This window comes from Emydura macquarii, unplaced genomic scaffold, assembly GCF_026122565.2.
Source record: "Emydura macquarii macquarii isolate MOO-44397 ecotype Brisbane River unplaced genomic scaffold, CSIRO-AGI_Emac_v2 contig_3231, whole genome shotgun sequence".
NCBI lineage: Eukaryota > Metazoa > Chordata > Testudines > Chelidae > Emydura > Emydura macquarii.
Genome location: NW_027133368.1, coordinates 187493 through 434325, shown reverse-complemented (window position 1 = coordinate 434325; position 246833 = coordinate 187493). Strand labels below are relative to the sequence as shown.

The window sequence follows — 246833 nt, the reverse complement described above, 5'->3', positions numbered from 1 at the left end:
TGTGTCTGTGCGCTTGTCTGTGTCTGTGAGTCTGTCTGTGCCTCCGTCTGTGTCTGTATGTTCATCTGGGTCTGTGTGTACATCTGTGTCTGTCCTTTGTGTCTGTGTGTCTGTCTGTGTGTCCGTCTGTGTCTGCCCGTCTGTGTCTGTGCATCTGTCTGTGCCTCCGTCTGTGTCTGTATGTTCATCTGGGTCTGTGTGTACATCTGTGTCTGTTCTTTGTGTCTGTGTGTCCATCTGTGTGTCTTGTCTGTGTCTTTCTGTCTGTGTCTGTCCGTCTGGGTCTATGCATTCATCTGTGTGTGTGTGTGTCCGTCTGTGTCTCCCAGTCTGTGTCTGTGCATCTGTCTGTCTGTGTCTGTGCTTCCATCTGTGTCTGTGGGTCTGTCATCGTGTGTCTATCTGTGTCTGTGTGTCCGTCTGTGTCTGCCCGTCTGTGTCTGTGCATTTGTCTGTGTCTCCCCGTCTGTGTCTGCCCGTCTGTGTCTGTGCATTTGTCTGTGTCTGTGTGTCCGTCTGTGTCTGCCCGTCTGTGAGTCCATCTATGTCTTCCTGTCTGTCCTTTCTCCCCCCTCCCCCGCACTCCCCCTTGGATGGGGATTAGTGCGATCGGTGGATTATCCCCTCCTGGCATGGCTCACCCAGAGGAGAGAGAAGAGACACATGGCCCCTGTTCCTCCCCCACCCCCCACAGCCAGCCCCTCCCCCAGCCCACTCCCAGCCAGCTCCCACCGCCCAACCCCCTCCCTCCCAGCCAGACCCACCCCAGCCCTTCTCCCTCCCCACCAGTCCTACGCACCCCTTCCCCACACATGGCCCCACACCAGCTTCCTGTCCAGCCCCATCTTCTCCCCCTCCCACCACTGGCTCTGAAGAGGATCTAGAGGCACCTCCCAGCCATCCCCTCCCCCAGCTCTTGCTCCCCCTTCCTTCACGTCAGGGGTACTCCCTGGTCCTTTCCCCCCAGTCCTCCTGCCCTTCCCCCACCTCCTAGACCCCTCCCCCAACTCCCTTCCCACTCCTGGACTCAATGTTCCTCCCTCAAGCCCTGCTCACCCAGCACCTATGCTGACCCCTCACACCCCTCCCCATACCACACTACCCCCAGCCTGCCCCATGGGCCAGCGTCTCGGGGGCCCTGTGCCCATAGAGGCCGGCTCCAGGACCTGGGGCTGTGTAACACCTGGGTTATGTCCCCAGCGCTGCCCCAGACACCCCGTGTGACCTTGGGCCAGTCACTGACCCGCTCCCCATGCCTCAGTTTCCCCTCTGTACCATGCTGGGATCCTGCCCCGGAGGAATCCTGCCCATGTGAGGGGCCCAGATGCTGCTGTGATGGGCTTAGAGGGGCAGATGGAAGCCCAGAAACCCTGACCTCCCCCCGCAACCACCTGGTACACCCTCCCGCCCAACCCCCTGCCCCAGAGAGACCTCGAGAGACTCCCCACCCCAGGCCTGCCCTCTGCAGTGCCCAGCGCTGGGCCCCTTCCCCCACTCAGCCATGCGAGGGTTATCTTCCCCCCATGTCCCTATGCCAGGGTGGAGTGGCACAGGCCTGGCTGGGCCCCGGGCAGCACAGGGTTAATCCGAGCCGCAGCTGCCAGCCCGGATCCCTGCTGGGTCTTGTTCAGCAGCCGGAGCCCAGGGGCGCTTTGATCTGGGAACAGGCAGCAACTGTGATCTGGCTCCTGGCGCCTGCCGAGCCCAAGGGGGGGCCCTGCCTTCAGACCCCCCACAGCCCTGTGTGCACAAAGGCCTGCTCTGCCCTTGCTCCTCACTCCCGCAGCCCCCTGCCACCCCAGCCCTGAACTCCCCCAGCTTTGCTGGTGCCCCTCAACCCTGATCCTGGCCCTGCCGATGGGTGGGTGTCAGGGGAAGCCTGGGGAGGGGGCATGCTGGGTCTGCAGGGTTAGATGGGGTCTCTCCCTGACCCACCGCGTCCAGCCAGACCCCCAGTTCGCATTGTGCTCCCCAGCGGGTGAGTGACCCGGACGTGCTGGGCACAGGGGGTGACGGGCGCAGCCTCACAGACCCCTGCACTGCACGCATGCACGCACACTCATCGTTCTCACCGTCTGTGCATGCGCACACTTATCGCACACTGCATGCACACTCATCGCCCTCATCATCTGTGCATGTGCACACTTATCGCACACTGCGTGCACACTCATCGCCCTCACCGTCTGCACACGCACACACTCATCACGCTCACCATCTGCACACGCACACACTCATTGCACACTGAGTGCACACTCATCCTCATCCTCTGCACCCTGTGCATGCACACTCATCGCCCTCACCATCTGCAGACGCACTCACTCATTGCACACTGAGTGCACACTCATCCTCATCCTCTGCACCCTGCACGAACACACTCATCGCCCTCACCGTCTGCGCACATGCACACTGCACACGCACACTCATCGCCTTCACCGTCTGCACACGCACACATTGCATTGTCCTCACCCTCTGCACACTGTGCACACACTCATTGCCCTCACTGTCTTCACATGCACACAAACACTGCACCACACCCTCCTCTTCACACACTCACTGCACAAAAAGCCATGCAAACACTGTACACACACACACACACACACACACACACACACACACTGCATGTGCTCTCACACATAACGTACCCACACAATCATTCACAGACGCATTGACCCCTATTGTGTGCACGCACACACACAGGTGCACACCCACAAATTCAGCACCAGCCACACAGACACTTTCACACTTGCAGAGGCTGTCTCTATGAGCAGCAGGTGCAGGGATGTGCCTGCATGCACACACACAGACAGGCACACACACAGAGACACACACACATGCTGTGTTCCCCGGGACGCTGAGGGCCCGAGGCCAGAGCTGAGCCCATCTGCCACATCGCACAGTTCAGGCTGAGCTGATGGGATGCCAGGCCCCATGGCAGCTCCCCCACTCACCAGCCAGGGACACGGGTGCTTCAGAGAGAAGCCAGGCAGGGGGGGATTCACAGAGCTGTGCCAGGGAAGGTCCCAGGATCCCTGCCCAGGGAAGGCCTGCTCTCCCCCCTGCCATCAGCTGCCCACAGTGCCAGGGACATCGGGGATGCCCAATCCCCATGGACTGGCCCCCCTAAACTGATCTCCCAGGGAGACACAGCCACAGATTCCCCCCACTGGGGTGGGGTCCCCAGACTCAGCGCGGGCCTGAGACCCTGGAATCCTGGCGTCTCGTCCCAGTTTGGCTGCTAGGTAACCTTTGGATGGTCAAGTCCCTGCCCTGTGCCTCAGTTTCCCCATTCTGCTACCGCCGTCCATTGCAAAGAGTGTTGAGATTTACAAATGAGACCCAGAGAAAGGAGAAGGGCCTGGACAAGGGACAGGCCAGGCGTGAAGGGCAGGGCCAGGGATGGAATCATGAGTGGGGTTGTCTGCTTTAATTGTGGGGGACTGAGCGGGGTGGAGGTCTATCCACCAACCCCCCTGCCCCACGCACATCCCTCCCATCTCTCACCGTCACTCCCCGTCTCCATTTCTGACTGTCACACAACACACAGCCATTTCCCCCCTCCCCCCCCGAAATGTCCTGCTGGCACTGCGGTGTCTCTGTGTTGGTGCCGCCGTGTGTGTGTGTACGTGTTTGTGCCAGGCTCCATGGCAGGGTTACCCACCCCTCTGCCCCCTTTGCTGAGTGAAGCTTCAGGGCTGGGACCAGAGTCTGGGAGAAATGTAATCCTGTGTGTAGGGGCCGCTTAACGAGCATCTAGTGGGTCAGAGCATGACGGGTTGGGAGTCAGGACTCCTGGGTTCTCTCCGCAGCTCTGGGAGGGGAGTAGAATCTAGTGGTTAGAGCAGGGGAAGTGGGGAGTCAGGTGCCTGGGTTCCTTCCGACCCCACTCAGGTTGTTGCCCTGAGTTGAGAGCCCTTTGCTGCTAGTGACTTAATGGGGGTCGGGGCCTGAGAGTGGAGCCTGAATGGCCCCTGCTCAGCAGATTGGGGGGGGGCCCTCCTCGGTCACAATGGCCACCCCCTGCCCACATCTCCCTCTGCCCTCACCAGGTAGCCAGTCCCTAGCTCAGCTGCTGCTCCTGATCCCCCCCCCTCCCCCCCTCAAAGCAATCTGGCTTTGGCACGCTGTGATGAAGTGGAGATATTCTTGGGGGTTTTCGCTGACTGCGGGGTGTGTGCCTCAGTTTCCCCATACGTTACTCATGTATTTTGGTGATGGGACCCGAGTGTGTGATCATTGCAGAGGCCATTAGAGGGTGGACGGGCCTGCCCCAGCCACAGACCCCTTTGCCTTCCTGAGTCAGCCAGCTGCAACAGGTTGTGACGGGTGGAGACCAGGAGGAGTGGCCATCTTGCCTGGGAAGGAGACAAAGGATTGGGGGGGGGGGCAAGGGTATGGGTCTGTGGGTGGAAGAGGCCAGTCCCCTGTGGGGGGTCGGCGGGAGGGAGCCCCAAGAACGGGGCTCTCCGGGTGGTCGTTGATGTAACTTCTAATTAAGCTGCTAACGAAGCCTTTCTGCGCTGTGATCCCGAGAACTAATGAACCCTTTTGACTCCCACGCTGGCTGCGAATCGCTTCTGACTGAGAGGCGGGGTGCGTGGCCCCTTTGGGGGAGTGTAGGAGCTCCCCAGAGGCCCGGCCTTCTGTATCGGGGGAGGCGGCAGCTCTAGCCAGCCCAACGGAGTCACGCATGGGGGGCAAATTCCGTACTTGCCCAAGGGTTGTGGAGCTGGGACCGCCGGGGGCGGGGGAGGGACATCGTGGGGCGCCTGCCCCGGTGTTTGTCCAGGTCTCGCACAGGGACCCAGGAGGGATTTAACCAGGGCCACGGGGTGGCTAATGTACCCCCAGCCAGGCGGGTCTTGGAAGCCACTCTGGAAACCACCCAGCCTCCAGGGGCATAGGGCGGGGCTGCCCCACTCCTGCACGTGGGTCTCCTGTAGACTCTGGGCCCCAGGCACAGTCACACGCAGGGAGAGGCAGGAACAACAGCTGGGCGCTGCAGAGAGGGGCTGCTGCTTTCGGGGGGGGGGGGCCTGCCTGGAGGGGGGCATGACTCGAGCTGTTGGGGGTGGCCACACCTTTAAATTGTGTCCCCCCCACTATAAGCCTATATATCCCCCCCCCCAACTCCACCCATGAGTGCACAGGGTTTACACAGATACTTTCACGGTAACGGCCGTGCACCGTCGTGCGCGGGAATTGCACACCGGGAGCGCACGTGCACAATCGTCTGTCCAGGGGGGCCTGGCTTTTGCACAGACCATGCTGTGTGCGCCACCATGGTAAAGACACATGCACGAGCAGGCCTGGCCGGTGTCACAGGGCCACCCCCAGTGGTGTGTCTGGCTCCCACGAGGCAGAACTCAGAGACACGTCCCCTTTCTCCAGGCTGAAATAAAACTTTGATCTGTAGCTTCCAACCTCTGAACTGCCTCCTTCCCAAAGCCAGCAGAACTGTTCTGATCGGCTTTCTTCCACGGCCGACGGGGCTTGGTGAGGATCAAAGCAAGACAATTAGCCCCTGTCTTTTCTGGCCGGTTGGGGGTTAAGGCCACCCCACTGATTCCCAGGGGTCTGGGATCTCTGGTGCTCATTTCGTTCCCAAAAGTGAATCAGAAAGAAAGTGAAATTAACAAAGCAAAAATGCTACAGCAAAGACGGACAAATGGGGTAAACAAAGGGCTGGGGGGACAAAAAACACCAAGACAAGGATTTATCATGCTCCATTTGGATCACAGTCCCTGCTCGCTGCATCCTGCCACTCAATGAATGGAAGGAGGCCAGAAACACCCCGTGAAGTCCAGCCCCCATGAAGCCCCAGGCCACGCTGTCCCAGCCGCTCTGTGGGTTTTCTCACGTATGTGGCAGGTGCTCTGTGCACGTTGGGCCTGCAGAAGCAGCCCCGGGTGCTGTTGAGCCTGATTCGAAGAGCAGGGCCCCACCTGGGGTCAGTTTTTTTATGGGGGGAAGTAGTGGGAAGAGGTCATGAGCTGGCCCTGAACCCGTCACCTAGCGCACCCAAAGACCACGGATACTCTATGCACCCCTTTGAGGGCGTGTGGCAGATGTAGCCCCGTAGGCCCCCTGGTGTGGACATAAACAGCAGCCTAGGTGGTGAGGCATGGGTTAAAGGAGTAGAGTACAGACACACTTACAGGGTGCGGGTATGGACCGGGCGTACACACTCTACATGCTGTGACTGAGACCCCCGGGACCAGGGCTCTGGGACCACTCAGCCAGTCAGGGCTCTAGGGGTTTCAGTCTGTCCCTCTCAGGTCTCCACACACCGGCACAGCCGCCTCCTGACTGCGGCCTTGGAGGGTCCAGCCCCCCTGCTCTGCCTGAGCTCCCCATGTGGGTCCCCCTGGATGGGAGCCTGGGGAGCTCTTCCACGCCCCCAAAGGGGCCATGCACCCCATCAGACACCATTCCCAGCCAGCGTGGAAGTCAGGAGGGTTTATTAGATCTCAGGATCACAGCACAGAAAGACAGTTGTTAGCAGCTTCATGAGGAGTTACAGCAGCGACCACCTGGAGAGTCTCAGACCCCATTCTCAGGCCCTATGGCCCCAACCCCTCACAGGGGACTGGCTCTTCCACCCTGTCACCCCCCCAGAGATGTCCCCTTGTCCCTCCCCAGTCCTTTGTCTCCTTCCAGGGCAAGGTGGCCAGTCCACTTGGTCTCCACGTCACAACCTGTTGCAACTGGTTGGACCAGGGCAGGGGGTCCTGGCTAGGTCTCTGGGAAGGCAGGGGGGAAAAGCTCTCCCAGCTGCCAGAGCCTTCACCTGCTTCAGGGAAAGATTCCAGCAATATCATGGCCAGATCCTTTCACTGACCCACATGGTTATGCACTGCAGTGTGGACTCAGGCTACCTTTCACAGTGGCAGGTAGCTCCATGCACCCTCCATGCCACCGCAAGTGGTGTGCTGTGCAGATGTGGTCAAAGCTATGGGTTGAGCTAAGGGATAGCCCTTGTGACTGGTAGTAGTGGTAGACTTTTATCCTCTTGTGTGGCCGGCCCCTGATCTCAATCATTGTGTGTCTGTGCAGTGTGGACAGGGCCCTGATCTCGGTCACTGTGTGTCCGGGCGGCGCCTCAGTCACTTAGGTTTGGTTCCAAGAGAAAATAAAACAAGTTGAAAAATGAAGTTTGCTCTGTAAACGTTAAAGCTTTGAGTTTTTATCAAGTGATCATTCTGGGTAGTTGTTGCATCTGTAACCAGTTCCCCACAGGAAAGTCTGATTGTACCCAGTTCCCTGTCTGTAGCCAAAATTGGTTCAAATATTGCAATAAAATTTGCTTTTTTTTTTTTAAAAAGTCAAATTCTAAGCCCTCAGTAAAATAGGTTCATTTCAGTCATAACTATTTTAGATATTTTAAGGCACAATACAAAAGTCAGAGGATCAGCTTCCAGCTGCCAACAGCAGACAAGATCTAACTCTGCTCAGCATCACCCTGTAAATTAAGAATTCCATACTAACCCGACAACTATTTGAAAGCAAGGAAATTCCTGGTCCAACACCCTTAACTCTGCCCCTTTGAATACAAGGACATTTCCAGCCAAACACCCTTAACTCTGCCCCGGCATGATCAGAAGTTCTATAAGACTGCCCTGTCGTTTCCCCAGTTTCTGCATGTTGCCCTGTCAGTCTCTGTGTCCTGGCTCTGCCTCGGGGGCAGGATGGTGAGCTGCGTCCCAGAGGCCCAGAGTAGGAAGAAGGGGAAGAGGAACTCCCGGGAACAGCCAGTGAAGGTGAAGATGTGCACCATGCCCTCAGCGTTGTAGAAAGCCAGGCTCCCCTGCTCACAGTCCATGTGCACCCGGACTACCCTGGGTGCTGACTCCAGGTGCAGAGGGGTCCTGGGGCAGGTGAGAGCGCTCCACTCCCCCTCCAGGCACTGCAGGGCCCAGACCCCCACGTCCGGGGACAGCTGGAGCTCCCCCATCCTCTCCATGGACTCCCGGGCTGCTCCGATGGCCCAGTCTCCCCACTGGCTCACCTCCACATCCCAATAGTGCTGCCCGGATTTGAAGCCTGGGGAAGCCAGGACGCAGGGGAGGGGGTCGAATCTACGATCACTCTTGGGTATGTTTTGCCAGAGGATGCCACATGTCACGCTCCGGCCATCCGCTGACAGCACCAAGAAGGGGTTTGCGGTGTCTTTGTCCAGCGTCACCTCCGCTGCTGACAGGGACACTAGGGACAGATGGACACAGAAGCTAGGGCCAGCACTAGGACACCTGGGTTCCTATACCCAGTGCAGGCTCGTTGGCCGACTTTGGTACAATCACTTCCCTTCCCTCCCCCTAGCTTTTCCCACCTGTAAAATGGGCTAAGCATTCTGACCTCCTTTGGACGGCATTCTGCACTCTACTGATCAAATGTCCTAACTAGGATTATTACCAGAAGGCAGATTTTCCTTCCCTTGGATCTTCTCTGAACCAATTAGTCAACATCCTTTGGATGGACCCCTGAACGGGACATGGTATCCATGAGGGCTGGTGGGAAATTTTCCATGGGAACAGTTTTTGGATGGAAAAAATTGGCTTTTCAACAAAGCCAAACTCTGCGCCTGCCTGCTTTGCCGAGAAAGATTGGATGTTTTGTTGGCAAAGGGGATGCTCCAAAACCAAAATATTTCGGCCCCAAAACCAGACAAAGTTCACCCAAAATCCAAACTGGTTTGGCCCCAAACCAGACAGCGTTCATGCAAAATATTTTGGCCCCGAACCAGCTCATTTTCACTCCAAAACGTAAAATACTTTGGGCTGGAAATCAAATAATTTTCATCCGAAAACCAAACTATGTTGATTTTCAGTGGGCATGTTTCAGGTTTCGATGGAGAGCCAGAATTTTCCACCAAAAATATGAACAAAAATGGAGGGGAGGAAGAGAAAAGTCTTTCCCATCGGACTGTTTCCTGGGAACAAACCCCTCTTTTCCACCCAGCCCTGTGCCCAGGAAGGATCTCACCGGTACCATGTACAGAGCACCTCATGCTCCTGCTGGGGAAAGCTGAAGGACACTGCAGTGGTGTCCTGGGCTTTGCGTTACCCAGCGTCTATGTGCGGCTAGTAGCCTGAGAGCACAGCTGAAACCCACAGCAGAGCCACCTGATCGTGCCTAAGGATGCCGGCCCCACAGCAACAACTGATCTCAGGCTGCTCAACATAGGCCCCCCCAGCTGCGATCTGTCCTGGGCCAGCCCGGCTCCCAGCCTTGCCCCTGTCCCGCCCAGTCTGCTCCAGACCTGCTCTGCTCCTGACCGTTGGCCCGGACTCCGGCTCTGGCCTTCAGCGCTGTTCCTGGCCGCTGACTCCAGCTCTGCACATTAGGCCTGACTGCCCGTACTCTGGTTCGCGATACTCATCCTTACGGTCTGGCCTGGGAAAAATCTATTGTCTAAGCTCCACTTCTCAGCTGGGAATCTGAGATACAGGCTTCCAGTGTGACCTTGGTCAAGTCATTTCGGCCCAGATCCTGGAAGGCACCAAAGGGAGTTAGGCACCTTTGAGGATTTGGGCCTCTGCTCCTTCCAGCCCAGCCCTACCTCACGGGTGGCCTGCAATGGTTAATACATGGAAGACAGGGAGAGGGATCAGAGACCAGAGCTAGAGCCACACGACTATCTGAGATATGTAGAAAACATTTTTTTTTTTTTTTTTTTTACCTTTATCAAGAAATTGTCTCCATTCTGCAATGATAAAAAAAGGAGGTTCCAATTAGCTGGGGGAGCCGTGAGAGCAGATGAAACAAATCCCATCTAAAATGTTGGGGTTTTAAAACAAAAAGCAGCCATTTTTCCCCAAATGAAAAAGTTCATGTTGTTCAAAATCCTCTGTATCTTTTTTTAAAAACAAAAATACATTTTTTTAAAGTAAAGAAACATTTTTGGCTTGAAAATATCTTCAGTTGTTTGCACCGGGGGGAGGGGGAGGAAGAAGCACCAGGAAAATTTCTATGCAAGGTTTTTTAAACAAATATTTTGTAATTTTACAGAGGGAAATGACTTCCCATTCGCTCAGCAGCCCTATACGGAACCACAGCTCGCACACTCATTGGGCTGGAATCTGATTCCAGCAGTTGGGGAAAACTGGGAGCAACCGGGCCAGATCCCAGCTGAGGTGGATTGGTCGTAGCTCTATTGGAGTCAATGGGACCAGATTCCCAGCTGGTGTCAATCAGTCACAGCTCCATTCGGGATCAGCGTGATCAAGCTGATTGGCAGCAGCTGAGGGTCTGGCCCCGCCTCCACGCTGGGTGCCATCCCCTGCAGATCTCTTGCCCGTCTCTCCCCACCTTCGCTGACTCTGATACAAGGCAGCATCTTTGGCTTTCTCCACTCCAGCCTCTGAAGCATCTTTGGTCGCTCAACCTCCTCCAGACACCCAGCAACCTCCTGGCTACGCGGGGCCTAGAAATTAATGCAGGCTCCGGGGAGGTGGTGGTGGGGATATCTCCCCAGACAGCCAGGACTGCGAGGCCTCTATCAGAGCCACTCAAGGCCCTGATTCTGAATGGATTTGCACATGAGCTCAACTTTAAGCACGTGTGTCTGGGCAGTTCCTGGCATGACAGGGCCCTGATCCCAGTCACTGTGTGTATGTGCAGCGCCTGGCGCGACGGGGCCCTGATCCCGGTCACTGTGTGTCTCTGCAGCACTCACACACTATTAGGAGATGAGCGCTGAGGCGACGTTCCACACAGACCTGAGTAACATGTGCCAGGAATACTCACCGAGCTCTTTGGATGCCTCCCCTGGAAGAGAAAGGAAGAGGTGAGGTTGTGAGCAGGCGTGGGGCACGGCAGCCGTTTCCTGCGCTCTGCAGGGCTGATCTCTGAGGCTCCGCTGGGACTTTCTCCTGTACCTCCCCACTGAGCTCGCACCCCCTTCCCATCCTGCTCCCACGTGGGACAGACCTATGGACGCCCGGGACTCTGGGGAAATTGGGGTGCATCCTAGAGGAGACGACAAGGGAGATGCTATGGGACCAACTCCCCAGCTGGTGTCCAGGGAGCTACACCGACAGGCACTAGAGAACGTCGCCCTTTCTCTAGGATGCCTGACTCACCCTCTGGGAACGAATTCTCAAGCCGGGAAACCATAGATAAGTCCCTCACTGCCAGGCACTTGTACAGTGCAATCAGGCTTGAGATGGCCTCTGGCCAGTTTCACTGGGTTTCTTGGTGCTAGGCAAGGCTTACGCAGAACTCTTTGGGTTTATTTCTCTCCTTCCTCTCAGCTTTTCCACTGTTTGACTCAAAGAGGCAGCGTGGGCCAATGGGTAGAGCACGGAACGGGCCAGTAGAAGCCCTAAGCTCTGTTCCTAGTTTTGCTGCGGAACTCCTCGATGACCTTGGGAAAGACACTGCAACACTCTGTGCCTCAGTTTCCCCTCCTGCCCTTTATCCATTTTGACGGTTTGCTCTTTAGGGCAGGGAGACTGTCTCTCACTGTGTGTCTTGGCAGCCACCCAGCATGACGGGGCCCTGATGTTGTTTGCACAGGGGTGACGTCTGTCTTCCAGGAATGAAGTATTTGTATGGAAGTTCCCTCCGTAACCCACATTTCCCTCCAGGAAGAAGTGTTGGCTTCTCAAGGAAACACGTTCACCACTGCACTGCCTGGGATGAGATTGTTACCTTTGAGCACCTGGAGATTTCGGAAGAGATAACCAGCCAAGGGCCCGAGGCAGAGAGATATGGCTAGCAAGATTAGAAAGGCCCTCATTTCCAGGGCGCGCTGGGGGAAGAGTCCTGAGGGAGAAGACACATTGCAGCATCTCAGAGTCCTGCGAGAGAGATCCTAAGCACTTCGCTGGCAAAGACGGAGTAAATGGAGGTACTTAGGACAGAGCCAGAATCTGATCTCAGCTTCCCTCAAGTCAGTCTGGATTCACTCCTGACTGCAGTGGGGACATGGCTGGATTCTGATCTCAGCTCCAAAGGGGTCAATCCAGAGTCACTCCTGACTGTAACAGGGACAGGGCTAGATTCTGATCTTAGCTCCTCCAGGGTCAATCCAGAGTCACCCCTGACTGCAATGGGGACAGGGCTGGATTCTGATCTTTGCTCCCGTGGGGTCAATCTGGAGTCACTCCCCAACTGCAATGGGGTCAGGGCTGGATTCTGATCTTTGCTCCCATGGGGTCAATCTGGAGTCACTCCCCAACTGCAATGGGGTCAGGGCTGGATTCTGATCTCAGCTCCTGGGAGTCAATCCAGAGTCACCCCCTGTCTGCAATGGGGGCAGACCATCTATGTAACGCCTGATAACCATCAGGGAAGAACCCAAGGTGCGTGGGCAGCTCACCTGTGATATGAATAGTCGTCTCTCTCTCCGGGCCGGATAAACTGGCTCTGATGGTGCAGGTCAATGCTGGGTCCGAGTTCCTAGCCACCACCACGGAGCTGGAGACATTGAATAGGCCATCGCCACTGCGCGGTTTCCATTCAGATTTGGGGCTTAGGATTTCCCCACGGCCATTTCTCCAGAATACCTGGGGCTCCGGGTACCATCCCGCAGAGAGACACATGACCCACAACCCCCGGTCCTTGTACCCAGCCATGTGGAGGACTGGATCTGATCCGGCACCTGGTGGAAGAAGAATCAATAGCAAACAGTTAATGCAGTCATCGCTATTAACACATCTGTGATCCTAGTGATCACCATCCAGGGCTCTCAAAGCACTTTAAAAAAGCTGGGATCTGCCCCATTGACGCCAGTGGAGCTCTGGACAATACACACCAGCTGGGATCTGCCCCATTGACGCCAGTGGAGCTCTGGACAATACACACCAGCTGGGATCTGCCCCATTGACGCCAGTGGAGCTCTGGACAATACACACCAGCTGGGATCTGCCCCATTGACGCCAGTGGAGCTCTGGACAATACACACCAGCTGGGATCTGCCCCACTGACGCCAGTGGAGCTCTGGACAATACACACCAGCTGGGATCTGCCCCATTGACTCCAGTTTTGCTCCGGCCACCTGGGAATGACACTTCTAAGGGCTGACCCAGGGAATTTTAACGGGAGCTGGGTTTCCAAATGCCTCAGACCACAGGGGCAACCTCCACTCCTAAATCTGTGGGGCAAATGCAGTGGGGCAGGGCGGGATCCCAAAGGCACGTTGTGAGACCCCCAGCGCACTCCAGCGCCCAGAGCGCCTGTGGGAGCAAGGCAGGCTGAGTGAAACGCCCGCTGGCCACGTTCTGCCGGAGCCACTCACCCGTTACGCTGAGCTCCAGCAGGGCCCTGCCGTAGTGAGTGGGTGACTTGACCTCACACAGGTGCTGCCCTTCGTCTGACGGCCGCACGTCCTGGATCCTCAGGGAGACGTTCCCGTGGGCCAGGCCCTGGGTGATGAGCTCCGTCCTGCCCCGGTACCCCGCGCCCTGCACCTGGCTCCCATCCGGCTGGTAGATGTGGACGTCCTGGCCCAGCTGGGGCCGGCTCCAGTTCACCTGCATGGCCTGGGCGCTGAGGGGGGGGGAGAGGTGGCAGGGCAGCAGCACGGTGCCCCCCAGTGTGGCGGAGATGGGGCCGGACAGACCCAGCACCTGGAATGACTCTGGGGGGAGAAAACAGAGTGCGGGGGGTGGAGGGCGGCTGATAGGATCAGAATGCTCCCCCTCGTCCCCCGAGCGGTGCTGGCCTGTCGGTTTCAGCTCCATCCTTGGGCCAGTCACTCCGTCCCTTTCTGCCTCAGTGTCCCTGCTGAGAAATGGGGAGAAATCTCCCAGCTTGTTTAGAGGCAGTGTGGCTCAGTGGCTAGAGCGCTGGCGCGGGATGCAGGACTCCGGGGTTCATTCCTGGCTCTGCACTGGCTTGCTGAGTGAGTGTGGGCCAGGCACTTCCTGCCCCGTGCCTCAGTTTCCCCATCTGTACCATAACAATACTGACCTCTTCTGCAAAACACTCGGAGCTCTACTGATGTAAAGAATTAGGGTTAGTATTTGCTTTTTGGGGGCAGGGACTGACTCTCACAGTGTGTCTGGACAGCGCCCGGCATGATGGGGTCCTGATCTCAGTCACCGTGGGTCTGGGCAGTTCCTGGCACTATGGTATCCCTAGGTGCTACCGTAACAGTAATGACCTCCAAGGACACTGCGTTAAAAGAACATTACTAGGTCGCTAAATCAAGCCTTCAAAAGTCAGGAGTTGTCAGATTTCTGGAGGCTTGCGTAACCTTAGCTCTTCCCCTCTTGTGGGATCGTGCTATGCACTGAACAACCGCAAACCCAGCGCGCGATCGTGTTGTTGCAAATTAACACAGAACACGGAGGCCTAGCTACAGACGCGATGTGAAGTGGATTTAGTTGGACCTGTGTGTGTTTGCACATGTGCACGCTATTAAACTGATTTAAACCTGGCTCACAGCCACGTAGCCCACACTCAGCAATTTCCAGGCCCGAAGCAAACTGGTAGAACTAATATGAAGCCATCGGAGAGGTGCCCACATAGGCGGGGAAGGGGGGGGGAGGAGCAGTTTAATTAAACAGTTTTTAACCCATTTGTGTTGGTGAATCGTGGTGTGTAGACAAGCCCCGGTAGAGGGTGACGAGTGTCTCTTAGGGCACTGCCCCCTGCTAACCATGAGGAACTTTTTTTGTCACCCAGCACCAGCTGTGGGTCAAAGCCACCAAAGGCTCGCTGGGCACTGGACACCCGGGCTGACTGCTCCATGCCCTGTGCTGTGTGATTTAGTCCCCTCGTGATGTGGAACTAAGACGCAGCAGTCGTGAAATCGCTCCGGGTGCTGGTTTGGAACAGACTGGCTTGCACCCTGACAGCATCCCCTTTGCACACGAGTCAGCCTCACCTGGCACTGCCGTCCCGACACTCAGGAGGAGGTAGATGGCAACCGGTATGGCCTGAAAGTGACGTGGGGTGTTCCTCATCCCGTGAGTCTCAGGCGGACGTCGCCCAGCACTGCCCCAGAGCACCGGTCACCGCGGGTCGGACGCGGGTCTCCTCAGACGTGTGGGATCTGGGAAGGCAGAACAAGCAGCAGCGCGAGCCCCTCGGCAGGTCAAAAACTTTTCTGTTGAAGCAATGAGGCCTCCTGCGAAACCAGCATTTTCTCTCGAGAAAAATCTTTCCACAGCAAAAAAAACCATCAGCAGCAGAACCTGTCTGGGAAGAAACCCACTCCTGCCCCCATGTTTGCCTGGATTTTGCGCAGTGTGTTTTGGTTTGAAAAAACGGCAGGGAAAAGCTCGAGTCTTTGCTGTGATTGAGACTTTTGCCCTCACTAGAAAAAAAAAAGAAATCGCAAGTGAAAGTACCTCCCTGCCCTGCCCATCTCAGCCGTTAGTTTCCTCTCTCTGAGTCGGAGGAAATGACAGAGCAACACAGCGGCTTTTTTTTTTTCCCCAGTAGCAAAACTAATTAAAGAGCAGAGAAACGACTTAATTAACTAATTAAAAAGTGGAGAAATGGAGAAACCGCACACTTCCTCCCCGGGGCTGGCGGATAATTCATCAACAAACCGTTTCCTGTCTTTATTGTCTCCCCAGCCCTCCAGTCTCACCAGCCAAGACACTAGGAACAGGGTTGAACCTGTCCAGGCTTTCTCAGGCTGGTCCCTTTTTTGGGGTAGCAGGCCCAAATCTGTCCGGGTGCGCAGGACCAGCGTGCCAGTTTCATGGGTTCAGGAACACGCTGGGTGTCCAGGATTTGTGCACGCACGAGGCCTGGAGGGAGCCCGGAGAGCAGCCGGAGCATTTTGGAGAGACCCCCATGCGGGCCAGCGTGAGCTGGCACCGGGCCAGGGAGCTCTGCAAAGCCTGGGTCCCAGATACCCCGGATCCCGTTGCAGGGCAAGGAAATCCCCTTTCTCCTCCCCCACCCACGGAGGGGTGTTCCCGTCCCAGGCCCTGCCTGGCCAGTGGCCATCCCCCACCCCAGATCCCAGAAAAAAGCAGGGCTGATGGAGTTTAGCTGAACCTGATCATCTCCCCGCCCCCGCCCCTTCCTCCCTGCCCCAGAGGTTACCAACACTGGGATTTCAAAAATAAGGGACTGTTTTCTTATCACCCCAGCCCCACCCCGCCTCCCAATAGCATCATCATCATTAATAATAAACTCCCTTCCATTCGCCAGGGGGATTCCTTCCCGCTTTTTGCAGCAACTCCTGATCTTGTTGTAGGAGAAGAAGAAATAAGGGGCGTCCCTTGTAATAAGAGACTGTTGGCAACTCCCACGGGCGCATCCCGCAGGGTACCGCTGGCCCCAGCTTAGATCAGTGGGCCCTGCCAGCTGGGTATCTCACTCCTCCACCTCTCCAGAGCAGACCCAAGGGCCCAGCCGAACCCGGCTCTCACCCCACCACTAGAGATCAGCGGGCCAAGCCAACCTGGTATCCAGTTTCCAATAGCACAAGCTGTGTAGTTGCACGCGTAAATCCCCATTTGATGAATAACCCACTCCTGTGGGATAATTCCTTCCTCCTCACCCCCCAGCGTGAGAGAGCGTCTCTGTCTGTCCATTCTGGATTTCCTAAAGTGTCACTCCCTGTCCGCCCGGGTGTTCTCCTTATCCACCATCCACGCCTGTCTTGGATCCCAGCCCTGCTAATCTCCCGCTGACACCCGGTGGCAGGGAGTCCCACAATCTAACGGCACCTGATACAGGGAAAAGCAACAGCAACACCCCCCACCCTATTTCCTCATGTTACATTTTGAATATCTCCCCCTTTCGTTTCCACCGACCTGTCCCATCTGCGAGCAGCCAGTCCCAGGAGTTGTTACCTCCTGGTCCTTTGGTGGGCCCGGTCTTATGGGGAAATAGGCCTGGTTTCAGATCACTCCCAAGTCAGATGGTGTGACCCGTCCGTGCCAAATGCCAAGGCCAGGGCAGGCTGCAAAAGGAGAGCAGATTCTCCCAGCACTGGTGGGTGACACTGAAGTCAGGCTTCCCAACCAGCCACAAAATGCGCTTCTGATCCCCCACACTGGTTATCAAGAAGCTAAAATAAAAACATACACAGCCCCCGTTACTGCATTTCGGTTTCTGGCTCCCAATCAGCCAGTAGGTCCAGTAAAGAGAACAGTTATTTATAACTCTATGCTCTTTACCAAAAAGGTTCTCCTGACCCCAAGGGGTCAGTCACAGTACCAGATCAATAAAAGTTTGGATCTTACTCAAAATACCACGCTGCCAGCCAATCCTTTAGTAACTAAAACTCAAGGCTTATTATAAAAGGAAAGAAACAAATTAGGAGAGAAATGTTAAATGATTAAAGCAATCAGACTCATACAAATGATTTGAAAGTCGCTATGTATCAGGTTTCTAGAAGAATTGTGGAGTTTGCAGGCTTGTACAGTCCTTCTGGTGTACATCCAGTACCTGGATGGGTCTCAGTCCTTTGACTCACAGCTTCAGTTGTAGATGAGTAATTGATCCAGAGGTAGGTGAAGACTGAGGATGACTGAAGACAATATGGCTGTGGTGCAGCTGCCTTTTATGTCCCTTGGCCTTTGCCATGCTGCTTGTGGAAATTTACAGGAATAAGATGGAGTCCGGGGTCACAGCCAACCCCCTTCCACACTGGCAGAGGGGATTTTGGAACAATGCCCTTTTCATTTTGAACTGCAGATTTCACGTGGGTTTGTAAAATCTTTTCGACTTTGGGGTATTTTCTCCCCAGGTTTCCCCCCCTTCTCTTGCCACTGAATGTAAGAGACTAAATGACTGATTTAGAGCTTTCTTTGGTTAGCCTTCGCTTGCCAAACTCTTGGGGCAAGGGCTGTCCGTGTGTGGACAGTACCTAGCATCGTAGGGTCTGGTCTGTGACAGGCTCTCAATACAAACACATACTTAAATAACAATCACAGAATAGCTGCGGCGGGAGGGGGCGTGTCTATATCTTTTGCCCTTCTGTAACCTTTCAAAACGTCTCCAGTTTTGAAACAATGACAGAGCAGCAAAACAAAAAGGATGTGGGAGCTGACCTGCTGCGGGCTGGGTCCTTGATCTCCTGTTCCCCGGGCATCTGACTGTCTTGGAGCCAGGCCTCTGACTGCCTGGGAACTGGGTGTTTGACCACCGCTGATGACCCATCCACAGGATCCGTGAAGCACCCCCAGCATTGGAACAGTTTCTGGGACAGGGTCAGCTGGCCAGTCACTCTTCCTCCACGGCCAGGCGCACCCCACTGTTTAAACTCTGTCTAACCTCTTTGGGCAGACTCCAGGGTGCAGCCCAGACGCTTTCCATCAGCCAAATCTTATCCCCACCCCCTCCCAGCTCTCTAGTTGGCAGCTCTTGCTCAGTTTCCCTGGGGGGGCCGGGGGGGAATCCATCTCCCTCTGGACCCTTGGACGCTAGGTGGCAATGTCCTGGTGACTGGATTTGCCATTGTCTTCTCAGACGCTCCACTGATGTGGGGAATAAGCCCCAGGCAGCTAGGCGACACCCATACCTATGTCTCTTAGCCAGCCCTGAGAACAAACAGCCCTTTTCCACCCAGTGGGTAATGTTCCCACAGGTTAATGATCCCCGAGAGTCAATAATGAGTCGATTAATGACTAAAAGAATTGTATTATAAAACAACAGGAATAATACAGATTTTTAACGATTTCTAGACTAATACAATAGAATATGAATATACAATATAAACTGAATTTGAACTGATAGCTCACTGCAAGATACGGGATGATTTTAAACAGACAGTTAACTGCCAGGTACAAACTAGTTTTAAAAAGACAACAAACAGTTAACTGCAAGTTACAGACCGACAGGGAGAAATGTAACACAGGCAGCTAGCTGCAGAGGAATGTAAAACCGCAACCCAGACTGACAGTTAACTCCTTATCATCCAGACAAAAAAGGGGACACAGCATAATAAATGTAAAAACTCGAACTTGGGTGGCTAACAAATGATTCGTGCTTGGGGGGAAGGTGGGGGGGACACGGGAGTGGGAGACTCCGGACCAGGTAATCAGGCTGGTAGTTCGGGAAAGATCTCAGCACGGGCTTGGGTAAGACCCCTTTTATTAGCTTCATGCCAGCACCAGATTGGCTGGGGGATACATGCAATAGGTTTTGTTTCCTAGTTGATGTTAAGTTTTGTTTCCCATATATGACCTGGGAGCCGAAGGCACAGCCGATCGCATAGGTATACCCTAATTAGGTCAGGTCGTGGGTTGACTGTTAGCACCGAGTGGGTAGAGGGGGCGAGGGCTGGTCATGGCAGAATTTGTGCAGCGACAGGTAACAAATGCCACACATGGGGAAACTGAGGCACACATCGGCTTCATAAAAGATTGTACAGAAAATTCCCACTGTCACAGGGGGATGTTACCTTTGCACGTGAGAGAATTCTGGGGTGTGTTTCGGTTGGTTTTTTAGCTGTTTTTTTTTTTTAAAGAACAGGTTTATTTTCATTCCCACAGGGTGACAACTCTCTTCCAGCAATGGGCTGTCGCTAATAAAGCATGGCCATCGGCCCATACTGACACAACAGTCGAAACATGGGTGTTGCTGCCCCGTTGCGGTGGCTGGTGTGATGCATCGGCAGGTTTCCCCGTGCCGAGGTCTGGCTGGGGGAGCGTCAGGCACACAGTCTAAGGGAAGTGCCTACAGACCAGACCCAGAAGAAGGGGTAGATTTTCCCCGTGAAGGAGGTGGTGAAGGCATGGATGGGGGCTATGGTGTTGGCATCATAGAAGCACACGACCCCTCCTTCATAATCCAGATACACTCGGATCGTGCCAGGGCTCTGGGGCGGGTGCAGTGGGTTCCATTCTGCAGTGACTGTCCGGTACTGGCCCATGGAGAATTGGATGGCCCAGGTGCCTTGCTCGGGGCAGAAATTGAACCGTCCCTTCCTGCTGGCAGACTCCCTGGTGACGCCCAGAGCCCAGCCCTCTGCGCCAGCCACCTCCACGTCCCAGTAATGCGTCCCTGACACGTAGCCGTCGGAGCCCAGCACACAGGAGTAAACATCGAATCTTTCCGGGCCGTCAGGCAGTGATTGTCTGGTACTTGTGTTCCTTAGACCCTTCCTATGTGCAAATAGCTCCAGACCGGGGTGAGCTGTTCTTGGGTCCAGGGTCACGTCCGCTAGAGACAGACAGACAGGCAAGGGGGGAGGCAAACAGAGATCTCAGTTTCAAGGAAGGCAGTTTGCTCATTTCAAAGACTTAAATTGCTCCAGCTGGAAAATCAGACGTTTTAAAGCAAAACATCCGCAAAAGCTGGGAATCCGGGAGAAACATCTGTCTAGGAGCAAGGTGCACCCTGCTAAAACCATGCCGCTCCACGAGCCAGGGATAGAACCCAGGAGTCCAGATTCCCAGTACCCATTTTCCCTAACTTACTAGACCCCTCTCCCCTCAGTAGAACCCAGGAATCCGGACTCCCAGCCGCCCACCCATACCCCACTAGACCCACTCCCCTCCCAGAGCTGGAGACAGAACCCAGGAGTCCTGGCCCTAGGTTCCCACCCATAACCCGTGGACCTAACTCTGTGTTTTGGATTTACCGGCTTTGAGAAATGCTTCTTTCCAACCTGCAATGAGAAAAGAACAACAGGCCAGGGGTTAGTCCAAGGCAGTTATCTGCCTAGCTAGGTAACATACAGATTAGAGATCAAATTCATACTCACTCGGTCTGCCGTGGCTTTTCTCTGTGGACATAAAGAGAGCATGTTAGCCGGGACTTGGGTTCCCAACCTGCCCATTTCTCCCCCTGGCCCCAGCATTAAACCCACCCTATCGGGAGAACTGATGCAGTCTGAGACACCCAGGGCAGCCCAGGACCACCCAGCCCCCTTGGCCCAACAGAAGAACATCTTCAACCCAAACAAAACCGTCAGTTCCAGATTTGAGCATTTTTTAACTTATGTTTGGATACGTGAAATTCAAGGCAACTCTGAAAGGAAAAATCCACATGGATCATTTTGGGAATGTTGAATCCAAACATTTTGGTTTTCTTCAGCATTTTAATTGGTTTGTGTTTTTTTTCCCCGACTCAAACAACTGGGGGAAACGGACATGAATTCATGACACATTTCGCTGTCACCGAATCTGCATTTTTCACTGAAAACAAAGTTCCGGTCCAGAAATTGTGCCCGCCTCTAATCCAGACACCACACTGGGGTGGGGAGGGCTGACCGATTCCCTAGGGGACCCACTCACGACTGCTCCGCGTGTAACGCACCAGCCCCAAATTTGCTAGAGCATTCGCCTTCCCCCATGTGAAACCCAAGCCATTTTCACCAGAGCTACCGAAAACTTCGCCGCATTGAGCCTGATTTAAAGGAGTTATTCCCCAGGCTGAGTTAGCATGGCCCAACCCTGAGGAATGGCTAGAGCTCAAGAAGAAACTTACTTAGCACGGTGTACATGGTGCCTGCAAAAAAAAAAAGGAGAAACACATTCACCAATGGACACCAGCCATGAGGGAGTTGCTAACTCTGCGCTGTGCTAGACACAAGGCACATGGATCTCAGATGGGGAATCTAGATGCTATTGCGGTACGCACAAAGAAAATACCGATAACTGAAGGGGTATAAAACATTAGAACGTTTGACATCCAAGTAAGGGTTAATCCTTTCTTCTCCTAATATGTATTACCACCAATGGGAAAAATATGCCTTGGTGGAAAGAGGGAGGGTCAAATTGTGTGAGCAGCCAAGGATCTTTACAGTCTACAGTGCCAAGGATCCCCAGATCTGTCGAAGGACATCTCATTACTTTCTTTCTTGTGCCAAAAGGGTTAGACGGGAGGCTTTACCTTTCTCTTTGCCAATCCTCCATAGGGAGAAGGCAGCCAAGGTGAGGAAGCAAACACAAATAATTGTCAGGATCACAGAGAGGGCAACCCACCAATAGGAAACTCTGGGGAAGAAAGCATCTGCAACAGGAAGAGAAGAACACAGGATAACTCACGTGACCCTTCTGCCCCCACAAAATAATTAACAAACCTAATAACAGGGTGTGGGGCCTTCTTAGCTTTTCTGTCATATATATAAAGGGCCTGAAGGGGTTATTTTGTAATATTTTTTCCCTACATTGTTTCTAACCTTAGAAATATCGATCAAATGGGTTGGAAAATGGACTTTACATTCCACGGGAAATTTTTCTATATTGAAATTTGTTTGTGTTCCTGATTGGAATGAATGGGTGAAAGGTTGGAATGAAAATTTTCAAAAAATCCAATTCTGAGCCATCAGAACATTTCACTTCAATAATGCCAAACCATGTTGGTTCTGGAAATGTCAAAATGTTACAAACTATTCCATAAAAATACAGTCTATACATTTAATATATAAATATACCATAATCTAGTGGAGTATCAACATTCCAATAAAAAATCAAAGTCTAAACAAAATGATAATGTTGGAACTAAATATTTTGACATTTTCAGACAAAATGAGAAAATCAAATTGATTTGCTTTGACTATTTCCCATCAAATGTTTTGTTGAAATAGACACGTTCCCACTAAAGGTTTGCTTTCAACGAAACTGCATCAGCCATGGAACGTTTTTAAAGCCGTTCCAATCAGCATGTTCCACTATTATTATTTATTATGTGTTTGACCTAAGATCCCTAATCCTGGACTAGGACCCGACTGCGCTACGTGCCGGACAAACACAGAACAAAAAGACGGTCCCAGCCCTAAGGAGCCGACAATCTAAGAATAAGACACAAGACAATAGATGGATGAGACAGACGTGGAATACAATGGAACCATGAGACAACAGTGGTCAATATGATAGACAAGGGTCTCAGGGCTCCAGCAGTCTAACTGAGATCAGGACCCTGTCGTTCCAGGAGCTGCACAGACACACAGTGACCGAGATCAGAGCCCTGCACAGATATGCAATAAGAGATTGCCAGGCCCCAGGCCTGTGTTTCTTTGTTCCATTAGCAGCTCACCGGAGATGAGAATGGCTGATACTTTTTCTGGGCCAGGGGAGCCAGGTCTGATGATGCAGGTCAGTGCTGGGTCCGAGTTCTCAGCCACCACCACAGAGCTGGAGACGTTGAATAGGCCATCGGCACTGCGCAGTTTCTCTTTGGACTCTGTATTCAGGATCTCCTCACGGCTGTTTCTCCAAAGCACATTGGGTTCCGGGTACCACCCAGCAGACAGACACATGACCCGGATCCCCGTGCCCTTGTACATACCAACGTGGAGGTGGGGGTCCGAGCCGGAGCCTGGGGGAGAGAAATCTACCTGAATTCTCCCTTTATTTCATGCTATCCTCATTTCCGGAGCCCTCATGGTCACACACAGGCTTGGTTCCCCTCTCGCTCACCCCAGTTAAGTTCGTTTACCCAACAGAAGGTAAGGAGAGGAGTTCGAAGCACAGAAATGCAGGGCTGGGAGGGATCAGTAGGAGCATTGCCAGCAGATCGCGGGAAGTGATTATTCCCCTCTATTCGGCATTGGTGAGGCCGCATTTGGAGTATTGTGTCCAGTTTTGGGCCCCCCACTACAAAAAGGATGTGGACAAGTTGGAGAGAGTCCAGCGGAGGGCAACAAAAATGATTAGGGGGCTGGAGCACAAGACGTATGAGGAGAGGCTGAGGGATCTAGGCTTGTTTAGTCTGCAGAAGAAAAGAATGAGGGGGGATTTGATAGCAGCCTTTAACTACCGAAAGGGGGTTCCAGGGAGGATGGAACTAGGCTGTTCTCGGTGGTGGCGGATGACAGAACTAGGAGCAACGGTCTCAAGTTGCAGGGGGGGAGGTCTAGGTTGGACATTAGGAAAAAGTTTTTCCCTAGGAGGGTGGTGAAGCACTGGAATGGGTTACCTAGGGACGTGGTGGAATCTCCATCTTTAGAGGTTTTTAAAGCTGTGGCTTGACAAAGCCCTCGCTGGGATTATTTAGTTGAGGTTGGTCCTGCTCTGAGCAGGGGGTGGGACTAGATGACCTCCTGAGGTCCCTTCCAACTCTGTGATTCTATGATTCTATCTTGAGAAGTCATCAAGTCCAGCCCCCTGGACTGAGGAAGGACCAAGTAAACCTCGACCGTCCCTGACGGGTTTGTCCAGCCTGTTCTTACAAACCTCCAGTGATGGTGATTCCACAACCTCCCTCAGCATCTATTGCAGAGCTTACCTACCCTGAGACTTCCAACGTTCTTCCTGCTATCGCACCTAAATCTCCTTGGCTGCAGATTAAACCCTTTACATCTTCAGTGGCCACAGGGAATAATTGATCCCTGTCTTCTTGGCAACATACTAACGTATTTGGAGACTTATCAGGTTCCCCTTCTCCTCTGAAGACCAAACATGCCCAGTTCTTCCAAACTTTCCTCGCAGGGGAGGTTGTCATTTTGTTGCTCTCTTCTGGACTCTCCCCAGATGATCCACGTTTTTGCTAAAGCATGGCAGGCTGAACTGAACCCAGGTCTCCAGCTGATGCCTGCCCAGTTCCACAGAGAGTGGAACAGTTACCTCCCCTGTTGTACAACACTTCTCTTACAGGGGGCTAAGTGGGGAGAAGCGGCTGGGAGCAGGAGCTGATACATTCAGACTGGAAATAGGGGACAAATGCCTGTCATGGCAGGGGAGCCTCTATGGGGAGAGGCTCTGTCGGGCCATGGTGGATCCCACATCCCTTGGGGTTGTTACACACAGCCTCTGCTCTGGCTCAGTTAGGAAAATTGGGCTGGACAGAGGAGTCACTGGGGGAGGTTTTCTAGCCTCGGATTGCAGCAGGCTGCACTGGCTGGTCCCCCCGGGCTGATGCCCGCCTCTCCCCGTCCTGGGGTCACTCACTCGTCACGTGGAGCTCCAAGGCGGCGTCGCTGAAGTAGGCGTCGGACTGGAAGTCACAGAGGTAGCGCCCTTCGTCCCACAGGGTGAGGTTCCAGAGGCGCAGGGCCACACTGCCGCTCTGCATCCCGTCCCGCAGGAGCTCGGTCCTGCCCCGGTACCTCGCGCCCTGCACCTCGCTCCCATCCGGCCGGTAGACATGGACGTCCTGGCCCAGTTGGGGCCGGCTCCATTTCACCTGCATGGCCTGGGCACTGAGCGCGGGGGAAAGGTGGCAGGGCAGCACCACGGTGCCCCCCAGCGGTGCGGAGAGGGGGCCGGCCGGAGCCAGCACCTGGAAACTCACTGGGGAAAGAGCCAGAGAGACAATCCTGGGGTCAGAGGGGAGCGGCAGGAAGCGGCTTCGCCTCTCACACACCCCAGACCCCTTCCCAGCCGAACCACCCAACCCAGAGACCCCCAGCAGATCCAGGAGGGGGTGGGCTCAGGGAGAGCTGTGAGTGAGGGGGAAGGGTGGGGCAGAAGGCAGGGAGGAAGGATGGGTGTGTGTGTGTGGAGACTGGGTTGGAGGGTGTGTATGGGAAAGGAAGGATGGATGTGTGGTTGGATGGATGGAAGGTTGTGTTGGGGGGGTGGCTGGCTGGATGATGAAGGGGTGTATATGGGGAAGGATGGATGTGTGGGTGGATGGATGGAGGAAGGGTGGATGGGGTAATGGATGTGGGGGACAGATGGGTGGGTGGGGGGAGAGATGTATATATGGAAGGATGGAGAGATGAGTATGAGAAAGAAAGGAAGGGATGGTGTGTATGGGGCTAGATGGATGGATGGACGGTGACTCTGTCTCTCATGCGTTGCTGTGCATATGAGTGAGGCCTAGACCCTGCACACTCACCCCGACCCTCCAGTGCAGACACCCCAGACTGTCCCCAGACACCCCCGTGACAATCGGCTGGGGCCCCGCAACCGCCAAGCACCGGTAAGGACAGAACCCTCCTTACCGGCCGCTGCAGCCTGAACGTGCAGGAGGAGGATGGCTGAGAGCGTGGCAGCATTGGAGCAGAGACAACGGACTCCCAGCATCTGGCAAAGCCGCTCTCCCTGGCCTCAGGGCTGGACAGGACAAACTATGGGGAAGCCAAGGAGACAAAGGATGAGAAGGGGAACAGCTGCTCACCCAAAAACTCCCTCCCTGTGCCAGTGGAGACAACCCTTGTGGGGGAAAATACCAGGAGGGACGGTTTATCCCAGGTCAAGTGACTGCACGGGGATCCCACACAAGGATGGAGTGTGTGTCCATTTGGGATCCGCTCCATGGAATAGGATAATAGCCTGCTATGGCTGCCCCCTGGAGGAGCTACTCCTTCAGCTCCAGCAAATGAGGCTCCTGCTATAAGCGCTGAAGGCCTCAGGGGTCAAGCCGCCCCTCCTCCCCCGACCTCCGGACATGATGGTGGATGTTGGGCCGTACTGGTAGGCAGGCAGCATGTCTGGAACTAAGGGCTGAGCATTTCAAAGGAGTGGAAAGGAATCAGGGGTCCAAGCGGAGGAGTGGGTGGGAAGTTTGAGGGGAAGCTTTTCCAGCCAAAAAAGCAGTTTCATCATAATTGAAATATTTTGCGGGAACATGTCAACTTTTGACAGCATTTTACAGGGGAAAAGTCAAAATGACTCATTTCTTCATTTCAATGAGGGCAAAATGTTTCCTTTGAAATTCAGCATTTCAATAAATTTCACTGGGACTTCTATAGCATATTAAAGTCTTAAATAAAATATATATTATTGAATAATATATAATGCACAGTATTTAATAATATATATAATATACTTATCTATTAATGGATATAATATATATAATCAAATAACAAATATGTAGGCATGGGAGAATTCGATTTTTTTTTTTTTAAATAATTTCAGAGGATAAAATCAAAGTCTCGTTTAAGCTTTTCTCTCAGGTCTAATCGATTTAAGTTTTTACAGCTGTGCAAAATCATGGGCTTAAACATTTTTTTCTAGTTTTATTTATTTTAATTTTCACAGTGGTGGGAATTTATGAATGACAGTAGGCACTGAGATTTAAAAAGTTACAACTTTATAACTGTTAAAACACAAACTGTTAACATCTCATGAAAATATACAAAGTAAACATATTTAAATAAGTTCTCAAGACATATTTTTCTTATTTTGCCTATCTATAAATTTGCAGTATCAAGGGAAATATCTTTTCATCAGTGTGTGTGTGTTCGATGAAATCAACATTTCCTGATATTTACAGATAAAAATCTAATCCTTCTGAGCCTATATAGTACTTTAATATAATAAATAGAAAATGCATTTATATAATAGTCAATATAATATTGAACATAATATGTTATATCATAATAAATATAACATTATATAATATTACATTTAATATACAATATGACACTCTAAATGAAACTACCTGAAATAAGGCTGAAATCAAATATTTTACCTTAACAAACTGAGGCGTTTGTATAGAAAATAACCGAAAATAACAGAAGGGGGTAGATATAGGAATGCACAGACAGACAGACGGGTTGGTACGGGGATGTGCAGAAAGACAACAGGGTATATAGGATGCACAGACAGTTGTATGGTACACAAAGACAGACAGAGGGGTCAAGGACGCACAGACAGACAGGCGTACGGGACACACAGGGGTCAAGGTGTATGGGATGCACAGACAGGGGGCTCAGGGTGTAAGGGACGCACAGACAGACAGAGGGGTGTATGGGACACACAGAGGGGTCAGGGTGTATGGGACGCACAGACAGACAGACAGACGGGTGTATGGGACACACAGAGGGGTCAGGGTGTATGGGACGCACAGACAGACAGACAGACAGACGGGTGTATGGGACACACAGAGGGGTCAGGGTGTATGGGACGCACAGACAGACAGACAGACGGGTGTATGGGACGCACAGACAGGCAGAGGGGAGTAGGGAATTTACACAGACAGGATCAGGACTGACCCCGGAGTTCCCCTCGGTACCTGCAGCCCCTGGCCGTGCAATGGAGCTGATCCCCCCAGTGCGGGGTGGGGACAGGCTCAAACTCCCCGCCGCACCCAGCCAGGCCGGGCTCGGGGGACGAGTCCGTTCTGCAGCGGCCCCGTCCTGCTCCGGGCCCCCGGCTCAGCCCGGTTAGTTGCCCTCCGCTCCGCGCCCCTGCAGTCTGGCGCGGCAGGATTTCACGTCACACACGTGCTCCTGCAGAGCCTGTAGGGCAAGGAGCAGCAGACCGGGGGCGGGGCCGAACCCCCCCCCCCCCCCCCGACCAGGGCCTCGCAAGGCCCCGCCCAGTTGGCTCTCCTCTTAGGTGTAAATCAGGAGTAACCCACTGGAGTCACGGGGGCCGATTCCCCTTTCACGCACCCTGGTGTAAATCTGGAGTAACCCCATGGGGATCAGTGGGGCGGATTCCCCTCTCACTCACCCTGGTGTAAATCTGGAGTAACCCCATGGGGATCAGTGGGGCGGATTCCCCTGTCACTCGGTGTAAATCTGGAGTAACGCCATGGGGGGCAGAGTCCCCTCTGGTTAAACTACGTGGCTTCTGCTTTCTTTCTTTATCCTCTGCTGCCCCGGTGTGGCTCTATCCCGACATTATGAGTCTCTGTTCCCCACGGCCTGGGTCCCCTGGGGCCGGGTCCCTGAGCTCTCCGTGCGGCCCCACAGGGTGTGTTGTGGGTGAACCCATCAATGTGGGAGAGATGCTTGGGTACCACAGTGAAGGGAGCCAGATAAGCACCGACAGCTCCGGCTGTCACCAAAACCCAGAGCCGTGAGGCCTCTCCTGCTCTCACTCGCGGGACCCCACTCCCGTCCCACAGCCAGGGAGAGAACCCAGGAGTCCTGGTGCCCAGCCTTGTGCCCCCGCAGGGACTGGGACCATCTCCCCTGGAGTGAAGGGCTGCATTTTACTCAGCTAGGTTTGCTAAAGCCAGGCTGGCTGTCAGTGTGCGTGTTACAGAAATCCCTAACGTCCCAACCCAGATCAGGGCCCCTCCCGCCAGGCGCTGCACAGACACACGGGGACTGAGATCAGCGCCCCCTCGTGCACGGCGCTGCACAGACACGCAGTGAGAGGCAACGCCTGCCTCAAATCTCAGCCGACAAGCGAATGATCTCCATGTCCCGATGAAGACTGGAGATAAAGAGCCATGAACTGCTGGATTTTAAAGGTATTTGGGCGCCTCCTGATGCAGACAAGCGCCCTGTGCGATTGTCCTAAGCAGACACGTGCCTCACCCCTGGGGATTTCAGTGCAAGTTAAACACTTGGGCACTGCTGCTTTTCAACAGTGGGTGATCTGGCCCCATTGACGCCAGCTGGGATCTGGCCCCATTGACACCCGCTGGGATCTGGCCCCATTGATGCCAGCTGGGATCTGGCCCCATTGACGCCCGCTGGGATCTGGCCCCATTGACGCCCGCTGGGATCTGGCCCCATTGACTCCAGCGGAGCGACCCTGGGGATTGCGCCGCTGCTGCGCCCTCGTGGCTGGAGCCTTCTCCTTGCCCTGGGCTGTGCTCTGCCGTCTGGCAGGTTTGGCTGGGCGAGGCCCCTCTGGGGCGTGCAGGGGGGTCTCTGCCGTCCCCTCCCAGCTGCGTCTGGGCGTCCAGGTGTGGAGACCTCTGCCAGCCTGGCCCCAGCTCTGGGCGGGGCGGGGGGCGAGATCTCTCCCGGCCGTTTGGGTAGCTCCGGGCTGGTGTGCGCACAGCCGCGGGGTGAGGGAAAGCGGGGAGCGGCCCCCTGCTCTGGGATACCCGGGTCCCCCGGGGCTTGCAGGGAAACAGTCGCACTCCCACCCTACCGCTCGCCCCACTCATTGTCAAGCGTTGGCAAGCCCCGAGCTCGGCCTACCCCACGAGGCTGACAGGAAATGATACTCGGCTCCCTTGGCCGTGGGGCGGAGGGGAACTTTCTTGGCGAGCCGGGTGCGCCGGGACGGCAGGGGTGCGAGAACCAGCTCCAGAGAAGACTCGCCCCCCAGCGCTTCCCTCCTGGCCGGGATGCGGTGGTGAGGGGCTGGGGGCCTGCCCCTCTCCCTGCCACTCAGGGATCGTCTTCCCAGCGGGCTCGGCGCTGCAGGTACGCAGGGGATCCCCGGATCAGTCGGAACACTGCCTGTCTGTCTGTCTGCGCAGCCCATCCATATATGGCCGTCCCTCTGTCTTGAGGCTGAAGTTGGCTCTTTTCCCCGTCTCTTTGGGACCAGTCCAGAGAAGTGATGGCGTGGTTTTCATGCTCCACTGGCAGATCCAGTTTTCTGGGCGTTCACCATCGTGGTGGGGCTTCACTTGAGAACCGCTTGTGTTACTCATTCGGCATTTATTCAGCCCTCCCAGGAAGCAGCTGGGTTTTGCCCGGCGGGACACGACAAACTGTGTTTCGAGGCGCCCCGGTGACGCGTCCTCACGCCAGTCAGGCTCTTCCGAAGCAGCTGGCATGGCGGGGGCGCACCGGGGGTCTCCAGAGCACCGGGGATCTCCAGCGCACCGGGGCCAAGCCTACATTTGCGCCCTCCCTGCCTCATGCGCCCCCTCCCCACGCAGGGCAGGAGGGGTCCCGGCGCCGACCCCCAGTTGCCCCGGGGAGGGGGGATCTGTACTTTCGGAGGGGGGGGGGGCGTGAGGTTTGGGGGTGCGCAAATGCAGGCTTGGCTTCTCCCCCTCCTGCACTTACCCGCTGCGCGGCCCCGGCCTCTCCCGCTCCAGCCCCGCAGTCTGGCACCGGCTCGGATAGAGACTCAGCCAAACAGGGGGCGGAGAGCCATGTGCCCTAACCACTAGGCTGCCCGGCCACCCAAGCTGCCTGTTGCACCCTGGATACCTCAAATGCAATACCTGGCAGCAGCTAACCGCGCAAAGAAGATAACAGCAGGGGAGCTGACGCATGCAATGTGAAAATGCCACCACAAAACATTGTGCAGAGCTCCCAACACTTGCAATGGTTAGGTGTGTGTTGCTCCATACCTCGGCTTCTTCTGCCAAACAAATGCACAAAGCAGGCGAGAATGGGACTGTAATCCTTCCAGGGTGTGTGTGTGTATTTCTAGAGTGTAATCCTTCCAGGGTGTGTGTGTGTATTTCCAGGGTGTAATCCTTCCAGGGTGTGTCTGTGTGTATTTCCAGGGTATAATCCTTCCAGGGTGTGTGTGTGTGTATTTCTAGAGTGTAATCCTTCCAGTGTGTGTGTGTGTGCGTATTTCCAGGGTGTAATCCTTCCAGGGTGTGTGTGTGTGTATTTCCAGGGTGTAATCCTTCCAGGGTGTGCATGTGTATTTCCAGGGTGTAATCCTTCCAGGGTGTGTGTGTGTGTATTTCCAGGGTGTAATTCGTCCAGGGTGTGCGTGTGTATTTCCAGGGTGTAATCCTTCCAGGGAGTGTGTGTGTGTGTGTATTTCCAGGGTGTAATCCTTCCAGGGTGTGTGTGTGTGTATTTCCAGGGTGTAATCCTTCCAGGGTGTGTGTGTGTGTGTGTGTAATCCTTCCAGGGTGTGTGTGTGTGTGTATTTCCAGGGTGTAATCCTTCCAGAGTGTGTGTGTGTGTTTCCAGCCTTCAGAGGCGAGCACACTGAATGATGGGTTTGCGCTTTGTTTGCGGTGTATTAACACAACTGTTGTGTGAAGGTTAAAGTTGTCTTCCTTGTGCAGGGGGAGCTTGAGCTTGTCACGAGAGGGGGGGATGGAAAGGGGGAATTGTGTTTTTGAAACTGTTTGTTGTACAGCCATTGGTGCAGGGATCTGCTGGTTTTCAAACAAATAACACTGCTTATGGTGTGTTTGTACGAGCTGGTAAAAAGGGAAAGGACACGGTGTTCGTTGGAGCCCAAGTGCTTTAATTTTCACTTGTTAAAAGAGAAAATGGTTTCCACCGCACCCTCTTTGCTTAGGGGAATGAGCGACCTTGGAGTCCAAGATCCTGTTTCAGGGCTGCCTGGAGAACTGGATTGCTTAGAAACACCTGTAAGGAGTTCCCTTAGCACTGCCAGCTAACAGGCTGGGCCATGCATGGAGTGAAATGGCATGTCACTCTTTCAATTCAAACAGGGAGGAAAAACGTCTATTTATTTGGAGTAAATGTTCCCAGGCTGTCAGTAGATAGCAGAGAGACAAGAAGGGGGAGGTGATATCTTTTATTGGACCCACTTCTGTTGGTGAAAGAGACAAGCTTTCTAGCTAGTAGCTGGCAAACATGTCTCTTTCACCAACAGAAGAGGGTCCAATAAAAGATATTACCTCCCTCACCTTGTCCCTTTAATATCCTGGGCCCAACACAACTACAACAGCACTGCAAACAGTAGACAGCAGGGTAGTGAATAGAAATAATGTAAAAAAACTAAACAAACAACACAACTGGAAAATGATTTGAGTATCTAACATGGAGAAACATCCCAAGCAAATTGTGTTTCTTGGATCTCTTCCAGAACTCCAGCATTTCTGCACTGCTATAGGGTGCTTGGGAGCTGGCATTCCCAACTGAAATCAGGGGCACTATATCCACACAAGGGCATCGAGCGTTTCACATTTGCTTAAATAAAAATTGCTGATCCCTGAACTGCTAAGAGTTTTTCCAAGTGTGTCTTTAAAAAAAAAAAAAACCAACAAAAAACGGATGTGTTCCTTTGTTCTTAACATGGTGGTGTCTAGTGAAGGACAGGACCAGATTTGATTTAAGAAATGCATGTTTTTGCAGGAGGAAAAAAATAATACTTTGAATAAAATGTATGGGTTAAAAAAAAAAATCTCCGCTTGATTTTCTTTGTTGGTAGAAAATTATAAATAGTTGCTCACATTGACATGAGCTGTCGATTTCAGATGTCAGGTTTACTGACAATATTACATGGTGGAGTTTGAAAATAATCTCTTTAAAGGCTTCGTGATTTAATTTTTTCTGCCACCTCAGGGAGCTTCACCCACCCAAACTCCCAAGTGTAGGGGCTCTGCCCTCTGCACCCCACTGAGGGCTCTGCCCCCTAACCTATGGGTCCCACCAGAAGTTTTACAAACCCAGCACCTGTGCCTCCTGGTTCTTTCCCCATGACGGCTCAGTCCCCAGGCACCCCCACTCCACCTGCAGGTGTAGGGAGGGAATCTTTGGGTGAGCAGCTGTTCCCCTTCTCATCCGTTGTCTCCTTGGCTTCCTCATAGTTCATCCTGTCCAGCCCTGAGGCCAGGGAGAGCGGCCCTGCCAGATGCTGGGAGTCCGTCGTCCCCGCTCCAATGTTGCTACGATCTCAGCCGTCCTCCTCCTCCTGCACGTTCAGGCTGCAGCGGCCGGTAAGGAGGGTTCTGTCCTTACCGGTGCTGGGCTGTCGCGGGGCCCCAGCCGACTGTCACGTACGGTGGGGACAGTCTGGGGTGTCTGCACTGGCACTGCACTGGGGCGGGGGTGAGTGCGCAGGGTCTAGGCCTCACTCATATGCACAGCAACGCATGACAGATGGAGTCACCGTCCAGCCATCCAGCCAGTTCCATACACATTCCTTCCTCCCTCCTCCCAGCCATCCATCCATCTATCCTGATACACACCCATCCATCCATATACACTTCTCCCTCCATCCATCCATCCTTCCATTCCCACACATCCATCCCTCCCCATAAATACCCCTCCATCCCCCATCCTCCTCATCTCTCCCTCCATCCATCCATCCCCATACACCCCTCCATCCATACTTCTGTCCTCCTCACACACAACAATCCATCCATCTATCTCCATACACCCCCTTCCGTCCATCTCCATACACACTGCTCCTTCCATTCATCCATTCTTCCCACCCCACCCCCCCCCATTCACAGCTCTCCCTGATCCGCCCTCTTCTGGATCCGCTGGGGGTCTCTGGGTTGGGTGGTTCGGCTGGGAAGGGGTCTGGGGTGTGTGAGAGGCGAAGCCGCTTCCTGCCGCTCCCTGCTGACCCCAAGATTGTCTCTCTGGCCCTTTCCCCAGTGAGTTTCCAGGTGCTGGCTCCGGCCGGCCCCATCTCCGCACCATTGGGGGGCACCGTGGTGCTGCCCTGCCACCTCTCTCCCGCGCTCAGTGCCCAAGCCATGCAGGTGAAATGGAGCCGGCCCCAGCTGGGCCAGGACGTCCTTGTCTACCGACCAGATGGGAGTGAGGTGCAGGGCATGAGGTACCAGGGCAGGACCAAGCTCCTGCGGGACGGGATGCAGAGCGGCGGCGTGGCCCTGCGCCTCTGGAACCTCACCCTGTGGGACGAAGGGCGCTACCTCTGTGACTTCCAGTCCAATGCCACCGTCAGCAACGCAACCCTGGAGCTCCAAGTGATGAGTGAGTGATCCCAGGGCAGCGAGGGGTGAGCGTCAGCCTGCACTGCTCTGGGGCAGGAGTGGGAAGGCCGGGGGGCACTAGCTGTGCAGTCTGCTGCAATCACAGGCCAGAAACTCCCCCAGTGGTTGCTCCATCCAGCCCAGATCTCCTGGGCTCTGAGTCAGAGCAGAGCCTGTGGACAGAGATGCCCAGGCTGTGTGTAACGATCCCATGGTTTGTGGGGGCTGACAGAGCCTCTCCTCATAGAGGATCCCCTGCTATGACAGACATTTGCCCCTGATTTCCAGGCTGAATGTATCAGCTCCATCTCCCACTCATTGGCTCTCCCTCCGCCTGTGTTTGCTGGAGTAAAGAACCGCGGCTCTCAGGTCCCCCCTCCCTGGGTCAGTCCTGAATGACATCACCTCTGTCTGCACCTTCCCTTTGGTAAACTAACCTACGCTGGCACGAACGAAAGGGAATCAGCCCCAGTGACTCCGTTGGGTGACTCCTGAATTACACTGGGCGAGCGAGAGGGGAACCAGGCCCTTGTGTGATGTCAGGGATGAGGAGAGCATGAACTGAAGGGAGAATGCATGTTGATTTCTCTCCCCCAGACTCTGGCTCGGACCCCCTCCTCCACCTTGGTGGCTATGACGGCAAGAAGATAAACGTCACCTGTCTCTCTGCAGGGTGGTACCCAAAACCTGAGGTGCTCTGGCAAAATAGCAGCGGCGAGAGAGTGACCCCATCAGAAGAAAAAATATTTCCCTCAAATCAAGGCCTCTTCAATGTCTCCAGCCAGGTAGTGGTGGATGCAAGCTCAGACCCGATGCTGATCTGCACTATCAAACCCGGCTCGCTCGGCCCAGAGAAAATCTCAACCATTCTCATCTCTGGTGAGCTGCTAATGGAAGCAGGACACAGGCCTGGATCCTGATCCCCAGTGCTGGAGACTGGAATTTATAGACTGTGAAAACTTTGGGGCAGTGATTATCTCTTTCTGTGTGTCTGGGCAGCACATGGTGTGATGGGGCCCTGATCTCAGTCACTGTGTGTCTAGGCAGTACCTGGTGCCACGGGGCACTGATCTTAGTCGGTTGCCTTTAGGCACCACTGAAATAAAAAAATCAAATTAGAAAGTATATATCCACTAGGCCATATTGGAAATTTCATCTTTTTTTTTTTTTTTTAGTTCTGGGACTCAAATGCCTAAGCAACCATTGGGAGAAAATCCCTCGTTGTTAAACAACCCTTATTCAAGAATTGCCTAAACTCTCAGCCCACATCCCTGGATTCTCCAAAGAGAGCTCCAGGGGGGAAAACCCAGCACAAATCAGAAGTGAATATTTCTGGGGTTTGAAAGTTTTAAAAACAAAATGGGAAAAAATAAACTACCTTAAGAAAATAGCCCATTGAGGGCCTTTTCTTCCATCCTGAAGGAGCCAAAACTGGATCCATGCCTAATTATTTTGTTCCTTGTTTACTTACCTTTGCATGTTGAAGAAGACTAACTTGAGGCCTTTTCTTTTTTCCCTTTGCAGATGTGTTTTTTCCCAGAGTCTCCTCTTGGAAGGTCGGCCTTTTCTTGTTCCTGTTAGTTTGTGTTTGCCACCTCTTCTTTCTTGCCTTCTACTTATGGAGTGTTCAGAGAGCAAAAAGGAAAACCTCCAGTTTAACCACAAAGAAATAAGGGATCTTGCGACACAGGGGAAAGGAAACTAAAGCCCTACTTGCACATCAATTGTTATAAAGCAACACACCTACTGTGCTTCCCCAGCTAGCATTATTTTCATTATATGTATTACAGTTACATTTACGTGACCCAACTGAGATCAGGGCCCCGTCATGCCAGATGCTGCACAAACACACAGCAACCCCAGATTGGGGCCCGGTCGTGTCAGGAGCTGTACAGACACACAGTGACCGAGATCAGGGCCCCATTATTCTTGGCTCTGCACAGACCCAGCATCTTAAGTTTTCCAAGGTAATAGAAGTCCAACTCAGCCTGCAACATACAATTATTTATGAAAGGCAGCCTGAATTAAGTGGTCAACCGATACCACGCAAGGACTGTGTTGAGAGCATCATCGGTAAATAAGAGGAGAATGGAACCGGAAATGAATGGAGCAAAACTAGTTTGTTGGAAATTTGGCTTAACTGGGGGACAAAATAATGAGGGGAGGGGCTTTTCCCATCATCACGCTCTTTTGGGGTCCTGAAAAAGAGACTTTGGCAGGGAGTCACAATGGTGGAAGATGGGTGGCCAGGAAGGAGTGAGGCCGGCCATCATGGCTGCCACCCCCATCGTACCCTAGGAGTTCAGGATCCACCATTACACTGCGGGGCCTACCCCGTCCTGATCCTGTGAGGAAGGATCCAGACAATACTGCCACCTCCACTGACTTTGGCTAAATCCTGAAGAACAGCTGGGTCGTGAGACTTGGGTTCTTGCTGTCACCTGGTCCGCCGTGTGTCCTTGTCCTCCCCTCCTTACTTTCTCTCTTTCCTATTCCTCTCTTTTTGCCTTCTGTTTAATGGGAGTCTGGCTTAGCTGGCCAAGCCTGTCTCTTCTGTAACACTGCTGTGAGCCGTGACCAGAGAGGCAGCTAAAAGCAGTGCCCTACTCCGGTGCCCAATGCTTCTACAAGTCTGCCAGGTGTCGGAGTGGCTGATCGGACCAGGGGCTGGGCCCGGGTTTCTCCAGCAGCGAGATTGTGAGTGAGAGTTAACACGAGAGACAGAAGCTGCGATTTTTCTCTTGGCTGTTCATTCCTCTCCCGTCTTCAGTGTGTTTGTCTTGTTTGGCCTCAAAGGAAGCGTGATCAGATGTTAGCAACAACATGACTTCAAACCATCTGCACTCACCTTTTCTCTTTGCCCCCGAAAGGACAGTTTAATACCAGCTGTAATACCAGCCAAAGGACTTTCCAGTTGCTCCTTCCAGTTAAAGGGAAAGGGGACAAGGGATGTTACAACGAAAGCCTCAATTCATATTGTACATTTCAAAGGCTGAACCATTTTTCCTTCTTTTTTCTGTATTTTTAATAGAAGGTTGCAATGATTTTTAAGGGTGGTTATTGCCATGGGACTATGCAGACTGAGATCTTTGGCCTTGGATCCCTGACCCACGTTTAATATAGGGTGACCCGACATCCCAATATTATCAGGACTGTCCCAATATTAGGGACTTTGTCTTATACAGGCAACTGTTACCCTCCTAGTCTTGATTTTTCACACTCTAGTTTAACACCTTGTCTTTCTGGGCTCATTTCTTTCCTCGAAATTAGCACAACCACCCCTTTGTGCCCAGACACACGGGAACTGAGAATGAAGGGCCCTTTCAGCAATGGCAGGGTTATAGAGTAGCGCCCCTTTGTGGACCTTCCCAGCATCCTGACACAGCTGCAGTTATCCCCATGGGGCGTGGGGAGGAGGAAGTCTCTATCCGCTGCACTCACTGGGGGCTCCTACCCCGTTAGGGGGCTGGAGGGGATTATCTCCTAACTGTTCACAAGCAAAGAGTAAAGTCAGCTCACTACTGGGTCATCCTCAGTGTCCTGAACAATTTCTTAGCTGAGTGTCGCCCTCTCCTGGTATCTGAGTGCTTCTCCCACAGCAGCTGCCCTGACTAGCCAGTCCATTTCTCCACCAGTTTCTCCTCCCTTCACACAGAGAGGCAGAGCTCTGTCTTGCTTCTTCGCCAGCCAGCCCTGAACTTTGCCTCTGTTTGTTTTTTGGTGCAGCGGCCTCATCACATGAGACTATGTCTGCCACTTCTTTTCTTCACTGTTAGCCAAGTTTTTTGATAGCTCCTTTCACTCCATCCTAGTATTCTTAAGGAAACTCCGCCAGGGTTTTTTCCACTATTCCATTTCTGGCATTTTCACCAGACCCTTTAAGGAAAAAATCTTTGATTCCAAGCTGACTCCATTTTTCATAAAGAAACTTTGTTTCTGTAGAATAGTGGCCACTGTACCATAGAACGTGATCAACGGTGGCTTTGGTTTTGCACACACTACCCAGCCCATCTTTACGTCTTTGTTAATAAATTTAACTTATCATTTAACACTGAAAATGACTATTTCACTTTTTCTGGACGGACTGTGCAGTGCAATATTATCTTGGAGTTCTGAGCACACATCACAGAACCTTCATCCTTTTGTTCCTTAGTCCACGGTTCTTTTCACTCCTTCACAAGCTCCTTCACGACCACACTTTTCAATTCCAGTCTACTCAATCTTAACCTCCACCTCCGCATTTTTTAGAGCTATGTTTTGCTGCTTTGTCACCCATCTCATTTCCAGGTAGTCCAACACGTGCCAGAATCAGGGCCCACACATGGGGGGGAAAACGGGTACACTGTACTGGGATCTGAGGGGCCTGGCCCAGGCTGCAACCCTCATTACCATGAGGAAAAAAATGTTCATGTCTCATGAGATTGTATGTATGGGACAAGGGATTGTGGTATGTGTGTGGGAGGGGGCCTGTGTTACAAGTTTCTACTGGGCCCGAAAAAATTATGCTCTGGCCAGAATCCATGCTGTTTGTTACACGGATATCTGCCTGCATTATTTCCGTAGCGAGGAACATTATTTCATGTATTGTGTCATTTCCGTTATAGAGATATGCTTGTAGAAGATTGCGATTTAGAGACGCTCCCTAGCATGGGACAGTGTTGTGAACTGGGAGATGTGCCTTACATCAGATCCAACATGACCTGGGAGTCACTCCCGTCTGTGTTATTAAAGTTCTGTTCCTTACTCATTCAAGAGAGTGGTCTTTCAGGAACCCTCGAGATCGTGCCCAGGGGGGCCCAGCCATTCTGCCCCTCTTCCCCCCCCGCCCCTGGACACACACACAGCAAGCCTCTCCTGCCCCAAGCAGCATGGCGGCCGCCCCGACCTCCTGGCCTCACCCCTCTCCCATGGGGGCCCGACTGGTGCCCCCCGCACCCAGGGGCTTACAAGGCAGGTGTGGGGGGTGAGACTTGGACCCGTTCTGGGCACCACCAAAAATTATACAAAGCTGGTACCCATGGCTGGTTCAGGTAGATTCAGTAGGCGCCCTAAGGAAGAATTTTCCTTTCTATTCCAAGGAGTTTTTGTACCTCTTCCGTGTCTGCTGATGAAGGCCTCAGCATCCTGTGAGCTACCTGCACACCTTACTGCGTTAATGCCTTTCCCACCTATGTTATTTCCATTACATGGGATTTATATTTTTCTTTGCTTTAGCCCAGCGGCTCTGGCTTTTTTTCAAAGTTGCTTGGCGCCTCCAGTCATTCTCTACTGAGGCTTTGCCCCAGATTAAAATGTCACCTACATAAACCTCAGTACCTTCTGTACCTCTGTACCAGCCAAAATTTGTTGAATGTTCCCGTGAAGTATCTTGGGTACTGAACAGAGCTCAATCTGCACTGTCCATCTCCCCAAAAGAGTGCTGAATGTGCACAAACATCGGGTCTGTTTTCCACCTGCCAGAACCCTGCTGACGCATCCAGCGTCTGAAAAGATTCGGTATCGTTCATCTCCACAAAGACGTCCCCTATCGTAGGTAGTAGGGAAAAGATTCCCTTTTACATATTGATTTAACGATTTAATTCTGCACAAGCCAAAGGTTCTGTCTTGTCTACAGTCACCAGCGTGTGCACTTACTCTTGGTTCTTCTATTCGATTGATGTTTCCCAAAGCAACGAGTGGTCCATCTCCTCTCTTAGTCTCTGCCTTAGGGGGAGTTTTTCTAGGGCTATGAATTGCAGGGCAGTTGGACTCCTTCACTAGAGAGCGTCGCTATCCCCTGGAAGACATCCTCAAACTCTTCCTCAATTGTTTTGGTCCCCTGCCCCTCCAGTGAGGGCCCCCAAGGCTTGTAATGTTGCTAACCCAATAACAGATGCTTTTTTTCTCAGGCACTATTACAAATTGGATCCTTTCCCATTTGTTTTTTACCCATACATCCAGTTTGCATGCTCCCTTCGTGGGGATAAGCACACAGCTGTAAGCCCTGAGTTTTACCCGTTTATCTTCTACTGCCTGGGGCTTTTCTGTCAATGCTAATATCACCGTTTCTCTGACCACACGGGCTTGTGCACTTGCACAATGAATAAATGTCCCATTTTGCTTTCCGGGTGGCAGGCGAGTCATCTTCTGCTGCAACATCGTTCATTGCTCCTGTGAAGAAGTCCTCTGAACTAGTTCCTCTGAACTAGCGTGCATGTCCTGCTGCTGCTTGCAAACTTTTGTAAAATGCTGTAATCTATTGCAGTTCTTGCAGCATTTCCCGTATGCCAGGCATTGCCTTGTGCTGGCTTGGGGGCCACCGGGCTCGTGATGCAGTTTTTGTTATTTGCTTTTATATGGCATGAATAAATAGAGATTTACAGATCCTAGTGTACAAATATATCGTCCTATATGACGGATAAATCATGCATGCAAATTGTGCATCAAAATAGTGAAATGGGCTATCAATGCAATAAAAAATAAGGTATTCTAAAGTTTAATAAATGGAGGGGATGGGGCCAAAGACGCTCTTCCCCTGGGCGCCATTGGGTCTAGGGCTGGCCCCAGTGTGTGTTTATGGGGGGAGAGGTTCCCCTGATCTTTCAGGCATGACCCCTCAGCGGGAAATCAGCTCTGCGGGACCTTGCTCATCTCAGGCCAGCAGCGTCGTGCGTCGCTTTCGATCAGGAGGGTGGAAAGAAAGCGTCATTAGCGCACGTCATGGGAGTGGGGAGGGAAGCTCAGAGCGATGCAGTGAGTCACTTACGGCATCTCGGGCAGAGCCAGCAGTTGACCTGACATCTCCAGGATCCCAGCCCGGTGCCCTCTCCACGAGGCCGGCAATCTCAGTCAGGCTGGCCCCTGAATTAGGCACTAGGGCTCTGTTAGACTCTGAAAGCAGCTGTGCTGGGCGTCACCACCCCAGACTGGGGCCATCTGATTCCCAGCTGGTGTAAGTTTACCAAAGCTCAATTTCTCTCAATTAGGCCGGATCCTCAGCAGGTTGCTCCATTGGCATTAATGCCAGTTTACACCAATTGATGCTCTGGCCCAGTAATTTCTGCTCTGTAAAAATGTAGTATGTGTTGCCAAGGAAAAAGTGACTGAATGATTCCAGGTAAAACATATGCTGGCCTGATTCTCTGCTCATTCACCCTGGTGTAAATCCGGTGTAATCCCACTGCAGTCAAACTGGGACTGATTCCCCTCTGGTGATTCAATGTAGCTTCCGCTGCCCCTCGCGTGGCTATTTTCCAGCATAGTGATTGCCCTTGTCCCCTGTAGCAAAGTCCTTGAAGTCTCTGTGCGTTGGGGATAATGATCGCTCCCTGCCTCATGGGGGCGGGGGGAGCGGTGACAGTGAACTCCTCAGTGTGTGTGTGAGATGTTCAGATCCCAGAACAACGAGAGCCAGATAAGCACCAAGAGCTCCAGCCAGGACCAGAACCCAGGAGTCCTGACCCACAGCCCCTTGTTCTAACTTGCTAGACCTCAGCTCCCTCCCAGAGTCAGGAATAGAACCCAGGAGTCCTGACCCTCCCCATCCCGCCACTTTAACCCAGTAGGTCCCACTCCCTCCCAGAGCCAGGGAGAGAACCCAGGAGTCCTGCCCCCAGCCCCCTGCTCTAATGCATTCGCCCCCACTTCTCTCCCCAAGCCAGGGATAGAACCCAGGAGCCCTGACTCTAATCTTGTGCCACCAGACACAGAGGTACGAGCCGCGCACCTGCCCAGGCCTGTGTTCTGCTCCGCTCGCTATCTCTGTACCGGGGATTAGCTCTCTGCCAGCTGCCAGGTTGCCATGTCCCGAGCATGATTAGAGACGACCTGTGGCTGGGACAAAAGTCCACCCTCTTTGTTTCGCTGCACTTTGAGTTGTTTTCCAGGCAGCCGGGAGCCCACTAGGAGGGAAGAGGACTGAACCCAGCCAGGTGGGAAATTGCCCGGTCCCCTGCCCTGCCCCACATTCCAGCTGCCCAGTGCTGCTGAGGGCACCAGCCCCACCTCAGCAGGAGTTTCAAGGGCTGAGAACACTATGGGGATCGGATAAATGGTCCCCAGAGAATCTGCATGGACTGGGAGGGGTCAGACGGCAGCTGGGCCTGAGCAAGTAGGAAGGAAGGAGGCGAAAGGACAGTGTGGGTCAGTGGATAGGGCACTGGGGTGGGAACCAGGATTCCTGTTGTCCATCCCTGGTTTGGGGAGGGGAATGGGGACTAGTGGGTTAGAGCCGAGGGAGCTGGGAACCAGAACCCCTGGGGTCCCTCTCTGGGAGGGGTGGGGGATCAAGCTGGTTAGAGCAGGGGGGGCTGGGAGCCAGGACTCCTGTGTGATTATAGCTAGTCCATCTGTGCCTCGGTTTCTCCTCCAGACAATGGGGATAGTGGTCCCATCTCCTTTTAGGGGGGTTGTGCGGATTATTTCATGCTGGCGGAATGGGCTCAGATACTTTGGGGTGGGGCGGGACAGAGACATGCCTACAAATACTGAAAACAGTACCTTCCTATTTTGGGTGCAGGGACAGAGATTGGAAGTGGACTGTCCGAGCCTCCCCCGGTTATCTGTGGCAGGCTCCTTTCAGAGCAGCCTACGCCCACGGGGAACGACTCCTGCCTTTCCCAGGAGCAGAGATTCTCCTTGAAGGATCCGCTCCACACAGCGGCTTGCCCCGTATGCGGGTGGCTGGTCAGTCACTGCAGAGCCCATCTCACCCACATCCTAGCCGTCTGCATGGGCTCCAGTTCCGTGCTGGGCTACCCGAAGATGAAGGTCTACAGAGAAAAAGGTAACTGCTCCTGCATCGTTCCCAGGGTATCGAAGAACCGGCCCCCTGGGGCCCCCTGTGTGCCTTCACCGGGTGCTACACACCAGCTAGCCATACCATCGAGGTACCCCCCACCCCCACCCACTGCTGGGAAACAGAAGGTGCCCACTGCCCTCTGCTGCCCTGTGCCAATTAAAGAGTATAACAGCCCCTTCCCCATCCCCCACCCTCTGCAGCGCTATGTCCATTATACAACATAACCACCTCTACTCACCCCTCCGCTCTCTGCCGCCCCTAGTGTCCATTATACCATATAGCCATCCTTGGTGTCCATTATAGAATATAATTAGCTCTTCCCTGCCCCCACTCTCTGCTGCCTTGTTCCCATTATATAATATATCCTTTCCCACCCCCTCAGCGTTGGCTGCCCCCTAGTGCCCATGTTTATAGTATAGCCATGCTGTCCCACCACACAGCCCATTATACACTGCAGCTGCCCCTTCCCACCTCCCACTCTCTGGGACCTCCTGACACATCTCCTCTCCCAAGTCTCTGATTGTAATTTTTAAAAATTTCTATGGAGAATCTCTGTCCAGGGCCCTCCATTCTCTAGCCTTTCCCCCCTTCCCCCTCAGAGACTGAGACAGGGGAATGGAGCCGCTATTGCTGGAGGTAAATGCCCTTGAGCAACTGCTGCTCATATCTATAAGCTTAGGTTCTCACCTGCTTGGTTGTCTCTCTCCGTAGAGGACGTCATTCTGGACCCAGACACAGCTCACCCCAGTCTGTCCCTTTCCAAGGACCGGAGACATGTGACGGTCACAAACACGAGCCAGGCCTTGGCCAACAACCCAGGGAGATTCGACATTTACTCCTGCGTGCTGGGCTCCGATGGCTACTTGTCGGGGACGCATTACTGGGACGTGGAGGTGGCTGGCGCAGAGGGCTGGGCTCTGGGCGTCACCAGAGAGTCTGCCAGCAGGAAGGGATGGTTCAATTTCTGCCCCGAGCAAGGCACCTGGGCCATCCAGCTCTCCATGGGCCAGTACCGGGAAGTCACTGCAGAATGGAGCCCACTGCACCCACCCCAGAGCCCTGGCACGATCCGAGTGTATCTGGATTACGAAGGAGGGGTCGTGTGCTTCTATGATGCCAACACCATGGCCCCCATCCATGCCTTCACCACCTCCTTCACGGGGAAGATCTACCCCTTCTTCTGGGTCTGGTCTGTAGGCACTTCCCTTAGACTGTGTCCCACACAGCCCTCCAATAACTGAGGGCACCATCTAGAGTCTCCTGCTATTAGTCGGAGGTCTCTGGGGACATCAGTGGATGTTGGGTCATGTTTCGTCTCAGTCAGAGACTGGCTGAAGCGTGAACACCGTTATGTGTCTGGATTTTAGCCCAGGAGGCAGCATCTCCCTTAAACCCCTCTGTGCTGCCTCCCACACTGCCTCTTGTGCATGGGACACATGGTCCCTAATAAAACCCAAACAGTTGCTATCTTCTCCTCCCCCAGATTTCTCCTTAATAGTCACCTCTGCCATGATGCCTCCAGAACTCAGCCTGGTGATCATGGCTAGAGAAGTGATCTGCTGGGACTACGGCTTTTCCTCATCTTTCCTATCAAAGGCATGCGCACGGGGTGTGCTGGGTGTCAAACATACAGCCCGCAAGCCGGATTCGGCCCACGAACCTTTTTTATCCGGCCCCCGTACCTTTTTGATGTGTCCCGTGGTCCCATCTCGCTGTGTTTCTTGCTGGAGGGTAGAGCCGTTGCCGAAAGAGTGGAGGGCGCATGATTTCTCGGCAGCCGGACACAGCAAGCTGCCGCCGAAAAACAAGGAGCCGCGAGATTTTGCGGTGGACACTAGGACGCGGTGAGAATTCTGCCGGGGATAATTCAAATGTGGCCCGCCGGTGGAATTGAGTTTGCCACCCCTGATGAAGATAAAAATGAAAATTCCCTGGGTGCACACCCTAATGAAATGTGCTGCGCACACCTATGTTTCCTATCCCACTCTACCTTTCACCCCAAATGATAAGAAATACACCCCTGTAGCTAGCTGAGATGGTCCAGTTCTTCACTGGGCTGTGAGAGAAATGAGAATTCTGCCTTAGCATAAATGTTAATTGTTTTGTGGTCGAGGGAATTGATATAGGTAAAATGGCAATGCAGCTCTTTGCTTCTAGGCATATAGGGTATAAACTGGTGATAAATTCACTGAGGCTGGAAATTAGGAGAAGATACCTAACTATCAGAGGAGTGAGGTTCTGGAACAGCCTCCCACTAGGACTCATGGGGGCAAGCCACCTATCTGAGGATGGACTATGAAAAATTTGTGCACAAGATAATATATGGGATTGCCTGTGATCACACAGACTGGACTCCATCGCCCTTATTTTTATCCGGAAGAACATGGCCAATGGCGGATCTTTCCAGGGAACAGTCATCACTATTTCCAGTTCCCAGGCCTAGGTGAAAAGAAACTGCATGCAGGCAAGCCATTATGACCTTTAACACATTGACCCTTCTTGGTCCACCAGCAACATGAGAAGGATGCCCACTAATTTTCTTTCTGACCAGTCTGCTTTATCCAAGTTCCCGCTAGGCCTCCACTGGCTTCTTCCAAGGATGAGATCATTACATTTCCAGAGCGTTGAGACAACAGGTGTGGACACTCTTATTCCAGAAGAGGAGTGCCTTATACCAAATTAGCTTGAGCTGGAGGAGCTCATCAGGAATAGCTATTTCAGAGTAACTCCCTGTGTAACAATAAGAGTACCTAGCTTTTATCAGCAGCAAATCGCAAAGTGCTTTCCAGGTCAGAATCATTATCCCCATTTTACATATGACAAAACTAAGGCACAGACAGGAGAATTGACTAGCCAAATGTCACCGGGCAGGCCTGGAACCCAGATTTCTGAGGACTGGTTCACTGTTTTAGCCCCTAGGCCAGATTCTGAGACACCCTAAAGTAAAACAGTTCTCTCCTATTTCTTTGTAGTGGCAACCTCATGATTCAATTACCTGCTGTATTAATTTGTGATTGAATCCAGTATCATTATTAATTCATTGGTTTATTGATTTGATTTGACTTGTGACTTCAGTTTGATAATTGTCTTGGTCTATCTCTAGTTAATTTAGGGAGATTTTAGAGTAGATTTAATCTTAGTGATATGTTTTGTTTGTGTAACACCTGCAGCGGGGATGAAACCTGGGACCTCTGGTAACCAAAAGACACCTGGCTCTTAGCCACAGCTGTACCAGGCTCATCAAGCGCTAGGGGGCCTTGCCACCTCTAGAGGGGGACAGAGTGCCACTCTAAGCAAGCAGGCGGTACATTTGATTTTGATATCTGCTTTTTTATCCTTTTTTTGAATAAAACTCATAAAAAATATACAGAGTTGCTTGTTCTTTCAAACAGCAGCATGTGTCTGAAACCCGAGAACTAAGGTAAATTAGCTGAGTTACTTGAGGGCTATTTGGTTCTCTCTGTGAATTAAGCCTTGGTCTTTCCCAATACTCATTGGCTTGGATGCTGTGTCCCCATCCCTTCTCCTTGGCCTGGTTGTGTTGTCAAACTCTCACCCCCGTAGGGCTGGGATTCTCTCTTTATGTGCAGTGCACTATAGGGACCTGATCCCAGATGGGATCTTTGGTGGTTCCTGTAATGTCAATACTTCATAATAATGATGATAATACCGCCAGTGACTGTGCTCTAAAGATCAAGGTGTATTTAAAGTGGGGTGTGAGGAGGCAAAGTTAAACAAAAGAAAAGGGATGGAGTACAATGTTCACAAAACCCACAAAACGTAACAGCCACAGTGAGCAGAGATCCAGAGGGGTAGCCGTGTTAGTCTGTATACAGCAAAAACAACAAGAGTTCTGTGGCACTTTAAAGACTAACAAATTTAATTTTAGCAGGCAGAAGCTTTCGTGAGGCTCAGCCCACTTCGTCAGATGCAGAGGTAGAAATGAGAAACATAGAATCATCATATACATATATACAAGTGCATAGAGAACAATGGAAGAAGTGGATGAAAGCCGGGTATTTGAGGTCTAATGAAAGTCATTGAGTAGGAGGTGAGAATGGGTGATCAAAGCAATTTACCTCTCGTAATGAGCGAGCCATTCCAAATCTCTGTTTAAACCCAGGTTGAATGTGTCAAGTTTGCAGATCATTTCTAACTCAGCAGTTTCTCTTTGAAGTCTGTTTTTGGAGTTTTTTTGGAGAAGTACAGCAACTTTCAGGTCAGTAACAGTGTGCCCTGGGAGATTAAAGTGTTCTCCCATTGGTTTATATTTGTTATTATTTTTTATGTCTGATTTGTGTCCATTTATCCTTTTGCGCAGTGACAGTCCAGTTTGGCCAATGTACATGGCAGAGGGGCATTGCTGGCACATGATGGCATATATAACATTAGTAGATGTGCAGGTGAATGAGCCCCTTATGGTGTGATTGATGTGGTTAGGACCAGCGATGGTGTCACTAGAGTTGATGTGTGGGCAGAGCTGACAACGAGGTTTGTTGCAGGGATAGGTTCCTGGGTAGGATTTTTTGTAGGGTGCATGGTTGCTGCTGAGTGTTTGCTTCAGGTTGGGGGGCTGTCTGTAAGCCAGGATGGGTCTGTCGCCCACTGCCTGAGCGAGAGACGGATCACTACGCAAAAGGATAAATGGACACAAATCAGACATAAAAAATATGTCCCCAGCCCAGGGACACTCACAGCACCCCAGTGTCACTCCAGTGCCCTCACGGACACCTCAGCAGGGGAGGCGCTGGGCACAGGAAATGCCCCTAACTCGGGCTCAGCAGAGGCCCGAGAACCTGCTCCCAGCAACCCGCCACCCTGTGCTTGGCCTGGGGTCACTGCACTCTCCCTGACAGAGAGTTACCTGCAGGGGGGCTCTGTCCTTCTCCTGCTGTGCTTCCCCCACAGCACGTTTCTGGGTCGCTTGGCCCCTGTCCCCGGCAGCTGGGCCCAGGTGGGCAGTGGAAGAAGTGGGCTGCTGCCGCCTCCCTAACTTGGTTCTCGCAGGCAGCGGCCGCATTGCCCAGAGGCAGTGACCTGAGCAGAGATGGGGTGCTGGGACAGCCTAATTTGGCAATTGACTGATCTTTGACTACTGGTGGTAAATATGCCCAATGGCCTGTGATGGGACGTTTGACGGGGTGGGTTCTGAGTTACTACAGAGAATTCTTTCTGGGTGTCTGGCTGGTGAGTCTTGCCCACATGCTCAGGGTTGAACTGATCGCCATATTTAGGGTCGGGGAGGAATTTTCCCCTAGGGCAGATTGGCAGAGGCTCTGCGGGTTTTTCACCTTCCTCTGCAGCACGGGGCACGGCTCACTTGCTGGTGGATTCTCTGTACCTTGAAATCTTTAAACCATTACTGGAGGATTTCAATAACTCAATCATAGATGAAGGGTCTATTACAGGAGTGGGTAGGTGAGGTTCTGTGGCCTGCATTGTGCAGGAGGTCAGACCAGATGATCATAATGGTCCCTTCTGATCTTAAAGTCTACGAGTCAGCCGGCATGAGAAGTGGCTCCGTACGGATCCCCACCTGGGCCTGGCTGCCAGGGAGAGGAATCGAGCAAGCCGGAAATGTGCCGGGGGGAGGCGCAGCGGGAGAAGGACAGAGCTCCTCTCTCCTGCCGGCAGGCCACAAGGACAGTTTGGCACCTGCAGAAATCTGGAGGGAGGGCATATGATCCGACCCCGTTTGTCACCTCTGAGTGAGCATGTGCAAAGTCCTGGCAAGTGTCCAAGGAGGTTTAGCAATAACACATGCCCAGACAAAAAGACCTGACAGCCAATAGCACAGTACAGAAGTCCTTAGCAGAAAGAGCAATCCGGTGAGGACAGATGAGGAAGTCAGAAGCTAGCAAGAATTGCTGCTGCAGAGAGAGAAGAAGACGGGAGTGGAATGAAACTGGCACTGAGCAAACAACAGCGACTAAAGAAGTTTGCCAAAGGAGTTATACAGTAAGCCTGCTAGTTTTAAATTATCGCATTGCATAAGCATAATCTAGGGTAGCACATGGTATTAGTGTGTGTGTGTGTTAATAACAATGCATAAACACGTATTAATTAAACTTGCCTGTGTAAAATTTAGAGCATGTTTAAGAACTGCTGTCAGCCATCTATAGCGGACCGGCCATCCGTTACACAGCGCAACGCTTAAAATCATTTCCATTCTCTGTCAGTCTGGTTTAAATGTTCTCCGAGCTTGCAATCAGGGATTTGTGTAGGATTTTACATTATATTTACCCCCGGGGGGAATTCTGCGCAGGTGCAGAATTCATGTCCCTCTGCAGAATTTCTTTGCTCCCCTGCAGAAAATGATGGGGAAGCAAAGTGAAGGCATGCAGGGATGGGGGCACCCACTGGGCATAGTTTGGGGGGGGCAGTGAGGCATGGGGGGCATGCAGGGTCTTGTGCCACTGCCCCCCAACATTTCTGAGAGAGCAGAGCAGCCCGTCTTAAGGAGGGTGCTGCTCTGCTCCCCTGCTGACTATGCAGCTGGACACCACCTCCTGGGTCCTGGTGCCGGTCGTGTTCCCTTTCTGTGTGTTGGGAGCCAGTCCTGTTTTCTGTACAACAGTGTCGGTGCCGGCGGTGGGGCTGGGTAAGTGGGGCAGGGCGCTGTGGGGGAAAATGGGGGGACAGAGATGGGGGAAGAGGTAGTGGGAAAGGAAGTGGGTGGGATGGGGGAGGGGGATATGAGACTGAGGGGAGGGCCCAGGGGACGGGCAGGGGACAATGGGGAGAGGAAGGGGGGATGGGGCAGGGGACAGTGGGGAAGGGAGATGGGATTGGGAAGAGGGAGCCCGGCATACGGCATCTCCTCAGCAGCAGCAGCAGGGGCTCCCCCGTTACGCAGGCCCATTGAATCCCCACCCCGATGAGCCCCACATTTTCCGGCACCTGAACCACCCCAACGAGCCCCCCACACCTGAGCCCCAATCAACTGCATCTGGATCCCCACCCTACCAAGCTCCACTCCCCCAGCACCCGGACCCCCTGCTGAGCCCCTCAGACCCCCCTGCTGAGTCCCATCCCCCACACCCAAAGCCCCAGAGCCTCTGTGCATCCAGATCCCCCACTGAGCTGCTGGCACCCAGATTGCCCCACACAGAACCCTCTCACCCTGAGCCTGGTGCAGAGAGGCAGGGCTCCGAGGTGTTTCTGGGGTGGCCCCAGTCCTTGCGCTGTGGCTGTGTCAGGGTCAGGTGTAGCCTCATCCCCGAATCTCCGGCCTGGGGATGAGATGGGGACCGCAGGAGGATCTCCCACCTCCATGCAGCCAGTGGCCTGTGCTCCCCACCGCCGTGCGGGAGCCCCCACATGTATCTATTGACAAATAACATTGGCAGGACTTTGATTTTCTTGGTGCAGAATTCCCCAGGGCAGTATTCCATTGTGGTAGGATTATAAATTATCTCAATGAAAGACACCATGTTTTTGAAAGCATCCTGCCTGTGTCAATCACTTTAGCGGATGGTTAGATCCGTGTCCTTCAAGTGTTTCCTTAACGACCCTGGAGACTCACACCCCAGGAAAACCAGATTAGGGGGTGATGGGCAGAGTATTCTAGAGGCGCCCCACAGCTTAAATTTTGAGGTAATGAGTTTCCCAAGCCATCCAGCTTGCCCTGAACCAGTGATCTGCCCTTCTCATGATTTACCACCCCCCCAATCTTGTGTCATCTGCTAACATTATCGGTGCTGATTTTATGTTTTCTCCCAGGGCATTGATAGAAAAGTTAAATAGTGCAGGGCCAAGAACGGATCCCGTGGCCCCCCCCCCTCCACCTTAGAAACACAACCACTTAATGATGCTTCCCCCTATTTACAAAGACACTTTGAGACCTATCAGTCAGCCAGGTGTTAATCCATCGACTGTGTGTGCCGTGTTCATGTCATAGCCTTGTACTTGTGTCATCAGCCTGTCCATTTTCATCAAGATGGTTAATTCCTGTCTGGAAGGCCGGAGGAGGGAGGGGAGGGGGAACGGCAGGCCTGTGTTTGTTGCTAAGGGAGGAGGCTGCTAACGCTGTCCCGGTCTCTGCTCAGGATCTCAGGGGTTGAGCTTCCTGGGTCAGACACTTGCAGAGTGACGGGGCCAGCGCTGCCTCCATTGTGATCTGGGGACTCAGAGCCGGGCTCGTCTAACCCCTGCTCCCCAGCGGGGTCTGGGCCGGGCAGAGACCTGCATTAACCCCTCTGTGCCCAGCCCGGGGGGGACTTTCTCCGCTGGCTGGAACCAGCCATTGGGGCAGCCCCGGGCTCTGCCGACACCAGCTCCCGAGCCGGAGGCTGCAGGTGAGGGGAGCCCCGGGGAACGGGCCGGGCCCAGTGTAAAGCGCTGGGGGATCTGTGGGGGAAAAGCCCCAGCGAAGGGTGCGGCGGGACGAGTCTCTCCTGTCTGTCCCCGGGCCGGGCTCTGGGCTCTGGGACTGAGCGTGACCCGCTGCCCAGGGGCGCTGAGGCTCCGGGTGAAGGTGGGGGAAGCCCTTTGATGGTCCCAAGGGAAGAGCAAAGGGAAGGCGGGGGAGGGGCGTGAGGCTGGGTCAGTGGGTAACCCTAGAAAACAGACACTGCCGGAAACCCAGAGACAAAATCTGCCCCCAGGAGCGCCCCGAATGTGGCTCCCCCGCGGGGCTTTCCTGTGCTCGGCGCTGCAGTGCGCACATGCGGCTGGCGGGGAGCAGAGGGTGCGTGGGAAAGAATTGCGGAGCCAATGGAAAGGCTGATCCCGGCCACCAGAGCGCTGGGAATGGCGGAGAGATTTCCCGGCCCGGCAGAGTCTGGAGCGGCTGTGCGCGGGGGAAGGGCCTGGGGGGGTCAGGGAGCGAACTGGACTGAAACCCCCTCAGCAACCTCCCCAATGCCCTTCGCACCCGGCAGGCTGCGGAGTGACACCGAAGCTGCACCCCAGATTGTCACCTCGCCCCGGGGCCGGGGAAGGGAAATGGCTGCAGTGGACCCGGCTCAGGTAGGGACTGTCCGGGGGTTTTGTCTGTGTGGGGGATGGAAAAGGGGAGGGAGCAGGAAATGCAGAAGAGGAGGAGACCAGGAAATGAAATTCCTGTTGGGCGGCCTTTAATGTCAGGAGATGGGCCTGAATAAGGCAGGCTTTTAGGAAATAAACCCCCCTGTCCAGTGTGCCTGTCAACCCTCCCCCCCATATCTTCAGCATCTCCTGTTCCCTCCCCACTTTGCCCTCATGTCCCCCTGAGGATTCCTCCAGCTACTTCCTGCCAGTCCCCTGCAATACACAGATCCCTGCATGCCCTCCTCTGTCTGCCTCCTCACCCTGACATCCCCCGTCTGCTTCCCCCACCCCCTACGAACACATTCCTGTGTGCTCTGCTTCATCTATCTCCTGCTGCCCACCCCCATCTTCCTCTCCAATCTTTGTTCTACCTTCTGCCTCCACCCTCAAATCCCCCTGCACCGTCTTTGGTCTGCCTCCTAGCTGCAGATCCAGGCTGCCAACCCCAGAGCCCAGCCACGTTCCCCACCGACAGCCTGGCTTCAGCCCCACTGGAAACACTGGGAGTCGGTGGCCACCTTCACTCGGGCCAGCCTCCCTCCCACATGCCACACAGAGATGGTGGCCATCTTGAGTAAGGGCATTTTGGCATCAGGCCCTCACCCCCAAAAGCAGTGGGAGAGGGCGGCCATGTAGAACAAGGGAAAATGGTGAGATCTTGGGAAACGGCCCAGCTAAATATAGTGAGACACGTTATAAAACCACCGGAGTCAGCAGCTCAGGGCATTGTGATTTCACCACCGTGACAGCCTGTTTTTAATCTAATCTTTCAGAAATTCCTGGCCCCTCATTTCCCTCCCACCAGGAATGTTTCTGTGTCTGTGGCCGGGGGGGGGGGATGTTCCCAGCTCTCTCTGTGACTGAGCGGGCGGGGTTGTGGCCGGGGCAGCCGGTTCTGAGCAGGGGACTCTTGTTGTTCATACAGGTGCACATGACCTTTGAGGAGGTGGCCATGTATTTCACCGAGGGGGAATGGGCTCTGCTGGACCCGGGTCAGAGAGCCCTCTACAAGGACGTGATGCAGGAGAATTACAGGAACGTGACCTCATTGGGTAAGGATTCCTGTGCCTGCAGGTGTTAGAAGCTGGGGATCTTTAAAGTACCCAGGTCGGCTTCTGCTCAGGGTTTTTCCTCAATTCCTTAGATTTCAGGTGGATCAGGCCCAGGCTCAGCAGGGTTAGGAAGGTGTAAAGAGTTTGCCAGAGTCATAAAATCCCCCGGTGTGTGGAGATCCCTGAATCCCCCTCTGCTCTCCCCAAAGGGTCTCCAGGAAGATTTCCTCATCTGTTGGGTTTATACAAGGACACCCACCTACCCAGTATATCTGGAAACAGCTCTCTCAGAACAACTGAAAAATTCTGATCTTCCTTCCTTTCTTCTCCTGCACCAGGTTTTCCAATTTCCAAACCCGGCATGATCTCCCAACTGGAACGAGGAGAAGAGCCATGGGTCCCCGATCTCCAGAGGTTGGAGGCTAGAGAGATTCTGCAAAACATCCAAACAGGTGAGAAATGGATTAAACAGATGTGGAAACCATATGTCATTGATTTATAGTGCTGGGAATCCCACACAGGCTCTTTGAACTCCTGCAGTTCTAACTCCTTTCCCCCAGGTCAGGCTTGTGCCCAGCAGGTGTTGTGTCCTCCTGACAGATGTGATTTCTGACTTTCCACGCACCCTGACTGACACCTGGCAGTAGCCCCTTGCCCCGAGTGTTCAGATGGGAGGTGCAGTATAATTGACTGTTCTTCTACCAGGTGTGCGCGTGTCCAGTGAACTGTAGCCAGAGAGCTTTCCCTAGTGGTACCTGTCGGTTTGCCGTGCATGTCATCCTCCATCCAGGCAAAGGAATAAAAGGTGGAGCTGCCACAGCATCTCCTCAGCTCCTTCTCACCACCTGTGTCTGGTGGTCTTAACTCTCCATCGGCTGTTGCTCACGGTTTCCCTTTTTTCTTCTGAGGAAACTTTTTTCCCTTGTCAATAGTTCTGATAGCTCATTATGTACCCATGGTTTTCCCACCGGAGATTTGTTTCTTATTTTATAAAGCTTTTGTTCTCGGTTTTTCTCTGGGACTCTTTTCCCTGGTACTGGGGAGGCTTGGTTATGCCAAATTCTCCTGCATGTCAGCACTGTCTCACTAGCAGGGTGTCTAATCCTATAAGTGACCCTTACGTGCATTCTTTATTTTGCCTTGGTGAGGGGCATGTTGGAGACAAGGGCTCTGTTTGTAGATCTTTCAAGAGAAGAGCACAAAAACCTGGGGACGTAAGGATAAAGGATTACCTTATGGAACGTGCTCTGCATCCCACCTCGGACCTCGCTCTTCTGGAGTCCAGTACTTTGTCCTTGGCCTGGAGTTCTCCTATGGATCTTTGTGACTTGCCTCATGGCTTGAAGTCAGAGTGTCTGACACAAGAGAGGAGGAATTGTTCCCCTTTCTCCCACCATGTCTTGTAAGAGCTGCAAGTCAGTCTCAGGGCAAGACTTGACTTGTGAATCAAAGAAGTCGTCTTCTTCTTCCAAATCAGACTCTGGGAACTGAAAAGCCTCAGCAGAGGCCTCATGGGAACTGTCAAGTACCAATGTTAGAGCGCAGGTAGAGACTAGCTGCTCCCTGGTACCACCAGTGAATCAGAGCAGGAAATCCAGCCGTTGACTCCGGGACCAGGGCATGTATCCCTGAGAATGGCTCTGACAATTTATTAGAGGCATCAACTTTGGTACTGCCATAAACATTATTGGTACTCATGACACCTGATGCTCATGCAACATCATGAGATTTGCTCTGTTTGTCAATGCCGGATTCCACTTTGCTGCAAGAAGACCTGACACATGGGGTACAGCCTTTATTGCAGCTGGTGCTACCCTCAGCACTGGCTAGAATAACTGTAGGACCGAAATCATCAGCCATGGCGTCCTCAGTGCCTTTGAAGCCTCCAATATCAGTTTCTTGGGCACAGATGTTTCCTGTAGGACTCAAGCCATCAGTACCCGACACTTCACACCACCGATGGCAACCGACTGCCCATATTCATCAGGAGATACAGAAGAAGAACCCTTACTCTAGAGGGAATTCTAGATTCTCTCCAGTACATTCTTCGGTGACACTATAGAGCATTGGATGGTGATGATACGCACTGGTAGATCTACACGTCGATCTCCATGATCTTGCAAATGAACCCTGTATCATACCCATGCATGCAACAGCTGTACTGGAACCAGCACATCATCCCTCCAGCCCCTGCGCTGGCTTCTCCAGACTGTTTTCCAAGAAATGTTGTGTGGGTGGGAGTTGAGTTTGGGGTAAGACTCATGTTATAACTCAAGCTGGCTGTGCTGTGAAGACACACTGTGTCAATAAGGTTTGTGAAAGGAACAAATAGTCTTTTTCTCCCAAGTTACAGAGCCAGCACCCCCGAGATTTGAATTTAGCGTTGTCTGCTCTATGGGGTCTTTTGAGCCGATGGCTTTTTGCCCTCTTCGGTACTTATTTTAGGGTGGCCACTCACATGTTCCCGGAATACCGGACATTCTGGTATTTCTGGGAACGGCCCGTGCCTGTCCCTGCTGACATGACCCCACCGACGTGACCTCTCATGCCTGGTGTGGGGGAGCTCACACTGCGTGGGGGGTGGAATTTTTAAGAGCGCACCACCGCCCCCCCCCCACCAGCGTGACCTCGTATGAGAGGTCACAGTAGCAGGGGCAGATGCATTCTTCACTATGGATGAAACCAGTTTTGTCTGAGTACTGAATGGGGGGGACACCCTAGAAAAGCAGGACTGCCTGGTTTAATACCAGATGAGTGGCCTGCCTAATTAATCAGCTCAGGGAGCCTTTGTAGTGGCAGTTCCTTCCACTAGAGGGGTTCAGAAACCACAAGCATTAATTTCATACCACGCCCCCCAACCCTGGTTCTGCTATTTCATAAGGATAAAGTTTTTTGAGGCCTCATCCAAAGTCCGTTATCTAAGGTGATTACTGATTTCCATCTCAATCAAACCATCTTTTTGCCCTTCCTTTCCCCCCAAACCACATTCACATCAGCTTGAAGAGAAACATCATTTGCTAGAGGTCTGCTGGGCCCTTGTCTTTTATCTGGACAGAACAAAGCAGGTTCCGTATTTGCATCAATTATTTGTTTCCTGTGTAGAGAGAATGAAAGGGCAGGAGGTTACCTTATGGTGAATTACTGGATGATCACCTCTCGTATCACTACACGTCCTGATGTTGCAAAGTGAAAACCACCTTCCAGGCTCACTGCACGTTCTGTGAGAGCTTCTGCAGCTTTTCTAAAGGACATTTCATACCAGCTACCTGCAGAGCAGCGACCTGGTCTTCAGTTCACACTGTTCCCAAGCACTGCACCACATCAGCCACTGCCAGAGACTGTGCTGGTTTTGGGAAGGCTGGTCTGTAGTTGTTTTTCAGACAGACTCTGAACCCTCCTCCTCCACTGCTTGGGAGTCACCTGAAGTGGACTACACATTTGTAATCACTGAAAGAAAAAGAAATTGGATACATTTATTATAACTATTGTTTTCCAGGAAGCGTTGCACAAGTCTATTCCACAACCCACCCTCCGCCCTTCTGCTTCACAGTCCATTATGTTAGGATGCTGGTGCAAACGAACCGTCATGGTGCCAGGGCAGATCTGCTCTTCATCCTCTCGCCTGGATGCATGAGGTCATCTACAGCATATGTGCCTCCCCGATGGATACCACTACAGGAAACTCTGTGACTACAGTGTACTCAGCGTGCACACCCCTAAAGAAGAATAGACGTGAAGTGGAATAGACGTGCAACATCTCGAATAACAACAAATACAGGACAGACAGGTAGGTATTTTTTCCCTTCTCTCTTTCGGGGAAGGGTTTGCTGTGGATTAAACTTCTGATTTGTCAGTCTTCCCAGCAGTTATTTTGGTTTGTTTCTCCACTTTCCTGTTCTCTTTTCTGACCTCCCCTTTCTCCCAGCACAGGGAATGACTCCTGTCCGGGTTCTCTCTCTGTTCCAGCAGGTGATGAGATGGTGAGTGAGAGCAACAAAGAGAATCCTAGTCTGGAAGGTCCTGAGCCAATGGAACCAAAAGGGATATTGCTGGAAACTCCTGAGCGGGATGATTCCCAGAGTCCTGAGCAGCAAGAACCCCATGAAACACAGTGCAGGCCAGAGACGCAGCAGGGACACCCCCCAGGGAAGACACTGGATGAATCCACTCCCCGAGGTGGAGGTCTGGAAGATCCTGATGAGGCCACGATCCAGCCGAGAACCTGCACTAAGGAGAAGCGGTATGAATGTGCGGAGTGCAGGAAAAGCTTCAGTTCTGGATACCATCTTATTAGACATCAGAGAATCCACACAGGCGAGACCCCCTATAACTGCCCTGAATGTGGGAAACAATTCAGTGACGAATCAACCCTTATAAGACATCAGAGAATCCATACAGGAGAGAAACCATATAAGTGCCATTACTGTGGGAAAAGCTTCACTCAGAGCTCAGGCCTTATTACACATCAGAGGATCCACACAGGAGAGAAATGCCATAAATGCCCTGACTGTGGAAAAACCTTCACTCAAAACGGAAATCTTACTAAACATCGGAGGATTCACACGGGTGAGAGACCTTATGGATGCCCCGAGTGTGGAGAAAGCTTCTCTTGCACCTCATCCCTTAGTATACATCTAAGAGTCCACACAGGAGAAAAACCCTATATCTGCCCCGACTGTGGAAAAAGCTTCAGTCACAGCCATCACCTTACTGACCATCGGAGAATCCACACAGGAGAGAGACCCTATAACTGCCCTGACTGTGGGCAAAGCTTCAGAAAAAAATCTGGCTTCAATGTCCATTGGAGAAGCCACACAGGAGAGAGACCCTATAACTGCCCGGACTGTGGGAAAAACTTCAGTCGTAAATCGAACCTTATTAGACATCAGAGAATACACACGGGAGAGTGCCCCTATGAATGTTCCATCTGAGGGGAAACGTACGTGACCGCGACCTCTCTAATATTCCACATGAAACTCCATTTAGAATAGTGATAACCACTTCCCCTCCTGGAGGATCGATGGGGACAATAACAGCTGCCCAACTCCCTAAGGAGTCAATTGGCACGACTAATTACTGTGTGTTCAGTGGCTCAGAAGGACGGAGACACCAGGAGAGTGAGATTATTATTATTATTACTGTATTGCATTATTCTCTGACACTCTCCCATCCCTTCCTGGCTCTCTCTGTCCGGGGGAGGCTTTCACTGAGCTGAACGGTTTAGCTGGATTTTCTTGTCCCTGTTTTCAGATAGGGGCTCGCTTCACATTGTCACACACTAGGATTATGCTAGAAACCGCTGCACCTGGAGGCATTTTCTTCCTGTTTCTGCATGATGGAAGGAGAGGGAAGGGTCTTACATTTCTGGAAAGTAAAGATGTCAGTGGAGTCTTTACTGCTCATTGCATTATTTTCTCAATACTGTTCAATTATTTGTTTTTTTCTGCAAATAAGATGCAAATAAAACTTTTCTTGCCAATCTCTCATTTTCCTGAGCAGCCTGGGAATTTCGCTGGTCCTTGAGCTCTGGGAGGGAGAGAGGCAAAGTGGCCCAGAGTGGGTGCGTTCTCTCCCTCTGCAGGAATCAATATACTCATTTAATACAAGGCATTCCAATTCACCCATCTTAGTACTTAGACTTCTAGCATTTGTATATAAGCACTTGAAAAAATAGTCTCTTTTTAGCTGTCTGCCTTTCTGTGATGTAATTGAATGGGACTCTTTTTCATTTGACTGTTTCTCATCAGATCTTAACCATGTTTTATTCTCTTCCATTCTCTCCTCCTTACTAGGACATAGGGAATCTCCAATAATAGATCTTCCCCTAAGGGATGTCTCTGTCCACACCACGTGCTCCTCTGCACTTGTCGGCTTTTCCCCAGCCTTTTTCTGGCCTCCTCTTTCCCCCAGCACAGGAAATGACTCCTGTCCGGATTCTCTCTCTGTTCCAGCAGGTGATGAGATGGTGAGTGAGAGCAACCGAGTGAATCCTTGTCTGGAAGGTCCCAAGCGAATGGAACTGAAGGGAACGTGGCTGGAAAGTTCTGAAGGGGATGATTCCCAGAGTCCTGAGCAGCGAGAAACCCACAAAAGTCAGCGCAGGCCAGAGAAGCAGCAGGGAAACCCCTCAGAGAAGACACTGCATGAATCCACTCGCCGAGGGGGAGTTATGGGAAATCCTAATGGGGCCACGATCCAGCCGAAAACCTGCACTAAAGAGAAATGGTATGAATGTGCTGAATGCAGGAAAAGCTTCAGTTCTAGACGAAGTCTCATTAGACATCAGAGAATCCACACAGGAGAGACCCCATATAACTGCCCTGAGTGTGGGAAACAATTCAATGACCAGTCAAACCTTTATAAACATAAGCGAATCCATACAGGAGAGAGACCCTATAAGTGCCTCAACTGTGGGAAAAGCTTCAATCAGAGGTCAGCCCTTATAGTACATCAGAGGGTCCACACAGGTGAGACACCCTATAACTGTCCTGAGTGTGGGAAACAATTCAATGCCCACTCAAGCCTTTATAAACATAAGCGGACCCATACAGGAGAGAGACCCTATAAGTGCCCTGACTGCGGGAAAAGCTTCAGTCACAAGTCAGCCCTTACTGTACATCAGAGGGTCCACACAGGTGAGAAATGCCATAAATGCCCCGACTGTGGAAAAACCTTCACGCAGAGCGCCCACGTTACTAGACATCGGAGGATTCACACTGGGGAGAGACCCTATGGATGCCCCACGTGCGGAGAAAGCTTCGCTTACACCTCATACCTTATTATACATCTGAGAGTCCACACAGGAGAAAAACCCTACAGCTGTCCTGACTGTGGACAAAGCTTCAGTCAGAGCTCTCACCTTATTGACCATCGGAGAATCCACACAGGAGAGAGACCCTATAACTGCCCTGACTGCGGGAAAAGCTTCAGACATAAATCTAGCCTCAATGACCATCGGAGAAGGCACACGGGAGATTCCCCTATGAATGTTCCATCTGTGGGGAAAGGTTCAAGACCAAGATCTCTCTAATATTCCACATGAAACTGCACATGGAATAGTGCCAGCCACTGCCCCTCCTCTGTCTGCGTCTGGAAAGATGGGAGGATCGATGGGGATAATAACATTTGCCCAGCTCCCTAGGGAGTCAAGTGGCGCCCCTAATTACTGTGTTCAGTGGCTCAGGAGGACAGAGGCACCAGGGGAATGATATTATTTACTGTATTGCATTATTCTCTGACACATTGTCATCCCTTCCTGGCTCTCTGTGTCAGGGGGGAGGCTTTTATTGAGCCAAAGGGTTTAGCTGGATGGCCTTGTCCCTGTTTTCAGGCAGGGGTTTGGTTCATATTGTCGCACACTGGGATTATTCTTGAAATTGCAGGCCTGCGAGGCATTTTCTCCGTTTCTGCATGGTGGGGGTGAGGAGAGGTCTTACATTTCTGTAAAGTCGGGTGTCAGTGGACTCTTCATTGCTCATTGAATTATTTTCTCAATATTGCTCAATTACTTCCTTTTAAAAAAAAATAGAATTCAAATAAATCTTTGCTTGCCAATCTCTCATTTTCCTGGGCAGTCTGGGAATTTCATTGGTCCTTCAGCTCTGGGAGGGAGAAAGGCAAAGTGTCCCAGAGTGGGTGTGTTGTCCCCCTCTGCAGGAATCACTCATTCTTCCATATTCAGCCCTTTCACTGATGTCTCTGCCCATCCAGCTGTAGAAGGCACATGCATGGTTTTGGTCTTGCAGCTCTGACTGCCTCTGGGCCCAATCTTTGGGTCTTCCCTTCCCTTCTACAAGGGATTTAATTGGTGCAAGAGAGAAGCATCCACAGAGGCAGAATCCAGGAGCCATAGCTGGGTATGAGCTACAGAGGACACTCAGAGCTGGAGAGGATGGATAGATGGACATTTCCAGATGGGGAGCAGCCTCGTCTCCTTCCCAGCAGCATCTCCAGGATCTGTCCCATCTCTCTCTTCCATACACAGCTCAGTGAGGAATCCAGTGACTCCGGTGCAGAATTATGACATTTCCCATGGACATAGAGCAGCTGCAGGGCTCTCAGATACCTTGGCCAGGCTCCATCCCAGATGTGCACTTTCTTTCAGGTGCCTGGATCCTACTTCCAGATTCCTGGTGGTCTCTGTGGTCCATCAAAGCCCAGCACTAGGGCTCTGATCTCAGCCCCTGCCCTGGACCTGTTCTAGAGGAGAGTGGACAAATGCAGCCACCAACCTGAACATCCCATGTGTTTGTTACTGTCTGAAATTACCAGCCCACATGTCTCCGTGCAGGTGTTCATAACAGCTCTGGGGCATTGTGTGAGCTGGAGGGAAACAGACCAGGCTCTGGGAGCTCTAGGGGAGTAAGGGCCCAGAGTTGGAAAAGCCAACGGGGGTTGGGGAAAGCCATCAGGGCAGATAATCCATATGATCCAGGAGAGGCTGGGACTGACAGTGGGAGAGTGGGAGGGTGCTGGGGTCAGGGCTAAGACCTCTCTCCCATCAGCGTAGGAGTATGGTCACTTAAGTGCTACCACAGTGCAGGTGGCCCCATGCTTCGTTTTAAGTGCAGATCTGCCCTGACTAATGCAAACTCGGGAAGAAATTGGGAGCTTCCCAAGGCTTTTTGGATCAATACATGTTAAGCGGATTTCCTACAAAGTACTATAGGTGAGGGGAATGCTAATCACCCACTTCACCTTTGAAGCCTTTTAAAAAAATGTCCCTTGTTTGCTTCTGCGACTGTCATGTGGGACTGTGTTGAAAGCTTTACTAACATCAGACTATATTATGTCAACTCTGTCCCCCTTATCCACAAGGCAGATAACCCTGTCAAAGAAGGACATTCGGTTGACTTGTCATGATATGTTCCTGACAAATCCATGTTACCTATTTCTTATAAGCTCTGCTATCCTCTAGGCATTTACACATTGATTGTAGTTCCAGTAGCTTTCCAGGGATCCCAGGCAGCAGCTTACTGAAGGGCAGCATGTTATCTTGGTTATGTAATTTGGGCAACACAGAGCTTGGTCCCTCCTTCCCAGTACCACCCCAGCTGGGAGTCCCCCCTCTGATTCAGCCAGGCTTCCTCAGCCATAGCCCAGGTTAAGATAGGAGACATTCGGGGAAGAGATGATATTTTCCAATGGCACATTGTCCTCTCAAAACTTCTCGCCAGAATGTTTGCCTGAAATAGAAATCTAACTCCATTTCGTCCCTGGTCATTTCCTTCAGCTTAGTTAGCCTCTTCTGCACGGAATTCGACTTGCAGAGGTGGTTTTATTAGGTTGACTTTTACCGTGATTTAGGCCAACGGAACTTACGTGCCGGTAGAGATACATACTTTAGGGGGTCGACGTAACGCCGTCGATCTCCATTGCCAGTGTAGACCAGGCCTTAGGAAGCCCGAAAAGGTATTTGAAGAACAGCTCGCCAAAGACTCAAAAAGGAACAGGAAAAAAAAAAAGGTAAAGTACATCAGAAGCAGGAAGCCAGTTAAAGAACCAATGTGTCAAGGTAGCAAATTGTGACAGAGGTACCCCGTCCTTCAGAATTTGCTACCCCTGGATCACTGAGAAAGATAGCAACTTCCGACAGGGTGGCAAAAAAGAACATCTCCATATGCCAGTAAGTGCTACGGGTCGCAAAATCTGACCTGCAAAGTCAGAACCTTGGCTCCTGGAGGAGGGGAGCTGGTTGCAATGTGATGCAGGTAAGGCTGAGGCTGGGCTGTGTGCCATGAACAGGCAAAACTTGTGGTGCAAAACTTGTTGGGGGGCAGGTGCACCCTGTCCTCCCTAAATGGTGCTCCTGCGTGGATGGGGGGGGAGATGACCAGTGTTGCACACCTGTCTGAGGCTTGCATTTGGGGGTGCAAAGGCCTCCACTGCCCTCACCACAAACTAAGCCCTTGGACACCAGAACCGGACCCAGTCTTCCAGCAGCAGTTGCACCAGGGCCAAATGCGCAGATAAAAGAACCTCTCCACTTCCGCTCCAGATTCCCCTGTTGATGCAGCCCAAGATCGCATTTGCTTATGTGCAGCTCATTATCTGCCACAACCCCCAAATCTTTTACAGAATCCCTGCTCCCAGGATAGCCAGCATGGCCGACATTGTGTGTTCCTAGATGACACATTTATATTTAGCCGCATTAAAACCCCTATTGTTTGCTATGTCCAGTTTCCCAAGCCATCCAGCTTGCTCCGAATCAGTGACCCGCCCTTCTCACTGTGTACCACTCCCCCAATCTTGTGTCATCTGCCAGCTTTGTCAGTGATGATTTTATGGTTTCTCCCAGGGCATTGATAGAAAAGTTAAATAGTGCAGGGCCAAGAACAGATCCCGTGGGCCCCCCCTTGGAAACACAACCACTTACTGATGCTTCCCCCTATTTACAAAGACACTTGGAGACCTATCAGTCAGCCAGGTGTTAATAGCCTTGTAGGTGTGTAATCAGCCTGTCGATTTTAATTAAGATCGTTAATTCCTGTCTGGAGGCGGGGGCAGGCCTGCGTTTGAGACTGAGGGAGGAGGCTGTTAACGCTGTCCCGGTCTCTGCTCAGGATCTCAGGGGTTGAGCTTCCTGGATCAGAGGGACTTTCTAGTCTGACTGTACCAGCGCTGCCTCCATTGTGATCTGGGGACTCAGAGCCGGGCTCGTCAGCGGCTGCTCCCCAGCGGGGTCTGTGCCGGGCAGAGACCTGCATTAACCCCTCTGTGGCCAGCCCGTGGGGGACTTTCTCCGCTGGCTGGAACCAGCCCCTGGGGCAGCCCCGGGCTCTGCCGACCCCAGCTCCCGAGCCGGAGGCTGCAGGTGAGGGGAGCCCCGGGGAACGGGCCGGGCCCAGGGTAAAGCGCTGGGGGATCTGTGGGGGGAAAAGCCCCAGCGAAGGGTGCGGCGGGACGAGTCTCTCCTGTCTGTCCCCGGGCCGGGCTCTGTGGCTCTGGGCTGGGACCGAGCCTGACCCGCTGCCCAGGGCGCAGAGGCTCCGGGTGAAGGTGGGGGAAGCCCTTTGATGGTCAGGGAGCGAACTGGACTAAAACCCCCTCAGCAACCTCCCCACTGCCCTTCGCACCCGGCAGGCTGCGGAGTGACAGCCACGTCTGGCCCCCGATTGTCACATCGTCCCGGGGCTGGGGAAGGGATATGGCTGCAGAGGACCCGGCTCAGGTAGGGACTGTCCGGGGGTTGCTGGTTTGGGGGCATTGCCCGAATGTGGGGAGGAAAGGGAGGGGGCGGGACATGCAGACGAGGCGGAGACCAGCTACTTCCTGCCCGGCCCCCCCCAACACCCAGATCCCTCTGCACCCTGCTCAGTCTGCCTCCCCACCCCCCACACATCCCCCTGTCCAACCCTCTGCCTGCCCCCACCACCCACAAACACCCCCCCCCCGGTGCCCTTCATCCCTCCGTCTTCTGCCTCCTCACAGTTCTCCATCCAGTCTTTGGCCTGCCTCCTGCCTCCACCCCCAACTCTCCTGCACCCTCCTCTGTCTGCCTCCTGGTGCTGTTGTGGATCCACAGGATCAGTGCTACCATCCCAGCTTCTAAACTGTCACCTGGAGCATCCCCTTCACTGGGCCAGACCCCAGCGGGTCCCACCCTTCACAAGGGGAGGCCAGGCGGCCTCAGCATGGTCTGGAGGGAGTTCCTGGGCTCCAGCCCTCCTGATTCACCCCCTGCACTCTGCCCAGTGACTCCAACTGAGCCAGATTGCTGGGCACAGACCTTCCCGCCCTGCAGGGACCAGTGCCGCTGAGCCAGGGGTTGCAGCGACACCCGGCACCTTTCCAAGCAGAGCAGGGTTGATTCATCAGCTGGGACCCAGCGCGGGGAAGCCCTGAGATTAGCAGGAGAGGCAAAGGTTGAGGTGAAGCCAGAGCCCAGCTTGGCCAAGCCAGGGGAATCAGCCGGCCACGCTGGGATGGGCTCCATTGCGGGCTCTGTCTCTTTGGGTGTCTACACAGCAGCTGGACTCCCGCAGCTGGCCTGGGTCAGGTGACTCCAGCTCGCGGGGCTTGGGCTGTGGGTCTCTTTCATTGCTGTGTAGACATCTGGGCTGCACCGGGCTCTAGGACCCTCCAGAACCGGGGGTCCAGCCCGAGGTGCCAAAGTCTAGGCAGCATGAAACATCCCCTCAGTCCCAGCCTGCGAGGCCGAGTCAGCTGGTACAGACCAGCCCTGCGGTTTGCTTTGCATGTAGACAGACCCTCTGTCAGTCCAAGGCCAGAGCTCTGGATCTGTCCAGAGGCAGCACCTCACCCTGGCATCTGCCACCTTTCCCCTTTGCTCTGTAGCTGGGGCCTCCGCTGGCTCAGCTTCCCAGCCCAGAAGTAGGGGGAAAATCCCCTTCCCCTGTGTCGCTGGTTGCCGGGTGTGAATGTCCCAGCCACTGGCGCTGCCCCTGTGTTGTCCCGTTCTCCTCTGATCTGGGGGTTGTACTCCGCCGAGACAGAGGTTTTGTGCTTTGAGATCTCCCTGGTGAGAAGGAGGCAGACAGACGAGTCACTGACTACAGAAGCTGTTCATTCAAGCCAGCAGCAGTTCAATTTGGGAAGTCAGGTGCTTACCACAATCTGACGGGGGAGGCCCATTTCCTCTCAGCAGGCAGCTGCTCCAGAAGCGAACACTAACACGTAGCACCCGGTGCGTACGGGTCTAGCGAGAACCTCAGCTGCAATGTGTCATCCCTGTTCTGATATAGTTCATTGGTTACCTTCTGATCCCCTAAGGGATTGGCTATTGATCCCTGTTTTTCCTTGCACTTTTGGCACCCAATCAACTATAAGCTCTGGCTAGTTGTTTACGACCCTAACTACTTTCAAGCTGCTCTGAACCAGTTTTACGGTTAGCTTACACTAGATGACTTCTGCTTTCTATCTTAAGGTCACAGCCAGGCCTGACGGCTGCTACTTATGCTAACTTGGGCCTAGCTACTGTTACACTGCCCCAGGCCCAACCGTTGCCACTTACGCAACCCTTGCATCACATTATTCTTCCGCTTCCTACAGGGGTCGGTTTCCAGCCAGTCCTTCAATGACCCAGCCAGAGAGGTGACGCATACCCAACACGTCTTCCCCACACACCTTCTGTGCTGCTGTGGAAGCGGCATTAACCCTCCTGCACCCACCAGGCAGCACTGCGGAACATAGAGGGAAACTGAGGCACACATAGGCATCATACAAATATTACAGAAAATTCTCACTTTGTCACACCAGCCCCTACACGCGTCCCTCTGTGTCCTCCTCTGTCTGCCACCCTCTCCCCCACATGTATCTGACTGCACCCCCTCAGCCTGCCTTCTGCCCCCCACAACCTCCCTGCAAGTTCCTTGGTTAACTTCCCCTCCCCACACACACATCCACCTGCACCCTTTTCATTCAACCTCACACATCCCCCCCCTTTTTCCCCTGAGTCTCACTCCTACCGACCCCCACCATCCCTCCTCAGCCTGCCACCATTACCTTGCATTACCATACACCCCCCTCTGCATCCCGCCCCTCCCCACACATGTCCCCTGCAACCTCCCCAGTCTGCCCAGATCCCCCTACACACCCGCACTCCCCGTTCGCCTGCCCCTTCCTCTCCCTGCCTCTAGCTCCCCACATCCCGTCGTTCCTCATAGCTACGGATCCAGGCTGCCAACCCCAGACCCCAGCCACATTCCCCACAGACAGCCTGGCTCCAGCCCCACTGGAAACACTGGGAGCCAGTTGCCACCTTCACTCAGGCCAGCCTCCCTCCCACATGATGCAGGGAGGGAGATGGTGGCCATCTTGAGTAAGGGCATTTTGGCATCAGGCCCTCACCCCCAAAAGCAGTGGGAGAGGGTCGCCATGTTGAACAAGGGAAAATGTGCGATTCCATTGCCAGGAATGGTGAGATCGTGAGGAACGTTTCAAATCCCAGCTAAATATTGTGAGACCCACGATAACATCACCGGAGTCGGCAGCTCTGGGCATTGTGATTTCATCACTGTGACAGCCTTTTTTTAACCTAATCTTTCAGAAATTTCCTCTGTCCTCCCCCGCCAGGAATGTTTCTGTGTCTGTGGCCGGGCAGGATGTTCCCAGCTCTCTCTGTCACTGAGCTGGTGGGGTTGTGGCTGTGGCAGCCAGTTCTAAGCAGGGGAATTTCTTCTTTCAGGGGCTGATGACCTTCGAGGAGGTAGCCGTGTATTTCACCGAGGGGGAATGGGCTCTGCTGGACCCCGGTCAGAGAGCCCTGTACAGGGACGTCATGCAGGAGAATTACAGGAGTGTGACCTCACTGGGTAAGGATTCCTGTGTCTGCAGATATTAGAAGCTGGGGATCTTTGCAGTGCCCAGGTCAGCTTCTGCTCAGGGATTTTCCTCGATTCCTTAGATTTCAGGGGGATCAGCCACTAGTCCCAGATACAGCAGGGTTAGGAAGGTGTAAGAGGTGATGCAACGGTGCTGTGCCAGAGTCATAAAATCCCCCAGTGTGTGGAGATCCCTGAATCCCCTTCTGACCTCCCCAGTTTGTCTCCAGGAACACTTTCCCATCCGCTTGGTTTATAAAGGGCACCCACCCTCCCAGCACATCTGGAAACAGCTGTTTCAGAACAACTGTAAAACTCATCTCACTTCATTTCTCTCCCCGGAGCAGGTTTTCCAGTTCCTAAACCCAGCCTGATCTCCCAGCTGGAACGAGGGGAAGAGCCATGGGTCCCTGGTCTTGAGAGGTCTGAGGTTCAAGAGATCCTGAGAAACATCCACCTAGGTGAGAAGTTGGTTAAATGGATGTGCACACTGCATCATTGATTTAATGTGCTGGGATTCCCACACTGTCCCCTTGAGCTCCTCCAGTTCTAACTCATTTCCCCATGTCCAGATTGTGCCCAGCAGCTGTTGTGTCCTCCTGACAGACGTGATTTCTGACTTTTCACGCACCCTGACTGACACCTGGCAGTAGCTCCCTGCCCCTTGAGTGTTCAGACGGGAGGTGGAGGCAGAACTGACTGTTCCTCTTCCAGGTGTGTGTGCGCCCAGTGAACTGTAGGCAGAGAGCTTTCCCTAGTGGTACCTGTCAGTTTGCCGTGCATGCCATCCTTCACCCAGGCAAAGGAATAAAAGGTGGAGCCACCCCAGCATCTCCTCAGCTCCTTCTCACCACCACTGGCTTATGATGTTGCAAAGTTAAAACCACCTTCCCAGCTGACTGCACGTTCTGTGACAGTCTCTGCAGCTTTTCTAAAGGACATTTCCATACTAGCTATCTACAGAGCAGCGACCTGGTCTTCGGTTCACACTGTTCCCGAGCACTGCACCACTTCAGTCACTGCCAGAGACTGTGCTGGTTTTGGAAAGGCTGGTCTGAAGTTCCAGAGGGGTAGCCGTGTTAGTCTGTATACAGCAAAAACAACGAGAGTCCTGTAGCATTTTAAAGACTAACACATTTAATATCTGCAGGCGTAAGCTTTCGTGGGCATCTGACGAAGTGGGTTGCAGCCCACAAAAGCTTATGCCTGCAGATATTAAATGTGTTAGTCTTTAAAATGCTACAGGACTCTCGTTGTTTTGGTCTGTAGTTGCTTTTCAGATAAACTGAGCCCTCCTCCATAGGACACTGCTTGGAAGTCACCTGAAGTGGAATAGAAACTTGCAATCACTGAAAGGGGGAAAAAAATATGCATTTATTGTAACTGTTGTTTTCCAGGGTGTGTTGCACAAGTCTATTCCACAACCCGCCCTCCTCTGCTTCGGAGTTCATGATGTTAGGAGGCTGGTGCAAAAGAACTGAGGTAGTGCTGGGGCCTATCTGCCCTTTATGCCCCTGCCTGGAGGCATGAGGACATGCATGGCACATGTACCACCCCAGTGGGTACCACTACAGAAAACTCTCCGACTACACATGCACTCCGCTAACGCAGAATAGACGTGAAGGGGAATAGACATGTGCAACATCTCAAAACAACAAGAAATACGGTATGTATGTAGCTATTTATTTTTTCCCTTCTCTCCTTCTTCCACGGGAGAATTTGGGAAGGATTCAGCTCCTCATTTTTTAAAACTTCCCAGCAGTTACTTTCATTTGTTTCCCACTATCCTGTTCCCTTTTCCTACCTTCTCTTTCCCCCAGCACAGGGAATGACTCCTGTCCGGATTCTCTCTCTGTTCCAGCAGGTGATGAGAGCAATGAAGAGAATCCTTGTCCGGAAAGTCCTGAGCAAAGGGAACCGAAGGGGAAGTGGCTAGCAAAGTGTGAAGCGGCGGATACCCAGAGTCCTGAGCAGCGAGACACCTACAAAACTCAATGCAGACCAGAGAAGCAGCAGGGAAACCCCTCAGGGAAGACACTGCATGAATCCACTCACCAAAGGGGAGGATTGGCAGATCCTAATGAGGCCACAATCCAGCCGAGAACCTACACTAAGGAGAAGCGGTACAAATGCGCGGAGTGCAGGAAAAGTTTCAGTTCTGGACGATGCCTTATTAGACATCAGAGAATCCATACGGGCGAGACCCCCTATAACTGCCCTGAGTGTGGGAAACAATTCAATGACCACTCAAACTTTAGTAGACATAGGCGAACCCATACAGGAGAAAGACCCCATCAGTGTCCCGACTGCGGGAAAAGCTTCAGTTTGAAGAAAGGCCTTATTGTACATCAGAGGGTCCACACAGGCGAGAAATGCCATAAATGCCCTGACTGTGGAAAAGCCTTCACTCAGAGAGGCCATGTTACTAGACATCGGAGGATTCACACGGCTGAGAGACCCTATGGATGCCCCGAGTGCGGAGAAAGCTTCGCTTGCACCTCACACCTCATTAGACATCAGGGAGTCCACACAAGAGAGAGACCCTATGGATGCCCCGACTGCGGAGAAAGCTTCGCTTACACCTCATGCCTCATTAGACATCAGAAAGTCCACACAGGGGAGAAACCCTATAACTGCCCCGACTGCGGGAAGAGCTACAAACATAAATCTAGCCTCAACAATCATCAGAGAAGGCACACGGGAGAGTCCGCTGTGAATGTTCCATCCGTGGGGAAAGGTTTTGTAGCCTGAGCAGCACACTGAGCTGGGCCCCTCGTTCCCACTAGCCACCCCAGCTGGGATCCCCCTTCCCCCTGCTTCAGACAGGTTTCCTCAGCCAGATTAGGATATTTTCTCAGGGAAGAGATGATAATTTCTCTTGCCCCACTGTCCTCTCAAAAGTTCTTCTGGGTAGAATGTTTGCAGGAAGTCGAAATCTAACTCCATTTCATCCGTGTTCGGTTACGTAAGAAGATAAGAAAGGCCATACTGTGTACGGGATTGCTCTTTGCCAGAAGCTGGGGATGAGTGATGGGATGAGTCACTGGATGATGACCTGTTCCGTTCGTTCCCTACGAAGCACCTGGCATTGGCCACTGTTGAAAGACGGGATACTGGGATAGACAGGCCATTGGTCTGACCCAGTATGGCTGTTCTTATGTTCTTACTGGAGAAAATAAAAACCAAACCATCTATTTTACTACATTAATGCACCCATGAGCTGCAGGTTTCATTAAAGCTCAAAGCTTTGCACAAATTGGGCTTTGCACATTAAGGGGTCAAACACCTGCCAGCTGGGCAGTGCAGTACGGGGTGAGAGAGAAGTTGGCTAGCTGGCTGGTCACTGCTCACTCCTAACAGCTACAACTTGGATTCGGAAAGAGCTAAAGTGCAGCATAAAAGATCAGCTGCCAGCGAGAAGATGAGAGAGCGAGCATACAACTGGGGGGACGACGGACGAAGAAATCAGAAGCCAGCAAGAAAGAGCTGCCGGAGGGAGAGATCAGAATATATATGTTCCAAACCTGAATGTGTCTGGAATGCACTAATGACAGTGCATTATTCATCAGTTCTTATTACTCAAATATTCTCAAGTTGGGCTAACTCTATTTGCTGTATTTTGTTACTTTTATTTATTAAAACGCTGTTCTGGCTCATTCCGGTATATTTTTGTTCCTTGTGCCACCTTGGAACCAAGTCTTCGGGGCGGTTTTATTAATAAAGCTGTTTGCTGCCTGGCGTGAGCATTTGGAGGTGGGCTCAGAAGAGTTTTTCTGCAGTCTAGCGTTCTTCTCGGTTAGTTGTATTTTATGTGCATCATTTTGGTCACTGAACTGCCTCGGAACCAAGTTTTCTGGGTCTTTTCTTGTGTTTAAAAAAGAGTTCTGGGCTGGAATGCAAGGGCACCATTTGGGGAAATGGGGGAGCTCCTGCCCCCCTACCCCTGAGTTTCATGACACCAGCTGGGAACAACCTCACTTGCTCCTCTCACCACCTGTTCTTTGTTTAGCAAATAAGAGTGCAGAGGTGTATTTGGCAGAGCCAATAGCAGGGCTGGGAGCCTCTGTAGCACTTTTTCATTCCTGAAACAAAGACGGTCACGTAATGGTGGGAGGAAGGAAGCTCTTGTGACACTCCGCATCTGAAAACAACACCCCAGAACCACATATTCACCACTATCATGTCATTAAGATATATGTTCTGTACAAAATATGCCTTGTGGGGTATTCTTTTAAAAGTCTTGAACTGCTAAACATTAATATCCTGGTGAAGTGTGTGTGCTATCATCATATGTGACGTTATGAAATACTATTGGATATGCTACTAGAACGTGTTCTGCAGTGGGAAACACCCACAAACCAGCTTTTCTGGTAGAACAATGGAGTGGCCAGACAGAGTTGATGGCTCTCCCTCACCAGTTCAAGGAACGAATTCACTAACAGGGATTGTTTACAGTGAAGAGGTGCTTCACAGAGGGAAGTGCATAGACAATGGATGCTCTTTGACCAATGAGGGTGGCAACCCCAGGTCATGAGCATTGATTGTTCCAGCAAGACTATAAAAGAAGGGGAGTGACATCATCACTTGTCTTAATTCCCTCACAGCTCAACACCTGAAGAAGCACCTGGAAGACAAAGCACTTTTGAACGGGGCAGGCTGCCAGGCAGATGTAGCCTGTGAAAGAAGGAGCTGTAAACCTGCTTGTACCATCAGACAGGGTGAGATATTGCTAACGCAAATCCTGTGTGGTACTCTAGAATTTAGACTGTGGATTTATTTTTATTTCTTTGGTAACTACTTCTGGTCTCTTTATGCTTACCATTCATAACCACTTAGGCTATGTCTACACTGACAGCGGCAAAGTCACCGCCGCCAGATCGACTTATCTGGATTGAATGAGCAGTCAGTGTAGACCCGCTCAATTGATCAGGAAGTTGATGTTAGTAAACCACCTCCTCCATTGTCGTAGTGCTGCGTAGTGTGTTGGCACAGTGTAGTGAAGACACCGTGCAGAACAGAAGTACAGCAGTTGACAGGCGTTACGCAAGCTACTCTGTGTAGTTTGTGTAACTCCCATTGACTGCCACCGAAGCACCAGGTAAATGTAGACCAGGTCTTAGAATCTTTTTTTCTGTAGTTAATAAATCTGTTTTATAATTGCACCTAAAACAGCGTGTCTTGGTTGAAGCATCTAGAACATCTTATCTCCGTTAACAAAAGCTGGTGTAGGCCTTCCCTACATCGAGAGGGAAGCAGACTAATTAAGAAGTTTGCATTGCATCCTCGAAGATGACATATGCCTGGAGGGTATGACTTGGAGAGCTGGGGTGAATCGGCAGGTGTTTGTGCCCATGTTTGCTCAGGGAGAGCATTCCAGGTAACTCAGTTAGGTGTGTGGCATCACCTGCTGTGGTGCTGGGTGATAACAGGGTCCAGAGGGGCTGGCTGTTAGTCATCAGCTGAGCATGGTGGAGAGTTCACCTCAAGCTGAATAGTTCAGGGTGCCCAGCGGGACCCCAGTTTCCAGGTTGCACCCCAGAGGACCTCATGACAGCTCTCAAGCTCTGTGCTTAGGTCGGAAGATGCTAGCTGCAGATTTCATCAGGATCTGCCCCTCACCTTCACATGTTGACATGTTAAACAGGCAGGAGCCAGCCCCTTGTGACTCCTGTAGACGCAGCACTGCTCCGGTGTGGGAGGAGGAGGCTGCCACCCCCAGCACATAGGGGATCATTATCTTCATGGACAGCCCCTCTTTGGAAGTTTCAGGCTGCAAGAGCAGCGCTGCAGAATGACCCCCTGGGATCTTTCCCTGCTGGGAGGAAACAAGCATGTGCTATCACACCACAAATATTGTTTAAATTACACTTAACTTTCCCATTTCTCCCCCCCCCCCCCACCCCAACGCTCTAATTTTTAGTGAATGGCATTTGGTGATGGCACTGTGCCCATTTATTCTGCCATTTAGTCCTACTTGTCTGTGAGAATCTTTTCTTCCCCTACAATGGGTTTTGGGTCAGGTTACCAGGTAGGTCCACATTGGCTGTTACACACAAATGCTGTGAGTGCCTGTGGATCTTACCAAATCTCCCTAGGGTTGAACTTTGCTAGGACCTTGTTCCCAGAAAACCTTCTGAGGAGCTGCTGGTCCTTTATATGGGCAGATACAAGCAACTGCTGCCCTCAAGAAGCCATTTTGTAGTTCCCCTCTGCCATATACATTGGCCAAACCCGACTGTAACTACACAAAAGAATAAATGGACACAAACCAGACATAAAAATGGTAACCTCCGTAAGCAAGTAGGAGAGCACTTCAATCTCCCAGGACACTCTGTAGCTGACTTGAAAGTTGCCATACTTCTACAACAAACCTTCAAAAACAGACTTCAGCGAGAAACTGCAGAGCAGGAACTCATCTGCAAACTGGACACAATCAGACTGGGTCTGAATAGGGACTTGGAATGGTTCTCTCATTACAAGAAGTAATTGTCTCTGTTCACACATTCTCACCTTCTAATCAACGGTTGTGAATAGGCCTCATCTACTCTGACTTTGTTAGCGCTTGCCCTCCCCATTGTTATATTTCTTACCCTTGGATGTATATATACCTCCTATCTGTGATTTCCACTTCATACATCTGACCAAGTGGGTTGCAGCCCATGGAAGCTTATGCCTGCAGAAATTTGTTAGTCTTTAAGGTGCTACAGAACTCTCCTTCATTTTGTAGCTGTGTGTCTGCTGTGCTGTCTGTCCTCCTCTTCTAACTGGTAAGTAATCTTAGCTCCTCTTGTATCTACTCTTTAATATTTCTGAGGGGGGTCGAGTCTCACAAACTTGAGTACCTTCGTGAATTTCATTGAAGTGATGTTTTTTCTCTCAAATCCTTACAGCTACACCTTAGAACCCTCCTTCTAATTTAGTCCTTTGTATTTATCATAACTATTTGTATAAACCTTCAGTGCCCATAAACCCAAGCCAATCTGAACAATGTGTAAGATTTGGCTGCCAAAATGTGTTCATTATAGATCCATCATTTTATTACACTCTAGATAGTGATTTTTTAAAGAAAAGTTTGGTTTCTCAGCTACTTTTGATCCATCATTAATTTCATCCCCCCCTTCATTAGCTAATTAATGCACATAGTTTCTCTCTAATGCTACTTTCCCCCTTGACAAAGGTTTAAATGTTCATCTTAACCCTGTAGTTTGTCATCAGCTCATTCGTGTTTGAGGGAGAGATCAAGTTACAACACCTTATCGGAAAAGGTCTTTCATGATGGATTAGAAAGATCTCCAAAAATGTCTTGCCCAAGAGGAATCCAGAGATCATGCAGCTACTGTGCTGGCCATATATGATGGAAACCACTTCAAACCAGAGGGTGCATCACCCACAGGACCCTTAGTTCCAGCACCTATGACAAAAAAAAAAAGTTATAAAACCAAAAAGCTATAAAAAGGCTCCGTATCTGACTATGAATCTTAGGCCATGATTCCTGTGCAGGGTTTAAAACCCAAACATTGGAGCACTCACTAGGACACGGACAATGAAATGAATTACAAGTAGTAGAACTGGTGTTTTTCATGGTCTACGTTTAGAGAAATGCAGAGAGTAAAGCGCACAAGTGGTTCCCATCGACATTAAACTTTTAAAATTCATTCATTTGTAGTGGCCTACATCTGGGTTGTCGCTATCAGACTAGTTGGCTTTGGGATTGGCAATATTTTGTTGTATTATCTCCTGATTGTTCTACAATTACAAATAAACTAAAACTAGGGCTTTAATTGGTGTTCCTTATATTTTCTTTCTTTATATAGCAATGAGGTGCAGTGCTCCGGTCAGCTAGTTTCTAAGTTACTACCTGCAAAAAAACCCAAACAAAAACCAAACAGAGATTTTGTTCAGGTGCCTAAGTAGTTGCTGGAATCATGGTTAAAGTTGCCCTTCCACCCCACCAATCTGATATGGAGCCCTTAGGGGCAGGGCTGTGTTTGTTGCTAAGGGAGGAGGCTGCTAACGCTATTCCGGTCTTTGCTCAGGATCTCAGGGGTTGAACTTCCTGGGTCAGACACTTGCAGAGCGACGGTGCCAGCGCTGCCTCCATTGTGATCTGGGGACTCAGAGCCGGGCTCGTCTAACACCTGCTCCTCAGCGGGGTCTGTGCCGGGCAGAGACCTGCATTAACCCCTCTGTGCCCAGCCCGGGGGGGACTTTCTCCGGCGCCTGGAACCAGCCCCTGGGGCAGCCCCGGGCTCTGCCGACACCAGCTCCCGAGTCGGAGGCTGCAGGTGAGGGGAGCCCCGGGCCCAGGGTAAAGCACTGGGGGATCTGTGGGGGGAAAAGCCCCAGCGAAGGGTGCGGCGGGACGAGTCTCTCCTGTCTGTCCCCGGGCCGGGCTCTGGGCTGGGACTGAGCCTGACCCGCTGCCCAGGGGCGCTGAGGCTCCGGGTGAAGGTGGGGGAAGCCCTTTGATGGTCCCAAGTGGGAAGAGCAAAGGGAAGGCGGGGGAGGGGCGTGAGGCTGGGTCAGTGGGTAACCCTAGAAAACAGACACTGCCGGAAACCCAGAGACAAAATCTGCCCCCAGGAGCGCCCAGAATGTGGCTCCCCCGCGGGGCTTTCCTGTGCTCGGCGCTGCCGTGCGCACATGCGGCTGGCGGGGAGCAGAGGGTGCGTGGGAAAGAATTGTGCAGCCAATGGAAAGGCTGATTCCGGCCCCCAGAGCGCTGGGAATGGCGGAGAGATTTCCCGGCCCGGCAGAGTCTGGAGCGGCTGTGCGCGGGGGAAGGGCCTGGGGGGGTCAGGGAGCGAACTGGACTGAAACCCCCTCAGCAACCTCCCCAATGCCCTTCGCACCCGGCAGGCTGCGGAGTGACACCGAAGCTGCACCCCAGCTTCTCTCGAGATTGTCACCTCGTCCCGGGGCCAGGGAAGGGAAATGGCTGCAGAGGACCCGGCTCAGGTAGGGATTGTCCGGGGGTTGCTGGTTTGGGGGCTTTGCCTGAGTGTGGGGTGGAAGGGACGGGACGGGACATGAGGCCGGGGAGGAGAGATCAGGACATGAAGTTCCTGCTGGGCGGCCTCTAACGTCAGGGGACCAGCCTGAATATCACAAACTTTTAAGCTATAAATTCTCCTCTTCAGTCTGACACCTGTTCCTTCCCCAGTGGGTCTGTCAGCTCCCCCCCCCCCCCCAACATCCCTAGCCCCCTCCTGTGTCTGCTTCCCGCCTCCCCCTGTAAATAAATCCCCCTGTGCCCTCTTTATTCCGCTTCCCATGTCCCGTCTCCTGCTGATCCCCCTCATGTGCCCCTGGGGCCTCCTCCAGCAACCTCCTGCCTGTCCCCCCCGTCCCCAACACCCAAATCCCTGTGTACCCTCCTCAGTCTGTCTCCCCACCCCTCATGCATCCCCCTGTCCAGCCCTCTGTCTGCTCCCAACCCCCATAAACATCCCCCTCCTGTGCCCTTTGTCTGTCTTCTGCCTCCCCACAGCCCTCCATCCAGACTTTGGCCTGCCTCCACCCCCAATCTCCGCTGCACCTTCCTCGGTCTGCCTCCTAGCTGCTGTGGTGGATCCACAGGATCGGCGCTACCCCCCCAGCTTCTAAACAAACCCTTGGAGCGTCCCCTTCACTGGGCCAGACCCCAGTGGGTCCCAGCCTTCACAAGGGGAGGCCAGGCAGCCTCAACATGATCTGGAATGAGCCCAGCAACTGCAACTGAGCCAGATTCCTAGGCACAGACCTGCCCGCCCTGCAGGGACCAGTGCCGCTGAGCCAGGGCTTGCAGCGACACCCGGCACCTTTCCAAGCAGAGCAGGGTTGATTCATCAGCTGGGACCCAGCGCGGGGAAGCCCTGAGATTAGCAGGAGAAGCAAAGGTTGAGGTGAAGCCAGAGCCCAGCTTGGCCAAGCCAGGGCAATCAGCCAAGCTGTGATGGGCTCCATTGCGGGCTCTGTCTCTTTGGGTGTCTACACAGCAGCTGGACGCCCACAGCTGGCCCAGGCCAGGCAACTCTGGGGCACGGGGCACGGGCTGCAGGTCTCTTTCATTGCTGTGTAGACATCTGGGCTGCAGGCCGGGCTCTTGGACCCTGGGAGGTGGGAGGGTCCCAGAGCCGGGGGCTAGATGGGAGGTCTACACAGCAATGAACAGCCCAACATTGGGATCCCATGTAGGCTGGCACGGACCAGCCCTGGGTTTGCTTTGCGTGTAGACAGACCCTCTGTCAGTCCAAGATGAGAGCTCTGGGTCTGTCCAGAGGCTGCACCTAACCCTGCCACCTTTCCCCTTTGCTCTCTAGCTGGGGCCTTGGCTGGCTCAGCTTCCCAGCCCAGAAGTGGGGGGAAAATCCCTTTCCTCTGGGTCGCTGGTTGCTGGGTGTGAATGTCCCAGCCATTGGGGTTGCCCCTGTGTTTTCCCATTCTCCACTGATTTGGGGGTCGGTTTCCAGCCAGTTCTTCAATGACCCAGCCAGCGAGGTGACACACACCCCACACAACTTCTGTGCTGCTCCAGGAACAGCATTATCCCTCCCGCATCCACCGGGCAGCACTGCAGAGCATAGAGGGAAACTGAGGCACACATAGGCGCCATAAAAATATTACAGAAAATTCCCACTTTGTCACGCCTCCTCCCATGCGCATCCCTCTGTGTCCTCCTCTGTCTGCCTCCCTTCCCCACGTGCATCCCTGTGCGCCCTTCTCATTCTACCTTCCCCATTGCCCGGCCTGCCCCCTCAGACAGGCTCCTGCTGCCCCCTTCCGCCTGCCTCCCACCCACATATGCACCTCGTTTCTCCTCCTTCATCTGCTTCCCCCCCGCCCCAATATCCCCTTGTCTGACCCCCACACACGCATCCTCTTTCGCACCTCAGGCCGCCACCGACCCCCTTGCGCTGTCTCCTGTGCACCCCATATGCATCCCACTGCACCCTTCTCTGTCTGACTACCCCCCACACCCGCCTTCCTCTGCTTCCCGCGGTCTGCCTCCCCTGCGCCATATTCCCCTGTGCTGTGTTCTAATCCCGCCAGCCCCTCCCGCTTCACCCTGGAAACTCCGTCTGCTGCCCGCCCCCCTGCTCCCCTCAACCTGTCTCCTACCAGCCCAAGCCCACACATCTCCCTGCGCCCTCCTTGGCCTGCTTCCTGGCCCCCCCAACAGCCTCCCGTCCCCCCTTTTCTTCCTGCGGTGACCTCGGTTAACATCCTCCCCCAACACCCACATCCGTCTGCACCCTTTTCATTCTACCTACACATCCCCCCCCTTCCCCATCGGACTGACTCCCACCCCCCAACTTGTGCCCCCAATCCCTCCTTGGCCTGCCACCCCCCACCACACATTACCATGTGCCATCCTTTGCATCCCGCCCCTCCCCGACACGTCCCCTGCGATATCCTTAGTCTCCCCAGCTCCCCCCACGTCTTCCCTGCCCCTTCCTCCCACTGCGGCTTCCTCTCCCTGCCTCTAGTTCCCCACATCCCATTGTTCCTCATAGCTACGGATCCAGGCTGCCACCGCAGAGCCCAGCCACGTTCCCCACGGACAGCCTGGCTCCAGCCCCACTGGAAACACTGGGAGCCAGTGGCCACCTTCACTCAGGCCAGCCTCCCTCCCACATGCCACAGGGAAGGAGATGGTGGCCATCTTGAGTAAGGGCATTTTGGCATCAGACCCTCACCCCCAAAAGCAGTGGGAGGGGGCGGCCATGTTGAACAAGGGAAAATGTGCGATTCCGTTGCCAGGAATGGTGAGATCGTGGGGAATGTTTCAAATCCCAGCTAAATATTGTGAGACCCACGATAACATCACCGGAGTCGGCAGCTCTGGGCATCACCGTTTGACCAGTGCAGCAGCCTGTTTTTAATCTAATCTTTCAGAAATTTCTCCCCCCCCCCATTTCCTCCCCCCGCCGGGAATGTTTCTGTGTCTGTGGCCGGGCGGGATGTTCCCAGCTCTCTCTGTCACTGAGCTGGTGGGGTTGTGGCTGGGGCAGCCGGTTTTGAGCAGGGGAATTTCTTGTTTCAGGGGCTGATGACCTTCGAGGAGGTGGCCGTGTATTTCACTGAGGGGGAATGGGCTCTGCTGGACCCAGGTCAGAGAGCCCTCTACAAGGACGTGATGCAGGAGAATTACAGGAACGTGACCTCACTGGGTAAGGATTCCTGTGCATGCAGGTGTTACAAGCTGGGGATCTTTGCAGTGCCCAGGTCGGCTTCTGCTGAGGTTTTTTCCCTTATCCCTTAGATTTCAGGGGGATCAGCCCGCTAGTCCCAGGCTCAGCAGGGTTAGGAAGATAGAAATTGGTTGCACAACGATGCTGTGCCAGAGTCATATAATCCCCGGGTGTGTGGAGATCCCTGAATCCCCCTCTGCCCTCCCCAAAGCATCTCCCGGAACACTTTCGCATCTGCTTGGATTATACAAGGGCACCCACACACCCAGGACATATGGAATCAACTGTCTCAGAACAACTGTAAAACTTGGATCTCCCTTCATTTCTTTCCCCGGAGCAGGATTTCCAATTCCCAAACCCAGCGTGATCTCCCAGCTGGAACGAGAGGAAGAGCCATGGGTCACCGATCTTCAAGTGTCTCACGCTCGAAAGATCCTGAGAAACATCCACCCAGGTGAGAAATTGATTAAACCGATGTGGAAACCATGCATCATTGACTTAAAGTGCTGGGATTCCCACGCCGGTCCCTTGAGCTCCTCCAGTTCTAACTCATTTCCCCCAGATCAGGATTGTGCCCAGCAGGTGTCGTGTCCTCCTGGCACACGTGATTCATGGCTTTGCATACATCCTCACTGACACCACATGGGAGTGGAGGTGAAATTGTCTGTTTTTCCAGGTGTGTGCATGCCCAGTGAACTGTAGCCAGAGAGCTTTCCCTAGTGGTACTTGTCAGTTTGCTGTGCATGTCATCCCGCATCCAGGCAAAGGAATAAAAGGTGGAGACACCCTAGCATCTCCTCCACTCCTTCTCACCACCAGTGGCTGGTGGTTGGAGCTCTCTGTTGGAGATTTGTGTACTTCTTATTTTATAAAGTTTTTGTTCTTGTTTTTTGCTGGGACTCTTTTTCCTTGTACAGGGGAGACCTGGTTATTCCAAAGTCTCCTGGATTTCAGCACTGTCTCACTTGCCAGGTGTCCAATCTGCTGAGCGACCCTCCCACCCATTCTTTATTTTGCGTTGGTGCGGGGCACACTAGAGACAAGGACTCTATTTGTAAATCTTTCAAGAGAAGAGCGCAAAAATCTGGGGACATAAGGATAAAGGATTACCTTATGTAGTGTGCTGTGCATCCCTCCTTGGACCTCACTCTTCTGGAGTCCATTTCTTTGTCCTTAGCCAGGAGTTCTCCTTTGGATCTTTCTGACTCGCCTCATGGTTTGAAGGCAGACACTCTGACCAAGAGAAGAGGAATTGTTCCCCTTCCTCCCTCCATGTCATGTAAGAGCTGCCAGTCTGTCTAAAGGAAGACTTGACTTGTAAATCCAAGAACTCTTCTTCAGAACTGGACTCTGGGAACTGAAAAGCCTCAGCAGAGTCCTCATGGGATCTGTAAGGCACCAAGGTTAGAGCTCAGGTAGAGACTAGCTGCTCCCCCGGACAGACAGTGAATCAGGGCAAGAAATCCAGCCACTGACTCCGGGGCCAGGACATGTATCCTTGAGAATGGCTCTGACAATTTATTAGAGGCATCATCTTCGGTACTGCCATAAACATTATTGGTACTCACGACACCTAATGCTCATGCAACGTCATGAGATTTCCTCTGTCTGTCGGGGCCCGATTCCCCTTTGCTGTAACAAGACCCAACTCTCTTACATCAAATGGTACTGAGTCGGTATTGCAGTCAGAGCTGACCTCTGCACTGGCTAGAATGTTTGTAGGAGTAATACTATCAGCTATGGCGTCTCCAGTATCTGAAGCCGTCAGTACCGGTTTCTTGAACACAGATGGGACTCCAGCCATCAGTACCAACGTTTAGACCTAGCGCCAAGAGGCACAGATCCAGATGCTGTACTCCCTTGATTCTTCCAAGTATCCCACCATCAATGGTGACTGACTGAGGATTCAGAAGAAAACTCTCTGGAGGAAGATCTAGATTTTCTACATTACATTCTTCAATGACACAATAGAGTATTCGACGGAGAAAGAGACGTCAATCTCCATTCCCTTTCAGACGAAGCCCTGTATCAAACTGATACATGCAACAGCTGTACTGGAACCTGTGGCTCACCCCTCCAGCCCCTAGGCTGGCTTCTCCAGACCATTTTCAAAGAAGAACTTCACCCCTTTCTCCAACACTAGAAAGTTCCTGCCCTTGGTACCCAATTAGCTACCAACCTGCCTCAGGATCCTTCCCCTCCACGGCCTACGCTGCAGTAACCTCTCAACACAGAGGTACAGCTTACTCTATGTATACCGAGGACACCTTTGTACCAGGAAACAATTCATCTGTGTCTCCAGATGCACCTTGCGCTCCAGAGTCCTCGTCTCCCATCCCAGATGGTTTTAAACCTTATCAAGAGGATTCGCTAACTCCCTGGGAATCCAAGCAGTGATTGTGATGGCAGCCACAGTTTCCATAGGCCGCTACTTGTGCTTGCAACATTTGGGCATATCTGTAGCGTTACAACAAACCATGGGGGACTTGCCCTTTGAAGGCTCCTGGCTACTTTCTGCGAAACCCGGTGAGGCAATATATACCCTCAAAATTTCTAGGGTGACTCGCCGCTCCCTGGGTTTGTTTACTCCAGCATCCAGGAGGAAGCAGTTTCTCCCACGGCAGTTGCAGAGGGAAACTTATTACCTGCAAAAACCAACTTGTCTCCTCTAGAAAGAAGCACAGATCTCAGAGATGCAGAACTCCCTCAGCATCAGCTACTGTTACCTCAAAAGAGCACCCAGCGACAGCCAAACACTTCATTTGACTCTCAGTTGAGAGCATCATACCAACTTCTCCTTCCCCACTGTTCAGAAGCCGGCTGTCTCACCACCTCCAGGTGCTTGGATTGCCATCGCTGTGGTTTTAAGCACTATGGAACGGAGTTACATGCTCCAATTCCTTTCTACACCTTTCCCCTTCCCCTTCCCTCTTCAGCAACTTCTCTCATGTGTTGGTTCTTCTCCAAGAAATCTGGACACTGCCCCATCTGGTAACTGTAGCGTAAGTGCTGCCACCATATTGGGGAAGAGGGTGTTTTCCTGGAGGAAGCAAACACCTACAGAACTTAAATAAACACATAAGAGAGTTCAAGTTTCATAAGGTCTCCTTGGCTTCCATCAATCCATCACTGAAGATTGGTGGGGTGCTCCTTGTCTGCTCAATTAATATTTCCATGTAACTATTCATCACAGTCACAGGGAATTTCTGAGTCCAGTGGTATCAGACCAACACTACCAGTTACATCCCAATTCCCAGATCCATCCCCTCACAGCATGGCTGCTGATTGGCTGGAGTGTGGGGGGGAAAGAACGTTCATGAGTGATGCAGAACATTGTACTAAATGGTAGACCACAGTCCATCAGCGTTATTTACGTGCACCAGTGGAAACATTTATCCCTGAGGACTGGTGAAAGGGATATTATGCCTTCCAAGGCAAGAGTTCAGGAAGTTCTGGAATATTTATTTCATCTGAAGGAGTCAGATCTCTTTCTCAGCTCCCTGAAAGTGCACCTGGTTACAATTTCAGTTTTTAACCTGCCAGTTCAAACCTCAAGGCAAAGATTGTTTTGTGTGGACAAGAGTTGAGTTAAGGGTAACACTCCGGTTGTATCTCAAGCTAGCTGTGCTGTGAAGACACACTCTGTCAATAAGATTTGTGAAAGGAACAACTAGTCTTTTTTCACCCTCAAGTTACAGAGTCAACATCCCCTAAGATTTGAATTTAGTGTTGTTTGCTCCAGGGGTCGTCCCTTTCAGCTGATGACTTTTTGCCCTCTTGAGTAATTCGGAGCCTGTCCCTGCTGACATAACCCCACCACCACCACCAGCATGACCTCTCATGCACGGTGTGTGTGAACTCACCTTGTTTGGGGGGGTGGAATTTTGAAGAGCGTGCCGCCCCACCCCCAGTGGTGTGACCTTGTGTGCAACGTCACGTCACGCTGGCAGGGGCAAAGTGACACACTCTTCAGAATGGCGTCCCCTGTCTGATACTGGACAAAACCAGTGTTGTCTGAGTCCCGGATGGGAAAAAAACACCCTAGAAAAGCAGGACTGCCTGGTTTAATACCAGATGAGTGGCCTGCCTAATTGATCAGCTAAAGTAGCCTTTCTAGTGGCAATTACTTCCACTAGAAGGGTTTGGAAACCACAAGCATTAATTTCATAGCGCACCCCCAACCCTTCTTTCTGCTATTTTTATAAAGATAAAGTTGCTTTAAGGCCTCATCCAAAGTTTGTTATCTAAGGTGGTTACTGATTTCCATCTCAACCAAACCATCCTTTTACCTCCCTTTTTCCCCCAAACCACATTCACGTGAGCTTGAGGAGAAACGTCATTTGCTGGACGGCTGCTGGGCCCTTGTCTTTTATCTGGACAGGACAAAACAGGTTCAGTCTTTGCCTCAAGTGTTTGTTGCCTGTGTGGACAGAATGAAAGGCAGGAGGTTACCTTACGGAGAATTTCTTGGTGGATCACCTCTCGTATCATTACACGTTATGATGTTGCAAAATTAAAACCACTTTCCAAGTTGACTTCTTGTTTTGTGAGAACCTCGGCAACTTTTCTGAAGGACATTTCCATACCAGCTATCTGCCGAGCAGCGATCTGGTCTTCAGTTCACACTGTTCCCAAGCACTGCACCACTTCAGCCACTGCCAGAGACTGTGCTGGTTTTGGAAAGGCTGGTCCACAGTTGCTTGTCAGACAGACTCTGAACCCTCCTCCTCCACTGCTTGGGAGTCACCTGAAGTGGATTAGATACTTGCAATCACTCAAATTAAAAAACTAATTACATGCCTGTACTGTAACTCTTGTTTTCCAGGGCGTGTTGCACAAGTCTATTCCACAGCCGGCCCTCCATCCTTCTGCTTCAGAGCCCGTTATGTTAGGGTGCTGGTGTAAATGAACTGAGGTGGTGCCTTTTGTGCCCTCACCTGGGTGCATGAGGACATGCCTGGCACCTGTGCCACTACAGAAAACTCCCTGACTATAGTGCATGCAGTGTGTACCCCCCTAAGGTGGAATAGACATGAAGGTGAATAGACGTGCAACACCTCAATAAAGAACAATCACAGTACAGGTATGTAGCTATTGTTTTCCTTCTCTCTTTCTTCTAGGGAAGGGTTTGGGCGGATTCAACTCTAGTCTTCCCAGCAGTAATTTTGGTTTGTTTCTCCACTTTCCTGCTCCCTTTTCTGATTTTCCTTTTCCCCCAGCACAGGGAATGATTCCTGTCCGAATTCTCTCTTTCTTCCAGCAGGTGATGAGATGGTGAGTGAGAAAAATGAAGAGAATCCTTGTCCGGAAGGTCTCGACCGAATGGAACCCAAGGGGATGTGGCTGGGAAGGTCAAAAGGGGATGATTCCCAAAGTCACGAGCAGCGAGAAGCCAACAAAATTCAGCACAGGCCGGAGAAGCAGCAGGAGAACCCGCTGGGGAAGACACTGGATGAATCCATTCACCAAGGGCGAGGTTTGGAGGATTCCAACGAGGCCATGATTCAGCTGAGAACTTGTATTAGGGAGCAGTTGTACAAATGTGCTGAGTGCGGGAGAAGTTTCAATTACAAGTCAAGCCTTATTAGAAATCAAAGAGTCCACACAGGCGACAGACCCTACAACTGCCCTGAATGCAGGAAAAGCTTCAGTTTTAGATCAAGCTTTGTTAGACATCAGAGAGTCCACACGGGAGAGACCCCCTCTAACTGCCCTGAGTGTGGGAAACGATTCAATGACCAATCCAACCTTATTAGACATCAGCGAGCCCATACAGGAGAGAGACCCTATAAGTGCCCCGACTGTAGGAAAAGCTTTCAGGACAGCTCAGGCCCTGTTGCACATCAGAGTTTCCACACAGGAGGGAAATGCCATAAATGCCCTGACTGTGGAGAAACCTTCACTCAGCTCTGTCAGGCTACCAGACATCAGAGGATTCACACGGGTGAGAGACCCTATGGATGCCCTGAGTGTGGAGAAAGCTTCTCTTGCACCTCAGACCTTACTGTACATCAGAGAGTCCACACAGGAGAGAAACCCTATTACTGCACCGACTGTGGAAAAAGGTTCAGTCAGAACTATAACCTTATTGTCCATCAGAGAATCCACACAGGAGAGAAACCCTATAACTGCCCCGACTGCGGACAAAGGTTCAGTCAGAACTATAACTTTATTGTCCATCAGAGAGTCCACACAGGAGAGAAACCTTATAACTGCCCTGAGTGTGGGAAAAACTTCAGTCGTAAATATAACCTTGTTAGACATCAGAGAATACACATGGGATAATGCCCCTATGAATGTTCCATTTGTGGGAAAAAGTAGAAGGCCAAGATCTCTCTAATATTCCACATGAAACGCCACATGGAGTAGTGCCAGCCACTGCCCCTCCTCTCTGCATCTGTCATTCCCATTCCCTCTCTATAATGGGAATAAGAACAGTTGCCCAACTCCCTAGGGAGTCAAGTGGCACCAATAATTACTATGACCTCAGTATCTTAGGAGGACGGAGGCATCAGGAGAGGGACATTATTCTTATTACTGTAGTGCATTATTCCCTGACACTTTCCCATCCCTTCCTGTCTGTCTTTGTTAAGAGGAATCTTTTACTGAGCCAAAAGGTTTAGCTGGATTTCCTTGTCCCTGTTTTCAGGCAGGGGCTCGGTTCACATTGTCTCACACACTGGGATTATTCCTGAAACTGCTACCCCAGGAGGCATTTTCTCCACGTTTCTGCATGGTGGGTGTGAGCAGGGGTTGTAAATTCCTGGGAAGTGGGGCGTCAGCAGAATATTTATTGCTCATTGAATTATTTTCTCAATAGTGCTCAATTATGTGTTTCCTTTTTTCTTCTACATAAGATGCAAATAAAACTTTTTGGCATATCATGTTCCTGAGCAGCCTGGGAATTTCACTGATCCTTTAGCTCGGGGACGGAGGGAGGCAAAGTGCCTGGGTGCATTGTCTCCTGCTGTAGCAATCACTCATTTCCTCCACGTTCAGCCCTTTCACCGATATCTCTGTCCATCCAGCTGTAGAAGCGGGCATGCAGGCACATCCGTGGCTTTGCTCTTGCAGCTCTGACTGCCTCTGGGCTCGGTCTTTTCTTCCTCTCTATAAGGGATTAAATAGGTGCAGAAGAGAAACATCCTCAGAGGCGGAATCCAGGAGCCGTGGCTGGCTATGAACCCCAGAGCACACTCAGAGCTGGAGAGGATGAATAGATGGACATTTCCAGATGTGGACCAACCCAACTCCTTCTCCCCAGCAATATCTCCGGGATCTGTCCTTTCTCTCTATTCCACACCCAGCCCAGTGAGGAATCCAGTGACTTTGGGGCAGAATTGTGACTTGCCCATGGACATAGATCAGCTGCAGGGCTCTCAGATACCCTCATCGACTCCATCCCAGATGTTCACTTTCCAGCGAGTGCCTGGATCCTACAGATTCCTGGTGGTTTCTGTGTTGCTGTAGTGGTAATGGTGACTGCATCTCTGTCAAAGGGGTAACCTCTCATTCCCCGATACGCTGATGTCCCGTTCTCTCTCCTCCCTCTCCGCTCCACTGCACCATCGATGGAACCATCAAACCCTCAGCAGTAGTTTTCTAATCACAGCCCCTGCCCTGGACCTCTTCTAGTGCGGAGTGAACAAGTGTAGCCAGCAGAGAAAACATCCCGCCTGTTTGTTTGTCTGAAATTACCAGCCCAGCTGTGTCCGTGCAGCTGTTCATGACAGCCCTGGGGCATTGTCTGAGCTGGAGGGAAACAGACCAGCCCTGGTGAGGATGAGGAATGGCTCTGGGGGAGTAAGACTCCAGCATGGGAAAAGCCAGTGGGGGTTGAGGCAGGCCCTAAGGGCAGATAATCCATATGGTCCAGGAGAGGCTGGGACTGACTGTGAGAGTGGGAGGGTGCTGGAGTGGGAGAGATGGCAAAGTTAACCAACCTGGGCAGGAGGAGGTAAGAATAAGGTGACGTGCGGAGGGGGACAATGAGCAGAGAGCCCTGGACAGCGCCCATTGCTCCTCAGACGTGTCTAGGGAGCCAGTGGACATGGCCCACAGGAACTCTGCCCGGGTACGTGAGTCAAGGAACAAACAGAAATAGGTCCCACAGTCGCAGAGCACCTTCCCGCTAGCCTCCTCCTCCTGGTGTTATAAATGGCCACCTTGGCCAGCGCCAGGAGGAGGCTGTAGAGAAGGTCTCGTGACTTCTTGGGGCAATGAAAGGGGTGGACATAAATGAAGAGGCATGGGGGAAAGTACAGCCAGAGCCTTAGGAGAAGCAATCTTGAGGAGCCGGAAAAGGGGCTGCGACCTGGTGCCCTCCAGGTCCGTGCCCATGTGCCAAGGACTCCTTGACCAGCAGGTGTCAGAGTCACAGCAGACGTGGCAGCAATAAATCTTGGCCCCGGAGCTTAGAGAGCTGCCCCCCTCCCTTCGCCTCGCAGCACCCAGAGCTCTCCCCTGGCTCCAGCGTTACTGGGCCGTTGTTCCCACGCAGGGCCCGGCTTGTTGCAAAGGGGAGGAGGCTGCTTTGCTCTCTCTGCTCAGGATACCGGGGGTTGAGCTTCCTGGGTCAACTCAGACGCAGCTGCTGCTGCCTCCATTGTGAATGAATCTGGGAGTGATCCCAGGCTGAGAAGCAACTGCTCCTTTGGAGTCTGTGCTGGGTAGAGACCTGCATTAACCCCCTCTGTGCCCAGCACAGGGGGGACTTTCTCTGCTAGCTGCAACCAGCCCCTGGAGCAGCCCCAGGCTCTGCCCTCACAAGCTTCTGAGCCAGAGGCTGCAGGTAGGGGAGAAACCTGGGGGAATGTGCCAGGGCTGGGCAGGAAAGTTACGCTGCACAAAAAGCCCCGAGAATCATAGAATATTAGGATTGGAAGGGACCTCAGGAGTCATCTAGTCTAGGGAACCTCAGATCTTGCAGCCCCTGGGAATCTGCTTCCATGTTAATGTGTCTGCAGGAGGGATCTGAGCTGCCTTAACAGCAACAAGCCTCTGCCCTCAGCTGCAGTCCAGATCTGCCCCAGGGACCAAAGCAGGGGGAAGAGGTGCAGGGGAGCCACAAATGGGCCCCAGAGGCGCTTCCCCTTCATCTCTCTGGGGGGTGAAATTGTCAGGAAGGTTAAGGACAAAACATGAGCTGGAGAAAAAGAGGGAGCGAAGGTAGGAGGTGCTGTGAAATGGAGTAGATTTACCCACCTCTGCTCAGATAGGGGAGCAACAGGGGGAGAAGCAGAGCAAATGGCACAAGACAGTGTGTGTGGGGGGGTGTTATTCAGAGTTTTAAAAGTCTCCCCACTTTAGTAGCTCCCTCAGAGATGAATTGCAGAGGCTAGGACTGGGGAAAGGGGGGGGGGGGGGGGGGAGCTGCCTGAACCTTTCTACACAAGCCTCCTTTGCAAAATGTGTCATTTGAATTGTATTATTAATTCATTAATATTATTTCATGTATTTATAATGTTAATCAAATAAAAGTATTCATTCACTGTAACTTGTGAAATGCTTCCAGGGAGGCCTTGAAAGTATAGAGGCCCTCAGCGATTTTCATAATCTTGGTGAAAACGTCTCTTCGTTCCTTTAATCGCTCCAATTATTGAATATTTGTAGAAAAAAAGCCCCTTCGATTTTTTTTCTCCTCCCTTCTTTAAGTGTCTGGAGCTGCTGGATTTGGAGGGGAAGCAGCTGCCCTGATTCCTTTGCTCATGTGGGGGGAGCCTGACAATAGGGGGGCAGGGGGGTTAAAACTTCCCAGTGATCCACTTTCCCCTCACATGGGAGAATCCAGATGTTTTCCTTTCACATCAGTGCAAACAGATGTTTGCTGGAGGTGGTTTATTCAGGGCGCCAGATGAGACCAAGGAGGCCTCAACTTCCCCTGCCCTTGTTCTCAGGGCTGGAATTGTGCACGTGGTGGGAGAAGCCAGGAAACTTGGCCCTTAGCGACTGTGACCAGCTTGTGTGACTGAGCCCGTCTGATTGCAGCAGGTTTCAGAAGCGTTGGTGTGAAGGCAAGGGGGCTGGACATAGGAATTGAGATGGGGGGTGCGAAATGAACTAAACCCCTTCTGAAATCTCCCCAATCGCTTTTCTCACCCTGACAGGCCACAGAATAACGTCCGTGTTTTGCTCCAGCGTGTCCCATCCTCCAGGGGCTGGGGCGGGGAAACGGCTGCAATGGAACTGGCTCAGGTAGGAGATTGTCAGAGAGCTGCCAGCTGGTAGCTTGTGTCCTTCCAGAACGTTGAGTTCAGCAAAACTTCTGCAAACTAGGAAATACAGGTAAGTTACACGCCCACATAACCTTAACTCTGCCCCGTGGAGCTGGCAATAGCCACTGGGAATGATCTGCTTGGACTCCAGCTGCAGTCACTGTGTTAGGTGTAGCTGTGCTAAATGGAGGGAAATTAAATGGAGAAGGCTGGCAGAGCTGTGATTGTGACAGGAGGTGACCTGGGAAGACTGCCTCTCTGGGGGGAGGAATATAGGTGAGCCCCTCACCCGGAATCCCGTGTGCGTGATCTAAGGCACAGGGTGCAGGTGTCCCTTGAGAGACCCAGCGGGCCTCATTTCAGCCCTGCGATGTGTATGTTGTGGTAGTAGAGAAGGACAGGGCATCTTGCCCTGGGGATCAGCACCAGCTAGGTAGGAGGTGAGTGTGGCCTGGGAGCTTAAGTGAAAGTACAGTGATAGATGGCATTGTGCGCATAAGAGTGAATGGTCTGTAAAAGGGTTTGAAGGGGCTGTAAAATTTAGCAGGTGTGATGTTCTTTCTCTGAAGTAGCCTAGGTGTTTGAGTATAGGGCAGTGCAGGTAGCGTCTGTTCAACAGAGGGCAAAGGCAGAGTGTGAGCAGGGGTGTTAGGGGCGCGAGGGGGCATAGCTCAAAGAGGGCAGAGTGAAGGATCCGTGAGCATTTACCTTCACTCCGTATTTCCTGGTTTTCGTATATTGGAGTTTTGCTGAGCGGGACAGCCAGGAAGAGCAGGATGTGCCATGAGTCAATGCTGAATTAATGCATGCATGAATGCCCGGGAATAAAGAACAGGCTGTTAGAAATAAATGTCCTGGGTCCTTTCCTGGCTGGGGAGTGTAGGAACAGCCAGCTCGCATGCTTATGGGGATGGGTATAGAGGGAGGCATAGGGGAGAGGGGTTTGCAACTTCTCTCCCTCTCTGCCCTACCCTGGCTCCTCTCTGCCCAGCCCCATGTTCACCACAGTCTCCTCTGCCCACCTGCCCCTCTCTTTTTCTGTATTTTCCTTTTACGGTCTCCGATCTCTTAAATCTGCAACCCAATGTGCCCCAGCACTCCCTAGTCCCCTGCGCCCCCTCAGCCGCTCTCCGGGCCCCACAAAGCCCCCTGAATCTTGCTCAGCCTTTCTTTGGCCTCCACATTTCTCCTTGCACATCTCCACCCGCACCAGCTCTCCACATATCCTTTTCTATCGACAGATCCAGTCCCCTCACCACAGAACCATAGCCGTTTAACCTGAAGAGAGTAAAATAATGGGAGGAGGTGGCCATCTTTAATAAGGGCAGCCTCACTTCCACATGCCAGAAGTGTGAGGAAATGGTGGCCATCTTGAATATGGGCAGTTTGATTCAGCCCCCCTGAAAGTAAAGGGAGATGGTGGCCATGTTGAACCAGGGAAAAGAGTGCAAGTTCATTCGCAGGAATTGTGAGATCATGGGGAAATTCTGGGGCAGTGGGTTCTGAGTGTGGGGGACTCATGTTGTTTCAGGGGTCGGTGACCTTTGAGGAGGTGGCCGTGTGTTTCACCGAGGAGGAATGGGCTCTGCTGGACCCAGGTCAGCGAGCCCTCTACAGGAACGTCATGCAGGAGAACTATGAGACTGTGACCTCACTGGGTAAGGATTCCTGTCCCCTCGGATGTTGGAAGCTGTGGGATCTTTGGTACTTCTGGGTCACCTCGTGCTTAGTGTATGATTGCTTTCCTTAGCTCCACAGTCCCTAGGGTCCACCTGAGAGAGACTGTGCCCTCCACACCCCGTCCCATGGGAGAAGAGATTGGGAGACACCATGGAGATGCTAGTCCAGCCCCCTCCCCAGAGCTTACACAGGACAGGATGGGTTGTATATACCTCTCTGTGTTATTAAACATGGGTGCACCATGACACACAGAGAGATTTCCTTCCCATGACTGGCTCCGTGCTTGCAAAGGGCTCTGGGTGCAGCAATCTCAGAATGGGTAAGAGGTTGCACGGAGTCATGCTATCTCTCAGTGTGGGGAGATCCCTGAGTCTCCTACAGGAGAACCTTCACCTCTTCCAGGAGCAATCCAACCTCCCCAAAGGGTCTTCAGGAATGTTTTCCTGTCTGTTTGGTTTCTGCCAGGGCACACACCCACCCAGCATTGCTGGAAACAACCCTCTCTCACTATAACTGTGAAATTGCGGTCTTGCCTCATTCCTTACCATGGAGCAGACTTTCCGATACCCAAACCTGATGTGATCTCCTGGATGGAACAGGGTAGAGAGCCACAGGTCCTGCATCACAAGGTCTTTAAGGAAAAGGAGCTCTTGAGAAGCAGCCATGAAGGTGAGGAATTGGTTAAATGGATGCAGAAGGCATCTGCCATTGACCACTGGGATTGTCACCAAGTCCCCGTGATCTTCCCCGGTTCTGCCTCATTTCACCCAGGTCAGGGTTATTCTCCTGGCTGACGTCACTCCTGGATCCCCTCCCTATTTTGACTCACACCTGGCAGTAGGTCTGTCTCCCCTGAGCGTCCTGGTGGGATGTGGAAGCAGAACTGATCATTTGCTTCTGCTCCCCTTTCCCCCCATCTCTCAACTGAAGAAAGAATTTGGTGGTCTCGGTTCCTGATCTTTCAACCTCCCCAGCAGTTATTTGGGTTTTCTCCCTCACTTTCCTATTCCCCTTTCTCAGGTTCCCTTTCCCCTGGCACAGGGAATGACTCCTTTCTGAATATTCTCTCTCTGTCCCAGCAGGTGGTACAATGATGAGTGAGAACAATGAGCAGGAAGGTCCTGAGCAAGTGGAAACATATGGGACAGTATCGGGAAGCTCTGAACAGCACATTTCCCAAAGCCCTGAGCAGGAAGATGCCTGGGAGACTCAGCACAGCCCAGAGATGCAGCAGCGAAACCAGCCAGGAAATCCACTGTGTAAATCCACTTGCCAAGGAGGATGTTTGGAAGACCTTAGTGAAGGCACGATCCAGCCAAGAATCTGCACTGAAGAGAAACCATACAACTGTCCCGAGTGTGGGAAAAGGTTCAAGAAGAGAGCAAACCTTATTGGACATCAGAGTGTCCACATGGGAGACAGGCCGTACAACTGCCCTGAGTGTGGGAAAAGCTTCAAGAAGAGCTCCGCCCTTATTGTACATCAACGAATTCATACAAGAGAAGGACGCTATAAATGCCATCACTGTGGGAAAGGCTTCCATCAGAGATCCTACCTTATTGTACATCAGAGAATCCATGCAGGAGAAAAACCCTATAACTGCCCTGACTGTGGGAAAAGCTTCAGTCAGAGCTCCAACCTTATTAAGCATCAGAGAATCCATACGGGACAGAGAGCATATAAATGCCCTGACTGCGCGAAAACCTTCACGCTGAGATCAGACCTGTTTTCACATCGCACAATCCACACTGGAGAGAGACCCTATAACTGCCTTGAATGTGGAAAAGATTTTGCTAGTTTCTCGGCCCTTATTTTACATCGGAGAATCCACACAGGAGAGAGACCCTATAAATGCCCCGAATGTGGGAAAGGCTTCAGTAGAAGCTCAGCAGTTTCTACACATCGGAGAACCCATACGGGAGAGACCCCTTATAAATGCCCAGACTGTGGGAAAAACTTCATTCAGAAGTCAAACCTTGTTTCACATCAGAGAGTCCACACAGGGGAGAGACCCTATAAATGCCTTGATTGTGGGAAAAGCTTTGCTCTGAAGTCAAACCTTGTTTCACACCAGAGAATCCACACAGGAGAGGCACCCTATAAGTGCCACGAGTGTGGGAAAAGCTACAAGCAGAGATCAAATCTGACTGTGCATCAGAGGACCCACACTGGAGAGACACCCTATAAATGCCCCATCTGTGAAGAAAGTTTCACACAGCGCTCAGAAGTTATTTCACATAGAAAAATCCACATGGGAGCAAAGCCCTATAAATGCACCGAATGTGAGAAAAGCTTCTATGATGGTGCTGCCCTTATGAAACATCAGAGAATCCACACTGGAGAGAGACCCTATAAATGCTCAGCCTGTGTGAAAAGCTTCAGTAGCAGCTCAGCCCTTACCAGACATCAGAGGATCCACACGGGGCAGAAACCCTATAACTGCCCCGAGTGTGGGAAAAGCTTCACTCGGAGTGCAAACCTTATTACCCACCAAAGAATCCACACAGGAGAAAAACCCTATGACTGCCCTGAGTGTGGGAAAAGCTTTAGCCAGAGTTCAGTCCTTATTAGGCATCAGAAAATCCATACAGGAGAGGCACCCTATAAATGTTCTGTCTGTGGGAAAAGCTACAAGGCGAAGATCTCGTTAATATCCCACCAAAAACTGCACGCAGGATAGAAGGTTTCGGAAGTTCTCCCTGTGGGACAATGGGTCTGTGCCCTTCTGAAGCAAAGTGTAAATGTGTTTCATTTCAGGGTAGGGCAAGCAGGCAGGGTGGGTTTCAGAGTCTGGATTTCAGTATGGGGTGGTAGGTGGGGTCTGGAGGAGATGAGGACACTGGGTACTTGGGAGATGGGTCTTCTTGGAGTCTGGGGGGAGCAGGCGATGGAATTAGTGGTGAGAAGTTTCTGCAGGTTCCACACACACTTTCTGATGTAGGGAAGAGGTAAAACTACACCATCGTAGTTGGTGTCTGAGCTGTCTTGGCAGCTCCTAAGTGGCAGAGGTTGTTATTCAGGGAAGCAACAATGGGTCTTGTGGGTCTGTCGTTATCTATCTAATAAGCTTCGAGGATGCTCCCTCTGAAGCCAGGAACATCTGCAGTCAGCGGGACATGCTAGTTTTCCCTCAATTGGTGTCTTTCTTTCCAAATAAATTCCTTATAAGACAGGTGTTGTACATCTCGTTTCCCTTGATATCCTGGAAATTTCCACAGTTCTTGAACTCTAAGGCTAAACACACAGGGCAATAAAAGATCACGTCTCAGAGCCATGGGAGGCAGGTATAATAGGCCAGGGGCGGCGAAGGCTTGTCTACACTAGCACTTTTGTTGCTAAAACATTTATTGGTCAGGGGTGTGAAAAAACACACCGCTGATCGACATACGTTTCACCAACAAAAGCACCGGGGTGGACAATGCTATGCCGACAGGAGACGCCCTCCTGCTGACATTGCTACCGCCACTCGTTGGGGGTAGTTTAGTTATGCTGGTGGGTGAGCTGTCTCCAGCCTCCTGGCATAAAGCAGCTACATGGGAGACCTTACAGTAGCAGATCTGTCCTGCTGTAGTGTAGACGTAGCCTGACGCCTAGGCCATAGTGGCCCTGCTGGAAGTTTTTGCTGATTTATTATGCACCATGCAGGTTCCTGGGTGGCTGAGGAGACCATATCTGCTGCTCAGCTTCCTGGATCCCTTGAACTCCCCAGGGAGATTACTGATGAACCCGGGAAGCTGAGTAGCAGATACCATCTCCGCAGCCACCCGGGAATCTGCACGATGCATAATAAATCAGCTCGGCTCGGGGGGAGGCAGCGAGCGTGAGTGGTGGGGGTCTTGGGAGCAGGAGGGTGTGGAGGAGAGAAGAGGGGACCGAGACGGGAGGAGGAGGAAGGAGGGAGAGAAGGGGCGGGGCCTAGAATGTGTGGGCGGAGCCTCAGGAGGAAGAGGCGGGACAGGGAGCTAGCTTCCGCTCAGGAGGGCTTCACCTGCTGCCCATGCTCAGAGCCCAGATCAATTGACATGGGCTCGTGAGGCTGGGGCCGCGGGGCTAAAAATGGCAGTGTAGACATTGGGGCTTGGGTGGGAGCCAAGGCCCTGAAATCCACTCCCTGCACAGGGTCCTGGAGCCTGGGCTCCAGCCCAAGCCTGAACGTCCACACTGTAATGTTTAACCCCAGCCTGAGTCAGCTGAGCCAGTTCAGCCGCGGCCATGCTGCAAGTCTTTTATTGCCGTGTAGACATACCCTGAGAGGTGGGGGTGAAGTGCCCCAGAGTTGGTCAGGTCTCGGCCTCATTTGTCTCTCTTAGGAGAACTCACCCTTGTTTTTTTGCTGATGTCTTTTTGTGGGGGGTGTGGGGGATGGACACAGGTTTAATTTAAGGAGAGGGCCGTGCAATTCCCCCCTGACTCACTTTATTCTCTGTGAGCCTGGCCCCTGGTTGCAACTGGAAAGAACAAACCAGTTCTGTGTGCAAGGCACTATTTAGGGAGGAACCCCCCTGAGTTTCGCACCGGAGGTCTGCTTCCAGCGCACGCCCCAGCTCCAGGCAGAACTCGTAGCTGCAGCACCATGCAGCCGGGTCCCCCCCTCCAGGTTCTCCCTGTTAGTCTCCTCCACTGGGCTGGCTCACCCACCCCGCCCTCTCATCTGCCTCCACCAATCAGCAGCTGAGACTATATGGAGTGACCATCCTCTGACCAATAGTAGCGGGGCCGTGAGCATGGCTTCTGGGGGTGGGGCAGGCAGGAAGGGGTCAGTCATGGTGGAAGGGGGGAGCACAGGCTACCCCAGGGTGGGGGGAGAGCACAGGGCCCCCAGAGGTGGGGAGGAGGTGTTGGAGCCTACGGGGGGGGGGGGGGGGGGAAGGACCAGTGGGGTGGGAAAGGGTGTTAATCTCCAGGGGAAGGGTGACGTGAGGGCCTAGGCCTGTGCCTTGAGGGAGGGGGCAGTGAGTGTGGAGGAACAGCTGAGGGGGAGGATCCTGAAGGAAGGGGAGCTGAGGAAGGATGAGGTAGCTAGGAGCAGCTAAGTAGGTCTTGGGGGTCCATTTGCCCTCAAAGAACAGGGAGCCCCCTCCCCTCGCCTTGGGAAGAGAGCAGGGACTGACCCTTCTGGTCCACAGCCATCACGTCCACTAGCAGGTGCAGCTTCCAGGACAAGGGTGGGTCCGCGCTGTGCTGGAAATTCTAGCAGCGCTCTTGCCAACGTTACGTGTCAAACAGTGAACGTGTACGCGTCCGCTTTAATACAGGGCCTGACTTTTGGTTCATGGCCGAACTTTGTTGGCTATGGTCCAACCGCACATCTTGCACCAGGCCCAGTGTGCAAGGCTCCCCTACACTGACTAATGGTTTGATGGATAGGGAAGGGGGAGCTGGAAATGTTGGCCGGGGCTCACTGCATGTTGCAGGGGATGCTGGGGTAGCAGATGGAGAAGGACCAACCCGCACCAGTCTCCTCTCACACACACGACGTTACTGTAGCAGTTATGTAATAAAATTGTCAATGTTTTGAGACACAGACCTTGGAGGAGATTTCTCTCACCAGCCCTGTTAGCAGCTACACACTGCAAACACGTCAAAGTACGACCATGAGCCCTGTTGCACTATCACAGAATGTACAGGGGTGTGTGTGGGCCGGGGGGAGTGCTGAGGAATCACATCATAACTGTGTGCCCTAGTGGAAATCTGGGACTATCCTAGATCTGTCACTGGATGACCACAGGCAAGTCATGGCACCGCTCTGTGACTCAGTTTCCCCTCTGTAAAATAGGAATAATGATGTACAGTTTTTTGAGCTCGATTGATGAAAAGCACTATCTAAAGGCTAGGTCTTTTGATTATTACCTAGCCACTGTAGCGTATCAACTGCAAACCTAGGTAAGAACTACAAATATCTAAATGACCACAGTGATACTGAGCCAGAAAGGATTAAGCCACTAGCAGGCTAAATGACCCAAGCTCAATCTTTAAAGATCTATTAGAAAAGTACTGAACTGGTAATAAGGGCCATTCCATGTAGCTAATTAGCCTAGCCATGTGAGTAGACCTGAATGTTTGAAATGCAAGTGTATATTGTTGGCGAATTAGAAGTAAATATTAATCATATTTGGCTGTGTTTACCTCTCTGTTAGAAGCGTCACAATATGATTTTATCAGCTAGTAGATGGTAAATGTCTTTTTCTGTCTGGTACTATGGTCTATTGATTCAGAGATCAAAAGGGAATATTAACATTGAGCAGAAATGTGCGGGTAATAATATCATTGTCTTTATTGCTCTTTGAAGTTTGTAGCAAACGACCTTTGAATGTGTCCATGGCATAATGGCCTTATGCTAACCAAGATAACTAATTACTTGTGTACATTCAGAAACTGGGAGGTTTTAATTCAAAGGACAACATACATGACCTATTCTTCATGCAAGGACTGCCTGTTGTGTCAAGAGCTTATGATAACCTGCCAGAGACCTATAAAAGGACTCTATGGCCCCAATCCTGTCATCTCAGATCTGTTTAAACTTCATCAAAGGAAGTTCAGGTCACAAGACTGAGGTCTCCAGGAGTGGCCTGGATTACTGTGCTATTTCTCCTGGAAGAATTTATACCTGTCCATTAGATTATAATATACGGAATTGATTCTAAAAGAACTTTTCCAACACAGCAGTTCACCATCTCTACTATGAAACTGACCTAAGAACTTTATTCATATCTGTATGTATAATGGCCTTTAATCACAATACTCTCTCTTTTCTTTTTAATAAATCTTAGATTAGTTACTAAGAATTGGCTGTAAGCTTGTATTTGGTTGAGATCTGAAATATTCATTGACCTGGTGGGTAATATGTCCCATCTCTTGGGATTGGTGGAATTTATATGTGATGAACACCCAGCTCCTCCCTAGTGGGTCTCACACTTCAACCCCTTGTAGTGGGCCAGGGAGTCCCCAGTAACCCTGTCTCCCCTTGGAGGTACCTTGCTCCAGCTTCCATCTGCTGCCTGGGGCTAGGGGTTTTCTCCTTTTGTACCTGCAGAGAAGCACTGTCTCCTGGCCTAGGGGAAAATTTCTCCTCCAACTGCTACCAGCCTTCTAGTAGCTTCCTCCTCCTGCACTTCTCCCCCTCCCAGTAGGGTAGGCAGGGTTTAAGTACACCTGGACTAGCCCTTCATTGGGTTCAGGTGTCTCTAATTGCCCTGCAATCATCTCTCCCCTGCTTGCAGGAAAAAGGGTTTTTGGCCTTCTAGGGCTCACACTCTGGCCCTGGTATGCCTTTTTACAGCCCTGTGGCCTGACTTTATCACAGGGTGGACCACCTGGAACTGGTTTGGGAACCCCTGCCTTTAACCTTTTTTAACTTGAGAACATACTCTTCTCCGACATGTCACCCAATATCCACTTTCCACTGGCATATCCTTAGGTGACATCAGTCATCGAAGGGTATGTCTAATATTCAGTTAGACATTCAGGGCTGGCCTATGCCAGCTGACTTGGTCTTGACGGCTTGGGCTGTGCGACTGTTTCATTGCAGTGTAGACGTCTCACCTCTGCCCGCAGCCTGAGCTCTGGGATCCACAGATATCTAAGAAAACATGGTTCCTCAATGGATCAATGTATTCATGTGTGTAGTTGTGTTTTTAATGTTTTATGGGCTGTTTCTAAGTGTAACTTGAATTTGGGAGAACAGCTGAATCTGCACATTTTAGCTTTTGTATCGATGGGAGAGATGCTTGAGATGCTGCTGGGGAGAAGGAGATGCGCTGCTCCCCATCTGGAAATGTCCATCTATCCATCTTCTCCAGCACGGAGTGTCCTCTGGGACTCACAGCCAGCCACGGCTCCTGGATTCTGCCTCTGAGGATGTTTTTCTCCTGCACCAATTAAACCCCTTGTAGAGGGGAAGGGAGGAACAAAAGAGCAAGCCCAGAGGCGGTCAGAGCTGCAAAAGCAAAGTCAAGGATGTGCCTGCATGCCCACTTGTAAAGCTGGATGGGCAGAGACATCAGAGACAGGAGCTGCAGAAAGAGATAACTCACCTGGTCTGGGATACTTTGCCTCTCTCCCTCCTAGAGCTCAAGGACCAATGAAATTCCCAGGCTGCTCAGGAACATGAGATTTGCTAGAAAAGTTTTATTTGCATCTTATTTGGGGGAAAAAAACACATTACTGAGCAATACTGAGAAAATAATTCTATGAGCAATAAAGACTCCACTGACACATGACTTCCCAGAAACATAAAACCCCCCCTGTCCCCCACCATGCAGAAACAGGGTGTAAATGCCTCCCAGGGTGGTTATTTCAGGAATAATCCTAGTGTGTGACAATGTGAGCCGAGCCCCTATCTGAAAACAGGGACAAGGAAACCCTTCGGCTCAGTAAAAGTTTCACCTGACAGAGAGAGCCAGGAAGGAATGGGAGAGCGTCAGAGAATAATGCAATACAGTAATGATAATAATGTCCCCCTCCTGGTGTCTCCATCCTTCTGAGCCCGTGAACACACCGTAATTAGTGATGACACTTGACTCCCTAGGGAGCTGGGCAAATGTTATTATCTGCATCAATCCTCCCATCTCTCCAGACGCAGACAGAGGAGGGGCTGTAGCTGGCACTATTCTATGTGCAGTTTCATGTGGAATATTAGCGAGGTCTTGGTCTTGTACCTTTCCCCACAGACGGAACATGCATAGGGGCACTCTCCCGTGTGCCTCCTCCGATGGACATTAAGGCCAGATTTATGTCTGAAGCTTTGCCCACAGTCGGGGCAGTTATAGGGTCTCTCTCCTGTGTGGATTCGCCGGTGGGCAATAAGGTTATGGCTCTGACTGAAGCTTTGTCCACAGTCAAGGCAGCTGTAGGGTTTTTCTCCCGTGTGGACTCTCAGATGTATAATAAGGTCTGAGGTGCAAGAGAAGCTTTCTCCGCACTCGGGGCATCCATAGGGTCTCTCCCCAGTGTGAATCCTCTGATGTCTAGTAACATGGGCGCTCTGAGTGAAAGTTTCTCCACAGTCGGGGCATTTATGGCATTTCTCGCCTGTGTGGACCCTCTGATGTACAATCAGAGCTGACTTCTGACTGAAGCTTTTCCCGCAGTCAAGGCACTTATAGGGTCTTTCTCCTGTATGGGTTCGTTGATGTCTAATAAGGTTTGAGTGGTCATTGAATTGTTTCCCACACTCAGGGCAGTTATAGGGGGTCTCGCCCGTATGGATTCTCTGATGTCTAGTGAGATGTGATCCAGAACCAAAGCTTTTCCTGCACTCTGCGCATTTGTACCGCTTCTCCTTAGTGCAGGTTCTCGGCTGGATCATGGCCTCATTAGGATCTGCCAATTTTCCCCGTTGGCAAGTGGATTCACCCAGCATCTTCTCTGTGGGGTTTCCCTGCTGCTTCTCTGGCCTGCATTGAGTTTCGTAGGCATCTCGCTGCTCAGGACTCTGGGAATCATCACCTTCGGACCTTCCCAGCCATATCCCCTTTGGTTCCATTCGCTTGGGAGCTTCCGGACAAGGATTCTCTTCATTGCTATCACTCACCATCTCATCACCTGCTGGAACAGAGAGAGAACCCGGACAGGAGTCATTCCCGGTGCCGGGGGAAAGGGAAGGTAGGAAAAGGGAACAGGAATGTGGGGAAACAAAACTAAATAACTGCTGGGAAGATTGATAAATTAGGAGTGGAATCCACCCCAAACCCTTCCTTGGAAGAGAGAAGGGAAAAAACAGCTTCATACCTGTACTGTATTTGTTGTTTTTTGAGATCTCGCCCATGTCTATTCTGCTTTAGAGGTGTGCATACTGACTGCACTGCAGTGAATTTTCTGCAGTGGTACCCATCTGGTGGCACACGCCACTGTGCGTGTCCTCATGCATCCAGAGGAGGGCATGAAGGGCAGATCTGCCTCGGCACTATATCAGTTCATTTTTCCTCAGCATCCTAGCAGAAGGGAGGAGGGTGAGGATTTGGAGTCTGTCTGAAAAGCAATTGCAGACCAGCTTTTCCAAAACTAGCAGAGTCTCTGGCAGTGGCTGAAGTGGCACAGTGCTTGGCAACAGTGTGACCTGAAGACCAGGACACTACTCTGCAGATAGTTAGTATGGAAATGTCCTTTAGGAAAGTTGCTGAGATTCTCACAGAACATGCAGTCAGCTTGGAAGGTGGTTTTAACTTTGCAACATCACAACGTGTAGTGATACGAGAGGTGATCCACCCTGAAATTCACCGTAAGGTAACCTCCTGCCTTCCACTCTTTCCTCACAAGAAATAAACCATTGAGGCAAATACTGAACCTTTTTTGTCCTGTCCTGATAAAAGTCCAGGGCCCAGCAGACGTCCAGCAAATGATGTTTCTCTTCAAGCTCACATGAATGTGGTTTGGGAAAAAAGGGAGGTAAAAAGATGGTTTGGTTGAGATGGAAATCGGTTACCACCTTAGATAACGAACTTTGGATGGGGCCTTAAAGCAACTTTATCCTTATAAAAATAGCAGAAAGAGGGATATGGGGAGTGAAATTAGTGCTTGTGGTTTCCGAACCTGTCTAGTGGAAGACAGATCCTTACAGATATGGACTACACTCTCCACCAGTTTAAGGAGGAAAACACTCCTGCAGCAGGACCTGGAGCAAAATGTCCAGCGGGCATGTTACTGTACAGGCGACAGAATTAAACCCGTCTTGTAGACACTTCAGGTGTTACGTGGATGCTGAGTCACATAAATGCAAGAGGACACCTGTCACAGAAGCCTTAAACAGGCTCTTACTGTTGTTTGCAGGTGCGACTGGAAGGAACTGCCTAACTCGAACCTGGCTCGAGGGATCTGTCATTGCTGCTTTTCAATCGAGTATCACTCTGATGAACTTGTTTTTCTGTACCAGATAAAGCATCAATGTACCTTGGTTTATAATCAGGCCCAGCTGGTTGAATAGATCGTGGATTTCCTTTATGCCTCTGTTACCTGGAACATCTCCAGAATAGCCAACCCTCTAGGTAGGGGAATACCTGAATGCCGATTGTGCAGAGATGGCCATGCACATGGTAAATACTGTGGGAGCTGGTCACATCCCAAAAGGGAGGACAGTAAGCTTCCCACTTGGGACCATCAAAGGGCTTCCCCCACCATCACCCGGAGCCTCAGCGCCCCTGGGCAGAGGGTCAGGCTCAGTCACAGCCCAGAGCCCGGCCCGGGGACAGACAGGAGAGACTCGTCCCGCCGCACCCTTCGCTGGGGCTTTTCCCCCCACAGATCCCCCAGCGCTTTACCCCGGGCCCGGCCCGTTCCCCGGGGCTCCCCTCACCTGCAGCCTCCGGCTCGGGAGCTGGTGTCGGCAGAACCGGGGCTGCCCCAGGGGCTGGTTCCAGCCAGCGGAGAAAGTCCCCCCCGGGCTAGGCACAGAGGGGTTAATGCAGGTCTCTGCCAGGCACAGACCCCGCTGGGGAGCAGGGGTTAGACGAGCCCGGCTCTGAGTCCCCAGATCACAATGGAGGCAGCGCTGGCACCATCACTCTGCAAGTGTCTGACCCAGGAAGCTCAACCCCTGAGATCCTGAGCAGAGACAGCGACAGCGTTAGCAGCCTCCTCCCTTAACAACAAACACAGCCCTGCCCCCATCCCCGCCTCCAGACAGGAATTAATGATCCTGATTAAAACCAACATACTGATTGCAAAACAAGGCGGCTATGAAATGAACAGGGCACACACAGTCGATGGATTAACAGCTGGCTGACTGATAGGTCTCAAAGTGTCATTGTAAATAGGGGGAAGCATCATTAAGTGGTTGTGTTTCCAGGGGGTCCCTGCGGGGTTGGGTCTTGGCACTGCACTATTTAACATTTCTATCAATGCCTTGGGAGAAAGCATAAAATCATCACTGACAAAGCTGGCAGATGACACAGGATTGGGGGAGTGGTAGATAATGAGAAGGGCGGGTCACTGATTCGGAGCAACCTGGATGGCTTGGGAAACTGGACATAGCAAACAATAGGGGTTTTAATGTGGCTAAATGTAAGTGTATCATCTAGGAACACACAATGTCGGCCACACTGGCTGTCTGGGAAGCAGGGACTCTGCGAAAGATCTGGAGGTTGTGGTGGATAATCAGCTGCACATAAGCTAATGCGATCCTGGACTGCATCGACAGGGGACTCTGGAGGGGGAGTGGAGAGGTTATTTTGTCTCCGTATTTGGTCCTGGTGCAGGACTGCTGGAATACTGTGTCTTGTTCTGGTGTCCAAGGGCTTAGTTTGTGGAGGGGGGGAAGCAGAGGGAGCACAATGTCCCCCCAGTGGTGGTGGGTGGTGTTGGAGCCAAGGAGGACCAGTGGGGTGGGAAAGGAGAGCCAATCTCCAGGGGAAGGCAGAGGTCAGGGCCTAGGGCTGTGCCCTGAGGGAAGGGGCAGTGAGTGTAGAGGAGTAGCTAAGGGGGAACAGTCATTGCGGCAAGCATCCTGAGGCAGGAGGAGCTGAGGAAGGGTGGGGGGCTAGGAGCCGCTAAGTGGGACTTGGGGTCTTTTTGCCCTCAGAGAAGCAGGGAGTCCCCTCACCTCTCCCTGGGAAGAGACTGGGGACAGACCCTGCTGGTCCAGAGCCATCACGTCCAGAAGTGGTCGCAGCTTCAACAGGTGTGTGTCTGTGCTGTGCTGCAAATTCTGCTGGCAGGTGCTGAGCTCACGGGGGATGCAGTCTGTATTGCCGGCCCACGCAGAGATTGACCTGTGCTCCACCCACATCCCACCCTCCACCCACAGGTAAGTACAAGAACAAATCATGACAAACCAACCTAATGTCCTTCTTTGACAGCGTTCTGGCCTCGTGGCTGGGGGGGATGCAGTAGATGTAATATATCTTGATTTTAGTAAGGCTTTCGACACAGTCCCACATGACATTCTCAGAAGCAAAGCAGGGAAATGCTCTCTAGAAAAAATTAGCATAAGGTGGGTGCACAGCTCAAAGACTGAAGTCAGAGAATAGTTATCAATAATTTGCTGTCAAACTGGGAGGGTGTCTCTAGTGGCATCCTGCAGGGGTCAATCCTGGGTCCCATACTATTCAGTATTGTCATTAATGGCTTGGATAATAGAGTGGAGAGTATGCTATAAAATCTGCAGATGATACCAAGATGGGAGGGGTTGCTAGCACTTTGGAGGACAGAACTAGAATTCAAAATGACCTTGACAAATTGAAAAATCTGTCAGGATGAAACAGGGATGAAATTCAATAAAGACAAGTGCAAAGTGCAATTCTTAGCAAGGAAAAATCAAGCTCACAGCTAGAAAATGGGGAGTAACTGGCTAGGTGCTAGTACTGCTGGAAAGGATCGGGGGGGGGGGGGGAGAGTGGATCACAAATTGAATATGAGTCAACAGTGGGATTGTCACAGTTCATGGCCATAGCACCTGTATTTCCCCTCCATGGTCCCGCAAGGGCACCTAGTCTCAGGCTTCTGCTCCCCAGCCATTACATTTCTGGGTGGAGTATTTTCTTTCACTGTGCTGTTAGCCTTGGAAACCAGGACACACTGTTTACTCATATCCAGCTTCTTGTCCACTGTAACCCCCAGGTCCTTTTCTGCAGAACTGCTGCCTAGCCAGTTGATCCTGCCTGTAGCAGTGCATGGGATTTTTCCATCTAAGTGCAGCACTCTGCACTTGTCCTTGTTGAACCTCATCAGATTTCTTTTGGCCCAATCCTCCAATTTGTCTAGGTCACTCTGAATCCTATCCTACCCTCCAGCATATCTACTGCTACCCACAGTTTAGTGTAATCTGTAAACTTGCTGAGAGTGCAATCCACTCCATCCTCCAAATCATTAATGAAGATGTTGAACAAAACCAGCCCCAGGATGGACCTCTGGGGCACTCCACTTGATACCAGCTGCCAACTAGACATCGAGCTGTTCATCACTACCCATTAAGCCTGACAATCCAGCTGGCTTTCTATCCACCTTATAGTCCATTTATCCAAACCATACCTCTTGGACTTGCTGGCATGAATACTGTGGGAGACCATATCAAAAGCTTTGCTAACGTCAAGATATATAATGTCCACCGCTTTCCCCACATCCACAGAGCCAGTCATCTCATTATAGAAGGCAATCAGGTTGGTCAGATTGGTTCACGCAAACCCCAGCATGGTCTCTGTCAGGAGCAGTCTTCAGCACCCCAGTCCCAGGGATTTACTTGTGGTTACAAGTTCCCGGCTTCAGCTCAGAACAAGCAAACTCATAATATTGTTTAGTCCACCCACTCCACAGTTCAGGGGTCTTTGATCTGCAGTTTCCAGGGGCAGGTGATTAGGAGACAATGGATTTTCTTCTCTGGGACTCAGCTTCAAAAGGATGGATTCTAAGTGGGTCATTTGCATTCCCCTCACCCGCAGGTACATTGTAGGAAATCCACTTTACACGTATTGATCCAGAAAGCCTTGGGAAGCTCCCAATATCTTCCAGACTTTGCATTAGTCAGGGCAGGTCTACACTTAAAACAAAGCATTGATCCTGCTGCGCTGCTGTAGCACTTAAATGACCATGCTCCTCCGCTGATGGGAGAGAGCTCTTAGCTCTGACCCCACTCTTACACTGTCAGTCCCAGCCTCTCCCGGACCATACGGATTATCTGCCCTGATGGCCTTCCCCAACCCCCGTTGGCTTTTTCAACTCTGGGCCCTTACTCCCCTAGGGCTCCCAGAGCCATTCCCCTTCCCTGGCAGGCCTGGGCTGATTCCCTCCAGCTCACATAATGCCCCACGGCTTTCATGAACACCTGCACGGACACATATGGGCTGGTAATTTCGGACAGTAACAAACATATGGGATGTTTTGTCTGGTGGCTGCATTTCTCCACTCCCCTCCAGAACAGGTGCAGGGCAGGGGCCTAGATCACAGCCCTAGTGCCAGGGTTTCTTGGTTCCACGGTGCAGTGGAGCTGAGCGGGAGGAGAGAGAACAGGATATCAGTGTATTGGGGAAAGGGCTTTCCCCCCCCCAGACAGACCTGCAGTCACCACAACAGCAAGCTACAGCATCACAGAAACCACCAGGAATCTGGGAGTAGGATCCAGGCACCCGCTGGAAAGCGAACGTCTGGGATGGAGTCTGGCTAGGGGGTCTGAGGGCCCTGCAGATGCTTTATGTCTATGGCAAATGTCACAATTCTGCATTCCTCACTGAGCTGGGCACAGAGCAGATGGGACAGATGCTGCTGGGGAGAAGGGCTGCTCCTCATCTGGAAATGTCCATCTATCCATCCTCTCCAACTGAATGTCCTCTGGGGCTCACACCCAGCCATGGCTCCTGGATTCTGCCTCTGAGGATGTTTCTCTCCTGCACCAGTTAAACCCCTTGTAGAGGGGAAGGGAAGACCCAAAGATGGGGCCCAGAGACAGTCAGAGCTGAAGAGCAAAGCCCCGGCAGTGCCTGCATGCCGGCTTCTACAGGTGGATGGGCAGAGACATCAGTGAAAGGGCTGAAAATGGAGAAAAGAGTAATTCCTGCAGAGGGCGACAACACACCCATTCTGGCACATTTTGCCTCCCTCCCTCCCACAGCTCAAGAACCAATGAAATTCCCAGGCTGCTCAGGAAAATGACAGATTGGCAAGAAAAGATTTATTTTAATCTTATTTTTTTAAAAAAAGGAGTTAACTGAGCAATATTGAGAAAATAATTCAAAGAGCAATAAAGACTCTGCCAACACCCTACTCCCCAGAAACCTAAGACTCTTTCTCACCCCCCACCGTGCAGAAACAAGGAGAAAACGCCTCCTAAGGCAGCAATTTCTGGAATAATCCCAGTGTGTGACAATGTGAACCAAGCCCCTGCCTGAAAACAGAGACAAGGCCATCAGGCTAAACCCTTCAGATCAATAAAAGCCGATAATAAAGTATTTTATCAATAAAAGGGTGTCCCTGACAGAGAGAGCCAGGAAAGGATGAGAGAGTGTCAGAGAATAATGCAGTACAGTAATAATAATAATAATAATGTCCCTCTTCTGATGCCTCCAGCCTCCTAAGCCACTGAGGTCACAGTAATTAGTGGTGCCACTTGACTTCCTAGGGAGTTGTGCAACTGTTCTTGTTCCCATTGTAGAGATGGGAAGGACAGACATAGGAAGAGGAGGGGCAGTGGCTGGCACTACTCCATGTGGTGTTTCATGTGGGATATTAGAGAGATCTTGGCCTTGTACCTTTTCCCGCAGACGGAACATTCATAGGGGCACTCTCCCGTGTGCATTCTCTGATGTTTAATAAGGTTCGATTTACGACTGAAGCTTTTCCCACACTCGGGGCAGTTATAGGGTTTCTCCCCCGCGTGGATTCTCCGATGGACAAGAAGGTTAGCGCTCTGTCTGAAGCTTTGTCCACAGTCGGGGCAGTTATAGGGTCTCTCTCCCGTGTGGATTCTCCGATGGGAAATAAGGTTAGCGCTCTGACTGAAGCTTTCTCCACACTCGGGGCATCCATAGGGTCTCTCACCCGTGTGAATCCTCCGATGTCTAGTAACATGCGAGAGCTGAGTGAAGGTTTCTCCACAGTCAGGGCATTTATGGCATTTCCCTCCTGTGTGGAAACTCTGATGTGCAACAAGGCCTGAGCTGTCCCGGAAACTTTTCCTACAGTCGGGGCACTTATAGGGTCTCTCTCCTGTATGGGCTCGCTGATGTCTAATAAGGTTGGATTGGTCATTGAATCGTTTCCCACACTCAGGGCAGTTATAGGGGGTCTCTCCCGTGTGGACTCTCTGATGTCTAACAAGACTTGATCTAAAACTGAAGCTTTTCCTGCATTCAGGGCAGTTGTAGGGTCTGTCGCCTGTGTGTACTCTTTGGTGTCTAATAAGGTTTGAACTGCAATTGAAACATCTTCCACACTCAGCACATTTGTACCATTGCTCCGTAGTGCAGGTTCTCTGCTGGATCATGGCCTCATTAGGATCCTCCAGACCTCGCCCTTGGTGAATGGATCTACCCAGTGTCTTCCCTGGTGTGTTCTCCTGCTGCTTCTCTGGCCTGTGCTGATTTTTGTCAGCTTCTCGCTGCTCAGGACTTTGGGAATCATCCCCTTTAGACCTTCCCAGCCACATCCCCTTGGGTTCCATTTGGTCAAGACCTTCCGGACAAGGATTCTCTTCATTTTGCTCACTCACCATCTCATCACCTGCTAGAAGAAAGAGAGAATCCGGACAGGAGTTATTCCCGGTGATGGGGGAAAGGAAAGGTCAGAAAAGGGAAGGGGAAAGTGGAGAAACAAACCAAAATAACTGCTGGGAAGACTAGAGTTGAATCCCCCCAAACCCTTCCCTAGAAGAAAGAGAGAAGGGAAACAATAGCTAAATATCTGTACTGTGATTGTTCTTTATTGAGGTGTTGCATATGTCTATTCACCTTCACGTCTATTCCACCTTAGGGGGGTACACACTGCATGCACTATAGTCAGGGAGTTTTCTGTAGTGGCACAGGTGCCAGGCATGTCCTCATGCACCCAGGTGAGGGTACAAAAGGCACCACCTCAGTTCGTTTACACCAGCACCCTAACATAACGGGCTCTGAAGCAGAAGGATGGAGGGCCGGCTGTGGAATAGACTTGCGCAACACGTCCTGGAAAACAACCAGTAAAGGTATGTCATTTTTTTTCTTTGAGTGATTGCATGTCTCTAGTCCACTTCAGGTGACTCCCAAGCCACGTTCTATGGAGGAGGGTTCAGAGTCTGTCTGACAAGCAATTGCAGACCAGCCTTTCCAAAACTAGCACAGTCTCTGGCAGTGGCTGAAGTGGCGCAGTGCTTGGGAACAGTGTGACCTGAAGACCAGGTCACTGCTCTGCAGGTAGCTGGTATGGAAATGTCCTTCACAAAAGCTGCTGAGGTTCTCAGAGAACATGTCGTCAGCTTGGAAGGAGGTTTTAACTTTGCAACATCACAACGTGTAGTGATACGAGAGGTGATCCACCCTGAAATTCACCGTAAGGTAACCTCCTGCCCTTTCATTCTCTCCTCACAAGAAGCAAACAATTGAGGCAAAGACTGAACCTCTTTTGTCCTGTCCCGATAAAAGGCCAGGGCCCAGCAGACATCCAGTAAATGATGTTTCTCTTCAAGCTGACGTGAATATGGTTTGGGGGAAAACGGAGGTAAAAAGATAGTTTGGTTGAGATATTCTAGCCAGTGCTTAGGGCAGGTCTAGCTGCAATACCGCCTGTACCCTGGCGTAGTCAGTCAGGTCTTATTGTAACAAAGCTGAATCCAACACCGACAGGGACAGGAAATCTCATGACATCGCATGAGCATCAGGTGTCATGGGGACCAACAGTGTTTATGGCAATACTGGAGCTGATGCCTCTAATAAATTGTCAGAGCCATTCTCAGGGATACACGCCCTGGTCCCGGAGTCAGCGGCTGGATTTCCTGCCCTGATTCGCAGTTGGTACTGAGGAAAAGCTAGTCTCCACCTGCGCTATAACGTTGGTGCCTGACAGTTCCCATGAGGACTCTGCTGAGGTTTTTCAGTTCCCAGAGTCCAGTTCTGAAGAAGAGTTCTTGGATTTACAAGTCAAGTCTTGCCCTGAGACTGACTTGCAGCTCTTACATGATATGGCGGAAGAAGGGGAACAATTCCCTTCTCTTGGTCAGAGTGTCTGCCTTCAAGCCACGAGGCAAGTCAGAAAGATCCGTAGGAGAACTCCTGGCCAAGGACAAAGTACTGGACTCCAGAAGAGAGAGGTCGGAGGGAGGTAGCACATAATTCTTTATCCTTACATCCCCAGATTGTTGTGTTCGTCTCTTGAAATTTCAATACATAGAGCACTTGTCTCTAGTGTGCCCCTCACCAAGGCTAAATAAAGAATGGGTGTGAGGGTGGCTCAGTGGATTAGACACCTGGCAAGTGAGACAGTGCTGACATGCACGAGACTTTGGCATAACCAAGCATCCCCAGTACAAGGTAAAAGAGTCCCAGACAAAAACAAAAACTTTACAGAAACAAAAAATAAATCTCCTGTGGGAAAACTATAGGTACATAATAAGCTATCAGAACTATTTACAAGGAAAAAAGGTTTCCTCAGACAAAAAAAGGGAAACTATGAACAACAGCCACCAGACAGCTATGACTACCAGCCACTGGTGGTGAGAAGGAGCTAAGGGGGTGCTGGGGTGACTCCATCTTTTATTCCACATGCTAGGATGCAGGATGGCACACGCACACCTGGAAGAAGAACAGTCAATTCTGCCTCCACCTCCCATCTGAACACTCAGCGGGCAGGGAGCTACTGCCAGGTGTCAGTCAGGGTGAGTGGAAAGCCAGGAGGACAGGACACCTGCTGGGCACCATCCTGATCTGGGGGAACTGAGTTAGAACTGGAGGAGCTCAAGGGGACAGCGTGGGAATCCCAGCACTTTACATCAATGACGCACGGTGTGCACATCTGTTTAGCCAACTTCTTACCTGGGTGGATGTTTCTCAGGATCTCTCTTGGCTCAGAGCCCTGGAGATCAGGGACCCACGGCCCTTCCCCTCGTTCCAGCTGGGAGATCAGGCTGGGTTTGGGAACTGGAAAGCCTGGTGCCGGAGAAGAAATGAAGGGAGATCAGAGTTTTACAGTTGTTCTGAGACAGCTGTTTCCAGATGTGCTGGGCGGGTGGGTGCCCTTGTATAAATCAAGCGGATGGGAAAGTGTTCCTGGAGACCCTTTGGGGAGGGCAGAGGGGGACTCAGGGATCTCCACACACTGGGGGATTTTATGACTCTAGCACAGCACCATTGTGTCACCTTTTTACACCTTCCTAACCCTGCTGAGTCTGGGACTATGGGACGGATTCCCCTGAAATCTAAGGGATCAAGGAAAATCCCTGAGCAGAAGCTGACCTGGGCACTGCAAAGATCCTCAGCTTGTAACACCTGTGGGCACAGGAATCCTTACCCAGTGAGGTCACATTCCTGTAATTCTCCTGCATGACATCCCTGTACAGGGCTCTCTGACCCGGGTCCAGCAGAGCTCCTTCCCCCTCGGTGAAATACACGGCCACTTCCTTGAAGGTCATCAGCCCCTGAAACAAGAAATTCTCCTGCTCAGAACCGGCTGCCCCAGCCACAACCCCACCAGCTCAGTGACAGAGAGAGCTGGGAACATCCCGCCCAGCCACAGACACAGAAACATTCCTTTACAGTGGTGAAACCGTGATGCCCAGAGCTGCCGCTGATTTCATCATGGGTCTCACAACATTTAGCTGGGCAGACTGGGGAGGTCGCAGGGATGTGTGTGGGGAGGGGCGGGATGCAGAGCAGGGCGCATGGTAACACTTGGGGGTGGCAGGTTGAGAAGGGATTGGGGGGATGACCATGGGGGTGGGAGGCAGGCTGAGGGGGAAAGAGGGGGATGTAGGAGGCAGAATGAAGAGTGCAGGCGGATGTGTGTGTGAGGGAGGAGAACCAAGGACAGTGCAGGGTTTGTGGGGAGGCGCAGGGGGATTTATTTGTGGGGGGAGATGAGAAGCAGACTGAGAAGGGCACTGGAGATGTGTGTGTCGGGGGGTGTTTGACAGGCACACTGGGGAAGGAACAGGCAGCAGATCGAGGAGGGTATTTTAATGCTTAAAAGCTGGTGATGTTCAGGCCCATCACTTGTCATTAAAGGCCGCCCAGCAGGAATTTCATTTATTGATCTCCTCCCCTTCTGCATGTCCCACTCCTACCCCTTTCCACCGCACATTTAGGCAGAGCCCCCCACCCATGCAACCCCCGGACAGTCCCTACCTGAGCCGGGTCCACTGCAGCCATTTCCCTTCCCTGGCCCCTGGGACGATGTGACAAGCCTCGAGAGAATCTGGGGTGCAGCTTCGGTGTCACTCCGCAGCCTGCCGGGGTGCGAAGGGCATTGGGGAGGTTGCTGAGGGGGTTTTAGTCCAGTTCGCTCCCTGACCCCCCAGGCCCTTCCCCCGCGCACAGCCGCTCCAGACTCTGCCGGGCCGGGAAATCTCTCCGCCATTCCCAGCGCTCTGGTGGCCGGGATCAGCCTTTCCATTGGCTGCACAATTCTTTCCCACGCACCCTCTGCTCCCCGCCAGCCGCATGTGCGCACGGCAGCGCCGAGCACAGGAAAGCCCCGCGGGGGAGCCACATTCGGGGCGCTCCTGGAGGCAGATTTTGTCTCTGAGTTTCCGGCAGTGTCTGTTTTCTAGAGTTACCCACTGACCCAGCCTCACGCCCCTCCCCCGCCTTCCCTTTGCTCTTCCCACCAAAGGGCTTCCCCCACCTTCACCCGGAGCCTCGGCGCCCCTGGGCAGCGGGTCAGGCTCAGTCCCAGCCCAGAGCCACAGAGCCCGGCCCGGGGACAGACAGGAGAGACTCGTCCCGCCGCACCCTTCGCTGGGGCTTTTCCCCCACAGATCCCCCAGCGCTTTACCCCGGGCCCGGCCCGTTCCCCGGGGCTCCCCTCACCTGCAGCCTCCGGCTCGGGAGCTGGGGTCGGCAGAGCTCGGGGCTGCCCCAGGGGCTGGTTCCAGGCGCCGGAGAAAGTCCCTCCTGGGCTGGGCACAGAGGGGTTAATGCAGGTCTCTGCCCGGCACAGACCCCGCTGGGGAGCAGGGGTTAGACGAGCCCGGCTCTGAGTCCCCAGATCACAATGGAGGCAGCGCTGGCCCCGTCGCTCTGCAAGTGTCTGACCCAGGAAGCTCAACCCCTGAGATCCTGAGCAGAGACAGCGACAGCGTTAGCAGCCTCCTCCCTTAGCAACAAACACAGCCCTAGCCCTGCCCCTGCCCCGACGGGAATTACCGAGGGACAGGATGTCTGAGTGATGCTCAATGCATTTGATGTCTCTTTGGGTATGTGGAGTGGGCGGTGGCTGGAGATTGGGGAATTCCTAAAGGAGGTTCCCCAGGGAGGGGGAGTTTGCAGGGGTCCTGGGAAGGCCTTGAGATGGAGCAGTGAGTGCTGGGGGAATTGGTTCTCAGGACTCCTGGGTTGTATTCTCAGCTCCCATCTGGGAGTGAGGCCTCCTGGTTAGAGTGGGGTGGGTGTGCGGAGACTGGAGTCAGATTTCCTGGTTTGAGGAACCGGCTCTGCTAGTGTGACCCTGTGCCAGTCACTTTCCCGCTCCTGTCTGTGTCCATTCCTCCCATCTCTGCAATGGGGATAACAACAGTCACCTGCCTCCCTGGGAGTCGCTCATTACTGTGTGTTCAGTGGCTCAGGAGGACAGAGGCACCAGAGAGGGAAAATTTCATTATTACTGTATTTTATTATTTCTGACTCTCTCCCATCCCTTCCCAGCTCTCTCTGTCAGGGGGAGGCTTTTAGTAATCCGAAGGGAAGGGTTTAGCTGGATTTCTTTGTCCCTGTTTCCAGGCAGGGCCTCAGTTCACATGGTCACACACTGGGATTATTCCTGAAAGAACCTCAGCAGAAGGGATTTTCTCCTTGTTTCTGGATGATTGGACCAAGGTGCAGTCTCATTTTTCTGGAAATTTGGGTTTCAAGGAAGTCTTTATTTCTCATTCTTTTCCTCCTTTCAAATAAATTCCCAATAACACCAGGCCAAATATTATATCAACAGGAAAGGGTCTCTCTCTCCATCCTGCTTTTCATCCTGGCTGATCACCATGGAAGTTTCACCACTATTAATGTGGGATGATCTGGAAAGAAGCATGTGGCTGCGATTTTTAGAAACACAGGGCTGTTTGCACGAATTAGCAAGGGAACATTTGCTCCCCAGAACATTATGGATGTTAATGGAGTTATGATTTGCCTTGGCATTCTGGGAGATCCAGCTTCCCCTCTGTTATATGCAGTCTTTCCCTGGGTGTTTGGAGAAGAGAAAGGAGCAGTTTAATTTTACCCTGAGTAGGTGCGGAATGAAGCATGGGTGATGGTGCCTTACAAAGAGGTTGGTATGTTTCTCATGTGATAAGTGCCACCTGTGATTTACACAACATCTGTGAGCACAAGGGAGAAATCCTGGAAGAAGGCTGGGAGCGGGCGGTGGAGGGACTGGCTGAATGTTATAGGTATTTCACAGAGTGCCTCTGCCCAGCATCCCAAGTGCTCAAGGAAACAGAGCAAGGGATGCATTCTGCATGAGGAATGTCTATGACCAAGGAAATGTGGTTTTGTTTGGTTATGTTAGATGATCACATGGGGGATCGAGGTACCATTTATGGATTGAGCTATACCTCAGTGGGTGTTCAGGGGGCTATGGTTTTTTTCAGGTGTGTGGGTAGGGGGGTAATGTAGGGTGGGTGTTTGAGAGAGTATGTTGGGTTCTAATATGTAAGGGGCAAGTTAGTAATTGAACGTGCACCACCGCAGCCTTTCCTTGTGTTGGAGAATGATATCCAGAGGTCAGGCACCAGGAGACGCTGACTGGTCTTGTTAAAAAAGCCAGGCTATTCAGCAGGATAATGTCCCTGTAGCTAGCGTAGGAATGGCAGGGAAACGTTAGGTATACGGGCAAGTCCTGTGCCAGCTGCATACCCAGCATGTTCCTGCCAAAAGAGAACCCTCTCTGTCTTATTTCCTATTGAATGACAGCCACAGACCTCCCATGAAATCTCAACTTCAGTAAAAGCTGAGTGCATTCATGAAGCTGCAAGCTAATGTACCTTTTCTAGTGACTGTTCTCTCTTCCTGTATCTACACATACAATAAAAGTGCTTGCTCTGCAGTGCAATGGATTTTTTTTTTTTTTCACTTACGTGATGCGATATTTTGCGTGACGGTGGGTGATGCGGTGGGTGGGTGGGTGAAGGAAGAACAAACAGGGAGCAGCTCGGGAAGTGGGTTATAGGAGTGGCAAGTGTGGATAAACCAGTAAATCCTCCTGCCACTACAGTGACTTTATATCTGGCGCTAGTAGAGACTCATCCATAAATGGACCCCACCTGATTGGGTACTGGACTCTAGTCAGCTGCTTGGGGTGGGTTTCTCTGATTCAGGACCGTTTTGCCCTGTCTCCATAATACTCCTGGTGGCCTGGTGAATGAATAACATTCATTTTTCTAGCATATCCTCCAGCACTTGGATTAGCCACTTTGTTTCAGACCCCAAGTCCTCAGCCCTGTTTCTATGACCTCTCTCCTGTACAACATTCACTCCCACCTTTCAGATGACACCTGTGATGTTGGTGTCTGACTGGCTGAGTCTTTTCCTATCCACCCTGTTCTGGAGTCAGGTCAGCCACCTGGCATTTGTCCTCGGGTCATTTAATCAGAGCTCCTTTGCTTGGCTGGCACTGGGACCAGCTCCCACAGTGCCCTCTTGCCTTCTTCATTTGCTCAAACAGTGTCTTGAAGATGTCTGCATCCCGGTGCCGCTTCTCCAAATGGGAAGGGAAACGTTAGGAGACTTGGGGCGAATGAGACGGGCTGTTCCCCAGGCTGAAGTGTCTGTTTCTGCAGTCGGGGGGGGGAGGGGGAGGGCAAATGCCAGAAGGCGGACCTGCCCCTGGAATGGACGGGGGAAGCAGAGACTCAGCCTATCAGCAGTCGGGGTGGGGGGTGGGGAAGGGAATGACTCACCACTAGCAGTTGTCTGTGGCCGGGCGTGTTGCAGCATCTCTCTGGTATCTCCTGACGACGGTTGCTATGCTGCTGCGGTGGTCTTCCTCTTCTTGCAATGTGCCCCAAAGTTTCTCCCCTCCCAGGGTAGTCAGGAACCAGGGGAATCGAGACAAATGAATTGTCCTAATGTTGAGTTGTGGCTCTCTGCCGTCGGGGCCGCTGTGACCCTAAACTGAATTCACCGATAACAGAAGGAAATGGTTCCCCCTCAAGGCAAGACAGCGTCTGAGTGGTCAGCGGGCAGCCCTACCTGTGCTGTGGACGCCTTGGTCTGCCATCAACTGGGCCTCTCCCTCTTACGCTTTTCCCTCTAATCCAGCCATTTCTCACAGGCAGAGCCTCCTGAGCCCACATTAGTTCATTAACACCGTGTTGTCCAGCGTGGGGTTTGTATATCCCCTTTCGCACCCTCCCCCTTGAAATGGCTGCCCGGTGCTGGGCGTTAGCTCCCTCACACCATCAGTCTTTCAGGCCTTCTCCTCTGGGCTAGGCCGGTCCTGTCTTTGCCTTGCAGGTTAACAACAGGTGCACGCCAGTCCTCGAGTCCCTATGAATCGTTCCCCCTGTGAGATGCAGCCTCAAACTCGGGCTACTTGCAGAAATCCCGGCTCCTCTGCCCCCAAAGGAGCCGTGTCCCCCAGTTAATTAGTTTTACCTTAAACCAAAGCTGTTCTAAACCACACAGCCCTTGTCAACACTGATGCTCAAACAAAGGTAGGTTTATTTAAGAATGGAGACTTAGCTAGAAACAGGAGAGAGCGGTGGGGTTACAATACACAACACAATCATAAAACGTGAACCTGGGGCCCACACTTATTAACCGTTCCCTTTCCCAGCTAAGAATGAAGCAGGTTTTCCACCAAAAGTTCAGTCTGGTGCAGAGCTGGCTGGCTTCACAGGAACCGGGAATGACACTTGCATGAATGTCCCCTCACTCCATCAACTGTTTCCTCACTGAGTGAATCCAGAGTGCCTTTCCTCATGCTGTATTAGGCTGTGTCTACACTACAGCCTATGTCATCATAACTCATGTCACTCAGGGGTGTGAATAATCCCCCCCCTCGAGCGACATAAGTGACACTGACATACGCACTCGTGTGCGCAGCGCTATGTCTGCAGGAGCGCGTCTCCTACCGACATAACTGATGGCACTCATGGGGGTGAGTTTTTTTATGCCGATGGGAGAGTATCTTCACCAGAAGCGCTGCAGCGGTATAACTGCACTACTGCTATGCTGTATATATAGATGTGGTCTTTGACTGAAAAAGTCTCTGTTCATAGGGAGGGTGATTCTGTCTGTTGCAATGTTCCTTTTTGTAACCTCCAAGTGGGTTAGACTGTTTACACTTGTCACTGATGGTTTTCCATTGCAAGTCTTGGGATGGAGCAAGGATTGCATCTTCGGCTAACTCGCGTGGGGTGACAAATCCCTCCTGCTTGAATGAGCCATCACCAAGACATATTACCGCATGGTGAATAACTTTTACTCCAGGTCCATAAAGCATGCTTTCAATATAAATAGATTAGGCCTTAAATATTACCCGTTCATACATCGCACAATGATTATGAATCTTGACAAATTATGAGCGTTCTATGGATACCTTGCATTCTACTCTTCTGAATAAATATTCTGCAATCTGTGTTTGATGCAGTGAATTTGCCAGGTCTGAGGTGAGCGTTATTTGCAAACAACAGTGGATCCTTTGCCAAGAAGCTTCTGTGTCACACAGTCTTTCCTTTTCTATAATGGCAAAAGGGCATAATCCTAAAGAAATACAGGCCAAACAGGATGGCAAAAGCCATTTTCTTCCATGATTTGTGGGGATAAGGAGCGATAAATAAGCTTTCCACTCCTTCCATGGCTTCAGAAGGTTAATATATGATCACCTTTGATCACGCCCCATTTCTTTCCAATAATGAAATATTGCTCTAATATCCGTCAGACCACAAATTTGTATCACTAACCATACTTCATTTTCCTGCGGCACACTAAATTTCAAAGCAAAATGAGTAAGTATGTGGATTTCAGAGCACTTAGAACAGTCACCCTTTAAACAGAAAGCTGTTCTCAACTTTTACTAGGAGAGGTGGTGCTCCTGTATATAATTATCTACCATAGTGATATAATCCCCTCTGATATTGCACTTTTTCTTTCCAATAATGACATTTTGTTCTAATATCCATCAATTTTCCCTTTTCTCACTTATACTTTTATATAGAATCCTCTCAGAGGTTGATCTCTTTCCCTCCGTTGATTATTAAAATATTGGCAGAACAATTGCTTATTTGTTCTCCCAAAATGTACATTGTTGATGTAGAATAGCCAATGAGATTTTGCCCCTCTCAATTCAAATTAACCAACATTAATATAAACTGTCAGATTTTGCTAATTTGCCTTCTGAATATTGAGTTTTTGGTGTTTTCTATAACCACACATTGATATTGAAATACTCTGAGATTTTTCCTTATTTTCGCTTATAAACATCAAAGATCACCCAGTTTTTTCTCTAACAATTGAATGATATAAAATCCCCTTAGTCGTGGAGCTAAACTGTTATCCTGGGTCATTACCCCATTAAATTCTTTAGTGAAAAAGTTTCCCCTCACATTTGAGAATCAAATTGTTCCTTGCCCCCGCTATTTTCATTAAAACGGACACATTTTCTGATTAAAGTGACTTGCTCTGCGTTTAATAAACAGCAGAGCCAGGATCCTCCCTTGGACTGCCCAGCCCCCGTTTGCCGCATCCCAGCTGCTTCCCCCTCCCCTACCCAACCAAGCTCCCCACAACCAGCCAGTCACAACCAGCCAGTGTCAATGTGCACTCTCCCAACACGGGAATTGTTCCTCCATTATAGTCTTCACAAACACTTTTGACTCTTCCACTTTTACACGCTCCTCACACCTCTCGATTTCAGGTTACATTATTACGTTTATTTGTGCCCTTGTGTCTATCTTGTGTCTTGCCCATCTTTTGAGTTTTCACCCTTCTCTGTTATTGTGCTTAAGAACAGCAATTCCTCTTCTGTGAGGAATCCATTTCTGTACTTAATACATGAACTTTCTTGCTTTCTCTGCATGTTTTAGTATAATGCTTGGGTTTCTTACAGTTTCTACATATTTGGCCAAACGCTGGATATTTCCTATACTCATCCTGTTTGCCCCATCACTGACATTGTTTCCTGCTTTTCATTTTTCTGTCCCTGACCGATTTAATTTCTGGGAACTTTTCTCTTGTTGGCTTAGCTATAGAGTCAAAGCAACATGCTTTGTGCTTTTCTCTAGACTTTTTGTTTGTATTTGGTTGTTCTGCTGCTTGGCCTATTTTGCCCTTTCTAGTGACAGATTCATCTCCCTTAATAACCACTCACAAACTTTTTTGTTGTTATGCCCTGGGATAATCTGGTCGTTAATGAGAGAATCTTTTAATACTCCAGTCACTGGACTGGCTTTTTAACTTTAAATCTTTGACAAACCCCTCTGTTGTTTTCCCTTCATTCTGTGTTCCTATCCTGAACCATCTAACTCTCATAAGTAACATTTTTTTCCAAGGACACAATAATTCTCGAACATTTTCACTATTTCTGCACAGCGTTCCTCTCTTTCCCCACCACCATCTGGGACTTCTGTGCCTGCCACGGTAAGGAACAATCAATCTTTTATGCTTATCCTTCCGTTTATTTGTCCCTGTGGCTGGTTTTCAATTGCAGCTCAAATTGCTGTTTGAACCTTTTCCAGGCATATTCAGGTTTCCCGGGATTCTCGGGGCTAGTGGAGAAGTTACTCATAGTTGCAAAGCCTCTGTAGCAGCCATCGCAATGTGACCTCTCTCACTGTGTTTTCCAGCATCCTGGGTGCCTTCCACTGCGGGTACCATGGGGTGTCTTTCTGATGAGCAGAGAGGTGTCAAGATAAATCCTTTATTATGGACACTATGTACAACATGCAATGAGGTAACCAAACTCCCGCTTGCTCCATGTAACTGCAGCCTGCAATTGTCCTGTCCTGACCTACTTTGTTTCTGCCTTCAAGCAAAAGGACTGTGCCGCAGGGAAACCAAAGACTTCAGGAAGCGGCGCATCCCTATACTTCCTGGAGGACTGACTCCATGGCACAGCCCCCACCAAAACTGAAACCATCCACCCCACCCGCTCCCCTACTAAGACCATCCTCAAAGGAAGTACACTTGAGGATACTTTGCCTCAGGAGGGCACAGACCCCTTGCCCCACAGCAAGCGCTCCCTTTTTCTTCTATCCCGTGTGGAGTTTCTGGTGGGAAGTTAAAGAGTCCTTCACCTTATAGCTTTTCCCACAGACAGAACATCTGTAGGGTGCCTCTCCTGTGTGGACTCTCTGATGTACAATAAGGGCTGAGCTCTGAGTGAAGCTTTTCCCGCACTCAGGGCAGTCATAGGGTTTCTGCCCAGTGTGTGTTCTCCGATGTCTTATCAGGCCTGAGGTCTGACTGAAGCTTTTCCCACAGTCGAGGCACTTGTAGGGTTTCTCTCCTGTGTGGGTTCTCCGATGCCTAATAAGGCCCGAGCTCTGACTGAAGCTTTTCCCACACTCAGTGCATTTGAAGGGTCTCTCTCCGACATGGATTCTCTGGTGTGAAATCAGTTCTGAGCTCTGCTTGAAGCTTTTGCCGCAGTCAGCGCATTTATAGGCTCTCTCTCCAGTGTGGTTTCTCTGATGTACAATGAGGCTGAATCTTTGCTTGAAGCTTTTCCCACAGTCGGAGCATTTATAGGGTGTCTCCCCGGTGTGGATTCTCTGGTGTGAAACAAGGTTTGTGCTCTGAGTGAAGCCTTTCCCACAGTCATTGCATTTATAAGGTGTCTCTCCAGTGTGGCTTCTATGATGTACAATGAGGCTGAATCTTTGCTTAAAGCTTTTCCCACAGTCGGGACATTTATAAGGTGTTTCTCCAGTGTGGATTCTCTGATGTTTACTAAGGTCTGATCTCTGCCTGAAGCTTTTCCCACAATCAAGGCATTTGTAGGGTCTCTGCCCTGTGTGAATTCTCTCATGTATAATAAGATTTGATGTCTGAGTGAAGCTTTTCCCACACTCGGGGCAGTTATATGATTTATTTTTAGTGTGGATTTTCGGCTGGATCATGGTTTCATTAGGATCCTTCAAACCTCCCCCTTGATGACTGGATTCACCTCGTCTCTTCCTTGGCTGGTTTCCCTTCTGCCTTTCTGACTTGTGCTGACTCCCATGGACTTCTCTTTGCTCAGGTCTCTGGGAAACACTCCCTTTGGATCTTCCCGATAACATCCCGGGTCGTTCCACTGGCTCAGACCCTTCCTGCTGAGGATTCTCCTCCTGGTTCTCACTCACCACCCCACCACCTGCTGGAAAAGAGAGAGAATCCACACATGAGTCATTTCCTGTGCCGGGGAGAAAAGGAATCACAGAAAGGGGAATGGGAAAGGGGAGAAATAAATCCAGATAACTTCTGGGGAGATCAGTCTATCAGGAGCTGAATTTCCCTCCCCTCAAACAAACAAAACCAAGAACCTTTCACCAAAGGCGAAGAGAGGCCAATTTAATGCCATGTCCCAAGTTAAAACTATTGCCAGGCATGAGTGAGGACAGAGAGGAAAATAGTCAACAGGAAGGACCGGAGCAAATGAAACCACATGGAACAGGATTGGGAAGGTACAAAGGGAAAATCTCCCATAGTCCTGAATGAGAAGAAGCCCGTGAGAATGAATGCAGATCAGAGAGGCAGCAAAGGAACCAACCAAGGAGACGGGGAAGTTTGGAGGACCTTAATGAAACCATCATCCAGCCACGAAGCTTCACTAAAGAGAAATGCTATGAACGTGCTGAGTGTGGGAAAAACTTCAGTTGGAGCTCAAGCCTCGTTAGCCGTCAGATGGCCCCTCAGACACTGCTTGCAATTGCAGCAGTGGATCTTTCAAGACAACGGTTATCCTTGAGTAGGACTTTCCATAGAGACCTCAGGCCTGATGCCTGCCCATGTGACAGGAGAGGGCCATGTTGACTGTATCCAGAGGGCACAGACCACTGAATGAGCTATGCAGGTGGACCGTAGAGTGGTGTAAGTGGGAATCACTCCCTGTGAAGGTCAAGACCCTGGTGCTCTCTCAGGTCACCAGCAACATCTATGAAAAGAACCCCTCTTAGTTCCCTTTGGGCCACCCAGGCTAAGAAGAAGTGAAGACTTCAGTTACTGGCTACATCTTCCTGGCCAGTCTGCTACTCTCTGAGAGAACTCTATGGGTGTCAAGAGCCTTGACCAAATTACTTCGTCACTTGGTTCCAGTAACTGCAGTCATGTGAGCCAACAACCCCAAGGACCATGCAGCGGAAGAACTTCTTGTTGTCGTAAAGGAGGGATACCTATTCTACTAGGGTGTGAAGGAGTTTATCGAGTGAATGTATATGTTTTTGGGAAATGGCACCATTAATAGTTCCCGAAATCCCAAATCTGCCATTTATGTCCAGGAGTGCCTCCCATGATAAATACATGCTATTGGGAGCTGCTGTTGTTCGTTGTAAGCCTGGCTCAGTGATCACTTCTGTTGTGATATCACTTGTAAAACTCACGTGCTTTGTGCGTGTCTGTATGGGATTAAGAAGATTAGAATAATAGCTAACATAGTGAGATTTAAGAAGAAAGTATAGTAGCAGTGAAGCTGTGGTTAAAAGAACCAATTTGGTCTCTGTACTTCCCTAAGACTCCTTGGTGGAATCTCGCTTGGTCAGGGTCTAAAGTGAAAAAGGAAAATCATGACCTACACTCACTAAACTGAGGGTATGTCTACACTCAAAACACTACAGTGCTGCTGCTGTAGTGCTTCAGTGTAGACATAACCAATGCCAATGGGAGGGGTTCTCCCATCAGCATAGGTACTGTTACTGGTAAACATTCCTGAAATTACAGGACTCAACCTCCCCAAGAGGTGGCAGCCAAGTGGACAGAAGAGTTCTTTCGTTGATCTAGCATTATTTACACAAGGATCTAGCTTTTTTCTTTTGTCAGTCTCAGGATTTGATTAGCTGCTGCATTAACCTGACATTATAAATTTGATCATCCACGCCGATGTCATTGTTAACCCATCGGTGTACTGAGTAAGTCCAGGTGTACATTAGAAACTGACATTGGTTTAACTACGTCACTTGGGGGTGTGAAAAATCCACACCGCTGAGTGACATAGTAACAACAGCCTAACCCCCGGTAGACAACACTATGTAGACAGGAGAATTCTACCGTCGACATAGCTACTGCCTTTTGGCGTAGCTCTGAAGTGCTATGGCAACATAGTGCACTGATCCCGTGTTTGAAGCATAGACCAGCCCCAAGTCTCAATAATGACCTTAATTTGATCATTGTGTTGTCTAATTCTAAATTAGTTTAATGAAGTTATGGTAGTTTTAGCCTCAGTGTTTAATTTGAATATTTCCTGGCTTATCTTTTCTAATGAAAACCATAATGAACCAAAATGAAAATGCACATAGCACTGATTTATTCTTTCCAGTTGCAATGTGGGTACACAATCACGAGGAATCTAAATTAGCTGAGCTACCTGAGACCCAGCAAAAGAGATGAGGAGTGAGCTATTCTTCCTAAACTGGAATGAATAAGGGAGGAAACTGACCTGGTTTGGGGCATTTTACATTCAACCTCTACAGCTTAAGAACTGAGGAAATTCCCCGAGGAGACAACAGATGTAGAACAAATGTTGTATTAGGAATTGACTGTATTTGGAAAGAAGAAACCTACTGAGGTAAAAACTTCAATGAGAAATAAAGACTCCACTGACATTTGAATTTCCAGAAACATTGCCCCATTCCTCCAGAAACAAGGAGAAAATCCCTCCAACTGCAGCTATTTCAAGAATAATCTCAGGGCATATCTACAGTACAAAATGAAGTCGACCTAATTTACATTGGCATACAGCTGCTGCAGTAATTAGATCGCTTGTGTGTGTCTTTACGCTTTCCTCCTTGCACTTCCCGATACGATTCCACTTCCTCGGGTCTTCCCTGCTAAGGATTCTGCTCATTCTCACTCACCATCTTGACAGCTGCAGGACCAGAAAGGAGATCCATACAGAAGTCATTCCCTGTGCTGGAGGAAAGGGAACCTCAGAAAGGGGACTGGGAAAGGGGGGGAAATAAACTGAATTAACTGTGAGAGAGATTAAAAATCAGGAGCTGAATCCTTCCCCCAGATTGTTCTTCAGAAGACAGAGAGGAGGGAACCAGTTCTGCCTCCATATATCATCTGAACACTCAGAGAGAAGGGAATTACTGCCAGGTATCATTCAGGATGGGTGGGAAGCCATGGGTGATATCTGCTCGGAGGATAGAATATCTGCTAGGAACAATCCTGACCTGGGTGAGATAAAACTGGAGGAGCTAATGAGGCCTTTATGGGAATCCCAGCTGATTACATCAATGATGGACAGTTTCTGTATCACTTTAACCGATTCCTCACCTGTGCAGGTTTTTCTCAGGGGCTCCCTTTCCTCAGATTGCTGAGAATCTGGGACGCACAGCTCTTTTCTCCGTTTCCTCCAGGAGATCATGTCGGGTTTGGAAATTGGAAAACCTGCTCCAAGGGAAGAAAACAGGCCAGATCAAGATTTCACAATTATGTAGCCCTTTACATTTGTCTTTGTTGAATTTCATTTTGTTGTCTATAGCCCAGTTCTCCAATTTATCAAGATCTCTCTGAATTTCAGCTCTGTCCTCCAAAGTGTTTGAAACCCCCCTAGCTTTGTGTCATCTGCAAATTTGATCAGTATGCTCTCTATTCCTACAGCCAGGTCATTAATAAAGATGCTAAATGACACCAGACCCGGAAGAGATCCCTGTGGAACCCCACTTGAGAACTCATTCCAAATGTGTATCATTCCATTAATGTTTGGGGTTGTTTAATCAATTAGATATCCACTTAATGGTAGTTCTAAGGAGCCAGCATTTCCCCAGCTTACTTACCAGAATGTCATGTGAGACTGTGTCAAAAGTCTTGCTAAAGTTTTGGTATATTATGTTCACTTCTTTCCCCCATCCACCAAACCAGTTATCTTGTCAAAAAAGGGAATCAAGATGGTTTGGCATGATTTGTTCTTAGTAAATACATTCTGAGTGCTAGTGATCACCCCTGTAGCCTCCAGATGTTTGCAAATTGAATGTTTTATACATTGCTCTAGTAACTTTCCAGGTTTTGAGATCAGGCTGACTGGTCTATAGCTCACCGGCTCCTCTTTCTTCCCCTTTTTAAAGATGGGCACTATATTAGTCCTTCTCCTCTCTTCCGGCACCTCTCCTGTCATCCATGAGTTTTCAAATATTATTGACAGTGACGCCGAGATTTCTTCAGCTAATTCCTTTAGTACCCTCAGATGAATAGCATCCGGCCCTGCTGACTTGAATTGATTCAAATTAGTCAGATGATCTCTGACATGTTCTTGACTTATCATGATCTGCAACCCTTCCCTTCCCCTTTATTGTCTATGATAACTTCGCTAGTCGTCAGGTCATCTTATTTTTTGTGAGAAGACTGAAGCAAAGCAGGCATTGAGCAGCTCCACCTTCATATCACCTTCCGTTACCAGCTCACCGTCACCCTTGAACAACAGACCCACACCAGCCCTGACCTTTCTTTTTTCTCTGACATATTTGAAGACCCCCTTCTTGCTGACTGTAACATTCCTTGCCAGCTGGAACTCATTCTTTGCCTTGGTTTTCCTGATTTTGTTCCTACATGCTCATGCTATTCCCATGTATACATGCCCATGTACATATCCCCCTCCTTCCATTCCCTGTATGTATCTCTTTTGGTTTTTAGATAGCTAAAAAGCTCCTTATGCAGCCACATCAACCCCCTGTGACTCTTCTTATATTTCCTCTGCATCGGAATAGCTTGATATGAACCCCTAGCATGACATCTTTTAGGAACTGCCAGTCCCCTTTGACTTCTTTTCTTCCCAATTGGTCTCTCCGTGGGACATTGCCTACTATTTCTCCGAGTTGGTTGAAATCTACCTTTCTGAAGTCCCGTGTCCTTGTTTTGCCATTCTCATGTCCTCTTTTCCTTCGGATTTTAAATTCTATCAGCTACAACCACTTCCTCCCAAGTCCCCGACCACCTTCACGTTTGCAATGAATTCATCCTAGTTGGTCAAAACCAGATCCAAAAGAGATGATCTCCTAATTGTTTCCTCAACTTTCTGAATCAAAACGTTGTCCCCTACACATGCTGAGAAGTTACAGGACATATCATGTTTTGCTGTATTTGTCTTCCAACAGATATCAGGGAAGCAAAAATCCCCCATTAATACTAACTCATATGTTAGCTAATCCTGTTACCTCCTTGAAGAATGACTCATCCACTTCTTCTTGATTTGCTGATCTATAATAGACCCCTCGCCACATAACATCGTTACTATTCTTTTCCCTTTTTATTCTCACCCAGGTACTCTCAGTTAGTTAATTAGTACAGTGGTTCTCAACCAGGGGTATGTGTACCCCTGGGATATGCAGAGGTCTTCCATGGGATACATCAACTCATTTAGATATTTGCCTAGTTTTACAATAAGCTACATAAAAAACACTAGCAAAGTCAGTACAAACTAAAATTTCATACAAGCAATGACTTGTTTATACTGTTCCATAGACTATACACGGAAATGTAAGTACAATATTTATATTCCAATTGATTAATTTTTTTAATTATATGGTCAAAATGAGAACGTAAGCAATTTTTCAGTAATAGCCTGCTGTGACACTTCTGTATTTTTATGAGTGATTTTGTAAGCAAGTAGTTTTTAAGTGAGGTGAAACTTGGGGTACGCAAGACAAATCAGACTGCTGAAAGGGGTACAGCAGAGTACAGTATATATCCCCTATGCATATAGCTATTTGAACACTAACACAATACCCTGCGCTCCTAGAGACTGTATATAAACCCAACATCCCTATACAGATACAGCACCTTGTAACTAGAATTATAGAAGATGAGGGTTGGAAGGGACCTCAGAATGTCATCTAGTCCAACCTCCTGCTCAAAGCAGGACCAACCCCAACTAAGTCATCCCATCCAGGGCTTTGTCAAGCCGCAGCTTAAAAACCTCTAAGGATGGAGATTCTACCATCTCCATAGGGAACCCACTTCAGTTCCTCACCACCCTCCTAGTGAAAAAGTTTTTCCTAATATCCAACCTAGACCTCCCCACTGCAACTTGAAACCATTGTTCCTTGTTCTGTCATCTACTACCACTGAGAACAGCCTAGCTCCATCCGCCCAGGAACCCCCTTTCAGGTAGTTAAAGGCCGCTATCAAATCCCCCCTCATTCTTCTCTTCTGCAGATTGAACAAGCCCAATTCCCTCAGCCTCTCCTCAGAAGTCTTGTGCTCCAGCCCCCTAATCATTTTCGTTGTCTTCCGCTGAACCCTCTCCAATTTGTTCACATCCTTCCTGTAGCGGGGGCCCCAAAACTGGACACAATACTCCACATGTGGCCTCACCAGAGCAGAATAGAGGGGAATAATCACTTCCCTCCATCTGCTGGCAATGCTCCTACAAATGCAGCCCAGTATGCTATTAGCCTTCTTGGCAACAAGGACACTTCTGCAGCACCTGCACATGTGCACATCTGGCAACCTGCTACTGGACAGGAAAGGAGACGGCTGGCAAAGGGAGCATGGGAGGAGCAATTCTCCCAATGCAGCATGTCGCGTCCCCCCCACCCCCATCCTGGGTGGCTCACACTCGGCTTTGACACAGACTCACAGGGACCGTTTCTTTTTTTTACACTTGCCTAGCTCATCCTGCCAATAGGATCTGATTGGATTGAAGCTTTGTCTCCGCTGGTGCTGCAGAAAGGAGCATGGTGTGTGTAAGGTACATTTCTATGGCACCCACATACACACACCCCTCATTGCCAGGGGCTTCACGCCTTGCAGCCTGGGATTTTGCACTCCCTTGAGTGGTGTGGTTTAGCCGACCTAATTTTCTAGTGTAGACCAGACCATAGATTGCTAGCTGTTTGGGGCAGGGACTGTCTCTTGCCCTGTCTGTGTGGAGCTTGGTTGGCAGGGTCTGGGCAGTGCCTAGCACAATGGGATGTCCTCAGCTTTAGTCGTTACTGCCACAGAAATGAACAATAACGACCACTGCACATATACACAGCACAGCCCATATACTGCTAGCATAGACACCATGGTCTATGGCACCTACTGACACACCAAGGATGTCTGGTACATTTCGGTAGCAGGTATAGCCACACAGCCCATGGGACACCTCCGCAGCATCTGCAATCATATGCACTGGCTTCTCCTGCCCTTTCATCGCCCATACAGACTAAATGCAAGAGAGGCCTCTTCCCATGTGAGTGTATGCATACAAGTGCTACAGAAATGCACGTTACACCACGTCTATATTTCTATAGCTCCTATACACGCCCCCCCACGGAGACGCAGAGGTATCGCCTATTTCTAGAGCTCCTATAGACTAGCACTGTACAACACATACTCACATGCAGGAGTTCCCATTTCCTTTAAAAAGCTGGGGGTGGGTGGTGTCTCTGAAACAGAGCTAGCATTGTTGGTATTCACTAGGGACAGCTGTGCCCGCTCTACGGTACTTCTCTGGCCCCCCAAAACTTAATACCTGAGCACCTCACAATTTTTAGTGTATTTATCCCCACAACAGCCCTGAGAGATAGGAGAGTGCTGTTAGCCCCATTTCACAGGTGGGAAACTGACGCCCAGAGAGGCTACAGGCTACTAGCGGAGTTATGCTGGTATAATATCAGTTAGGGGTGTCATTTTTTTTACCTCCATATACTTATACTGCTAACGGTGCTAACATGGATGCAGCCTGTATCCACAAAGCAGCCTCAGCCCAGTTCACTTCCCAGACGGAACCTAGCTCTGCATTTATTTCTCCTGCTGCCCCCATCCGTCTCCTTCCCCCCCTTCCCTCCACCTCTGGCTGAGAGACTTGGTCATTCGTCCTTTCCCAGGGGCGTTCGTTCACCCGCAGCTGGATCCGGACTTACCTGGCGTCTCCGGCTCGGGAGCTGGTGTCGGCAGAGCCCGGGGCTGCCCCAGGGGCTGGGCGCGCAGAGGGGGCTTTAGTGCAGGTCTCTGCCTGGCCCAGACCTCACTGGGGAGCAGCAGCTACTCAGCCCGGCCTCCCTGCTCACAATGGAGGCATAGGTGCTGGAGCTGGGAGTGCAGGGGGTAGGGACAGCAGCTCCCCCCGGCTTGGAGTGGTTTCCATCACAGTTTGGTTCAATGGCTCTCAGCCCCCCCAGCTACAAATTGTTCCAGCCCCCCCTGGATGGAGGCAGCAGTTTCTTCCCACAGCTCGGCTTAGGAACAGTGCAAATGCAGGCACCACACAGTTTCTCCCTCCTATGCCCATTAATTTCCTTGCAATGCAGCAGCGCCTCCCAGCCCAGCCCTCTGCCCCCTTCCTGTCTCCCCCTGCCCGGCCCCAGCTGCAACCGACTGCTCTCAGGCTAATCCAACCCCTTCCTGTGTCCCTGGATGCCCCTCCCTGGCCTTGAGACCGGCTGCAACTACAGCCCAGAGCATCTGACCGCAGAGATTAGAGTTCCCCTGGGGAAAACTGGGGTGTGACAAGGACTAAAGCCCCCCCTCTCCTCCCCAAGCATCCCCATCCCCCTGCAGCTGCAGAACTGTCAGATGGTCCTCCCCAGGGATGAGGAAAAGTTGCAATGATCTGGCTGAGCATGCTCAGTAACATCGGCTGAAGGCAGCTGCTGCCCTCACCTGCCCTCGGCCTCTGCGCCTGGCTGTGAATGGGAGGTGAAGGAGAGGGGGGGGAGAAGGGGCAGGATTTGTGCAAGGGCCAAGGTGCACCCAGAGGAGGGTGAAATAGGCAGAGAGAGAGGCCGAGAGACAAAATCGGAGGGCAGGAGCTGGGTTTAGACAGGCCAGCTGCCGTGGTTGCCAAAATAGTGTGTGGGTGGCAGAGGGGTTTGTGGTCTCACTGGACGGGTCATCTCAGCACCCCCCATCACCCACACACACCCACACACTCCCCAGGGCCAAGTGTAAAAGGCAAAGTGCAGTCCCAGCGTCCAGATGCAGCAGCCCGGCTCTAGCTGAGTTGCCAAAGGTAACTGGATTCAGGGAAATATGCCACACTCCCTACAACTGTTCATCATCATCCTCTGGCTCCTCAAGGAAAGGAGGGGGTGGAAGAATACGCAGAGGAGGCTCTCAGGGTAGGGACTGTTGTGGGTGTCGCGCTCCACAGATCTGAAAGCCAGCATGTGTCAGCACGCACCCCACTGCCTTCGCTGTGCTGGGGTGTAGCGGCGCTGAGCGGTTAATTGAAGTATGGGAGGAGAGGGGCGGGTGTATTTGGAAGGATCAGTTATGGCCCTTTCCCGTGCTGAGCTCCATAGGCTGTGAGCACAAGAGGGGTCTCCTTGACGTGGGGACGGTCAGCAGTCTGGTGGCAGACCTCTGTGATCTCCAGGACTTAGCGAGGGCTAAGTGATGGCAACATCCCAGAAGGAACGCTTAGGGCAAAGGGGTAATATTTCACCAGTCTGGGGTGGCTTGCATGGAGTAGGCTCCATGGCGGAGTGCCGGCAGTGCCTGTTTGCTACACCTGGCCTAAAGCCAAGTGGTGTTGGAGCAAAATGAAGCAGTTAGACTTTATCCTGCCATGCTTGTGTGCTCTTTTCCCAGTGCACTCTGTAAGGGGAGAGTGTGGGGCAGAGCCATAACCTGGGCATGGCCAGGTGGGCAACCCCCAGGCCACTCTGCTGCAGGGATGGAAAAAATGGGGCAGAGAAAGAAAAGGGGAAAAACAGTAGCGGCTGCAAATATTCTTGCTCGCCGCAGGTGCTAAAATGCCCTAGTTACAGCTCTGATGTTGGGACCCTGTGATAAAGAGGGGAGAGACAAGGTTGCATTGGAGCGGGAGGGGGTATGTTCCTTAATTGTGTATTTCCTGGTTTTCAGAGACTTCCATTTAACCAGAGCCTGGGAGGGCCCATGGCACCACTAGAAAAAGTTAATGCTTCGATAACAAAGTTTGGGGGCAGGACATGGCCCACCAAAGTCACAACCACAACTCGATAAGCCACCACGGGCTGCTTAACAAAAAGGGCCAACCGCTGATTTTAAATGGTAGCCACTTCTCTCCCCTTAGCCGAAATTGCGTATTCTCACAGATTAAAAGGGTGGCTATTTTCTGCGTATCTGGCCGTAAAGCTCCCAAAGACCGGGTGAAAGCCTGCTCCCGCCAGCAAGGTGGAAGGTTTTCTAGGCTCACCCGTCTCCCCATGCTGCTGCTGCACCAAGAGGAAAAGTGAAGTCAGAGGAGTGCAGGGGAGTGTGACGCGGGGAAGAGGCGAGACTTGTGCAGTGCAGGGTACCGGGGTTTTCAGCCTTGCCTCCCCAAATGCCGCACAACCACACTCCCCCCAATGACTCCATGTAAGTCCCTGCACTGTTCCTGCATCCTCTGCCCAGCTCCCTGTCCTATGGCCCCCTTCCTTCATAGTGCATCCCTCTGTGAGGAGGGCAGCGGCGGGAGACCCAGTCTGCGCTGGCCAGGCAGAGAGACAGGAAGCCCCTGATCTTACAATACACATTAGCTGCTACCTCCCCACTTTACAAATAAGTTAAGAGAAAGATTGCACAAGGTCAGTGGAGATACAGGGGGCAGTAGACCCCACTGGTGAAATTCCCGCCCCACTAAAATTGATGTGAATTTTATCCTCCGCTTCAATGGGGCCAGGATTTTCCTCCAGATCGCCAATATGCTAGACCTCAGTTTTAGCCACTCAGCCGGGCTGCCTTTCAGATTGATTGTTCCACAGATAAGCGCTTCGGTGAGCCTATCTCTAACCAGCACACCACCCTGCCTTCCCAGACCCAGGGACAGCATTCCTGATCTCCCGTTTTCTACTGCTGCAGCTGCTGTTGGGTGTATCCATTTTCCAGACATCCAGGAGAAGCTATGGCATGTTTTGGGAGGCGAGTGATGATGGAGACGCCTTCTCAGAGATTCCCTGCAGCTGATTGGTTATGGTATCACAGCTAAATATGACCGGTTACTCTTAGTGTTGTTACATTTGGTAAAGCACCCTGGGGCCCCTTACCTGGGACCTTAGCACTGTCAAAGCAGATAACCTCCCAACTGCATGGAACATGTGACACTCAATTGATACCAGGGTATCTGGGGGACTGGGAGTCTCCCATTACACTTGCCCAGTGGTTCTTCATTTATTTGTCATATCCGCCAGCGGCAGTGAGAGTCTGGTCAATACCTTGAGTCCCATCCTACCTGTTGGGACAAGGTGAATGTGAGGCTGGACATTTGGCTCCAGGACAAACTCCCCAGCAGGTCTCTGAAACTCTTACCTGAGTCGTCTCCACTGCAGCTATTTCCCTTCCCCATCCCTTGGGAGGAAGCGACAATCTGGAGCGAAACATGGAGGTTATTCTGCTGCCTGTCAGGATGAGAAGGATGCTTGGGAGATTTCAGAAGAGGCTTTAAAGGTTGCCGTGACCAGCCAACTTTCACAGAACACAGCACATTTATTGGAGGACAAAAGCATTACAGAGAACACATATCATAAAACAACCACCGATCTACATGCACGCTAACTTCTCAGCTATCAGATGTCTTCCACATGGAGATCTCCAGTCCTCCCAACCCTTCCAGCAAGGTTCTGCCCTCTTGGTTACTATCTCAGGCCAACTTTGGGGATCACAACAAGAGACGTCAGTCAGTCCATGCTGTCCCTTTATACCACAAGTTCCTTCTTAGGCCTTTTGAACCTGGTCTGAACCAGTCTGTGCAATTCACCCCAAACAATGCTGCCTCTCTGGGGTTGTTTACCTGTCCTGAGATCTTCAGAAATTACCCACTTCTGGATTTAGTACCTGGGGGAAGCTCAGTAACTCTCCTACGTGGAGCTATCATATTAAACCCTAATTCCCCAAGGTACATCTAACATTTACAGATACAAAATGCCTATGGCACATATCAAGACAATAATCTTTCGAATTTTCCATGCTTCCAAGGTCTTGCATCTGTCATAGAAGATGGCTCCACAGCCACCTCCTTCAGTCTCCTGATGCAGGATTAACGAAAAACAATTCTTTCGTCAACCTCGGGATTGGAGAACCTGCAGTGTTCATTTGATTTGAAATTGACGATCCAAAAAAAAGTGTCACTGTTAATCCAGTGATGATGCATTGATCCAATCTCTGTTGTAAATTTGAAACAAGACCATGATCAAATCCATTTTAGTTTAGTGAAGTTAGGGTGAAACCTTCAAAGAGAAATAAAGACACCCTGAAACAGAAGCATGAGACCTTGCCTCTCCCCGGCTATCCACAGACAAGGGGAAAATCCCTCCCAGGGAAGCTATTTCAGGGATAATTCCCCCGTCAGTGGATCCCGTTTGGAAACAGGGACAAGGAAATCCAGCTACAACCATTCCCTTCAGCTCAGTAAAACCCTTCCATGACAGAGAGAGCCAAGAAGAGACAGGAGAGTGTCAGAGAATTATTATAATGAAATTTTCCCTCCCCGGCATCTCTGTCTTCCTGATCAACTGAACCCACAGTAGTTAGTGACCCCTCACAGCTCCACAAGGAGGCAGGCGTTCATTATCATCCCCCTTGTAGAGATGGGAGGAACGGGCCCACAGAGAGGCGGGGAAGGGAGTGGTACAAAGTCACACAAGGAGACGCTAGCAGAACTGGGGTTGAACCCAGGAGTCCTTACTGCCATTCTCTCTGCCCTCAGCCCATCCTAACCACTAGCCATCACTCCACTTGGATCTGAGAATAGTTCCCAGGAATCCTGAGCACCAATAGCCCCTGCTCTCACTATTACACAGGAAGCGTGGAATCCTTTCTGGGGAATGTCTTCCCATGAGGTCTCCAATCTCCATCCCCCACCCCCTTGCATCTGCAGAGACATCAGAGAAACTGAGCATCACCCTGACATCCTCTCTCTCCAGATCAGCAGCTCTTACTGCCTTAGAGCTACAGCCCTGCAGAGCCCCTCGCTGCTCCCCTCAAAAACGTCCCTTACCCCTCACCCCAAGGGGCCTTTGGAGTTGCAGGGATGACTCAGAGACAAGCTACAAAGGGACATTTTTACCTCCTTTCTAAATTGGAAAGTGTGTGTGGAACCCACCAAAACTTTTCCCCACTGATCCCCCAATACCTGCTCCCCCCAGACCCTGAATCGACCCATCTATCAAGTACCCAATGTTCCCTCCTTCCCTCGCCCCCACCAACCACCCTCCAATGAAACCCAAATCAGCCACCTGCTTCCTGCCCCTGTCCAGATCATCCGTAAATGCAGCACATTTACACTTTGCTTCAGTGGGACACAGACCCATCGTCCCACCGGGAGAGCTCCCACCGCCTTCTATTCTGCGTGCAGTTTCTGGTGGGACATTAGAGAATCCTTCCCCTTGTAGCTTTTCCCACAGACAGAACATTTATAGGGCATCTCTGCTGAATGGATTCTCTGATGTCTAAGAACACCCCAGCTCTGACTAAAGCTTTTCCCGCATTCAGAGCAGTTATAAGGCTTCTCTCCTGTGTGGATTCGTCGATGTCTGATCAGTTGCGAGCTGTTACTGAACCTTTTCCCGCAGTCGGCGCATTTGTAGGATCTCTCTCCGATGTGGATCCTCTGATGCACGATGAGGCTGAATCTTTGCTTGAAGCTTTTCCCACAGTCGGGGCATTTATAGGGCGTCTCTCCTGTGTGGATTCTCTGGTGTGAAACAAGGTTTGAGCTCTGCGTAAAGCTTTTCCCACACTCGGGGCATTTATAGGGTGTCTCTCCTGTGTGGAGTCTCCGATGTTTACTAAGGTCTGAGCTGCGTTTGAAGCTCTTCCCACAGTCGGGGCATGGATAGGGTCTCTCCCCTGTGTGGATTCTTCTATGTGAAATAAGGGATGAGAAATTAGCAAAACATTTCCCACACTCAAGGCAGCTATAAGGTCTCTCTCCTGTGTGGACCGCGCGATGTGAAATAATGTCTGAGTTCAGCATGAAGCTTTCCCCACAGTCGGGGCATTTATAGGGTCTCTCCCTCGTGTGGATTCTCTGATGTACAAGGAGGTTTGATAGATGAGCGAAGTTTTTCCCACACTCGGGGCAGTTATATAGTTTCTCTTTAGTGCAGACTCTGGGCTGGACGAGGATTTCATTAGGATCCTCCAAATCTCTCCCTTGGCAAGTGGATTCATCCATTTTCTTCCTTGCCTGGTTGCCCTTCTGCCGCTCTGACCTGCGCTGAGGATCATGGTCTTCTGCTTGCTTAGGACTCTGGGACACGTCCCCTTTGGATTGTCCCGATACTGACCCAGGTGGTTCCATTTGCTCAGGACCTTCCTGCTGTGGATTCTCCTCCTTGTTCTCACTCTTCATCCCCTCACCTGCTGGGGCAGAGAATGCATACATGAAACATTCCCTGGGCCATGGAGGAAGGAACCCTCAGAGGGGGAATGGGAAAGGGGGGGACAAACCAAAATAATTGCTGGGGAGACTGAAAAATCAAAACCCGAATCCTCCCACCCCATAAAAAAATCCTTCCCCAGGAGAGTGGAGGAGACCAGTTCTGCCTCCATATCCCATGTGAACACATAACGACAAGACAGCCTGACATCAAGGTGGATGGAAAGCCAGGAGTGATGCCTGCCAGTGGATACCTGCTGAGGACAATCCTGACCTGGGTGAGATGAAGGCAGAACTGGGGAGCTCACACAGCCCTTCTGGGAATCTCAGTGACAGATAATTTCTGCAGCCGTTTAAGCAATTCCTCACCTGTGTTCATGTTTTAAGGATCTCCCTTTCCTCAAAGCCCTGGAGAGTCGGGATTCACGGCTCTTCCTCCTGTTCCAGCCGGAAGATCACAGTGGGTTTGGGAACTGGAAAGAGAACAGGTGAGACCAGGGTTTTACCAGTTAGTCTCAGACCGCATTGTTTCCCGTCGTCTTGAGTGTGTGGGAAAATATTCCTGGAGACCCTCTGGCGGGGCCTGATGGTTCCTGATTGATGTGCAGGCTCCCAGGTAGGAGATTCAGGGAGCGCCACACACTGGGGGATGTTATGACTCCGGCACAGCAGTTGTACCATTTCTTATCCCTTTCTGAACCTGTCAAGACCAATGCCCTGTCCCACATGGACCCAATCCTGGGAAGGGCGGGGCACGCAAAATCTGTGTGCCTTGGTTTAAAGACACAGTACAACCCATCTGCCCCATTCCCACCTACTTTAAAATATCACTCTTAAACCAAACATTTTGGTTTCAGGAAAAAATTTCCAAAAGATCACACAGAATGCAAGGAACACAGGACACGCTGTCTTGAAAACTGCCTACGGCAGGGCTCAAACATGCAGTGCATAGATCAGAGTCCATAACCACAGCGTATCACCCAGGGGCTGTAACAAGAGATGGTCTAGAAAGCCTCTCGCTTCGACAGTGCGCAGGTCTTGCTTCACATGGGAATTTCACTCTTAAGTGCATCACTTTGGCACATGATGACCTGACGTTCTAGACTCTGCTGTTAATAACTTTTTAAATTCGGCTTCCCCAATAGGACACTGGGGGGCCACCCGCTATCTGAGATAAATCCCAAGTGACTGAGATCAATTTAAGGAGGGATCAGATCCAGAATACAAGTCCTAGGAGTGTACAAAAGCTTGTTACTTGAATGAGACTTTTTTTTTTGGTAAAATATTACTTTTTCAGGGTGGCTTACTCCGGAAATCCTTGCTCAAATGATCCCAAATTTGAACACTACCATGACCCCACTACTCAGATGAGGCTCAGAAAATTTCAAGACAATCTGATCCAGCATGTTAATTGTATTGCTCTCAGAATAGTCCACTTTTAAACAGAAAATGGCGCTGAACCTTAATGACAGCAGAGTTGATGCTTTGGTATATTTAGGCTTGGCAGAATTCAATTTTCATTTCGTTATAATTCTGATGGCTAATACTGGAGTTTATTTTAAAGCATGTCTGAGATTTTTATCTATTTCAATTTTCACATTTGCATGAAATTAGGGGGTGGCCAGGCAATCATTTAAAGACAGCAGATGCTCAGATTCAAAAAGTTAAATTATAAACCACTAAAACATAAGCTGTCAGCATCACATGTCATAACATACAAAGTAAATATCCTTAAATCCACAAATCACACCTGGTTTTACCGTTCACTCGCTAGTTCATTTGTAAGAAGCCTAATTCAAAAGGCTGGATCAGTGGATTTTTTACTCTAATAAGTTTTCAAACAGCATTTTTCTTACTCTGCCTCGCTGTAAATTTTGATTATTATAGATGGACATTTTTTTGGTTGGTTTGTGTCTGTACGGTGAAATCGAAGTTTACTGACATTTACCAGTCAATGTGCATCCTTCCACCCTAGCTACATTGCTGTATGAAGAGAGAAAGAGACAGGCCCTAATGGTTGTGGGGTAGCAGGGTAGATGTCATGTAACCCATCCCTGACCCACCACCCCCTAGCCAGCCACTTTCCTGTATCTACCCTCATACACCTGTCTGTCAGTATGTCCACAAAGCAAAACGCCCCCCTGCAGCAGCGGGTCTGAGTCTCAACTGACCTGGGCTTGCACTATGGGGCTAAATAGAGCAGTGTAGACAGTCCAGTTAGGGCTGGAGCTTGTGCTTTGAAACGAGGTGAGTGAGGAGGATCTCAGAGCCGGGGCTCCAGCCCGAGCCTGAATGTCTACACTATGTTTAGCCCTGTAGGGTGAACCCAAGTCAGCTGACTCAGGCTCTGAGACTCACTGCCGCAGGGTTGGGGGGGTTTTTTGTGCTGTGTAGACACACCCTGTGAGTTCAATCTGTCTGTTACCACTGGTGTCCCCCATTCACTCCACATCCAGAGCAGCCCCCAGCGCCTTTGGAGACAGTCCAATGTCCATTCTTTGTATCAGTCTGATCTTTGTCCAGACAGAGCAATCTCAGGGTCAGGGCAACCTGGTACTCTGGGGAGAGCTCTGCCCCAGGCTGCATGCAAAGGAAGAGACTTGACTGCACTGCTGGGAAAATGCCTGGTCACTTTACCACAGCACAGACCTGGCTCTGGCCTGGAGTGTGTTTCCCAGACCTGTAGAAGAAGAGATCTGCTCTGGGCAGCTGGAAAGCTGGACTCTCACCAGCAGCAGCTGGTCCAATAAAAGATCTCACCGCACCCACTGTGTCTCTCTAACCCAGAAAGACATTTTCACCAAGTGCCAGAGAAGGGCAGAATCCCAGGGGCGGCTCTGCGGGATCCCCCGGCACCGCCCCGGGGCAGCTCGTTCCCAGCAGGGCGGGGACCAGGCAGGGGCAGGAACCGGCTTCTCCTCGCTCCGCTCCTCACCTGGGCCCGGACAGTCAATCTGCCCCGGGGCTGCAGTGATTGGGGCTGGGCAGGGCCGGGAGCCGGGAACCTCCCTCCCCGCTCATCGCCCCTCTGCCCCTGCCAGCCTCCCCCTGCCTCCTCCTGCCCCCTCCTCCCCTCCGGCCGGGAGACTCGCTCCCTGGCCCCTTCCCGGGGCTGGCTCGGCCCCTGCAGGCGCTAAGGGCAGCAGAGCCCGGCTGTGTCCGGGAGGGCAGCAGCTCCGGGACCCGCAGAGCCCCGGGAGCAGAGCTGGGGCGAGGAGGGGCCGTGGGGGCAGAGTCACTTTCCTGCCCGGCCCCGGCCCGTTCCCCGGGGCTCCCCTCACCTGCAGCCTCCGGCTCGGGAGCTGGGGTCGGGGCTGCCCCAGGGGCTGGTTCCCCGCGGAAAGTCCCCCGGGCTGGGCGCAGAGGAGTTAATGCAGGTCTCAGCCCGGCCTCCCCGATCACAATGGAGGAGGCCGCGGCAGCTTCTCCTCCGAGCCCTGCGCACGAAGCAGCCCGGAGCGGCGCGCCGTCTCCTCTCATTAGTATTTCGCTCCTGTGGCAGCAGCTGACTCACACCCCGCCCCTGCCAGCCCCGGATACAACCGCTCTCAGCTGATCCGGCCGCTTCCTGGCTGTGTCCCTGGACACCAACCCGGGCTGCAGCAGGCCCCAAAGCCCAGGGCGTCTATTTGCAGGGCAAGAGCCTAGGGGAATGAGGGTGTGAAATGGACTAAAACCTTCCCCTTCAGGCCGGACAGGCTGCCCGTGGGCAATGTATGTTTCACTTCAGATCTGCCCAGCCCAGCCGCCCCCCTGGGGAAATTTGCTCCTTTACCTGGGAGATCTGCTGCTCTCTTCTCTTGCCATCCGACTCTGCCTCCTACTCTAAGAAACCCTGGGAGGGGGAGGATACAAGTTGTCACGAATGGGATGAGCCATCCTCAGTGGCAGCTGAAACAAATTGCGGGTGGCAGAGGGGTTTTGTTGTGTTCCTTCCCCCCTGGGGCAGCTCCACACCCTGCCGAAGGAGACTTGAGTCGGTGAAATATTTGACACACCCGCCGCCCTAAAGCTTGTCATCCTTTTTCGTGTATGTTGTTGGTTTTGGGTCAGTTTACGTGGATGTGACAAGTCTGCAGTTGGCCTCGGAGCAGCTCAGAAGTTGGTCTTATCTGCTCTCCTGGTTCTCTGACTGATAAGTTTCCTGTAATCCACTGGAAGGGGAATTCCACACCACTGATTTATTTTAAAAATGGTGTTTTTATTATTCCCATTGTCCTTTGCACTCCATCATTTACTTTACTAAACACAGTGCAGGTGTATGCTATCTTATTTAAGGTCTAGTTTTAATGGGGAAAAATGATGGAGAAATGCATTGATGCTAGTAGCTAAGCGGTCACACAGAATCATAGAATATTAGGGTTGGAAGGGACCTCAGGAGGTCATTTAGTCCAACCCTCTGCCCAAAGCAGAGCCAACCTGACTAAATCATCCCAGCCAGGCCATTGTCAAGCCAGACTTTAAAAACATGGCGATTCCACCACATCCCTAGGTAACCCATTCCAGTGCTTCATTACCCTTCTAATGAAAGAGTTTTTCCTAATATGCAACCTAGACTTCCACCACTGCACTTCTCACACTGTTTTCTAGTGTAACATTTCCTGTGTTCTAACTGTGATTTTGTAACTTACAACTTTTATTTCAAAATTGTTCTTTTTATTTTTCCTATAGCGCAAAGGATAAACATCCTTTGCCATCACCTGACTTCAGTGCTGTCTGATTTCTTGAATCATCAAAATTTCTTCCATTGCCTTTGATCCACCAATGACATCTAGTTTTCTTAATCACTGCTTTGCTTCTCTCTCTCTTAGGGATTGTCTACACTAGAGAGTTTTACCAATTATACAGTCCTAGTTATATTGATAAGTTCCTCAAATGGATACACTTACAATGTTCAGTAGAAATTTTGTGAATCACAGTGGAGCCTGAACCTGGACTTATGGGCCTAAATCCAGATGTAGGCACTTAAAGATGGGGTTTGGGTGCCTAAGTGTTTTTGTGAATCCAGGCTGGAGTGTCTATGCCATTGTTTGTGTTGTGTCCCACAGACCTGAATACCAGCATTTACACCAGCACCAGAACTGGGGAGGTAGGGGAAGGGGCAAGGATCCATAGCCCTCCACTTTTTAGGAAAAGAAACATAAGTGCAGAATTCATGTCCCCCGCAGATTTTTCCTCCCTCTGCAGAATAAGAGGTTCTATCAAGGAGGCACTGAATTACACCTTTCACCCACCAGGAGGTGCTGTGGCACCAGAAGAAAGGACAGCTAGCTCACTGCCAGAGCAGCCAGCTGTGGAGAGGGAGGGGGCACTTTGACCTTGGCCACCCCACACTTCTACAAAGGTTCCGGTGTCCTTGAGCACTTATCTGCATGCACTCCAGCTACCTTCACTGTGTTAAGTGTAGCTGTCCTGAATGGTGGAGGCATAAGTTAGAGCAGGTTGGCAGAGCTGTCACTGTGATATGAGAAGAGATGCATGGGTAACATAAGGGATCAATCATGCTGCATTTCAGGCCTGAGTTGAATAGACTGTGTCAGTAGCGGTGCGCAAGGGTCTTCTTGCCATTGGGGTTGTCAGCAGTCTGTTGACACACGTGACAGTGGTCTGAGGGGCTCATGTGGGACTGAAAGCTAAACTGATACTGATATCAAGAAACTCATCAGTATCAGTCACTGAGAAGATGGCATAGATTCCAAGGCCCGAAGGGACCATTGTGATCATCTAGTCTGATCTCCTGTATAACATGTGCCAGAGAACTTCCCCAGAATATTCCTAGAGCAGATCTTTTAGAAAAACATCTGATCTTGATTTACAAATTGTCAATGATGGAGAATCCACCACAACCCTAGGTAAATTGTTTCAATGGTTAACTACTCTCCCCATTAAAAAATTACGCTTATTTCCAGTTATGTCAGAAGTCAATGTTCCACAGAACTGTGATAATGTAAACAGAATTGAGCATGGCAGTTCTTAGCATCCCTTCCAGGACAGAGCTTCCCCATATGTCTGTTCACTTAAGGGTGTCAGAGAGGGGGTTCAGGGCCCCCCAGAGGGACAGTGTTATGCGAACAGAAATACACAGTATCTTTTTAGGGGACAAGGCAATATGCCACGTTTATTATGGGAAAACACAATTACGTTAATAGCTAATATTTAGTACCTCCCCACACACACACCAAATGTTCTGCAGTTCGTAAGGTACAGTCACCAGTCCTGATCGTTGCTTGAGATCGTAGTTTGAGTTCATTGTTGGTGTTCGCAGCTCGTGACGGCTACCTGGCCAGGGAAACCGGGCACGAGGGAGAGTGGGGCCTTTGTCGCGCACGCACTGATGCTCTTTGATGCTATGCAGAATGTTTCCCAAAAATTTACAATCTCACCCATTCTTGTATAGGTTTTAAGTTTGATGTGAGTCTTTGAGTCCTGCTGTGTCATGCTGCCTCAGGGCTCCTGTGTGATCATTGATCACCAGTCAATTGCAGACATGACTTTCATCTTGTCTTGATTATACCTTGTTCTTTTCTCTCTGGGGTGGACCCTCCTTCTTGCTTTTTCAGGGATTTGTCTGCATCTTCAGTCATTAAGGTGGTACTTGCATTTCATCATCAGGACAGGCTGCCATTGGAGACTGATCCCAACACACACACCCTTCAGTCACACATCTCATTCACACGTCTAAATGACTTTACACAGTATACACCTAGATGGAGTTTCATCAAGAATGTAAAATGGAGTACATTATTCAAGATGGAGTTCCAATTTACAATATGGAGTCCCGTCGGACATTGGTTACAGTATAATAGGACAAGTTATTAACAAGAGTTATTTTAGTTACAACAGCAAAGAATAAATACACAATATTAAAGAACAGAGACTCTAAAGGCAACTTCTAATGGCTATAAAAAAATGAGCTACTTAATTAGAAACTGTCTATATAGAAATTTTCCTATCAGTGATAATAATAAAAGCACAAGTGACTGAAATAGTGGAAGGACAAGCAGCATAAACAGTGACATGAAAACAGCTTTCTCGCTGGCAACTGTGACGGCTTTCTCAGCAAAGGAACAAAAGTGGCTCCACCAATCATCTCCTAATATGTGCACTGAATCAGTGCCGTTTTATGAATGAATGAGTGTATGTTATGGGTTCAATAAAAACAATTCATTTGTAATATAAAAGTCAATCCATTTTATCTATCTGTACCCTACAGCAGGGCCCCTCAAATTCTGGCTTGCACTGTGGGTGGGACTGAAAGGGTAGTTAAGACCCCATCAGATACTGGCACTCACACACAGGAGGGGAGAAAGTGTGGATGACAAGACCCCGACCCTAATCCCCATGTTTCCTCTCCCAGTATCCCACCCGCCTTCTCTCGCTGGCCTTAGACGAGTCTTCCTTTCAACAGTTACATGTTCAATTTCTCCAAAGCATTCTGGAAATACTCTCCCACCCACGGAGAGTTCTTTTGGACATTTTTAGAACACGAGAGTTTTAATTTTTGCAGACAGAAGGGGGAGAAGCTGAAAGTTAGACTCTAGTTGCATGGTGAATGATGGCCTGAAACAACAAAAAGGAAACAGGAAGAAGATGCAGGAAAGCTGTTTGCTGTTTGCAAACTGATTTTTTTTTTAAATACTTCACTTTAACTTTACCCACCACAAGCTGCCCAAAACACAAGGGTTTGGGAACAGAGGGAGAAAAAAAGTGAGCTCAGAATACCGAGGAAAACAATTGTATGTAAGTTACTGTATAAAATTACCCAAACCAGAAACTATGTGGACACACCCCAGCTATCCAGAAACTTAAAACATGGGACTCAGGAGTTAGGAGAAAAGTCTCCTGTTTTGCCACCTTCACATCAACTACAACACCATGGATAACACATTCCCTCTCCCCTTGGCTGGGCCCATCGAGCAACAACCCAGCTTCCAAATATTCCATTAATCTTCCCAGTGCCAATGCCCAGAACCATGTCTCGTGGATCCACAATTTCTCAATGACCCAATACCCATCCCCAGTCACCACAGGTCCCACAATCCCCTGATGAGTGAGTGGAGCAGATCAATGAGAAAAAACACTGACCATCTATCGTGTATGAATTTTCTGGTGCCTTATAAGCTGTGAGCTCTGACGGAAGCTTTTCCCACACTTGGGGCATTTGTAGGGTTTTTCTCCTGTATGGATCCTCTGATGTACTTTAAGAACTGAGTTTGACTGGAAGCTTTTCCCACACTCGGTACATTTAAAGGGTCTTGCCACAGTGTGGATTCTCTGGTGTCTAATAAGGCCTGAATTCACACTGAAGCGTTTCCCACAGTCGGGGCATTTATAGGGTCTGTCTTCTGAGTGGATTTTCTGGTGTCTCCGAAGGGCTGAGCAGTCAGTAAACCTTTTCTCACATTCGAGGCATTTAAAGGGTTTCTCTCCTGTGTGGATTCTTTGGTGTTCCATAAGGACTGAGCTGCGACTAAAACTTTTCCCACACTCAGGACAGTTATAGGGTTTCTCTCCTGTGTGGATTCTTTGGTGTTGTATATAGGTTGAGCTGTTCCTGAAGCTTTTCCCACAGTTGGGGCATTTATAGGGTCTCTCTCCCGTGTGGGTTCTCTGATGGGTAATAAGGACTGATTTCCGATTGAAACTGTTCCCGCACTCAAGGTATTTAAAGGGCCTCTCAGCTGTGTGGATTGTCTGATGTTTAATAAGGACTGAGCTCAGATGGAAACATTTCCCACAGTCGGGGCATTTATAAGGTTTATCTACCATGTGGGTTCTCTCATGTGCAAGAAGGTAGGAGCTCACTTTGAATCTTTTCCTGCATTTGAGGCACTCATAGGTTTTCTCTGCTGCATGGATTTTCCGATGGGTACAAAGAGTTGAGCTTAGACGGAAGCTTTTCCCACACTCAGGGCATTTATAGGGCTTCTCCCCTGTGTGGATTCTCTGATGTTCAATAAGGTTTGAGTTCATACTGAAATTTTTCCCGCAGTCGTGGCATTTATAAGGTTTCTCTCCAGTGTGGGTTCTCTGGTGGATCATGAGAGCTGATCTCCAATTGAACCTTTTCCCACACTCACTACATTTAAAGCGTCCCTCATCTGTGTGCAGCCTCTGATGATTTATAAGGGATGAGCTCAAACTGAAGTTTTTCCCACACTCCGTGCAGTTATAAGGTTTTTCTCCAGTGCTGATTCTCTGATGGGCTTTAATATTTTTTGTTTTCCTGAATGCTCTGCCAGTGGAAGTGGCTTTACCCTGTGATGCCTCTACAGGGATTTTTTCCTGCCTGTCTGATGTACATCGAGACTCACAGGCCACCACCTGCTCAGGATCCTGGGAAACATTCCCCGATCTTCCCAATAACCTTCCACGTGGTCCTGCTTTCTGCTGAGAGTTCTTTTCATTTTTATCCACCATCCCATTATCTGTTGGAATAAAAAGGGAATATTGAGACTCAAATTATTCCTTACGCTGGGAAGTAAATAATCTTTGGAGAGGGGGCAGAGCAGAAATAAATTATAATAATAATATGATCTGAAATTAGAGCCCAAAGCTATTGATTTTATTTTGACCTGGCTGATTTTTATGCAGCTACAATTCTCTCAGGGTCACATCCACCTTGGAAGGGAGAGACTTCTAGACTTGGATATGCTGAGAAAACCCTTGGTCACTTTAATACAGCTCAGAGCCAATGCAGTGTCAAAAACATCAGGATTTGCTCCTGGCAGGAAACGTGATGCTGACAATGTATCATAAGTTTGCTTGCCCTTCAAAAACACATCCCCTTCTTTGCAAGCATAGGGGTAGAAAGTCTGACAGAGGGGAGTTTCCTTTCCCCAGCCCCAAGTCCTTGTGATACCTGTTTTGAATTAAACTGGACTTAACTCTGTGGTGCCATAATAAGCAGATATGAGGTGGGACTAAGAGACTTTGCTATTGCTTTTCTTTCTATTCTATCCAGGTTTGTACACCGTGCTCATCACCATAGTATGTGAGTGCTTTCCACGAGTGACTACACCTCTGTCAGGTGTTGTTTGTTCTTTCATTCTCTCTACAGAGGGAGAAGTGGGTGGAGTGTCATGGTTTGGTAATGGGTCTTTTTTTATTTTATTTTTTTTAAATAAATATACCTGTTTATATTAGAGAAGGCAAGGTAAAGGGAATGTGCCTTATGCCTTGAGTAGAAAGCAGGAAGGTTTGAGACGGCCCTTCATTCCTGGGGAATTTATTCATAATCCATGACCGACCCTGGAGAAAATTCTGTCCCCTCCAGATGAGCTTTCCTCTTATTGTTGAGCGTTGCATTGGAGCAGAGGAGAAGAGTCCCAGAGCATTAGATGATATTTTAGATATCCAGGGCCCAGGCCATGAAGCATTTTGAAGATAAGGACTGAGATCTTGAGCTTGATTCAGTCGTTTATGGGAAGCCAACACAGAGAGTAGAGGACAAGTGTAATGTGCTGAAGAGATGCGTTGTGGTGTTCTGAATGAGATGGAGCTTCCTAAGTGCTGAAGGTTTCTTGCTCATCTTGTATTTCACAGTGTGGTGTGGCACCTGCACCACACTGGCCTGGAAAGGGTTAAGGTTGGGGAGGCTGCATGAAAGGTAGCCAATAGGAAGGGGCTGCATGGCAGCCAATCAGGGTCCAGGAGGCCGGTATAAAAGGGAGCTGCAGAGCAAGGAGAGTGACTCCCAGAAGCTTGAAGAAGGACTGTCAGCACCCTGGACAGAGCAGTGGCTGGCCTCTGGGACTCAGCAGAGCTGAATGCCCTCAAGCAAGGGTGGAGAAGGTACTAGAGAAGTGGCCCAGGGAAATCCACGGAGGAGTTGTGGGTGAGATGCAGTGGAAGGCTGCCACACAGAGACTCTGGGCTGGGACCCGGAGTAGTGGGTGGGCATGGGCCCCTCCACTTCTCCCCCACTCACCATAGAAGTAGTGGGAGGACTGTGGGGTCATGAAAGGAAGTGGCTAGAACAGACTGCAGAATCCCCTGGAAGGGGGGGAGCACGGATTGGGACTCAACTGGAGGGCTGAGTCATGAAGAAGGAAGGTCCAATGGAGACAGACCGGAGAGCGAGACACTGCAGAGAAGGGGGCATCTGCCTGGCTGAGCGCTGATTCCCCAGACAACCAGCAGGAGGTGCCAGCGTTGAGTCAGACCATGATACACACAGATTTGACTTCCAGCATTTATCTGCAAGCATGCCCGCGGCCTTGCCTTCAGTGTGTTAGGCGTAGCTGTCTGGAACCGGGGAGGGATTAGTTGGAGCAGGTTGGCAGAGCTGTCACCGTGATATGAGAGGTGCAGGTCTACTTCCCAAGATCCATTATGCCTCATGAGTTTGGTAAGTGATGTCAGCAGAGGTGCATAAGGGTGTCTTCTTGCCATGGGGATTGTCAGCAAACTGGTGCCCAGAATAACTGTGCTGTCCAGTGCTTGGTGAGGGGCAAGCGAAGACAACATCCCAGGAATCTGCAGGGCCAGGGTGATGTGGTGGTAACACTGCAAGTCAGAGGTGGCTTGTTGGAGTAGGCTCAGGGCAGGTCTACACTTAAAAAGCTTCAGCTGCGCCATTATAGTGCTTCAGTGCAGACACTACTTTTGCCAATGGGAGGGCTTCTCCTAACAGGGTAGGTAATCCACCCGCAAGAGATGGTAGCTAGGTCAACATGAGAATTGTCCCGTTGACCTAATGCTGTCGACACTGGCTATTTCACACCCCTGAGCGACACAGTTATACCAACCTAATTTCCTAGTATAGGCCATGCCTCAGTGTTTGTGTGGGTTGGTCAAAATGTCCCTCCCAGCCCGACATTATCTTGGTAGTTGCAGAACAGTAGTCGAGTGTACCTTTGGCCATTTGAAAGGCAGATGACACTGTTTATGGAACGGGTAAGAAGCAGCAGAAAAAAATATGTTTCCACCATTATAGCTACATATTGTGTTTTGCATGATATTTGTGAGACCATCACAGATGGGTGGGAGGCTGAAGTGCAGTGACTTACTCAGAAATTCGAGCAGGCAGCCAGGTGTCCCACAGAAAACACAGATGCAGTCAGGGATGCTGGTTGTTCATCTTTTAAGTCTCATGGCTGAACTTGTTAGCCCATGGGAGTTGTGTTAGGATACAGACGCTGCGAGCGTTGGGGTATTGTGTGTGGGTGGTTGAAGTGCAACATTCCCTAATTGCCTTTGCAAATCCCAACCATTATTTCATCTTTATTTACAGGATTTTTTTGTGTTAACTGCAATGATGGCTTTTGACACTGAGCCAGCTAGGGTTAAATGACCAGCATTTAATCAACTTTTAAGGACATAAGCATTGAAATGGTAAACAGGGCCATTCATTGTAAATGGTTAGCAAAACCATGTTAAATTGACTAGAGGCTTTGAAATGTAGGCGTGTATTGTTAGGGAATCAGAAATAGATACTATGTATTTGTTTGGGTTTACCTATATCTTGTTAAAAGTTTAACAATGGGATCTAATTAGTGTGTAGATGCTAAACTTCTGTTCCTGTCTTCATCACGATATTCTATTGATTCAGAGAGCAAAAAGGGATATTAACATTTAGAGGGACTTTGTGGTGTAATAATATTTTGTCTTAATTTTGCTTTGAAACTTGTGACTCCACATTATAAAACTGTCTGTGAACTGCTTGAATGACTTCATACATTGGCTGAGGAAGGACTCATAGAACAGAGAGAGCAAACTGTCAGCTTGCTTTCACCAAAACTCACGTGCTGGAATTACGTGTCAACACCCCACTTGGTTCAGCTATAAAGGAAGTCGGGCCTGATCCTATTTTATCTCAGATCCGCTTCAGCTTTTCCAGGGGAAGTTCTTGGGGTTGGCCCTGCTTTGAGCAGGGGGTTGGACTAGATGACCTCCTGAGGTCCCTGGCAACCCTAATATTCTATGATAAATCGCAAGACTGAGGTCTCTAGGTGTACCCTGGATTATCCCTGCCAATTCTCATGGAAAATTTGAACATACTCTACACATGGATTGCCTATTGGACTATAACCTATTGAACTGATTTTTAGAAGGACTTTTACAAATCAACAGCCTCACCATCTCTACTATGAAACTGACCTAAGACCTGTGCTCATATCATGTATGTATAATGATCTTTAACCACAGCAACTTTTTCTTTTCTTTTTAAAATAAATCTTAGATTAGTTAGAATTGGCTGTAAGCCTGTGTTTGGGAAATGGCTGGAATATTCATAGACCTGGTGGGTAATGTGTCCCATCTCTTGGGATCGATAGAACTTCATATATGGTGAATAAGGTTTTAAATAACCCTCACTATATAGACTTGGCTGAGTGGGTGGGCGCCAAAGACTGGATTGTTTAAAGGGAACTATATTTTTAGCTTCTTGATAACCGGTAAGGTATTACTGACGCTATTTTGTTACTGGCTTGGTGAATCTAATTATAGATTAAGCCACCAATTTTGTGGATCATCTGCCCGTCTTTGCAGTTTGAGCAGTCTCAGAGTAGCCCCTCCAGTGATCATGGTCACATGGCTCATAATGGCTGTATTGTGAATGGTCTTTATGAAACAACAATTTTTTTTAAAAATCAAAGTTTTAATGCAATCAATGGAAAAATAGTATTTTGAAATACATTTAACTAACCAACCTACACAATTACCTACTATACACAAACTGTTCATGCTGCAACAGTGCAAACAGAACTCAAAGTGCAAAAGAGAGAACATTTCAGATAAAACAGTCTGGGGGAAGAGGGCACAAAGTGACAGGGGAGCGTACACCTTGCCTCTGGCTCTCCTTGTCCACATGGCTTCTGGGGTTTGAGTGCGGGGGCTCCAAAATGCTGGATTCCCAGGTGCAAGTGTCCTCGCTGTTCTGAGGTTGGTCTTGAGAGGTGAATGGGAGCCTTTGGGATCACTGCTGTGGGGATGTGGTGGTCCAGGGGCTGGAGGACATGGCTGGGCCCCAAATTTTGGGACTGCAGGGCCTGCTGGCCTAGTAGCAACATGTTTTGCAGGAAGGCATTCTGGCTCAGGATAGCATCTGGGAGTTGCCTCTGCATCTGTCTTTTTCTATACCCTCCTTCATCGTGGTGCCGTTCTCCTTTGCCACAGCCATGCTTTCCCTAGCCCCTGAGACTACGGGTACATCTACACTTCAGGAAAGTCCTGCGGCAGCGCGTCTCAGGGACCAGCTCAGCTGACTTGGGCTCCTGTGTCTCACACGACGGGGCTAAAAATAGCAGTATAGCCATGCCCGCTTCGGCTCTGAAACCCAGCAAGAGGGGTGGCTCCCAGACCCTGGGATCCCAGCTGCCGTGAGGATTTTTTGTTTGTTTGGGAGTGTAGACATTCCCAGGAAATAATGGCAGTGGGTGAGCTGCATTGCTTTCTTCCCTCTGGGTCCTCACGCACCGTCTCCCTCTCAGCCAGCCCGGTTTATCCTCTGTGACTCCACCATGAGTTCTGCAAATCTCTCCTCCCGAGTCTTCCTTTTTCTCCCCCTTCGGCCGGCCGGCCTGTCAGCAATACGCAGAGCCCTTTCCTTGGCAGTCTAGTTGTTGCAGGTGCTGTCGGAGTACAGGAAGAAACAGTCGTTTATTGTGCCTGTCCCAGGAAAGTCATGGCAGCTTTTTTTTTTTAGTGTACATCTGTGACTTTACCTCCGTGAGACTCTTCCCATTTTTTGAAGGAAACTCAGAGATGGGGAGTGGTCTGTGTGTATGGAGGAGCTAAAAAGTTCTGGTTTGTTTTTGCAGCTTTGTGTGCTGAGGCCCTCCTATGGCATCAGAGGTGTAAATGGGGGGTTGGGAGAGACCTAGAGGGGCAAACTGGACAGCAATCCCCCTATCCTGACTCTAGATGGTGTTACGCTGAAGCGGGTGACTAGGAAGCAGAGAAAAATGGTCTCATTCAAAAAGACAAAAGGCAGATATGCTGTGAAGTTATTCACTGGAATGTCCCCTCCACAAACGCTGAAAGGGATTGCAAGTTCTATAGGGGCTTAAGGGTGTGTAGCTCTTCCCTAGAACGTGTGAAACAAAAGAGCAATTCTTTCAGTCTTAAATTTTGCCAGATCTCCCTTACAGCTATGGAGAAAGTGCAGAGGGAAAAATATAGGGTCCTCCAGTGACTGCCAGCCACCATGCATCTTACAGGGCATTTGTACCTTAGCCGGGAGCAGCACCGTGTGTGTCTTGAGCGGCATGCAATATGCACTCACATCTCATGCAAATGACAAAAACCAACCACGTTTCTTTTCCTGGAAGCGCTGTCTCAATAAACCATCGAAATTTTGAGTGCCTCTGAGATTGGAATCGGCCTGGGAAGGTGGGGCAGAAGGGACCAAGGGACAGACTGTGACTGCACCAAGCTGGCAGGTGTCTTCTTCTAAACAGCAAAAGCGGGGAGGGGGCAGGAGCTCCTCGCTCACATCCATCAACAACAATAAACAATACGTTTTAAAGGGAGGGACTTACGTGCCGAAATTCCCTGCACTGGAGCTCACTCTTCAGTCCTAGCCTGGGTTTCCAGCTAGGACTCAGGGAAGGACTGTGTCCCAGGAAGACCCTGGCTATTAGGGGGCAGCTCCTCTCTGACATCTTCCTGCTCATCCCCCGATGGGTTGAGCTGGACATCCTCGGGGAAACGGAAGAGTCCAAAACCCGGCTTCAAGCAGCACCTGGGATGGTTGTCCTATAATTGTAGAATCTGTCCAGCTCATCCGCACATGGTGCCTGCCCGGATTGTTTCCCTTGATCCCTTGTGTCAATACAATCCCTTGTTTCTCCTGAGATGCTTGCTCTTTCTCCAGTACCGGTCAGCATCCCGGTCATGACCCCCTCGTGGCCATCTACTTTGCAATGTCCACCAAAAGGATCCTGATTCCCATGGCTGGCCAGCAGAGCTTCCTGAACGATGCATCTCCCCAGATCCAGGATCCCAGCACGGTTGCAAGCCGCTGTGTGAGGCGTGCTCTGGGGCTCTCGGACGGCTGGTGCAGTTGCATCGCCAGAATAACTACACAGTGGGGTTCAGGAGTGAAGGGGCAAAATCTGGCTTTAAAAGGGGGAAGGGCTGTCCTGGAAACTTGTCACCAGGGCAGGGAGGACACACATGTGACAAGCCACCCTGCCAAGCCTGGTGGGATAGCCCTCAGAGGCGTGTGACAAGCAGCACCCAGCAGTTAAAACGACCGCACTAGTACAATTTGAAGCAAACCACTCTGCACGAGGACTCCAGAGTGCCTGATAAATGTGGAGCGTGGCGTAGTGCTGGGCTGAGCCACGCGGACGCAAGCATGTTCAAACCAGATTAACTGCATTTCATCCCATTTAAAAGCCCCGTGTAGACAAGCCTGTGGACTTGAAGTGCTCATGAGAGCTGTAGGCCGAGCTCAGTGCACACATCCCTCCAGTCTCCTCACAAACTCCCTCTGTGTCGCCCTCCCATCCCTGCAACCGTCCCCAGCACCTGCTTCATACCAGCACCCCCATTCTGTGCACCCCCATTCTGTCTCCCCTCCAAAACCTCACTTTTCCCCCATGCCATGCTCTGCTGCACCTATTTCCTCCTGGCAAAGGTATTATCCATCTGATGTGCCCCATTCACCCCATGTCATGATCCATTTCCCCTCCCCCCCCACAACCCATGCCAAGTCCCCTCTACATCCTATCTCACCTCTGCTCAGCATCCATAGTTTAATATCTTGCCACCCTGAACGATTTATCTTCCAGACACAGAATCATGGTGTATGGGGGGAGGAAGGGGTCTGGGGAAAGGGGAGAAATGGGGGCATGCACACAGCCCTGGCCTGGGGGCTGCGGGGAATGGGGCAGACAGAGCCCATAGCGCTAGGGGGAAGCATGGAACCAAGGAGAAGGTTACATGGGGCGAGGAGGGGCCGTGGGGGCAGAGTCACTTTCCTGCTCGGCCCCGGCCCGTTCCCCGGGGCTCCCCTCACCTGCAGCCTCCGGCTCGGGAGCTGGGGTCGGCAGAGCCCGGGGCTGGTTCCAGGGGCTGGTTCCAGGCGTTGGAGAAAGTCCCACCCGGGCTGGGCACAGAGGGGTTAATGCAGGTCTCTGCCCGGTCCAGATCCCGCTGGGGAGCAGCGGCTGCTTAGCCCGGGCTCCCAGCTCGCAATGGAGGCAGCAGCAGCATCTGACCCAGGAAGCTAAAGGCTTGAGAGCAGAGAGCAAAGCAGCCTCCTCCCCTTTGCAACAAGCCGGGCCCTGGCTGGTGTGACACGGGCATTGGTGTGACAGGAGTCCAGCGTGGGAACAGCTGCCCAGTAACACCGCTGGAGCAGGAGGCGAAAGGGGGGGGGGGGGGCAACTCTCTGCTCAGCATAGCAGGGTTGAGATTTATTGCTGCCACTTCTGCTGTGACCCTGGAGCCCCAGACGGAGCCGGAGATGGAAACGAGCCGTGGGGTCCCCGCAAACTCCAGTGACGGGCAGATCTCCCCCCCGCATTACAGCCCTGGCCAGGGCAGGTGGGCTCCATCACACACATCCGGTCTGAAAGGACTGAGGCAGGGGCCCATGCTAATGAGTAGTGCAGGAAGGGCTGAGCCCCCAGGTCACACCCCCGGCACCTCTGGACTTGGCCGTTCACACCCCCAGCACATCTGGGCTTGCTGCATCAGTTATGAAAGTAAAAAACCTGCTTGGGCCCCGGCCTGCCTTTCTTTACAAATGACGCTCTGAGCAGGGGATCCTGTCATTAGAGATGAGTCCTAACGCACCCGCCCATAGGCCAGAAGCCACACTATACAGCAGTGGTTCCCCAAACCTTTTACCCCATGCCCCACCCAGCTGGGGCTGGGAGGGGGAGGCTGGGGTCAGGGCCAGGGACTGAGGCTAGGAGCAGGGGCCGTGGCGGGGCCTGGGTGCCAAGACCAGGAGCCAAGGCTGCAGCTGGGCCCAGAGAAGAGCTTGGGCAGAGCAGGGCAGGGTGGTGCTCCCTCCCCATCCCAGGCCTGGCCACGCTCCCCCAAACATTCCTCCACCCCCCCCCCCACCGCCCAGGGGGGCATGCCCCACAGTTCTCTGCTGTACAGGCACCCTTGATTCTGGCCTAACTCTGAACATGTGACTGAGCACCCTTAGTGGCGTTCTTTTAATGTAATGTTTTGTGGGGGAGACCGATATAAATCCTCTCTGATCAAGTTCTTCTCTGTAATTCTCTAATATGCAGATACCATCCAACAGTGCCCTGGTTTGTTCTAATAGTCAAGTTTTGCCGTAGTCTCAAAGCCAAGGTTTCAGCCCCAGATGTGCACCACACAATAAAAAACAAACTAAAATTGGTTACTCTGTTGATTTAGTGAAATATTGTTGGGGGGATTGGGACAAGGGGCTGTCCTTAAATTTCCTTTCCTTAAATTACCCCAAATTCCATGAGGAAGAGCAAATTTCAAGAGATTCTGCATAAGCATATAGACTTTAGAGCAGTTCGAGGAGTCATCCTCTACACGGAAAGGGATTCTCAACCTTAGCTATAACACAGCTGGCCTCACACACCCACCACCAGCACACCTGTTCAAGCCAGGCCTCCCTAGCTAGGCCTCTGGTCTGCCCAGTCTTATGCCTCCAATTCTCCACCCTCACCCCCTCGGCAGGGGTGACGTGTACCTTCCCTGGCAATTCCTAGTTTTCAGACGTTTAAGTTTAGCCACGCTCCACTTTCTGGAGGCTGTTGCTTCTTGCTGGTCACAGGTTCATATCAGCGTTGATCCCCCGCAAAAAATGCTGTCTTGTCCAGCTCAGGCGGGCTCTTTTTAAACAGAGGGCAGAAAGAGAAAGATAGGAAAGGGAAGGAAAAGAACCCGGGAGGTGACAGCAGGAAGTCCAGCTTCACATCCCAAGTGCAGTTCAGAATTTAGCCGAAGTTGGTGGGGATGGCAAGATCATCGATTTCCTCTCTCTAGCCTGGTCTGGACATGAGGTCTTTCAGGATCAAGACAATGAAGATCCAATAGTATCATAACGGAGCCCAAGGTCCTAGTTGTGTATGTGTGGCGAGGGGATGGTAGAGCTCACGTCTTCCAGTTCACCTGTCTCTATATTTTGATCTCCCCCAATAAAATCTTTTCCTTTAAGGACCCCAAAAAGGTGTGATGGATGGAACACCCTGCCCCCTCTTTCACAAGGTGACTAGTCCTTGAAAAAAAAGGGAACAAGATCCCGTGCAGAATCACATTTGGCCATAAGGGGACGCTACAGAACAGGCAGGTGTATTTACGTGTGGCATAGACCGTGGGACTGAGAGACTCCTCCCATCAAGAAATGAAGAGAGACCAAGCTGGAGCGTCAGGCAGGACCACGGACCATCCATCGGCGTTCCAGCTCCCATTGTTGGAAACTCCCAGGCTTCTGTGGCAACACACTGAGGAGATCCAACAACAGCCAGAGATGGGCCACCCCAGAGAGAGAAAGGGAAAGGGCCCCGGCTCTGCTAAACCTGAGATATGGACTGAGGGTAACAGAGGCACTTAAGATGGATTTGCCGCTGCACACATCGTGATGGTAAAGTCTGCCCATTGCACCAGGCCCTGTGGAAACGGGGGAAGCCCAGGCTTCTAAAGATACTGGGTTAAGGGTTAAGGACCCCCATCTATTATTATGGGACTGAAACAAAGGAGGTGGGGACCCAGTTTGGACAAAGGAAAGAGAAGACCCTGGGGGTAATATGTTTTTGTTGTGGGAAAATGTGGCCAGGCTTCATGGTGATGGGGAACTTGGATTAGCCAAGGAAACAGGGTCTCTGGACCCCAAGTTAGAGAAGGAAGGTCAGTCAGGGGTTTCAAACATCCCTTTTGCGGAGCCAAGGGGGAGAGAACTTGGGGAATGTACGTCACTTCTACAGGAACCAAAGCTGATCCAGGCGGCTGAAATGATTCCACTGGAGAAGAGCCCAAACAGATGCTCTGAGCAACACTAGGATTCCCTGACTGGGGGTGTCTGAGAAAGGGTGGAACTTGTTTCACAGATCCTGGGAGCTCAAAAACATGCTGATACCCAAAACCCTGATATGAGCCCCAAACACCTTCACAAGCCACAGAGCCAGATGAACCCACTGTGACTCCCCTCCCAGTACCCCACCCTTCCCTCTCTCCCTGGCCTCAGAGGAGTCTTCCTCTCAAAAACGACGAGTTCAATTTCTTTGAAGTGTTCTGGAAATATTTTCCCACCCACGGAGCGTTCACGTTAACATTTTTAGCATGGGAGAGATTTTCTATTTGGAGACAGAAGAGGGAGGGCTGATAGCTGGATCCTGGTTGCAATGTAAATGATGGACAGAGACGTGAAAAAAAGGAAATGATAAGACGATGGTATAGAGCTGTTTTTTCTTGGGAGTTGATTTTCTTTTAAAAAATCTCCAGTTTAACATACCCCACTATGTTCTGTCTTTATCCAAAATATGACGGTTTGGGGGGCAAGGAGAAAAAATAACGTGAGCTCAGAATATTGTGTGTGTGTGTGCGGAACATTTGTATGAAAAGCCACTGAATGAAATTAACAAAACAAAAACTAAATTTAATGAGAGTGAAGGTTCCTGCCCACTAAAACCTTAAAACGTGAGCATAAGGAAAAAGATTCCTGTAGTCCTAGGCGCTGTCAGACTGATTACAACATCATGGATAATGTGCACCCACAATCACAAGGCTTTCACTTCCCTCTCTAACAGGAACCCAAAAAGTAACACGCGTCCAACTTCATCCCACTCACACTGTCACACAAAACCTGGCTGGCAAACTCTGCAGTTTCAGCAGTTCAGCACATCCCATCTCCCACTGGCTGGGCATTTGGGAAGTTCAGCTGTTTTAACAGCACATAGGTTACTGCTGAGATTTTGTGTGTGTGTCGGATGGAAGTGTGGGGGTATGTTGCTTGTCAGTCTCTGTTGGAGAAGGAAAACTTTTTAGACTCCAGGACAGTTATCCTCCTGCCTTCTATCTCAGGATCAAGTAACCCACCCACCAGCACCCACGATCCCTCTCCCATTGGCTGGGACATCCAGCAACAACCCAACTTTCAAATATTCCACTAATCTCCCCAGCGCCAACGTCCACCTTCGTGTCTCACAGATCCACAATTTCTCAATGACCCAGTACCCATCCCCAGTCACCATAGTTCCCACAATCCCCAGATGAATGAGTGGAGTAGATCAATGAGAAAAAACACTGTGACCATCTATCATGTATGAATTTTCTGGTGCCTTATAAGGTGTGAGCTCTGACGGAAGCTTTTCCCACACTCGGGGCATTTGTAAGGTTTCTCTCCTGTATGGATCCTCTGATGTGTTTTAAGAAGTGAGTTTGACTGGAAGCTTTTCCCACACTCGGTACACTTAAAAGGTCTCTCCTCAGTGTGGATTTTCTGGTGTCGAATAAGGCCTGAGTTCACAGTGAATCGTTCCCCACAGTCGGGGCATTTATAGGGCCTGTCTTCTGTGTGGATTCGCCGGTGTCTCCTCAGGGTTGAGCTGTCATTGTACCTTTTCCCACATTCAAGGCATTTAAAAGGTTTCTCTCCTGTGTGGATTCTCTGATGTTTCATAAGGGCTGAGCAGTGACTAAAGCTTTTCCCACACTCGGGGCAGTTATAGGGTTTCTCTCCAGTGTGGATTCTCTGGTGTTTAATAAGGGCTGAATTCACACTAAAGCTTTTCCCACAGTCAGGGCATTTATAAGGTCCTGCTCCCGTATGGGTTCCCAGATGTGTAACAGGTGCTGGCCTTCGTTTCTCTCCTGTGTGGATTCTCTTATGTTTAATAAGGCCTGAGCAGTCACTGAAGCTTTCCCCACAGACATGGCATTTATAGGGTCTCTCTCCGGTGTGGCTCCTCTGATGTCTAGTAAGGTGTGAGCTCAGACGAAAGCTATTCCCACAATCAAGGCATTTGTAGGGTTTCTCTCCCGTGTGGATTCTCTGATGTGCTGTGAGGTCTGAGCTCACACTGAAGCTTTTCCCGCAGTCGGGGCATTTATATGGCTTCTCTCCAGTGTGGACTCTCTGATGTACAATAAGGATTGATCTGCGATTAAAGCTTTTCCCACATTCAGGGCACTTAAAGGGTCTCTCTCCTGTGTGGATTCTCTGATGCACAATGAGGTCTCTGCTCACACTGAAGTTTTTCCCACAGTCGGGGCATTTGTAAGGGTTATCAATTGTGTGTGTCGCCTCATGTGCAAGAAGGTAGGAGCTCACTCGGAATCTCTTCCCGCATTTGAGGCACTCATAGGGTTTCTCTCCTGTATGGATTTTCCGATGGGTACAAAGGGTTGAGCTGAGACGGAAGCTTTTCCCACAGTCAAGGCATCTATAGGGTTTCTCTCCTGTGTGAATTCTCTTGTGTTTAATAAGCGTTGATCTCACAGTGAAGCTTTTCCCACAATCGGGGCATTTATAGGGCTTTTCTCCAGTGTGAATCCTCTGATGCGTAATAAGAAAAGACCTCCGATTGAAGCTTTTCCCACACTCTGGGCAGTTATAGGGTTTCTCTCCCATGTGGTTTCTCTGATGGGCTTTTATACTTTTAGATTTCCGGAGAGATTTGCCTGTGGAACTGGCTTTACCCTGTGACTCCTCTACAGGAATTTTCCCCTGATCTTTTGAACTGCATTGACTGTCGTAGGATGCCACCTGCCCAGGACTCGGGGAAATGTACCCTTCGGATATTCCTGGTAACCTCCTATCCAATGCCGCTTCATGCAGACAATTCTCCTCCTTTGTCTTCACCATCCCTTCATCTGTTGGAATAAAGAAGGTAAATTGAGACTTGAGTCATTCCTTGTGCTGGGAAGTAAAAAATCCTCGGGAAAGGGGAATGGCAGAAATAAATACGGTAATAATAATGTGATCTGAAATTCAGGGCTAAATCCCCCAAAGCAGAGGGACCGGTTCTGCTTCCACATGACAGCTGCCTGCCGAGAAAGAAAGGGGAGACGGGGGAGAGAGGTGTATTCGTGAGTCAGTCAGGGTGGGAGGTTGGGAGGGAAACTAACACCTGCCATGAGGATGTGACCCCTGTGAAAACCCTGACGTGGGCCTTGGTGAGAATCCCAGCTCTTTCTTTCACTCACCCATGGTTTCTGAGTTGGTTTAACAGACTCCTCACCTGCGCAGGCGCCACTCAGGCTATCCCTTTCCTCAGCACCCAAAGGGGCCGGCTTCTGCCCTGGCTCCATTGGAGAGATCTGGAGTAGAAATAGCCCCCAGTTATAAGGAGTGTGGACTTCGTAAACGGGTCCAGTTTATACACCCACATATGTCCATGTGCAATTTTTACTGATCTTTTAGCAAGGAACTGTTGAGTCATCTTTAAAAGTGAAGCGTTAAAATCAGACTCGTGGCTTTTCTATGAGGATAAATGAAGCTTTAATTCTCTCTCCAGTCCCAGACCGATGCCACGCTGTGCTGTTGCTATAGCACGGCTCAGTGCCAGCTGCCAGGGACTGAGGTCTAGTAGCTAGGGTTCTAGATAACACTCATGAGGCCTCTATTCTAGTGCCAGCACTGCCATTGATGTCAAAAGCAATATTCCCTTCCCCAACTGTCCAAATATCATGAATCAGATCTCAAAAATCATGAGATTTTCTGAAGGAAAAAAAAAGTGATTTAAATAAAGATAACGAACCAATAATAATACATTCTGGGTTCTTTTCTTCCAAGTTTGGTAGTCTTTCAGGGTCACTTTTTCCGCTACCATCAGGGCTAGAATTTTATTTTGTTTAAGTGAAAGCTGAGATTCTCAGGTAACTGCAGGATTTGTTGAGGTGGGGCTTTAAAAAAAAAAGAATCACTAAATATCAAGAGACATGAGATCAAAATCACAAGTGGGTCACACTCGGAGAGAGAAATGAAACTAGAGATACTGATCAGGGTATTTAGTTATTTTGGGTCCCTCTGGTATCAGAGGCCCAATGCGAGATGCCAGAAAGGGACTTACCTGAAAATTAATGAGATTTAGGCTCCAAAATCCATTAGTTATTTTTGAAAATATCGCCAATTTTCAATTCCATCCTAGATAAAGATAAATGTAATTGAAAATGTATTCTGTTAGGTATTTAAATACAAGTGAGTGCAGCACACAGAAGAAGTTTCTTTGTTGCAAACTATTTTGCCCATGGGTGATGCTTTAGGGCCACCCAGACCAGTAACGGGTTTTGTCACTGCCTGCCTTCTAACTTTGGTGGACTTTGTGTTGTTCAGCTGTGGTTCACATCCTTGACACCAGTAGCCTGCCCACAAAACATCAGGTCTCATCCTGGCTTTCACCAGCCTACTTATTCTTTCTAGGATGACACCAAGAGCCCTTCCACTCCCAACCCTCCCCAATACATCCTCCCTGAGTTCTTAATTACCCGACGCTCAGGCTTTTCCCCCTATAGTTCGTAAGGTGTGAAGGTGTGAAACCAGCCCCCCAGATAACAGCATACTTTGACACACACACACACAGTTTGCACACCAGACACTTGCTTGGGATAAAAATAATCAAAAAATGTATTAATAGAAAAACCCATATTCCAAGATGAAATAGCAGGGGAAAGCAAACCGGGACAAGTTACACAGAACATAAACAGAAAGATGCAACCTCAGGCTTTACACTTTCACATTAGAAAAAATCCTTTTGCTAATAAAAAAAGTTACCTGTTGCCTTAAAACAGTTTCCCAGCATGCCCACTTGGCTATAGGAGAGATTCAGCCTTCACAGACAGTCTCCTGCCTGAGACTGTCTCACAAGTGTGGATAAAAAAATCCCCAAACCTCCAAACCAGTTCCAAACCTGCTTTTAAAAGCCTTTTTCCTTCCTTCACTCCAACCCCATCTCTCAGTCCACGGTGAATCATGGTTAAATGGAATGGGAAAACTCCCTCCAGACCTGATGTTCAAGAGCTGGGATGCTCGTCTCAGTCTCCAGTTGGGCTGGACTGTGGGTAGCCACTTGAAGTTTCATACAAAGAACTGGTTTGGGAGATGCCCCTCCCTGCTTGACTGCCCACTGCTCTGCTTTGAGGCGGAGTTGAAGTTGCATCACAGATCGTGAGCACAGGCTTCTATATACACAAATACATAGGTTAATAATGACAGTCTGAATCTGTCTCTCATACCAGCCAGAACATTAAAATCTTCCATAAAAGACCTTATTGAACGTATTTTTATAGTGAAGTGACACAGTATGCAACTAGTTGGTTTAACTGCTTACTTTGGGGGGGTGTAAACCTTCTGTTCTACCTTTGGGGTGTCTGAACCCCAATTGTCATACCATGATCCAGTGGTTAGATTGCTAACCTAGGATGCAGGAGACATCGCTCTGCCACATAATTCCTGTGTGACTTTGAGAAAATCACAGTGTCTCTCTGCTGCAGTTCCCCAGGTGAGGACAATAGCATTTCCCTATCATACAGGGGTGTTTGGTGGATAAATACATTAAAACTGTAAGGTGCTAAAATACTACGGCAATGCAGGCCAGGTACATACCTTAGCTAGAATTTTCCAAAAATATGGAAGGTACGTATTTAACTAAGAGTAAGGTGATTATTACAACATTATTTATACACGTATGCTCCTATGGGTAATAGTGGGGACACACACACACACACACTTATTTTCTCAGCTAAGGATAAAAAAAAAAAAAAAAAAAAAAAAGACAGACTCCACACTGCTCATATTTAGATTTCAATTCATTTTTCCAGTCCTGGTGCAAGATAAGAGATCATCTAATTTGCATATACGAGGTCCGATGAGATACATCAACAACCCCAGAAAAGCAACCACATCAGTGGACACAATTATCAACAATCAGCCACAGTCTAGGGCAGAATTTAAAAGGGACACTTATATTTGTGTAGTTACAGCACTTCAGAGGAAGAGATGCATCTGTAGATGCAATTTAGTACAAGTAAAAGGGGGGAGGGGGAATTGTACAACAACCACTATTCTAAGTTGTTACAGTCCAGGTTGCCCTTCTGTATACAGTGCTTTTCTCTGTACAAGTGATATATACATAACAACTTTGTGTTTAAATTATAAGGATTTAGTAGCCTCCAAGTTTCTTGTTGACATCTGAGGTGGACATTATAATCAGCTGAAATCGTGCAGAGATGGGACCTGCAGCAGAGAAACTGTGATCCTCTAAGGCCTACCCGCACAGCAGGGAGCAGATGCTGATGGCCAGTGAGGACACCATGGCTTCAGCAGATGTTACTGAGCATGGACACAGGGCTGACGCCTGCTCGGTAACAACAGCCAAGTGGCAAACGGTGACCGGGAGCAGTTTATCAAACTACACCGGCCCCTCCTCCCAGGACTAAACCCAACGAGACCTTTTTAATCCCCGCTCCGAGTAACAGAGTCTCTGACCCCAGGGCAGAATCGCAGGGGCGGCTCTGCGGGATCCCCCGGCACTGCCCCGGGGCAGCTCGTTCCCAGCAGCGCGGGGACCAGGCAGGGGCAGGAACCGGCTTCTCCTCGCTCCGCTCCTCACCTGGGCCCGGACAGTCCATCTGCCCCGGGGCTGCAGTGACTGGGGCTGGGCAGGGCCGGGAGCCGGGAACCTCCCTCCCCGCTCATCGCCCCTCTGCCCCTGCCAGCCTCCCCCTGCCTCCTCCTGCCCCCTCCTCCCCTCCGGCCGGGAGACTCGCTCCCTGGCCCCTTCCCGGGGCTGGCTCGGCCCCTGCAGGCGCTAAGGGCAGCAGAGCCCGGCTGTGTCCGGGGGGCAGCAGCTCCGGGACCCGCAGAGCCCCGGGAGCAGAGCTGGGGCGAGGAGGGGCCGTGGGGGCAGAGTCACTTTCCTGCCCGGCCCCGGCCCGTTCCCCGGGGCTCCCCTCACCTGCAGCCTCCGGCTCGGGAGCTGGGGTCGGGGCTGCCCCAGGGGCCGGTTCCAGCACAGGGGGTTCAATGCAGGGTCTCTCCCACTAGGGGAGCAGCCGCCGCTCAGCCCGGGCTCCCATTGCTCCGGCGGCGCCGTGACCCGGCAGGAGGAGGAGGAAGTTATACCCTGATATCCTGAGCACGGCGCGCTGCCGATTCGCAGCCTCCCCTCCCTTAGCGATGAGCAGAGCCGCCTGGCGGCGGTCGCTACGGCCGCACAAAGCCGGTGTGACACCGGTCCCGCGTGGGAACCGCAGCAGCGCTGCAGCCGGGAGAAGGAGCCTCCGCAGAGCGGGGGCTGAGATTTGCTGCTGCTGCCTCTGTGCGAGCCGAGACTGAGTCGGAGGCTCCAGGTAATTGGGAGAGAAGAACTGGTGGGAAAGTGCGGGCTGGCTCTGCCCCCAGCCCCGCCTGGATCTGCCCCAGCAGGGGTTGGGGGTCGGTCGTGGTTAAAGGGGAGAAAGGGCTTCTAGGGAACCAGGATCAGGCCCCAGCGAGGTTTCCCCTGATCCCCTCTGGGCAGGGCCCAAGCATAATTTTTTCGGGCCCAGTACGAACTTGTAACACGGGCCCCCTCCCACACACATACTCATGGGGATTGCAACCTGGGCCGGGCCCCCCAGGGCCTCCGGTCCCCGGTAAAGTGTACCCTTCCCCCCGCCTCTGGGTCTGGGCAGAGGAGTTGAGGGGAAGGGAAGGGGTAAAAAATAAGGAGATGGAGGGGGAAGGGTGGGGCATAGATCCTGCACAAGGTGGTATTGCCGAGAGGAGAAAAGCCGGTGGCTCAGGGGAGAGGGAGTTTATTCTTCACTTACAAATCTCCCCCCATTACCCACATATCTTGAGACAAGCCATGGGCTCTGCTTGAACTCCTCAGTGATGGGTAAATCTCCCCAGCCTCACAGCCCTGACAGCGATGTGTTTGCTCCATCACACACACATCTGGTCTGAAAGGACTAAGGCCCGGTCAATGCTACAGACCTATGTCGGCATAACCTCATTGATGTGAAAAACCCATACCCCTGAGCGATACATAGACCTCAGCGCTGGTGTGGACAGCTCTCCCACTGACATAGGGACCCCCTCTTGCAGAGGTGGTTTTATTATGCCAAGGGGTGAACTCTCTCCTGTCAGCATAGAGTGTCTAGATGCAAAGTTCCAGAGAGGTAGCCGTGTTAATCTGTATACAGCAAAAACAACGAGAGTCCGGTAGCACCTTAAAGACTGACAAATTTCTGCAGGCATAAGCTTTCGTGGGCTGCAACCCCCTTCATCAGATGCAGCATATCAAGTGTAGAGCTGCCCTAAGACCTTGTCCACACCGGCTCTTATGCCAGCAAAACTTTTGTCGCTCAGGGGTGTGAAAAAACACCCCTATGAGTGACGTAAGTTTTGCCAGCTAAGCGCTTGTGTGGACAGCGCTCTCCCGCTGACATAGCTACCGCCTCTCATTTAGGTGGTTTTACTGTCACTCTTTCCCGTCGACATAAGGTAGCCGTAAGTTTTAAGTGTAGACTAGCCCTGAGTAAGGCAGGGTCCTGTGTTAGACTTTGTCTGCACTGGAAAGTTTTGTCGACTCAAGTTACAGCAATGATCAAAAAGCGCTGTAATTACAACCCTTGTGCCTGTCCACACAGCATTCATTGTGTTGCCGAAGCATGTCCACACTTGGTGCTCTAGCAGCGACGGTGAAAGCAGTGGGCAGCTATCCCACTGGGCAGCTCGCCACCTTGTGCCGCTAGGGGTTGTGGGAAGGCGGAAGGGATCGCAGTGCATCATGGGTGTGGGCTCAACATCCTATGATGCAGTGATTTCTGTCCCATCATTCCATGAGTTTCGACTGCGTTTTGCAGCATTTTTCAATGGCCACAGTTTCCTGTGCGCCTGCCATCTCTATCTGAAAGGATGTACCCTGCACTGCCCTCCGCTGTTGTTGTCAGTGTTCTGAACACATCGTGGCCGGTCGCGCAGTATATCATGAGCTCCCAGTCAGAACTGGAATCTGAGGCGCCTGACTACTGCGTGCCATGCAAACAAACAATGCTGGATTACTGTTTGCATTCGCGGAGCATCTGCACATGGTGCACCGCTGCTTTTGGATGCATGAAACAAGCACTGAGTGGCGAGATCGCATCGTTATGCACGTCTGGGAGGATGAGCGGTGGCTGCAGAATGCGCAAAGCCACCTTCGTGGAACTCTGTGCGGCGCTTGCCCCTGCTCTGCAGTGCAAAGATACCGGAATGAGAGCTGCGCTTTCAGTGGAGAAGCACGTGGTGATTGCCGGGTGGAAGCTGGCAATTCCAGACTATTACAGTTTGGAGTCGGGAAGTCCACCATTGGAGCTGTGTTATCGCAAGTGTGCAGGGCCATTAATCGCATCCTGCTACGAAGGACTGCGAGTCTTGGAAATGTGTGTGAAATAGTGGATGGCTTCGCAGCGATGGAATTCCCCAAGTGTGGTGGGGCAATAGATGGCACACATATCCCAATTTTGGCTCTGGACCATCACAAGAGTACATCAATAGAAAGGGTACTTTGCTATGGCACTGCAGGTGCTTGTGGATCGCCGTGGGGTTTCACTGACATCAACGCGGGCCGGTCAGGGAAGATGCATGACGCACGCATCTTCGGGAACACTGGCCTCTACCGAAAGCTGCAAGTAGAGACTTTCCTTGCAGACCAAAAGATTCCCATGGGGGATATTGAAATGCCCATAGTGATCCTGGAAGATCCATCCAATCCCTTACTGCCATGGCTCATGAAGCCTTATCCTGACAACCTGGATAGCAGCAAGGAGCATTTCAATAACAGGTTGAGCAGGTGCCGAATGACCGTTGAATGTGCATTTGGCAGATTAAAAGCTTGCTGGCAATGCCTTTATTGCTGTTAGACCTAAATGAGGGAAATATTCCCATGGTTATAGTTGCCTGCTGTGCGCTTCATAATATTTGCGAAGCTATGGGTGAAAAGTTTCCCTTGGGTGGAACACAGAGGTGGGTCATCTTGCAGCTGAATATGAACAACCAGATGTCAGGGCTATTAGAGGGGCACAACGGGGGGCCATTAGAATCAGGGAAGCCTTGAGGAACTATTTTGCCAATGATCCCCCGTGTTTTGTAAACAGCACTGTGCCATGCCGTGACTACTATCCAGCTTGCACCGTGTATCAGTGTGAGCTGCAACCACCATGTGCAAGAGACAAATAAAGATTGCTTCTCCTTCACAGAGTATGTCTTTATTAAATAACAATTATTCACAACACACAGGAAAAGCTGAGCTGGAGGGGAGAAAGCAGTGAAGGGCAGTATGAACTATGGCAGCTGGGTGTAAGTCCAGCTATTGTTCTGGAAGCTGTCTGAAGGGTGCAGTGAATGGGGTACCAAGACAGGCTAGGAGTTTGGTGGGAATGTGTGCGTGGAGTTTGGGGAGGGCATGGAAAGCTGTTCTGTATTGGCTGCAAGGGGGGGGGGGGGTGCGAGCATGTATGAATTCAGTCTGCAGCTTTATGAGTGATTTTAACAGCTCCGTTTGCTTCTCCATGGCTTTTTATCATGCGCTCATGACCTGCTATCATTTGCTCCTGGTTTTCCTTCCTTTTCTGCCTATCAGTTTTCTGATTTTCGGACACACTGTGTCTCCATGCCCTTTTTTCTTTCTTTCTTCTTTTTTTTTCCGCCTCAGAGGATCGAAAGTTTCTCTCTCTCCCCAACAGAAATTGGTCCAGTAAAAGATACTACTTCACTCACCCTGTCTATCTTGAAAAAGGTTGGTTTGACTTCAGGACTTCTGAAGGTAATGCGAGATGGCAGCCAAGGGAAAAAGAGTGAGTTCTGTGTCAGGAATTGTGAGATACTGGGAAACATCTAAAAATCCAGATGAAATATCAGGAGATTCATGCATTCACTGGAGTTGGCAGCTCTGGCCATCAAGTTTTCACCTCACAACCAGTATGTTTTAAAGAGTCTGGAAATTTCCCACCACCCTAGGAAAGTTCCTTGTGGGGAGGGGGATTTTCCGGCCCTCTCCCAGAATGAGCTGGTGGGTGGGGCAGCAGGTACTGAATGAAGATCTCTTGCTATTTCAGGGGCCAGTGACCTTCAAGAAGGAGGCTCATCATGCAAGAGAGTTATGAAAACGTGACCTTGCTGGGTAAGGATTCCTGTCCCCTTAGAAATTAGAAGCTTGTGGCAGGGGGGAGGGCCGGGTGTTTTGGTGCCTGGGTTAGCTTTTGCTCAAAGTTCTTCCTTCCTCCCTTATATTTCAGGAGATCAGCTCCATAATCCCCAGAACCCATATGACCACTTGGCATCCCCTTCCAAGGGAGAGGAGATTCAAAGACATAGTGGAGATGCTAGTCCATCCTCAGAACTTTCAAGGGGGAGGATGAGTTGTATATTCCGCCCTGTGTTATTAAACAGGGACGCACAGTGACACACAAAGAAATGACATGTGTCCCTCCCTTCCCAGGACTCAGGCCATGCCTGGATAGGGCTTTGGTCTCAGCAATGTTGGAAATGGGGAAGAGGTTGCCCAACTCCTGTGTCAGAGTCACAAAACCCCCATTGTATGGAGTTCCCTGAACCTCATCCACTATAAACATCTGACCTCCTCAAAGGATCTCCAAGAAAACTTTCCAGTCCATTTGGTTTATAGAAAGGCACCACCCGACACATCTGGAAACAGCTGTGCCTGAGAATAACTGTAAAACCCTAGTCTCAGCTATTTTCTTTCCCCTGAACTGGGTTTCCAGTTCCCACGGCCAACATGATTTCCTGGCTGGAAAGAGGGGAAAAGCCAGGGGTCCTCGGTCACCAGGGCTCCATGGAGAGAGAGATCCTAAGAGGTGCCAGCACAGGTGAGGAATTGTTTGAACAGATGCAGAAATCATTCAGCCTTGACATAAACATCTGGGATTCTCACAAAAGTCTCATAAGCTCCCCCAGTTCTGCCTCATCTCACCCTGGTCACAATTATGCCCACAAGGTGTCATGTCCTCCCGGCAGATGTTAGTTATGGCTTTCCACCTGCCCTGACTGACACCTGGCAGGGTCTCTCTGAAGGACCAGATGGTCCTCGCCTCTCTCTCTCTTTGGGGGAAGAGTCCTTCAGGGTCCACTCCTGATTTTGTGGTTCTCCAGAAGTTATTTGGGTTTGTTTTCCCCATTCTCATTCCCTTTCTCAGGTTCCTTTTCTCCCCACCACAGGGAATGACTCATGTCTAGGTTCTCTCCCTATCTCCTCAGGTGATGGGAAGGTGAGCGAGAACCAGGAGAATCCTCAGCAGAAACATCTTGAGCAAGTGGAACTGCACAGGAGATTATTGTTTGGAAGACCTGAAGAAGATGTTTTCCAAAGTGCTGAGCCAGGAGAATCCTGTGAAACTCAATGCAGGCCAGAGAGGCAGCTGGAAAACCCCCCAGGGGACAGACAGGGAATATCTACTCACCACAGGGGATGTTTGGAGGACCTTAATGAGACCACAATGCAGCCAAGAATCAGCACTAAAGAGAAACGGTATGAATGTGCTGAGTGCGGGAAAAGCTTCAATCAGAGATCAAACCTGATGGTACATCAGAGAGTCCACACAGGAGAGAGACCTTATAGCTGCTCCAACTGCAGGAAAAGCTTCAAGCAAAGTTCAGACCTTCTTAGGCATCAAAGAATTCACACAGGAGAGAGACCCTACCGATGTCCCATTTGTGGGAAAAGCTTCAATCAGAGCTCAGAACTGATTAAACATCAAAGAATCCACACGGGAGAGAAACCCTATAACTGCCTTGAGTGTGGAAAGAACTTCAATCAGAGCTCAGAACTTATTAAACATAAGAGAATTCACACAGGAGAGAGACCCTATAGATGCCTGGACTGTGGCGAAACCTTTAGTCAGAGCTCACACCTTATTGTGCATCAGAGGATCCATACAGGAGAGAGACCTTATAAGTGTCCCAAGTGTGGAGAAAGTTTCAGTGTGAGATCAGCCCTTATTACACATCAAAGGATCCATACAGGAGAGAAACCCTATAAATGCCTCACCTGTGAAGAAAGATTCCGTCAGGTCTCAGGCCTTATTACACATCAGAGAGTCCACACTGGAGAGAGACCCTATAAATGTCTTGAGTGTGGGAAAAGCTTCACTCAGAGCTCATCCCTAATTAGACATCAGAGAACCCACTCAGGAGAGACACCCTACAAATGCTCTGAATGTGGGAAAAGCTTCAAGGCAAAGGTCTCTCTAATGTCCCACCAGAAACTGCACACAGGATAAATGGTGTTGGATGCTCTCCCTGCAGGGCAATGGGTCTGTGCCCTCCTGAAACAAAGTGTAAATATGCTTCATTTGAGGATGATCTGGGTAGGGGCAGCAGGCTGGTGGATGGTTTGGGTTTGTATGGGGGGTGGTTAGTGGGGCCCAGAGGAGGCAGAAATGCTGGGTACAGAGACAATGGGTCATTTCAGGGTTTGGGGGGATCAGGAAATGGGATTAGTGCAGAGACATTTCTGTGGGTTCAGCCCACACTTTCCAGTGTAGAGAAGAAGTAAAAATGCCCCAATTGCAGTTTGCCTCTGCAGCTCCTAAGACCCCTGAGGGCAGGGGCAAGAGGGATGTCCTTTGGGGAGCAGGGAAGGCCCCTGTGGGGCTGGAGTTATAAGGTAGTAAGAGCTGCTGATCTGACGTGACCGGAAGGAAGCAATTACTGAAATGTAGTAAATAAATAAATACATACATTCTGCACCATTCTAAGAAGATTGTTTTGTTTAAAAACAAATGGAGGTAGAAAAGTCATAAAGCCACTCATCTAGCACACATTTCCTGGCTCTGTAACAGGCTAGCTAATTGACTTTGATCAGGTCACAATCAGTGTGTGTCACCCACAGTATCCCTATATATGACCAACCTACTTTTTTTTTTATGTTTACAGCACAGGAAATTTGCGAATGGAGAACCTTTTAAGACGCTGAGTGAATCCCATAATCATGTCTGGCTGGGGGAGAGGGATCTAGTGGTTAGAGCAGGGGGGCTGGGAGTCAGGACTCCTGGTTTCTATCCCCAGCTCTGGGAGGGAAGTGGTTCTACTGGTTAGAGCAGAGTTGGCTGAGTGTCAGGACTCTTGGGTTCTGTTCCCAGTTCATGATGGGACTGGATCAAGACTGTTCATGTTTTAAGTACGCTCGGGGCTCTGTAACCTGCCCAGTCAAACCCCAGCAGCTGTGTGTATCCTGTCTCCCCTTCCTTGTGTGCCCCCGGTACCTCTGCCCCTCCCCCATAGTTAGAAAAGATCTCAGCTGGAAAGAGAGCATCTCTAGGATGAAAATTCTTTAATCCACGTGGGGTTCAGCAAACAGCTTTGGATGGTTGGTCAGGTCATCGGCCTGGACCTTGTTAATGAACTAATCAGCAGTGATGGGGGGGATCATGACCGCAGAGGTGGGTGGGGGATGGATGGATGGATGGCAGCACTCTAGGGTGCAGGGGACAATGTGCTGAGAGTCATGGTGTGAGAAAGGGTTTGACCCCTCATGGGGCTGGAGCCCAGGAGTGGAAGCACTGGGGCGTAGGAGAGCCTGGCTCAGTGGGTGTGATGAGGGGCCCTCTGGTGGCTGCCCCACAGAAAGAAGAGAGATGATATTACTTCCTTCCCCCAAGGCTGATCTCCTTTGCTGACAGAAACAGGTGGTTTGGGAGCTGAGGGGGTAGGGGGTTCTCCCAATTTACCTAGCATTGATGTTTCCAGGACATGGATTTAGGGGGCTGAGAATAGACAAACAAGGGGGGTGGTGCTGTCATCCTCTCTTCTGCTGCGAGATGGTTCCTTCACTGGGACAGTGAGATTTTCCCCCACGTGGGACTTTATTAGTTCTGGTCTCCATTCGCCCCCTGGGTCTGTTGGCCTGCACAACACAAAGCAAGCTTGTTAATAGCAGCAAAGGGCTGTGGATACAAACCAGGCAGGGCCTGGATCTGCAGGGTACATAGATGGGGGAGAAAAGGCCAAGTGGTGCAGAATGATGGGGTGGATGACTGGATAGGGAATGTTCTCCTCTCAGAGGCAGTGCTGAAGGCACTGCTGTCAGGTGGTACTAAGGGGTGCGGGGCATGAAAACAGCCAGGATGAGCAAAGATCTTCTGTCACTTTCTCATTACTCAGGGCACATCACAGCTGTAGTGATTCCATTATAGCTGGTCAGAAAAATAGGATTTTTCCCCCATTGAGGGGAAAACAAACACACACAAAGACTTTCAAAATTTTAACATTTCCATGGGGATTTGCTAAATGAAACAAAATGAAAACTTTCAATCAGTGTAATTTTGAAAAAATGTTTTAAAACTAACCACATTTTCGTTTAGACTTCAATACTATTGTGATTCTGTATTTTAAAAATAATACTTCTGAAGGGCAGTTAAAATAGAAAAATGAAAAGGAATACCTCCTGTCCCGCCACCAAACACAAACACTGCCAAAACATTTCCACTAGGAAAGAAGGCGGGATGGTAAAAATGGGAGCAAACGTAAAATTTCAAAAAGGAAGTTTTTTCCCCAAAAAAGGTTTGGTTTAAAAAATTCAAGATTTTTTTCTCCTAGAAAAACTACATTTAGAACAATCGTGGGAAATTAAAAACTTAAAGAATTCGCCAAAAAAGTTGATTCTTTTTCCTGACGTTTTGTTGGACCAGCTGTAGATTACATTCTGCCTTCCCTGTAAGCTCCTCCTCCTTGCCCATCCATGTGTTTCCTGCTGAATATGAGATTTGCCATCACCTCTTATCCTGAACAGCTGGACACTCTTGCTGTGTGGCTGGTAAAAAGCTGCCATACACTCCTGCTCCTCCTCCAAGAAGTGGCTACCGCCTACATTTCATTCTCCTGCAACTCTTCCTTGTCCTTGTGGCCTGCCCTTCCTATCCCTTCTTGCCCTCAGAGCTCTTCACCATGCAGCTCAGGGTTCCTTCTCCCCTGGTGGACTGAGTGAAGTTGACGTGTTTGCCCCTCCCAGCACCATCGCTTACCCTTGGGTCCTGAGATCCTCGTGAGACTTTCCCAGAAGCTGCAGTGCTGGGTGGGCAATGGCCCTTTGACCCGAGACTCATCCCTGCCAATGTGAAAGAACTTCTGCTCCATGGTGTTGTAGAGGGGCCACTGCTCCTTGCTCCTGTCTGTCCCCATGGGGTTCCTAGGGCAAGAATTCAACAAGTGCCAGCAAAGTCAGGAGAGAGGATGGGGAAGGAAACGTACCTTAGCTGCTAGGGACACAGGGACTCGGGGTAATTTATCCTCATACATTGAAGGCAGCAGAGTCTCTCTCTCTCTCTCTGTTTCTCTCTCTCTCTCTCTCACACACACACACACACACACACACACACACACACACACACAGTGTTGTTGTTATGTTGAAGAGTGCCAGTGGCTATCAGTTAGTATGTCTCTGATCTATGGGCAATCACAGACCTCAGTGAAGTTGCTGTGTATGCTAACCACTTTTCATTAAAGTTGAATGAGGGAGCAATTAAATGTCCTTTTGTTTAGAGATAGCTGAAACAATAGAAGCTACCACCCAAGGCATTGGACCACAAGTGAAGACTTGAATCAGGAACTCACTCTGGAAGAATAAGAGGTATTGCCTTAGGACTGATTGCAAACTCAGGGGATGAGGTATTAATTAGCAGATCTGGGTATGTCTGGATGTGTTGGAAGCCAACAGGACCAAAAAGCCAGAGAAGCAGCTGGTAGCATGACCCTGTGAGGTAGCAGAGACAGACTTCTTGAAGCACAGAACTGACTGGAGATACACGCTTGGATATTGTAAGCAAGGAAGCTCTCTGCTATTTGTTCCTGCTATGTGCAGGCACCAGGATTTTACATACATGCTTTGTAAATCAGCAGGACTGCACCAAAGAAACACCCAACTCATATAATCAATTTTCCCTCCTACCATAAACAACTCAGCAAGGCCCAAATTTTGGCTAGCATCTTGGGCCAAGGACAACCTTATTTTTTAAAGTTCCTCATGGTCAAGCACAGGGAGGCGCCAAGGAGCAAAATGTTGTCTTTTCAAAATGGCTGCCCTTTCCCATTCTCGATGGGGCTGAAGTGACAAGATTCCCCTTAGTCAAATGGCCCCCATTTTTCCATTGGACTTGGTGGGGTTGAAACCACCTGATGCCCTCAGTTAAGATGGACACTGTCCCCCATTTATCTCTGTGGGACTCAAAATCTCAGGATGCCCTCAGTTATGAAGGCCGCCTCTTGCCTTCATAACAGTGCAATGAGAGTGCCCCTAATAAAGATGGCCACTGGTTCCCATAGTTTCTAATGGGATGGAAGCCAGGTTGCCCTTTAGGAGGATGACTGTGTTGTCAGAGAGCAGGGAGGGACAGCGAGGGGAACAGATGAATATGGGGAGAGGAAAAAGAGACAGGCAAATATGGGAGGGCAAATGGGGGGCAGGTGACTATGAAGAGGGGTACGGGAGAATGCCATAGTGTCCCTTACCCAGTCCTGGCAAACTCGGCCCAATACCGCATCACCTTACGGCTCAGCGCTGCCTCAGCCTCCGTGTATGTGTGGTTGGCTCCCCCTTCGGCTGCCAGGGTCCCAAAGAGATAGAGCACCTCGGTGGTGTGCACCGACCCCATCCAGTCGGGCCAGAGGGAGCCAGAGGAGCGGTGTGCGAAGAGGTAGACATACATGGGGCTCCTGGCCTGCGCTGACTTCCTGGCCAGCTCAGTCATGGGACACAGGAAGAGATAGTCGCTGGCAGCTTGGTTCATGGCCCAGCGGTATCGCGCCGGGCCGCGCCCCTGCCCCTCCCGGCTGTACCTCAGAGCTGCAGCCTGGATGGAGAGCTTTGGCAATCCTGGCACCATGAACGTTATCCCCTCCAGCAGCTCCTCCCAGCCGATCAGGCTGTCGTTACCCAGGCTGAATCCAGGCGCGCCAAACATCAGGAACATAGAGCCTTCGTTGGCGGTGATGCCAGTCAGGGTGGGTTTGGTCTGGAGGTGCCCGGCCTCTAGGAGCCGCGGTGGAATGTTGGGGAGGAAATCCCCATCCACCGTGGGCAAGAAGGGGAAATCGACCAGCGCCTTGTTCCTGGTGATGGCGAAATCATGTCGGACAAACTCCTTGGAATCTTTCCTCTTCAGACAGTCCACCACGGCGCTGTCGCTGCCCTTGGCACAGCCCATCAGTCGGCCCAAGGCCCGGGCTCTCTCTCTGGCTTCCTTTGGGCTCAGCCATGCCCAGGGGGCGTTGGCGACCCCACTCTGCAGCGCAGCGCGGGCGAAGAGGCGCCGGCTCCCCGGCGAGAGGAGGTGGAAGGTAACCGAGGCGCCCCCAGCGCTCTGGCCGAATAATGTGATCCGTGCTGGGTCCCCACCGAAAGCAGCTGCGTTCTTCTTCAGCCAGCCCAGTGCCAGGCGCTGGTCCCACAGGCCGGCATTTCCCGGGGCGGCCGGCGGCAGCGAGAGGAAGCCCAGCGCCCCCAGCCGGTAGTTCATGGAGGCCACGATGACGTTCTCGGTGGCAGTTAAGAAGCGCCCGTCGTAGATGTCGAGGGAGGCTGTGCCGAGGAAGAATCCCCCGCCATGGATCCACACAAGGACGGGGACTGGAGTGCGGGGCTGAGGCTGGGGCACCCAGACATTGAGGAAGAGGCAGTCCTCTGAGAGGGGTGTGGCAGGCTGCCACATGGCACTACCCGGGTACCCAGAAAACACCTGCTGGGGGCAGGAGTTGCCGTAGCTGGTGGCCTCCCGGATGCGCCTCCAAGGCTTGTGGGGAACAGGCTTCTTGAAGCGCAAGGACCGCACGGGGGGCTTGGCGTAGGGAATGCCCAGGAAGGCCGTCACTGTGCTGGAGCCGGCCAGGAGGTACTTGCCCCGGAGCGGGCCACTGCTGGTGTGCACCACGGGGCCATCATTGGAGGCCGAGCCAGGGCCGAGCAGGGAGAGGGGCAGTAGACAGAGGAATGCAGGGAGGTGTCCCAGCATGGTGGCAGCTGGAAGGGAAACAACCCACAGGGCATTATTTGTTGGGCCAGTACCACGATGGGGATATAAAGCGATGTGGGGTCAGGATAACATGGGAGGGACACGCTGCCACATTGCTTGCCAAGATCATCTGGGTGTATCTCATTTAATCATGCCTCGAGCACGAGTGCCCCTCCGCTTCTCCGGTTGTCTGCCTGTGGCACATAATAGTCTAGTCTCCTGTGACTCTGGTCTTGTTTGGGTTGTTGGGTTTGGTGCAAGGGGGCAGGTGGCCCTTGATATACAGGAGGTCAGACAGGGTGATCTAGTGGCCTTAAACTCTAGGAGCTCTATGACATTGAAAATGGCACCAGAGAGGCTGGATGCAGGAAACCCAGCCCGGATCATAGAATCATGGAATATTAGGGTTGGAAGGGACCTCAGGAGATCATCTAGTCCAACCCCCTGCTCAAAACAGGACTAACCTCAGCTAAATCATCCCAGCCAGGGCTTTGTCAAGCTGGGCCTTAAATACCTTTAAGGATGAAGATTCCATCACCTCCCTAGGTAACCCATTTCAGGACTTCACTGCCCTCCTAGTGAAAAACTTTTTCCTAATATCCAACCTAGACCTCCCCCACTGCAACTTGAGACCATTGCTCCTAGTTCTGCCATCGACTACTATTGAGAACAACCTAGCTTCATCCTCCCTGGAACCCCCCTTCAGGTAGTTAAAGGCTGCCATCAAATCCCCCCTCACTCTTCTCTTCTGCAGACTAACCAAGCCCAGTTCCCTCAGCCTCTCTTCGTAAGTTTGTTGATCAATTTGTTCTCTACTGCAATACGCTTGCTGACTTCCTGCCAGGGGGCACTAGTCGTGGTGGTGGGCTGGGTCTGTGCTAGACACTGGGAACAGGCACATGCGGGGAATAGCCCAGGCACAGGACCCTCACCCGGAGACTGGAAGAGGGGATGGAGCTGTTCACACTTCGCAGAGCTGTTATCTTAGGCTCTTGCACTGTCAGGCAGTGTTCTCATTCAGCGAAGACCACCATTGCGATTGCCTCTCTGAGCCTCCCATGGTGCAGATTTGGGGTGGGGACTTTGGATCTCCGTTCTCCACCCCTTCCTGCCTCCAGCTGGAACAGACATTCCTCATCACCCCACGGCCCGGGGACAGGAGGGGGTTATATAGGTCACATTTAGCTAACATGAATTCGCGAGAAACAACCAACGCACGACCGCTTTGCCAACCACAGACAAACCAACAAGGACTTGCCAGATGTCCCATCCATTCCTTCTTGTCTTAGGGATTCCCAGGCCAATGCCTTCACTTTAGCCCAAACAGATGTACAGAGGGCAGAAATGGTGCCTGGCTCTGAGTGCAGATGGGGGTGTCTGGCAGGCACTAACAGTATGCAAGGGGGTATCCAACAGGGGCGAAGCATTTTTATATTCCTCCACCTCCCTGGCATACCTAGTGAAGTGTCAGCTTGCGGGGGTGACTCCCACAGCTCTAACAGTGGCCCTGCAGCTCTACGGGCTGGGTTTGTGTTTTTTAAACTCTCATGCACACTAAGATTTTAGAGCCAAGAGGGGACACTGTCTTCGCCTACTCCTGGCACAGAGCTGGGAAATAAAAGGGGGATCCCTGCTCCCTTTCCCCACAGCCCTGGCTCTTCTCTGATGCTAGGATGAGCTCTGGCCACTCATTACAACTAATCCCTGGATCAACAGAGCTCCACCTAGTCCAGTGAGCGTGTTGGAAGAGGAATAATGATCTAGCATTGTGCTGGACGCAGCACGGCACAGAAACAGGCAGATTTGGTTAGGGATGGGTCGGGTTGGTTTGATCCCAACACCTATTACGAGATCCAGGGAGCCACATTGTGTGAACAGGGGTAAGAAAGCAGATCGTTTGGCTCCTTTCCAATGAACAGCGTTGCGGCAAAATATTGGATGCTTGGCTCTGTTGCAGTGAGGGTGGCCAGACAGCAAGTGTGAAAAATCGGGGTGGGGGTCAGGGGTAATAGGCTCAAATAGGCCCAAATATCAGGACTGTCCCTATAAAATTGGGACATCTGGTCATCCTAGCTGCAGTACGGAGCTGGGTTCTCTTCCCAGCTCTCCTTGATATGAATTTGCAGAGCTTGCGAGATAGCCCCTTCCCGTCCTCCTCTTCCCCCTTCTACTCTGCACAAACTTGACTGGCTGGGGTGTGTGTGTGTGCAGGGCAAACACTAAATTTAGCTGCCGGCTAAAGGGCGGGGAGTGTTATAGAAACACAGCCTGGCTGGTGCTGAGACCACGGAACCAGCACACCGTTGTGAGCTCACCACCCACGCCTGTGCCAGCCAGACCACGGTGCAAGGACGGGTCGGACTGACCCAAGGGGAGGAGGAGGGGATCGTACTGGCACGAGGGCGGAGAGTCTGTGTGTGTCTAGCCAATGTGGGTGGGAGAGAAGAGCCGGTTGGCTGCATGCTATGCCAGGGGCAAGAGAATCTGTGTAACCCCTGCAAGACAGCCTGCCCGGAGTCCGCTCCTGGCTTAGGGAACAGCGTCGTGCTGTTGTTAAGTGTGCGGCTTGTTCCAGGGGATAACCCTGAGGCAGGGTTGGTGTTTGCAGAGGTTCCTGGATAGGGGCTGGGACTCCTCTCCCAACCCTGGGAATCCCCCCACCTGCCCCCAACAGATGTTACAGCCAACATAACTGGAAAAAAAGATGGACAAACATGTTCACACCCCTACTGTGGCAGAGGTGGAGGCATTGGTTAACAAAGGTTGTGAAGTTCAGAGAAATATTAAAAGCGTTCAGTAGAACTAGGATTAAAGTTCCTTGATTGATAGCACCTTTCTTCTTGGGCAGGGCAGCGTGTGGGGGAACCTGTCTCTCTCAAACCATTTTGAGGGCAGCCATAGCTGTGGCAGTCCCAGAGCACCCTCTCACCTGTGGACGAACACTTTTCACAAAGCGATATGACCTAGCGGTGCTCATCCTCAAAGCAAAGCTGGGCAACACTTTCAAAAGAGGAGCCTGGGAGCTTAAATTCATAACTTGGCTAGATACTAAAGGTCCTGGACTGAGCGGACACCCTGGATTGATGGCTTATGTACAGGTAATTTATTACAACAATCTGTATTGCTGTGGGATTTTAAAAGCTGCTTGGCCCCACCCCAGAAGTGGCTGCATTTCAGTGCTGGATTAAAAAAGGATCAGGGATGGTTAAGGGGGCTCCTGCCTATAGGGGCCTCTTCTCTGTGAGATGCACCAGGACTTCTAACATAGCACCACCGAGACAGACCCGCCGAGTGTCACGCATACCATTGGTCTGTCCCATACGGTGGGTAAAAATGTCACACTTTGTTTGAGCGACAAGGTGGGTGAGGTAATATCTCTTATTGGACCAACTTCTGGTGGGGAGAGACGAGCTTCCCAGCCCCACAGAAGAGCCCAGCATGGTTACAAAATTTGTATCTGCATCCGATCTGTGAGCCGCAAAAATGATCTGCTGCTATAAAGCAGGTATCTGCAAATTTGCTGGGCTTTAGATAGAAAATTTGTATCCGCATCCAAGCCGCAAAAATGGTCCATGGATATCTGCATCCGCAGATGTGGATAACTGTGGTTATAAAGCCGACATCCATGGATTTGCAGGGCTCTACTGCATAGAGTGCTTCTCCTGGCCTGGGAAAGGTACTCCCATGTCATGGCTAAATGCAAGGGGGAACAAATTGTTTAGCCCAAGTAGTTAGCACATATTGTAAGGGACCATTCAAGGTAGAGTGGTCCATTAACATCTCTGCAGTCATTGGACAAAAAACGGGGGGGAAGGGGTCCTGAACATCCAGCCCCTCTTCTTTAACCACTCCACCACACTGCCTCCCCAGTCCCACCTCGAGCCAGGGCAGGGAGAGAAACCATGTGGCCTGACTCCCAGCCCAGGCATCCTTACTCCTGTGACTTGAATCCTCACTTTGGGTGGAGAGGGAGGGTGTTTTTGTGCTGAGAATACAGGTAAAGGGACTGGACTCCTGGATTCTATCACAGCTTGGGGAAGGGGTGTCTAGTCTAGTCTAGCAGGTAAGAGCAGGGGGACTCTGAGTCAGGACTCCTGGGTTCTATTCCTGGCTCTGGGAGGGGAGGGGGGTCTAGGGGATTGGAGGAGGCTGGGAGCCAGGATTCCTAGGTTATATCCCCAGCTCTTGGGTGGGAGTGGGGTAAAGTGGGGGGCTGGGAGTTAGACTCTATTCTATTCCCAGCCCTTAAAGCATCCTGAAAGGTTAAATCTGTGTAAGGGGGGGTGTGTTGCTTTGGAAGGGGAAAAGATTGCAGTTTCCAGTCCTTCTGAGATGAAGTTAAACCATCTGGACCCAGGGTGCCTGTTTAAGAGCTGGTGGAAACAAAAGACTTACCTGGAGCTCCCCAGTTGCAAGTTGGGCGGCTCTTGCTGTATTTCACAGCTCAACCTGAAGGTGAATGGGAGGCATCAGGAATCTTCTGACACTGGAATAACAGCCAGGAAGTAGTCAGGGATTATTATTTATCCTGAGAGCAACAACCCCACTGGGCTCGGCCTCCACACGGGAGAGGATAAGGTCCAGCCAGCAGGCGATCCAGAGCAGGGGTTGGTGACTGGGAAAATAGAGATAAACAACCGGTGGTTTGCAGAAAGAGAAGATCTGTGACAACTGGTGGGCAAGTAGCTCTGAGGTGGGGTATGGCAGCTGGTTAACAAACAGCCACGCTACTCAGGGATCTTTGATCCAGCACTGAAATGCAGCCACTTCTGGGGTGGGGCCATCATCTTTTAAAATCCCACAGCAATACAGATGTTGCTAGCAGAGGGCTCTGTTCTGTGTAATAAGGGAGAAGGCTCTTCTCTCAGCTCAGCAGCTGAGCTTCCTGGGTCAGATAAGTAGCTGTTGCTTGCTCAATGGTGAGGGTACAAGGGGATCCTCTAAACAGGAAATCTGGGCAGACAGCTCATGGCTAGCATTTTAAATTGTTGTCCACACATTAGCTGTATCTTGTGGGTAGGTTTTTTCCCCTTTTGCATCAAGCCTTCGTCTGGAATACAAGCTTAGACCTACTTGGCAAAACCCTCTATTGCTTGTGCTGATAGCTAAATGAACTGCTGCCATGCCAGACTGCTAGAGTCCATGTGGAAACTGTTTGATATATTGATTAGATTCAGCTAATAATTAATGGTTGGTTCAAGTTATGCATTATTCTTTTATTAACAGGACTTCTTTATTATTCTATTATTATTATTTCCTTTTCAATTTAGCTTTATGTCATTCACCTAATAAATTACATAAAGTTGAAAAACTGTATTGACAAACATATTTCTCCAATGATCTGAAGTACTCAAAGGACGGGGGTAGTTCTGTCCCACCTAGAGGTGGTCCATTACATTCTAGTCTATAGTTCTCAGAAGGGAAATACCTCTGTGGGAAACAGAGCAGCTGGGAGATTCTCACAAACCTTCTGGGTCTGCTTTAATCCAGGACTGATTTAAATGGGTCCAGCTCGGTGTATATCTGTCTCTATTTTCCAGGGAATCAGTGGCTTTATTCCCAGGTGGACTGATTTAAATACAAGTAATTTAAATCACTGCTTTTCAGTCATAATTTAAATCAGCAAGTAGGAAACCATGATTTTACTAATCAGTTTTAACTTTTTAGTTGTTTTCCTAAAGAGGTAGATTCTCATTGGTTGGTAGTCATTAAAACCTGTTGATATGTAATTAAATGTAGGCTTTACATTAAATGTGGTACTTGTTTTTGCTAACTGGTAGATTACACTATATCTATACGTATTTATTTGAGCAATTATATAGTTTACATACATTTAGATTCTTATTTTTTGTTAGAAAATGAGGAATGAAGCATTTCTTATTTACTAACTGATTAATATTTTACTTGTGATTTGTGTCATGCTGTATTTGGCTGGAAATCAGGATTCATTTAAAACTGTGCAAAAACTGCACTTTTAAAATTAGTTAAATAAAACTACCGTACATGTGCTGGGTACATAAAGGAAACAAAAGGTAATCAAAACTGTTCTTGCATTTAAAACTAACTGACTTATTAAACAAAGGAAGTGTGATGTGACCTATAGGGAGTGAACTGAACTGATTGTTTCTGGTCACTATGTCCTTCAAGATTTCAGAACTAGTAGCTCTTCCCGTCACCCCTTGTTTGTATTCATATATAGGAAGAGAGGACAAAATGTTTTCTTGCTTTTTCAACTCCCAATCATTCTCTTAACATTGAATCAACTAATTATTGAACTGAACTAACTGAATACATTGAAAGGGGAAAATAGCCTCTTATTTGTATTGAATGTAAAAGATTTAATGGAATATGGTAAATTTAGGCCTTAATGTAGGTTGTGATAATTTCACATTTAATTTTAAATGGGTTTATTTTTTGTAAATAATGTATTAACGTAAATAAAAAGCCAATTTAAATACTATCTGTTTTTAAAGAACCTTGGTATTTATCCACCCTGCTTTATCCACTGACTTAAGACAGGGTCTGTTGCCAGTTTCAGGGGACCATCATTCAGGATGCCTACATTTTTGAGTGCCCAACGGGTCACATCTTGCTCCTCCTTTCCAGAACTGCAGCTCCCAGTGGTTTCCTTTGGAGCCACAGTTGAGCAGCACCTCTGAATATCACTACACAAACAAAAACTTTATTCAGTGACGTTTGGCATCAGGATGCACCCCACACAACGAAACCTTAAAAGCATGGAAATGAGAAGGGAAAAGTCTCCTTTGTGTCTTGCTGCCTTCATGTCAAGTACAGTGTGGGGGTGATGTAATCTGACGTGCTGTAGGGCCTTTGCTTCCATCTCCAACAGATGTGGGAAAGCAACACACCTCCCAGCTTCCTCCACTCCACACTCAAGCACAAACCTAATGGTGACCTGGTATTTTCTAGAAGCAACAGTTCTGCACGTCTGACTCTCCCCCAGCCTGTGTATTTTGGGAACTTAATCTGCTTGAACAGGGCTGGCATTTTTGTATCAGAGCGTGAGTTGGATGATTGTTTTTCAGTTTCTTGGGAAAGGAAAGTTCTCAATTTGTAAGAACCTCTGGGACTAGAACCTGCTACTCTGGAGTACCCATGCTGCTGCATTGCCAGTGAGAGCCCAGGCTAGACATTTGCTGGGCACCCCATGCAGCTAGCACTGCAGGCTAGCCCACTGCTAGGTCCTGCTTTATATAGTGGCATAGGCCAGTCTGAGCAATGGGGCAGATATTACCTGCTTGCTTCTACTCTGGACCTTGCCTTACTATGAACCTTGTCCTGCAGCTCCTGACCCCGATTTGTCCCCAACGTCACTACTTGCCTCCTGGATGTAACCTGGTGCCTGCCCCTGCATGCCTGATATTCTGACTCCGACTCCACCCCATATCTCCTGACCGCACTTTGGTAACTGACCAGTGCATGTCAGCCTCCCATGGAGCGGCTCTGCCAAGGGGGCAGTTATCCCTGTCATCTCCCCTCCTAGTCTCTAAATAATCAACATCCCAAGCTCCTTCTCCAATGGTTTGTGACCATTAGTAGCAATCCAACTTCCAAATATTCCACTCAGCCTCCCAACCCCAGCCCCCACCATCCCACCTCACAGATCCCCAATCTCCCATTGCTCCAGGCAACCACAGGTCCCACAGTCCCTAGATTATGTGTAGATTTCACAGCGCCGCCAAAGCAAAACCCGTGGTGAGCATCTGTTATGTGTGGCTTCTGCGACGGGTAAAAAGCCGTAAGATTTGCTGGAAGCTTTTCCAGCAGCCAGGGCAGGGATGAAGTCTGTGCCTGGCCCGCTGTGGGTGCTCTGATGTATGATGATTAGCAAATTAGACTAGGAGCTTTTCCCACACTCTCTCCATTTAAAGGGGTGCACATCTGTGGGGATTCTCTGGTGTCTAAGAGGTTTATACACTCACGTTTATCCTTGTGATTTTTTTTAAACTGATCTTTTATTAGAAAACAGAAAAATCATCTTTAAAAATGAAGCATTAAAATCATATGTGTGGCTTTTCTGTAAGGGGGAAATGAAGGTTTAATTCTCTCTCCATTCACAGACTGATGTCCCGTGGGGCTATTATAGCTGGGATCAGTTGTGCATTACTATGAGAGGTCGTGGGACTTAATGGCTTACTGGACCGTTGGTTCTATTCCTGGCTCTCCACTGGCCTGCTGGGGAACCTTGGGCAGGTCACTTTCATGCTGTACCTCAGTTTTCCCCATCTGTATAATGGGAATAATGGACCCAACCCCTCTTCGTCAAGCATTCCCAGATCACTGAACGAAATTCACTAGGGCTTGTTATGGATGGAGCGATAATGACACTGTAGTTAAGACTCATTTTAATAGGAGTTTTAATCCATTATTGTCAAAAAATATTGGTAAAAGAGGTGCCAAAAAACTCCCCCAAAACTGGGCTCTTACACACAGACTAGGAAGATGTGAAAATGACCATGTCTGAAAAAACTGTTGAATGAAGTGTGTCCGTTTTCCTGGGCTCCCTTTTCACAAAAAGTAGTACAAGTGAAGGGGGAGAGTTAGGTGTTCAGCAAAGCAGCCAGCCCCAGGGACAGAGCGGTTCACAGGGTTTCATAAAGTTCGACTAGGTCAACTTAACCCGCATTCAGCGTCGCTCTTTGCAAAGGAAACGACACACAGCCGCCATGTCCAGCAAAACCTCTCAGCCCAAACTCCTGGGTGAGTTCACAATCCTCTTTTGTCTTAGGCCTGCTCTTCACTTAAAAATTAGATCGACCTCTCTATGCCACCCAGGGCTGTGAAAAATTTTGGACCCTGACAACCTTAGCTAGGATGACCTAACTCCCGGTATAGATGTGCAAGGTTGGTAAAATTCTTCTTCCATTGATGTAGCTGCTGCTGTGCAGAGAGGTGGATTAGCCACAGGATCTAACAGTCCCTTCTTGTCTTAAAACCTATGAAAACATAATTAAAAAGTGCTAGTCCCTCCCGGCCCAGCCATTGACACAGGCAGCAGGTAGCCCTGGGTGATGCTACATTAATAGAGGTAAGGACGGGGGTGGAGCCAGAAAGTCCTGTGGCAGGTGGGAGGGGACAGTTGTGGCAGTGGGGCAGTTGATTGGCATCTGGTGCTTGGAGGGGCTGGTTTGGCTGGAGGTCAACAGCTGGGAGAGGGCAAACAAAGAGCTGGGCAGTTGTCATTTGGGGATATTGCTCCTCTTGCTGACATAGGGCCATTCACACCACTAATGACCCCCATAAAGTCCATCTGTCAGGCGTTTGAGGGACCCTTTGGTGAAAGTGGTGATGGGAATGTGTGGGATGAATACAGCAGGAGGATGATAAGTGATGGAAATGTTTAGACACCCCAGATACTGCCTAAGGGGATCAGGAACCTAGTCACACACACAGCAGCCTCCTGGAGGGATAACTCTCCTGTAAGGCCCCATCTGGTGCCACCACCAGTCACAGGGTCTGGTCAGCTGCCCTGATAGCAGCTGGGAGACACCATTCCCCCAGATGGGGGCAGGCTCCTGGCTTTGATGTTTATTAAATGCAGAACAACTCACTTCAATCAGCAATCATGCTGGGTTCACTAAAACTCATAGAGCAATCATTTGTTTTTTGAGAGGGCAACTTGATCATTGAAGAGCTTAATGGGATAATGACTCAGGGTAACGATTTCCCTCCACTAATTCAGCGGTGTATATCATTTAACAATGAGAGAAGAAAATTGGCCAATCTTGGGTTTTTATCCCAATATTATATTATTTTTGTATCAATAAGGAAAAAATCTCAGATTTCAAGAGCAATGTTTGATTAGAGAGAAAACTGACACAATTGATAAAGAATATTCAGTAATTAAGGGGCATAGCCCCAAAATCCAAAATGTAAAGTGACATTGATTAATTAGTAGGGAAAGGGGCAAAACTGGGGGGGGAGGGACTTTATAGCAACATTGATATTTAGAGAGAAAAATAAGTAAGTTTGCCACTACACTAATAATCAATACATAGACAGGGGCCAGTATCGGAGTGGATTTTCTATAAAATTCCCTTCAGTGGGAAAAGGCGGGGGCGGGGAGAAATCGGATTGATGGTGCAGCAGCAGCAGAGTTTGATCACTGGTGAGAAAAAGGCCAAGCCTGGAGGGGTTAGATCACCATGTTAAGTCATGACACCGCAGACCAGCACTTCGGGGGAGGGTTCACATCAATATCACCTCCCGGCACTAGAACACACAGTGAATGAAGGATGCTCAGGGGGCTGGGTTCGAATCCAGAGTAGCCGGAAAGGGTTAATTCTGCCTCCTGGCGTCTGTGCACACGAGGTTGTGCCTGGTTTTGTTCTAGCCCCAGAGACAAGGTGGGTGAGGCGGTAGCTTTGATTGGACCGATTCCTGGCTCTTTTCCCTCCTGCTCCTGTTTTTCAGTCCAGCCCACCCGGGCGGAGGGAGAGAAGGCTGTTGTTGCTCTGTCTTTCTTCAGGATATCAGGGGTTGAGCTTCCTGGGTCAGTTGCTGCTGCTGCCTCCATTTGTGATCTTGCCTAGGAAGCCGGGGCTGAGCCGCTGCTGGTCCCAGCCGGGTCTGTGCCGGGCAAAGACCTGCATTAACCCCTCTGTGCCCAGCCCGGGGGGACTGTCTGCGCCGCCTGGAACCAGCCCCGGGCTCTGCCGACCCCAGCTCCCGAGCCGGAGGCTGCAGGTGAGGGGAGCCCCGGGGGAACGTGCCGGGGCCGGGCAGGAAAGTGACTCTGCCCCCACGGCCCCTCTTCGCCCCATCTCTGCTCCCGGGGGTCTGCGGATCCCGGCGCTGCTGCCCCCCTGGACACAGCCCCTATTTAGTGTCAGAAGCTGCTTCCAATCCGAATTTGCGCCCTTGCTGTTACTGAGCAGGCGGAGCAATGGGAAGATGCGCCCTTCCATCTAAAGCTGCTGCTCTCCCCAACTGCTCCGTGCAATTAACGGGGGGGGGCAAAGGGAGCCAGAGGGAGGGACGTGAGGAATTGGTGGAGGGAAGTGAAGGCGAGGGGCAGAGCGGGGCCAGGGTGCCGGAGCTGGAGTTCAGGCAGGGGGAGACACGCCGCCGGCTGGGCTGGGGCAGGAGGGATCGTCCTTAGCACGTTGTAATTGACCGTGATTAACACTGTGCAGCGGGATGTCATTGTGAAGACATGCATCCCAGGAACTAATCACGGAAGCTACCAATGGACGCTGGTGGCTAAGAAGCCATGGCTCAGTCTGTCACGTTTCCGATTGTTTGTTTTACCAGTGGGGTTGAAAATGTTGGTTCTTTTTTAATGTTCCTCTAGCCCAAATTTCTTCTTTGCCATCATGTGATTTCAAGGCTGCCTGATTTCCTAGGTTGCTGTAAAACTCTTTCCTTTTCCTTTGATCCACAAGCAGGACTGCCTTTCTGAAATGTTGTTTTGTGCCTCTATCTCCAGCACCTTGGAGATTGTCTACACTGGAAAATTTTACTGATTATACCAGTACAATTATACCAATTTAACCCCCAAGTGCACATTATTCTTCCAAAATAAGAGTGCTTCCCCCCCCCCCCCTTTAGATTAAACCCCTTCCTAAATTATATAAATTTAAACCAACCAAGGGCATTTTTTTATACTGGAGTAAGTGTCCCCCTGGGGCGTTATACCACTGTAACACTATACGTTTAAACTCACACGTTAGTTGATACTGGTATATCTTTCCTGTATAGACAAGCCCTTTTAACTTTTAGTCCAGTATCTTTTGCAATACATATATGATAGTTATAGCCATAATTAAACATCGGCATATAAACATTCAATATTACTCATAATCAAATACTTATTTTTCATATCTTTGGAAAATTCTAGCTAAGGTGTTTATAGCATCAAAGTATCTGAGCACCTCTCAATTTTTAAAGCATATATGCTCACACCACCTCTCTCTGGCAGAGAAGAGCTATTATCCCCATTGTACAGAGGGGGAACTGAGGTACAGAGGGACTGAGGGTGCGTCTACACAGGAATAAAAGATCCATCAGATCCTCCCTTAGCTAACATTGCCTAGTATTACGGAGTAACATTTTAACTACTTCGTACATCTCTGACCGTATAAATACCAAAGACTGAGTGTCTCCAATAAATAATTGTTTTATTCACAGTGGCTTCATATCACACAGTTAAAAATGAGTTAAATCACGTGGCCATGGGCAGCGGGGAAAGGTCTTCAGGTTCATGCATCCTCGCAGGGTGCTGCTCCTAGGATAAGGGAAGTCACAGAAGTGCAAGGGAGTGTGTGTGCGTTGGGGGAGGAGGAAGGATGGGCATCAGAGTTACGGAGTGAGGGATGTAGGGCATTGTCTGCTTTGTCATCCATAACCCCCTCTCCTCTATCCATGCCCCTCATGTCTGCCCTCCTTAAAAAAAAAAAAAAATAGACCCAGTGACCCCATGTCAATCCCTGCACTGTTCATGCATCCTCTGCCCAGCTCCTCAACCTACAGAGCCCCTGCCAAAGTCTGTCTCTTCATGGGGAGGAGGACTGGGCTGGACTGTAAGAGAGTTAGGAAGCCTCTGAGCTGGGGAGATGATGCAAGGGCAATGAAGGGACTAACATGCAACCAAGATCTTCCGTGGCCTGGGTAATCATTGCCAAGGAAGCAGAGGCAGTGGAAGGGGAAAGCTGGGCTGTGGAAACTGGCATTGCTGAAATCCTTTTTAAAAAGCCAAGTGAACAAACGACCCACAAGCTCTGTTAACACAGAGTTAAGGTTGCCCAGCGCTGACTCCTGCCCTTCCAGCATGTGGAGAGCTGCTAAAATCAGCCTCTGAAAACCAGGGAGCACAAAATGGAGGAATATATCACCCTGCACAAGGCAACCTTGGCTCTGTCTTCGAGCAACGCCCGACACACAGTGGCAAACGTGCTCTCCCAGATACCACAGAACGCGTTAGGAACAGAGCCCATCAACACGGTAGAACAGATGAATGCTTTCTGTTTGGTAAGGCAAAACTTAGGTTTGGGTGGTCAGGTGTAGCAAATAGGAACTACCTATGCCTGGACTTCACTCAAACACTGACTACAGCAGGTTTGCAAAATGTGTCACCATTCAGAGCAACTGCACCTATATCTCCCTGCTGTGGTCCAGTAAAGACATCCACGCTGAGACCTGATCTATACTTACCAGGAGATTCGGCGGCAGTCCACGGGAGTTACGCAAGCTGCGTAGAGTAGCTTGTGTAACTTCCATCGACTTCGTAACTTCTGTTTAGCGCGCTGTCTCCACTGCGCTGCGCCAACAGGAAATTCGTCATGCTATGCCTTTTTTGGAAGTGGTTTTACTAGATCGACTTCCGGCTCGATTGAGCGGGTCTTCACGTCCACTCAAGCGATCTGGATTGATCGATCTGACAGTGGCAAATTGGCCATCGTCAGTGTAGATATGCCCTCAGCCTTCCAGCTCCCCAGGTGTTGCCTCTCTTGGGTGGAGACTCAAGTCCGTCTCCCTCCTCACTAGGGTATTTCCAAGCTGCACTGTTCCCTGCCTTCATTGTGTTATTCCCAGCACAGACAGGTTGCCTAAGGACACCTGCTTGCTTTCTCTTCTGAGATGGTTTGGTGAAATTGCTACAGTTATAAGGGACCACACACCACTTCCCATGCAAGTTTGCTTTATTCGTAAGTTAAAAAGCATTATAGGAAAAAACCTATCAAAACAATAAAGTAACCTACAGGCATGCTAATAAGCCTATCAGAGTTATCCCCAACCCTAAAATGGCTTCTGGCAGGGGGCAGTCCTTCAAACCCTGAATCCAAAGAGGTTTCTTTATTACAAGTTCATCACAGCTTCAGCTCAGAACAAGCACCCAGTCTTATGGGACCTCAGTAGGCCCAGTCCTTCCACTCTTTCTCCAAGGATTGGGGTCTTTGGTGGACCAGGGGTCCTGTCCAGTTTCTGGATCAGGAAGAAAGCCATGAGCAAGTTTGAAACCAGGCTATTTATCCAAAAACTCTTTCTTTGCCTGTTGGTCCCTGGAGACCACTACCCATCATGCCTCTTTGTAGTCCACATCGGTCTGTCTGCATTTGTTGTCTCTTGTCTCGTATTTAGAAAGGAAGCTCCTCAAGCCAGGGGAAATCTTTTATGTGCTGTGTTTGTACAATGCCTAGGGCAAAGTGAGCGTGGTCCAGTTCTAGAGTTCCTAGGTGGTATGATCATATGAATTCTAATAATGAATTTAATAAAAAAAAACCCTGACATCACAAGAACTGCAAGACGGGAAAAGGTGAGGAATTCTGAGAGGGAAACTCCTCTCTCCCAGAATTCACTAGCCCGATGCATACAAAGAAGAATGTGGGTTTGTTTTTGTAACAGGAAACAGGGAAGCAAAATATGATTCACTCTCAGCAGGTTCTGACACTACACCTGGCCTGCGCCGTAATAAACTGGCCAAGTCTTTTCTCAGTATGATAGAGTCTAGGAGAGTTCTTCTTTGAACGAAACTTTGATAAGAGTTCTCCCCAAATGGGGTCAAGCCATCAGTAGATGGGGTCACAGCAATCCCGAATATGGGGAGGACGCCATTTCTGCACAGCCTGACTTTGCATGTATGGTGTGTGCGAGGTCACATTCTGCGAAGAGCAAAATGGCATCCTCCATGCTGTCTGGGGTCCTGGCAGGAAATACTTCATTAAAATGGGGTCGTGATGACAAAAAGTTTGGGAATCCCTGGCATATGGTTTGGGGGATAGATTAAGGGCCCGGAGAGGTGGGACAGGCATACGTTATATGGTTCCTACCCATTCCCCATCTCCTAAGGCCTGTCTCTTACTCTATTTATACAGCATGTGATCCAGCAGGGCACTGACCCCGATTGGGGTTCTAGGTTCCTCTTTAATGTTAATTGTAGCTCTGGTTGCATCTTTATTTTCCCTCACTACATTGTCGGCTCAGGAGTCATTCTGGGAATACTGTGGGCCAGGAATACACGTGGGGTGGGCTCAGAGGGGTGATATTTGAAGAATTGACTCATGGTGTTTGAACAGTAAGTCTCTTATCCTTGAAGAAAAGAATGAGGAAGAGATCATAGCTCTTCAGGTCCAGGACACAGTTAGGAATAGAACATAGGTCTCCTTAGGGCCTGTCGTATTCCCATCCATTAGGTCCCACTGTCTCTCAGCTGGCTACATGCAGTGGGCCCTGTCATAGCAACAACCTAACATGGCATCAGTTCGTGATGGGAGAGAGAATGAAAGCTTCATTCCCCACCCCCACCCCATAGAAAAGCCGTGTGTCTGATTTTAACTCTTAGCTTTTAAACACAACTTTCCTCTTCTGTAATAAAAGATCAGTAAAAATTTCACCCGGATACATACGAGCGTATAAACGGATCCAGTGTCAGTGAGTCCACACTCCATTTAACCTGGGCCTGTTTCTACTCCAGATCTCTCTGATGGAGCCAGGCCGGGAGCCGGGCCCCTTGGATGCAGAAGAAAGGGAGAGGCTGAAAGGTGCCTGCACAGGTGAGGAGTCTGTTAAGTCAACTCAGAAACCACAGGTCAGTGAAGGAAACAGCTGGGTTTTGCTCCCATGAGCTCCCCATCTCTGCCCCTTTTCACCCATGTCAGCATTGTCCCAGAAGGTCACATCCTCATGGTAGGTGTCCATCATGACTACCTTCCCACCCTGACTGACTCACGAATACACTTCTCTCCCGTTCATCCTCCTTCCTTTCCTGAGTGTTGAGGTGACACTTGGAAGCAGAACTGGTCCCTCTGCTATGGGGGATTTGGCCCCTAATTTCCAATCATATCATTGTTATTTCTGCTATTCTTCCTTTCAGAGGATTCTTTACTTCCTAGCATAAGAAATGACTTGGGTCTCAATTCTCCCTCTTTATTCCAACAGATGATAGGATGGTGAAGATAAAGGAGGAGAATTGTCTGGAGGAAGCGGAATCACCTGGGAGTTTACCAGGAAGGTTGGCAGGGAATGGTTCCCTGAATCCTGAGCAGGTGGTGGCTTGCCAGTCTCAATGCAGGTCAGAAGGTCAGGAAAAAATCCCTGTAGAGACACCACAGGGAAAAGCCACTTCCACCGGTAGGGCTCTCAGGAAAACTAAAAGTAACAAAGCCCATCAGAGAATCAGCACAGGAGAGAAACCCTATAGCTGCCCTGAGTGTGGACAAAGCTTCAGTGTGAGTTCAGACCTTATTGCACATCAGATAATCCACACTGAAGGGAGACCCTATAAATGCACTGAGTGTGGGGAAACCTTCAATCGGAAATCAATCCTTGTTACTCACCAGAGAATCCACACTGGAGAGAAGCCTTATAAATGCCCTGAGTGTGGGAAAAGCTTCCGTCAGAACTCAACACTTAGGACACATGAGAAAATCCACGTGGCAGAGAAACCCTACGAGTGCCTCAAATGCGGGAAAAGCTTCCGAGTACGCTCCTACCTTCTCGCACATGAGAGGACCCACACTGTAGATAAACCGTTTAAATGCTCTGACTGTGGGAAAAGCTTCTGTGCAAGCTCTGACCTCATTAAACATCAGAGAACCCACACAGGAGAGAGACCCTATAAATGCCCCAACTGTGGGAAAAGCTTCAGTGACTGCTCAGCCTTTATAAAACATAAGAAAATTCACTTGGCAGAGAAGCCCTATAACTGTACTGACTGTGGGAAAAGCTTCCATATGAGTTCAGCCCTTACTGTACATCAGACAATCCACTCGGGAGAGAGACCCTATAACTGCCCTGACTGTGGGAAAAGCTTCAACTTGCGCTCATGCCTTATTAGACATCAGAGAATCCACACAGGGGCTAAACCTTATAAATGCCCTGAATGTGGGAAAAGCTTCCGTCTGAGCTCAACCCTTTGTACTCATCGGAAGATCCATGCAGCAGAGAAACCCTATGAGTGTATCAAATGTGGGAAAAAATTCAGAGTGAGCTCCTACCTTCTTACTCATGAAAGGATACACACAATAGATAAACCTTATAAATGCCCCGACTGTGGGAAAAGTTTCAATGCAAGGTCATACCTTATCAAACATCAAAGAATCCACACAGGAGAGAGACCCTTTAATTGCCTTGAGTGTGGGAAAAGCTTCAATCGCAGATCAACTCTTATTACCCATCAGAGAATCCACACTGGAGAGAAGCCTTTTCAATGTCCTGACTGTGGGAAAAACTTCAGTGTGAACTCAGACCTCACTGTACATCAGAGACTCCACACGGGAGAAAGACCCTATAAATGCCTTGACTGTGGGAAAACCTTCCGTCTGAGATCACACCTTACTAGACATCAGAGAAGCCATACTGGTGAGAGACCCTATAAATGCCTTGTCTGTGGGGAACATTTCAGTGACTGCTCAGGACTTATCAAACATAAGAGAAACCACACGGGAGAAGAGCCTTACAAATGCCCTGAGTGTGAGAAAAACTTTAGTGTGAATTCAGCCCTTATTGTACATCAAAGAACCCACACGGGAGAGAGACCCTTTAAATGCCTTGTCTGTGGAAAAAGCTTCAGTGACAGCTCAGGCCTTATTAAACATGGGAGAATTCACACAGAAGAGAAACCTTATAAATGCCCCGAATGTGGGAAAAGCTTCAGTGACAGTTCAAGCCTTATTAAACATAAAACAATCCATTCAGGAGAGAAAATCTATAAATGCCCTGAATGTGGGAAAAGCTTTAGCCACAGCTCAGCCCTTATGAAACACCAAAGAATCCACACAGGAGAGAGACCCTTTAAATGCCTCGAGTGTGAGAAAAGGTTCACTGACAGCTCATCCCTTCGGAGACATCGGAGAATCCATTCAGAAGACAAACCCTATAAATGTCTTGACTGTGGGCATCGATTCAGTGTGAACTCAGCCCTTATTAGACACCAGAGAATCCACACCGAAGCGAGACCTTTTAAATGTAGCGAATGCGGGAAAAGCTTTCATTCGAACTCACTTCTTAAAACACACCAGAGGATCCATACGGGAGAGAAACCCTATAAATGCCCCAAGTGCGGGAAAAGCTTCCGTCAGAGCTCGCACCTGATAAGGCATCAGAAAATACACATGGAATAGATGTTCACAATATTCTGTTGTTGCTTTTGTTATGGTGTTTTCCATGGTTCTGTTACACTCTGGGGCTTATGCAGTCTATGCAATTGTTGGCTGGGTTTTACAGGGTACCCGTTATGGATTTACATGATCTGTGCAATGCCATGGCGTTTAGACAGGGTCCTGGAAGTACTGAGAGATTGGTGATATGGGAGGCAAAATGGTGGGTGCTGGGGAATGGAATATTTGGAAGTTTGGTTGTTGCTGGATGAGCACAACCAATGGGAGAGGGAGCCTGGGTGCTGGTGGGTGGGTTACTTGGAAACTGAGATGGGAGAACTGTCCTGGAGTTTAAAAGTTTCATTCTCTGTTGGAGAAGGAAAAAGCAATATACCTCTGACTTCAGCACTGTTAAAGCAAATTAAGTTCCCAAATACACAGGCGGTGGAAGAGTCAGTTGTGTTGAATTGTTGATACTAGAGAATACTACTTCACCTGTCAGGTTTTGCATTAGAGGGTTGGATGTGATAAATTTGGATATATATTTCTTTTTGGTGTCTCTTAGCAATGGAAGTGAAAGCCTTATGGAGAGTTGGTGCATGTTATCCATGATGTTGTAGTTGATATGAAAGTGGCAAGGAATACAGGAAACTTTTCCCTTCTGATTCCCATGTTTTAAGGTTCTGGGTGGCTGGCATTTGTCCTGATGCCACCTTCACTGTCACTAAATACTATTTTTCTTTGTGTTACTTATATACAGTGACTTTCAAACAAATGTTTTTTCCCCCAATATTCTGAGCTCATTCTTTTTCTCCTCCATCCTCAAACCCTGGTATTTTGAGTAGAAGTGGCTCATTGTGGGTAGTATTAAAGTAGAGCCTGGTTTTACAAATCATCTTTCAAAATGAAATATGCTCTCCAGCATCTTTGCTCTGTTTTCTTTTTGTTGTCCATCATTCATGTTGCAACCAAGTTCTAACTTTCAGCCCCTCCCTCTTCTGCCTTTAAAAATAAAACCTCTCCTCGCCTTCTAAACAATGTTAAAATGAATTCTCTGTGGGAGGGAGAATATTTCCAGAACAGTTTAAAGAAAATGTTTTTGAGAAGACGACTCTCCCAAGGGCCTCCTGGAAATGTTGGCCATTGGGTAGGTGCAGCGTATGGCAACAGAATTTTTTTTTCCGCTGACATGGGGTATGTCTACACTGCAATGTGAGCCCAGGATTAGTGGGACTCAAGTCAGCAGACTCTGGGTTTGAGAAACCAGAGCTTGACCATCTGCACTGATTGCCAACTCTAGGTTAATAATTTTTTAACCCAGGGCTCCAGCATCCACACTGCAGTACTCCAAATCCAACCAACCATATGGCAGACTTCCTAGCATCTTCCTGAAGTGTGGCTCTTTGAGCCCTTTGCTCTTGCTGCTGTGTGGGAAATCTTGACCGTCCACACTGCACATTACAAGAAGTTTGAACAGCCACCAACACATCCTGCCAAGCCATCATTCTGAACTGTGCGCTCCCAGCAACTGCAGCCAGCAACATGGAGGAGACGCCATTTCAAGAACCTCTCTTGTTTGAACTTTTGCTCCTGTTTCAGGATGCAGGCAGAGTTTCCATGAGACACTGGTGGGCAGTTTGGCCTCATTTTCTGACCCCCTGAAGGCACCTGACAGAGCTAATGACGGAGCAGTGGGAGGAGGACACAGACATTGCAGACTCGAATGAGCTGATGTTGCTCATGATAGTGGGTCTAGCTGCTGATGCCCCCTACATAGACCGGCGCTTCTGGAACAGGACCACAAGCACAGACTGGTGGGATGACATCATCATACAGACCTTAGAGGCCCAGCAGTGGGTCCAGAACTTTTATAGGACGGGAGTTTATATTTCTGGAGTTTTGTGAGCAGCTTGACCCAACCCCTCAACGTACAGTCACATGCATGAGGGTGGCCATCCCGGTCCAGAAGCAGGTTGCTATAACCCTCTGGAAGCTGGCTACCCCAGACTGCTACAGACTACCAGCCAGTTTGGTGTTGGAAAGTCAACCATGGGTAAAGTGATGGCAGAGGTTTCTGAGGCAGTCAGGTGTGTGGTTTACCCCAAGGTGCTGGTCATAAAAGTCCTGAAGTAATTGCTGGATTTGAGAGAATAGGGTTTCCAAACTGGGCTGGGACCACTGAGGGGGCTCATAGCTTGCCCTTCTCAAGGAACATATTACATAAACCGCAAAGCACACTGCTCCATAGTTAAACGGGACCTGGTAGATCATAGAGGCCGATTTATGAATGTTGGCATTGGCTGCACTGGGATAGTTCATGATGACAAGGCTTTCTGCCAATCGGGTGTCTACAGTCACGGACAGGCTGGGACTTTATTCCCCACACGTGACGTTGACATAAACAGAGTTACTGTCCCTGCCGTTATTCTGGAGGACCCTGCCTACCCTCTTTTGCCTTTGCTTATGAAGCCATAACCTGATCTCAGAGGCCCTGGCAAAAGAAAGTTGAATGATACTCTCAGCAGGCATAGAATGGTGGTGGAATGTGTGTTTGGCCGATTGTTACCCAGTGGTAATGTTTACAGACCCATTTGGATTCCCATGTCATTAATGCTGTCCGCACGACTGGGGCTTGCTATGCTCTTTACAATCTTTGTGAAGCCAAAAGGGAGCTGTTTCCCCGTGAATGGACCTGTGACAGTGAGGGGCCACTAAACTGGTGTACTCAGCCAGAAAGTGCAGCTACCCCAGCTGGAGCTGCATCTATCCAGGCAACATTGTGTGAGTGTGAGATATTGATTGTTTGTGCGGGAGGGGGCATTGATGGCCAGGCAGTGTGCTTTCGGATGACGTGACCACTTATGAAATGGAACTGGGGGGAGGAAACAGTGCAGATGGATGTAGATAACTTGCAAAACACGTCTCAATACAGCTATCCCTGATTATGGGTTTACCGTTGTTATTTGAAATACACATTATGCCATGTTTTGCAGTGATGGCAATAAAATTCGTTATTAAATAAAAACTTTTTTTTTGTACCTAAGTATTGGAAAAGCACACTATTGAATGCCAGCAACCAGCTTCCAAAGTAATCACAAACAAAGGGCACAAAAAAGTGCAAACTGCTAAACTATGTACAAGACACACACACCCCCCCCCACACCCCCCACACACTATCGCTTGTTCCTGGTTCCCCATTCTCCTTTCCCTTCCTTCCATGTTTGCTGCATACTTGGTGCTGGGGGTGGGGGGAAAAGGCATCCACAAGAGAGGCGTTCAGCACTGAGGACTCCATGGGGCCCAGTTGCCCTGTCCAGCCACTCATAGGGCCCGATTACACTGGCTATCCAGCCATAGAGTTGTCCCAGTTGTTCCTGGAATGCAGGCCAGGGTACCACAGAGGGGACATGGCCATTAGAGACAGCAGCCACTCAAACAATTCCCTCTCTGTTGTGTTCTATTTTCCTCCCTTAACTGCTATTCCTGTTCCAAGAACTATGACGCAAGTGCCTGCTCCCATGTTATTACCCTGTCCTCATGCTGCGAAGCCAGCCTGAGCCTTTCCGCTTGGCTCTCGACATGTCTTCTTGCTGCAGGACCCTTTGCACTCAACCTGCTTGTTGGCCCTGTCCAGAACATCAGCCGTAAGTTCATCAAAGAAACGCTTCCTCTTGGAGCAGTACGTGAAGGCACAGGGAGCTGGGCTTCTGCCGTGTGGGTGAGCTGTGGCAGTTTTGCAGCCTGTAGAGGCTGAGGGGCCTGGAACAGGACAAGACATAGAGGATTATTGTCTCAAATAGCTCAGTGAAAAAGCACAGAAAAAATCCTTTTGGAATTTCAAAAACAGAAAACTATAACTTTTTTTTAACTGAACTGCCATATGTCATCAGAGGACTGCCTCAGGCCCCAGATGCTCCCTGGACACAGCCAGGTTCATCACACTGACAAAAGTGCTGAGGGAATAGTCAGTTTTAAAATCACAACGTTTTTGAAATTTTTTCTTTCAAAGAAATGGAGTTTGGAGGAAGGTCAATGGCCATGCCATACTACATGAGCCTTCTCTATCATTTCAGACATTGCACATTTTGGAGGACATAACCGTTCTCATGGAGCCCGACTGAAAAAAAGAGGTGTTATCCCAAACTACCAGTTGAAAATCAGGCATGTGTGCCACTGAAATATTCTAATGTGTGGTGACTGAAACACACATCTACTCATGAACTACGTGGTGGCCTGAAAAATATGCTCTTCCTGGAAATGTGACTACCTATCTAGAGTTCCTGCTATGGGAAAATTTGCAGCTATCAGGACCCAGGATTAGGTCAGGACTAAGTAATTGCGTACAGATGTCCGTACTCTCACTCTGCCTTTGCACTTAATCAAATTGGAGTTACCTACACTGCCCAATACTCAAATATTTAACCTACTGCACAGAAAGAAAACCAGGTCTGCTAAATCTTATAACTCCTTCAACCTCTTTTACAGCATCTTTACACTTATGAGCACAATGCCATCTAATACAGTACTTCCACTTACCCTTCTGCCTTCATCAAACCCACAGACCACACTTATCTCCCATCCAATTCCTTAAAATTTTCATGACAGAAAGGCCCTGTGTCCTGCTACTGACAACCTACACATCGCAACGCTGAAATGAGGCATACTGGCTCTCCCAAGCCACACAGGCATTTCTTTCTGTAACCATCATGTAACAAAACTGAATATTTTGGGACATAGACCATATCTGAGATTGCTCTCACCCCAGTTAGTAGCTACACATTCCAAACATTTCAGAGCAGGACCATTATCCCTATTCCACTATAAAAAATGTACGCACTGGGGAGGATCATTGAGGAGCCACATTGCAACAGTGGGACCTAGTGGATAAACATCTGCGCAGAGACTATTCCTAGCTCTGTCACTAGCCTGTGAGGTGACCTTGGGCAAGTCACTTTACCGCACTATGTCTCAGTTTCATGTCTGTAAAATGGGGACAATTATGTAAAGTTCTTTGAGATCTACTGCTGAAAAGCAGTATATAAAAGCTAGGTCTTTTATTATTATCTAGCCACAGTAGCATATCAAATGCAAACCTTGGTGAGTACTAGAACTGTCTAAATGACCACTAACCCTGCAACAAACATTTCTCTGTTTAAAAAACTAGGAAATTAAATGACAAAAAACTTCATTAACACAGACTTAAGGTTGCCCGGAGGATCTTGTACCCTTTTAGAATGTCAATTTCAGCAAAACTCAAACCTCTGAAAACCAGCAAATGAAGTGTTAGGGTACACACTAATGCAACCTTAACTCTGCTCTTCTTGGGTGACGATCCAGTCCACCCACAGTACACACACCTGCATTCTGCCTGTGTAGATAGCGCACATTGCTCAGGTAATAGGACATGTGATAACTGTAGCACAGAGTCAAACACATCTTTGCTAAGGGAACACTAGTTTTTAGGTGTGCTACCTACCCTTGTTCTACATTCAAACGCTTGAACCTGTCACCAGAAACATCCCCATACTTGTTAAATTTTCAGCTCCTTTAACCTTCTTTCACAGTCCATTCACCCTTACTCACAGGATTCCATCTAACACTGTACTTTCATATACCCATCATTAAACACACAGACTCTTCTAACATCCTACCTCATTGCTGATAGTTCCCATGGTGAGAAGACCGCCTGTGCCTGCTGCTGACAACAACCTACACAACTCAAAACTGAAATGGTGCACACTGGTGCATCCCTCAAGGTACGCACACACCTTGTTCCTTTGATCACACATATAGGGAGGCTCAAATCCAGATCTCTGAGCACCACAATCACACCTCCACCAAGTGACTCCCACTGATGTCTCCAGCATTCAATATAGCTACACCTAACACAGTAAATGCGGCTGGAATGCATGCAGATAATTCCCAGTAGACATTGCCAGCTCCAGGGAGGGCACAGTTAAGGTTGACCAGGCATGTACCTTAACTCTGTATGTCACGGTTTTCAAAGGTTGGCATTTTGCTGAACTCCTCAACATTACGAAAGGGCTTGAAATACCACTGGGCAACTTTGACACACAGAATCATAGAAATGTTGTCTTGTGAGGTCCTCTAGTCCCGCCTTCTGTGCTTGGGCATGACCAAGTAAACCTAGACCATACCTGGCAGGTGTTTGTCTAACCGGTTCTTAAGAACCTCCCATACCAGGGATTCCACAGCCTCTCTTGGAAGCCTATTCCAGAACTTAACCATCCTTTAGTTAGAAAGTTTTCCCTAATATTTTACCTAAATCTCCCTTGCTGTAGATTGTCAATTACTTCTCCTATCTTCAGTGGGCATGAAGAACAATTGATCACCCCACTCTTAGTAACAGTCCTTAACATATTTGAGAACTGTTATTGCAACCCCCTCATTCTTCATTTCTCAAGACTAAACATACCTAGTTTTTTTAACCTTTCTTCATAGGGCCAGTTTTCTAAACCTTTTATAATTTTCATTGCTCTGCTCTGGACTCGCTCCACTTTGTCTATATCTTTCTGAAAGTGTGGTGCCCAGAACTGGACACACTACTCCAGCTAAGTCCTCACCATGGCCAAGTAAAGCAGGACAATTACCTCCTGTGTCTTACATACGACACTCCTGTTCATACACCCCAGAAAGAGATTTTCTTTTTAGCAACTGCATCATGTTGTTGATTCATGTTGAATTTGTGATCCACTATAACCCTCACATCCATTTCAGCAGTGCTACTGCCTAGGCAGTTATTTCCCATTTTTTAGTTATGCATTTGCTTTTTTTTCTTCCTAAGTGTAAGTACATCACCCTTGAATTTCATCTGGTTTTCAGAACAATTCTCAACTTTGTCACAGTTGTTTTGAATTCTAATCCCATCCTCTAAAATGTTAGCAATCCCTCCCAGCTAGGTGTCATGAGCAAATTTTATAAGCATTGTCTCCATTATCCAAGTCACTGATAAAAATATTGAATGGTATCGGATCTGGATAGACCCCTTTGGGACCCCACTAGGTACATACATCCCCCCTGTTTGACAATGAACCATTGATAACTACTCTTATTTATGGTCTTTCAACCAGCTGTGCCCCCACCTTCCAGTCGTTTCATCTCCAGCACATTTCCCTAGTTTTCTTCTGATACTGTCGTGTGGGACTGTGTCTAAAGCCTTATTAAAATGAAGACATCACATCTATAGCTTGCCCCCAGCCGCTGGGCCAGATAACTCTGCAGTACCAGGAGTCAGTTTGTCAGTGAGTTTGTCTCATTAATTCCTGCCACCAGAGGGCTCCTCTAATTGCTAAGTGAGAAGCGGCTGGTCAGGCTTGGGGAGGAGGAATAACTGCTTGGCTGGTCCTTCCTGTCTCCGCCCACCTGGCTGCTCTGGTCTGTTGCTACTAACTGCTGCTGCTTCCTCCATTGTGAGCTGGGAGGCGGGAGCCTGGATCTGCAGCTGCTGCTCCCCCAGGGGCTCTGTGCTGCGGAAGGGAGAGACCGGCACTGAACCGCTCTGTGCCCAGCCCGCGGGGGACTTTCTCCAGCGCCTGGAACCAGCCCCTGGGGCAGCCCCGACCCCAGCTCCCGAGCCGGAGGCTGCAGGTGAGGGGAGCCCCGGGGAACGTGCCGGGGCCGGGCAGGAAAGTGACTCTGCCCCCACGGCCCCTCCTCGCCCCATCTCTGCTCCCGGGGCTCTGCGGGTCCCGGAGCTGCTGCCACCCCCGGACACAGCCGGGCTCTGCTGCCCTTAGCGCCTGCAGGGGCCGAGCCAGCCCCGGGAAGGGGCCAGGGGGCGAGTCTCCCGGCCGGAGGGGAGGAGGAGGCAGGGGGAGGCTGGCAGGGGCAGAGGGGCGATGAGCGGGGAGGGAGGTTCCCGGCTCCCGGCCCTGCCCAGCTGGAGCAGGCCTTGCCAGAGGGCGCCCCCCTCCCCTGAGTCCCAGCCCTCCTGTCCCCGGCCCCGCGAGACCCCCTGGCTTCCCTCTCCCCACACACCAAGCCGGCTGTGTCCTGCTTCAAACCGCGCCGAGGGACCATCTCTACACACTCGTGCCGCACACCTGTCACTTCCTCGCCCTCGTGTCCCGCCCTGACACCAAGAGGCAGGACCTGTTGCCACCTGCGGAGGGCGAGGATCTCTGGTGGCCAGTCTGTTCTCCACCCTGACCCCACGGCCCGCTGGGGACATCAGTTGGCGGCTCCTTCACGGAGCCGTGAGCCCGGGCCCGTACCTGGCGTGGTTCATCCCTTGCCCCGACACCTGCCCCTCCTGCGGCGTGAGGGAGACAGACCCTGGTGCACGTTTATCTGGGGTGCACCAGGCTGCAGCTCCCGTTCCGGCTCCTCCAGAACCTCCTGCTGTGGTTCTGGCTGCACTTCTCACCGCACCTGTTCGTCTACGCACACCCCATCTGTGGCCCCACAAAGTCATGGGACCGCCTCGTCAACCTCCTCTTAGCCCTGGTCAAACTGGCCATCTTCAAGACCAGGGAGAGGAGGTTGGCAGGGGGGGTGCTCTGTGACTGTGGGGCCTATCTGCGTTCCGTAGTCTGTTCCCACATCTGGGTGGAGTTCCTTTGGGCAGCATCCTCTGGCTCCCTTGACACCTTCCGGGGGCAGTGGGCGCTGTCCGGGGTTCTCTGTTTGGTGTCCCATTCTGGTTCCCTTCATTTAAACCTCTGACCCTCCACGCCCCTTCCTGGTTTTTTTCATTAGTTGTTCCCCGTAAGAGCTCAATGATTCCTCCCCTGAGGCTGGGGGAGAGGCCTTTAGCAGTGCACCCGCCCACTTCCCAGGTTACAAATAGTTGGGGAGGTTTTCCCAGTCATTGCAGCCCCTGGGGCAGATTGACTGTCCCAGGACAAGGTGAGGAGCGGAGAGAGGAAAAGCCAGTTCCTGTCCCTGCCTGGTTCCTGCGCTGCTGGGGAACGTGCTGCCCTGGGACAATGTCAGGGGGAGAGGGGGAAGGGGATCCCCCAGAGCCGCTCCTGGGATTCTGCTCTTCTCCAGGGTTTGATTCAGTCTCTGTGACTATCCCAGCCATGTTTTGGTGGGTTTGGCCCTGGTGAAAGAGGCCAGTGATGTGACAAAGTCATGCTGCAGGACAGAATATGCTGCTTGGCTGTTACTGTCCTGAGCCAGATTGTAGGAACTGAGGGTCCTCAGTCACATCAGCTGGAGCCTCTCCCCTCCCTTGGGGGGGACGCTCTGCTGTCTGCTGTTCATGGGTTAAAGGGAGGGGAAGGGAGGGGAGGGGAGGGGCAGTGTCTGTGCAGGGGCCAGTCTGACTGCACAGGGGGGTCAAGCAGCTGGTGGCAGGGATAAACAGAGGGGTCCAGGGGCAAAATCAGGGGTGGGGGTGGGAACCGGGGTTTGGAATAGGGTTGAGGCGCTGCCTGACAGCAGCAGAGAGGAGTAACCCCAGGATAGAGAGGGGCAGATGGAATAAAAACGGCCCCATAGGGGTTGAGGGAGCAGTGGTTGCGGAAATAGGGTGTGAGGAGCAAAGGGGCTTCTCTTCCCTCCTCCGCAAGCCCTACAGTTCAGCGTTCATTCCCCAGGGCCATTCATAAAGTCATGGTGCAGCCCAATGCCTGGACAAGGCAGCACTTCCCTGTCTGATGTGACAGGAACATAACATAAGAGCAGCCACACTGGGTCAGACCAATGGTCCATCTAGCCCAGTGTCCTGTCTTCCGACAGTGGCCGGTGCGAGGTGCTGCAGAGGGAATGAACAGACCAGGACAATGATTGAGTGACCCATCCCTCATCACCGACTCCCAGCATCTGGCAGTCAGAGGCTTAGGGACACTCAGAGCATGGGGTTGGATCCCTGACCATCTTGGCTAATAGCCATTAATGGGCCTATCCTCCATGGATTTATCTAATTCTTTGTTAAACCCAGTTTTTCTTTGGACTTCATAACATCCCCTGGCAATGAGTTCCACAAGTTGCCTGTGCATTGTGTGAATAAATACTTCCTTTTGTTTGTTTTAAACTTGCTGCCTATTAATTTCATTGGGTGACCCCGGTTCTCGTGTTAGGTGAAGGGGTAAATAACACTCCCCTATTCATTTTCTCCATGCCATTTATGAATTTATAGAGCTCTATCATATCTCCCTCCATCCCTGGGACCTGAACAGTCCCAGTCTTTTGTCATATGGAAGCTGTTTCATACCCCTGATCATTTTTGTTGCCCTTCTGTGTACCTTTTCCATTTCTGATATATCTTTTTGAGATGAGGTGGTCAGAATTGCATGCAATATTCAAGGTGTGGGCATACCAATGATTGATATAGTGATGTTATAATATTTTCTCTTTTATTATCTAACCCTTTCCTAATAGTTGTTAACATTCTGTTAAGGTTTTTTTGACTGCTCTTTGAGGCACCTTGAGAGGATGGTTTCAGAGAACTATCCACGACTCCAAGATCTCTCTCTTGAGTGGTAAGAGCTAATTTAGACCCTATCATTTTATATGTATAGTTGGGATTATGTTTTCCAATGTATATTATTTTGCATTTATCAACATGGAATTTAATCTGCCATTTTGTTGCCCGGTCACCCAGTTTTGTGAGGTCCCTTTGTAACTCTGTCTGTTTTGGACTTAACTATCTTGAGTAATTTTGTATCATCTGCAAATTTTGCTACCTCAGTGTCTACCCCTCTTTCCAGATCATCTATGAATATGTTGAACAAGTACTGGTCCCAGTACAGATCCCTGGAGGACACTGCTGTTTACCTCTCTTCATTCTGAAAACTGATAATTTATTCCTATCCTTTGTTTTCTGTCTTTTAACCAGTTACTGATCCACGAGTACACGTTCCCTCTTATCCCATGACCACTTACTTTGCTTAAGAGCCTTTGGTGAGGGACCTTGTCAAAGGCTTTCTGAAAATCTAAGTACACTATATCCACTGGATCACCTTTGTCCACATGCTTGGTGACACCCTCAAAGAATTCTAATAGATTGGTGAGGCATGATTTCCCTTTACAAAAGCCGTATTAACTCTTCCACAACAAATTGTGTTCCTCAAGGTGTCTGACCATTCCGTTCCTTACTATAGTTTTGACCAATTTGCCTGGCACTGTTCAGGCTCACTTGTCTGTAGTTGTCAGGATCACCTCTGGAGCCTTTTTAAAAAATTGTATGTATTGAGCTGCTAACGAAGACTTGATTCAGTGAAATAGTTTACAAAGCCCCCTCCACAAATTATAATAATCATACATGTTTTACTGTTTAAAATAATTTCTTATCAATTTATATGACTCCACTGAGCCTCACAGTGGTTCACAAATTTGGCCTCCGTATGTTCTGATTGTAATCCACTCTGAATGTCGTTTCATGCCTTTTTAATTATTCACTGTTTAAAATGTAATTGTATTACTCTTAGCAATTCATCATTTACCTTCATTAACATTGTGCAGATGGATGTCATTGTGCATACATTTAATAGTAAATAATCACTGAAAATATTAAGCTGCTAGTTTCAGCAATCACATCTCACATTGTTTCTAGTATAGCACTTTCTGTTTATATTGCGATATTAGTTTTTAATTCTAAATCTTTGTTCTTTTATTTCGTTGCTTTTATACATAAGCTTATTCTTTGGGATCATGTGAGTTCAAGGCTGACTGATTTCCTGGGTTGGTGTCGACACTTCTTCTCTTTCCCTTAACCCACCAATGCGATTGCCTTTGTCCACTGTTATTTTGCCTTTCTACCCACCCAAGTGTTTTTTTACATGTCACACTTGTGTGTAGAACTTGGTTCCCAAATATTCACCACAAGCCAGATTTTTAAAGGTTGGAAGCACCCGGATGCTTTTGAAAATCCCACTAGTTGCCTAAATACCCTTTAAAAACCTAGCCCTAAGGCCGCTATGCTATCTTGTATGAAATATTTCTCAAATGCAAATTTCTATAGTAATTTTTACTGAGTCTAGATAGGTTGACAACCACAAAAATTCAAAAATCAGGAGTTATGTACCCAAAAGACATTTAAATAAAAAGAAATGCATACATTTTGGGTTATTTTTATTTGCCTTTTTGTTTTTGAGCTTTTAGGGCACATTAGCTTCATACATTTGAGGTTACCTCTTCCACAGAGTCCATATACCTAATACAGTTTGAGTTGTACATTCCTATGACAGTCCATACTGTTTCGGACTTCCAGTAACATGTGAGATGGGACAGACCCGCAGGTAAAGGGAACGGGTACCACCTAGTTGTACCAGATACTTTGGAAAAGGAGGTTTTGAGATTTGTCATGATTTTAAAACTACTGGATGCTTTGGGATTGCAACCACCTTAGCCAAGCAAAGGGAGAGTTTCTGCTGGGTGAAATGCCGGCAGGATGTAGATAAAAATTCTGTTTCCACTCCAGATCTCTCCTATGGAGCCAGGGGAGGAGCCGGGCCCTTTGGATGCAGAGGAAGGAGAGAACCTGAGCTGCACGTGCGCAGGTGAGGAGTCCATTAAACCAACCCAGAAACCATGGGTGAGTGAAGGAAGCAGCTGGGATTCATACCAAGGCCCTGTGAGTCCCCCCAAGTTCTGCTCTATCTCACCTGGTCAGGTTTGCCCCAACAGCGGTCACATCCTCATAGCTTCCCCGACTCATGAAGACACCACTCTTTTCTTCCTCATCCCACTTCCTTTCCTGAATATTCAGATTTTATGTGGAAGCTGAACTGGTCCTTCTGCTTTGGGGGATTTGGTCCCTAATTTCATATCATACTGTTACTATTTATTTCTGCCATTGCCCCTTCCCAAGGATTCTTTACTTCCCAGCAAAAGAAATGACTTGGAATTTTCCCTCTTTATTCCAACAGAAGAGGGGATGGTGAATGTAAAGGAGGAGAAGTGTCTGCAGGAAGCGGAATCACAGGGGGTGGTAGCAGGAAGCTCTGAAGGGAATGTCTTCCGCAGTCCCGTGCAGATGGCCAGCTGTGAGAGCCGACACAGCTTAGGTGAGGAAAAGATCCCTATGGAGGAGGCCCAGGGCAAAGCCACTTCTCCTGGCAGAACTCTCAGGAACACTAAAGATATTCAAGTCCATCAGGTAATCACCACTGGAGAGAAACCCTATGACTGCCCTGAGTGCGGCCAAAGCTTCAGTGTGAGCTCAGACCTTAGAAGACATCGGAGGATCCATACGGGAGAGAGACCCTATAAATGCCCGGAGTGCGGGAAAAGCTTCAGCCAGCGCTCACACCTTATTACACATCAGCGGATCCACACTGGAGAAAAGCCCTACCAGTGCTCTGACTGTGGGAAAAGCTTCAGTGCAAGCTCAGCCCTGATTGTACATCAGACGATCCACACCGGGGAGAGACCCTATAGATGCCCTGACTGTGGGAAAACCTTCCGTCTGAGCTCAACACTTAGCACGCATCGGAAAATCCATACACCAGAGAATCCCTATGAGTGCCTTAAGTGTGGGAAAAGCTTCCGAGTGCACTCCTACCTTCTAATCCATCAGGCAACCCACGCTGTAGATAAACCCTATGAATGCCCCGACTGCGGGAAAAGCTTCAGTGCAACGACATATCTTATTAAACATCAAAGAATCCACACGGGAGAGAGACCCTTTAAGTGCCTTGAGTGTAGGAAAAGCTTCAGTCGCAGATCAACTCTGATTAACCATCACAGGATCCACACGGGAGAAAGACCCTACAGATGCCCTGACTGTGGGAAAAGCTTCAGTGTGAACGCAGACCTCAGCAGACATCAGAGGAGGATCCATAAGGGAGAGAGACCCTATAAATGCCTTGTCTGTGGGAAAAACTTCAGCAACAGCTCGCACCTTATTCGACATCAGCGAAACCACACGCAATAGACAGCCACAGTGTTTTGTTTGGGGGGTTTATTTTGGTTTTCCTCGTGGTTCTGCTCCTTTCACTCATCTGGGGATTGTGGGATCTGTGGTTGGTTGGCGATGAAGGCTGGGGTACTGACAGACTGGGGATTCAAGTGGCTTAATGGTGGGGGCTTGATGGTGGGGAATGGACGATTGGGAAGTTGCAGCTGTCCCTCTCCTCAGATGGCCATCCAAGCTCCTGCCACTGGTTCCCTCTCATCCCCTGGTGATCACACCTAACGTAAGGAGGGCCAGTGAGTGCATCAGAAGAGGAGTGATGGTAGAGCAGTGGTCCCCAAACTTTTTCTCTCAAGCTCCCCTCTCCCCCCCCCCCAATAATAGACTGTGTCCATGCCCCCCGGGCTGGAGCAGAGTCGTGGCTGGGCTGGGGTCCATGGCAGAGATTGGGAGTGGAGTTGCGCCCGGGAGTGGGGGGCCAGGAGCTGAGAACAGGGGCCAGGGGCCGAAAGCAGGGGCCAGCAGCCGAGCCACAATCAGGATCAAAGCTGCAGCTGGGGGCCAGGAGCTGGAGGTGGGGCTGAAGCAGAGATGAGGGCAGAGCGGGGCTGAGTGGTGGGCTGGCCCAAGCCCCCCCCGTGCCCTTCTCCCCTGGCTGTTCCTCCGTGCCCCCGGCAGGGGGTCCCACCCCACATTATGTGGACCACTGTAGTAGATCCTGGATCAGTGGACATGACACAATGCAAAGTGGCAGATTTTGTCAGGGGCCAATCAGGTCTGGTTTGATCCTAGTTCCTCTGGCCTGTTCCAGGGGACAGAGGCTACGGTCGTCAGAGGGATGGTGTGGAAGACTTTGCCTTAGCTCTCCGGAAACCAGGAAATAGAGAGTTCAGCTTAACCACCCTCTGAATTGTGGAAAGACAGGAGGCAACAGTGGGTCACCTTAACTCTGCATTAATGAGATTTCTGGCAGCAAACTCAAAAGGGTAATCCCCTCCCCTCCATCCAGCCCTGCCGCTGGACTGATGTTTACACCTTAGAGTTACCCCTTTAATACTGTGTGAAAAGGCCCCATTGAAAAGTAACCAGGGTGGATCTGCTGGAGGTACTCTGAGACCACTACTATTGAACAGAGGAGCTTTGGTGTGGACAAATTACCTCTCCAACATAGGTTCCCTAGGAAGCCAGATGTGTGGGACGCCACTGACACATGTTTTCTGTACTTGCTGTGCTTTCCTCAACCCCAAAACCATTCTCCCCTCATCTTGTCAAAGTTCTTTGGATTGAATCACATCTGATATTTGTAATGTGTTTTCTTTCCTAAACGTGTCTCCTCCGAACGTTTGCTTGTATGAACTGGGGAACATACGTGTTTGGAGACTCCAAAAAACATGTTCTATGTAAGAATGGAAAGCGTGTACATGGAGACACTTTAGTTAACCTAATACCAGATAGAATAAAAAGATAAGTCGAGGGACAAATCAGGCCAATCGGATAATGGTGTTAGTTGGTCATATGTCACTGAGAGTTATGTAGCGTGGAAATTCAAAGAGGCCACCCTGGAACCTATGTGCAAAGAACCTCCAAACATGTGAGCAGACAGCTTGAACCTGAAACAGACAGAACCATTGAAAAGATTCAGAAAAGAGCTATTCTGGAGGATAGGCATTGCTGTATTATTTTAATTTTTTTTTTTAAAGGACTAAAATGGTTTTCAGGCAAGAACACATCTAAACACCTAACCTTCTAGGAAATGACTTCCTTTAGGACTTCTAAAGGGAATTTTGTAGTGCTGAAATTGATTCTGATGGAGGGAGGTTTTGATTTTTTTTTTTATTTGATTTATTTATTTTTTGGAATTCAGTGGAAGCGTTTCAACTAGCCGTAGGCAAAACGTTTTAGATGGAAAACTTCCACAGCAGCAGCACCACTTCCCCAAGCAGGTGTTTCTTTCTGTCGCTGGGCCCGGAGGCCGCCCGCCCCCTGCTCATGCTGTCTGGAAAGCGTGTGGTGCAGGGATACCTGGCAGAGCCTGCCTGAGTGTTCCTGGAGCTTTGACTCAGAGCTCCATGTTCTGGGCCCTAAGGGATTCACCTCAGGGTGGTGCTACTGGATGGGAGGGGGGCCTCGAGGTGGCCAAAGAGTTAGTGAGGAGGTTTGTTTCAGCCTCCCCCCAGAGGAGGGCTCTGGTCCTTGCAGTGCAGCAGGGGGCAATATTGGGTGCTCCCCTACCCTGAGCCAGCTCCCTGAAGGTTCACACTCTGCCTGCCCTGTGGTGCGGGACAACTGACCTGCCAAAACACCAGCGCTCCCTTCTATGCCTGGTGGCCACGTCTTCCCTTTCTTCCCTCTCCAGGATATGTTTGGAGGTGCCTGGAGCATGCGCCATGGCACTAAACCTCTCACCAGCAGGAGTGGTGATTAGCACCTAAGACCATCGTGCTCTGCTCCCTGGACATTTGCACAATTAAGAGGATCAAACCTCAGACCTTCACCACTGGCTTCCGTTGTGTGAGCTAACAGATTAACTCCCCTAGATAGCAGCTTTAGTAGACTCTTATCCAGACCAGCCTCTTGATAGGGACAAAAGCCCAGGTTCAGATCAGTGCCTAACTCCAATAGGAGGGTTGAGAATCTGGGCCTAACAACATACCTTCCAAGCACTCTGTGTAAGCTCAAAAGCTTGGCTCGCTCACCAGCAGAAGTTGGTCCCGTAAAAGATATTCCTTTGCCCAGCTTGTCTCTCTGATATCCTGGGACCAATACCTGGGTACAACACCTCACTTTCCTTGTGTAAATTACAGGAATATGGGTTTCTTCCTGTTTTCTGTGGGGTCGGATACCCGGGTGGTGTAAATCAGCAAGAGTCTATTGTGAGATCTGGACCTTGTGCTCCAGCAATCTTTGGAGCCCTAGAGTAGGGATCTATTTGGGTACTGGGATGTGGGCGGGCACAGCTAAAAGCCCCTCCCTCAGCCTAAGGGGATGAACTACTGGGCCCAAGACTCAACTAATGTCGGGGGACAACAAATGAGAAAACAAGAACAGCTGTGAAGGTCAGAGGGCCTAGAGTGGGGATACAGGCAGGCAGGAGACTGCTCCCAGCACTCTCGCAACTTCCTATCACTGCCCCTCTTAGCCGCAAAGACTTGCTGTACTTTGCTGCCTGCTAACAATGGGAAAAGACTGAGCTGTAGGGGCGGTGCCAGTCTCTTCCCAGTGGGGCGTGGGGGGCAGCTGAGGTGGACTAGATGGAAAATTAGGGGGGGGCTGCGCTATACATCTTGTGGGCTCACATACAGGCAGAGCCACTGCCAGCAGCAGTGCAGAAGTAAAGGTGACAATACTAGACCATGTCCCCCTTATCCCTGTGTAACATTTGACCTTTACGCTGAGAGGCGTGGCTACGGGGGGAGCTAAGGCAAATGTTGGGGTGGCTACAGTCCCTGCAAACCCTTCCCTCCAGCACTGCCCCTGCAGGCTGTGCCTCTCTTTGCACTGCTCACCCAACACCCTGCTTTATTATTATATATTTCCCTTAAGGGAGCAGCTCCAACCTCGCATGCAGGCTATTGTAGAGAGGTGCTTATACCACCCTCGATCGCTGTAGCACTGCAGCAACCAGTAATGCCAGCGCTGAAGATCTTGGAGAATAAATGGAAGGATTATTATACCCATTTTACAGATGAGGAATTAAGGCACAAGCTGGGCAAAGTGATTTATTTAGGGAATCAGTGGGAGAGTTGGGAATTGAACCTGGCTTTCCCGAGGTACAGGGCTACAAGACCAACCCACCGATTTATCCCTAGCATCACACATATTAACTGTTGTAAATAAAGCCCTTTGGGGGTGAAGGCAGGAGAAGCCTTCTCCTCTTGACGTGTGTCCCCCGCCCACTACCCCATACTTTAGGGAGGATTGCAGGTATCTGCTCCTTGCACTGTGACCTGAACTTCAGGGGGGTGCTCTGGGGGGTCAATGAGATGTGAGCAGGGGTATTACCATATCATACACTAAGCCTCTGTGGCCAATATTTCCAAAAGTAACCGGTGGTTTTGGATGCCCACTTTACCTCGCCCTTAAGGAACCTGATTTCAGAAAGTGGCAGGTGCCTGCGCTCTGAGACTCTGGGCTGTGTATAGCAGCTCCAAAATTACTAGTCCCTTTTGGAAACCTTGTCCTTGATTCTCTTCTCATTTAGATCCTGTCACATGCTGTAATCCCATTAACTTCAGTGGGGTCACTCCTGATTTACACTGGGGTGAGTGAGAGGGGAATCAGGCCCAGTAACTCCAAACCAGTGCAAAAGTCAGTGTAGAGATGCTTATTTCAGTGTAAACCAGGCTTATTTTAGTGTCAATTGCTTGGGAACAGGTTTAAGATCAATCAATATAAGATGCACTTAAACTGAAATGAGAATATCTACACAGAGATTTGCAACAATGCAGCTAAACTGGTTTAATTAACCAAGTTTCCCCACCACAATGTTAGCCTTGCGAGCCCAAGTTAATTGACCCAGGCTCTGAGATTCAATATGGCGGGTTTTTTACTATGGTGTGGATGGAACCCATAAGACACCTGAAAGGCCACAATCACTTTTGAAAATCAGACAGAGTCTTCTGAGTCACTTACATGCATTTGAAAAATGTATCGTTTATCTTTACAACAGGGGGAGTAGCGCCAGACCCAGTTATTAACAAATCGTGAGTCAGGTTGCCTGAAAATCAAGAGATTGGCTTAAAAACTACGAATGTGTAAAAAAAAAAACATTTAGGGTTCTTTTTATTTGTCTTCTGGTAGCTGAGACATTCAGGTCACATTTTCAAGCTTTTTTCTGCAACCATGAGGGCTAGAGACTTACTTTTGTTTCAGATGAAGCTGAGTCTCTCATATTTCTATGACTCTTGGGGATGGAGCTGTAAGGAAAACAGCAACTATTGTGAGACATGTGTGATAAATCACCAGAGTTGTTGACACTGCAGAGGGGATTTACTTGGTGAGATGTGAGATCAGCGCAAACAGGTTCACAAGATCTGAGTTTTATTTTGGATTTTTTTTTAAAAAACGGGTTGTTTTTTTTCTGGGTAGGAAAAAAGATTTAAAATGATAAAAGGAAATTCATAAAGTGTTTGGTCCTTCAGTTTCCAGACAAAATCAGAGTGTGTTGTAGGTGAGGAGACCTTAATGAAGGATGGAGATCCAACCAGTGGATTTGTCCTCGCTGTCTGTTTGCCCATGGAGTTATTTGTCTTTCTGCTCCCAGTTCACTCTCTTCCTGAGGTGCTGGTCAAACTCCTGGCTGTTAAGTGACACTATCTGCATATGATTAGCCATTAAACTGGGCTGGGAATGATCTGGATGGATGCCAGAGTAGGCTGTGAAAGTCACAAGGGGTGGTGACTTGGGGCAGTGATTCATTCCTAGATCAGCAAAGGAGAGCCTGCTCCTGGCACCAGCTGTTGACCTGTGTTTCCCAAGGATGGAAAGCGAAAGCTAACTCGGCTGTGCTCCCCGGAGGCGCCATAGCTGCCATGAACCCAGCCCTGCGCCGCCTGATGCGTGAGGCTGTTTGTTCGAGCTGCCAGGGCCCCTATAAAAGCCCGGTGACCTTTAAAGGGTGCACGCACAAGTTCTGCCGCTTCTGTGTCACCAGCTTCAAGGGGAAGACAGGCCCAGCCGCGTCCTGCCCCTTGTGCCACCAGGCCCCTGGGCATGAAGAAGTCAAGCCCAAGGGTCACCCGGATAGTGGGGCAGATGAAGCCGAAAAAATCAGTCCGCAAGTGGGCAAAGAGCCTGAGGTGGAGTGGGCATGCGGGGAACACCAGGAGGTTTTGGACCTGTTCTGTGAGGAGGACCAGACCCCCGTCTGCGGGAGCTGCAGGGACTCCATGGCTCACCGCACTCACACCGCGGTTCCCATCGAGGAGGCTGCCCAGGAGTACAAGGTAGGGGACTGCCGTGCCCTGCGCCGCGTCTCTGCTTTCCAGCACAAAGTCTAGGCACTACTTAAGTGAGAGGCCTCCTGACCCACATGCCTGCCCTACGCTGCTGCCAGCCCTCGGGAGGGACACTGCAGCCCGGCGCTAACTCCCGGGAGCCAGGAAACAGCTGTGCCTGCGACATACTCTACGCTGCCTCCCCTAAGTGCGCTCCCATCCGCCCTGTGCCCACCTTTTCCCTGGTGCTTCCATTGCTGTGTGCCTGGCTGCGGGTTACCATATGTCCAGGCTTTCCCAGACGTGATCTTTTTTTTTTGATCCTCCACCCTCTGTCCAGGTGGGTTTTCCAAGTAAGAGGCAATGTCCTGGATTTTTGCAGAGCAGACGTTGCAGCTCAAAGAGCTGTCTCTGGGCCCTGATTGGTCCCTCCCCTGCAGCCCCAGCTGCTGGATCCGACCCACCAGGCCCCCTGGCTCCTAGCCCTGGGGAAGGGGTCCCATAGGGAGGCGATGACTGATGGGCTGGCACTGTGTCCCGGGCTTGCTCCAGCCACCCTACCACGGTGACAAGGAGCGACATTGCACCCCCACCTCGAGTGTGAGGCCACAGGTACCCCCTCCAACACACCCCAAGTATCCCCTCCAGGTACACACACTCCCCTCCAGCATCCCCATCCACCACATACAGATAACCCCTCCAGCACCCCCTAAATATCCCCTCCAGCTCCTCCTCACCCCTCCAGTTCTCCCTCCCCTGTCCCCTCCAGTTCCCTCCCTCGCCCCCAAGCAGTGTCCTCTTTTGGGAACCTGAAATATGGAACTCTACTGTGTGATCATAGAGCAGAGCCAGAGGGGACACTGGATATCTAGTCTGACCGCCTGTGCATCACAGGCCACCAACAGCTCCCAGCACCCTCACACTAAACCCATCAACCAAAATTTGATCAAGGTATTACAGCCACTGGTGCCAATTAGGAGGTCTGCAGGGGTGAAAGCCCCCTCCCAATGCTTTTGCACTCGTTCAAAGTTTCATAGTCCGTGAAGTCGGAGGGTGGAGCATGGCCACTTTTAAGCCCTGATCCTGTATGAAATCAGTACAGCTGCTACTGGAGCAGTCCACAGATTTTCTCTGGCTGAGTGGTCACAGGGCCATTGACATTTGACCCAGCTGCGCCTGCATAAAGGGTAAGAGAGAGAGGAGACTGATACACTGTACCCCAAAGCAGCATGCTGTGAACCCCTCATTCACCATTTCTGTATGGCTGTAATCGTTCATATTAAGCATGCCATGTAAGCGATTTTATGAAAGGTCATAATCTGCAAAAACCCACTCTGTTGTCAAAATATGCATATTGCTAGTATGTAGCCAGTTATAAGATTTTGCTGTTATTTCAATATGTTATAAGCTTGCTAGTAACAGCACAAGAGGCATCCCCCGCCCAGAAGGGGCCAGTAGCCATCAGCCAACAAAGGAGTTGTAAACAAAGGGTTTACAAAACAATGACCTTTGCACAAGACAATAGAGATTGCTCAATTCTATGACTCACTCATACAGGAGGGATTGAGCAACCTTGTGGCTCAACAGCAGAGTCCAACCAGCCATGCGGGGCTACGATCTCCTGGCCACATGGTCAGAAGATATAAAAGAAGGAACACAGGCCACGCCAAGCCTTGTCCTGTCTCCTCCCCCATCCATGCTGACAGCCGCAGGAACACTGGAAGACTTAGGCCTTGTCTACACTAGCACGTATGCCAGCAACCTTTTTGTCACTCAAGTTGTGAAAAAGACACACCCTTCTGAGCGACATATGTTTTGCCGTCTTAAGTGCTTGTGTAGATAACACTATATCGGTGGGTGTCTCCCACCAACATAGCTACCACTGCTCATTTATGTGGTTTTATCATGTCACAGCGTGGCTACACACGCGCTCTTACAGCAGCACAGCTGTACCGATACGACTGTGGTACTGTCAGTTTTAAGTGTAGACTAGCAGTAAGAGACTGGACCCAGGCTTGAGAGAAGCCTGTATACTGAGAACTGGAACATCCACGTGGGGTGAGAAAACTGCTTAATCTAGATACTTCCTAGTGTTGAAAGTTTAAGATCTAGTTTATCTTTATTTCCTTTGGTAACTATCTCAGATATTTTATGTCTAACCCTTATGCTTACTCAAAGTCCACTTTTCTGTAGCTAATAAACCTGTTCTATATTCTTAACTAAAACAGTGTGTTTCTGTGAAGTGTTTGAAAAATCCCTATTCTGTTAACAAGTGTTGGTGTGTCTTCTCCACGCTGAGGGAGAGGCAAACCGGGTGATGAATTTACTGGTCAGACTTCTGACCAGGGCAGGACAGGGCAACTTCAACGTGCAAGGCAGGGAACTGGGGCTGATTGGCTGGGGCCTTTCTTTGTGAGATTCATGAGGCTCTGAAAACATTTGTGGAATTTAGCTGGGCATAAGACTCCACCTACTGTTTGGGTGAGTGATAACACCACCTGGAGGGGTTCGCTGTTTGTCTCTAGCAAAGTAGTGTGGGGGAGTTCCAGTTCCAGATGGCAACCCCGGGGGACCTGCCACAGAGATTCTCCAGCCAAGCGAGACTTGGCATCCCTGCGCGGGGCACAAGTGGAGACCGGCACAAGGTTCCTGACTCAAGGTGGGGTGAGGACAAGAATTTGGCCCCCCCTCAAGAATTTCTGAATTGGCACCCCTGATTTCAACCCTCAGGAAACTAAGTTATTGTGTACCACAGGTAGAGAATAGGAGGGACTGAGGTTCAGCAATACCAAGGTCAATGCAATGGCCAGGACTTGATTAACTGAGATACACCCAGATGATCCTGGCAAGCAACCCTGGCCGCATGCTGCAGAGGAAGGTGATGTTGGCTGCGAAAGCGAGATATTGTATAATATTAAAATAAACTAGTTAATTCATGCACCAATTTCTCTATGCAAAGGCTTATATTGTGAGGGTGGAAATTGTGGTGTTTTGTGTGTGTGTGCATGTACATTATCATTGCACACACATTCTGCTGATGCAAAGAGTATAAGGATGGAAATTGTGGTGTTTTGTATGTGTGTGCATGTGCAAAACAACTGCACACACATTCTTCTGATGCAATGCTTTTGCACTTCACCGTCGCAAATTTTGCTCCCAAATAATTACAAACATCTGAGGTTATAGAAATCTGCATCTCAGGTTATTATCACCAGTGTCTGAGGCTCTAGAAGTCTGCATCACAGCTCCTTTAGGGCATCTAGGCGCATCACGTAGAGCAGATGCAGCTGCTTATTTCCCCTTTACGCTCTTGATTTTGATGGGTTTAATACTATGCTGTGCTGTTGGCTTGTGTGGTGATTCTCTGATTTAAGGAGCGCTCACTAGGTGTGTTTTTCTTGTCAGAGGAAACTGCAGACAGCGGTGGAGCACCTGAAAAAGCAGTCGGAGGAGGCTCTGAAGCTGAAATACCAGGAGGGGAAGAGGACAACTGACTGGAAGGCAGGGCCATGGTTTTAACCATTCACAGGCAGGATTTCCAGAGGTTCTGGCAGATGTCTGCAAGGAGGCTGCATCCCTTTGGGATTAGCCATGATGGCAGATGGAGTGCCTGATTTTTTGGTGGGGTTTAGCATTCCTGGCTCCCACGTGGCTGAGTGCCCAGCACTTCTGGGAATCAACCGCCCTAAGTCACTTGGGAGAGAAAAGGCAGAGTCCCTGTAAAGCAGCACGTTCTTATTCTCCAGGTTCTGCTGCCATGGTGTGGCCATTTGATGTCATTGCTCTCCAGTTAATGCCTCATATACGAATCTCTCCCCCCCTCCCCCCCGCAATAGGTCTGACTATGGCCAGATACCAATATTATTTATATGTATTCTGATAACGCCCATGATCAAGGCAACATAGTGCTAGGTAATCTCCAGACAAGGGGTTCTCAAGGTCTCTTCCAGCTCTATGTTCTTATGATTTTCTGATAAGAGAAAGCCCCTGTCCCAGAGAGCTTAAAATCTAAATAGACAAAGGGTGGGAGTTGATGCAAAAGCACAGAGATTTTCCCAAGGTCACCCAACGGGTCGGCGGTTGAGCAGGGAATAGAATCTGGCTGCCCTGAGCCCCAGTTCAGCATCTGATAAGGACACAAGACAGGGAGGGAGCTCCTGAGTCATTGAATCCAGCCTTCTGTTATCACAAACCACCCCATCGTAGCATCCTGTTCGTAAACTTATTAAGCTCCATCTGCAAACCTGTTAGGTTGTTTGCCTTTCTGTTTTAGAGCCTTGCTCCTCTGATGGTTAGGAACCTCTGCCTCTCAGCCACTAGGCCCAGCGGTTCGTGTCATGCATCCCATACTGACCAGAAATGCCGATGCAACTGCATCTCCGGTGTTGATTTTTTTTTTTTTTTAAGTAAAAATACTGGTAGCTGAAAACCTGTTTGTCAATCAAAAGAAGGGAAGTGTCAAGCGCCAAGGAGCAAGTGTCACTGTGTGGTGAGAAGGGGCTGTTTCTGGAGTGAATCTCTTCAAGGGAAGCTAATTGACTCTAGATGGGAAAAAAAAGGCCTAGGTGTTGTGTAAAGAGGTGGAATCCCTGATTGGTGTATAGTTTGGAGCAGGTTAAAACTGTACAGCGTGGAGAGAGGAGGAAGACAGCCACATTTGGAGTATTATGTCCAGTTTTGGGGCCCCCACTACAGGAAGGATGTGAACGAACTGGAGAGAGTCCAGCGGAAGGCAACGAAAATGGTAGGGGGCTGGGGCACATGACTTGTGAGAGAGGCTGAGGGAACTAGGCTTGTTTAGCCTGTGGAAGAGAAGAGTGAGGGGGGATTTGATAGCAGCCTTTAACTACCTGAAGGGGGGTTCCAGGGAGGATGGAGCTAGGCTGTTCTCAGTGGTGGCAGATGACAGAACAAGGAGCAATGGTCCAAGTTGCAGTGGGGGAGGCCTAGGTTGGATGTTAGGAAAAGGTTTTTCACTAGGCGGGTGGTGAAGCACTGGAAAGGGTTATCTAGGGAGGTGGTGGAATCTCCATCTTTAGAGGTTTAAGGTGTGGCTTGACAAATTCCTGGCTGGGATGATTTAGTTGGGGTTGGTCCTGCTTTGAGAAGGGCATTGGACTAGATACCTCCTGAGGTCCCTTCCAACCCTCATCTTCTATGATTCTATGAAATCCCATAACATTTCTAAGTTCTGTGTTTGCCCAGTGCCTGGTGCACGACTAGGACTCCTATGCACTGTGATAATCCAAATACATAGGCTATAGGACTTTAATGTGTGATGTCTATCCCAGGGCAGAAGACAAGCACAACTTGTGTCCACCACTGAATCCACACCAGGACCTTGATTACTGCTCCGTGGAAAGGCTTTAAATAAACATTGCTGGTTAGCAATTCAGGAGATCCAACCAGGCTCAGGGGCCCCTGTGTGGTCTAGTGTCTAGAACTCTGAACTGAGGCTCAGGAAAACAGGTTTCCATTCCTGGCTCTGCCACTGTCCTGCTGGGTGACCTTGGCCTATCACCGCCCCCTCTGTGCCTCAGTTTCCCCATCTGTAAAACGGGGATAATGATACTGCCCTCCTTTGTAAAAAGAAATCTTCTGATGCAAATTGCTAAATAATACCACCTGGCTCTTATATAGCACTTTTCATCTATAGATCTCAAAGATAAGAGCTACATTTTACACTGTCCACACGCTGTGTAAGAGAACTAACCATCTAAATAGTCAAACTACACAAAAGGTGGGCGAGGAAACAGAGGCAGAGGTGAAATGATTTGGTGGCAGTCGCATAGCAGCTCAGTAGGACAAGGAACAAAACCTAGTTCCAGGACTACAGTAGGCCACAGTGCATCTCTGCCCTCTTTACATTTATCCCCACCCTAAACTGGCTGATATTTTTCTGTTGTCGTTTTCAATTTTTTTTACCTTTAACAAAGGAGAAGACGCGCTACCAGAAAATGCGAATCGAGACCGAATTTGAGAAGCTGCATGAGTTCCTGGATAAGGAAGAGGAGCTGCTGCTGCGGAAACTGAGGAAGGAGAAGAAGGAGACTCTGCAGAAGCTGCATAAGAATATAATTAAACTCTCAGAACAGAGCGCCTCTCTGCAGAAGCTGACCAAGGAGATAGAGGAGAAGTGTCAGCAACCGGCTGCCCAGTTGCTGAAGGTGAGAAATTCCTCCACTACCCCCAATCCATGCTGAATTAAAAGCTTTCACATCACCAGCACTGGAGCCACAGCACCAGCACTTTGTAGCAAAGACCAGGACCAAGGTCTTCTTTGGCAGTAGTGCAGGCGAATGAAGAAGGATTTTTTTTTAGGTTAAAGCAATGGCATAGGACTCACAAACCCTGGGCTCAGTTTCCTGCTCTCAGATCTCCTGTGTGACCTGGGGCAAGTTACTTAATTGCCTCTCTTTGTAAAATGGAGTTAATACCAATACAACTCCCCTGGTGTTTGTGACAGTAAGTTCTGTGAGTGTAATCCTCTGCTGGGGAGAATCGGCGTTTCCTTGTTATCCGTGGAGCTGTGCTGATTTTCACCAGCTGAGGCCCTCATTCATTAATATTTATGAGGTGATCCGACACCAGGGTGATGGGCGTCCTTCTCAGTGGTTCTCACTCTGTTTACCATTGTGGGCTGCATATGCAGCTCTCTCCGTGTGTTATGGAGGCTGCATCCATACAGTATATAGACTATCTGGACAGCTACAAAAAAAAAAAAAAAGGGTTTCGTATTTGTTTTATGACAGCAATACGATTCAAATCGTTGTCGCACCTTTCATTTCCACACTGGCAAAGGTCTCCCACTGTTAAAATGAACTGATTTACTGTAAGGGTGGCACAGCGTGGTGCATTGCCCCTCTTGCCTCTGTGCTGCTGCTGGCGGGGCGGCGCAGCTGGGCTGAGCGCCCGGAAAGCGTGGCTGCGGAACCGGTCTGCAAAGATGAGGAGCCCTGCCTGGTATGAGGAGACTCCCCCAACTGGGGACTGCCCCTCATGCGCCCAGCCCCCAGTCAGGGACTGTTCCCCCAGCATCCATCTCCCCCCCACCCACATGCCTGCCCTGCAGAGATAGGGTGCCCTGTCTAGGCCAGAACAGCTCCCCTCAGGGACTGCCCCTCATGCACCCTGAGCCAGGACTGCCCCCCATCATTCAGACCCCCGCAACAACACTGGGTTGGCACACGTGAAGAGACAGGGTGCCCTGTCCAGGACAGAACAGTTCCCCGCCCAGGGACTGCTGCCTCCAGCATCCAGCCCCCTATCTAGGAACTGCCCCCCAGCAGCTCCCAGCACCAGCCCCCAGCCACCACAAGGACTACCTCTCAGAACTCATCCCCTGCCATCCAGAGACTGTGTGTCCCAGTATCTAGCCCCCCATCCAGGGACAGCCCCCAGCCACCAGTCCCCTCTCCTAGAGTCCTGCATCCCCCTCTCCTAGCCCCCTGCACTCCCTCCCCTTGCCCCTGCTCCCTGCACCCGCTGGTCTCCTACCTCAGCTGCATGTAGTTCAGCTTGCTGCTGCGGTCACAGTGTGGGGAGCCTGCACCACCCCATTTTTACACCCTCGCGCCAGCTCTGCACCCAGGGGAGGTGCTCCTCCCCCCCTCCCCAGTTACGGCCCTGAGCATGTCACATGGGTTGCAGCTGTGTGCTGATTGGGCTGCAATCGGCCCGCGGGTTGAGTACCACTGTTCTATACAAACCTGATGCGTGCTTTCTATTCCACTCACGAGCTGTATATAGAGTGCTTAACTCCCAATGGGCCTTAACCACTTACCTAGAAGTTACACATTTTCTGCATAGGAACAGAAGGAACAGAGAAGGGAAGATGGGAGGCTGGTGTCCCTGAAGAGGCAGAGTTAAGGTTATTTGGGAGCCTTTAACAATGCATTTCCAAACTCTCAGTTGTGTGGGTGCAGGGGCAGAGTTAAGGTTATTTGGGAGTCTTTAACAATGCATTTCCACATTCTCAGATGTGTGGGTGGTCAGAAGAATATAGAATGCAAAGTTATCATCGAGTTTTACAGTTCAGGGAAGGCTCCATTTTATGAGGCAAAAAGTGTGAAAAATCAGTGAATAGTGTTTTCCTTCTGTCACTGCAGAATGTGAATTCCTCTTTCTATTTTCTCCTTTTAGGATGTAAAAGACACATTGACCAGGTACTTTTTGCATTGACCTCTGTTAGAAATTTTACATAAATGTGTGTCCTGAGCCCGGGAGTAATAACTGGTCCATGTTCTTCTCAGGAGTGAAAATATTCAAGTGCAGGAACCTGAAGCTGTGTTTACTGAACTGAAGAACGTATACAAGATTCCTAACATTGATATTATTGAAATGCTAAGGAAATTTAAAGGTAAGTGAGGACTTGATACTATATTCAGCGCCCCAGATGTTTCATGATCCTTGTACCATGGCATATGCCATGGAATTCAACCCTTAATCTCAGAATTGTTCTCCGGACTATCAGTTTCCATTTTTTTAAAAATAGTTCACGATTAGCAAGAAAATATCATAAATGCAATGAGAGGGTAAACTGATTTTTGCCTGAGCCTGCAGACAGCCTGAGTCAATATCTCTGAAAGTAGCGAATTGCTCTTATTCATCTCAAAGGAGTGTTGACTCTGAAGCCTAATGGTGGTGCTAAAAGAGGAGACATTAACTGTTCCACAGCCAAGCATTTCACACAGAAACATGCAGCTATTGTTAGATTGCTTATCCTACAATGCCAAACTGCTTCCCATTGCTTAAAGACCCAACTTCCAAAGCTTTCAGCTCCCTCTTCTGAACACCTTCTGTGATGCAGTCATTGGAGCAGAGATCTGCAGCCATTGGAACCTGAAAAGTGCTGCTCTTCATATGTTAAGACAATTCTCATGTAGGACCCCATTTAAAGCCCACTGAAGTAAATAGGGACTCTTCCCACTGGCTTTGGATGAGGCCTCAAGATGATTTGGTCTAAGTAAGGTAATACAGGACAAGAGAAAGGAAGGAGCTGTATCCTCATTTTTACAGAGGGGAAGCTGAGATGCAGAGTTTAAGTGACTCACCAATGTCACGCAAGCAGTCTGTGCTAGATCTGTAAATTGAACCCAGATCTGCTGGCTCCCAGTCTAGTGCCTTATCCACAAACAAACCCTCACAACCCGGTTTAGCTTTCATAACTCCTGTTCTATGTAGCTGAAATATTGACGGGGGGGTGTAATTTAATTTCCCTTTAATCACAATGACCAATCCTTGCCCCTGCCAGTGACGCTGTGACATTTTCTCTCTCTTTTTCCCCAGTGAATGTGACTCTAGACCCGGACACGGCTCACCCCAACCTTGTCCTGTCTGAGGACATGAAAAGCGTGACACACGGGGACATGCGTCAGAAGCTGCCCAGTAATCCCGAGAGATTTGATCCTTATATCATGGTGCTGGGCTCCAGGAGGGTCACGTCGGGGAGTTGTTACTGGGAGGTGGAGGTGGGAGACAAGATGGAGTGGGATGTGGGGGTGTGTAGAGAATCTGTGGGCAGAAAGGGACAGGTTATATTGTCTCCTAGCAATGGATTCTGGAGAGTTTGGTTGAGGAATGGAGATAAGTACAAGGCCTTGACCTCCAACCCAATCGCCCTCACTGTCAGCGTGCGGCCCACCCGGGTGGGGGTTTTCCTAGACTACAAGGCGGGCGAGATCTCATTTTACAATGTGACTGACAAGACCCTTCTGTACTCATACAGTGCTGCCTTCTACGGAGCACTGCGTCCTTTCTTCAGCCCCGGCCTCCATCGGGGAGGTGAAAACGCAGCTCCGCTGACAATCGGCCTAGCTGCAGAGCAGGCCTGAGCTCCTATAGGCACCAAGGACACAGAAAGACATGCAAGGAGCACTGAGTCAAAAATCTCACCCCTCTATGAACTGATTTTTTTTTTTTAAATCAAAATTTTGAATTTTTCATTACAATTTCAAAAGCAGCTCCAGTAATCAATTATTTGTGGGGCTCCTCTTTTTTTTTTGTTAGTGCCCAACTGGTGCTGCTTTAACAGAGCCTGATTGTTTCCAGAGGGAGGGTAGATCCGCATACAAGTCCCTTTCCTGGTGTCTGAATTGGGGCATTCAAAATCAAGGGTGTGGAAATTTTAGGCACTGATCCTATAAACACTTAAGCACATGCTTGACTTTGTGCATGTAGGCATTGACTTTAGTGAGTGGTGCGGGTAACTTCAATGGGACCGCATCCATGCATAAAGATAAAAAGCCTGCATTTGTAAGGACAGGGACTTAGACTACTAACACTGAATGATAAGCTAATGATAGTGAATGATGCTAGGAAAACGCCACACAGTAACCTTCAAATATTCATTTTTCTTGATTCTGCTGCTGAAGAGACAAAAACACAAAAGCTACCTTTAATGAAATAACCTTAGTGTATGAAGCTGCCTTTGCTATGAAGCTGCCACATCCCACAAGGTTTTGAAAGGCAGCTGCAGATGTATCTAACTTCAGAGCCTAAAACTAGATCTGATCAAAAATAAAAGTAATTCAAGCATTTTCCAAAACTGATTCCCATTACGTTTCAGTGGGAGTTGTGTGGTTAAATCCCTACTGTGCTTTAAAAAAATCTCAAATATTGTTTTCTAGGTGTAAAAGCTTGTTCAGCACTGAAATTTAAGTTGCCTCACTTAAATGTATGTAAATCTTCCACCGATTAAAATTTGCAGCACTCAGGTTCTAGAGTAACAGCATACCGATTAACAGTCTGCACCTCTGAAACCAACAGACAATAGAAAGACTGCGATTGTCTTTGACACCCATTGACTTCAATAGGGTTTGGTACAGACCTCAAAATTGTAGTTCACCCGGGACTTGAGCAACAATTTTTGTGTGTGTATACTTCCGAAATATTTAAAATGATGAACTGGCAATGGGCAAAATACACCACAGTTAAGATTGCGGTTAAATTGTGGTTCAGTGTTGGATTTTGTGAAATGAATCAATGAAAAATAAAATGCATAAATTATTAACACTATGCATCTTCCATGATCAAAACATTTTTATTTGGGCGTCTTGGGGGTTCTATGCCCAGATCTGGGAGGACAGTGAGGTCTAGTGGGTTAGAGCAGTGAGAGGCAGGGCTGGGAGTCAGGATTCCTGGGTTCTCTTTCCACCTGTGCCACTGACCCCTCTGTAATCTGGGTCCCTTGCTCACTCTGGGACAGTTTTCTGGCCCCTTTCGAAGGGGATGACTGTTTCTGTGTATTTTTGGTTTAAAACTTGTAGAAAAGGAGAGAGGGGAAAAGACCAGGGAAACCTATACATTATTTCTGTGTCTCAAGCGGGAAGAGCTCTATCCCCCCAAGTAGTCTCATCACAGCCAGACACGTCTCTCATTCCAGATACACCCAGGCTGCACCCTCTGCCAGCCCCATGCCCCTCCAGCTCTGGAAGGATTTAGAGATAAATCTTGGACACTTCCACAAATGTGATGAAAGAATCTCCCCTTGCAGGCCCTTCCTGCCAGCTGAGTTCCTATCTGAGCGGGATCCTTAAGGGGACCCACATCAGCCTCCCCCATCTTGCTTTAGGAGGCGATGGATAGAAGGGTACTGCAGAAGGAGGCAGTGAGTCTTTAAGGCCTGGCTTGGCAAAGCCCTGGCTGGGATGATTTAGTTGGGGTTGGTCCCGCTTTGAGCAGGGAGTTGGACTAGATGACCTCCTGAGGTCCCTTCCAACCCCAATATCCTATAATTCTGTGGGACCAGGGATTGTCTGAGGAATCCTGAAAAGGGCCGGGGAACTGACGGGAACCTGGCGCGAGGGTGGCTGGGAGGCCTGAATCACATTTGTCACTGGCCCAGTTTACCAGCGTCCACCAAACAGGATTGCTCTGACACCAATTAAATTGAGGTGAAAACAGATTTAGGACGAGGTCTGCGTGGGAAGTTAAGGAGAGAATCCTGGAGAACAGCATCCACCCAGGGCTTTAATGCCCTTTAAATTCTCACCCTTAGTTGATCTGGCCTGATTTCCCACGCAGGAAACTCCCTAGTTAAATGAGTGCAATTTCTGTATGGGGAGCCAGCCGGGGGAATGTCTCTCGTTTTTTCATTTCACTACAGTAGTTGCTACCACAAGAGGGCTCTGCTTATTGCTGCATAAAGGGGCAGGCAGGGAAACAGCTCCTGTCTTTTTAGTTCTCTGTCCGCTGAAACAAACTTCCTTCCTGTTCCTGGGTCAGATCAGATGTTGCTGTTCCAGGAGCCCGCTCACCAGGCTCATCAGTTGCTGCTAGGGTGACCAGAGAGCAAATGTGAAAAATCAGCACAGAGAGATGGGGGGCAATAGGCGCTTATATAAGACAAAGCCCTGAATATCAGGACTGTCTCTGTAAAATCAGGACATCTGGTCACCCTAGTTGCTGCTCCCCAGCCGGGTCTGTGCAGGAAGAAACCTTCACCAAAGCCCCCTCTGTGCCCAGCAGAGGGGGGCTTTCTCCAGTGGCTGGAACCAGGGGCCGACACCAACTCCTGAACCGGAGAATGCAGGTGAGGGGAGACCTGGGGGAACATGCTGGGGCTGGGCAGGAAAGTGACTCTGCACAAATGCCCACCCGGCATCTGCTCCCATATTAATGCACTGGAGGAAGGGCTGGGAATGCAATGAACAGCAAGTACGATGCTGCCCTCAGCTGTGGTCAAGATCCAGTCCAGGGGTAAAAATGGCGAGGCATGCCAAGCAGTTAAGAGAGGAGGGAGAAAAAGCATTGGGGGGCTATGAACAGGGCCCCAAATATCCATCCTCTTTCCTCTTAGGGGTGGAGTTGTCAGGAAGGAAAGGGGTAATAATTAGCACTGGAGAGAGGAAAGGTATGTAAATATGATTGAATCATCTCTGCATCCAGAGGGGGCAAACAGAGGAAGGAGGAGCACGGAGATCTCTTCTTTATTTTAAAACTCTGACCCTCTTCTCAACCCCTCCATCCCCTCCTCCCAGGCAAGCTGGGGGGTCCCTTCCAACTCCACAATGATGGGTAAATCTCCCCAGTCTTAACATTCTGACCGGGAAACGTGTCGGCTTCGTCAGATGCGCCAGGTCTAAAGCAACTTGGTGTCTTTGTCCGAATGTTTCCAAACAACCAGCTTCCTTGTGAATAACGCGACACCTCCAGAAAGACCTGTGTGAGCCCCTGGGAAGGATTGGGGCCCTTGGCGTTTCTGTAATCTGAGCAAACTGATTTGGTGGCTCTAGCGAGGGGCTCCTGAATATTAAGTTTGGGGTGAATGTTTGTGCTTCCAAAAAGCCAGTTCCTGTCTCTGCCTGGTCCCTGCGCTACTGGGGGAATGTGCTGCCCTGGGGAACAATGTGAGGGGGGGTCCCCCAAAGCAGCTGTTTTGATTCTGCTCTTTTCTAGGGTTTGGTTCTGAGATTTTTTTATTGGGAGGGTTTAAAAATATCCTGGTGGAAGGGGCCAAGTCTGCACTGTAATGTTGGGAAAAGTGTCACCTCATTGCAGAGTGTAGTGTCTGTCTCCCTGGAAAGAGGCGGGGGGTGGGGATCATGGTGTGAAATGGACTTACGCCCCTTCTGAAGCCTTCCCAATTGCCCTTCTCCTCCTGACAGGCTGCAGAATAACATCCACATTTCGGTCGAGATCATCCCTGTCCTCCTGGAGACCGGGAAGAGAAATGGCGTCAGCACAGCTGGTCCAGGCTGCAGCACAGCTCATGGAGGTAGGGGGATTTTCAAGGAGCTGCTGAAGGGTTTGTGCTGGAGAGGGAGGGGGGCAGGAAATACACAGAAGGAGGGAAAGGGAGGTGGGGACAGGGTGTGACAAACCTGCTGGGACAAACCTGCTGGGTTTTCTTAAAATTGAGGGGAACTTCTACTTCCCCCCATCTGTGGAACAAGAAACAAGTCACTTGGCCTGGCACTGAAAAATATATTGGAATCCTGCTAGCCACAGCCCTACCGTGACTAGCCAGAAAGTTGATGAAGTGATGGGGGGGACCTCCAAATGAGACCAGGCAAGAGATCCCATCTCCCCACATTCAACTGTTGAGTATGGGAGGAATTCCCACGGTTCATGGACTGTGCTTATGGGCTCCATGTCTAGCATCTGTCTCTATCTAGTTGAAGTGCGATAAAGTCTGAAGCCATTACCCTACCCCCACTCTCTGAGCTTTCAGTCACACCCCTCCATGAATAATGCCCATGCAGCCTCTGCTACGGCTCCGTTTCACAGTGGGCAGCAGCAAAGTGAGTTTCTGATCAGTTTCACAAATCTCCAGGAAGCACTGAAGAGCAGCTTGGAATTGACCAGGAGAGATGGCTCCGGAGCTGCCTCTCTGTAGGCTAGAGAAGGCCACGCAGCATCTTTTTTAACTCCCGGACCGGTTGGGAAGAGCATTAATTTTCATAAGCTCTTGACTGCTGCAGAAATTTCTGCCACTGCCCAGGGAAAGTTCCTTGTTCTCTGAAACCCTTCTGTATACTAGGGAAGTTTGGCTGGACCATGATGGCAATGTTGGAAGCCTCGTTACATCTTGTCCGGGCCTTTAACAAGATTTTTAACTGCTCTACTTTCAGATCAACCTCTCACTATTGTGCATGTGGGTCTGGGCCGTCTGATAAATGTCTGCACCATAGCACAGACCTCTTCCACTTGAGCTAAAGAAATATTGCCATTGGCTGATGGCAGTAATAGTCTGTTACATTCTCATGGGCCAGCCACTAACTGGTGGCCGTAGTAGTCAGTAGAAAGGTGAATCTAATCTATTGAACAGAAGAGATGGAGCAGATAGAAATTCAGGTAATGCTGGTGACTTTCTTAACTGCTCACAGGCTCTGTAGGGCAACTCTGAAACTGATGAGGTTTCGTTCAGTTTTCTGCTGCTCCTGGGGAAGCTCTGAACACCACAGAGGGGCCAAAGCTGCCTGTCTGTCGGGAGAAAACACTGCAACATCAGAGCCCCATTAGAAACCATCCTCTGAGCCAGATAGGCCAGGAACGTCTTGTCATCTGCGATGAGATCTTTAATTCTGAAGGCATGCCGCTCGCCAGGGAAAGTGTTCTGCTCTCTGTGACGGAGGGGGATTTTTCCAGCCCTGCCTGTGACTGAATTGGGGTTGTTGCTGAGGCAGCAGGTTTTAAGTGGGAGACACGTGGTGGTGGTGTTACAGATGCCAGTGATGTTCGAGGAGGTGGCCGTGTATTTCACTGAGGAGGAGTGGGATTTGCTGAACCTGGATCAGCGAACCTTCTACAGGGACGTCATGCAGGAGAACTATGAGACTGTGACCTCGCTGGGTAAGGATTCCTGTGCCCTTGGGTGTCAGAAACCTGGGGAGTCCCTCTGAAGTACCCATGGCTTCTACTCAGGGTTCTTCCCTAGTTCCTTAAATGTCAGTGGGATCAGCCCCAGAACCCATGTGTGTGAGAGAGTGTCCCCTCCACGCCCCTCCTGTGGGTTAATGAGGATCGAGGCTCGAAAATCCTCCTTTGCTCTCATCCAGTCCCTCCACTGTGGGAAATGCAGGGTTGTGTCTATTTCGGTGCCCAATCCTAGTTTTAAATGTCTGGAGCAATGGGGCGTCTACCCCTGCCCCGCTGAGACAGTTCCCCATACTGCTATATCTCATTGCCAGGGAATTTCTCCAGGTTCTTCCTTCTTCACACCCCCGTCTGTATTTCTCTAGTTGGAAATAGATTCATACCCCCCCAACACCCATTTGTGGTATTACTAATTTCTTCCCCTTCCTGACTTATTAATAACCTTTGTCCTCTTCCTCCCCCATCTCCCAGGACACCTTTCCCCTGGTAACTTTAATCACTCCTATGTCCCTTTAACCCTTTGGGCTGTGTAGACAGCTTGAGTCCCAAACTGCCCTCAGCAGAGCCTGCCTCAAACCCTCTCCTGAGTTTGGCTCTAGTTATAACATTGAAACCTGAGCCTGAGTCTCCCCCGCAGCATGGCCATTCCTGGTGCTTCCCCCAGAACCTCCATCCCCAGTTCTCTCTCCACAGAGGGCCGCTTCCACTTCCCTTAGCTCCCCCCCTGGATATAACAAACTGCCCCAATCCTAGTGGTGGAGCAAGATCCAGCCAGCAGGATCCCAGCACCTGCTTCTATGCAGAGTCAGCAGCACATTCTTGCCTTCCCCCCTCACAGGCTGTGCAAACTCATCCTTTCTCTCACTCTTCCCTTCAGCCACAGCTTCCCTGGAATTGCCTTGTTCGCTTGCCTCATGTTTTCCCGCCTGGGTTTATTTAACCTTTGCATCTTTCAGCCAGCCCCTTCTGAGGGACTCTCCTTTTCCTCCTCGACTTTAGATTCTCTAGGGCAGGGGCCGTGGGGTTAGCCTGTTCTGCACTTACCGCCAAGGATCCAGGACTCCTGAAACATTAGCACAGTACAACATCGCACAGAAAAACGTGATGCAACGTCAGGGAAGGTTGCTCCCATCAATAAAGTAAACCATGTCAACAGTGAGGAAATGCAAAGCTAGGGATCGAAAGGTTGCAAAGTGAAATGCTCTCAAGTTGGGAAATGCATGGGCAGTGTTCATTCTGGCCAATTTAATGCAGTCCCCTTGTGATGTGCATTACAATACAGCCTTTAACATATAAGTGACTTGCCCAGCAACACACAGGAACTCTGGCAAAGGCAGGGACAGAATTCCACATCTCCAGGGTAGCGTTTGACTGCCCTAGTCACAAAACCATGCGTTGTCCTCCTGCAGTCTCCTGCCTCATTGACGTCAAACCTTCCCACCTCTGCAATACATGAGGCAGGAGTCCTGCAGGCACCATTCCTTCACTACAAAACTAAGATTCATTCCCGGAGCAGATCTGGCCTGTGCACCAAATGAACCCGGGGTCCTGTATAAATACATTAATGTAGGATCATGTAACTAAAGACAGTATCATAATGCATATACACAAGGTGGGCAAATTAAGGTTTCATGGACTTTGTTCATTCTTAGCATTTCCTGGCTCGAGAGTACTTGAATTTGTGACTTTTTAATCCTTTTAATCCTTAATTTTTGTATTTCCTAATACAAATTTCCTAATTTTTTCCTATTTCGTAATTTTTTAGGCTTTAGTTTATTGATGAGAGGCACCTTCACTAATGTTAAACTAAGTTTGTTTAATTTTGAATTTTCTGATGATTTTCTTTTTATTAAAAAAACTATCTAGGCTTGGAAGGATTAGATTTTTATCAGTAAATGCTGGCAAATGTTGATTTCACTGTACACCCAAACTGACCAAAAAATCATCCATAGGAGATAGGCAAAGTAAGAAAAATTCTGCTTGAGAATTTTCATTTGATCTGAGAATTACTTTGTATATTTTGACATGCTGATGATGACAATTTGTGTTTTAACAACTATAAAGCTTTAATTGTTTGAATTTCAACATCTGTTGTCATTAAATAATTATTGTCTGACCCTCGCATTGTCTGTTGCCAACACAATTTCTGGCAATTGTGAAAATTTAAATTGATAGGACTGAAAAATATAGGCTTAAAAATAAACAGTAGCATTATCCTTTGACATTAGATATAGATATGGAAAAAATCCTACCAAGCCTACTAATGTGTTATTTAAATAATAAAGAAATGCACACATTTATTGTCTTTGATGTTTCATGTTGGCATTATCTTTGTACAGCTCATATTTCATCACTCGGTGCCATGTTGAGCAATAGATTCAAAGTGATTAAATAAAACTGTATTCAATATTATTTTTTTACTGCAACGTCTAAATGACTTGCCTCAAAAACAAATCAAAGCAAACGAAGGAAAAAAGAAAACGGAGCGGGGACTCGTATCTATAACTTCCCACTTTAAGAGGTAACCTTTTAGAAAGTCATAGCCCGGGTGGTAAGAAGCATGTAACAAGGTACATGAGAAAGAGCTGTACACTTTTTATCTTATTTTCATGTAACTCTTTTCTTGAGGAGGGTAACAAACAATTGCCCTCTGAGAAGAAAGAGTGTAACTTACCAAGGCATCAGATCAGAAAGTCATCCTGAGCCAGCCTGCTTTCCTTATGGGTCCTCCTGGGAACCCTTCTTTGTAATAAAGTTATGGTAGTTCCTTGAGCATTCTGACATCTAATCCTCCCCCTGCCCCCAACGTCTGCATTCGGTGACACTTCTGTTCAGTCCCAGCTTTCCTAGAACTGTCTCACCATCTCTAAGCCCATCTCTGTCAGTAAGTAAGTAGAGACAGGACGCCCGCCCCTGTGACTGGAATCTCCACTTTCTGGGACAGAGAGCTGCCTTTGCTGCATTTTAGGAACCTTTTTTTGATGAGTGTCTGGCTTGAAGACTTGTTCCTAGCCTGAGACCTGCTTCTCTAAGGGAGGTTGCTCTTCCTGTGATCTAGAGCCACAGCTGCTGGCAGTGGGGTGGCTAAGCGGGAGCCCCATTGGTACAAGAGATGAGGTTGCTGGCTCTGTTGGAGTCCTGCCCCTTTGTAACTCTCTTCCCCTGTTAGCCTGCAATACCCCTAAGCCATTCAGGGCAGTCTGCAAGGCCTGTGGTTTCTCCCCAGCCCATAAGGAGATGGGGAGGTTAGGTAATAGTGGAGGGACACACTGAAAGGGATTCTGTCCTGGTTGGTAGGTTATTAAACAGAAACCCCCTCCTCCTCCTCTAAATATTTGGCTCTGTTTGTTCAAAACAAAGATCACTTGTGGAGGAATATTTAACTGAGCGTCCTGTGGCTTGGAGCACCTGGAATGATGTTTGAAGGATTTTCCTGTTTTGAAAGGGCTAGCACGTACATCTGAATATTTGTTACCCGAATTCATAATTCACCCTGTCTTCCCTGGAGCAGGATTTCTGATTTCCAAACCTGACATGATCTCTCGGCTGGAACAAGGGGATGAGCCGTGGGTCCCAGATCTCCAGGACTCTGAGGAAAGGGAGATCCTAAAAGGTGCCCGCTCAGGTGAGGATTTGGCTAACTTGACTTGTAAACCATCCATCTGGGAAGGAAAAGCTGGATTCCCACAGAGATCCTGGGAGCTACTCCAGTTCTCCCTGTCTCACCCAGATTGAGATTGCCCAATAGGTGTTGTGTTCTCATGTCAGACAGCACTCATGGCTTCCCACCCATCCTGACACCTGGCAATATCTCCCTTGTGGCTAGCTGTTCTGATGGGATGTGGATGCAGAACTGATCTCATATTTTCCATCTCTCATCTGGGGAAGAGTTTAGGGGGATTTTTATCCTAATATTTCAATTTCCCTCACCAGCTATTTTGGCTTGTTCCACCCTTTCCCCTGCCATAGGAAATGACTCGTGCCTGGATTCTCTCCCTTTCCCAGCAGATGATGGGTCAGTGAGTGAGAAGGAGGAGGAAAAACCTCATTGGAAACATCCTAAACAAGTGGACTTGCACGGGATGCTATTTGGAAGATCCATAGGGGATTCTCCTGCACAGAGAGAAGGCTGTGGGAATCAGATTGGATCAAGGAGGCAGAAGGAAAACCACTCAGGGAAGGGACAGGGTAAATCCACTCCCCGAGAGGGTGCTTCAAGTGATCTCAACAAAACCACGGCTCAGCAGACCGGAGAGACGCAAAAAATATGCCCGGACTGCGGGAAAATGTTCAGTTGCATCTCCCACCTCACTAGGCACCAGAGAACCCACACGGGGGAGAGACCCTTTAAATGCCCGGACTGTGGGAAGACCTTTGGTCAGAGCTCGCACCTGATGGTACATCAGAGGATCCACACGGGGCAGAAACCCTTCAAGTGCGATGAATGCGAGAAAAGCTTCAACAGCAGCACGCGCCTCGTTAGACATCAGAGATGCCATACGAAGAAGAAACTCTATAAATTCCCCTTGTTGGCTGGAGTGAATAACGCATTTCCCAATTCTATGAGTATCCAGCTGCCTATTTGTGGGGTCAGGGGGCAGCTGCAGGTGCCCCTGGGTTGCTCAGTGAATCTTTGGCTCTGCCTCCCGTAGCAAACCTCAGACAGAGGAGGAGATTCCTTGACCAGCTCCTCCTTCCTGCTATGCCGCCCGGCCCCTCTGCCTCTTGCCAGCCAGGTGAGGGTAGGGGAAGAAAGAACCCAGTTCCAATAGAAACTCTCCTCCGTAGACTGAAATCCCCTTCCACTAACCACTTCCTTGAGCTAAGCCACCTTTCCCACGCTAGAGACCGGTCTCTACACCATCCACTGGGACCTGGAGTGGGTCTCCCCCATTTGTTGGAGCTGTTTCTTGTGGAGGGGATGTCCCAGAGGCCCCTCCCTTGGCGACTTAAGGAGGAAACCAGGGAGATCAAATGTTGGAGGACTAAGGCTCATAGACTAGAAGGTCGGAAGGTAGCATCATGATTTAGTCTGACCTTGTACTTATGGCAAGCCACAGGCTCTTCTCTCTGAATTCAGAGTTGCAGCTCTAACCACTTTGCCATTTCTGATCAGTTAAGACCACGTCAGAGCAAAGTGAACTAAAAGGGCAACTAACGAATAACCTGGGGCTCTACCTAGCTGGGAATCTTCAAGAGAAAATTGAAAGTCAACTTTAAAGTCATCCTCTTTGTGTACTTTGGAGTTTGCAACACACTGAATTGGGGGGGAGAAGGGGCAAAGTGACTTTAGCTTATATTTCTTGCTGTTTGTCAGAAGCTGGGAATGGGTGATGAGATGGATCACTTGATGATTTCCTGTTCTGTTCATTCCCTCTGAAGCACCTGGTACTGGCCATTGTCGGAAGACAGGATGCTGGGCTAAATGGACAATTGGTCTGGCCCAGCATGACCGTTCTTATGTCTTAGTGGAAATACCTAAGTTATTTCAATAAGAGCAATTATTCCAATGCTTCTGAATATCTACACTTAGAATGACTGACTGCTGGTCACAGTCACTGACCGCCAAAACTTCTCATTGGCATCTTGGAGGACTATGGCTTTCAAAAACTAGGATACAACGAAGCTCTGGCTGTGAGAACATGTCGGTCTCAGGGGAGTCGGTGAATGAGGTTCTTGTTTCTTTGGTGTACAGGGCCTATTTCAGGTGACACTTTGTTCCCTCTCCCAGAACCATCCTGATGTCCCTTTTGTCATAGAATCAAAGAGTTGGAAGGGACCTCAGGAGGTATCTAGTCCAACCCCCTGCTCAAAGCAGGACTAACCTCAGCTAAATAATCCCAGCGATGGTTTTGTCAAGCCACAGCTTAAAAACCTCTAAAGATGGAGATTCCACCATCTCCCTAGGTAACCCATTCCAGTGCTTCACCACCCTCCTAGTGAAAAACTTTTTCCTAATGTCCAACCTAGACCTCCCCCACTGCAACTTGAGACCATTGATCCTTGTTCTGTCATCTGCCACCACCGAGAACTGCCTAGCTCCATTCTCCCTGGAACCCCCTTTCAGGGTAGTTAAAGGCTGCTATCAAATCCCCCCCTCCTTCTTCTCTTCTGTAGACTAAACAAACCTAGTTCCTTCAGCCTCTTCTCATAAGGCTTGTGCTCCAGCCCCCTAATAATTTTTGTTGCCCTCCGCTGGACTCTCTCCAACTTGTCCACATCTTTTCTGTACTGGGGGGCCCAAAACTGGACACAATACTCCAAATGTGGCCTCACCAATGCCGAATAGAGGGGAATAATCACTTCCCGCGATCTGCTGGCAATGCTCCTACTAATACAACCCAATATGCTATTAGTCTTCTTGGCTATGTGGGCACACTGCTGACTCATATCCAGTTTCTTATCCACTATTACCCCCAGGGCATTTTCTGCAGAACTGCTGCCTAACTCATCGGTCCCCAGTCTGTAGCTGTGCATGAGATTCTTTCTTCCTAAGTGCAGGACTCTGCACTTGTCCATGTTGAACCTTATCAGATTTCTTTTGGCCCAATCCTCCAGTTTGTTTAGGTCCTTCTGTATCCTATCCCTATCTTCCAGGGTATCTACCACTCCCTCTAGCTTAGTGTCATCCGCAAACTTGCTGAGGGTGCAATCTACCCCATCCTCCAGATCATTAATGAAGATGTTGAGCAAAACTGGTCCCAGGACCGACCCCTGGGGTACTCCGCTTGTGACCGGCTGCCAGCTAGACATGGAGCCATTTATCACTATTCGTTGAGCCCTATGCTCTAGCCAGTTCTCTATCCATTTTATAGTCCATTCATCCAACCCATACTTCTTTGTCATGCCTCAATTATTTTTTGGGGGTGAATAAAATTTGCATATTTACAAACTGTCTGCAGTCTGATTTACCCTCCTCCCCCCCGCCTTCTTCCCTCTTCACTTGTATACGCTGCTGCTCACACTAATGGGTGAGAGGAACCTGGGCTGCCCATAATCATGATGTAACTCCTGGAATTTACATCTAGCCTATGTGCATGTCTCTGTTCACATGCTGGGTTTACCTTCATTGTGCCAATTCTTCCCCCAACATCTCAAATACAGTACAGTGCTGTGTTAAACATAAACTACTAAAAATAAAGGGCAAGCAGCATTTTTTCTTCTGCGTAGTAATGTTTTGAAGCTGTATTAGGTCAATGTAAACTTTTGAAAGAGCAACCATAACGTTTTTTTTCAGGCGTTTCAGAGTTATGAACAACCTCCATTCCCAAGGTGTTCCATAACTCTGAGGTTCTACTGTAATTAACAAATAAACAGCCTGGCACAAAACACATGGACTAAAAACTGGCTAACTGACAAGTCTCAAAATTGTAAATGGGGAATCATCACGGAGTGGATGTATTTCTTGTGCGATCCTGCAGGGGAACTGATGTTCTTGACCCTACGTTATTTAATGTTCATCAGTGAGCAGGAAGAAACCCAAAACTGATAAAGTTTGCAGATTGCAAAGACTAGGGGGGGTGGTAAATAATGAAGAGGACAGATCGTTGACAGCAATCTAGATCACTTGGTAAGCTGGGTGTGAGCAAACAATTTATGTTTCAATATGGCCAAATGAATCTGGAAACAAAGAGCAGAGGCCACGCTTGCAGGATGGGATACTCTAACCCCAGGAAGCAATGACTCTAAAAAAGATTTGTGGGATGTGGTGGCTAATCAGCTGAACATAAGCTCCCGTGCAAAGCTGTGGCCAAAAGGGCTAATGCAACAGGGGAATATCAGGAAGGAACAGGGAGGATGTTATGTTTGCATTTGGCACTGGCATGGCCACTGCTGGAATATAGTGTTGATATACTGGAGCGTGTTCAGAGAAGAGGGGCTGGAGCACATGACTTATGAGGAGAGGCTGAGGGAACTAGGCTTGTTTAGTTTGCAGAAGAGAAGAATGAGGGGGGATTGGATAGCAGCCTTTAACTACCTGAAAGGGAGGATAGAGCTAGGCTGTTCTCAGTGGTGGCAGATGACAGAACAAGGAGCAATGGTCTCACGTTGCAGTGGGGGAGGTCTAGGCTGGATATTAGGAAAAGGATTTTCACTAGGCGGGTGGTGAAGCACGGGAATGGGTTCCCTAGGGAGGTGGTGGAATCTCCAGCCTTAGAGATTTCTAAGGCCCAGCTTGACAAAGCCCTGACTGGGATGATTTAGCTGAGGTTAGTCCTGCTTTGAGCAGGGGGTTGGACTAGATACCTCCTGAGGTCCCTTCCAACTCTAATATTCTATGATTCTAAGAGCCATGAGAATGATTAAAGGACTGGAAAACAAGCTTTACAGTGATAAATGGATCTCCTTGGGTTTATTTTGCTTTGCAAATGGAAGGTTAAGCGGTGTCTTGCTCATAGTCTATAGGTACCTACATGGAAAAGAGAAATGTGATAAAACAGGGTGTGACCCGTCCTGTGCCCAGGGTAGCCCCCTGAAAATGCAAAGGTCAGGGCAGACTGTGAAAGAAGAGCAGATTCTCCCAACACTGGTGGGTGACACTGAAGTCAGGCTTCCCAACCAGCCACAAACTGTGCTTCTGAATCCCCACAGAAGCCAGTATACAAATGCACGCAGCCCCTTTTACTTCATTTCAGTTTCTGGCTCCCAATGAGCCACTGGATCCAGTAAAGAGACCAGTTGTTTAAACTCTACATGTTTACTAAAAAGGTTACCTCTGACCCCAAGGGGTCAGCCACAGCACCAGATCAATATGAGTTTGTATCGTGCCTAAAATACCACGCTGCCAGCCAATCCTTTAGTAACTAAAACTAAAGGTTTATTGTAAAAAGAAAGAAATAAACCATAAGAGAAATATTAAAGGATTGTAGGAATCAGATACATACAAATGATTAAAAGTCCATATACATCAGGTTTCTAGAAGAATTGTGGAGTTGCAGGCTTGTACAGTTCCTCTGGTATGCACCCAATCTCTGGGTGGGTCTCAGTCCTTTGTTTCACAGCTTCAGTTCAGTTGTAGATGAGCTGATCCAGAGGTAAGTTGGTACCTGAAGCTGGGTCCTGGCTGAAGACAAAATGGAGTCCCAAGGCCTCTGCCTTATATACCCTCTGGCCCTGGCTATGCTGTTTGTAGAGTTTTACAGGAACTAAAATGGAGTCCAGAGCCACATGGGCCAGTCCTGGTGCCTTATCAGGCATGCTGCTCGTGGAATTTTACAGGAACCAAAATGGAGTCCAGAGTCATATGGGCAAGTCCTGGTGCCTCATCAAGTGTATCTCTGGCTTTTCCCCCTGGGCCCCTTGCACCTGGGATTGTCTTAATGGGCCATTAAGCAGGCTAGTGCTGTAGCTATCCTGTCTGGGGTGTTGCCCAGGCAGCACAATTTGAAATACAGATATCTCAAATATATCTATAACTTCCATTTCACATATTACACATGAACACAAGTATTATCATCTGACTTAGCATATTACAAGCTTTCTAACAGTACTTGACATGGCGTATCTCACATGAATTAATGTGACTTTGACATATTGATGTCAAACAATATAACAAATGCTCTCCCCCCACCCCCCATCTACCCAGCATGACACCCCCAACGCAAGACTGGTGTAGAAAGGAGTAATCAGAGCTCCTGAATACACCTCAAAGCCCCCCTTATTCAGACAGCGTGACACAGAGCTCTTCATTCTGGCAGACAAAAATATAACAAGATCTAATGGCTGGAAGTTGATGCTGGACAAAGTGAGCCAAGAATTGAGGCACAATTTTTTTTAACAATGAGGGTTATTGACCAGTGGAAAAATTTCCTAATTTTTAAATCAAGATTCGATGTTTTTTGAAACCATATGATCTAGTTCCAGCAGGAATGAATTCAAGGAAGTTCTAAGGGCCTGTTACAGAGGAGGTCAGACTAGACAATTGCATGGCTAGGAGAGGCAATTGTGATCTATGCATCTAAGGGCTTGTCTTCTCTAGCACTTATGCCAGCAAAACTTTTGTCACTCAGGGGTGTGAAACCTGCCCCAGGCTGAGCGACATAAGTTTTATAAGTGCTAGCATGGACAGTGCTATGTCGGCCTGGAGACACTTTCCCACCGACATAGCTACCACTGCTCATTTAGGTGGCTTTATTATGTCAGTGGAAGAGCTCTCACCTGTGAGCATAAGACGGCTACACAAGCGCTCTTACAGCTGCACAGCTGTAAGTTTTAAGTGTAGACTAGCCCTCGGTACAACTTCCCTGTAAGGACAAGCTCTAAATGTATTTGGAAATCAGTTCAGAACTGGTCTGCACAGGAAGTCAATGAAAGCCTCCTTCCCTGTGAATGACCCTATTCATAAAGGGGTTTAATGTGCTTTATCTAATGCACTTTAAACTCACGCCTATAGTTAATTGGACTTCGTTTTCCGGCAGACAAGCCCTATCAGTTAATCCAGTGCAAGTTCTGTGTGTAAACCCCCTCCGCCAGGGTTGGTAGTTTTGGTGGGACGTATTCCTGGCGGTTTCATCACGCCATGATTTTTAATTCAAGAGTAATCTTTAATCCCTGGAGACTCCAGGACAATCCTGGAGGCCTGGCAAATGCAACCCTACTGTTGTTGGTGTGGTTGGTTGCTGCCAGCAGAGGGCTTAGTGCTGAAAGAGGAGAGGCTGGACTCCTGCTCGCTCTGTCTCTGCTGAATTTCCTGGGTCAGTGTGAGTTGTTGCTGCTGCTGCTGCTGCTGCTGCTTCCTTCCGTTGTTGTTGGGATCCCGGCTATTGCCTTCATTAAAGCCCCCTCTGTGCCCAGCCCGGGGGGGACTTTCTCCAGCAGCCGGAACCAGCCCCTGGGGCAGCCCCGCCGACACCAGCTCCCGAGCCGGAGGCTGCAGGTGAAGGGAGACCCGGGGGAACGTGCCGGGGCCGGGCTGGAAAGTGACTCTGCGCAAACAGCCCCTGAAAGCCGCAGATCTTGCAGCCTCTGGGCAACTGCTCAGACAGAGAAATAGCAGGGAGAGGGGGAGCCTTGCGGGTTATTGATGTTAAAAATCTAGCCCCAGGGAGCAGCCATGAGGTCCCCTTGACCTCTGCAGGGATGGGTAATATCTCCCCAGGATTCATTTGCTGCATCAAACATGTCAGGCCCACAGTAGGGTGACCAGATGTCCTGATTTTATAGGGACAGCTCCTATATTGGGGGCTTTTTCTTATATAGGTGCCTATTTACGCCCCCCCACCCGTCCTGATTTTTCACACTTGATGTCTGGTCACCCTAGTCTACAGTGACTTGGACTGGAGGTGTGTGTGAACATTTCCACCCACCCTGCCTTTCCTGTAAATAATGTGACAGGGCCCTGAGAAGGATCAGGGCCCTCATTGTATTTGCTATCTGGCCAAACTGACTCAGTGGCTCTAGATTTATGTAGACCAAGAGGCTCTTGAACATTCAGCTTCTGGAGACAGATTTGTGCTGCCAAAATGTCTGTTTTTCTTTAAAGAGAAGGTGGGTGAGAGAGAGAAACCCGCTCAAACTCACGAGCTCTGGGAAATGTGCTGAGTGTCACAACTAAATCCAAGGTGGAAAAGATTCTTTAGCACATAGACACAGCTATGTATGTATGCTAAACTGTCTGTTCCATCTTGTGTTTAGCTGTGATGGTCTGAGTACTTTTCCCAGGCTGGAACAAGAGTTCTCTGTGTGAGCTTGGAAGTTTGTCTCTCTCACCAACAGAAGTTGGTCCGATAAAAGATATTACCTCACTCACTTTCTCTCCCTAATATCCTGGGACTGACAGACTACAACAACACTGTGTTTCTTTAAATAGGTCTCTATTTAACACACGCTCTCCTAGCTTTCTTTTTTTTTTTTTTTTTTTTTATTTTTTGGAAAGAAAAAGGGCTTCCAGATTTCATCCAAAACGGGCCACAATGTGAGCATTTTAAGCTTCCTAACAGTATTTTTTTTAGTATAAATAAATAGCTCCAATCATGCTTTTCTGCCTCTTTCTCAAACATGCAGCTTTGCCTAAATCTTGCTGCGTTCAGTTTAATCCTGACAACTGTGGAGCTATAGATTAGAGAAGCCATTTTGTTTTTAATTGTGACTTAGAAAAGTACCATGTCTGGAACTTCATTTAATGATCAGTAGAAGAGATCTGGAGTGTTGCTTGAGGGGCCAGGGAGTGGGGTGGATAAGTATAAAGGTCAGTCTGATGTACTTTACATTTTCTAAAAGATTATATGGACAACTGTTGAACTAGTAGTCTTGTAACATGCAAGCAAGACGGTAAATGAAATCTGATTGTATCCCATAAGTATACTTAGCACCCCGCCATCGTGATATCTGAGTGACTGGATTGAAAGAGGAAGTGATTTTGATTTTATTTATTTAGGAAAGTTGAAACATTTTTCAAATCGGTTTAATGCTTGAACAGAAAAATCTACTTTCCCCCATGATTCAACAACACTCTTCTCTTCCACAGGGAGGGAGGTGTGTGTGTGTGGAGGGGGGGAGAGGGCAGTTATTCTTACCTATATGGGGAACAAATATTTAATAACGCGCTTTTCAATCTAGTAGAGAAATATATAACATGATCCGATGGCTGGAAGTTGACGCTAGACAAATTCGGAGTGGAAATGAAGTGTTAACTTTTAACAGTGAGAATAACTAATCATTGAAACAATTTACTAAGGGTGGAGGTGGATTCTCCATCGCTGATGATTTTTAAATCAAGATTAGGTGTGTTTTCTAAAAGATCTGCTCTAGGAATTATTTTTGGGGAAGTTCTATGGCCTGTGTTATACAGGAGGTCAGACTAGATGATCCCTTCTGGCCTTGGAATTTATGAATCTCCTAAGAGGGACTATTTATTGAAATGTAACAAATTTAGGCCTCATCATTTGTAAAGCTAATTGAGACAGGGTTTCCTCTTTGCTTATCTGATGTGTGAGCAATACCTGCCAAAAATTGCTCCTGGATGAATACAGGCTGAGCATAACTGGAGGATACAACTTCTTTTAAGATTTCTCTTTCATCCTTCAAAAGTTGCCTCCCCATCCTGTCCCTTGCCTTCATCCAAGGCTGGCAGTTTCTAAAGATTAAAAAAGCAGAAATTGCTGCAAGCACTTACACTACGGAAATTCATGCTTTCCTTGGGGTTGTGTTTTGAAAGAGAATAAAAAATTATGTGCAAGTTGGCAACATTTTTCACCTGGGTGCAAAAATCTGAGCAGCCTGGGGGGAAGAGAGAGAAACTGAAAGGGGCAGCAGGAGCAATAAGTGGGAAAAGGGGTTCCTGACTTCTAAACCTGTCCAGATCCATTCACTGCAGCATCTCTGGGCAGACTGACTTTTCTGGGAACAAGGAGAGAGGAAAAAGCAGTTTCTGCCTGGTGAGGGAACATTCTGCCCTCACGGGGAATCCTCCAGAGCAAGAGGCTCCTTTCAAACTGCTCATTTCTAGCATTTGGTTCACAGACTCCGATACTGTGATGTTTAAAAATGTCTCAGTCCTGGTAGGAGGGGCCAGATCCATGCTGTAATAAAGTGGCTAAGTACTTTCCTAGCATCGTGGAGTCAGAACCCCTGTCTGTAGGAGAAAAACCTGGCGGGAATCAAGGTGTGAAGTGGACTAAAACCTGATCTGAAATCTCTCTCCCTGGCAGGCTGCAGAATAACGTCCGTCCAACCATCGTTCCATCCTCCAAGGAGACTGGGAAGGGAAATGGCTGCAGCACAGCTAATTCAGGTAGGGGATTTTCAGGGAGCTGTTGCAGGATTTGTGCTGGAGAGGGAGTTATATACACAATGGGAGGTGTGGACGGGCTGTGATAAATCTACTGGGACTCTGGAAAATGGGGGAATTCCCCCATCTATGGACCAGGAATCAAGCCCACTGAAAAATATATCTGACTCCTGCTAGCCACAGCTCTCAACTTACTAGCCAGAGGTTGATAGAAAGATGAAAGGGGGCAACCCTTCTTCCCATGTGTCAGCAGCTGGAATTCCTCCTGGGATGCTGTCTCTGGACTGTATTTATGGGCTCCATCTCCAGTATATATCTCCAGCTAGTAGCAGTGTAATAAGGTCAGAAGCAGTTTGTCTGGGGATCTCTGCTGCCCTATCCCTTTCTCAGCTTCCAGTTTTGGGGCCTTTTCACCCCCCAGCGAATAACTCCAGTGCAGACTCTGCTACTGCTCAGACTTTCACAGTGGGTAGCAGCTTGAGTTTCTGATCCGTTTCTCAAATGCCCACTTGGCTCTGAAGAGCAGCCTGGAATTGACCAGCACAGATGGCTCTGGAGCATGGCAGCTTTTGGAGGCTGAGTCATGTTTATCCTCCATACTGGCTGGGAAGAGCATTGATTTTCATAAGTTCTTAATTTCTGCAAAAATGTCTGTCACTGCCCAGAAAATATCCTTGCTTTCTGAAGCCCTGCCTGTTTTAGGAAAGTCCTGTTGCACCGGTGAGGGCAATGCTGGAACTTCCAGTCTATCCCAGGATGGCTTGCGTGGGTCTTTGAGCAAGATTTGAACTCCATTTTCATATCAGTCTCTTGCTACTCGGTGTGGTGGGTCTGGTAAACTCCAGCACCACACGCAGATCTCTGCCGCTTGAGCTGAAGTAACTGCGTTAGCTTGTGACACCAGTAGCTTATTGCTTTTTTGAGGCCCAGCTGCCAGAATGGGCCAGTGGGTTACAATAACAGGCACAGCTAGAAATCTAACGGATTAGACCAGTAGCAGGCACAGATAGAAATTCAACTGATGCTAGTGAGTTTCTCAGTTGCGCAGGGGCTCTGTAGAACAGGCTGGAAACTGATGAGGTTCTCTTTAGCTGTCTGCTGCTGCTGGGGAAATTATGAGTGGCAGAGGGGCCAAAGCTGCCTGTCTGTCGGGGGGAAACACAACAGAATCAGACCCCTATTCAAAATCATCATCTCATCCAGACAGACCAGCAGCTTCACGTCCATCTGAAATGAGAGCTTTAATTCTGCAGCGATGCCTCTCACGTGGCAGGGTAAGGGCTCTGCTCTCTGTGGCTGGGGCGGGGGAAAGAAGGGATGGATGTTCCCAGCTCTTTCTCTGACTGAGCTGGCAGGGTTGTGGCCGGGGCAGCAGGTTCTGAGCGGGGGACTCTTGTTGTTGACACAGATGCCCGTGACCTTTGAGGAGGTGGCCGTGTATTTCACCGAGGAGGAGTGGGCTCTGCTGGACCCGGGTCAGAGAGCCCTCTACAGGGACGTCATGCAGGAGAATTACAGGAATGTGACCTCGCTGGGTAAGGATTCCTGTCTCCTAGGTGCATTTAAACAGTAGGACCTTTGGGTCACCTGACTTGGCTTCTGCTCACAGTTCTTCCTGGTCCCTTAAATTTCAGTGGGATGCGCCCCATAGCTCCCTTTCTACCCAGTCTTTACATTCTCTAGGGCAGGCCTCTCGTCGTCTGTCCAGTGCCTAGCACAAAGGGGCCCTGAGCCTTGAGTGGGGTTTTTAGGTATTACAATAACCCAAGTCATTAATAACAGAGTCTCTGAGTCTCCCTGGCAGTGATTAGGGGATCTTGGGCGGAGTCTCTGGGACTTAGGCTATGTCTACACTGCAGCGCTAATTCGAATGAGCTTAATTCGACTTTCAGCAGCCGATCTTTAGAAATCGCAGCAGACTGTAGACACTATGCTGTTTGCGCTGGTCTCTTGCATTCACACTGACCAGCCTTAATTCGAATTAGAAAGCACTGCAATGTGGGTAGCTATCCCACAGTGCAACTAGCTACGGTGGCTGTTAGGATGAGTGTCATCTCCCATGATGCAACGTTGCTTCACCCTCCCTTCTTCCCTCCTCCTCCCCCAAACAAACAGAAAAAGGATTTTCGCGCCGTTTTTTAACTCCCTGTGATCGCCATTGCGTCAGAGGCATGGAGCCAGCTGTACTCTGCACTCTAATTGTGAGCGTGACAAATACATGGCGGCTTATCATGGAGTACTTTAGAACTATAGCAAGAAGGCAATGCATATCCTACATCTATGCCATCGAGGCTGCCCTGCTAGAGAACATCCAGCAGAACCATTCCCGATTGCTGCAGGCCGCAGCGTGTCACCTGCAGTCCGTGGAGCGCAGGTTCTGGTGCAGGGAAACAAGCACAGACTGGTGGGACCGCATCGTCATGCAGCTGTGGGATGATGATCAGTGGCTGCAAAACTTTCGTATGCGAAAGGCAACTTTCCTCGAACTGTGCTCGGAGCTGGCACCGTCCCTGAAGCGCGTGGACACTCGCTTGAGACAAGCTATGACGGTGGAGAAGAGAGTGGCCATCGCTCTCTGGAAGCTGGCAACCCCCGACTGTTACCGCTCGGTTGGGAATCAATTCGGAGTCGGTAAATCCACAGTGGGCACAGCCGTGCACCAAGTGTGCAGTGCCATCAATAGACTTCTGCTACGAAGGGTAGTGACTTTGGGAAATGTGCAGGACATAGTGGAGGGGTTTGCCATGTTGGGCTTCCCAAACTGCGGGGGGGCCATTGATGGGACGCACATCCCCATCTTAGCGCCTGCCCACCTGGCAACCGAGTACATAAACCGCAAGGGGTACTTTTCAATGGTCCTGCAGGGGCTTGTGGATCACAGGGGTCATTTCACAGACATCAATGTGGGGTGGTCTGGGAAGGCGCATGACGCTCATGTATTTCGTAACTCGGGGCTGTTCTGTAAGATGCAGGCGGGAACTTTCTTCCCAAACCAAAAAATTCAGATTGGGAGTGTGGAAATGCCCATAGTGATCCTGGGGGATCCTGCTTACCCCTTGCTCCCTTGGCTAATGAAGCCGTACACCGGTCACCTTGACAGTGACAAGGAGTGTTTTAATAAGAGGTTAAGCAGTTGCAGAATGGTTGTAGAATGTGCTTTTGAGCGTTTAAAGGGTAGATGGAGGAGTCTGCTCACTAGGCTGGACATGAGTGAGAAGTACCTCCCTTCTGTGATATCTGCTTGCTGTGTTCTTCACAATGTGTGTGAAGCTAAGGGGGAAAGGTTCCCACAGGGTTGGGCTGTGGAGGCAGAAAGACTGGCCGCCAATTATGAGCAGCCAGCTGCCAGCACTACGTTGAAAGCTAACCGCAGAGCGCTTTGCATTAGGGAAGCTTTGAAAACCAGGTTCTGCAATGAGATGCATGAGTGATTTCTGTTCCTGTATGTTGTTTGCCTTTGATTATCCCCCAACCACCCACCAACCCCCCTTGCCTCCCCCCCCTGTATGTTGCTTGCCTTTTATCACCCCCCCCCCCCCCACCATGCTGTGTGTTGTTTTCCTTTGATGCAGGCCTGATTTCTCTTTGTGTATGTTGTTTTCCTTTGATGATACCCACACCCCCCACCACACTTTGAGATCTGTGCCCGACAAATCCCTCATGAACAAGATATGATTTAATAAAGAAACGTTTTGGAAAGATGCAAAAATTTATTTTTTAACATTCAAGTCTTGGAGGAAGGGGGGGTGTTCATTCACTGTCTCCAGGGGTAGGGTGTTAGCTTGGTGGCCAGGGTGGAGAAGAGTAAGTGCTGCATCCTGGCCAATCTCCTCCGAGACCTGTTTGGGGCGTGGGAGGAGGAGGGCGGCATAGCACTCCATCAAGAGCACCATGGACAGCCTGCAGTGGGACTCTGTCCACAATAAGCCGGAGCAAGTCTGCCTGGTCCCGCAGCATTCTCAGCATCTCCTGCGTGGTGCTGCGATCATGTTCCTGCATTTGTTCTTGGACAAGGTCAGCCTCCACGCTCTTTGCTCTGTCTCTGCGGCTGCCGAGGCGTTCATGACCTCCGAAAACATGTCATCTATTGGGTGTTTTTTTTCCTTTTCCTAATCTGAGACAGTCTGTCCACAGCACTGCTTAATGGTCGGGCCACTGCTGAGGTGTCTACAGAATGAAAGAAAAAATAACAAGACAGCCACAGTTAGATTAGTGAAGAACAAGATACATATGTTAGAGATTCAATAGTGATGTCTTGATAAAACGTAGTAAGTGATTTTCTCTCTGTGCTTGTATTTAAAACCCTTCCAGAGAGGAACAGCGGACGGCTTGGTTGGGGGGGGAATCTGCTTGTATTCCAAACCCTCACAGACAGGAACTGCGGAGGGCGTTGGGGGTCGATATCTTTGCTTGCATTCCAAACCCTTACAGAGAGGAACTGCGGAGTTCGGGTGGGGAGGGGGAATCTCAGCTTGTGTTCCAAATCCTTAGAGAGAGGAACTGCGGACCATGTGGTGGGTGGGGGGGGGGAAGGCTATGCTTAAAACACATGAAGCCATGATGCTGGCTACCTTGAGTGCAGAGAAGAATCCTACCATGGATGGAGGAACAAGTCAGCCGTCCCCTGAAAAGTTTTTCGAGGGATAGCAGATTACATACATTAACTTTTTCATGTGATATCAACTGATGATAAAAGTAGCGTTTCGCATCACATAAAAAATAGGATCCATGGGTAACCACCCAGTACAGTTAATGAAACGCCTGAGATCCCCTTCGTTCCCCCCACACCCAATGTTCAAGGACAGAAATGCTAAGAAGAAAGAAAACTCACCAGATGTGCCTTCCCTGGGATCATTTGTGCTGTCCTGTGTGCTGGTGGACTGTTTGGGAATCAGGAATAAGTCCTGACTTTGAGGGAGAACGGACACCCCACTTTCCTGCACCCTGCTCTCCTCCTCCTCCTCACCCTGCTTCCTCCTCCTCGTCCACGGAGTCCTCCGCATTGTTCCTGGACTGTGAACTAGCAGAGGTATCGATGCTGTGGGGAGGCATCATGGTGGGATCGCCCCCCAGAATAGCATGCACCTCATCATAGAACCTGCATGTTTTGGGAGAGGAGCCCGAGCAGCTGTTAGCTTCTCTGGCTTTCCGATACGACTGGCACAGCTCCTTGATCTTCACTCGGCACTGCTGAGCATCTCTCTGGTGTCCCTTCTCCAGCATGCCCTGGGATATCTTCCCATACATGTCCAGATTCCTTTTGCTGGCTCTGAGCTGAGCCAGAACTGACCCCTCTCCCCACATCCTGATGAGGTCTAAGTCCTCTGGTCAACTCCATGCTGGAGTGCGTTTGGGCTTTGCAGTAGACATGCTGAGAACAGTGGCAAAGCTCTCCCAACACTGGCAGCAAGCACAGGAAATGCAAATTCAAATGTTCCCCAGGGCTTGAGGGGAGGGGACTTTTCCTGCTTCCATGAACAAAGAGCAGCACAGCACGACTGTGCAGAGCAGTCACAGTGGGGCATTTTGGGATACAGTCTGGAGGTTAATTCAATTTAAGAAACTTTGCGTCTACACTGACGCTAATTCGATTTAAGAAATTTGATTTAGGCGCTACACCACTTGCAGAAGTGGTCTTATTAGGTTAATTTTACAGGCACCTTAATTCGAATTAACAGGATTTGGATCCTAACAGTGGCATCAGTGTAGACACAGGTGTAATTAATTCGAATTAAGGGGCCTTAAGTCGCCAGTGTAGACCAGGCCTTAAAGCTGCCCTCTCTGACTTTTAGGAACTTCTTTTGATAAGTCTCCTGCTGGCTTTG

General features: G+C 50.0%; 9 protein-coding genes, 1 long non-coding RNA gene and 3 pseudogenes across 23 annotated transcripts in view; 7 read left to right on the top strand and 6 right to left on the bottom strand.

The window, feature by feature from the left end:
- Positions 1 to 7145: 7145 nt before the first annotated feature.
- Positions 7146 to 15517, bottom strand: LOC137142536 (butyrophilin subfamily 1 member A1-like; annotated as a pseudogene).
- A 3015-nt stretch (positions 15518 to 18532) lies between these two features.
- On the bottom strand, positions 18533 to 27922 carry LOC137142539 (butyrophilin subfamily 1 member A1-like). The gene is made up of 9 exons (XM_067531953.1): positions 27763 to 27922; positions 25748 to 25873; positions 24750 to 25091; positions 22897 to 23178; positions 21751 to 21870; positions 21346 to 21366; positions 20621 to 20641; positions 20498 to 20524; positions 18533 to 20076 (listed from the first exon to the last, which is right to left on the bottom strand). The coding sequence occupies exons 2-9, from the start codon at positions 25827 to 25829 to the stop codon at positions 19565 to 19567; spliced, it is 1407 nt and encodes a 468-aa protein (XP_067388054.1). The 5' UTR covers positions 25830 to 25873; positions 27763 to 27922; the 3' UTR covers positions 18533 to 19564.
- A 5047-nt stretch (positions 27923 to 32969) lies between these two features.
- Positions 32970 to 45179, top strand: LOC137142565 (butyrophilin subfamily 3 member A1-like). The gene is made up of 6 exons (XM_067531971.1): positions 32970 to 33054; positions 33722 to 34063; positions 34660 to 34941; positions 35587 to 35733; positions 42560 to 42826; positions 43553 to 45179. Exons 1-6 carry the CDS (start codon positions 32970 to 32972, stop codon positions 44080 to 44082), a joined length of 1653 nt encoding a protein of 550 aa, XP_067388072.1. The 3' UTR covers positions 44083 to 45179.
- A 6252-nt stretch (positions 45180 to 51431) lies between these two features.
- LOC137142564 (zinc finger protein 208-like) lies at positions 51432 to 94806 on the top strand (annotated as a pseudogene).
- A 4584-nt stretch (positions 94807 to 99390) lies between these two features.
- Positions 99391 to 102355, bottom strand: LOC137142545 (zinc finger protein 3-like). The gene is made up of 2 exons (XM_067531961.1): positions 101558 to 102355; positions 99391 to 100815 (listed from the first exon to the last, which is right to left on the bottom strand). Exon 2 carries the CDS (start codon positions 100805 to 100807, stop codon positions 99878 to 99880), a length of 930 nt encoding a protein of 309 aa, XP_067388062.1. The 5' UTR covers positions 100808 to 100815; positions 101558 to 102355; the 3' UTR covers positions 99391 to 99877.
- Positions 102356 to 106891: 4536 nt separating this feature from the next.
- LOC137142555 (zinc finger protein 850-like) lies at positions 106892 to 138616 on the bottom strand (annotated as a pseudogene).
- Positions 138617 to 142293: 3677 nt separating this feature from the next.
- Positions 142294 to 160310, bottom strand: LOC137142533 (zinc finger protein 665-like). 6 transcript variants are annotated; one of them, XM_067531948.1, is made up of 6 exons: positions 160167 to 160310; positions 159234 to 159307; positions 158922 to 159066; positions 158403 to 158481; positions 156483 to 158034; positions 142294 to 144463 (listed from the first exon to the last, which is right to left on the bottom strand). In XM_067531948.1, exons 3-6 carry the CDS (start codon positions 158991 to 158993, stop codon positions 143365 to 143367), a joined length of 2802 nt encoding a protein of 933 aa, XP_067388049.1. In that variant the 5' UTR covers positions 158994 to 159066; positions 159234 to 159307; positions 160167 to 160310; the 3' UTR covers positions 142294 to 143364. The 6 variants fall into 6 exon arrangements, with proteins under 6 accessions (XP_067388049.1, XP_067388048.1, XP_067388045.1 ...); XM_067531944.1 differs by lacking the exons at positions 142294 to 144463; positions 158922 to 159066 and having other exon boundaries at positions 155805 to 158034; positions 158368 to 158481; XM_067531943.1 differs by lacking the exons at positions 142294 to 144463; positions 158922 to 159066 and having other exon boundaries at positions 155805 to 158034.
- Positions 160311 to 169364: 9054 nt separating this feature from the next.
- LOC137142531 (cholinesterase-like) lies at positions 169365 to 174155 on the bottom strand. Of its 2 annotated transcripts, none has more exons than XM_067531939.1 (3): positions 172649 to 174155; positions 171166 to 171329; positions 169365 to 170048 (listed from the first exon to the last, which is right to left on the bottom strand). In XM_067531939.1, the coding sequence occupies exons 1-3, from the start codon at positions 174145 to 174147 to the stop codon at positions 170011 to 170013; spliced, it is 1701 nt and encodes a 566-aa protein (XP_067388040.1). In that variant the 5' UTR covers positions 174148 to 174155; the 3' UTR covers positions 169365 to 170010. The 2 variants fall into 2 exon arrangements, with proteins under 2 accessions (XP_067388040.1, XP_067388041.1); XM_067531940.1 differs by having other exon boundaries at positions 172976 to 174155.
- Positions 174156 to 184249: 10094 nt separating this feature from the next.
- LOC137142530 (zinc finger protein 850-like) lies at positions 184250 to 207458 on the top strand. 3 transcript variants are annotated; one of them, XM_067531938.1, is made up of 4 exons: positions 184250 to 184854; positions 189581 to 189659; positions 190045 to 192223; positions 205284 to 207458. In XM_067531938.1, the coding sequence occupies exons 2-4, from the start codon at positions 189590 to 189592 to the stop codon at positions 206044 to 206046; spliced, it is 3012 nt and encodes a 1003-aa protein (XP_067388039.1). In that variant the 5' UTR covers positions 184250 to 184854; positions 189581 to 189589; the 3' UTR covers positions 206047 to 207458. The 3 variants fall into 3 exon arrangements, with proteins under 3 accessions (XP_067388039.1, XP_067388036.1, XP_067388038.1); XM_067531935.1 differs by lacking the exon at positions 205284 to 207458 and having other exon boundaries at positions 184250 to 184514; positions 190045 to 192958; XM_067531937.1 differs by lacking the exons at positions 184250 to 184854; positions 205284 to 207458 and having other exon boundaries at positions 189570 to 189694; positions 190045 to 192958.
- Positions 199653 to 204676, top strand: LOC137142558 (uncharacterized). The gene is made up of 3 exons (XR_010916961.1): positions 199653 to 199811; positions 202570 to 202651; positions 204592 to 204676. It is a non-coding gene; the product is annotated as an uncharacterized lncRNA (long non-coding RNA).
- Positions 207459 to 211556: 4098 nt separating the features above from the next.
- LOC137142563 (E3 ubiquitin-protein ligase TRIM21-like) lies at positions 211557 to 221794 on the top strand. Its single transcript, XM_067531969.1, has 6 exons — positions 211557 to 211970; positions 215367 to 215462; positions 217898 to 218128; positions 220104 to 220126; positions 220214 to 220320; positions 221250 to 221794. The coding sequence occupies exons 1-6, from the start codon at positions 211557 to 211559 to the stop codon at positions 221792 to 221794; spliced, it is 1416 nt and encodes a 471-aa protein (XP_067388070.1).
- Positions 221795 to 224230: 2436 nt separating this feature from the next.
- Positions 224231 to 234149, top strand: LOC137142543 (zinc finger protein 92 homolog). Of its 4 annotated transcripts, none has more exons than XM_067531959.1 (5): positions 224231 to 224493; positions 225569 to 225678; positions 227129 to 227255; positions 230791 to 230904; positions 231288 to 234149. In XM_067531959.1, the coding sequence occupies exons 2-5, from the start codon at positions 225634 to 225636 to the stop codon at positions 231929 to 231931; spliced, it is 930 nt and encodes a 309-aa protein (XP_067388060.1). In that variant the 5' UTR covers positions 224231 to 224493; positions 225569 to 225633; the 3' UTR covers positions 231932 to 234149. The 4 variants fall into 4 exon arrangements, with proteins under 4 accessions (XP_067388060.1, XP_067388059.1, XP_067388058.1 ...); XM_067531958.1 differs by having other exon boundaries at positions 231285 to 234149; XM_067531957.1 differs by having other exon boundaries at positions 231249 to 234149.
- Positions 234150 to 238045: 3896 nt separating this feature from the next.
- The window catches only part of LOC137142537 (zinc finger protein 621-like), an 11700-nt gene continuing 2912 nt past the window's right edge, over positions 238046 to 246833 (top strand). For 2 of the 3 annotated variants that reach the window (XM_067531952.1, XM_067531951.1), the window contains exons 1-3: positions 238046 to 238155; positions 240929 to 241011; positions 242417 to 242543. In XM_067531952.1, coding sequence (XP_067388053.1) covers positions 240988 to 241011; positions 242417 to 242543 — 151 coding nt within the window. In that variant the 5' untranslated portion in view covers positions 238046 to 238155; positions 240929 to 240987. Of the gene's footprint in view, positions 238156 to 240928; positions 241012 to 242416; positions 242544 to 243123; positions 244712 to 246833 lie in introns of those variants that run through there. The other variant, XM_067531950.1, reaches the window with a different exon arrangement.

Bases quoted from the DNA above. Each gene is read 5' to 3' on its own strand.
- LOC137142539 (XM_067531953.1), bottom strand. From the start codon at position 25,829: ATGCTGGGAGTCCGTTGTCTCTGCTCCAATGCTGCCACGCTCTCAGCC. The intron at 25,092-25,747 runs GTAAGGAGGGTT...CTCTTTCCCCAG, and splicing joins CGTTCAGGCTGCAGCGGCCG to TGAGTTTCCAGGTGCTGGCT. The intron at 20,077-20,497 runs GTAAATCCAAAA...GTCTGTCTCTAG, and splicing joins AGAAGCATTTCTCAAAGCCG to CGGACGTGACCCTGGACCCA.
- LOC137142565 (XM_067531971.1), top strand. From the start codon at position 32,970: ATGCTGGGAGTCCGTCGTCCCCGCTCCAATGTTGCTACGATCTCAGCC. The intron at 33,055-33,721 runs GTAAGGAGGGTT...CCCTTTCCCCAG, and splicing joins CGTTCAGGCTGCAGCGGCCG to TGAGTTTCCAGGTGCTGGCT. The intron at 34,064-34,659 runs GTGAGTGATCCC...TCTCTCCCCCAG, and splicing joins CCTGGAGCTCCAAGTGATGA to ACTCTGGCTCGGACCCCCTC.
- LOC137142545 (XM_067531961.1), bottom strand. From the start codon at position 100,807: ATGGTGAGTGATAGCAATGAAGAGAATCCTTGTCCGGAAGCTCCCAAG.
- LOC137142533 (XM_067531948.1), bottom strand. From the start codon at position 158,993: ATGGTAGCGGAAAAAGTGACCCTGAAAGACTACCAAACTTGGAAGAAA. The intron at 158,035-158,402 runs GTGAGGAGTCTG...TTATTCCAACAG, and splicing joins CCTGAGTGGCGCCTGCGCAG to ATGAAGGGATGGTGAAGACA. The intron at 144,464-156,482 runs ATGATAGATGGT...GAGAATCAGCAC, and splicing joins AGGCACCAGAAAATTCATAC to TGGAGAAAAACCTTATAACT.
- LOC137142531 (XM_067531939.1), bottom strand. From the start codon at position 174,147: ATGCTGGGACACCTCCCTGCATTCCTCTGTCTACTGCCCCTCTCCCTG. The intron at 171,330-172,648 runs GTAAGGGACACT...TTCTTGCCCTAG, and splicing joins GCCGAGTTTGCCAGGACTGG to GAACCCCATGGGGACAGACA. The intron at 170,049-171,165 runs GTAAGCGATGGT...TGTGTTGTGCAG, and splicing joins GAGGATCTCAGGACCCAAGG to GCCAACAGACCCAGGGGGCG.
- LOC137142530 (XM_067531938.1), top strand. From the start codon at position 189,590: ATGGAGCCAGGCCGGGAGCCGGGCCCCTTGGATGCAGAAGAAAGGGAG. The intron at 189,660-190,044 runs GTGAGGAGTCTG...TTATTCCAACAG, and splicing joins GCTGAAAGGTGCCTGCACAG to ATGATAGGATGGTGAAGATA. The intron at 192,224-205,283 runs ATAGATGTTCAC...AATCACCACTGG, and splicing joins CATCAGAAAATACACATGGA to AGAGAAACCCTATGACTGCC.
- LOC137142563 (XM_067531969.1), top strand. From the start codon at position 211,557: ATGAACCCAGCCCTGCGCCGCCTGATGCGTGAGGCTGTTTGTTCGAGC. The intron at 220,127-220,213 runs GTACTTTTTGCA...TGTTCTTCTCAG, and splicing joins GTAAAAGACACATTGACCAG to GAGTGAAAATATTCAAGTGC. The intron at 220,321-221,249 runs GTAAGTGAGGAC...CTTTTTCCCCAG, and splicing joins AATGCTAAGGAAATTTAAAG to TGAATGTGACTCTAGACCCG.
- LOC137142543 (XM_067531957.1), top strand. From the start codon at position 225,634: ATGGCGTCAGCACAGCTGGTCCAGGCTGCAGCACAGCTCATGGAG. The intron at 225,679-227,128 runs GTAGGGGGATTT...GTGGTGTTACAG, and splicing joins CTGCAGCACAGCTCATGGAG to ATGCCAGTGATGTTCGAGGA. The intron at 230,905-231,248 runs GTGAGGATTTGG...CCCCTGCCATAG, and splicing joins CCTAAAAGGTGCCCGCTCAG to GAAATGACTCGTGCCTGGAT.